Source organism: Siphateles boraxobius, unplaced genomic scaffold (assembly GCF_051911475.1).
Source record: "Siphateles boraxobius isolate OS27281-9 unplaced genomic scaffold, OSU_SipBor_1 31, whole genome shotgun sequence".
Classification (NCBI taxonomy): Eukaryota; Metazoa; Chordata; class Actinopteri; order Cypriniformes; family Leuciscidae; genus Siphateles; species Siphateles boraxobius.
The window spans coordinates 4,408,772-4,658,872 of NW_027508931.1; the positions used below are offsets into that span (position 1 = coordinate 4,408,772).

A 250,101-nucleotide genomic window follows, 5' to 3' on the forward strand; every position below is an offset into this window, starting at 1 on the left:
GCGTAGGATACTTACTAAAAGTGTGCATGCGCCAGAAAGCCAAAAATGGCATACGCAAAAAAATGTTCAGACTTATAAAACCTTGCGTACGCCAGAACCTGCGCAGAATTCACTTTTATAAATCCCAGTTAGCTGAAGATTGTGCGCACATGCGTCTCCTCCTCGAAACAACCATACATTGTGCGACATAAAGTCGCGTGGTTATGACGCAATCGTTAGCCTTTTTTAAACAAAAACGGCTTTTACGGGGCCATAACATAAGATACAAAGTAATGGAGCCTTTTATACATTGTCGTGTTTATTTAGAAATAAATAATGGAAAAATTAAGTCTCTGGACGTCTCAAATGTAAAGTTATTCACTGTCAAAGTGACGCCAAAATGAATGGGAGTCAATGGAATGCTAACAGCAGGTGAAGTTCTGCTACAATGGCGGCTCCCGCGAGGCTTCAACTTCCGGCTGATGGATTTCCCCCTTGGTAATATGAGGAGAAGTTTCACTCTCAGTAAACTTCCGGGTTCTGAACTGATTGCAGTTCCACTCTGGTTCCATATAAGGGCGCTCAAAGGACGAGGGCAGAATGAATGGAGGTCTATGGAGATATACCCCTAAAAATCAACTTTTCTTAGGATATAAGTTTTTTTCTAGTAATTTGAATGCTGTTTTCGAAAGGAGATGCAAAGAAATTACAGATTACTGGGTGTTAGATTTTTTAGAGTCACTTATTTCATTAAAAAGTCTTTTAAAATGTCAATGACGTCATACACATCGTACGACCTTTACAGCAATCCTTCAGTCACTTTGGTGCTTTCGCGATCTGCACTTTCTTTTCTCTCGAGGCATCGACAACACAGCTGACACAGGTAAATGCTAGAAGAGTTAAGTCACCCTTTACATTCTGGTCCCGCTTCGGATGCCACGATGCCATTAGGCGGTATGTCTGGTCGTAATCAGTCCTTCACTGACCAATCAGCGCAAATTAGCAGAATGCTAGCGTGTTATGGGCAATAACAACTCAACCTGTAAGAAATCACAAGGACATAAGCCTACTCGTTCATTCAACTTTCGACCTATAACCCATGTTGAACTTGCAAAACCTACATTCAAGTCTGAGATTTCTCAACGGCAATCGGGTGAAAGAGACAAATTTAGCCGTCTAGCCCCATAGACTCCCATTCATTTTGCACTTGGACGATCGCCACCCAGTGGAACTCTGGCGGAACTACAATCAAAATTCGGTACAATGGGGCTTAAGAGGGAGTGGCCAGGCTTTCTGTAGAAGGGCTTTGCTGGTACCCAAAAATGGGCAACTTTGACAAGCTATAATAAATGATCTGGGGGGTATTTTGAGCTAAAATTTCACAAACACATTCTGGGGACACCAAAAATGTATATTACATCTTGTGAAAAGGGGCATAACATGTGTTACAGTGTAATTATACATTTAAGTAGCCTACTGAGTAATAATAAACTAAAAGTACTGTAGGCTATACTTACTGTAGGGGGTTAGAGTTAAGAATAGGGTTTGGTTAAGGGGTAGTTGCACATAATAATCATGCATATTTAGTTATTACTACAGTAACTACATGTAATGTGTAACAAGAACAGTAAAATAAAGTGTTACCAACATATTTTAGGAAGGAACATGAGCTTGGAAATTAAAAAAGGTGGGCTTTAAAGTGGGCTAAAAAAAGGTGTAAATTAAATCTATTTTAAATAGCCTACATTTGTCTATACATTATTAATTTATACTAAACTACAACAGTTGTTATATTTTTACTGATAAATATAAAAATATTTTTTGTCTCAGATAGAGCCACAATTTGACTAAACAGCATCAAATTTGTGTAGGCTACGCTTAAAATAAATATACAGATTGAAAATCTGATTTTGTTTAAGAGTTATTTTGTTTTCATTAAAATAGTACACACTAATTCGCTGAGGAGCCACTTTGAAACATCAGTCAAACATGTTTTTGATAATTATGAGGAATTCAATAAATCTTCCTGCACCAGTTTTACAGTTTACAGATCCGTTCTAAGACAAAAAAACTAAAACAAAAAACATAATAATAATCCAGACAAAACAGCAGCGTTTCCAACACGTCGTAGTGGCCCTTTGATTAAATCCGTGTCAATATCGATGATTTCAGCCATTTTATTGTAAGATTCCCAAGCACGAGGTTAAATACCGGGCGGTAGACCCTTAAAAATCAGCTTGTGCGCTATAGTGGGTTGTACCACTGTTTTATGTAATGGGGTGGGGGTGGTGGTCCGATTTAAATTTATTTTCAAACATAAAAAAACACTCTTTAAAACAAAATTAAGTGTTGTCATATTATTTGATCTGTTTAAAGAAATTATGTTAATAACCTACATAAGACACGCCTATTTTAGTTCTTCGGGGAACACAAATCCGTTTCCTCCCCAATCTCTTGTGGGACGGACGCAACTGATACAGTAGACAGAGCATCTGCGCCTCCTGCATCACATTTACATCAGATTGTATATGAGATGTCCAAACCATCGAATATAACCTGTCTTTAGGTCGAAACAGCTCTTTTTAAAACCTTAGCTCATTTCATTTTGATTCGTTATAAGGTAAGATTGCTTTATTTTTCTATTCGATGTTGTTCTTATTTGACATAGGCTACAGATGAGAGAACGGCTGCGCAATCACATCCAGTGTGTATGATGAAACCTCGCACATGGGTGACAGTATTCGGGTGGGGGGTAAAAAATGAAATTCTTTACGAAAGTGTATTGTATTTCATTCGTAAATAATACTTATTCGCATGAGCGTAATTGTCTATTTTCAGTCAGTATTTTATCCTAAAATAAGCGGAATTTAAATCGGATCTACATATGTTGACACAATGGCCTTTGCTAATGACAAATGATTTAATTTCGCCTATATTGCTGACACGCATATAGATTTCATTTTAACGATGCTTTTTAATGAGCTCATTTTAAAAGATTTTAGAGAATATATGCGTATTTTTTAAAGAGATTTTACTGTAAATTCAATAACGAAGGGGCCAAAATGTGTTCTGCTGGAGGCTGATTTATAAAAAGGTGCAGCCTTGAAAGAAGTCTGGTAATCACATGAGTTTCGACCGAGAGCGCCCCAGCAGCATCATTCACATTGTAGGCTATACTGGTTTAGTATACAATGTACAAAACCAGAGGTTTTGAACCACAAAAGATTGATTTAATAGCGTGATTACCATTATTTTACATTTTACTGTCCAGTGTCCATCTATTGCAAATCCGCTCTCCAAACCTTTATTCTGGGGTAATGCGGCCACGTGACCACTGAAGGCGCGCTCTTGTCTGTTTGGGTTCGTATGCAAATAAATCGACCTCTTGCTATAAAGTGGGGCTTAAATTATTTAGATGGGAAATATGATCGTGTTCCAAACGATTCGGTTGGTTTAATGACATTTGATAGATGGAAGATGTGATGCTAAGTCATGGATTAGTCACAGACTCCTGCTATTGAAAACACTGTATTGTGCTTTATTTACGTTTGTGCATGAGCAAATTTGCTGTTACTAGAATGAATGCGAAAATAAAAGTACTCTCTATGTTCTCTATCTATTTTTCCCCTAAATGTAATGCATGAACTGTCCCAACTTAATGATATATTCTGGGGATTACACCTGTTTCTGTGATATGCAGTCAGTGGAGAAAAATAATGATTTGTGTGATCTGCCTGATGTCAGTCAAGCAATAGGTTATTGCTACAAAAATATTTAATTTGTAAGTCATCCTTTTTTTAAGGACATTTAACATGCAAAAAAGTGTCACATTGCATCATGTGAGGGGAATTAAGCTGTCTAGTTTCTGTTCTATGTTTTTGTATCTAATAGGAAGCCTGTACCGTCAACATGAGAAGATAAACATTTCATCAACCCACACTTTTCTTTCTGTTGACTAAATCCCTCTCTCTGACCTACATCTGCCCTTTTGAACGAAACCTCCCCTGTCGAAAAGGATTTCCTAGAATCTCTCCCTCCCCATCGCCAAAGAAAGACATTTTCAAATGCCCAAAAACAGCAAAACCGTCAAGAGAGAGATTGACGATGACGATGTTACGGAATCTGTCAAAGATTTGCTCTCCAATGAAGATAGCTGTGAGGACTCTTTCAAAAAGAGCTCTCTAATGGTTGGAGATGTTCCTCAGAATAAGGAGCGGGATGTTGAAGAGGGCTCAGAAGAAGAGGAGGAGGAAGAGGAGGAGAGACCCGCCTGGAGCAGCAAGCTCCAGTACATCCTCGCCCAAGTGGGCTTCTCAGTGGGCCTGGGCAACGTCTGGAGGTTCCCATATTTGTGCCAGAAAAACGGTGGTGGTAGGTTATGTATTTAAGCAAAATATATATTTTTATAAGAAGAGTGCAAATCCAATTTATTGTCTCAAAATTACCATTATCAATATAATACAAATGGATATATGAGCACTATTATTTTAGAGCTTACAAAAATGTCCTATATTTTCCTTTTTTATTTAAACCGAATATCCTATCAGTACACCATCATACTGAATTGCAGTACCTATTCTCATAGTGAGGAAAGATACATTTACACACACACACAGGTTTGTTTTGCTGCACTTGTGAGGACATTCCATAGGCGTAATGGTTTTTATACTGTCCAAACTGTATATTCTATCCCCCTACACTAACCCTACCCATCACAGAACACTTTATTCATTTTTGATAAAACACTGTTTAGTATGTTTTTTAGCCATTTGAAATACGAGGACTCAGGAAATGTCCTTATAAATCACGTTCAAGTTGTAATACCAGTGTAATGCCCATGTCGTTATACAAATTTCTGTCCTCATAAATCACAAAAACAAACACAGACACACAGACACAGACACAGACAATTGAATAAAGAAGCTTTTGAGAGTCTGTGGACCGGGAATTGAATCTGAAACTGTGAACATTTTCAGTTCAGTAACACAATCTTCTATCAATGACAGAATTGTGGTTGTTCTGGTTCCCCAGAACTTGTGGTTCCCCTCAAAATTTATATAAATGGAATTAAATAAACCATAGTTTTGTAATGCTTGAACATAAGCTATAATTTCAAAAACCTTAAGTCGGACATGCTGTATGTCTGACACCTCATTTGCAAGTTCTCATTATGCATTTCCTGCACATGTCTGCAGGAAACACGAGTCACTGTGACAGAGGTCTTTCTCTGAAAATACACACGATTAAAAGAAAAGAATGGCACTTTGGGGCATAATATTACAACTAATCAAAGAAAGATTAGTAAAAAAAAAAAAAAAAAAAGATCTGCCATAATGAAGTGATGCACTCAGGGGTTTTCATACCTGTCCTAGAAGACCCCAGGCACCGCACATTTTGTATGTCCCCCTGACATCTTCCAGTCTCTACTAATGAGCTTATGAGTTGATTCAGGTGTGTTAGATGAAAAAGGCATACAAAATGTGTGGTGCTGGGGGTCCTCCAGGACAGGTTTAAAAACAAACTGCACTAGCTAACGTGCTGTAATTTCTGTAAAGACCATAGAAAATCATTGAAATTATAATAATTCCAGCTAGATAGGCCCTATTCCATGGTAAACTGTAAGTGGTATTATTGTAAAGTGGAAGCGTTTAGGAACAGCACCAACTCAGCACACAAAGCAGAAGACCACATAAAGTCACAGAGCGGGGTCACTGAGGTGCTGAGGTCCATGGTGTGTAAAAGTTGCCAACACTCTGCAGATTCCATAGCAAAAACTGTGTGGCGGGAGCTTCATGGAATGGGTTTCCATGGTCGAGCAGCTGCATGCAAGCCTCATATCACAACGTGCAATGTCAAACGTCAGATAAAGTGGGGTAAAGCACGCCGCCACTGGACTCTGGATCAGTGGAAACATGTTCTGTGGAGTGAGGAATCACGCCTCTCTGTTTGGCAGTCTAATGGGCGAGACTGGGTTTGGCAGATGCCAGTAGAACGTTACCTGTCTGACTGCATTGTGCCAAGTGTAAATGTTGGTGGAGGATAGATAATGGTATAATGGGGCTGTTCTTCAGGGGTTAGGCTAAGCCCCTTACTTCCGGTGAAGGGAAATCTTAATGCTTCAGCATACCAAGACATTTTGGATAATGCTATGCTTCCAACTTTATGGGAATAAGTGAGTTTGGTGTTGAAGATCTTGAATGGCTTGCACAGAGCCCTGACCTAAACCCCATTGAACAACTTCGGGCTGAAATGGAACAAAGTTTGTGAGCCAACACTTCTCGTCATGGGTATAAATTATAAATCAGCAGTTGGGAGGGATAACGATAGTTGTTTAAATATGAGTTAGGTTCAAAATGTGGTCATTTTATAATTATTAAATTATCTGGCATCCTCCACATAGTATTTTAGGTTTTGTCTGGGACACAGGACGTCTCTACTTTGATATTCAGCGAGCCCACTGATCTGCCACTTAACATCATATTGAGCAAAACCCAACACAACGGTAGATCTACAATATTAGCCTAATATCAGTTCACACGTAGGCTTATCGCCATGCTAGTTGTAGTGGGTGACTTACTATCCAACAAGCTGCAGCATTAAAAAGCTACCAAACAAGCTAAGTAACGTTATAATCGCTAACAGCAGATTCATGGAAACAAATCGGCTATCATAAATTTTTTTGTCATGACTGATTAATTAATAACTCAGCATCGTCTGTATTAAAGAGAAAATAATAATTTCATCCAATGTTTAAAGTGAATAAAATAGCATTGACAACCTACTTACTGGAGTTCCACAACTACTGAAGAACTTTGTTCTCTCCTACTGGACCAAAGCACTGTGAGGCAAGGGAGGGGGGACTCAATGTTTCTAAACTAGAACGCTTTTTAAAAAATTGTTTTAATACTTATACAATTATACCCTTCCCTGAAGAGTGGAAGCTGTTGTAGCTGCAAAGGGGGATCAATCCAATATTAATGTATTTAGAATGCAATGTCATTACAGTCCCTGTTGGTGTATTGGTCAGGTGTCCCAATACTTTTGTTAATGTAGTGTATTTCAATCAATAAAAACGAATTAGAAATAGTTGTTTGAGTGAGATATCCGGTCTCACATTAGTCAGACATGGCATTGAAATGAATCGTTTTGCATGTTGCAGGATAATCACAGGTTACTTTACCCATCTGTGATTATACAAAGCTGTTTAATGTCAAGAGAAAGCAGATTACAGCTTCTTACCCTATGTCTCCCTGAGACCAATGACATACATTAGATAAGATTACTCATGTCTCTCTCTTTGTTCTCCTTATGTCATTTGCAAAAGACACTTTCAGAGTGATTTCTGTATCAGAAAGGAAGACAAACGAGAAAGAAACATATGCAATAGCTATAGTTTTTTTTAAAAGGAATTCTACTCTTACATTTGGGTTTCATATACTGTAGTAGGAAACTATTGTGTTTGTATATACACTTGTACAGTTCGATCAATTGTCTAACTGCATGAGAATTTGACCACAACCCTGCCATGTCTTACTACATACTCCAGGTTATAATAAGTGAGTGTGACCACACTGCTATGCAGATCTGTAATTAGATTAAATAGGCCACTGTGTGTGGGCTGTCTCTGTCTTTGCCAGGGCAGAGCAACCACAACACCGCACCATCTACAGTATGTGACATCAATGACAGCATATTTTGTCCTCAAAGAAACACACCTACAGTATGACGTTTTGCTGCCCCAGTCTACCAGATGTCATCTTAGGCACAACCCGTGGAGTCATACATTTTTAAACAAGCATCTTACAGCGCACCAATCTGACCTACATTAAACCTTAAACAAAATGCAAAAACATGACAATTTTGGTGAGATTCTACTATTTAAAAGCACAACACAAGATCTAAATACCCCTATTGTTGACTACAATAAGGCTGCCAGATACATTTTATGATAAGACAAAGGGAATCAATGCAAAATGGCTCAATGTTGTTAATGACATTTCATGATATCCCAAAGCCTGTACTGTACAGTTGCCACTTAACACAATAGACAGGTTGAAGTAGATTGTACAAACCAAGCTGTTATGAAATATAATATACGGCAGTTTATAGAACATACAGTACTTACTGTCTCATTTAATTTATTCTAAATGACTCTGTAGTTTATGTTTCCAATTAGGTGCATGTCTCTAAATATAGCAGATGGTGGTGTCTAAAATCATACTTATCTGTGAATCTCAGTAGGATTCTGTGTGTTAAAGCACATGACTGCAACATGTTGAAAGAGCAGCAGACCTACAGGACTCTCAAAGCAATGTCATTGTATTGAAGTTGTTCCCCATAAGGCACTGGGAAGGAATGTTCTATCCTGTGCCATTGGCAATGCTATAACAGTTTTGAAATGTCAGTCTCATCCTTCTTCGGCTCTCTGTAATGAGAGTTTAATTTAATAGAGAAAATATTTGCAGATAATAACAGTGGGTTAACCAGTTCTTTCATATTTTATAAAAACTATGAAACATTAAAAAACTGTCTTAAAATAAAGCTGAAATAAAACAAAATAAACCACATAACTAAATTACTTAAAATAAAATATAAAAATAAAAGCTAATCCAAAATATTAATAAATACTATATAAATAATGCCAAAATAACACTGGATTAGACACAATAAATGTACACGATTAGCATGATAAATAACCATAAATCAAGAAAAACAAACTAATAAATGAAAAGATAAATAAATAGGCATAAATCCAAGAAAAAACAACCAATACAGTGTAAAATGCACAGTAACGTTTTTTTTTTTGTGTGTGAAATATATGACACCAATAATGCCAGTTTAAGAATGATCAAACATTGACCTTGAAGAATGTTTGATTACAATGGGTAAGTGCTTTAATTACATTCACATACTGTCACTTGTAACGTATGTACTGTATCTGGCATACTCTATGTATAACAGTGTGGAAGTTTGGTTCCAAAATTAATAGGGCCATAACCAGTTCTCCTCTTTGTAGGAGCGTATCTGGTTCCCTACTTCATTCTGCTGGTGGTGATAGGAATTCCCCTCTTCTTCCTGGAGCTAGCAGTGGGCCAGCGCATCCGACGGGGCAGTATCGGGGTGTGGAACTACATCAGTCCACGCCTGGGTGGCATCGGCTTCGCCAGCTGTTTGGTAAATATCAGTGCTTTCATGTAGACATACGTTATTTTAAGTACAGACACTGTCTTTGCTCAGGGAAGAGGTGACTAATTAAACCTTTTAAAGACTTGGGTAGATGGAGTAGAGGGTGTAGCTCATACATTTAACTGCATTCTCTCTAATCGCAGGTGTGCTTTTTTGTGGCGCTCTACTACAATGTCATCATCGGCTGGAGTCTCTTCTACTTCTCGCAGTCCTTCCAGCATCCTCTTCCGTGGCACGAGTGTCCCCTGGTCAAAAACAAAACAAATACATGTAAGAAGACCATGAAATTATGCTTTTTATTCAATGTACCACAATTAAATATATGACATACTGTATGTAGACAAAAACAATAGATTTTAATATACTGAATAACTTTTCGAATGAATCTTGTAATGCTGTACAAGATTATAAGTTTCATGTTATTTGGTAGATATTGAACCAGAGTGTGAGAAAAGTTCAGCTACTACGTTCTACTGGTATCGTGTGGCCCTGGACATCTCCGATTCCATCTCAGAGAGTGGAGGACTTAACTGGAAGATGACTTTGTGCCTGTTGGTTGCTTGGACCATGGTGTGTCTTGCTATGATGAAGGGTATCCAGTCTTCTGGAAAGGTAAGAAAAGTGTTTTGTATTTTGTTCAAGGAAAGTCTGCATTTAGTCACAGAATAAAGTCAGACAAGACCTCAAATGATGTCTCAAAAGTAGCACAGAGAGTAACACTGATCCTCAGACTGATCCTTCCTATATCAATGACAACAATCGGCCTCTCATGTGATCCATGCCTGCATTACTTTTTTGAAACGTGATGCAGAGTCCATACGGATAAAACCAAATGTGGTACTCTGACATCGGTGAGCTTTTTGACCCGGTTCCCTTTTGACAGCTGATTTTCAAGTCATGTGGATATTAAAACCCCCTAAAGAAGTTAAAACAACATATTGAGGGCTTTTCATTTTTTAAAGGCATCCATTATCATAGTGCATATGTAAAAAGAATGCATATAATTATAGGTAAGGAATAATTGACGACAGGCTATTGAATTATTAGAAAAATAATGCACACCCGAGGTGGTAATGCCTCGGGTGTGTATTATTTTTCAATAATTCAACGGCCTGGAGTCAAATATTCTGCTTAAACTACAGTTACCACACCTCAAAACATTGTTCAGATGATGTTTTTCAAGACATTTGTCAAGTTTTTGTCCTTAAATCGCTCTTATGTGTAGGACTAATTTCTTAAGCATCTAATTCTAAAACTCAGTTGCTAATTCCAAAACGTCACTTTAGAGCTGGTAACAGAAGCCTCTGTTACCAGCTCTAAAGTGGCGTTTTGGAATTAGCAACTGAAAGCAGACTAATGCAGTTATTAATGCAGTGAGAGAGAGAGAGAGAGAGAGAGAGAGAGAGAGAGAGAGAGAGAGATCGTATGTGAATTCCCCGAGTCTCTGCATCTCTCAACAGTGTTTGGCAGCAGCGTCTCTAGACTTGATTATGTCCATCAGCAATTGATTGGGTCGTTGTAGGGTTGTGGTTTGCTATTGCTGTGATCTCATGTAAGCGTCAGGTTTTCCCGCCCACACGCCATCAGAGAAGAGAAGAAGGGAAATTAAAGATTATAAGGGCACATGAATTAAAAAATAATAATAATATTAATGATGTGAATGGATAAATCATTTAGAATGAATAAATACAGCAATATTCCATTTAAAAAAGAGGAAATGTCCATTTTGGTTTCATTGTGACTTCAATATATTGCCAGTTAAAGCGACAGCAATCCCTTCTTCTATGTAAGTGTGGCCCTCAGTCAGTAAGAATACTATAGTATGGGATATATATGCTATACTCTGAAGGGGATAAAGACAGTCTTTGAAGTCTAATCTTGGATTTACCTCACAAAAGAATACCAATCTCTCATTCAACATTCCCACAAAAGGGTATTTCACACACGAAAAAAATCCTTTGTCATTTTGTGTGCACAAAAGCATGGTAGTGCTGGTTGCCATGGTTTTATATGCACCATCCCTATTCACAGTTCTGTGGCACTGTACCCAGTAACCTTACTCAACTACAATTATTGGTGTTTGAGGATACTGTACTGTAGAATTAGAGTTGTGTCTGCAGGAAGAAGGATATATTTATTTAAAGGATCTTTGTATAACCTTTTTGATGCTTCAGTTTTGGGAACCCATAAAGTCTTTTAATCTTCTAAGTTGTGGGATAGTTAAAGTTAAGACTTTACACTATAAGACTGGTCCGCCCTTGATGAATCAGAGTTGAGTCAGTATAGCCTTTTGGGCATTATGGTCATACAGTATGTACAGCAAGTCATTAATGGCATCAACAAAGGCCGTTTTGCTTACTTCGAAAAGTAATTTAAATTAATATATGACTGCACACATTTTCATGTCAGAGCATGGTGCTAGTAATACCAACGTCATGGATTTAAATCCCAGGGAATGCATGAACTGTTAAAATGTTTAACCTCAATGCAATGCAAGTTCCTAAAATACACATAAAAAATTTGTAATATGAACCAAATTAAAAGTGTCCATAAAATAAATTATGCATATACTTTAAGGATTAATTTAAGTATTAATCATTAATCAAGTCCTCAAATTATCGTTCTTGTAAAATAGAAAGTTATGAAATTATGTTTGGGGTGTGACTTTATGACTGTACTGAACTCATTAAGAGAACAAACTGTTCCCATTGCCGCAAGGATTTGAGTCACACCAGTGTTATTGTAATATTTTTAATATAATCTATAAACTATTATAATATTTAATAATATATTCAATGAGCTTTTATTTTTTATATTTTCAGATTTCAGTTATAGTTTGATTTCAGTATAAGTTTTAGTAATTTTGTTCTTATCAGTTTTATTAGTTTCCCCTATAGTTTTAATTGATTTTTTATTACATTTAGTTGAAGTAATTTTAATACTTAAACTAATCTTATTTATATCAGCGAGTTGCCAAAGAAACATTTTTAATTTTAAGTAATTGAATATTTATATTTTTTAGCTTTGTTTCAGTTTTCGAAAACTATTTGTAATCACTTTAGACTTAGTTTTAGTTAACAATAACAATATTGTGGCAAAATACCACATGACCAGTTATTAAAAACTAGATCAAAACCAAATCCATATGTCAGATTTCTGGAAATATGCTTCAGTCTGATCGGACTGGCCATGCAGGCTGGCATTTGACATCACACACAAAGTGTCTGCAGCTGTGTCTCAATTCACTCATTTACAGTCACATGTTGCATTCAGGCCTGCTATAGATGCCTTCACTACACCATCTGGCTTATAGAAAGCATCTATCTTCATTAACGTGCATTCAAAATGAGCTGTGTATTGTAATAAAATAATTTTTTCACTGTAATGTTTGAACAAATGAATCTGATTTCTTCTTTTGTAAAATGACAGACTGTCTAGGTTTGAAAACGTAATAAAAGTCCGCCTGTAGTCAATCATTTTATCTCTTAAACCTTATCAGTGATCACCAAAATTACATATTTAAGCGTTTTTTCCTTTAATTTTTTTTCATGCGTTAAAATAACTCGAATGTAACTCTTCACCCTTGCCTCATTTATGAGCAGAAAACGATCTTACAGCGTACGAAACACTACCATTCAATTTTACATAGATATTGTTTGATAATATGTTTATGTCTGACTGCAGGTGATGTACTTCAGCTCTCTGTTCCCCTATGTGGTGCTTATTTGTTTCCTGGTTCGTGCTTTCCTACTCAAAGGTTCTATAGACGGCATCATCCACATGTTCACCCCGAAGGTAAGACGCTGTGTATGTGTGAGCAGATGACACATTACCACAATGGTTAGACCAATTTACTCTACATGTTCTGGTTCACACTGCGGCAATTAATCCAATTTATTGAGAATTACCGTAATCATCCATAACTAATTCCCATGTGTATCACTCGTCTCAGTTCGGTGAAGACCAGTAGATGTATCTATGGAAACAATGCCCTAGCCAGATTTCCCAGCATGCATTTGTGATGTGACTCGGCAGAAGTGAATTAAATCTTCCATCAGCACACACTGAAATGCAGCAGACTGTCTAATTGTGGCAGCTATTAACACACAGACACAAGATGTGGTCACATTTTCTCCTCAGTGCAAAGGGCTGTCAATGTGTCCCTTGTTGAGTTATATGTCACTTCAGAGTCTTATCAGAGGTTGGTTTGTGTAACACACAATTAAATGATAGTACATAGCCAAAGCTTCAGATTTGTACTGCTTCTGTTTCACACACAATGGTAATTAGTACAGATCCATTACAATCACTGCTTTTTAGAGCTGTTTTTACATCTATGATATTATCAAGGGTGCAATTCGTTGATTAAGTATGATTATATTTATAATTAAAGGGATAGTTCACCCTAAAAATGAATATTCTGTCATAATTTACTCTCCTGTTGTATTTTACTCCAAACCTTGCATAGATGCATTTCTTTATTCTGCGGAATACACAAAAAAAGATGTTTTGAAAAATGTTTTGGTTTCTACTGACATCCATTATATGGCATAAATTGTTTTATCTCAAAATATCTTCTTTTATGTTCCACAAAAGAAAAGTAATTCGCAGTTTTATTTTAGTACTATTTATATACTATTATAGTTTTTAATTAATTTTAATATTGTGTAGTAATTTTGTTATGTGATTTTGTCAAATATTACAAATAAATATTTCTTCTTAAAAATATAGTTCTTTTTAAATATTACTATAAAGGTTTCATATATTTTTATTTCAGTTTTAGTTTTATTTCAGTTTTAAGCTTTTTATTTACCGTTTTTCCCAGTTGCTGGTCATTTTAGTGCTTCAACTTAAACGTATTTCAGGTAGTTGCTGAGGCAATATTTAACATTATCTAATTATCATTCAGTTTAAGTTGCCCATCTAATATTTATTTATTTTTGCTTTAAAAGCCCTCCTGTTAGAGGTTCTTCTCATGTCGCTTTAAGAAAACAGCCAGTCTTTAAAACATTCAAATTGGTATTTTTTGAAATATCTGGAGCACATTTGATAAATTTACCATTCATGTCACATGGAAAATTCATTTGCAGACACAAGACCTGTGCTTATTGAAATGCCAGAGCAGCAGTGTAAAGATATTCAGCTGGAATGGTAAAATAGCTGCCCTTCTCCTTTATGTTTGCAAATGTTTGCTGAGAAATTTAAATCCAGTACTAACATTGCTAACAAGCTGTAAACTTGCTGTAGACCATCAAATACACACTTTCTAAATGACAGAAATCTTGAAAGATAAATAGTTCATCAATATTTCAAAACTGAACAGCAAAAACAAAGAGAATGGAAAGAATTTACAAAAAGGTTCAATTTGTTAACTTTAGTTACAAAATAAATAAAATTAGTTATTTCAATTACCAAAAATGTTTTTGATAGTTTGAGTAGTTAATGATAACCCTGATAAGTCATACAGCTTTGGAACAATACAAGTGTGAGTAAATGATGAAATAATTTCCCTTTATGAGTGTCACTGTGTGTGTATGACTCAAGGTAATTATTTAATATGATCATATGTTAAAATATGGGGTGTTGCCCAATGTTTAAAGAAGCAATCAATCTATATATCAGCCTGGATGGTTAAAAAAAATATTTGTCCATTTTGAGATGATTGGCTTCTCAGTTTAACCATAGGCAAATTGATATATTTTCAGATATTCTAAATAAAAATCATATCACTGTGCACGATTTAGCATGTGACAAATAATAAACTACACTATCTTCTTACAGCTGGAAATCATGCTGGAGCCCAAAGTGTGGCGTGAAGCTGCCACGCAGGTCTTTTTTGCCCTGGGTCTTGGTTTCGGTGGAGTTATTGCCTTCTCCAGCTACAACAAGCGAGACAACAACTGCCACTTCGATGCTGTGCTGGTCTCCTTCATTAACTTCTTCACCTCAGTGTTGGCCACTCTAGTAGTGTTTGCTGTGCTGGGCTTCAAAGCCAACATCATGATTGACAAATGTGTGGAAATGTAAGTTCAAAACCAATTAACCATGAGAAGCAGTTTAGTAGCAAGTTCCAAATATTATTAAAATAAATATACAGTCCATAAATGTCATCAAACTCCATACAGGCCCAATGACCGGTAGTTGAATTTCTTGTTTTAATGTATTTTAGGAACACAAAGAAGATCATTGATCTCCTTGGCAAAGAGATCAATCCAAGCTTGATCCCACACCATATTAACTTCAGCAATGTTAGCCCAGAGGACTACCAGCAAATGACCAGCATTATCCAGGGCGTGATGGAAAACGATTACCCACGCCTAGGCTTAGAAAACTGCGACATCAAAGAAGAGCTGAACAAGGTGAGGAGGAGCTTAAAGTGAACTGATACACCACGGGGAAACCTTAGAGAGACACGGGGAAACCTAAGAGACAACTGATATACACAAACTTTCCATGGAATTTAACCCTGGTGGTAAGGCTCTCTCTCCAGTCATGTTTTGAAAGTTAATACAACACAAGAGAGCACTCACTATCAAAAGTGTCATTTTAAAGCCCAAAACCCATACTTCATAGCTATTAGAAAATCTGACAAACAAACAAAATAGATAGGGGTCAATGATGAGTAGTGTTGGAGAAAATTACTTTTAAAAGTAATGTTACAATATTGTGTTACTCCCTAAAAATTTACTCCATTAATTTTATGGAAATTAATGTGTTGTTACCTATGCTTTACTTTTTCTCACCTGGGCTGGGCCTGCTTGTTTGTTTTTTACCCCCAAAAAAAGAAAAACAATGGTTAGTGAATGTAAAGGCCCTTTATGTGGATGCTTTTTTCCACCACAGATTAAAATATTTTAAAAGATAATTGGGCTTTTTTCCCCCTCAGAATTGCAAGTTTAGATCTCACAATTCTGACTTTACAACTCACAACTGCGAGTTTATATCACGCAAATAAATATTAAATATATATTTAAAATACATTGTAGAATGTATTTTAAGTAAATAATTCCTTAAAAATTATATAAATGTTTTCTAAAATTAAATGAATTTAAACTAGATTTTTTTCTCAGAAATCCTTATTTGTAATTGATACATAAACAGAGGATATATAAATACTTAAAAGTTTATGACCAAAATTAAAAAACTGCAGAGTAAGTACTATAGTGGCCTTTAGTGTGTACGAGATCAAGAGGCACTGCATGATGAAACAAAAGGAAATAAATGCGGTGCGTGTTGGCTGAGGTGATGCCATTATCAGAGTAAACCACATACACGCCTGCAAGAACCGTCATAGACCGTAGCCTTCTAGAATATGAGCCTTTCTTTACACAGGCACATTTCCTCCTACATCTTTTGATGGGTTTCGTTTTACCCAAATCTATTTTTGTAAGTTTCTGCTTGCTTTGACGTAAACTCTCACACTAAAACATGTTGAATTATTCATGAAGAGGCCTCAAGCAAAATACAGCATTTTAACAGTACAGAATAAACAGATGTATGTACATTATCGCTATAGCAGTAATCTAATATTAATATCTTGACATTAAAAATGTAAAAAATGATCAAGTATGTTTTACTTTTTCTGTGGAAAATACAAGTTATGTTTGCCTGTGCAAAACAAGCTGCCATGATACAAGTCACGCCTAATCTTACACTTGTCTTTTTATTTATATGTTCATGTTTTTAAAGGCATGCTAGAATCCAACCTTTACCTTTTCTCTCACAGGCGGTGCAGGGCACAGGCTTGGCCTTCATCGCTTTCACTGAAGCCATGACCCATTTCCCAGCCTCACCTTTTTGGTCTGTGATGTTCTTCCTTATGTTGGTAAATTTGGGACTGGGCAGCATGTTCGGCACTATCCAGGGCATCCTTACCCCCATTGTGGACACCTTCAAAGTACGGAAGGAATACCTCACAGGTCAGCCAATGCCAAATAAAAAAACACTACTCTGCAATATAGAGAGAAGGAAACATTTTTACTTCATAGTTTCAAGAATATAATGTATCATTATTTGATCTGTCTCTGAAACCATATGATAGATTTGCATTTTTACATGAACTATTCCTTTAATCACAACAATTTTGTTGTGGACCTTCAATCAATGTTGAAAAAAGTTGTCCTGCTTAATATTTTTGTTGAAATCGTGATACATTTGTTCCATTAATCTTTAAAATAGAAATCTTTTGTAACATTATAAATGTCTTTACTGTCACATTTGATCAATTTAATGCATCCTTCCTTACTGATTAATCTTTTTTTTATTATTATAAAAAAAGACCCCAAACTTTTACTATACTGCATGGCTTTAATTGACATTTAATCAGATTAAACCTAAATAATTTCATGTAAGTTTATCCATGTAAGGGTTTCTGTTGACGGATACGATAAAGTAACGTTCTCTTACGAGAGTATCTCTCGTACTGCGTACTATCTTACGCTATGGGGGAAAACCTCTTTTCCACGAGATATTGAAGCCAAAAATTATCCTTAATTTTGAATTAACCCTTGTGCATCCTTATGGACATTTTTGTCCTTTTCAGTTTTGTTTTTTTGATAACTTTGTCTGTGTTAATGCTAACTGCATGAAATTTGCTACAGGTGTGTATTTTTATTGGAATTTTAATATTTCACCTTCATTTCCTTTAAAAAATCTATTTTGCACTAGGTACAAAAAATACTCCCACTCAGCGCCTTTTGGACAAAAATGTCCCCATTGAAACCCATTAAAACTGCGATTTTTAATCCCAGTGCCTTTCAACTATAAAATGATGCAATCTTTCTTAACAGGCTTTCATTCTGTTGGCAAGGCTTCAAAATTTACATTTTTACTATTTTTTATCAGATTGTGCCATTTTTTCAGGTTTGGCATATAAAGCAAATGATCACTTTATTGTTGTTTTCTGCTGTTTTCGGCTTATGCATATTATAGAGCCAATTAGATAAATTATGAAGCTATAATTGTGTGGGTGTGTTGGTATGGATGTCAGAATGTGGTTTGTATGTGTGTACTGAAAGTTTTAGGTGTGTGTGTGGGTTTTCTTTCTTTCAGTTTGAAAGAAAGAAATTATATTGTACTGGAAATCACAAATCCCACCACATGTAAATGAGTCATACCCTTGGCAGAGTCACAGATCCTGCCATGTGAAAACTGAAAAGGTCAAAAAGTTACTGAGCTTTGAGGATTTTTTTCATTCAAACACATTTCTTATTACTTGCTTGCACCTTTTCATTTGTTATTGTTTTTTTTACAAAGATAAAAGGTGAGCTTGACTTTGATGTAGAAGTTTAGAAGCTCCACAACACATTGTTTTTGTTTTCACCTCGAGAAAATGGTGATTGTTTTGTCTGGAAGATTTTCGTTGACACAATTGCTCTCACAGCCAAACCTATAACATATCCAAGGTTGTAATATTTAAAGAAAAAAAAATCTGCTCAGCATTTAGTATATGGAATATTTTTATTATTATTATAATTTTTATAAAAAAAACAAGTGGCATTATGTAAAGAAACCAGCGTTTAAAGGGTTAAAATTCTGAAAATTAATGACTGTTTGGTCATTATGATTAGAACTGATGCTAGTAAAAAATCTAAGTCAGTGAAAGTGGAAAAAAATATTTATCTATAATATTTTTATGACACTTTTTTGACATGGAAATTTTTGTCCTTTATGGGCCTGAGTGGTAGTTTTGTTTTTTATCTGATACTGCATAAAAAATATGATTGCATCAAAATTAATATTGTTGTTAATTATTGACATATCCAAGGCTGTAATATTTAAAGAAAAAAAATCCTGCTTAGAATTTAGTATATAGAAAATTATTATTATTATTCTAATTTTTATAAACATCAACAGTGGCATTATGTAAAGAAGCCGACGTTTAAAGGGTTAAAATTCTGAAAATTAATGACTGTTTGGTAATTATGATTAGAACTGATGCTAGTAAAAAATCTAAGCCAGTGAAAGTGTAAAAAAATATTAATCTATAATATTTTTATGACACTTTTTTGACATGGACATTTTTGTCCTTTATGGGCCTGAGTGGTAGTTTTGTTTTTTATCTGATACTGCATAAAAAATATGATTGCATCAAAATTAATATTGTTGTTAATTATTGACATATCCAAGGCTGTAATATTTAAAGAAAAAAAATCCTGCTTAGAATTTAGTATATAGAAAATTATTATTATTATTCTAATTTTTATAAACATCAACAGTGGCATTATGTAAAGAAACCGACGTTTAAAGGGTTAAAATTCTGAAAATTAATGACTGTTTGGTAATTATGATTAGAACTGATGCTAGTAAAAAATCTAAGCCAGTGAAAGTGTAAAAAAATATTAATCTATAATATTTTTATGACACTTTTTTGACATGGACATTTTTGTCCTTTATGGGCCTGAGTGGTAGTTTTGTTTTTTATCTGATACTGCATAAAAAATATGATTGCATCAAAATTAATATTGTTGTTAATTATTGACATATCCAAGGCTGTAATATTTAAAGAAAAAAAATCCTGCTTAGAATTTAGTATATAGAAAATTATTATTATTATTCTAATTTTTATAAACATCAACAGTGGCATTATGTAAAGAAACCGACGTTAAAAGGGTTAAAATTCTGAAAATTAATGACTGTTTGGTAATTATGATTAGAACTGATGCTAGTAAAAAATCTAAGCCAGTGAAAGTGTAAAAAAATATTAATCTATAATATTTTTATGACACTTTTTTGACATGGACATTTTTGTCCTTTATGGGCCTGAGTGGTAGTTTTGTTTTTTATCTGATACTGCATAAAAAATATGATTGCATCAAAATTAATATTGTTGTTAATTATTGACATATCCAAGGCTGTAATATTTAAAGAAAAAAAATCCTGCTTAGAATTTAGTATATAGAAAATTATTATTATTATTCTAATTTTTATAAACATCAACAGTGGCATTATGTAAAGAAACCGACGTTTAAAGGGTTAAAATTCTGAAAATTAATGACTGTTTGGTAATTATGATTAGAACTGATGCTAGTAAAAAATCTAAGTCAGTGAAAGTGTAAAAAAATATTAATCTATAATATTTTTATGACACTTTTTTGACATGGACATTTTTGTCCTTTATGGGCCTGAGTGGTAGCTTTTTTTTAAATCTGATACTGCATAAAAAATATTAATGCATCAAAATTAATGTTGTTTTTAATGATTGACATATCCAAGGCTGTAATAATCAAAGAAAAAAAATTCTGCTTAGCATTTAGTAAATTGAAAATAATTACTATTTTTCTTTTTTTCATAAAAAAACAACAGTGGCATTATGTAAACAAACCCACATTTTAAGGGTTAAAATTCTGAAAATTAATGAATGTTTGGTCATTATGATTAGAGCTGATGCTGGTTAAAAAATTGATGTCAGTGAAAGTGGAAAAAAATATAAATCTATAATATTTTTATGACAGTTTTTGGATACGGACATTTTTGTCCTCTATGTACCTATGAGCAACTTTTTTTAATTGATGCACAAGGGTTAATGTAAAACGCTGTGCAGCAGCATGCAGACATAGGCAAGACGGCTTGCGCGCCTTATTGGCTGCCCTGCGGCAACAGCAGCAGCCTATCGAGAGAGGCTCTGCGTGACACATATCCAATGGGGGCATTTCACGCCCATTTCATCACGTCCCGCCAGAAAGGGCGTGGTCTCGCCCTATAAACATAGCTCGATTAGGCTGGTACAACTGATTTTCATCTCTTCAGGAGTGAGAAGCCACGCCGTCCGAGAAAAAGCACACACGGGACGAGCCTTTGAGTCTGAAGTCGCTGGCATCGCCGCCTTTAGCCGCCGTACCTGCTATGCTTTCCGGCGTTATATCCTTTTCTGCAAGTGTGTGTGTGTGCTTGCCGCTGCGACACACATTTTTTCACTGTCTCTCTCCCTCTCCTAAAAGAGCTGCGTCTTTTTCAAGATGCATAGATCCTGCGGCTCGTGCCGAGCCACACTCAGTCAAGAGGATCGCCATGTCATCTGCGTTTCCTGCCTGGGTGAGGATCATGCGGCTCTCGCTCTCGTCGACGGCGGATGCCCTCACTGTGAGCTACTGCCGATGGTGACTCTGAGGACTCGCCTGGCATCATTCTCAGAGCCTGCACTTCAGCCCGCTGTAGCGCCGTGCCGTAAAAGCGCCGTGTCCAGCGCGGCCCCGAGCCTTCTCCTGCTCGCCAAAGCTCGCCGGTTCGCCCGCCAGCTTCGCCGGCATCGCTCGAGTCCCTCACCGATCGGACAGCGGCCGCCGTCTGCCGCCGCTTCCGCCATTGAGGTCGACGAAACAGCCCCGAGCCTTCTCCAGCCGTGATAGCTCGCCGTTTCACCCGCCAGCTTCACCAGCTTCACTCGAGTCGCTCGCTGACGGACAGCGGCCGCCGCGCGCCGACCATTAATGAAGACGAGATAGCTGCATCTGTAGAGAAGGCCAGCTGCTCTATCCTGGCGTCGGACAGTGAGGACTGGGCGAGCTCTGTGGACCTCCCCCCCTCTGCCCGCGAGTCGTCAGGGAAACGGGCAAGCATCAAAACCGCTGTGCGGCTAGCTTTCTTTACGTTACAAGAAAGCTACCCCGCCCCCCATGGACATGCGTCACCGGCGAAATGAGGAAAGAGTGTGTTTTGGTACCGCCGAGGCCGGACCAATCTCCATTTCTCAAACATTTCTCAGCTCCTCTTAGTTTGAGCAGCTGAAAATGTCAATATTGCAGCAATGAGCCTGTTGTATAACACGCACGCCTGCAAACAAACGCCAACACACACAAACTGTGATGACGCTCTCTTATCTGCTCGAGCTATTTTAAGCTGTTGTCGTTTCCCCCTGTGGCTCAGTTGCGAAACCCAAAGCCTTCGCACAGGAGACCCGTGTTCGATCCCAGGTCTCGCAGCAGATAAAATTTAGTCTCGCCGCAGCCAGACTCCACCGAAACTTCTCGTTCGTTCAGTTCCAAACAATGTGACTACTCCAGTGTATTTCGCAGTAAACAAGCCGGCACCACAGCCCGCTTGCCTGCACACAAATGCCATTTTTACGGGGACCCAGATAAATCCCAAAAGAGTGTATTTTCTGGTATTCCGGCCACGGCCGATGGTGTTATGAGTGTTGTAAGAATGCCCACGTCTCAGTGCCCATTGCCACAAACAGACACAGCCCGCCACAGTTCAGGACTAGCACAAATAAAATCGACTCATGTCGATTGTGCAAAAATGTAGTAAATGTGCCCACGACACAGTGCCCACAAACACTACACTATGCGTGTCCCTCGTTTTTTGTAAAAAACGAAACCGACACACATTCGGTCAGCACAAGCCGACGATGTTCTCAGTGCAGTGAATGTGCCCACCGTCCCGCGCCCACATTCCTTCGCAGACACGCTCAACCCCACGGGGTTTGTCCCGCTCGCTCTCTCTCCACAACCTGTCATAGAGAATTCGAGCGCGACCAGGCTGCCCACTGTAATCGGCGCACCTCCCTCCCGGGGGTATCAGAATGGGTGTTGAACACTATAAAAAGAGGCTATTCGCTACAGTTCGCTCGACGTCCCTTCCGTTACACGGCGCGAGTCGAAACCACGGTAAACAACGAAGTATCTCATCTACTTCGAGCCGAAATAGTGAAACTGCTGAGCAAAGGGGCCATAGAACCTTTATCTCAGGCTCAGAGCGAAGGGGGGCTATACAGCAGATATTTTCTGGTACCGAAAAAAGACGGGGGTCTCAGACCCATTCTAGATCTGCGACAGCTGAACAGAGTGCTTATGAAGCGCCAGTTCAGAATGCTGACAACTAGGAAAATCCTCGCGCAAGTGCGCCAGGGAGACTGGTTTATGTCAATAGATCTGAAAAACGCCTATTTCCAAATACAAATAGCGTCACGTCACAGGCGATTCTTGAGATTCGCCTTCGAGGGCCAGGCATATCAATACACAGTCCTATCGTTCGGCCTATCCCTAGCACCCCGTACATTTCCGAAGTGCATGGCCCTCGCACCCCTGTAAAGGGCCGCGTGGCCCTCGCACCCCTGAGACTTTGAACTACTTGGACGATGGGCTGATTCTAGCTCGATCACATTCAGAGCTCATAGAACACAGAACCACATTACTCGAGCATCTCGAGAATCTGGGTCTCACAGTCAATTGGGCGAAGAGTTCGCTGTTTCCCACCCAGCTGTCTATGACAGCACATCTGTCGCCAGAGTGAGAACTGGACATTCAGCGCGCCGCAAAATCCTTTCGCCGCGGCTCTATAGTCCCGCTCAAAAGGTTTCAGAAAATGCTGGGCCTCATGGCCTCGGCATCTTCAGTACTCCAGCTGGGCCTGCTTCGCATAAGCCCACTGCAGTTATGGCTGAAAGTGCGAGTTCCACCCCGGGCGTGGACCTCTGGTCTGTTTCACCTCAGGGTCGACATGAAATGCGTTTCGGCTCTGGAACCTTGGAAAATAGCCGACTGGTATCAGTCAGGCGTGAGTCTGGGGACTCCCTCGAGTGTGACGGTGGTGTCCACAGACGCCTCCACCTCGGGATGGGGAGCGCTGCTCGAGGGCAGACCGTTCTCCGGCCAGTGGTCAGAACGGGAAAAGCTCCTACGCATAAACTGTCTAGAAATGCTGGCAGTCGACAACGCGCTGTGGCGCTTTTGTCCCCAGATAAAAGGCAGCCACGTCTTAGTCTGGTCGGACAACATGTCAGTGATGGCATACATAAATCACCAGGGTGGCATCAGGTCCCGAAACCTTTACAGGCTGATGGAACGCCTCCTGGTCTGGGCTCAGCACAACCCTGACACAACACTGACAGCAGCGCATGTGCCTGGTAGCCTGAATCTGGGACCAGACCGTCTGTCCAGAAACAATGTCCCAGCAGGGGAATGGTCGCTGCACCTGCAGACGATCCAACTGCTGTGGGAGACATTCGGCAGAGCGCAGGTGGACCTGTTCGCGTCCCAAGAAAGCGCTCACTGTCCGAACTTTTTCTCCAAGAGCAGGGATGCGCTGGCCCACGTATGGCCCCGGTGCCCCCTCTATGCTTTTCCCCCCGTCTCGCTCCAGCCGCAAGTGCTGGAACGAATCAGGGAAAACGGATGCCCAGTGCTACTCTTGGCTCCGCTCTGAACAAACCAGAATTGGTTCCCAGTCCTAATGCGGTAGACCAGCACTCCCCAGTGGCCAATACCGGTGAGGAGAGACCTCCTCTCTCAGGCAAAGGGCTCGATTTGGCATCCTCGCCCGGAATTATGGTCCCTACATGCATGGGCCATCAACGGGTACCCGCTAACCTCCCAGAGGGAGTGTTAAATACAATCACGCAGGCTACTAGAGCCCCGTCTACTAGACAGCTCTATTCCTCAAAGTGGTCAGTGTTCTCTGCCTGGTGTCAAGCTCAGGGCTTTTCACCCGCAGACTGCGGGGTTACGTAAGTGCTCTCCTTCCTTCAGGAGCTGCTGGATAAGGGCAGAACCCCATCCACGCTCAAAGTATACGTGGCGGCCATAGCGGCATTTGCAAAACCGACGTCTGGCCAGTCACTGGGGAAAAACGACCTGGTCGTGCGATCCTCAGGGGAGCTCGGAGGCTGAATCCTCCCAGACCCCCCTCAGTCCCTGTGTGGGACCTTTCTACGGTTTTGGAAGCCATGAAAGGTGCCCCATTCGAGCCAATCCATTTGTCAGACATGAAACATCTGTCTATCAAAACGGTATTCCTTATGGCTCTCGCTTCAGTGAAGCGCGTAGGGGACTTGCAAGCGCTTTCGGTAAGCGCGTCATGCATGGAGTTTTGGCCTAATGGCTCAAAAGTCATACTCAAACCAAGGCACGGGTACGTGCCCACATCCCTCAACACACCGTTCAGGGCCCTGGTTATTTCCCTGTGCGCTCTCCCGGTTCGTGATGAGGTGAAGGATGCGAGTCTCCTCTGCCCTGACAGGGCATTGAGAGCTTATGTGTCCCGCTCGTCGGTCTTTAGACAGACTGAGCAGCTCTTCGTTTTGTTTGGTGGACGCTCCAAGGGACTGGCCGCATCCTAAAAGAGCCTATCCAGATGGATAGTCGACACCATAGCACTGGCTTGCACTTCTAAGGGCCTGCAGTGTTCTTTGGGTGTCAGAGCGCACTCCACGAGAGGCGTGGCCTCATCGTGGGCGTGGTATAGTGGGGTTACTGATATCTGTACGGCCGTGGGCTGGGCCTCGCCATCTACATTTATAAGGTTTTACAACCTAGAGGTTCCCGCCTTACAAGCCAAGCTTCTGTCGGTATAGAACTCAGTGCTATCTGCCCCGCTGTGCCGGCCCAGATGCTGAGTTTCGCTTGTGCATCGCTCACGGAGCGATAAAAAACAGCTCCATGGGTGTTGAATAACCCGTACTATTACCCAGTTCAGGCTGAACACGTTCACCCTGTCTGCGTGAAACACTGTTAACATAACTAGCTCCTGTAGGATGCTATTTCATGGGGAATGATGCTTGCAGCCTCTCTTCTCCGACTCTCTGTGAGTCTATGGTGATTATGCACTATATGAGCCCCGGGCTACTGCCCTTGGGACTTTGGTGTCGGATCCCAGTACGCACGGTGTTTTGCATTGTGTTCCCCATAGCGTAAGATATTACGCAGTACGAGAGATACTCTCGTAAGAGAACGTACTCGGTTACTAACGTAACCTCGGTTCTCTCTAGAGAGGGAACGAATACTAGGTATCTTGCCGTGCATACACAGCTCTGGTTCGCTTCGGCGATGAAAACCAGTTGTACCAGCCTAATCGAGCTATGTTTATAGGGCGAGACCACGCCTGTCATGACCGCGGGATGAACGACAGGAAGCAGATGCAAGTTACAGATTTAATGAAGTTATATAGAATAGGACACACAGTACAGCCGATGGTGAAGTGACGCAGGGGCTTCGGTGGCCAGACTCGTGAAGACGTGCAGTGAAGACGTGACGACAACGAAAACCCCAATCCACTTGAACACGAAGACGAAACAGGAACACCAGGCTGAACAGGAACACAGGAACACAGGAACACCAACACCGAGGACCAGAGACAACGTACTGACAAGGATGCAGAAACAGAGGTAAGAATATATATGGTTGAGAGATAACGTGCAGCTGGTGAGATGATGATGATCAGCTGGAGCGGATCCGGAGTGCCAATCATTCACGCCCACACGCACGTGCACTCATACAACAACATAAACACGAGACAAGAAGAGACCAGAGAATACGTATACCGTGACAGTACCCCTCCCTCTAAGAACGCCTCCTGGCGTTCCCAGACCCCCTTACCTGTCGATTGTAATCATCAATAAGGGAGTGATCCAGGATGTCTCGAGCAGGAACCCAACTTCTCTCCTCCGGACCGTAACCTTCCCAGTCCACCAAGTACTGGAATCCGCGTCCCCTCCGCCTAGAGTCCAGAATCCGATTAACCGAATATGTGGTCTCCCCATCTACGAGCCGCGGTGGAGGAGGAACCGGGACCGGCGGATTAATGTGTGAATGAAACACGGGTTTAATCTTGGATACATGGAACACGGAATGAACCCTCCTATACGCGGGAGGTAATTTGAGGCGGACTGCCACCGGACTAAGGATCTTGGTGACAGCGAACGGGCCGATAAATTTGGGTGCAAGTTTATTAGAAACGGTGCGGAGAGGAATGTTCTTAGTTGAAAGCCACACTTTTTGACCAACGACGTATACGGGAGGCCTTGACCTGTGGCGATCGGCCTTGGCCTTGGTGCGGGCCCCCACTTGGAGTAGAGTCTCCCGGGCTCTAGTCCAAGTGCGGTGACACCTCTGGACAAAGGCGTGAGCGGAGGGGACCGCAACCTCGGATTCCAGACTGGGAAAAATAGGTGGCTGGTAACATACACTACACTCAAACGGAGATAGGCCCGTAGCCGACACTGGTAACGTATTGTGCGCGTACTCTACCATAGACAGTTGTTGGCTCCAAGAGGAAGGATTCTTGGAGACCAAACATCGCAACACTCTCTCCAAATCCTGGTTGGCTCTCTCGGTTTGACCATTGCTCTGGGGATGAAATCCAGAGGACAAACTCACAGTCGCCCCCAGTAATCTGCAAAACTCTTGCCAAAATTTGGACACGAACTGGGGTCCCCTGTCGGAAACTACGTCTGTCGGGAGGCCATGTAACCGAAAGACGTGATCTACGACTGCCACCGCTGTCTCCTTAGCTGAAGGTAATTTGGGTAAGGGAACAAAATGGGCTGCCTTCGAGAACCGGTCCACCACAGTCAAAACTACTGTGTTACCCTGGGAGGGTGGGAGGGCGGTAATGAAATCTAGAGCGATATGGGACCAGGGTCTCGAAGGAACCGACAACGGCTGAAGTAACCCGTCTGGAGGTCGATTGGAAGTCTTACCAGTGGCACAAACCGAGCAAGCCAAAACAAAATCGTGAATGTCGCGAGCCATAAGTGGCCACCAGAATCGTTGCTTGACTAAAAATCTAGTCCGATTTACCCCTGGATGGCAAGCCACATTGGAACCATGACCCCACTGAATAACGTCTGACCGTAATCCCTCCGGCACGAATAATCGATTCGGTGGGCAACCGGGCGGAGGCGTTACCCCTTCCAAGGCCTTAACGACCCTCGATTCGACCTCCCATGTGAGTGTTGAAACGAATAGCGTTTCGGGTAAAATACACTCGGGAGTAGACGGGCGCTCGGAAAAATCAAATACACGAGACAGGGCGTCGGGTTTGATGTTCTTGGAACCCGGACGATAAGACAGGGAAAATTCAAAACGACCGAAAAATAGAGCCCACCGAGCCTGCCTGGAGTTCAATCTTTTAGCGGTTTTAATGTACTCGAGATTCTTATGATCGGTCCAGACGATAAAAGGTACCCCCGACCCTTCTAACCAGTGGCGCCATTCCTCCAATGCTAATTTAACTGCCAACAACTCTCTGTTACCAATGTCGTAATTGCGTTCGGTGGGTGACAATCGATGAGAAAAAAACGCGCAAGGATGCATCTTGTCGTCTGCAAGAGAGCGTTGGGACAACACTGCACCTACTCCCACCTCCGACGCGTCGACCTCCACCACGAACTGACGTGAAGAATCAGGGGCAACAAGGATGGGGGCTGAAACAAAGCGGCCTTTCAGTTTGACGAACACAGCTTCAGCTGCGTCCGACCACCTGAACGTCGTTCGGGGGGAGGTCAAGGCAGTCAGAGGTGCGACTAGTTGGCTGAAATTGCGAATAAAACGCCGGTAGAAGTTGGCGAACCCCAGAAACCTCTGCAGGGCCTTGCGGGAATCTGGACTTGGCCACTCCACCACAGCCTTAATCTTCTCAGGGTCCATCCGCACTCCTTCAGGCGACACGATGTAACCTAAGAAAGGGACAGACTGTGCATGAAAATCGCATTTCTCCGCCTTGACAAAAAGCCCATTCTCTAGCAACCTCAGAAGCACTCGTCGTACGTGTTGCACATGCTCCTGGAGAGAAGAAGAAAAAATCAATATGTCATCCAGGTAGACATATATGAATTGATCGATCATATCTCGCAACACGTCGTTGACCAATGCCTGGAAAACAGCAGGAGAGTTGGACAGCCCGAAAGGCATGACCAAGTATTCAAAGTGCCCCCTGGGGGTGTTAAATGCTGTTTTCCACTCATCCCCCTCCCTAATGCGAACCAAATGATAAGCGTTACGCAAATCCAATTTTGTGAAGACGGACGCTCCCTGCAACCTCTCGAAAGCTGAAGACATCAACGGCAAAGGATAAGTATTCTTTACCGTGATGTTATTCAACCCTCGGTAATCAATACAAGGTCGCAGAGACCCGTCCTTCTTCCCCACAAAAAAGAACCCCGCCCCCGCTGGAGAAGAGGAAGGGCGAATGAACTTGGTTGCTAGAGAATCAGAAATATATTTCTCCATAGCCTCTCTCTCAGGAACAGAGAGTGAATACAACTTGCCCTTGGGCGGAGACTTACCTGGCAGTAAATCTATAGCACAGTCATAGGGACGATGCGGAGGTAGAGAAGCAGCACGAGACTTACTGAACACCTCCTTCAGGTCATGGTACTCTGCGGGCACGTTAGACAAATCCCCTGCTTCCTCCTGAAACACAGAAACAGGCACAGACGAACAAGCAGACACAAGACAAGACTTATGACACCCCTTGCTCCACTCCAGCACAGATCGGTGATGCCAGTCCACTCGGGGGTTGTGTTGGATAAGCCACGGGTGTCCAAGTACGATGGGTGCCAGAGGTGAGTCCAGAATATAGAACGAGATAGTTTCAGAATGATTTCCAGAGGTAATGAGGGTGATGTCTTCAGTGGCAAGGGAAATAGTGGGTAGCTCTTGTCCATTGAGTGCGTGAACTGAAATCTTGTGAGTGAGTGGTTTGAGGGGAATCTGAAAATCTTGAGCAAATTTGTGGTCCATAAAATTACCTTCTGCGCCCGAATCCAATAGTGCCTGACAATCGTGCTGGTGGACTGACCACCTAAGCCTTACCGGAAGGAGCGTGGAGGTTGATGTAACAGCTGATGAGGTCTTCCTGGCGGAGATCCCACCCGATAGTAGCCTCAAATTTACTACCGGGCTGGGCCTTTTACTGGACAGTTGTAAGCAAAGTGGCCCGATCCTCCACAATAAAGACAAAGGCCCTGGGACCTCCGCCTCTCCTTCTCCTCCCGGGAAAGCCGAGCTCGACCCACCTGCATGGGCTCCGGATCGTTGCTGGGACTGACCACGTCCCTGCCACTGGACCGAAACCCGTCGACGTCTCCGAAGGTACGGGTGGATCTAGCCCGGCGCTCAACTCGAGCCAACCGAGCGTCCACCCGCAGCGCCAAGTCAATGAGCCCGTTCAAGGTGGTGGGCAGGTCCAGGGCGTAGATCTCCCTCTGGACGTGGTCAGCCAACCCATGCAGGAACATGTCCCACTGCGCCTCCTCGTTCCATCCGCACTCCGCCGCCAGGGTTCGAAACTCAATTGAATAGTCCGAAACTGATCTTCCCTCCTGTCGCAGCTCTGCCAGGGTCCTAGCGGCCTCACGCCCAGAGACCGCCCGATCAAACACCCTTCTCATCTCGGCGGCGAGGGTCTGGAACGAGGCGCAGCATGGGTCTTGATTCTCCCACACCGCCGTTCCCCATAGCGCCGCCCTCCCAGTCAACAAAGTCAAAATAAACGCTACCTTAGCCTGTTCGGTGTTAAAGGTGCGGGGCTGTAGTGCAAAGTGCATCGAGCACCGAGTGATGAACGCTCTGCAGTAGGAGGGTTCTCCTCCATAAGCTTCTGGAACTGGAAGGCGTGGCTCCGGCTGGGAGGCGCTCTCAGGTGGTGTGGGGGGAACAGCTGGTGTGGGCGGCGCAGTGGGAACTCGTAGGCGTTGGATCTGCTGGGTGAGCTCGGACACCTGCGTCACTAGGGCTTGTACTGCGCGTCCCGTGCCGCCGATCTCTCTCTCTTGGGCATCCATTCTGCGAATGCTATGGTGAATGAAATCATCCAGAGATGATGAAGACGCTCTTGCTGCTTCCATCTGTTGGTCAGTACGTTCTGTCATGACTGCGGGATGAACGACAGGAAGCAGATGCAAGTTACAGATTTAATGAAGTTATATAGAATAGGACACACAGTACAGCCGATGGTGAAGTGACGCAGGGGCTTCGGTGGCCAGACTCGTGAAGACGTGCAGTGAAGACGTGACGACAACGAAAACCCCAATCCACTTGAACACGAAGACGAAACAGGAACACCAGGCTGAACAGGAACACAGGAACACCAACACCGAGGACCAGAGACAACGTACTGACAAGGATGCAGAAACAGAGGTAAGAATATATATGGTTGAGAGATAACGTGCAGCTGGTGAGATGATGATGATCAGCTGGAGCGGATCCGGAGTGCCAATCATTCACGCCCACACGCACGTGCACTCATACAACAACATAAACACGAGACAAGAAGAGACCAGAGAATACGTATACCGTGACAACGCCCTTTCTGGCGGGACGTGACGAAATGGGCGCGAAATGCCCCCATTGGATATGTGTCACGCAGAGCCTCTCTCGATAGGCTGCTGCTGTTCCCGCAGGGCAGCCAATAAGGCGCGCAAGCCGTCTTGCCCATGTCTGCATGCTGCTGCACAGCGTTTTACATTAATTAAAAATTAAGGATAATTTTTGGCTTCAATATCTCGTGGAAAAGAGGTTTTCCCCCATAGCATAAGATATTACGCAGTACTCGTTCCCTCTCTAGAGAAAACCGAGGTTACGTTAGTAACCGAGTACGATTTCTGTTCAGAAAACTCATCTTAAGTAACTTATCGGCCTGACAGAGGCACATTTCCATATGTACTTCCGCTACTCACAAAAGTCAACAATGCCCACCCACAGACGCAGAAAATCGCGTTACATTTATTAGCATATGAGCTTTCATAAAATACTGAGAGGATAACGTCTTACCCCAACCCTCTTCCCATTTCCAGTTTAACGTTAACTTATTTTTGATTTCTAATACACATTGTTGCTCTCTGCTTTCTTTACAGTTGGTTGCTGTGTACTTGCCTTCTTTATTGGTTTAATATTTGTCCAGCGATCCGGGAACTACTTTGTGGCCATGTTTGATGATTATTCTGCCACTCTACCGCTGCTCATTGTTGTTCTTCTGGAGAACATTGCTGTGGCCTGGGTCTACGGCACCGACAAGTAGGCCTATGTTACAAACTCAGCCTCTATTAGAGAGCTTACGGCGCCCTCTGGTGGCATGATGAGCGACGTATTTATATCAAGAGAATTTTATCAACTACATTTATTTATTAAAATTCAAGTTTGTTACGGTCTTATTACTACCTAAAAAATTTAATTATAATTCTGTAATCATAAAATAATAGATTGCTTTCACAACCCAATTAAATGACATAAGCTACTACTTTTAATTGGTTGTGGCATTAACTGACTAAATCATCTTGATTGAAAAAAGATATCTGAAAAAGATATTTTAAGATATTAAAATGTTTTGAGTTTAAAATATGGACATGTATTTGTGGTTTTGCTCAGAGAACATACTGTACAGACTATTCATACTTTGTTTTTGTTTTGTTCATTTTACTTTTTTAATTAGAATAGCTATTTTAAATATTTAAGACTACAATTTAAAAATAACTAATTGATTTAAGACATTTAAGATATTGAATACTGAGCTTTATATTGATGTGACAAGCATTTGTTGTCATCTTTATATATATTTATTGAAATTCAAGTTTGTTACGGTTACAAACTAACCAATGAAAAATAAATATAGTTATAATTATATTGTAATTATAATTAAATTTCATATAGTAGTGGCCAAAAGTTATGTCCGAAGAGAATTGGTTTGGGCATTTATTTTACTTTGATTAAACCATCAAAATATAAGGAAAATATTTTATATTTTTAAATATTTTAAAAATGAGGGAAGAACTGAACACTAAACTAGGTTTTATCTGACAAAACCATTTAGCAAAAAATGCAAACTACATTTAGTTTAGCAGCAACCTAATTTGCAGTGATTGTGGCATTGATGCCTCTCTCTTCTGTGGGTTTATTCAGGTTCTTTGAGGATCTGAAGGACATGCTTGGTTTCACTCCATACCGCTTCTATTACTATATGTGGAAGTTTGTTACACCAGTGCTGCTGCTGGGTCTTCTGGCCGCAAGTCTCATTCAGCTGGGACTGTCGCCACCTAGTTACAGCGCATGGAACCAGCAACTGGTGGGTACACTTTAATTCTTAAGATACAATATTGTTTTGAACTTAAAATATGGCCATCATTTTATTCAGACATTTTTTATTCCGAGAGGTACAGATTCCATACAGATTATTTCACCTATATGTGTTCTATTTTTTCTTGATAAAGAAATATCACAAGGGTGTATTGATGTATTTTATGCTATAGAATAAACATATCTTGAGCTTGTGTTAACCACAGACATTATTTCAGGCATTTATTGAAATCACATTCTCTCTTGAGTAGATACTTATTTTAAATAAGTATTTACTTTGCTACAGCTAAAAAGTATGTTCTATATAGTATGTGTGTAGTATGAATGTAATCCGGATATACTACATCAATGTGTCATGTGATGTTGTCAACATCATGTGACCTTCCAGTTTCACTTGCGTCACTAGCATTCACAAATCCTCTCCCGTGGCCTCATGGGATAGTAAAGTGTCCATCGTATTTAAAGGTGCTCTAAGGGATGTCGGGTGACGTCACTTCTTGTTGATGGAGGCTAGCTAGACCCTCCCTCCTCCTCATTCGCACACTAACCCCCCAAACCCCACCCCCAAATCCTTCTTGTCGGTTATTGGCTGGAACAGTTTGTTATGTTTCGTGGTGCGGGTTAGCCCAGTTTGATTTTGTTGCCGTTTTTGGAGCCTGGGGTGTCTGCAGAGACCGTATTTTTTTACAGTGTGTCTATGGGACAGGCAGCTAGCGGATAGTGAGGAGATGTTTGCTGTATGTGACAAAAAATGTTTTGGCCTAAAAAACGCATGACATCGCTTAGAGCACCTTTAACTTCAAAATCCCGCTGGAAGAAGTAAGTAAATCGGGTACTTTTTGGGCCTTTTCAAATACCCACACTTGCAGTCTTGGCCACTTGAGAGCGCGTGCACAGGAAGTAAGTGCGCAAGACTGTCCCATGTCTGAAAAAATGCCAAAGCGCAGTGTCCTTAATGCACACTAAACACACACTATCTTAAATACCGCATCAGAGTGGTATTCGAGGATAAGCGTGCGTATCCCATCATGCATTACGTTCGTGAAATCACGTGCCTCAAAATCGCGAGGACTACATTCCACTGTAAGTTAAGTTCATTAGATATAACATGTTATTTGTAAGTAAAACAAATTGTTAAAGTGTAATTTTACTGGTGCAAAGATGAGTAGGCTATGTGTATTTTGTACAACATTTGCAACTGCTTTTTATTACTTCATTAGAAGCACCAAAATTTTAAATTGTGTCTTCTGTTACATAGGGACTACTGAACATTCATTTAGAGGTTTATTTTAAAATGTAAAGTATTTGAAACCAAAATAAAGCGCTGCAAACGCTTGCATTTTTTGCAACACATAAGTGTGTCCTATTGGGTAATCAAAAGTTCTTCTCACATTTGCAGTCTTCACGCCTACTTGAACACTTTGGCCAAATACAGGAAATACGTCATGCTAGTAGACAAGTGACAAGTGCAAAGACCGCAAGTGTGGGTATTTAGAAAGGCCCTTTGCCTACTCTTGCCTAGTCCATTCTACTCGTCACATACTGTTTTTCACTTACTATACAGTAGGGAAGCATGAGATTTAGCAACTTCAGAATAAATGGAATTGGAAGTGCTAAAATGGCCTACAAAAATGTCATCCCTGAGCACTCTATAGCTGCCTTTACACATCACAGTGACCATGTCAAAATCAGTCAGTTTTATTGTCATTTAAAAATCCCTTTAAAGTCGTTTTCTGGGAAAATATTCAGCATTTACACATTTTTACAACAGCGCAATATTATAGACAACAAATCAACATAAGGGATAATAAAGGTTGGAGCATAATACCTGCAAATGCATGTAAAAAATAAAATGTACATCTTGCATTCCCCTTAAATGAAATTAAAAAAAAAAAATTAAATAAAACAATCCAAGAGATTTTTAGTGTGTTCTCATGCTCACCAAGGCTGCATGTATTTGATGAAAAATACAGTAAAAACAGTAATATTGTGAACATTATTATAAAATTTAAAAAAACTGTTTTCTATTTTAAAATTTATTTCTTCCTGTGATGGCTAAGCTGTATTTATAGGAGCCATTACTACAGTCTTCAGTGTCACATGATCCTTCAGAAATCATTCTAATACACTGCTGATTGCATAATACAGTAACTATAGCAAACCTGTAACAATGATAAAGTGATTTGTGCATCTTATTATAGTAATTGTCAGTTTTAAAAAGCTTAGGGTAAGGACATTTATTGGTGTGACTAGTGCAATTATCAGCACTAATCTATATGTGATTATTGAGATAAGTTAATGCCATTGCTTTTCAGAAAATTGACTGAAAAGAATTACGTTGTTTCCTGAAGCCCAGGTCGTTCTAAGGCTTTCAATGGATACAGTTTACCACAGGATTAAGGTGGAATTATTCCTTTGCCGGAATAATCCAATTGCTGTGTCTGTTCTCAGGCTCAAGAACAGACTCTCAGCTATCCGCCCTGGGGCCTGGCTGTCTGCATCTCACTGGTGGTCACCGCCATCCTCCCTGTGCCTGTGGTTTTCATCCTTCGCTGTCTGAACATCATCGACGAGAACGCAGGAGGCCTGTCCACCGTCTCCTACAAGAAGGGCCGCATTATAAAAGACACCGCTTGTAGGAGCAGAGAAGAGGATGAAGATGACGCAAGTCTTCTTAACGCGAAGACGCCGAGCGAAGCCCCGTCGCCCATGCCGGCCAACTACCGTAAGCGGAACGGCCCCGCTTCAAGTGCAGACGTCACGCTCAACGGTAGCTGCAGCACTGGATACACAATGCCCAATATTACAGACATTCCGGACATGCCCGAATCTGATTTGTGAGGACCTGTCTAGTGTCATCTGTAACTGTGAGGACCAGGGTCAGTTCATTTACCCTGTAAGAACCTCTTCATCTTCAAGTTCCAGGAATTCAGATGTCAATCACCTGAGTAACCCATCACAATCAATCTCCCTCTCATTGAGATGAACATGAATGCTAACAGACAGCATTCTATTATTCTCTTTGCTTCAAACAGCTCTCTTCCATCCGTACTGGTCCAGAACATTTCTATGGCCTGGTTACACAGACAGGGCTTAGATTAAGCCAGGATTAGGCTTTAGTTCAATTAGGACGTTTAAGTAGCTTTTATAAACGCACCCTAGACAAAAACATTACTGGTGTGCATCTTGAGACAAAACACTGGCACTGACATATTTTTAGATATGTCAGTGCAAGTTTAAAACAGCTCAAACATGCATTTTAGTCTGGGACTAGCTTAAGCCTTGTCTGTGAAACTGGGGGTAATTGCATTATATGTATAGCTAGCGCTAACGCACCCCTACCCCTATCCCGACCCATTGCCCCAACTGCTTACGCGCGCTTACCCGACTCTCTAGGGGCCTGTAGACCCCTGGTTTATGCTCTACTGTAGAATGGCTATTTGTAAAAACAGATAATGTTGCAAGGCAGGGCAGTTACTGTCCACAAAAAAAAGAGATTAGAAGCAGCTTAGCAGCTGTTGAAAAGACTAGAATGTAAATGTATGCGTAAAACGTGGAAAACATGCAATACGTTTATTTTGTATGTAATTAAATCATTGTGTATGGATTGCATTTAACACAACCCTAACTCATTGTTCGAAAAAATGTGTGCCTAATCAATTCTAAAAATGTTAATAGAGTACAAGGAGTGAATGTTGTACATTTAAGGTATTCTGTAAATATATTATGAATACATTTATTCTAATATAGTTTGGAATACAGATCATGTTTTTTGGTAAGAAGTGCTTAAAAATCCAGTACGCTGACTTTTTTTTGTTTGTTTGTTTGTATGTTTGCTGATGTGCTATCATTGTAAGGAGTCTTGATACTCCTCCCTCTTCCTGTATATATTTTTCATGAATTTGCTCAATGACGCAGTATTTTCTTTCTCAGTATTGAGATTAAAAGATAAAGGATTCAGATAAAGGATTCAGACACACTTTAGTGCTTTACTACTTTGTTGCACTTCACAACAGCATGACCATGATCAATACTGTACATGGAAAAATATGGATGCACCAATATTACAATTCTGCCTGATTTATCCATATATATATATATATATATATATATATATATATATATATATATATATATATATATATATATATATATATATATATATATATAAAATGCATAAATTATCAACTTATAAATATTAATTTATATTATGCATCTTTAAAAAAAATGCAACCTTAAACCTGAGCCCTTGTTTAAATTAAATTGTTTAACAACATAGGTGGTTTTAAAACATCTTTATTGTCCATTTTGATTTGTTCTGTCATTGGAAGGTTATTTTTAACAATAAAAATCTCAAAACAAGTAGTGTCTAAAATCAATGGCAAAACAACTATAAAATAAATGTTAAAACCTGGTGTTACAATCACATAAGGATTCAAATAAGCCTAATTTGTAAATTGTCATCTTTTTGACTTTTCCCTGAATCATTTCATCTCCACATACCTCTTTAAAACGAAAACATCTGAAAGCTAAGAGCAGTGCAAACACATCAATCATACCGCTACTGTCATTCAAGCAGAGATGATATTGAAAGATTCCTAGATTTCTTATTACTTTCATGACACATCTTAAGTGTTAAGTTCTACAATTGGGCGGCCTTGGCAAAGCCCACTCGGTTACTCTCTCGATCAAACACAGTGTAGTACTGCCCAATGAACACATCACCCAGAATCCACAGTGGTCCAGCGGGGGGTGGGATATCCAGACCCATGAATCCACTCAGACAGATGTCCTTTCCACCCTGGCTTTCCTGTAAACACACATAAAGAGAATCTTTAGAAAGTCTTATGTCATATGCATAAATCACTTCAGTGTTTTGCTTGCCTACTAGCTGCATGTGATTTATAAGAAACACCAGGCACATGATTTTATTCTGACTCACCCATGACTTTTTCCTCAAACAACATCTCGATTTCACAGTCCTGCTGATGCAAAGTACCACATCAAAACAACAGCACTGAGGTGACAAAACAAGACTAACCTTGAGTATGTACTGTTCTCCAGTCAGAGAGTAAGTCTTTCCACCCAGGACGAATGAGACGGTGGGGAGTGTGGGTACTTTCTTACAGTCAACCATGTACTACAGAGGAAACGTGTTTAATAAGAGAATGTTTACACTATTAAAAACAACACACCAAGCATGCATGCTTTGTTAACAATAGTCTTTTTAAAATATATAAATATTATTAAAAAATAAAAAAAATCTACAAAACAATTTTGTTCAAAAGTTTGGGGTCAGTATGATTTATTTTAAAAAGAGAGAAATGAATACTTTTGTTCGGCAAGGAAGCATTAAAATGGTCAAAAGTTACAGTAAAGAAATGTATACAATTACAGAAGATTTCCATTTAAATAAATGGGTTTTTTTGTTGTTGTTTTTTTTTACTTTTTATTGATCAAAAAATCCTTTTTTCCCCACAAATATATTAAGCAGCACATTGTTTTTTAACATTTATAATAAGAAATGTTTCCTGAGTACCAAATCAGCATATTATAATGTTTTCTGAAGGATCACATGACCCTGAAGACTAGCGTAATGAAGATTACTGGAGTAATGAAGAAAATCCTGAAAATTCAGATTTAGGCCCTGTTTACACGAGAACGATTCTGGGTGAAAACGTAAAAATATTTTATCGGATTTGCCTTTCGTTTACACGGCGACGGGGTTTTGGACGCTTAAAAAAGCAAAAAAGTGAAACCACCCTCCAGAGTGGAAATCTTAGGCTATGTTTACACGGAAACGATCTGAAGAGAAAACGCAAAAGTGGCGTTGCGTTATCACTTTTTATTTTGTGTTTAGACGAGCGTTATCGGGGGGAAATCCACGTGCATATGATGACGCAAAAGTGTGTGAAATTCGATGTAGTATGCACTCCAGGCGGCTAGGTGTCAATGTGAAGCACTGCGACACAACAACACCAATATCTGACAATATTTTGTACAACTGCTGAAAAGACTCTTGTACGTTTATCAGAGCTGCTATGGCAACTTGAAGGTCCGCAGTGCTTCACATTGACACCTAGCCGCCTGGAGTGCATACTACATCGAATTTCACACACTTTTGCGTCATCATATGCACGCGGATTTCCCCCGATAACGCTCGTCTAAACGCAGAATAAAAAGTGATAACGCAACGCTACTTTTGCGTTTTCTCTTCAGATCGTTTCCGTGTAAACATAGCCTTACCGTCACAGGAATTTTAAAATATAAAACAATTATTTTAAACTGTAATGATATTTCACAATAACACTGTTCTTACTGTATTTTTGCTCAAATAAATGCAGCCTTAGTGAGCATAAGAGAATTCTCACTGACCCCAATCTTTTGAACAGTTTAACCCTTTCACACGTAAGTTTAAAATATTCTAACTTACCCCCCAGCGTGAGTTTTTCAAGGCGACCGTTATTTAGAACTTGTCACTTTAATGTTTCCATGGTGACGCGTCATTGCTTGTCACGTGACACAGCGCAACCACAACACAGCGCTGAATGAATGATGATCTGCTTTTATGTCATTTCCCCTTTTTTATTAAAAATATTCACAAATGTATTAGCTATAGCATGAAACACTGATATTCCGACTGTCAAATATGCGCAAGTGGATGCGTTAGTTGAGCTGTATGCGCGATGGGCAGCGCCATGTTAGTTTGTTTCACAGTTCAGAGAATCCTATCTGTTGGATTTACACGTCAATTCCTCTACTTCTCACGAAATGCATGAAAGTAAGTGGCCGGTGAACTGGGAGAAGAATAGGGTCAAATGTAAAGCTACTTACACAATGTGTATCTGATATGAATAAAACGTGTCGTCTTATTATAATGTAAAGGATTATTATTGCCGCTTCCATAGACATCAGTGTGTATTTTACAAACTCAAAATCATTGTTTTGCTAGTACTTGTGTGTATTTAAATGTCTGAAACCTAAAATAAACATTATGTGGTTGAAAACACTCAATAGTTGTGATATATGACAGCACTGAGAGTGTCCCTCTCTGGCTCAGCGCCAGCAAACGCGCGAAAGCACGTTTGAATTTAGTAGTTGATCACGTGATGCACTGACCGTTCTAATCACACCGGTGTGATCGTACGCTCCAGGGACCAGCCAAGACTGATCACACCGGTGTGATCGTACGTGTGAAAGGGTTAAATAAGTTAAAATAAAATATTTTATAGTATCTTAATAGATAGTTAATTGTGTCACAAAGCTTCAGTGATGTATAATAATATAAATATTTCAAGTTGCAGTACCTCTCCTTGGATCAGAGGGATTGCTCCTATAGCTTTCTGCAGGGCTTTGACCTCAGCAGCGGGGCCGGTGATCAGGGACGTCCCAGTGTCCACGATGACTTCACATCCTCCTTTACACAGACTCAGCTCGCTGCCAATGCTCATGCTACACACATAAACAGAGAACTGTTAACACAACATTATTGCTATAGGGATCTTCTGCATTGGTGGTTCAGTTGTAGAATTCCTGCCTATCACATGACAGACCAGTATATTACATTTTCATATAAATGAACAAACTGTGCTTAAAATGCACTGCATTTTTATGATAAAGGGAAGAAATTACCATATTTAAAGTTTTATCTATAACCTGAAATTTTCAAGCTGATTTGAGAGGAAGAAAAAAAGACCACTTAACAGTGGACAGTTTGTGCACTTAAAATGTGATTCCCACACAGAGCAATGCATGATGGAAAGGCCTAAACAGCCACAATTGATTGAAAGGATGCAATGAGATAGCCTGGTAATACCAGACTCTGCTACTTCACTTTGCTTCGTACACAGAGTCTGGGATAGCATAATAGAGAAGTGTTTTCTCTCTCGCTAGGGGGCGCGTACTGAAGTTTAAAATCATTGGTTACCCGTAAGCCAATCAGATAAGTTTGTTTATGACGTATGTTATGCGCCGACACAGCCGCATCGAACCACAGACATCATGCATCGAACTCAAATCTATGATCGAACTTCCACTGTAAACACTTGATTATGCGAGCGAAATACCCGAGTGAACATGGCTGTAAACGACTTTTTTGATCTGTGAGTGATGTAATAGAATGACTGCTGCGCTTGATAGGGCAGAGAGAGAGAGAGAGAGAGAGAGCCCCGGCCGCGCGCGCGCACTCCCACGTCTACAAACAACAAGAGCGCTGTCTTGCTCTCTCTCCCTCGCGCATATTCATAAAAATCAATCGACAAGATAGTAAGAGGTCGGAAGACCGCGGTTTCACGTGGAGCATTTGGAGATTTTTAGAGATTATAGACTCTAGGAACAACATCTCAATGAACAACATCTCAACTATAAAGGCCTGTCTCATATAAGTTAGACGCCTATCTCAAGTACAAGCCGGTGCAGTTCGACGATTTGGGCAAATAAAAGCCCGGGCTATTATTTGAAGTTTTACGGTATTTAAGACCTGGAAAAGAAAAGAGACACTGACCTGTCAAAAGGCTCCCCAGTCTCTCGCTGACGATCGGTAATAGTTGATAAATTAAACTTTTCCCAAAGGGAGTAGGGCCACAACATCACCTCCATTCAAAATGTTTAATACACACTCTTCGTGTTCGGGCTTCAGTTTGCTAATGCCGGGAATATTCTCCACAACAGAGCGAATTGCATCCGCGTCTCCATATCAGCGGTCGTTTTCGATTTCCCTGACCTAATCTTAAACACGGCGCTTACCGACTACGTCACGGCTTTCAGCCCGCCCTCTGTTCGTTGATTGGCCAGGCTGTTTTCAGGCCGGTGGAAAACAGAAAGATAGGCTGCTATCTCAGACTGACTACAGGAGCGAAATGAAATTAGCGGAAGTAGGAAGTCTGACGTAGTCAGGCTAGCAATGAGATACTTTCTTGCCTAAAAATAAACCATTTCCCAACTCTTGATTTCTAAACATAGATCTGTATAATAAATCAACAAAATGTTTAGACGACCACTGCATTACACAGAAGCCAAAAATCTCTCACCCATCCATGTGAATCTGCCAATAGGCTTGTCTGCTTATGTCCACATAGTTAAAGTCCCCAGTGTAATATTTGGAGTCTGTGCCTCCAAGGAGCAACTCACCACCGGGTTGGGTGTCAGGGTTTCTGTCGCACAAATAAAACGGGGACATCCAAAACAATCAGGCACAAATGTTTCAACTGCATTTAATACACGTTTATGACAGACTGACATGTAACTATTTGCTTATTTTATAAATATCTGTAATAAACCAGGATGGCCTAAATAAATTCATTTACCTGTTTAGGTAGAAAGAGAAAATATTTTTCTCCACTTTCTTCTGACTCATCATCATGTCAAACACAGGAGGAACCCCATCTACGGAAATGCGAGGGTAGGCCATGCCGAGAATACCATCGAACTTGGCTGCGATGAAGGCCACTCCAGGCTGTTTGATAGCCTCTCCAAATATCTGCTTCTCAACCGCAATATCCCCAACCTGAAAGGCGAGTAACAGATCGGTTTCTTGCCTTCACCATTTCTGGTGACAAACATTTTTCAGACTTGTTACTTGTTGATTCCTACCGTGCATGTGTCCTGGCTGAGATACCCAGACAAGCTGCCGGATCCATACTGTATGGCAAATTCTGTCCCGTTCTTCACATAGGTGCTTGACTTGCCCCCGTTGTACTTGTGATGAAGCACTACAGGTATAAAAAAAGAAATACTAAAGTTGCAATAGTCTTCTTGTCTATTGTGACATATATCCGAGTGAAATGGCTTCTCGAACAAGAAAAACAGTAGGGTGGGACTTAATTTAATTCATCAGGAATTGATTGGCTCATTGGATGGTTGTGGTTTGCTAGAGAGTGCAACAGTTGGGTTCCAGAAGTAAAAAAAACTCCATTCATTTTCTCTATAGGGAAACTCTTTTTTTTTTTACAGTAACCTATAAACCTTTAAAGACAGCCTTACTGTGAGGTACGAGGTAGTTAATCGATAGCATTTGCTTCTGTCGAAGCCGTCAGCCATATTATTTCTACTTAAAATAATTGTTCAACAGTGGAATTCGTGGTTAAAAACTACATTACCCATGATGCTGTACAGAAAATTCCACCAATCAGAGTGTTTATATTTCTCTAGTGTTTTTAATTCGATTATGTTGTTCGCAATGCTTCATGGGATTGTAGTTCTTTCTCTCACGAAAGCCATTAAGTACATAGTCTTGTACCTTTGTATTTTTGTCTGATTTCCAAATACTTTTTTGCTTCAAATCAAAGTTTGTAATTTTATGATTTACCTCATTGCTGATTGACTTGGTTCATTGCTTATAATGCTTTAATCAAGACTTTTGAAATCCCTAAGGGAGAAATGAATGGAAAAAATACTTCCGGAACCGAGGTCAATGAAAAAGGGGGCGGCACTGTTGTCCCACCCTAACCATGTCATCAGAGAAGAAAAGAGTTGCAAGAGGGAGGGGAAGTCGTTTTGATTAAAGACTAAAAGGGCACATTAAAGTTAATGATGTACAGGGATAACAAAATAATTTATAATAAATACTGCAATATTCCATAAAATATGAAGTCAATTTTGAATTCATGTTGACCTTATCTCTTACATACAAATTTTACTAGAGATACAGAACTTTGCTCACATTTTAAAAGACCCAAACATTCACACCAAGTAAATTTATCACTGAAGCAGATATGCAAGACTAACCATGTTGAAAGGTAGTGATACAATCTCTAAAAAGTTCTTGTTCAGATTACAGGAACAAACTTGCTACCACTAAAAAGATGTCACTGACAAGCTTGAGCAACATATGGCCACAGTGACATAACTTCTTATTTCTTGAAGAACTCATTTAGAATTTATCGTTAATCATTTAAGGACAACACTGATCTGACAATATTGTATGAGATAAAATTCCAAGGCTCCGCGTGGACTTACAGCAGGCGATATCCGTCAGGGAACAGTGGACCGAGGGCACCCACAGGTTGGAGGATCCTGTGTCAAACACTACAGTGAAGGTCTGGACAGGAGTGCCAAGGCCGATCTCTCCATAGTATTGAGCCTGTAAACAAAAAAAATTGATTCAAAATTCAGCACCACAACTATAAAAATAAAATTTACAATTTGTTTACAATTACTAGGTCCTCAGAAAAAGAAAAAAAAACGTATGCATGCAAATACTGAAGATTTCAGTTCCACTGTGAATTAAAAATGTCAGAATTTAATAGACATGCAATAAATATCACAATAAATGTAAATATTTACTGAATTACTGATATTATAATTTATTATTAACTTAACTAAAAATCTACAAATGCCAACCAACGTTTTTTTTTTTACAGATGTAATTGAGATCAGATTACAAAAACAAATTAGGACAAAACATTTTTTGTGAATCATCATGTACATCTCCCGTATGTCCCTTAAAAAACAAAAGTGATCTTTTAACCCTTAAGATCTTGCATCAATTACTTAAGCCTGTTTCAGCAATAATATCAGCTGTCCATTGCCAAAGAGGATTATTGTGACAGTGGCCTACTGCGGTAAAGTCATTGTAACAGAAGCATGACAAACAAACTCATGACCAGTTGTCAATCACACCATCATGCTGTCCATTACAGCTTATGACAGGAAACAGACTAGCACATTTTGGTGAATAAAGATGACAGAACAGGTTTCAGGTTCACTTTTTCCTACTGTTAGTCACGTTCCAATATGCCGACATGGTGTTATTTACTAATCATATGACATGACACTGCAAAAGGACTGTATTGGCTCGTTTCCACCGAGCGGTACGGTAAAGTAAAGGACAGTAGGATTCGGGACGGTAAACCCTGATCCGGCTTGCGTTTCCACCACCAACAGTATCCTGACTTGATTTAGTCAAACTATAACAACTGCTTGTCCTTTCGCATTTGCTACTTCCTGAATGTCCAGCTTTGTGCAACCTCTGCAGTTAAAAAGAGACATTCACATGCCTCTGACGTCAAATTAATTAATTAATTAGTGATATTCCGAAAAAACACATACAAATAGATATGTTTGGTAAATGGTTTTACATTAAGTAGAGCCAACGGATTAATGTGCATTAGCAAAACAGCGCAAACCACAGTTGCCCTACACAGGAAATGATGTAAAAAAGCAATACTCACATCCAGGTAGTTCTTGAGGGTTTCTGGAGTAGGACCATTACTAGTTGGGAAGCCCAGGTTGTATTTCAGGGGCACAGAACCAGCCACAAGCTCCTCCACAGCTCTGCCGGAGTCACTCAGTGTCCGTCTGATGGAACGGAACTTCTTTAGAGGAATCCTGGAGAGAAACAGACACATTTGGATTTACTAAACTGCACACGGTTATCTTGCGGTCATAACCACATCACCTGCAGCAAACTACAAACATTCTCATGCTAAACGCAAGACAAGGCTCCTTTCCACCCACTTTATCATGATGAACACACGTTAGAACTTTTAAGTTGGGCAAGAACCTTACCCATGGCTCACTATACAATCATGCGAAGTTAAATAAGTATGAATTAGTTGCATCAATTATGGCTAACAAATATGGCTAAAAGTCAAATTAAACCTCAGTATGTGTCACTGAGATAAATTGGGTCAATGTATAACATTCAAGTCAAATACAAGAACAAAAAGGCCTTCCACCATAAGGACTAAAATAAAGTCATTGATGACCACGTGATATAAACATTATTCACGTGTTTTTGAGTCATTTGGGTGAGATTTATCAGTTTCAGTGCACTAAACGGGATTTCTAAAAGTTAAAGGGGCTATTCATGTTGATATTTAAACAACTCCTAGTTTCTACTGAATCACAAACAACCAGCTTCGTTGTCTAGTGGGAGACCCGTAACGACCTCTGGGTCTTTGTGATCGTTTTCACAAAGGACTGTGTCTTAAAACCTGGTGAGCAGCCTACCTAACGTTGAACAGGATTTGTACACGTTCAAAATGATATAGAGGCACTACGTTACGTCTTAAGAAGCAACTATAATATTTTAATTAACTGAATAAAATGGTATTAAAACAAACTAGTAAGTGCAACTAACGTGACTGAACTACAATGATCACACTGCGATGTTTACGAGGCACACTGTCCAATAATGATCGGATTGTGTTGTTGTCATTGTAGTTTGTTTGTTCGACCTTACCGAACAATCGCGTCGGACGTCCACAAAAAGGCAGCAGCTAGCAGCACACAGGCGATTCTCATGTTGGCGAGTCCTCGGGATCTGTTAACGCATCTGAGGAGTAGTATCTGTCTGTTGAGAGTGTTGTTGTGTGATCTGATATAAGACAAACGACTGCAGTCAGCTGACGTGATGGTGCAGCCGAACAACTTTTGCTCACCGTCATGTGATGGTACATTGAAGAACGTCAAAGCTGCGCTCGATTCTGCGCATTTAGAATATGAATAAAGGCTCTGAGGAAATGTTTATTAGACACGGACCGGACGTAAGAAGATTAAACTACTGGGGATCTGTAATAAATGTAATTATATCAAACTAATCACATTTTAATTTGGTCGAATATGTTAAATATATTTACCTATATCCTATATACCCATACCGGTGTGATGACTCCGACCCCCAACCAGATGGAACTGGATAATTATTGTGAAAGTTCTGATCCAATCTGACTTCTGACCTAAAATGCTGCCTGAATCATAATCATGTACGTTCGTTGGCCAGAGGAGAACTGCCTGGGCTCTCCCAAGGTTGTTTTCTCCATTATGTCACTGATTTTTGGTTCCTTGCCAGTTGTCACTGTCGCCTTTTTCGCCTTTGGCTTTTTGGCCATTGGCTTTTGGCTTGCTTTGGGACATTTAATGTTATATTTAACAATATTATTACAGCATTATTTTCCTGTTATCTCTGTAAAGCTGCTTTGAAACAATCTGTATTGTAAAAAGCGCTATATAAATAAAGGTGACATAGGCTATAAATATATATATAACTAAATCTGATTATATGTATAGCCTATATTACTAAAACTGAAGTTGTTTGGATTTAAATAGGCAAATGCTTACGAGTCTATAATTGGATCATTATTGCAGTGATTATTATATTCTACTCCAGCATGTTATTTGTTGGACAATAGTTCTTCTAACCCTACTTGATGGAGTGAGTAGCTTTTCATTTCTTAAAGTTAAACAACCATGTAGGAAAACACATCATGGCCATATTCCAGGATGCCAATATCAAGATTCATCAGGCTCAAATTGTGAAAGAATGGTTGAGATGGAGCATGAATAATCATGTTCATACATGAATTGGTGCCTCTGAGTCCAGACCTTAAATTCATTGAAAGTCTTTGGATGTGCTGGAATAGACTTTACAGAGTGCTTGACTCTTGCATTGTCAATATTAGATCTTAACCAAAAATGTATGCATCTCGAGTTAGAAGAACTGTTGCCAAACATATAACATGCTAGAAACATAATAATCACTGCAATAATGATCCAATCATATACAGTACTCGGAAGCATTTGCCTTTTTAACTCCAAACTTTAAATCTATTTTTTTATGTTTGGTCTGGGCAGTGTATTTACCCTATGTCCCTGTTAAAGATCCAGTTGGATCTTTGGTTGGAGAACACTGGTGCTGACCACTCCCCCCCCCCCCCCCCCCCATTTTAATTTATACAATTACATACATATTTGCATTGGATAAACCTATAAAGGACTAAAAGTGACACTTAAAATAAAAATAAAGGAATAAGATACCCATTAAATAATTAATAAATAAAAAATAGAAATAAATTACTTTTAAAATGGTCAATTTTACATTGACAGATAGACAAAAACTGTTTGTTTATTTATTGTTTTGTTACTGAAATGTGTGAAATGTACTATTCATTATTAATTACTAATATTATTAATTCATTATATTACTTTAAAAGATGAAGTAAATAACCCTTAAATATGTAGATTTATTGTTCAATTCAAACATAAAATATTAAAATATTATTTTATTTAACTTCATTTTAAAACATGAGTTAAATAAACAGTTTAAATGTCTATTAATTTGTCAATTTAAAAGTGATTTATTTATTTCCATTTTTATGTTTGAATTATTACATTAATAAATCTCAATTAGCCTACATTTTGAAATAAAAATCTCACAGATTTAAAGGGACAATGTGTAGTTTTTTAGGTATTTTATTATCTAAAATCAATATTTTTATTCATAAATATGTCCTCAATGGTTTACAAATACCTCTGCCAATCATCTGACTTATCCTCGTAAACAAGGAATTTATTATCTTTATATCCACAAGTTTCCTACGTCCCATGAGGCCTTGCGTCAAAAGTGGGCGCGTCTTCTGGTTCGAAGTAAACAAGCGAGACGTGACACTCGTTCATTCATTCAACAGTTGATAGTCATTCAAGATGTAACGTTAGCGATCCAAACTTGCTAAAGATGTGGGAACATAACCTCAACGAAATTAAAAAAGGGTGAAATAGCAGTAATAGGGCTTAGGCTACTAGGGATGGGCATTCGATTACATGTTCTTAGACGATCGTCGGGAGAATTAACGATCGACTAACGTTATAGGCTAAACTAATATTTATATTAAAATTTATTATTATTTAACTTTTTATACATTAAAAATGCTATAAAAAGACAGTGTGTTTTTCCACAATGAATTCTTTATTACTAGAAGATCAACTTGTGGCGGTTAAACTGGACGTTCGGTTTGGCTAAACTTGAAGTTGCGCTGCGGGGCTCTGGAACCGCTGCGAGCCGGCGTTTCTTAAACGGAGACCCTCATTTGTTCCTAAATAATAATAAAAAAAAAATCATGTTAAATATGCTGTAACATACGTGATATAAAACCGAAATCGATCCACGAACCTGTGTCGCAGTGTGGGAAGGTAGAATTTCAACTCCCAGAGTTATCCTTCCCATCCAGATACAATAGCCTATAGCATATCTTTAAATTACTATTAGTAGCCTATTATTTGGTAGCCTTAGCCTTATTAGTAGCCTACTTATTATTTTCTTAAGTTAACATTATACAATACAATACCACAAAAATGCATTTAATATATTAAAACTTCTGTTTATATATCGAACTCCATTAATAAAGGAGTCCAGACATTAGAAAAATATAACACATGCATTTTATATTTAATATGAGGGAAATACACATGCGTTACGGACGTGACACAAAAAAAAATCGTACATTTTTAGGTGGCAATTTTTTTTTTGTAATTCTGTGAAATGTGTGAATTACACTGTGCAAACCTAAAGTAATACTACCCACTGGATGAAGAAGGCTTGGCTCTCCACAGAAAATAAAATATACATTTTAATTTATTTTTCGTGTTCGCATTTATGAGGAAAAAACAATGTTACGGACGTGAGAGTTCCCTGAAAGCGTTACCCTACTAAAAGACTGCTTTAAAACTTTTACAGACCTCAAACAGAAAGCACTGCCTTTATTTAAAGTTAATTTTGTTTTGTATTAATTGTATTTTCATTTTAATCAACGTTTCGTCAACAAATTACCTTGATTTAATAAATAATAAGTAAATATAGCAGACAATATAATCACCACACGGAGTCGCCGGCGCCTGAACTGCAGCTCGTCTCATAAATGAACCAAAACTCAGCATAGTCTACTTGCCTTACAGACCTGAGAAATATATATATTATCTAAAGAACGCTTGAAATGTCTTAAACGGAACAGTTCTAAACAAAAGAAAACTATGTAATCCGTATGAAATGTGCATTTTTCTCCGGCGTGTTCACTGCTTGAAGATCGCGAGTCAGCATCGACACAGAAAACACTTGTTTGTTAATAAATAGCCTAATTAAAATGTATCATTGCCATATCTCACATATTCATAATCATTACTTTTGCCAGTTCTTTGTGACAGCTTTTAGGTGTTTTATTGGCAGCGCCACCCTTACATGTTACATGAACACGTCTGCATCAGCACCGAAAACATGGAGATGTTTATATAATGGGATAATTGTAGGCTATAATAAAATTGGCCACTGAATTAGCACATGTTGTCCATGAGCTCCGTAACGACATCTCTCATAAAGGTTTGCGACTTAGTTTAAATAGTAAAAAAATGATCCATAAAAAAGAGAACGCCTAGCCTCTTCGCTAAATAGCACACAAAACACCATTGGTATGCTACTTCTGCCGCCTGACCAGAACTTGCACCCACTTTATTTTTTACAGTAGCGCCCCCCGGAAACAGGTGGATACATGATGTCTATGGATACATGTGATGGGTAGGTCCATGGGTAGGTCCATGGAGGCTTCCATGTCGTTCCGCCATCTTTAAAAACTATAATAGCAAAGAGGGTCAAAAAGTACTAGGCCAACGCGTTTTCGTTCAGAGTCAGCTGAACTGTAACTGAAAGCAGCAGAAACAGAGGAGCAGAGCAGAGCAGTGAGAGGCGCTTGTCACTGCCCCGGCAAGTTTAAAAGGCTGCATTGCACTGTTATTATTCATACTATTCGTTTCAAAAATCTGTTTGTTCGTTGTGTCAAGATGCAGTTTGTTTGAAATAACAAACCTGTTCACCTGAAGGAAAACTGGACGAAGTGCTATTAGAAGCACAGACAGCAACATAGTGTTGGTCCAGATCCGGGCCACATCTGGTACATGTGGATTCCAGGCACACCAGATGTGGGGAGGCATCCTGTCATAGCTTTTTTGGTACATAACAGCTACCGTAGATCACAACACGCATTTGAAAAAGCGAGGCGCTGGAGAGCACAATTCGTTTGAATGCAAAATACAATTTCACCGCTAGATGGGAGAAATTCCTACTCAATGTCCCTTTAAAAAAATTGAAAGTAGGTTACACTTCTAATTAACAAATGTAACTTTGTTAGGCAACACACAGGATTGCGGAGAATGATATGGCCTACTTCAGTTTCCTTGTAGGATACATCTCTGCTACATCCCTAAAACGCTACTTGTGTGGTTTATCACAGTTTTCAAAGTTTACCTTTTCCCTTTTTTCCTTTTTTTTCTCAATAAAACGACACATATGGTGAATTCAGGTTGATTGGTAGACTTTCCCCAGTCACCTCAATGTATCAATCGCAAAAACTGTCCCAGTTAACCTGAATACATCAGGCTATTTGAAACTGTAGTAAGCCATAAACTACATGTCTCTTCACAGTTTTACCACTAGAGGTCAGTGTGATCTCGATAATGTTCTCGCTCCAGTCTGAGAATGTGATGAAGTTCCGCCTGGACACTGACAGCAGATTCCACAAGTTTACAACAAAGTTTTTGTTCTTGAACTTGTTTAGCATAACAGAATGCTGAAATGTAAAAACGAATGCGCTCTTATCACTTTACACATCCCCAACATTGGGTGTCCTGAAGAAGTAGCCTAAATAACTCTTTTCAGTTCAGTGCAACCACATAACACCATCTTTCACAACTCTATACATAGGACTTCCAGATATAGCTACATGTAGCCTAAGCATGTAGTAGACGAGCCCTTCTGTTGGTTTATCCGTTTCATTTCACACAAAGCTAAAGCTGTCTTAAAAATGTAATGTACTGTATGTCTTTGGTTAGCTTCCTTGTTTTACAGATTCATATCACATGTTAACTTTGGTTGTTCAACATTCCAACATTATGAGTCTAATGTCAGCTGATTTTCAAGCTGACTCATTTTTTGGTTCTCAACACAAACATCCAAACATAAGCAAAAAGGATCCCATTATTTAATATATAAAAGGTAATTGTATAGGTTTTGTTTGTTTGGGCCCATCAAACACTTGATTTTAATTACATTTGATAAATGACAGTAAAGAAATTGGCACATTTTAGTTTCTAAACAGGATAGTTTTTATTTAGCTTTTATTGTTCCAAAAGTTATGGTTGACTCCTTAAAAGTATAGTTTCAGCCTAAGCTGATTTTTAGATTTCCTGGATGCCTTTAATTAAATAGCAAAAGGTTACGTTAAATATGCATAAAATCTGTTTACATGAAGCTAGGGTTAGCTGTAGGTAAGTGGGTGTTTCTGGGTGGTTCACATTGAAAATAACACTGAAACGGACTGTCACTGACTGCAATGAAGTCTGAATGATTTCGTCACTCTGTTTAAGTGTTATACTGTGTAATAGGCCTATATGAATATAATGTGCATATCGGTGCTGAAATGAATGAGGGGGATGATAGCATTTTGTTTACATGAGCTTATTTTTATTTGACAACTGAGCTGCATAATTTCAAACAGCAAATGGTGTAAAGCATTAAGGAAATGTGCAGCAGTCTCTCAGTGTATCCTTTAAAAAAATCCATAGATTTCTTCTACAACATGAACATTAAACATACAGCATATTCACAAACTATATACATCCACATGCCACTGTTTAGGCAAATGACAGTTGAGGCAAAGACACTATAGGGCCTATGAAATGTGTTACAATGCAGAAATAAATGGCAGCTGGTACATCACTGTTCCTATGCATTAATAAACCCAGGCCTAGAAAAATAAACACATTCAATAAAACTCAAGAGCCTTCCATGATCTCCTGATTTTTAAGATCCATCCAATCTAAAAGGTCCGTTTACATGTTTATTCATGTCATGTTACAGTGCTCCACAACATTTGTACAATATACAGCATGACTCATTTAGCTTTTTCAATGTCATGAATAGTGACAATGTTTCAGAAAAGGCAAAACACATTTGATATAATCACATATCTCTTACCTTACATACTTTTCAACAGCTGTCTCTCCTACTACAGACTAAAATGAGCCAGCTCACATGTTTGTTTGTTTGTTTATGCTAGCTCAAGAGTATGATGTCATACATGTATTACAACACTTGCCTTGTATTTAAGAAGATTTCCTTAAGAAAGTCATACATCATAGTTTGAGTTCAAAGGGCATTGGCTTAAAAACGAAGAGTGAGGATTGTGTTATAGGAAACTGAGAAGGCAAGAAAAAGTGCACTTTACCTCTGGATTAAACAACTACTTTTATCAGAATATATACAGTACAAACTTTTATATCTACCAAAAGAACACAGATTACATTCAATATCAAAGTTCCATAAGGTGCTATAATACCTTGTACATTTTTGCTAGAGGTGACACATGACAATGATGTCAGATTGTTGGCAACGCACTCTCAGTGATGATTGACAGGTGATTGGTCCCGCCATTCTCATCTGGAGTGCTGATTTCCTTCACAACAAGTGATTCGGAACAATTATTCGGGAGGGAGAGAGAGAGAGAGAGACGGGGGCTGCTGTAACAACATTACATCAGAGGATTGTTGCTCACACCATCTGTCCAATTGAAATCGCTCAAAACATTTCGTCACCATCCCTACCAGAGGAGAATCTCTAAGAAATGAGTCGTGGTGGCCCAAACTCTACGGTATGTTGAGGTATGTAGGTAACTCTTTCAAGCACTGAACATTGAAAAGAGCGATATAGGACTGAAATCCAGTCATACTATAATAGAAAGTTATATCTGACAAATACTGCAGCAGTCACACCAGCCTGCTTGAGGTCAATATCAAACATTACATCCAAGAGTCCAATATGTGACTTCCAAATCTTAAAAAAACAAAAAAACAAATCTCAGCTAGAATAAGTGCCGTTCTTTAGCTTAAAGAGGATACATTTGTATTTCACTAAACTACATTTCTTCATCAAAAATTTTTAAAAAATTAAAAGACAACTACAACAACCCAAAAAACCCCAGAGCAAAGTCTGAGATTTCACACATTTTCAGTCAATACTAATATGCCATTAAATGGCGAGACATAAAGGACATAAAAGTGGCTGCAGTCAATTGGATTCATCATTCAAATATCTCAAGGAATCAGTGCAAAAGGCACTGGCTGTTACAACGTCCCCCATTCTCCCCATTCAAATAAACCAGTTTGTTGTGAAATTTGAATCCAAATAATAATTATAATAAAACAAACCAAACAAAAACAATAAAAGAATAGCCTTTGCTTGGAAATCCATAGAAACACTATACCAAATACTCAATGACAATTAAATTAAGATAAACAGATAAATAGCAATTTTACAAGCAAACTAGTGTGCACTCAACGGTCAAAAGGACCAGCTTTATGTACCATCATTTTCATTTCTTTGGGACTGATGACCGGCATCATTCTCTGAGCCATGATCCCCAGACACAGGAGAGGCCAGGTCGGCGTCGCTGGACAGGTCACCGTCAGGAGACAGCGGCTCGTCATCTTTAGAGGATGCTGTATCAAATATGGAGGTTTTATCGGCACACACACCGGGGAAACCGATGGCAGCGGCGGCCGCAGCTGCGGTGGAGGCGTGAGTGGGAATCCCGGGGTAAAGCCACGGGAACGGCGTGGTCAGCGCCGCAGCCGCTGGATACACCAACTTCTCCAAATGACTTTTATCAAACAAAGGCATGTACGATGCTGCTGCGGACGGGTTTATGAAGTAAAACGGCATGCAAAAGGGAGTCTGTTGTCCACCAACACCCGTCATTCCCATTAAAGAGTTCATAAGTGCCACGTCCGGTCGGGTATTGGCGGAATCAGATGCACCGTTTGCAGACCAGTTCAATTTGGCTTTTTTAGTGACACGTTCGTCTCCGAACTCCTGCTTGATCTTAACTCCTTTCGCTGTGCCACATCCTTTCTCGCATTTGCCATCGCCTTTCTCCGCCTCTCCTCCGTATCCGCTGTCAGTGTCTGTGTCGTTCTCGTTCAGCTCGAGGTTCTGAGTCCTCTGGATGACAGGGACGCAGTTGGCTTGTGTGTCTCTCTGCGTGTCCCGTTCTGGAGCGTCGTCGCCTGGCAACAGCTGCTGCTGCAGGATCCCTGCGCCCGACTGGAATTGCGCGGAAACTTTGTGTAAGTGGTTGATGAGTCGCGTGCACCTCTGCTCACGCGCTGTCCAGCTCTCCACCTTGTTCAGATACTGCAGGACTTCTTTGGCACATGCTTGAAAACCTGAGTGGAACGCGTCTAAGTCAGCCTGGAGGGAGGACTTTAACGATCGCTCACCTGTCATAAAACAAAGACAAAGTCCTGTCATATACAACAGAAAAATGACAGGTAGACAGACAGATACATAATACACTGTACATAAACTAGATAGATAGATCACTGATTGATTGATTGATATAGATGGATAGATAGATAGATAGATAGATAGATAGATAGATAGATAGATAGATAGATGCAAAACAGAAATAAATATATAAGATTTAAGTATATAAAAACACGTGACATTAATATAAATAAGATAAATATAAAATGCACATAATTATGCGTTCACATGTGCAGTTATGTTAGTGTTTAAGCTACATTTACTCGTTTTTACTTCATGTGGTATAGATGTTTCTCAGGTTGTATTGTGTGGGTTGCATATTATGTAATACCGTTCTGCAAAGCGATGATCTTCTGGTGCTGTTGCTCTGTGACAGCTGTCAAAGCGTTCAAATGCTTCAGAGTCAACTCAAGAACTACCGCTTTTTCCAAGTGACCAAGAGTCTGTAAGACAATACGAACATTTATAGGATTTCTCTACTTTCATGCTTTCCCTTGTGTTAATTTACAAAACACATTTAAACAAGACTAAAAAAAATAAATAAAAAAAATTCAGGTTTATTTTACCGTAAGTTTGAGATGTTCGGGTAATAAATCTTTCAGCTGCCCAATACATTCATTTATTCGGTCCCTCCTCTTTTTCTCGATCAGTCTGTGTGGTAACTTGTACGCGTCCTGCGAATGGGAAGTAGCAGCTATTGCAAAAAAGTTCTTAAAGTAATAATTATCACTCAAATTCTTAATAACGAGGTATTACGTGAACTTGAAGGACATCACGTTTCCATCACTGGTCCACAGTTTGCTTACCTTTCCTTCCTCTCTCTTCATCCCCCTTTTGGATTTGCACATGTAGAGAGACGAATATTCAACCCTGTAAAAAAGAAAACACAATTTTAATCTCAACATTAAAAAAATAGTAACGTTACTTGAAACAAAATTAAAAACAAAACGACCGAACATAAAATTACCCCAAGAAATCCGCGTGATCCAGGAACTGTCTGCCCTGCATTCTAGGTATTCTTTCATCCATAACTTTGTCCCACTTTCTTGTTCGCTTCTTTTCCAATCAGGTTTGGTTAATCCAGTATCAGCGGAGCGTCAGTGCGTTGTGTCCGGTCTCGCACAGCACCTCTGAATGATGAAGTGTGTGTGCGCTCGCCTGAGCTGCCACTTTGCCCAGCACTCAGTCTGCTCGTGGCGACTACCGCGCACGCGCGCCTCCACCAGGCAGGAACCGCGCGCACACTCACGTGTAAATGCACCAGCTCGAGAGTCTGGGAATTAAATGGGTTTTGAAAGTTGTCAGTTCATTGCTGAATAGACTCTGAAAAATAACCCACAGCATATAGCTCCAAAGCATTAAAATAATTGCATTTTAAGTCTCAGGAATAATATCTACACATGTAAATATGAAATATTACTTAATATATTATTAATAACATTTAAATGAGGACAAAGCCAATTCAAATTATTATAGGCTAAACCTAGGCTAGGCCTACATAAAATATTTTTTGTCATTTTAGAAAAAAACATCAACAACAATATTTCATACTTGAAGTAAACAAATATTTTAAAAGCACATTTACATCGCTAAATAAATGCATTTTCAAAATACCTTCATATAAGCTGTTTATTAGGTTTGGCAAAGATAATGATCACAATTTGTGTAAGCTGATAATTGCTTTTTTTGTAAAAACATATTTATGCTTGATGTCAATAAATTCTTCTTCTCATCAATACGTATATTTGATAATCTTTTTGAATACATATGTTTAAAGATTTGAAAATAGAAAGTTATGATTGTTTGGCATTTATTTTAAACGAAATGAACTGTATAAATCTGGGATTTTTCATAAAAACTACCTACTATGTAAATATTTGTAGGTAGCCTAATCATTTTTCATAAATATTTACAATTTTATAATGGAAACTTTTCTAGAGTTTTGTGCAGCATGTTGAGCATGAATTGACATCTATAAAATCTCCTGAGATTATACCTACATGATAAGACGAGGTGTGACATTACACCACAGCACATAGAATAAGCTCTCAATATAGTGTGGCTGAAAATAGACCACATTCGGTCAATATCCAGCCTTCAGAACACTTCAGCTGATGAACCCATTAAAATCAGACCATGAAATATAAAATGAGAAAAAAATTTTTTTACTAAAGCTCTAGGAAAATGCAGACGTATTCACTATAAGAAACGTGTCCTACATGAAGTTAATGAATCTCCATAATTAACACAAAGTGAAATATCTGCTCTCTCTCATAATATTCATAAGAGATTAACTGTAACCCTCTCACATGCCTGCGGATCACGCAACTTCATCAAAATCATGTGACTAACTCTAGGCTGTAATGAATAGATTACACAGTATGTTTCAGGAAGTTGGCAGGACTCAAAACACTCGCCCACGTCGTTTGCCAGTGACAAGAATTGTTTCTGCTCTCTCTGTAAGATCCCTGTTTCCTGTTTAGTTTCAGGGAGTCTAGTAGTTGTCGTGTGTTGGAGTCCCCCTTTATGTCTCCCTCTCTTTTCCTAACCTCCCTCCTTTCCGTCTCCTCTCCTTGTGCTCTATATGTGGCCCTTGTGGAATCTGCTCCAAATGTTTTCCATATTAGTTCAGAGCCCTTTCTGCTTCCGAATAGCGAGCAGGGATCGCGTAGGAAGCCTCCAGTGAAGAGGGAGGGGAAGGGCAGGGCAGGGCAAACGGGTGGCAGGCAGCGTGAAGGAACAGTCTAGCTGAAGAGAGCAAAAGAAACGGCAGGCGAGAAAGAAAAAGAAGGACAAACAGATAGAGGGCGAGAGCAAGAACATCCAGTCAGCCCTCAAAGGAAGAATAAGAATCTCAGCACGAGACAGGAGGAATTATGGGGTCGGGGACGAGTCCGAAGGGGTCACCTGGAAGAGGCAACGTAACCCCTGCCAATGAGAAGAAGGGAAAAGCAAAACCTGAAGGCCCATTACTGGAGGATGTCCAAACATGTTGTGGCTGCCGCTTTCCTTTGCTGGTCGCTTTGTTCCAGCTTCTGTTAGGCATCGCAGTAGCAGGGGTGGCCTTCCTCATGGTTGCCATTAGCCCCTCTCTGCTGGCCAGGGAGACGCCCCATTGGGCCGGCATCATTGTAAGCTTCCTTTTGCTCTTCATCAACCTCTCCCTCAACTCCCAGCATGCCTTGTTTTACTCTTTCATGCATGAGGCCATCACATCAGATTCATTGGCTACACAGCCTTATACTGTACATAAGCATATAAGCATGCTGTTAGAGAGAGAATGTGCACATCCAAGTACAAAAATAATAACTACGTTCACACTGCGAGGCTTTTTTTGTCTTTCTAAAATGAGTTTAAAATATCAGATTCAAGTGTGAACTGATCCCTGAGCTGACTCGCATGCACAAACAGCACGCTGTCATGGGAAGGCCACTGAAGTCAGTGTTATTTGTTCATTTCTAAGGTGATACACAGGCGATAAGAAGGACAAAGAAAAGCACGAGGAGATAATATTTTAATATTTATTATACGACCCCCTAAAGTTTTGCTTGTGTAAAGCTTTGACCTTAATACTTATGGAAAAGTCGTAAAAGTAGCATGAATTATAATATGACTGTTCAGGTCCGGGCTACACTTTTAAAATGTTATGGTGAAGGACAGTTAATTGGTTAACAGAAAGTTTTGGTACAATATATGGTGAATAACCTTAATAGGTTGAACCGTACATTTAATGTAATTCTACAGTAAAATACCGTTAAATTAACACTTCTTGGAAGTGAAAAAGAACAAGTCTTTGTATAATTTACAGTGGAAAAACTGTAAATTGACATTCCCAGAATTCCCTGCGTGACACTTCACATTTGATGTATTTTTGTTGAAATAACTGTTTCTTCTTAGTTTTTGTTTTTCCAATCAATAGTCCAATTAATTTTTGTAATGTTATGTGTGTTACCATGATGGTGTTTAGTGTTTGCGTAAATGACTCTGTGCACCTTCTATATATTAGTTATGACCTTCTCAGCCTGTGGAAAAGCTGCTTGTGATAGGCTTTGAATCATCATGTGACTCTCATCACCACTGTTTTGGGTGGCTGTCAGTATACTACAAAGTTATAAAACAAATATTAGTTGTTCAATAGATTGGTATATTAACGTTATATCAGTTAATGAAATATGTTATTTTACATTAAATTTAAGTTAAATCTGTAAAACCTAAAATGTTGCTACCGTATTTTTTAATTGTACATTTTTTATTTTTTATTTAACGGAATTTATCTTAAATCAAAAGATCAGATAACATGTGGTTTTGGCTGTTCACACTGTAATGGAAAAAAAGAAGATTTGAGTCACATATTAAAGATCAGATTTGGGCCAATTTTTCCTGCAGTCTGAATGTTGTAAAGATGATACGAGATTCACCACTGAGAGATTTTCATTAAATTTTGCTTGTTCATCTGTGATTTACAAAGTATTCATGCTTCTTAACTTTTGCATATAAGTATTCAGTTGTAGAAGCCTATTTAGAGTTTAAAAACAACTCAGGTCCCTCAGCTAAATAAATCTAAATATACTCAGTTGTGTTTGTTTGAGAATCACAAGAGAGTAAGATCAAACTTATAAATAGCAAACAATTGTTCAAAAGATTCAAGCCAGCTTAAAGCAATCCCTGAGTGCAGACATGCATGTTCAGTCACGTAGACCATATGAAAACATAACAGGGTCTGAAATACAGGACAATAACTTTGCATGCATAAGATTAGGGTGAGTAATGACAGAATTTTAATTTTTAGGTGAACTGTCTCTTTAATCTTTGTTTAACTTTAGTAAACACACAACTGTTCTTTGTTAGTTCCTGTTTGCTCAGTTCCATTAAATAACATTACAACTTTTTAAAAAATATATTACAACTACAAAATAACTTTTAATATTAATAATAGCCTATATTGGTATATGTTGAAATTAACATTAAGATTAATAAATGCTTTAGAAGTATTTTTCATTTTTAGGTCATTGTTAGGTCAACTAATGGTAAAGTGTTACCAACTTTGCTTTTAGTTCTTAAAAATTGTACATTTCAATTCAAATTGGCGTTCTGCATCCTGTTTGCTACCTCAATTCAAATCAAGAAATCGAAATAAAATGTAAAAAGCATTCCCTGTTCAATTCTGACTGCCACACAACCCCTCAACAACACTTTTATTGTGCAAAACATTACCTAATGTGTCATTAAAACATAAAGCGACGGCTATGTTGAATACACAAATTCAGAATCATAAAATGCTCACATTTTATTGGAGCAATATCAGAGATCACAAGTTTAGGCCTAAAGAGAGGGCTGCTGTTCCTGGAGAAAAACGCTGCGGTCACCAAGACTGCTCTGCCTCAGAACCTGGGAAAAACAATCAAATTAGATACCACACGTTAGTCACAAGACTCCAATCACGATGAGAAAAGAGCGGGGAAAACACACAGAGGGAGAGAGGGAGAGAGAGAGAGAGAGAGAGAGAGAGAGAGAGAGAGAGAGAGAGAGAGAGAGAGAGAGAGAGAGAGAGAGAGAGAGAGAGAGAGAGAAGAAAAGAGAGAGATAAAAAGCGTGAGAGATAAAGATATCATGGGGGGGGGGGGGGCAAGCTATTCAATTTGCAGCAGCAGTCAATATATTATCAGATGACAGCTCAATGCTGAATTGCACAATGCTGATTACAATGGGGGTTATGGTTGGCTCATGACAAACCTGGCAGACACAGAAACTTAGGAGCTCTGCTGCATTGCAAATAAGATTAGATCAATCCAGTGACTGGTATGTGTTCATGGCAACAATGACAAAAAAAAATTCAGCAACAGAGTGTGAGTTCCACATGATAACAGTGATCCACCCTCCGACTCAATTATTTTTGGTACATTTGGGGTCTGAGTGACAAGTCTATTAAAATTTCTCTACTGTATTTTCGTGTTTTGCAGATGTGTGTGGTGTCTCTGCTGGGATTCATCCTCTTCTGCATCACCAGAGTGCCTGATGAGAGAGCATCGGTTCAGTTTATCATAAAGGTGAAAAATAAATTTGGCTTTTGGATAAATTGACAATTACAATTGCCCCCTCATACTGTATGTAAATACATTTCAAATAGACTTTAAAACCCACAAAGGTCCTACAGTATAGCCCTGAGAGCAAGATACGTCTAGCTATCTAGCAACAGGTCTAGAATAAAAACAAATCTACAAATCATCATATTTGAACTGAATGAATTATCTGGAAATTAAAAATTATTTCATTATACAATGATCATTTGCTCACCACAGTGTCATTCCAACACACTATTATTTTATTTATTTCTTCCATGAAACACAAAAGGATATAATAGGTGGAATGTCTAAGCAGATCTTTGCCATTCACTTTTAAAAATAAAGGTTCTTTATTGGCATTGATGGTTTCATGAAGAAAATCTAACATCCATGGAACTTTTCCATTTCACAAAAGGTTCTTTATAGTGGAAAAGGTTTCTTTGGATTATTAAAATGTTCTTCATACAAATTAAAAAGGTTATTTTAAGATCTGATCACTGAAAGGTTCTTTAGGGAACCCAAAATGGTTCTCCTATGGCATCACAAAAACCCCTTTTGGAACCTTTATTTCTGAAAAGTGATTTTAAATATTTTTTAAAAAAACACCATAATAAAAGTGGGCCATACTTATCGAGCTCAATATTCCAAGTCTTTGAATTATGAATAAGCAATGCTCTTTAGAGTCAGTTATTTTTAATTAAGAGTTTGAAGCGGTTAACAAAACCGGACAAAAAAATTTCTTCACAATTTGGTTCTGTTGGTTCTCTCGAGTCAGCAACTCACCTGCTCATTGAACCAAGATCATGTCCAATTGTTCTTATTCAATGAGTGAGCCTGATATTAAGAGCAGTGAATCAGGTATTTGACTTTTGTTGTGAAAGCAACATTTAATGGATTAGAGGGAATATCCCCCCCCCCCCCCCAAAAAAAAATACTGGACGTGTGTATATGAGTTAAGCTGAATCATGCCTTGAAATTCAGTGTAAAGACGTAATGCCGCATAAAAGCCAAACTAAATTATTCCTGCTCTGACCCACCTCAGCCCTTTGAATCAAAGTCAGTTGTATTTGCTGTGTAAATGCATGTATTCCTCTGAGCAGCATTAAACAGTCTGTGTTAAAGAAATATTGCCACTTCAGAAGTGCTTCTGTGCCATCTTAACATTGTAAATTTGGCACTGGAAATGAGTCGGATTTCCCATCATAATCTAAATCATTTACCTTTGTCATTGCTTAAAAACACTCTTAAAAATCAAAGGCCCTTTATTAGCATCTGTGGTTCCATGAAGAACCTTTAACATTCATTGAACCTTCAGATAATAAACAATTTCTTCACCATTTTTAGAACTGTTCACTGAAACATTCTTTGGGAAACCCAAAGTGGTTCTTCTATGGCATCACTTAAATCCTCTTTAGGAACCTTTAAGGGTGGCGTCACTGCAGATTTAACATTATTGACACAAAAAGCCACAAAATACAAGACAACATTTATGATAGCCTACTCTCATGGTGCGTTTTGTGTTTTTTTTTTTTTTTTTTTTTTTGCATGGGGCTTGACATTTTAAATCACTATCCATTGTTATCGTACGGTACACATTATGCCTACATCTCCTTTTGTGTTTCACATAAGAAATACATTTTGTATGGCCTGAGTGTGCTAATGACAAAATTATCATTTCGTGGTGAACTGTCTCTTTAATTAGGCACATTTTTTAATATTTAATGGACCATTGATATTGCCAGTAACATTCCTGAGTCACCAAGACACTGAGCTGGTTTTAAATGAACAAGTATAGGCATTTTAGTCTATTAAAATCCTATTTCCATCACCCTGCCTTAATCATCACAAATGACTTGTGCCCAGCTCCTTTACTTCTTCCTGTGCACTATGGGGCTGGTCATTTCTGTACTGGTCATCGCATTCCAGTGCTACCATTACGCCCTGACCACCAGCTACAGCTGCGAGGAAATGGAGGAGGACTGTAAGTGCAGCCTGGACCCCGAGGACCCCATCGCCCGCTCTTTCACCTACAGAGGTGTGACAGACTGCAGTGCCCTCGCAAGCACTCTACAGATGTATTACCTTCTGCAGATGCTGCTGAACTTGGCTCAAGCTATCATCTGTCTGCTCGGGGCTTTCTTGATCTGGAAGCACAGGTACCAGGTGTTTTTCGCTGGGCTACAGATGGGATGTCCTTCTGCCCAGAATTGGCAGAAAGTTTAGGGCACGGAGAGATTTCTGTCAAGAAGTAAACATGTGGCGCATGGGAGTGTTTGTGCCTTTAGGGAAGAAACTGTTTGCTGCAATATCTGCCCCAGTGGGAGTTTTCTGCCATGTGACCTTTTATCAAAGCAATTGAACGAGTCTGTGTTTGTATTGCCATATTACAATATTTTGGAAAGTTTTATGCAATTTTTAGACTCATTGTATTCTTCTACATTGGTTACCACTGCCAAGGAGAGTATTTTTTTTTTATCTATGATGCAAAACAAGACCTGAAGGTAAAAAAAAAAAAAAATAATTGTGACAATCTGCTGTTGTTGTTACTATTGTGGTAATGCCATGCATAAAAATTCATTTAATTGCCAGTATAAAAACAAACAAAAAACCCCAACAACATTGAAATGCAATCAGTTGCAAACTTCACCTTTCGCATGCATTTTCTTACTTAGCACTTTTCGCTCATTGTTTCTGGGACGAAATTCCTGGTGTTCCTTCCCAGTTTGCGGAAGAATATTTAAAAATTATACAAAACATTATATATACGTCAAATCGATTAACCGCGATTAATCGCATCTAACAAAAAAGTTTGTGTTTTTATAATATATGTGTGTATATACAGTAGTCAACATTTGAAGAAGTGGATCAAAAAAGTGAATCAAAGTTGTCTTAAGACAAGAACGGGTATTGTTAAAAATTCATGTATAACTTTAATGAAAAGTTTTGATCCACTTCAACTATACAGTATATATATATATATATATATATATATATATATATATATACTGTGTGTGTGTGTGTATAATATATAAAATATATACTTATACACATATATGCATACGTGTGTGTACACACACACACACACGTATAATTAAATACAATATAATCATTATATAAACAAACATTTATGTTAGATGGCTTAATCAATTTGACAGCACTAATATATACATACATAAATACTCACATGTTTTGCATTTTCTTTGCATTATTTTAGCCAAACTTGCTTGATCAGTTACAGTAGATTCGTGCAACAGGGAAATTAGAAATTTAGATTTTTAACTATATATATATATATATATATATATATATACACACACAAATATATTTAAACACACATATATACACATATATGCAGTATGTAGTTTTATATTGGAAGAGTTGTAAATTTATAAAATATAACAAACATACCAAAATACATACAGCACTGCTTTAACTGAGTAACTGTCTAGAGAAGTAAAAAAACACAGTTTACACAGCAGTCAGAAATGAAAGTGACGAGGCTGGACAGGCTTGTGGACTGAAGTCACACTTCATACAGCCAGTGAACAGCAGCCGGGGGGATTAAAGGGGTACTTAGACAAACAGATACAGTACATTCAATGGAAGGGTACATGCTGTTTAACCTTTTTATTTTACATATATTGCATATTTATGGCAAGGTGAAAACTGAGCGAAACTTGACAATCAATCCAAAAAATGTCAATCTGTACTTATTAACTCATTGTCAATAAGACTTGTACGCAAATGAAAAGGACTGAGTGATTTGAACACTGCCAACAGGAAGACGGCTGCTTGATGTGTTGCTTTAAAGAGACCTTCAGTCTGGTGTTGGGAAGAGATGCATCATGATGCTTTGGCATAGGAAAAAAACACTCATTAATGTAAGCTTTGTACGACTCATCTTTCCTTTGAGCTGATTTCTAATAAAAGGCATTTACATAACTGTCTTTCCTTTATCATCAAATTGCATGTCCTTTAAAAATGATTAACTGAATTTCACACTTATGTGTTTTTCTCATGCTGCCACATTATGCCATAATTGGATCACATCCACAAATTTAAGTACCTCACTGTTTACCCTGCCATTGACACAAATAAGTCTTGTTGTTTTATATTACTATACTATTCTTGTAATAATATTGACTTTGCATAACAATTGTGCAGGAATGCTTTTCTCTGTTTAAACAATTATTAGTTTCCTAGTTAGGTGTATCACACAAAAGCTGTCAAAAATGTGTCCAGGTCATATCTAATCTAAATAAAGAAACAATGATTTATTAAAAAGTATTTTTTTTTATTTTTTATATAATTTCAATTGCTATTATAGTTGTGATGAATTCAAATCAAATTGAATTTTCAGCATTATTACTCCAGTCTTCAGTGTCACATGATCCTTCAGAAATCATACTAATATACCGAGTTGGTGCTCAAGAAACATTTCTTTACTATTATCAATGTTGAAAACAGTTGTGCTGCTTAATATTTTTGAAGAAACCATGATACATTTTTTCCATGATTTTTTATGAATAATCTTTTCTAACATTAAAAAGTTTGATTAATTTAACGCATCCTTGCAGGAAATAAATACATTTAAAAATCTATATATGGTAACTTATGAAATTGATTTTATGTTTTTTTTTTTTTAGCTTGATAGATGACAATTAACTTTCGTTGTATGGACAAGAGCAGTGTGAACATTTGAAAAAGATATTTTTTCAACACAAAATTAAAAAGGGCCGGATATCTTTGTCTCTACTGCAGACCTTCAGCAAGTCACTCCGTACACTATTCGATTATGCAGGAACGCTGAGTCAAATGAAAAATCCCCCTCAGATTTGCAGTGCTTTTAGGAAAGAGCTGCAGGAGTGATCTCTCGCCTCTCTTAGACCAGCTCATGTGACGGATCTCATCTGCTCTCAGACCAACCAGCATGACAACAACACGCACAGTCACATGCAGAAAGGAGGAAGGGAGGGTGGTATATTTAGATTAATGAGTGTGTTTATGCAGGACGGTGTACACAGTCTTACCTTACCAACTGCGCACATCTGAATGATGGGAATGTGTGTGTTAAGTCCTTATGGAAGGATCAATGATCATAAAAATGCATTCTGAGGGGAGACTGAATTTACAAATGATGAACAAAATGATAAAACATTGAATAACTGCTATGTGTATGACATTTGCTTCTAGATTGAAAGGCGTGCGATCAGTAGGGACATTTAGTAAGAGTGGCAGTTATCCAACTTGCTGTCTTCTCGTCCCTGATGGTGGATTCCAGACATGTTGGACTTTCCCCTGCTTAGTGACAGGTGTGAGCTATAATGGAGCCGTCAGGGGCTAATTTTAACCCGTGCCAGAGTGAAGGCACGAGCAGCCATGGGTCTTTGTACTCTGCTTAAGCTATAGTATTGATTTAGGGTACAAGTTTACAAATTACTCCAACAATCATTATCGACACATTATGTAATCAGATTACTTTTTTCAAGTAACTTGTAAAGAACCGCATTGCTTTTAAATTTCCAACAAAATATCTTAGTTACTTTTACGAGTTACTTTGTTTTCCCATTTATTGACTGACACTTTTCTTCTCCCAATGCTGAGAGAAATCGTGATTAAGGTGACGAGGCGTTGTGTGCGCTGTGTAAATATGATGGAGTTCTAGCATGCATTTACTCATCTCACTTGCACAAAAACAGATTCAGTATCGTGTATCAAAGTGAATAAAATATCAAAGTGAATAAAAACAGTGAAATACAAATTCTGATTAAACAAATATATGTACCTATTTAATCTCACTTTAATAACCAATGTCTTTGCTGCTGACCTTCGATGATCCAATTCAACCAAAGTTATAAGCAAGAATGACTTGAGGTAAACACACTATTACTAATTAATTTTTTTAAATTACTGAAATAAGAGTCAAACTTTCTTCTCCTGTGTCCTATTCTTCTGCAAAAGGTTTGTTTGAGATGCGCCCTCTACTGTACTGGAGTGATTTGCATTTTCTTCAGCCTGAGGCTTATTCATTTCACTTTTGGAGTGAAAAGGTTTTTACATTTGCCAAAAGTATAACTTTTTTTTGTTGTTATTAAAAACAAACAAGCAAGCACAGTCCAGGTGAGAAAAAGTAATGCAAAAGTAATGTAACATTAAGTAACGCGATAAGTTACTTTTTTTTTTTTTGGGAGTAACGGAATATTGTAATAAATTTCTTTTAAAAGTAACTTTCCCCAACACTTACTTATATAAGACTTTGACTTAACTAAACATTTCACTTAAATTGACTTTGATTTACAAACGTATTGATTAGATACTAATAATTATGAGGAAATAAGGTACAATTTTATTTTGTTTTAATATAGATTTAACCCTCTGCTGCTCTTCAGTCACTTGTGACCAAAAATATTTTACATTTAAAATTATTTATTTTTTACTTCATCGGAATGGTGTGATACTTGGTGACTTTTGTGGCACTTGCTATGACAACACAAATAAATTGAGCAGAGGTGGACAGTAACAAAGTACATTTACTTGAGTACTGTACTTAAGTACACTTTTTGAGTATCTGTACTTTACTTGAGTATTATTTTTTCTGGAAACTTTTTACTGTAACTTCACTGCATTTGAAAGACAAATATCATACTTTTTACTCCACTACATTTCTGTCAAGGTCCTTGAGTAGAAAGTAGTAACGTCAGTCAGGGGATGATTTTGGTTGCAAGGGTTGGATTTTACTTGGAAAATAAAGTTGGGTTGACGTCAGAACCCGACGTCAAATTGATGTCAACATCCAACATCGGAGAGACTGATGTTGGATTCTGACGTCAACGCGATTTTTAACCATTATACAACTTTTTGGAGATTGATGTCAATCTGACGTTGGATTCTGACATCAACCTGGTTTTAATTTTCAGCGTTGGGTTTGGTCTTCTAAATGCGATTTTTGCCATTGTTTTGGAGCACACTAGCTTATAGATAACAGTAAGGCTAACATATTCATACTAAAAGCTAAAAAAAAAAAAAAAACTTTAACAGGGAACAGCCATTTGGTTGTCTGAAACCATTGTGGACGTAATTGAGTGCACTTATTCAATCTCACATTCAATCCCACTAGTGGAACTGTGTTCTAGAAATAAATCTGATATTGATATGAAGGTATAGAGGCGATTTCAGACACAACCAATATCTGATTAACGTGAACATTATTACTAGTCTTCTCGAATAGATGTCATGCTTTTTTCTTTTTCTTTTACCTGTAGGATGTTACAACGGAGTCCCGAATGAGTCAAAAAAGTTAAATAAATAAAATAAAAGTTAACGGGAAATGGGGGGATTAACTCCAAACCTTAATCTGAGTTTCTAAAAGGTTTAAAGAATAGACTAGATAATCACATGAGTTTAACTTTGGGTCACAGTCATTCTGCACAACATCCAGAGTCAAACTAAGCATTGTAATACCAAATATAAATTCTTTATTATTTTCTGTACAACTGTAAGGCAAGCACAAACATGCTAGTCACATGTCTGACATAAAAATAAACAATAAAATGTATTAAGAGTTAAGACTAGCGTTTAGGTCTTTGTAGAAGGTGATGCAAACACATTCCAACAGTCACATGATTGTCTGATTACGAGATAACAATGTTTCCAGTCTTCTATCTTTCATTAAAGTAATTGTGAATTATATAAAATAAAAAAAAACTATGAAACTCTCTAAAGGCACTTTATCTCTCCAGTTATTCCAGCACAGATTAAAGTCCACTTTGAGTTACAGCAATACTCCAGTTATGGACAGAACAATTAAAATGTGAGGGAGTTAATACTTGACCCTTGGAGAGAAAAAAAATAAAAAAAATAATAAAAGTTAATTCAGACAGCCAGTCCTCTGGGAGAAAATGGAAATTCCCTCATGAGCCCAGGGTTTGTGACTTTCCAAATAAACACACTCTGTGCATTAACAAACGTCTTCCATCTATAAGATTTAAACGAGGAAACACTTATGAAATGACACTCAAGTCTGTAGTCATTTCTATTCATCTAACTGGACAACTGTCATGTCATGATGTAAAGTGTGATATCACCATGAGTGTAGTGTTGTTCATGGTGTGAACATCAGCATCTGTGTGTGAGTGTGTGTGGAGAGGTGATAAGTTCGTCCTCAGTGTGCAGGGGGGATTTGTTGGCTTGTTTGTGATGGTCCAAGAAAGCCCTGTCTCTGTTTATTCTTCCTTTGCTCCGTCATCTGTATATGTGGATAAACACACACACACACACACACACACACACACACACACACACACACACACACACACACACACACACACACACACACACACACACACACACACACACACACACACACACACACACACACACACACACACACACACACACAAAACAGGGAAGCCAATTGAGTCACCTCTCAAAAAAACTTTACACTGTAAAAAAAAAATAGATTGTTTAATATTGCAAGACTACAGTAAAAACCTGTTAATTGGTTAACTGTAACTTCCCTTACTCTATAGTTTTTTTTTTTTACTCATCAGTAAAGTACATTCATCTTTAATCAAAATAAGATCCCCTTCCGCTTGCAACGACATCTCTTCTCTGATGATGTGTTAACTGGCGTGGGGGCGGGGCAACCTGACACTCACATGAGATAGATAAATTCGCTGCTGGTATTTTATAATGTTTTTTTTTTAATTTATGAGTAAAACAAAGTCTGTGGTAAAGATACGTTGACTATACTTTGAGATTATGTTCTACAACATAAACTGCACACAAAACCATACAGAAAATCCAGAATTTTAAAGCAGTTCTGTTTATTTTTGAAAACGTATGTTTCTAATAAGTAACTAAATAAGACAGTTTTAGGTGTGAGTGTGTCAAGTGTTGTAGAACAAAACGTCAAAGTATCGTCAAGTTATGTTTACCACAGGCTTGATTTTACTCATGCATGTCATGCTGACTTTAAAATATTTTGATAAACGTCTCAGTAATTTTTTAGTACAATGAACAACCAAAACTGCCTGGTTACCAACATTCTTCAAAATGTCTTATTCCACAGAAGAAAAAGAGTCAAACAAGTTTGGAACAACTTGAGGATGACAGAATCACTTTTTTACTTTTCCAAACACACTGGGTTTAAATCATGTACAGCAGTGGCCAATAGTAATGTCCGGCCTAGGAAAACTAATATCCTTACCCTTTATTCAAATATTATTAAAGATTTTTAATGCATATTGTATAGTTGTGTCCTTGGAGTCAATTGTTTTATTTGTGATAACACAAAGAAACACGCCAAAATGAGTGGACATAATTTTTGGTCAGGCTGTCGTACAAAAAAATTATGAACACGCATAAAAGTAATAGAGAACCAACAAAATATTAATAACTGATGTTGTAGTAAATGTAAGCTTTTTCTTATAAGCTTTTAATCTATGCTTTTTTTTGTTGTAGCAGATTTTATTTTTTAGTAGAAAACCTGTTGCTTTAGTTTGCCTTTTTTGTCAAATAATCAAGTTTAGTGTATTGCTCTTCCCTCATATTTAATATATATATATATATATATATATATATATATATATATATATATATATATATATATATATATATATATATATATATATATATATATATATATATATATATACACAAATTATTTTCCTCATATTGTGATGGTTTAATCGATAAATATCTCCTCCGGACATCACTTTTGGCCACTACTGTAGCTTTTTTCGTGGGTGTTCCAGACAAAAAAAAGGGAACCACTAAGTAAACAGGCCTAGCGAGAAAATGGAGGTGGAACACAGTGAGCTACACTAAATCAGAGCGAGCCTGTTTGTCTGAACACATGACAAGTTGGGATTTGGCCTACTGCATCTGAGCTGGATCTCAGCCTAGCTGGAGCTGAGAGGTGAGGAGGATCTGTTTAATTAGGCCTGGCTGTCGGAGGAGAAATCACTTTAATAAGTTATTTAACATCTAGCACTACCAGGAGAATTACAGTAAGCCCGCTCCTCGTGACCATCAGGAATCAGAAGGAAGTGAGGGGCACCGCGGTGTGGTTAAATGTTCTAGTTCGAACGTTTCTGGCCCACTGGCTTGGACGAGTGCCGATTCTCAATGACTGTGCCGTTTCTCCTCATAACACAGTTCAACTCTGCAGTCTAAGGTCAAACAAACATGGAGACACACACATACAAAAAAAAACTAAAAACTGAGCCATGGGGCAGCAATTTCTTTTCCAACGTCATTCCATTAAAACCTAAAGTTCTCCCTCTCCCTGTCATGTGAATCGGTTAAACTGTTTGTGCGGAATCACATGTGGGCCAGGCAGGTGATGGCAGTGATCCGACACAGTGGAGCAAAGCCGGAACATCCACATCACCCCGGGGCACCGCCCCACCCCAGCTCTGACGCACTTCCACAGCAGGGCCTAATAGTAAACACTTCAGAGGCCCTGTGAGGAGAAAGACTGTTTTGCTCTGTGAAACGGGGCTGTCCCATTGGATGGCGTGCTGTATGTTACCTGTTCTTTAAGCTCAGAGAGCTGGCCAGACAGCTGAGACACGAGAGAGACAGTGGTGTCCAATCTCTCGTGCAGCGATCGGATCTCGTTCTGTTCGCTCTCTCCCTCCGAGCTCACCAGAGACATGGCCCGCATCCGGGGAAACCAGTCCAGATTCTTCTCCTGAAGGGAAGAGAGAGATGTGAATGTTGTTTCCCAACGACTGTTTTGCAAAAAAAACTGTTTTACACATTTACACAATCATTCGAAAATTTGGGCCCGCAAGATTTTTTAGTTTTTTTTTTTAACCTTCTATACATAATAGAGTTCAAAACAAAACAAACAAAAAAATTTCACAAAAATATGAAGCAGCACAACTGTTTTTAACATTGATGATAAAAAGAAAAGTTTCTTGAACACCAATTCAGTATATAAAAATAATTTCTGAAGGATCATGTGACACTGAAAACTGGACGAATGGCTGCTGAAAATTGTGTTGGTGAGCATAAGAGTTTCCTTTCAAAAATGCTAAAAAATTCTTACAAAGCTCAAACATTGTGATTTACATCTATAATAAATATGTATACATTTATAAACAGTTTTGTACTCCATTTTGATTTACATTCAAGTCATTCTCAATGCATAAGGGACTGTTCGTTTTTTATTTAAGGGGCCACCGGAGGAGTTTTGAGATCTGTAGTGAAAAAAGACTTGACCCTCCCTTCGCCAGTAATAAATTTTTCTATGACCCTCAAAAATGATTGTGAAAAAAGGCATGACCCTCCCCTGGAAAAAGGCATGACATCTTTGCGCTTGACAAAGATGTTCAGATAGCGATTGTTTTTTTTACAACCATGACAAACGACTAAACTCCTGCTTTCTCATTTACTAAGGCTGTAACGATATAGACCAAACCTACAATTCGGTTCGTATCATGATTTTTTATTTTAGATTAAAAAAAAAAAAAATCATGTTTTCGTGCTGATGCAGTGGTGACGCGTTCATGTAACAAGGGTGCCGCTCCCAATAACGTATCTTAAAGCTGCCACAAAGAACCGGCAAAAGTAATGATTATGAATATGTCAAATATAGCAAGGAGAGATTTTAATTGTTTAAAATCAAGATGAAGCTGACGATGCTGACTCACGATCTTCACAGATTTCATACGGATTACATAAGCAGAGAGCAGTCTGTTTTTCGTTTTTAAATGTTCTGTTTAAAAGTAGACATCAAGCTTTCTATATATTTCTCAAGTCTGTGAGGCAAGTACATTATACGTTGAGTTTCGGTTCATTTATGAGACGAGAGTCCAGTTCACGTGCCGGCGACTCCGTGTCATGATGATCTATTTCTACTATATGTACTTTCTTATTTATTAAATCCAGGCAATTGGTTGATGAAACATTAATTAAAATTAAGATACAATTAATAAAAAACGAAATTTACTTTAAAGAAAGGCTTTGTGCTTTCTGAAGTCGCTTTCAGAGCGGTCATGTCCGTAACGGAGAACTGTCACGTCCGTAACATTGTTTTTTTCCTCATAAATGCGAACACGAAAAATAAAATAAAACATAATATTTTATGTTCTGTGGAGGCCAACCCTTCTTCATCCGGTTATTAGCCTACTTTTGTTTTGCGCAGTGTAGCCTAATTCGTAGAATTATTAAAAAATATTTTGCCACCTAAAAGTTAAAGATTTGATGTGTCACGCCACGTGTGTTTCGCTCATATTAAATATAAAACGCATGTGTAGACTGATATTTTTCTAATGTCTTGACTCCTTTATTAAGGGGGTATGGATATATAAACAGACGTTTCAGTAGCCTATTAAATGCATTTTCTCATAATGTATAGCTCAAGTTTTGCAAATGTCACGTCCATTGGAATTGCCCAATTTTAAAGAATTTATCCTCAACTATTTTTTGGTGTAGGTATGCGTATTTTATTATGTTAACTTTAAAAAATTCTAATAGTAATTTAAAAATGTGGTAGCATTACGTCTAACACATCACACTCCACTGTTATGATTTCAATTTCAGTAGATTTACTCACTAACATTGTTGTGGAAACACAATAAGAATGGAAACTAAAATATGATAGTATCGTACAGCGCACATTCTATGAGCTGCAGTTCATGGCGCCTCAGTCCCAAATTCCAATACACTCAACGGACATTCATATCACATGTTAATGCCGCGGTAGAGTTACACTCACAGGACACTGCACTCATTCGCAATAACAAAAGTTCATTATTTGCTCGTGCTTTAAAGTTATGCCGGGTAAACATTTCATTGGCATTCTGTACTAGAGGATGGATACCCGACCCGAGCCCGACAGGACCCGTCGGTACCCGACGGGCCGGGCTCGGACAGATATTTAGAAATTATGTTCGGGTTCGGGTAGGGCTCGGTCACATCAGCGCGATATGGCATTGAACATTTTAAATTTAAAACAGCTTATTATGATGGTAGCCAATATGCCTGATGCTTTCACGTGATGCAAACGTTCGTTTTTGTGATTAAAATACATGTAAAATATTACCATAACATCTTTCTTCCTGTGTGCGGAAATTTGTTTATGTAGCCGTGACAATGAAACACGTGCATGCACGCCTGCGTTAAGTGCGCTTGTTTCTCCGTGCGCGCTGATGCACTCATCCTGCTGACATTTTCCGAATGTCTTCCTACAGTTGCTTAATAAAAGCAGGCTTTCCACACAAACAAACGCACATGTGTCATTAGTATGAGAAAAAAAAATGGTATTTTAACTGTCGGTCTCAGGTCGGGCTCGAACATAAATATCTTTATGCCTGTCGGGCTCGGGTCGGGTTCGGTTACTGCTCTATCGGACGCGGGCCGGGCTCGGACAAAAAAATTCGGCCCGATCCGCACTCTATTCTGTACATGATGCATTTTTTCTGAGCGCGTATAGAAGTGAGCGCACACTGTCAGACAGCACCAAACTGGATTTTTGTTGGGTCAGACCCATCTGATAGCGATGGGGGACCGAGACCGATAGAGCTACATGGAAAAAATATGCACCAAACAAGCCACATTGAAATGTTGCTGTTTTCATGAATACAAAAGTTGGGTGACCCTCCCCCTAGACTAAAAAAAGTTGAATGACCCTCCCCTCAACAAAGAATAAAAAGACATGACCCTTCCCTATTTTCCTCCGGTGGCCCTTTACATAAATACCGAACGGTCCCTAAAAAGACATGAACTACACACTTTATTTTTTCCAACTGATTTTCAAGAAAATAAATGGGAAAAAATATTTTCAGAACCAAGACTGCTGTAAAAGTGACATATTGTATTGCGATATATGGACTAATGGCATTTAGTGCAGCTCTTTAAACAGTTAACAGACGTATTCAACGAATAAATAGGCTAAATAAGTACAAAACAAAAATAGTTCTCACAAAAAACAGAGACTTGCAGATAATAGATAATAACTGGAACACTGCACACAACAAATAATTTGAAGAATGACAGTAAATGTTTTCAAAATCATTGCTGAATGCGGTGAATGTGCAACAAAAGTAAGATTAATGGCTGTAGAATTTAACAACTTCTTGCAGGATGTTTTTCCCTGCTGACAGTCTCACACTCTATAGTGCAGGTATAGCAGCAGAGTTTTGTTGCATAACAGTAGCAGTTTAAGGTTTTCAAAGACTGTAGTGCACTAAAGCACAGCATGTTGTCACTCAGAAACTGCCTCTCTGGCAAATGGTGGGCTGCGAAAATGGGTCGCAAGTCTGCTCTAATAAGGTTGTGGATAGAAACAATGCAAACTAAATATACACTACTGTTTAAAGGTTGGGGGTCAAATAGACAATTTTCACCTGAGATTTGGAGCCAAATTACAGGGGGGTAAAATGACTTTAAAAAGATGGCAGCATCCTTATTTTATTTTTCACAGAGATATTGGTAGGTCTATATATCAGAGATATGGGGATTTCAATGTGGTTCCATGATTAAATTGTTAAATTTTACGGATTTTAAGTGGTACAGCTGATACTTTTTGTATTTAAAGTATTAAAGATATCAGAGTCTGAATATCATTTTTGATTCTTGTTTCTATGAAACTTTTCTTTTGAAATCTTTTTTAAGGTTATATGCTTATATGTTTCAATCCCAGAGATATTGAGATGTCAATGCGGTAACATGTAGTTAGTACATGTAGCTTCAGAATCTGTTAAAATTAACAAAATCCCCGAAACTGATTCACATATAGATTCTTATAAATACACTTTTGAGAACAAGTTAATGTGTCTCAACTTGACCATTTCTGTGGATTTTTGGCACTGAGAGAGGTGTTTTATGAAATTGTTTTGATAGGGGGAAACAAGATACATTCCATTCTTCAGACGTTCACCTGTAAATGCAATAACTATCAGCTGTGTGCAAACTGCAAAGCGCCTCACATTTGGTTTTTGTCGACTGAAAATGGGTAAAATTCAACAATATGAACATGGAGCCGAATTGAGATTCCCATATCTATTGGTATTGAACCATGTATTGCTGAAATGAAGACTTTAAAAGAAAAGTTTTTTTAAGAACCAGAATCTAAAATCATATTGCGATATCTTCCTTTACTAAAAGATATAATAATTTTTGAGTTACAGGCATGCAAACTTTGGAAGAACAATATTTATGGCACTCTGACAGGTAGGTTCTGTGCAATTGTTTTGAGAGAAAAAAAATGTGTAGTTTCAATATTATTTGTTCTTTAGCTATTCCTCTTTGAAAGAAAAAAAAATAGCTGTATGAAAAGTGACCCATTTTTGAATTTTGATCACTTAAAAAAATTACAATTTACTCAGTCATATTGAGATTCTAATATATCTGAAATTGATCCATATAAAACTTAAAAAATATGGATACCTGTAGAAAAGTGTGTTAAAAAACAAATTGCAAAACTATATGAAGTTATCTTACATACTTCTTGAGTTAAAGGCATACAACATTTAGTAAAGAAGAGCTTTGCTCCATTTTTATACTGTCACTGTTGGCAAATAATATCAACAAAGATTGCTAAAGTCAACCGATTTTACTAATAGACCTACCAATCTCTGTGTAAAAATAAAATAATGATGCTGCCATCTTTCTTAAGTCATTTTTATCCTTCTGTCATCTGGCTCCAAATCATTTTTGACCCCCCTCTACAAAATAGTGGCTTTCATAACTATTTATGCAAGACTTTAGAAAAAGTATTAACAAAAACAAAAATTTTAGCAGGGGAAGTTTCTGAAATTTGGTTGATTTGACACGAAATGACACAAAAGTCTTTAATATCACTTTTTTTTAATCAATTTAATGCATCCTTGCTATTCAAACGTAAAGACCCCAAACTTTTGAACGGTAGTGTACAAAAACGCAATAACCTATTTAATCGTGCCAAGTTAGAACAGCGAAAAATGCAATTAAGAATGCAAACTCATCACTTGGTGTTAACATAGACAGGATGTCTGACATCATCCAAAAAAAAAAAAATCCAATGTAAAGGAATAATAGACCCTGACTTCACTTAAATAAATGGTTTATTGCTTATTGCTAGAGATTGTATGCTTATAAATATGAGCAAGTGTGCTAAAACTCCAACTCCAAAATCTGAAGCATATACTGTAGAAGTAGATCTAGACAACGTAAAGGCCTGGATGCAAAGATAACTTTAGAAACAGGAAGTAGTCACGCAAATCAACTGCAGCCAGTTATAAATGCTTTTTTGTGTTTTCGATAATAACATTGAGTCATTATGTTTGCAAAGTGTGTGTGCCCACACAGTAGCTCACATACAAGATAGTTGTTTGTGTTCTACAAATTGTGTATTTGATTTATGTGTATGTACATGATTGTATCTAGTCTGGGGTGTGTGAGATAAGGAAGGTAACAGTGCAGTCTCTCATCACAGCAGTTATGTAAGGTGCTTTTCACAGTCAGCCTGACAGGAGAGCTGCAAGGTGCACAGAGAGTTCCAGGATATGTTTAGAGGTGGGAAAAGACTGCCTTCCCTTACACAATTATGAAACAACACACCCTCACGAGGAGACACACCCCTGCACGCGCACATTCGTACTCAAACGCAGTGCTTTTCCCCGCTATACAATAGGGAATGAGGCTTTCCAAGAAAAACACTGAAAAAACCCGTTGCTCTTCTGAGAAACAGGCGCATGAACAAGGTCAAGCACTCTTTCAGATCAAAATTGGGACAAAGCACCTCTATCTCTCTGGAAAAAGAGCAATCTTGTTATGCAGAATGTTTCATTGGGATCTAAAACAGGAAAAAGGGGAAATAAGGATTAGGCATAACTTGCAGCTAATTGGTTCCAGGGAATGGTGCATTATGAAGTCTATGAACAACATTAAAGGAAGTGGGGAAACATTGGTGAAGTGAGGACGGATGAACAGAGACCAGATTGTGAGGTTCAAGTCTCATGAAATGCCCCCCCCCCCCTTTTTTTCTTTTTTTTTTAAAGTAAAGATGCAACCTGAGGATATAAAGGGAGTGAAAAAACAAACATGAAAACAACATTGTTATGACTGGCCAGCGGGGGAAGGAAACAAACAAAACTGAAAGATAGAGTAGGGACAAAGTATCTTTCTCATGAAACCTGGACAACATTGAGCGATGGAGTTTAGTCAGGGTCACCAAGAGCCGGTTGCATAAACTGCTAAGACCAGTCTTACAACTAAGTCAAACTTTTTCTTTAGGACTGCACATAACGTTTTTTAAGTCGGTTAATTTAAAAATGTAGATTAGTCTAGTACCAAAAAGCAACAATGAATAGCCCTAACTAACTGCTAGTTGTTTTTACTAGTTCTTAAGACACAGTCTTAACATAATGGCTATGTTCATGCAACTGGCCCCTGATCATAACTTATAAATTATCTATGATTAATTAACATTTGAACATTCAATGATAAAGGCAATCCAGTTGCTTCATAAACTCTGTGCAAGGCAAATATTAACATGTAATTTTTTTTAATTAACAGTACAGTTCAAATGGTTGGGGACAGTAAGATTTTTGGTAACACTACAATTTGAGTGGAAGGAAAAACACACTGTTTTCGTGCATGTATATTTAAATGCAAATGAGCCAAGGTTATGTCTGTGTATTAAAGTGACAACGGCATAATATATAGTACGTACAGCCATATATGCGGTCAATATGAACCAAACAACAAAAGGAAAACAGAAAATCCATCACACCACTTGATTGGGCAGATTCCGTCGCCAGTCGTGGGCTGATCCAATGTGATGTCACATTGGAGTACATTCCTGATCAACTCATTTTGAGACACGGTTTAAGATTTATTGAGAAAATAACAAACGGAGTGGATGGATTTTTCCCACAATAGGGTGGTTGTGTACACACACTGCACACACAATATGTTCATAAATTATTAAAAGTGAATTTTAATGTAAATTCCCTTTTAAGAAATGAATACTTTTCTTCAGCAAGGGTACATTAAATTAATCAAAAAGACATTTAAAGACAAAAAAAAAGCAGCACAACATTTTTAACATTGATAATAATAAGAAATGTTTCTTAAGCAGCAAATCAGTATATTAGAATGATTTCTGAAGAATCGTGTGACACTGAAGACTGGAGAAATGGCAGCTGAAAATTCAGATTTACCATCACAGGAATACATTAAAATGTATTAGAGAAAACAAATATTGCAAACTGTAATAAAAAAAGAATACTTAAGTTTACAGTTTTTACTGTCAAATAAATGCAGCCTGGGTGAGAATTAGAGACTTCCTTCAAAAAAAATTTACATACCCCAAACAAACAACCAAATCAACCTGCAAATGGATTACCGGTACTTCTCATTGGCTTATCATTAGGGTATATAGAAGAAAGCATTTTAACATCAAAGTGCCTAATAACATGGCAGCTAACACCTCACAAACATACATATACACTTTGGCACAAGCACACTCCTGCAGACTAGTGTGTGGGAAAGGTGTTTGGACTGACATTAAAGTGCCATTAAACTTATTTTTTCCATCTGACAGACAGCATAATCGTTCGATCACGTGTCCTCGTCTCTCATCATCATAAAGATGCTGTTTTGCAATGGAAAGGCAGTTCCAGAGCATTGCCATCGACTCAGCTCTGGAAATAGCAGCATGATTGCAATAATCAGTTTGATTAGTATGGCTAACCGCTGCGCACACACTCCTGCAGTCATCTGTGCACACACACACACACACACACACACACACACACAAGCATCCTGAGACACCCAGCTGGGAGAAACGGATACAACAGTGAATGCGTGACCTTTGAACTTGCATTGATCACAAGTCTAGAGACTGAAGAGTTTTTTTTTCTCTCGTTCCTGCCGACAGTGCATGACGACGGTGTTGCCAAGGAGACGCCTGACTCACTGTGTGATAATGAGCGGCGTGGCAGGTGTGTGTGTGTGTGTGTGTGTGTGGGACAGGAGGCACGTGTGAGGATAGGCTGAGCTAATAGCAGGCCACTTGATATGGGTTACATAATGCTGTGACTGCTGCAGTACCTGCTCACACTCTTTCTCCAGCAGCCTGTGAGTGATCACACACACACAAACACACACACACACACACCTGCTTCAATGTAAACCTGCAGTTGAAACTGTGCTGTGCTCAAAAATTGTCATTCTCTAGAAGTGTTTCTCTTTGAATATGAGCAGAGAAGCAGCTTGAGCGTCCTGGTTTTTTAGAGAGTTGCATTACTTGTGTTTTCAGGTGAATGGAGTCTACAAACACACACACACACACGTTCAACAATTTAAAAGCCAGGCTGTATTGTTTTGCATTCAGTTATTGTTTCCTAAACCATCCTTATATGAGAAAGAACAACACTGATGACACTAAACAACCTTTAGTTATGCGTCGCCCATGTCTTAACTCTCCCATCACAGCTTTAATAAGGGCCCTTGTGTTTGTAGCAACACACAGTAATAAGTTAATATAGTACTAATAGAACTCAATGTGTCATCAGCAGGACTTCATGGAATCTGAGCATGCAGTATCCAGCAGAAAAGTTCTGTAGATTTCCACTGACTCAAACATCAGTCTACTAATAAGCAATTTTATTGGCTAGGCTGATAAACTGACCAACCTTTGGCCACTTTCAGGTTATCAGAATCTGCCGCTAAAGCCTAGCCGATTAACAGTGTTTGCACTCCTTTCTGTCAGTTCTAAGATCTACACATGAAAAAATTTACATTTATATTCACTACCGAAAAAGTCTGGGGTCAGTTAGATTTAAAAGAAAAAAATATATACTTTTATTCAGCAAGGATGCTTTAAACTGATCAAAAGAGACAGTAAAGAAAGAATATTACTTGATTGGAAATCAAGTAAACCACCTTTAGTTTCACTCATATTCTCTTAGAGGATCCACTAAACGTTTTTATTCAGTATGGACACCAATGATTTCATATTTTGAAAAGGATGTAACTCTTCCCACAAACTAAAACTAATATTGTTATTAAAAGGCCTGTGCACATTGGAACAGATAATGCAACTCGACACAATGGGCTAACAATGATGTCAATTATTTTTTCTCACTGTTTGTAATATAACAACTTCGAGGTTCTGTTTTTCCATTTAGGAATTTTTGTTTATACATTGTTTTATAAAAAAAAATTTGTCATTGTTAACTCTTTCTCTATATGATACGTCACTCTGTTCTTCCTTCAATAAAAATATTATATATATATAAAAAAAAATAGTAAAGACATATATAATGTTAAAAAAATTCTATTCATCAAAGAAGCCTAAAAAAAAAAAGTATCACGGTTTCCATAAAAATCAATCTGTTTTCAACATTGATGTTTCTTGAGCACCAAATCTGCATTTTAGAATGATTTCTGAATGATCATGTGATTCTGAAGACGGGAGTAATGATGCTGAAAATTCAGCTTTGCCATCACAGGAATAAATTACATTTTAAAATATAGATTTTAAAAATAATAATCACTTGTTTTAAATCGTAATAATATTTCACAATATTTAGTTTTTACTGTATTTTTGATCAAATAAATGCAGGCTTGGTGAGCTATATAACAAATCTCTCCGACCCCAAACTTCTGAATGCTAGTGTATATTTGGACACTTAAACTCACATTTAAGAATTACAGTAAAGTCATCAAAACTTTAAAATAACACAAATGGAAGTACGGCATTTACTGTACGTATAGTAACCAAAAATGTTAAACAAATCAATCATGTTATATTTTAGACTTTTCAGAGCTCATGCACACTCTTCATGTCCTGGGATGCTTTTTAAACAGCTGTGAAGGGGATTCCCTGCAAATGTAGTCCTGCAAAACATCTTCCAACTTCCCCGTTTAAAAAAATATTGATTTATAATAAATAATAAAAATAAAAATATGCGTAAGTAGGCATTGTAAAACCCATATTAATGGACTGCTGTAACTGTACATTTACCCTTTAATACACTTTTCAGAATTTTGCACACTACCATTGGTGGAGAAAATATGAAATTTCTATATAACACCACACAGATTGTTCTCCTATCCTCCACGATAAACATTAGTCCCACTCAGCCCATTATCATTGAGAAAAAGTAGTCTTAATGAAGGCTTTAATTACTACACTACTTTCAGTATGCTCTGTGAGAATCCAGGAGCAAGAGAAGGTCACACACACAAATGTAAACAAACAAATTAGAGCACACACACACATTGAAAGACTTTAGGGATGCCATCAAGGGAGTCTTTCTCTTATTTTAAGAAAGTTCACAGTCTCCTTTAGCTGGTGCCACACACACACACACATCGAAAGACTTTAGGGATGCCATCAAGGGAGTCTTTCTCTTATTTTAAGAAAGTTCACAGTCTCCTTTAGCTGGTGCCACACGCACGCACGCACACACACACACACACACACACAGAGTTTTCATGATTTATGGGGATTTTCCTTAGACATAATGGTTTTTATACTGAACAATCTGTCTTCTATACACTTACACTAACCCTTCCCCTAAACTACCCATCACAGAAAACTTTTTAAAAATGCATTTTTACATTTTCAAAAACATCACTTTTTATATATCACTGATTTATAAGCGGGACCAAAAATGTCCACACAAGGACAAGGATTTCAGTAGGGGTGACCCCGAACAGTCGAAGATTCGATGCATCGATAGGAGGAGCCTGATTCGACTACCAATCTCACAATCGAATCTTTGCATAAGGGTGCTGAATGTCTGATTTCACATAGAACTACTGGATTTCTGTCAATACGTTAATATAGGAGCCTATTATGACAATGCTGTAAATACAAATGTGCAAAGGAAGAAGCCTTAAATAAATATGTTTAACATGCATGAATACACCCTTTCGTTGTCACTCCGAGTTACGTCGGATGACGACGAATGGGGTTACCAGTCTAATCACGCCACCTTCTCAGCTGTCTTCCAGTGCCCTGCGTAAATCTGAGATCCCTGTCGTGAGACTGGCACGGACGAAGGACTCCTATTTAGCACAGGAATACCAAGGTACACTGGGGAGCATATCCCAAGTTCAGGGGAAATATGCAATTACTGCCAACCCAGAGGGGGGGACTTAGAGGATACACATGTGACCCGAAGGAGACATGGAGAACACTGGGGTGTCCAGCCGCAGGTGGAATATTTCAACCCCAGGGGTGGCAAGGTGGCTTGCCAAGGGAAAGACACATGCTCAAGAGGCTTACAGTGGAAATACACATGTGGGGGTCGCTCAGGGGAGGGACCATGCACACGGGAGGCACCTAGCCGACGCACAGGCAATAGACACTGGCGCCAACGTCAGGAGTGCTGGAGGAACTCAGGGCTTTCTGGGAAGCTCACCTGAGGAGAATATCGCACGTATCCAGTCCGTGGAGTGGAATGGCGAGCAAGCGAAGACACCTGAGCGGGTCCAGTACTAGCCGGTTGAAGCAGGTACATGAGAGGACACTGGCTCCACTCGGAGATTGTAGAATCTGGAGAATGTGTTAGGTGTCGCCCAGCCTGCAGCTCTGCAGATGTCTGTTAGCGAGGCGCCATGCGCTAGAGCCCAAGAGGATGCCACACTCCGGGTGGAGTGGGCAGTCACACCAAGGGGGCACGGTCGACCTTGCTGCTGGTATACCAAAGCAATGGCGTCCACTATCCAGTGAGACAACCTTTGCTTGGAGAGAGCCTTTCCCTTCAGCTTCCCACCATAACAGACAAAGAGCTGGTCTGAGGTCCTGAAACACTGCGTCCTGTCTACATAGGCGCGGAGGGCGCGTACTGGACAGAGCAGTGCCAAGGCTGGGTCTGCCTCCTCCGGGGGCAGCGCTTGCAGGTTCACCAACTGGTCCGGGAAGGGAGTGGTAGGAACCTTGGGCACATATCCAGGCCGGGGTCTCAGGATCACGTGAGAGTAAGCCGGCCCAAATTCCAGGCACGCTTCGTCAACGGAGAATGCGTGCAGGTCCCCTACCCTCTTGATGGAGGCCAATGCAACCAGGAGCTCTGTCTTCATAGACAGGAACTTAAGATCCACTGATTACAACGGCTCAAAGGGAGCACTCCGCAGGGTAGTTAGAACCACTGAGAGGTCCCAAGAGGGAACGAGAGGAGGGCGAGGAGGATTCAGTCTCCTCGCTCCTCTCAGGAACCTGATGATCAGGTCGTGCCTTCCAACAGACTTACCTTCGACCAGGTCATGGTGTGCGGCAATAGCGGCAACATAGACTTTCAGGGTGGAGGGAGACAGCCTTCACTCCAGCCTATCTTGAAGGAAGGAAAGCACGACACTAATCGAACATCTCCGGGGGTCTTCTCGGTGAGAAGAGCACCAGTTGACGAAGAGGTTCCACTTCAACGCATAGACGTGTCTCGTGGACGACGCTCTGGCGGAAGTGATGGTAGCCGCCACCGCTGGTGGTAGGGTACTCAAACCTGCCTCGTCCCGTCCAGGAGCCACACGTGGAGGTTCCAGAGATCGGGACGAGGGTGCCATAGGGTGCCCCGTCCCTGAGAAAGGAGGTCCTTCCTCAGGGGAATCGGCCAAGGAGGTGCTGTCGCGAGGAGTACTAGTTCGGAAAACCAGGTCCGGGCGGGCCAGTATGGCGCGACCAGAATGACCTGCTCCTCGTCCTCCCTGACCTTGCGCAGGGTCTGCGCAAGAAGGCTCACTGGGGGAAACGCATGTTTGCGGCCCCGCGGCCAGCTGTGCGCCAGTGCATCCGTGCCGAGCGTGCCCTCGGTCAGGGAATAATACAGGTCGCAATGGGTCGGGTCGTGAGAGGCAAACAAATCTAACTGCACGTCCCCGAACTGGTCCCAAATCAGCTAAACCGACTGGGGATGGAGTCGCCAATCTCCCGGGAGGGGCTGAAGCCGTGAGAGCTCGTCGGCTGGACAGTTCAGGGGTCCGGGGATATAAATGGCATGAAGCGACCTCAGATGCTTCTGACTCCATATGAGGAGGTGGCGGGCGAGTTGCGACATACGGCGGGAGCGTATGGGAGCGAAAAGAGCTCCTCTGCACGGGGCAAAGTTTACTCCTTCCCCGGTTGACCCGAAGGCCCAGACGAGCTAGGTGCCGGAGCACTGGGTCCCTGTATTCGCAAACCTGGTCTCAGGAGCGAGCTTAAGACAGCCAGTCACCGAGATAGTTCAGGATGCGAACCCCGTGTTCCCCTGGAGGAACAAAGGCAGCCTCAACAACCTTGTGAAGGCGCGAAGAGACAGGGCTAGCCCGAATGGGAAAACAGCGTACTGATATGCGCGTGCACTGACAGCAAACCGTAGGTATGGTCTGAGTCGAAGGAGAACGGAGACATAAAAGTAGGCGTCCTTCAGGTCGATCGCTGCAAACCAATCCTGTGGCCGCACCCATCCAGAAATGCGTTTGGCCAGGAGCATCTTGAACAGCAGCCTGTGAAGGGAGCGGTTCGGACCAGGATTGGCCGTAACCCACCAGACTTCTCCGGGACAATGAGGTAGGGGCTGTACACCCGGACCTCCTTTCGGCTGGAGGGACAGTCTCCATCGCACCCTTCGCCAGTAGGGTAGCAACCTCCGCTCTCATGATAGGGCATAGCCATCGGCCAAAGTGGAGCGAACTCCCCTGAAGTGGGGAGGAGACCGTGCAAACTGAATCGCATAGCCGAGCCGATGGTTCGCGCGACCCAGCGGAACAGATAGGGAAGCTCTAGGCAGGCTCCCAACTGTGCCAGCGGCGTCGAGAACCACAGACGTCCCCCCGGTGGTGCAGCGAAGCGGAATGACCGGCCCAGACGTGGACGGCATAGCGGCCCGGTGTGGGGGCAAGGTCAAACCGCACCCTGACAGAGGAGGGCAGGGAAGGACCAGCGTTCCACGGGGGCCTGCTCTGTCAAGGGTCTGGCGACAGAGGGGGACAGGGGCGAAGCGGTCGTGGACGGCACGCCGTGTCAACCACCTCCGGGACAGAGGGGGACGAGGAGAGCACGGCATGTGGGCGGCGCTCTGTGACGTCCGAACTCTCTGTGCTCAGAGACGGGAGAGTCAGTTCTTTGGAGAATAAGGATTCTTCCCCGGCCCTCACCCGGGAAAAGGAGTGGTCCTGCTACCAGCTCTCAGAGTCCCATCTCTGAGGAGCCCATCCCAAGAGCGCCGCTTAACCCGGCGTGTAGCGGGGGGCGGGGCGGGAGAGGACTGTTTTGGCGTCCGACCGCGGCCTCCAGAGCCGGCCCGGCTGAGCGGGCGGGGTGGGAGCCGCGGGGGGGGCGCCCTCGGCGGTGGGCAGACCGAGGGATCTGAGCGGACGGCGGGGCCGTCGGGACAGAGTCAACCTCAGTCTGCTCCATCCCCGAGGAGCCAGTCTCAGGAGCGCCGCTTAACCCGGCGTGTAGTGGGGGGCGGGGCTGGAGAGGGGCTGTGGTATCCGCCCGCGGCCCCCAGAGCCGGCCCGGGTGAACGGGCGGGGTGGTAGCCGTGGGAGGGCGCCTTCGGCGGTGGGCAGACCGAGGGATCTGGGCGGACGGGGGGGCCGTCGGGACAGAATCAACGTCAGTCTGCTCATGAGCGGCTGAGAGCTGTTGGTCAAGCCCTCAACCGCACCGCCGGAGAGGCCGACCTGGGATATGGGAATGTCAGACGGACGGGTCCGCGCGACATCCAGCACATCAGACAGGTTCAGATCAGACAGGACAGGTTCCACGGGCGGGTGCTTAGGATTGCGCCGAGAAGAAGCACTCTGAGGACACATAGCATCGCAACAGAGCGTTCAGCCGGGGGAACCCCAGTGTACCCAAGGGCAGCGGCCCCATCGAGGGGAGGAAAGGCGGATGAGATCAACGAGCGGTCCTGAGGAGACAAGGGGGTCTTCTAGGACTTCGAGATCTCATCATGCACGTCCGGGAAGAGAGGTATTGGGGTTTGCCACGGACGAGGGTCGGCGGCCTTACCCAAAACCAATCGTCCCAGGAAAGCATGGCCGTCATCTCCGGATCAGACTCAGGCACAGCCGTATCCACACCGGAAGGTGGCAGCTGTGACGAGCCCTCACTTCAAGAAGACTCAAGCCCACCTAGTGATGCTGCAACAGACATGGCATCTTCCTCTGTAGCTTCAACTGAAACACGCGGGCCACCAGAGGGTACACTCGCGGGAATCAGCAGTTCACTAGCGGGCACCGTCATTGAAGAGGGGGGCTGGGGTCACGGACACATAGTCGGCGCCTTGTTCCAGACCGTAACCCTCAGGTCACCCTGGCCACCCGCCGAAGATCGGGGGGTGGATGAGGGGACTCTCACTCTTGCGAGTTCACCGAGTCTCGACCTATATATGACGCGATGATCACGTTCCCTTGCGAGAACATGAGTCACCCACGAGCGCTGTTCAAGCATGATCAAACACACTAGACAGCGCTCGTGCCCATCAGAGTCCGATACCAGTCCGCTGCAACCAGAAATGCACGGGCGAGCCGTCTTTAAAAAGACGTGCCGCGTGCAAGCTCTTTTATGAGAGGAGAAAAAAAACTCCGCGATGTTGAAGCGCACAGGGAGACACACACACACTGGCAGATTACTGCACAGATCAGCAGGCACTGTGAGCTCGCTGCAGATCGCCGTCACACCAACACCGGAGAGAGAAGCTCGTCTCGTAGAGCGAAGTCAGAGATGACTGTGGAGTGAAGAAATACTCTTGGCTCCGAAGCGAAAACATATCTGCTTGTTGCCGGCTTCCTCCTTTTTATACCCACGAGGTGGGGCGGAGTTACGCCATGCAAATTCCGCAGACCCATGGCATTTCTTTGCCATTGGCTCGTTTTGTAATACTCGAAGTCGATAGGTGTTCTAAGCGAAACCCCATTCGTCGTCATCCGACATAACTCGGAGTGACAACGAAAGGGAACCATGATCGCACTTCTGCAGGCCAACGTTAACAAGTTGGTTTTCTTTATAATAACGGTTTTCAATGGGAGGAAAATTAGCGTTTAATTAAACGCGTTGCGTTCATATAGGCTACTGGGCTCATCTGCTTTTCTGTAGGCTATACAGTATGCTTTATTAATAAGGTGTGCATAGAATTTGATCTTTTAATATAACTTAGGACATTAAGCCGTTAAACGTTTTTCATGTTAAGCGTTTTAAAATGTATTTTATCCGCGCACACAATTTGAAAAGACTCAAATGGACACAGAGACACAGACAGAGTGAAAGACTACATTTTTTTCTCTCTCGATCAGGTAGGGTACAAGTGATTTCAAAACATTTCAGCCGGTTCTAATTTGATTTTTGGATGCTGTGAACATGTTTAGATAAACTGTCACTCGAGTTCAGCGTTTATTGTTGTTTATGCAGTTAAAAAGACAAAGTTGACCATTCTGGCTATACTTTCGATATTTTAATAATATCTTTATTTTTTATTTTATTTATTGACCACTCAGGGTAATCTAATTTAACTATCTGTGGCTTGTGTTTTGAATATATGTTCCCCTGCAATTTAGGCACTTTGCACACATTTGTTCTGCATCTTGTGACTTGATTCAGACTTGTTTCGTTTTTTGTTTTTTTTAGAAAGGTATATTCTGTTCTAATTTAATCCTGTAAATTAATTGTTGATTATTTTTCGGTGCATAGATATTGCGCCCTGTAGGCAATTTAGCCGATTTAATTTGATTTGCATGTGAAATGCAAATCCTGTCTGCAGTGTGGCCTTTCTGCAGTTATTTATGTTATTTCTTAGTTGTATTGATCCGAAATGTTTTTCTACATTTTTTTCTATATCTTTGTGTGATGTTCTGTACATCCAGGCTTTAAAATGTTAAAGCCCGGCCCCCTCCCTAACCCCACACACACGATTCGACTATTAGTCGACTATAGGGAAGACTTGACGATTCTGATTCGACTATGAAAATCCTTAGTCGGGGACACCCCTAGATTTCAGATATTGCCATCGTTGTATTGTAAGGTTTGCCAGGACCACGCACACACTCCAATAACGTTTGACAGACACAAAGTGTGCAAATACATTTTAGGGGTCACTGTATCATGGTACCACCTTTGCCAGAGGACTAACCTTAATCATTTGGGCCACATAGCTCTCGGGTCCTGTGTACTCGGTGGGGTCCTTCACCTTCACCAAGACCAGGAAGTACAAATAGTGCCACATGCTGTGCTCTGACTTGATGTGCTCCTCAAACGACACGGTCTTGTTATCAAACTTGTCTCTCTCAAGTCCTGTAGATAAGCAGATAATAAGAATGAATAATTCTTCAAAGAAAAGCCATTCTGTCTGTCAAAATCATTTGTTTTATTCATGGTGTACCACTGTTTATAGTCACTATTAAACTTTCCCCAACATCTGTTCTTCTCTAACATGGTCTTTATGTCCTCTTCAGTGGAGTAAATGTCACCATGATCATAGTTGAATCCATCAAATAAAAAGGCCTGTCACAGATCTCACATAAAAATTCAAAGGCAGTCAGAGTAACAGAATGTGACAGGGCATGACATCTCCTTAGAGCCGCACCACTGGCTAGTTCCAAGCCATTCGAAGAGGTTTCGTTGGTGTGCAGATGTTGAAAATACATGCGTTTAAAGCTGTGTTATTCTACATTTTTGTACCATTTTATTTTAGGCAACAAATGTTTTACTTGACAATTTTCAGCCCTCACAAAGAATTTTTGCAAAAGTAATTTATGCATGTGGAATAGACTTAAATTTTAAAGAGGTCATATTATGCCCTTGTACAAAGTATTGATTTTTGTTTTTGGAGTCTACTAATAATAGGTTTTCATGCTTGAATGTTCTAAAAATATTATTTGTCCCAGTCTCTAAAGTGACTCTGTTTAGTTCCGGTCTCTTATAAAGACCTTCCTTCTGAAAAGCACAGTGTGCTCTGATTGGTCTGCTGGACCAGTTTGTTGTGATTGGCTAACTGTTTAGATTGTGTTTTGTAAATGTCACGCCTCTTACCATAACTGCAAGTTTCAACACACTACTAACGCAACTCAACTAGGCCGCACACCTATTTGTTTTTTTGTGTGTATGCCTTGGGCGGGAATTATTTAAATGTGGAATACTGTCACATATACGTTCCTGGAAGATTTGATGTCCCTTTGAATTGGACTCTGTAGGTTTGTAGACCTTTTTCATGCTCAAACAGCAACATAACACACTAAATAAAGTTGAAAATGTAAAAAAAAAAGCATAACGGGTCCTCTTTAAGCTCCATCATAGCACTCATTTTTTTCCAGGATTTCCACTTTGAGGTATAAAGAACAATTCATATCAATTTCACTGAAAGATTCAGTGATTTTGTGAAAAGATAAAATGAAAAGACAAATATTTTCACGTTTTTAATGACACATGAACCCTGCTATTTATTTGCATTTTAGCTCAGAAATTCTACAAAATATAGAAACAAACACTTATGATTAGCTAACCTCTGTTAGTTTCCTGTTACCCTTTTTTTCATAATATGTTCCCTTTAAAAAAGACATACCACAAATGAAGCAGGTGGTCTTCAGAATTTCTTCCTTTCTCTGTTTCTCACTCCTTAGGTCAGCGAAGGTGTCAATGATCACACCAAAGATGAGGTTCAATACAATGATGATGACAATGAAGAAGAACAAGAGGTCGAACACGACACGTGCCGGGAACATGGGCTCCTGTGGAGCAACAGCGGGTAGGTTATAAATTAAGATTTTACTTTATATTTCGGCTGTAAAAGTGAAATATTACAAAACAAACCTAAATGCAGTTTTTTAAATCAAATTATTGATCAGCAGTTTTCAATCATCCACTAAAAAGACTCAGACAAACCCTTTGAAGCAGCCTTGACTGATTTTGCAACGCTTCAAAGGATATAGACAGATGATCAGGGAGAGTATAAATGAATGCAGGAGTCTGTAAAAGCATGATGTACAGATGCCTGCAGATTGCACTGCTTTAAACATGGATTACACTGACAGTATTAGTGACGCCACGAAGGATTTATTGGCGTATCTCATGTCTGAATGTGTTGCGTTGATGATATTCTGTTCACCTCTTTGGAGAGCTTGCGCAGAACATCTGCGATTCCTCCCCCGTTTCTCAGCCCATGGTTCAGAACCGTAATGATGCACATCAGCAGGGTGTCACACACACGCTCTGTACTATCTTCATCTGCTTCTTCTACTGGGATGAACACACACACACAAATATACAGACATATAGATAACATAACAGTTTTAACATTTGTTAAATGTTACATTTTTTTTTTTTACTTATCTATACAGAAATAATTATTATATATTCAGGATTTTTACTTACATTTTTATTTATATATTTAGACTTATAATTATATATTCAGATTAATTACTTTAAATTGAGGATCTTACTTATTTATACAATTCAGTTCTATCACTATATTTTTACTTATATATTTATTTATTAAGTTGGCTTGTGAAAGCCAACTTACTGAAATCCTATTTAAACTTATTATTAAGTTGGCTTGTGAAAGCCAACTTACTGAAATCCTATTTAAACTTATTATTATTCTTTTTCTTCTTCTTTTTCTTAACCAAAATTTTCTGACTGCTACTCCTCCTAGAGCTTTAACTCTACAAACTCCAAACTCGGGTCAGACCTTCAGACTGTTCTGACTTAGTGTGCTATATCTTTTCAGACTGATTTGACTTTCAGATTTCTTAAAAATTAATATTAAAAATCATAAAAATCCCATTGACTTTCATTGCAACAGTTCAAATTGAGCCAAGGCTACGGTGGCCCAGCAGTGTACAACACAAAAACTCAAATCTAAACTCCCTGAAGCCCAAGACTCAATTAAACTACCATTCTATATGTACTAATGAACTTATCTATCTATCTATCTATCTATCTATCTATCTATCTATCTATCTATCTATCTATCTATCTATCTATCTATCTATCTATCTATCCATCTATCTATCTCTTTCTATCTATCTATCTATCTATCTATCTATCTATCTATCTATCTATCTATCTAATCTATCTTTCTTTCTTTCTAACTAATCTTTCTTCTTTCTTTCTTTATTTCTTTCTTTCTTTCTAACTAATCTTTCTTCTTTCTTTCTTTCTTTCTAACTAATCTTTCTTCTTTCTTTCTGTCTTTCTTTCTTTCTAACTAATATTTCTTTTTTCTTTTTTTCTTACTAACTAATCTATCTTTCTTTCTTTCTAACTAATCTTTCTTCTTTCTTTCTTTCTTTCTAACTAATCTTTCTTCTTTCTTTCTTTCTTTCTTTCTTTCTAACTAATATTTCTTCTTTCTTTCTTTCTAACTAATATTTCTTCTTTCTAACTAATCTTTCTTCTTTCTTTCTAACTAATCTTTCTTTCTTTCTAACTAATCTTTCTTTCTTTCTAACTAATCTTTCTTCTTTCTTTCTTTCTTTCTTTCTTTCTTTCTAACTAATCTTTCTTTCTTTCTAACTAATCTTTCTTTCTTTCTAACTAATCTTTCTTTCTTTCTAACTAATCTTTCTTCTTTCTTTCTTTCTAACTAATCTTTCTTCTTTCTTTCTTTCTTTCTTTCTTTCTAACTAATCTTTCTTTCTTTCTTTCTTTCTTTCTAACTAATCTTTCTTTCTTTCTTTCTTTCTAACTAATCTTTCTTCTTTCTTTCTAACTAATCTTTCTTCTTTCTTTCTAACTAATCTTTCTTCTTTCTTTCTTTCTTTCTTTCTTTCTAACTAATCTTTCTTCTTTCTTTCTTTCTTTCTAACTAATCTTTCTTCTTTCTTTCTTTCTTTCTAACTAATCTTTCTTTTTTCTTTCTTTCTTTCTTTCTTTCTTTCTAACTAATATTTCTTCTTTCTTTCTTTCTAACTAATATTTCTTCTTTCTAACTAATCTTTCTTCTTTCTTTCTAACTAATCTTTCTTTCTTTCTAACTAATCTTTCTTTCTTTCTAACTAATCTTTCTTCTTTCTTTCTTTCTTTCTTTCTAACTAATCTTTCTTCTTTCTTTCTTTCTTTCTAACTAATCTTTCTTCTTTCTTTCTTTCTTTTTCTTTCTTTCTAACTAATCTTTCTTCTTTCTTTCTTTCTTTCTTTCTAACTAATCTTTCTTCTTTCTTTCTTTCTTTCTAACTAATCTTTCTTTCTTTCTTTCTTTCTTTCTAACTAATCTTTCTTTCTTTCTTTCTTTCTTTCTTTCTTTCTAACTAATCTTTCTTCTTTCTTTCTAACTAATCTTTCTTCTTTATTTCTAACTAATCTTTCTTCTTTCTTTCTTTCTTTCTTTCTTTCTAACTAATCTTTCTTCTTTCTTTCTTTCTTTCTTTCTTTCTTTCTTTCTTTCTTTCTTTCTTACTAATCTTTCTTCTTTCTTTCTTTCTAACTAATCTTTCTTCTTTCTTTCTTTCTAACTAATCTTTCTTTTTTCTTTCTTTCTTTCTTTCTTTCTTTCTAACTAATCTTTCTTCTTTCTTTCTTTTTCTTTCTTTCTTTCTAACTAATCTTTCTTCTTTCTTTCTTTCTTTCTTTCTTTCTTTCTAATCTTTCTTTCTTTCTTTCTTTCTTTCTTTCTAATCTTTCTTCTTTCTTTCTTTCTTTCTTTCTTTCTAACTAATCTTTCTTTCTTTCTAACTAATCTTTCTTCTTTCTTTCTTTCTTTCTTTCTTTCTTTCTTTCTTTCTTTCTTTCTTTCTTTCTTTCTAACTAATCTTTCTTTCTTTCTAACTAATCTATCTTTCTTTCTAACTAATCTTTCTTTCTAATCTATATTTCTTTCTAACTAATCTTTCTTTGTTTCTAACTAATCTTTCTTTCTTTCTAACTAATCCATCTTTCTTTCTAACTAATCCATCTTTCTTTCTCTTTCTAACTAATCTTTCTTTCTTTAAACTTTAAACTTATTCAAACTCTCTGGTCCAGCTTTCTCAAGCCAACTTAAAGTTTGTCTCATCAAACTTTATTTTCTAGTTATTCTTTTTCTTCTTCTTTTTCTTAACCAAAATTTTCTGACTGCTACTCCTCCTAGAGCTTTAACTCTACAAACTCCAAACTCGGGTCAGACCTTCAGACTGTTCTGACTTAGTGTGCTATATCTTTTCAGACTGATTTGACTTTCAGATTTCTTAAAAATTAATATTAAAAATCATAAAAATCCCATTGACTTTCATTGCAACAGTTCAAATTCAAATTTCTTTCTAACTAATCTATCTTTCTTTCTAACTAATCTTTCTTTCTAATCTATATTTCTTTCTAACTAATCTTTCTTTGTTTCTAACTAATCTTTCTTTCTTTCTAACTAATCCATCTTTCTTTCTAACTAATCCATCTTTCTTTCTCTTTCTAACTAATCTTTCTTTCTTTAAACTTTAAACTTATTCAAACTCTCTGGTCCAGCTTTCTCAAGCCAACTTAAAGTTTGTCTCATCAAACTTTATTTTCTAGTTATTCTTTTTCTTCTTCTTTTTCTTAACCAAAATTTTCTGACTGCTACTCCTCCTAGAGCTTTAACTCTACAAACTCCAAACTCGGGTCAGACCTTCAGACTGTTCTGACTTAGTGTGCTATATCTTTTCAGACTGATTTGACTTTCAGATTTCTTAAAAATTAATATTAAAAATCATAAAAATCCCATTGACTTTCATTGCAACAGTTCAAATTGAGCCAAGGCTACGGTGGCCCAGCAGTGTACAACACAAAAACTCAAATCTAAACTCCCTGAAGCCCAAGACTCAATTAAACTACCATTCTATATGTACTAATGAACTTATCTATCTATCTATCTATCTATCTATCTATCTATCTATCTATCTATCTATCTATCTATCTATCTATCTATCTATCTATCTATCTATCTCTTTCTATCTATCTATCCATCTATCTATCTATCTATCCATCTATCCATCTATCTATCCATCTATCTATCTCTTTCTATCTATCTATCTATCTATCTATCTATCTATCTATCTATCTATCTATCTATCTATCTATCTATCTATCTATCTATCTATCTATCTATCTAATCTATCTTTCTTTCTTACTAACTAATCTATCTTTCTTTCTTTCTTTCTTTCTTTCTAACTAATCGTTCTTCTTTCTTTCTTTATTTCTTTCTTTCTAACTAATCTTTCTTCTTTCTTTCTTTCTTTCTTTCTAACTAATCTTTCTTCTTTCTTTCTAACTAATCTTTCTTCTTTCTTTCTGTCTTTCTTTCTTTCTAACTAATATTTCTTTTTTCTTTTTTTCTTACTAACTAATCTATCTTTCTTTCTTTCTAACTAATCTTTCTTCTTTCTTTCTTTCTTTCTTTCTTTCTTTCTAACTAATCTTTCTTCTTTCTTTCTTTCTTTCTTTCTAACTAATATTTCTTCTTTCTTTCTTTCTAACTAATATTTCTTCTTTCTAACTAATCTTTCTTCTTTCTTTCTAACTAATCTTTCTTTCTACCTAACTAATCTTTCTTTCTTTCTAACTAATCTTTCTTCTTTCTTTCTTTCTTTCTTTCTTTCTTTCTTTCTTTCTTTCTTTCTTTCTTTCTAACTAATCTTTCTTCTTTCTTTCTTTCTTTCTAACTAATCTTTCTTCTTTCTTTCTTTCTTTTTCTTTCTTTCTTTCTAACTAATCTTTCTTCTTTCTTTCTTTCTTTCTAACTAATCTTTCTTCTTTCTTTCTTTCTTTCTTTCTTTCTAACTAATCTTTCTTTCTTTCTTTCTTTCTAACTAATCTCTTTCTTTCTTTCTTTCTTTCTTTCTTTCTTTCTTTCTTTCTAACTAATCTTTCTTCTTTCTTTCTAACTAATCTTTCTTCTTTCTTTCTAACTAATCTTTCTTCTTTCTTTCTTTCTTTCTTTCTTTCTTTCTTTCTTTCTAACTAATCTTTCTTCTTTCTTTCTTTCTTTCTTTCTTTCTTTCTTTCTTTCTTTCTTTCTTTCTTTCTTACTAATCTTTCTTCTTTCTTTCTTTCTTTCTTTCTAACTAATCTTTCTTCTTTCTTTCTTTCTTTCTTTCTAACTAATCTTTCTTTTTTCTTTCTTTCTTTCTTTCTTTCTTTCTTTCTTTCTTTCTTTCTTTCTAACTAATATTTCTTCTTTCTTTCTTTCTAACTAATATTTCTTCTTTCTAACTAATCTTTCTTCTTTCTTTCTAACTAATCTTTCTTTCTTTCTAACTAATCTTTCTTTCTTTCTAACTAATCTTTCTTCTTTCTTTCTTTCTTTCTTTCTTTCTAACTAATCTTTCTTCTTTCTTTCTTTCTTTCTAACTAATCTTTCTTCTTTCTTTCTTTCTTTCTTTCTTTCTTTCTTTCTTTCTTTCTTTCTTTCTTTCTTTCTAACTAATCTTTCTTCTTTCTTTCTTTCTTTCTTTCTAACTAATCTTTCTTCTTTCTTTCTTTCTTTCTAACTAAACTTTCTTTCTTTCTTTCTTTCTAACTAATCTTTCTTTCTTTCTTTCTTTCTTTCTTTCTTTCTTTCTTTCTTTCTTTCTTTCTTTCTAACTAATCTTTCTTTCTTTCTTTCTTTCTTTCTTTCTTTCTAACTAATCTTTCTTCTTTCTTTCTAACTAATCTTTCTTCTTTATTTCTAACTAATCTTTCTTCTTTCTTTCTTTCTTTCTTTCTTTCTTTCTTACTAATCTTTCTTCTTTCTTTCTTTCTTTCTTTCTTTCTTTCTTTCTTTCTTTCTAACTAATCTTTCTTCTTTCTTTCTTTCTTTCTAACTAATCTTTCTTTTTTCTTTCTTTCTTTCTTTCTTTCTTTCTTTCTTTCTTTCTTTCTTTCTTTCTAACTAATCTTTCTTCTTTCTTTCTTTCTTTCTTTCTTTCTTTTTCTTTCTTTCTTTCTAACTAATCTTTCTTCTTTCTTTCTTTCTTTCTTTCTAACTAATCTTTCTTCTTTCTTTCTTTCTTTCTTTCTTTCTAACTATTCTTCTTTCTTTCTTTCTTTCTTTCTAACTAATCTTTCTTCTTTCTTTCTAACTAATCTTTCTTTCTTTCTTTCTAACTAATCTTTCTTTCTTTCTAACTAATCTTTCTTCTTTCTTTCTTTCTTTCTTTCTTTCTTTCTTTCTAACTAATCTTTCTTCTTTCTTTCTTTCTTTCTAACTAATCTTTCTTCTTTCTTTCTTTCTTTCTAACTAATCTTTCTTCTTTCTTTCTTTCTTTCTTTCTTTCTTTTTCTTTCTTTCTTTTTCTTTCTTTCTAACTAATCTTTCTTCTTTCTTTCTTTCTTTCTTTCTTTCTTTCTTTCTTTCTTTCTTTCTTTCTTTCTTTCTTTCTTTCTAACTAATCTTTCTTCTTTCTTTCTTTCTTTCTTTCTAACTAATCTTTCTTCTTTCTTTCTTTCTTTCTAACTAATCTTTCTTTCTTTCTTTCTAACTAATCTTTCTTCTTTCTTTCTTTCTAACTAATCTTTCTTCTTTCTTTCTTTCTTTCTTTCTTTCTTTCTTTCTTTCTTTCTTTCTAACTAATCTTTCTTCTTTCTTTCTAACTAATCTTTCTTCTTTCTTTCTAACTAATCTTTCTTCTTTCTTTCTTTCTTTCTTTCTAACTAATCTTTCTTCTTTCTTTCTTTCTTTCTTTCTTTCTTTTTCTTTCTTTCTTTCTAACTAATCTTTCTTCTTTCTTTCTTTCTTTCTAACTAATCTTTCTTCTTTCTTTCTTTCTAACTATTCTTTCTTCTTTCTTTCTTTCTTTCTTTCTTTCTTTCTTTCTAACTAATCTTTCTTTCTTTCTTTCTAACTAATCTTTCTTCTTTCTTTCTTTCTTTCTTTCTTTCTTTCTTTCTTTCTTTCTTTCTTTCTTTCTTTCTAACTAATCTTTCTTTCTAACTAATTCTTTCTTTCTTTCTTTCTAACTAATCTTTCTTCTTTCTTTCTTTCTTTCTTTCTTTCTTTCTTTTTCTTTCTTTCTTTCTAACTAATCTTTCTTCTTTCTTTCTTTCTTTCTAACTAATCTTTCTTCTTTCTTTCTTTCTAACTATTCTTTCTTCTTTCTTTCTTTCTTTCTTTCTTTCTTTCTTTCTAACTAATCTTTCTTTCTTTCTTTCTAACTAATCTTTCTTCTTTCTTTCTTTCTTTCTTTCTTTCTTTCTTTCTTTCTTTCTTTCTTTCTTTCTAACTAATCTTTCTTTCTAACTAATTCTTTCTTTCTTTCTTTCTAACTAATCTTTCTTCTTTCTTTCTTTCTTTCTTTCTTTCTTTCTTTCTTTCTTTCTTCCTTTCTTCCTTTCTTTCTTTTTCTTTCTTTCTAACTAATCTTTCTTCTTTCTTTCTTTCTTTCTAACTAATCTTTCTTCTTTCTTTCTTTCTTTCTAACTAATCTTTCTTTCTTTCTTTCTAACTAATCTTTCTTCTTTCTTTCTTTCTAACTAATCTTTCTTCTTTCTTTCTTTCTTTCTTTCTTTCTTTCTTTCTAACTAATCTTTCTTCTTTCTTTCTAACTAATCTTTCTTCTTTCTTTCTAACTAATCTTTCTTCTTTCTTTCTTTCTTTCTTTCTTTCTTTCTAACTAATCTTTCTTCTTTCTTTCTTTCTCTTTCTTTTTCTTTCTTTCTTTCTAACTAATCTTTCTTCTTTCTTTCTTTCTTTCTAACTAATCTTTCTTCTTTCTTTCTTTCTAACTATTCTTTCTTCTTTCTTTCTTTCTTTCTTTCTTTCTAACTAATCTTTCTTTCTAACTAATTCTTTCTTTCTTTCTTTCTAACTAATCTTTCTTCTTTCTTTCTTTCTTTCTTTCTTTCTTTCTTTCTTTCTTTCTTTTTCTTTCTTTCTTTCTTTCTTTCTTTCTTTCTTTCTTTCTTTCTTTCTAACTAATATTTCTTCTTTCTTTCTTTCTTTCTAACTAATATTTCTTCTTTCTTTCTTTCTTTCTTTCTTTCTTTCTTTCTTTCTTTCTAACTAATATTTCTTCTTTCTTTCTAAATTCATTTCTTTAATTCATACACTTATGAACACAATCTTTCTATCTCTCTTTCTTTCTTTCTCTCTTTCTTTCTAAATAATCTTTCTATATTTCTTTCTTTCTAACTAATCTTTCTATCGTTCTTTCTTTCTTTCTTTCTAACTAATTTTACTTTCTATCTTTCTTTCTAACTAATCTTTCTTTCTTTCTAACTAATCTTTCTATCTTTCTTTCTATCTCTCTTTCTAATCTTTCTTTCTAACTAATCTTTCTTTCTTTCTTTCTTTCTTTTCTAACTAATCTATTTCTTTCTAACTAATCTTTCTTTCTTTCTTTCTAACTAATCTTTCTATCTTTCTTTCTTTCTTTCTTTCTAATCTTTCTTTCAATCTTTCTTTTTTTCTTTCTTTCTAACTAATCTTACTTTCTAACTTTCTTTCATTCTAACTAATCTTTCTTTCTAACTAATCTTTCTTTCTAACTAATCTTTCTATCTCTCTTTCTTTCTTTCTCTCTTTCTTTCTAACTAATCTTTCTATCTATCTTTATTTCTTTCTAATCTTTCTTTCAATCTTTCTTTCTTTTTAGCAACCACCCAAAATACCTTAAAACACCCTAGCAACACCATAGCAACCACCCAAAATGCTCTAGAACACCCTAGCAACCACCCAGAACACCCTAGCAACCACCCAAAATACCTTAAGTCACCCTAGCAACACCATAGCAACCACCCAAAATACCCTAGAACACCCTAGCAACACCCTAGCAACCACCAGAACACCTTAAAACACCATAGCAACCACCCAAAATACCCTAGAACACCCTAGCAACACCCTAGCAACCACCAGAACACCTTAAAACACCATAGCAACACCATAGCAACCACCCAAAATACGCTAGAACACCCTAGCAACTGCATAGCAACCCCCAGAACACCCTAGCAACTGCCTAGCAACCACCCAGAACACCCTAGCAACCACCCAAAATACCTTAAATCACCCTAGCAACACCATAGCAACCACCCAAAATACCATAGAAAACCCTAGCAACACCCTAGCAACCACCAGAAAACCCTAGCAACTGCATAGCAACCACCCAGAACACCCTAGCAACCACCCGAAATACCCTAGAACACCCTAGTAACACCATAGCAACCACCCAGAACACCCTAGAAACCACCCAAAATACCTTAAAACACCCTAACAACACCATAGCAACCACCCAAAATACCTTACAACACCATAGCAACCACCCAGAACACCCTAGCAACTAATATAAACTTCAAACTACTTTAAAATTCAAACTAAATTTAAACTTCAAACTACTTTTAACTTTAAACTAATTTAAACTTATTTAAACTTTAAACTAATTAAAACTATAAACTAATTTAAACTTCAAATTACTTTAAACTTCAAACTAATTTACATCTTAAACTAATTTACATATTAAACTAATGTAAACTTCAAACTACTTTAAAATTCTTTAAACTTTCTGGTCCAAACTTTCACAAGCCAACTTAAAGTTTGTCTCGACGAACTTTTTCTAGTTTAGATTTATAATTATCCAGATTTTTATTATTTATTATTTTTAAGATATATTTCTTGACATTTACATTTTAAATTATGCATTTACATTTTTTGAATGATACAATTTTTATTTTTTATATATTTGCAGAACAATTCATATTAATAAATAATAACAATAATCAATCAATCAATCATTAAATTTATTCATCTATCCATCACATGCAAATTACAAGGATTTTTACTAGTGGTCTCCACTAGCACTCTACTTTTGGACCCCACTGTAGTGTATATACAAATTTTGAGAAGGCCATTAGACTTTTTAAAGAAATTTTGCAGGAGCATAGACTAAGAAAAGACACATCAACAAAGTAAGAAAGACAGGAAGATTGAAGAAATGAGCATGGAAAGGTAAGTAAGGAATAAGTGAGGGACAGAGAGAGAGATGGGAGACAGTGAGGGAGAGGTCAAAGAAAGAAAGAGGCTGAGTGTGTGAGAGAAAGAGTGTGCACGTGTTGATATCTAGAAGCACAGGTGATCTTTAAAGACTCCCAGGGCAAAAGCAGAACAAAGCAGCACATGAGTAATCTCCTCCACACACACACACACTTGTACATCTATCTTTATGAGGACATTCATTGACACAATGCAATCTCTAGCCGCTTACCCTAACCTTACTCATCACAACTAAATGCTTAACCCAAACCCAAACCCTTACCCTAAACCAAATTATAACCTTATCCCTAAAACCAAGTCTTGACCCTCAAACAGGCCTTTAAAGGGGTCTCAGAAAGTGAGGACCAGCCAAAATGTCCTCACTTTACTCTCTTTGTCCTCACTCCAATGGTCTAAAACTCAAACTGGTCCTCACAAAGATAGTTGTAAAAGTTCTCTCTCACACACACACACACACACACACACACACACACACACACACACACACACACACACACACACACACACACACACACACACACACACACACACACACACACACACACACACACACACACCTTAACCTCTATAATAAATACACAGGAACAGCCTTTCTCAAACATACACTTCAAAAAACCATAAACACACACACACAAATCACACGACATGCCACCAGTAATGCAGTTTATGCTAGAAAATTCAGCTGAAGGGTAAGACAGAGGTTAAATCAAAAGAGAAACTGCAGTGCAGCACAGTAAATGCTGAATTATTCTTGATGTCTTTCTCAATGCGACATTCAAACTACACAATTAAATCCACGAGTCCAGGATTTTACAGTCTAACAATACAGAAGCACAGCTGTATGATGGGACATCAATATGGCAAACTGTGGTTCTAAAAAGTATCACTTTTAAGTAACACCTAAATCACTTTTAAAAATCCATGAATGTCACTACATTAGCCAAAAAATATACCAGATCAAGCGGCAAAATATTTGTAAACTTTTCTCAGAACATCGAAAAAACAAAGTGTCCAAATAAATTTGTATTTCTCACACTATTATTGTTCTATCATTTAAAAGCTTCTATTTGTGAAATGTTTTGCCTGAAAAGTGGGCTTGTGCGCCATTTCTTGAACTAAATGCCACATGGTTTGACATTTTGCTGTCTATTTCAAGGACATTCATACATTTTACGTGTGGCCTAACTGTCCAGAAAGTTTTTTGGGGGGCGCTGCCACTGTAAAAACAAATACAGAGGTGACTTACCGTGGTGAGAACTAAAGGGGGAGTTAGAACAGGACTCACTCAGACAGCTCATAGACTCCTTCACATTTGGCTTCTCTAAAAAACAAACCAAACAAATACTCAGTTTTTTGGTAAAAATGTTAAAATCTGCATTCATAGCATGCGTTTGTGAATTCAAGTTTGATTAGATTTAGCTTATTTGTCATATTTATATCAGTTGAAGTTGAAAGTGTTTTTTCTAGTGCTGTCAAATCGATTTAATCGCGATTATTCACATCTAACATAGAAGATATATATATATATATATATATATATATATATATCTATGAGTGTGTGTATACTGTATACCGACACGTACCGACTATATACAGACACACACACATACAGATATATATGTACACTCACATATATTATGTAAACAAAAACGTTCATGTTAGATGTGATTAATCGCGATTAAATCGATTTGACAGCACAAGTTTTTTCACAAAAGACAAAGCTTTATTAAATCATGTTTGTTGTATTCCAGTGTATGCGTGTCCCTTTTCTGTCCCCAGTGCTTGTGCAGTGCTGCAGTGCACAGAGGAAGTGATTACATAAGGGAGTGTGGCCACTGCTGGGTTATGCAACAGGTGCCATGTGCTAGCAGGTCCTCTCCTATCTCAAAAACGCTACATGCCATGTGTTCATATAAACACACATACATGGAATATCCTCACCGTCACGCATCCACATGTACATAATGAATTCATCACAGATGTGATAGTCTCACTAAAAGAGAAATTTTACTGCCTTTCATACCAGGTCATTTACATATATACGATATGCATGCAGGGTTGCACATTAGCACATGAAAATTACTTTGTCAGTGCAGAACATTTGATAAATATGAAACGAAAGACCAAAACCACAAGTTCTATGCAATGTGCAGCTGGAATGATAGGAGGCCATTACAGCAAAGAGCGGGATGGGGACATCATGTACACTTCATGCTTACTTAAAGAAGGGAGGCGGTCTACTTCCATTAGGAAGTCATCTTTAAAAAAGAGGAAGGCCACAATGGAAAAGAGGTAGACCAGGATGATAGCCAGTACAGCTGTGAGGAAGATGGAGCGGCCGTTCTTTGTCACACTCCTCATCACGTTTAGGAGCGTTTCCTCTCTACGCACAAGATCAAACAACTAGAGAAGAAGGGAAAAAAAAAAGAAATTTTATAGAAACATGTTTACAAAAATAAATAATTTAAAAAATATTAAATTATTTAAATGATCATTGTTCTAAGCACAAATAAATTATTACATTTGCATTAAATTAATCAAAAGTGACAATATTTTGTAGCAATGTAAAATAATTTATTATTTAAAACGCTGTTCTTTTGAACTTTCTATTCATCAAAGAATCCTGAAAAAAAGGTATCACGATTTCCACAAAATTATTAAACAGTACAACAGTTAATAATGATAATTTCATTAGCACCAAATCAGCATATTAAAATGATTTCTGAAGGATCATGTGACACTAAAGACTGGAGTAATGATACTGGCCATTTGCTTTGCCATCACAGAAATAATTTACATTTTAAAATATATTAAAAAAGAAAACGTTCATTTCAAATTGTAATATCTCACAATATTACTGTTTTTACTGTATTTTTGATTAGACAAATGCAGCCTTAGTGAGCATAAGAAACCTTTTGTGTGTACACAAAAACCTTTTTTTTTATTTCTCAATGTTAAAACTAACGCTGTCAATAGAATCAAATTAATTGTAACTAATCTCATAATTTCTGTCCAGTTTTTAGAAGCCAGAAAGAAACTGTAATAGTAAAAAAATCAGTAAATGTGTTAAATTATTGTATTATCTATTTAATTAATATCCTAAGCTAACAACTTTGACAGCAAACATTAATTTCATTTATTAAAAAAATTTAAATTGCAAAAAGTGTGAAATCGTACCAGGATACTGTAGAAGAACTCATGCACGAACAGACCCAGCATGCACACAATGACGTAACCGACGTGCAGAAGGAAGAAGATGTCCATGATAACTGCTTTGTACCCTCGTGTGAACGTGCCCTGGTTCCCCACAAAACTAACCAGGAACACGATTTTATTCAGCAGCTGTGAGAAGACATTAGAAGGTAACGCTACCCGACAGCAATAGATCCTTACAATCACATTACCATATCCTCAATACAAACACTTTTCACGAATAGCAGAGAAAAAACAACGATAAATGCAAATAATATAATGCACCTAAACCATATAAATCATGCATAGTTGGGGGAAAATAGGCTTTTAATTAAATATCTTTTAAATGAAAAGAAAATGTTTCTATATCCTTTGTTGCTATCTTCAAAGTAAGTAAATATGGGCCTGTTTATACCTGGTCATGCGTTTTTTTCCTGATCAGACAGCTATCCAATCTTGAGGAGACCAGTTGTAAATGCTTTCCGAAACGCTTTCGAGATGGATATAATATATATCCGATCACTCAAACCACTTCAGTAGGTGGTACGAGACTCGTTCCATACGAAACTGGACAAGTGTAAATGCATCTGGTTATTGGGAGCCACATTTGTAAATTTTACTCCTCCCAATTTTTTTTTTAAATAAACTCGTGAGCGTGTTATATGCTACAGACAGTCAATCTGATCAGTAATCATGCATGAAGTGACTAGGTGTAAACAGGCCGTAAGCCTTGAGTTTAGTGCAAATTCATGCATCACTTAGAAAGCTAGTAGTTACTCAAAACCATGAGCAAGGTGAAAGAAATATATACGGTCTGCACTTGCAGCGAGGATAAACATGGTTTGTGGTGACTACTAGAAGATGTGGCGAGTGGCATCTAGTATAACAGATCCCAGACTTCTAGAATCTGTTTCAGCACATGTCTCTGTTGGTCCTTCATGTGGTGGCTGAGGAGACGCCAGCTTGAACAGACTGACACAACAGAGGGACGTGTCAGCAGTTTGAAGGCTGGAGCTTCATTTGGCTGAGAGGGAGGCATGAAATCACTCTCATTTCTTATCCGAGCGCACATCAAGCACATCAGCCGCTTCTGTCATCATACATGTAACTGACACTGATGCAAAATGGCAACACTAGATCCTCTGCTGCCATCTTTCATATTTAGCCAGATATCGAGCAGCTTTTTGTAATTAATAGGTATTAACGATTAATCAGCGGACATGAGGTGTTAGAGGATGGTCTTTTCTAATAGAGGTTCGGTTGGTTTATAAATGTAAAATACACTTTGACACTTAATCAGTTCACGGACGCTGAATCCTGACGGGCTAAATGAAGCGTGAATGGTTAGTAATGAATTTGCCTTACGTTGGCGGCCCCCAGAAGCAGCAGTGTGGGTCCTAAGCCCAGCGTGTAAATAGAGCGGAAGATGACGGTGACCAGGAACGCCAGGATACCTCCACGCCGGGGAAGAACAAACAATGTGAAGGTGCTCACGACCACTGCCACCCAAAGCAATACCGACAAGAATGGAGGCAAGACACCTAACAGACAAAACAAAGAACTGCATGAAGATTTTTGGGTGAACTACCCATTCAATTAATATCATTATGATGTAATGACCCTCAAAATTCGTAAAAATAATTTTATTTTTCTGGATCCCATTTTAATGGTTTAAAGGATAATGTAATAATTTATTACAATTTTAACAACAAGAATGCCATATGCAATGTGTTATATTTCTTCAGAAATTCTGTCTTTAAAATGTTCATTTTTTTTAACGATTTACTACAAATGTATTATCAAAAGCTGTGCTAATCAAAGTAACCTTTTTTGCAAACAAAGTGCTGCACAACAAATGAGGTTTCATTTAAAACATGGATGAAAAACAGTGATATACTTTTAAAATAATGTTTTACAAACTTTTTTTTTATTATTATTATTGTTATTATTACTTTAAGAGGTACATTCTACTGTACAATATATAATTCTGTCATAATTTGTTCAAGTTAATCCAAACCTTTATTTGAGCAGTTTGTATTAAAGAGCTTAGTTTTAATTAAATGAAAAGGTGAAATGCTGGATTAAGTGACTCTCAGAGCAGCTCTAGAGAAGTTTATATGAAACTTCACAAAAACACTACGTTGTGTACTTGAGTATGTGTAGCAGATGAAACTGTGCCGCTAATTCACACAGAGACACACAGAACATGGAAACTTCATATCTAAATGTAATATTCACAGACACTAGTCCATATACGATTTGATGTGTACTTTTGTGATTTATTCATCCAATTTTTGCTAAAATCAGTGACATTCCATGTTATACAGTCAATTGCATTTTTATGAATAGATTCCATTTGTGTTTCGTGCCACAGAAATCATAGGGCCATGATTATGCAACTTTGTAGATATCAAGAATCAAAGCCGTACCTTCATCTCCATCATCTCCAAATGGGTAGAAAAGAGCCACAGCCAAATTGATTAACACAGCCAAGTTAAAGGAGATACTACCCCACAGAGATATATGTTTTGACACCCAGAAAAGTGGTGCATTATCTGCAAACACACACCAATACATCAGTATAATAACTCTGGCACAGACTCGAACTTGTGATAAATTGTTACATTTGAGAAAAGTAAAAACAACCCACTTCTTATTTTCTTCTGCCACCTCATCTCATTGTAGAGGTCATCAAACTGCTGGAAGAAGTCGTTGACCTTGCTGCCCTGGTCGTCTCGCTCTGTGGTGGTGAATACACGCACTTTTGATTCTTCTGTTAAGTATTCACAGATGTTGGGCACAGGAAACACGATCTGCTCCATTGTGCGATCATGACGAACAATCTAAAAATGTAATAAAAAATATTTTTTTGAGGGGAAGATCAGTAATAAATCATGGTGAAATAATACACTTTGACTTAAATTTCTGATAAAAGCAACGATATGTAAATAGGCCATCAAATGTGTCATAATAAAGTTAGAGAAAAGCCATTAAATTAAGCAGTTATCTTAAACTCTCAAATAGTTGTACCTCTATCTGAGCAGTGTGGTTGGCGTAGTATCTGAGCGCTCTCTCTCCCTCGATGCTGGGGTCTAGGCCAGGTTTCAAACTCTGCTGGAGGTTTTTTTTGTGGCGTGCCAACTGGTCATAAAAAAAAAACACTTCAGTCAACACAACAGATTCAGAAACAACAGTTCCATATCAGGTTGATTCTTCAAATATGGCCACTTTTGGCCCTTTGGACTTTTAGAAAACAGACTCTCACAAGTTTAAATTTGTTTTTAGTTTTTGTCTACTAATAATATCCGTCAGTGGACATACGTCCTGTACAGGTAAATTCTGTAATTTTTGCTTAAAAACATGAACATTCCACCACAGTTTAATTTTCACCTTACCTCAAATTATGCGTTAAATTTTATAACATTGTTTAATGAAAGTTACGAATGAGGAAATTACATTTTTGTAATAAAATGGCCCCCATTTTGTCTTGCTAAATTAATTTCATAGCTAGAATATTATGTATGCTAATACACCGTTATAAAGTAAAAGCAAAATGGACAAGAACGGTGGCAAGATACCCAACATACAAAACAAAATTCATCCAAACATTGTGAATAACAAAATTTAGTGGTGAACTAGCCCTTTAAATAATTATTATTAAACTAATTGAATTTAGCTAATTGTAATTTTCATGAATTAAAAAAAACAAACATATTTTTAAAGACTTTTTGCATAACAAAATAATTCCAACATGATTGAAAATGATGGACAGTGATAAAAAAGAAGAGTGTTTTCAAGTGATATTTTTCTTTTTTTCTTTATTTTCTAATTAATTTTATTTTTCTCATATCAAGTTTCATCTCTTGGAAAACAAGTACACTAACTTTTGATAAAAATGTATTACCTAAAAAAGTTTTCAAAAAAATGTTTGATGTGGTGGAAAAATGCTATAACTGAGGGAGTCATAATTTGAGTAAAAAAAAAATATATATATATATAAAACACAAATTAAAATATAGATTAATATATATATAGGCTATCAATTTTTAAATGTATATATAATTTTCACAAAATAAGTATTGAAATGGTTTATTTTATTTAGATCTAGATTTAGATGTAATAACTTAATTTTATAATGGATTTTCTTAGTTTTAAATTTAAAGTCTGACTTTGAGACAATGGTACATTAACAAAATCTACACATTTGAAAAATAGCGACAAAAAAAAGAGAAAAAAAAAAGCTACAATTTGTTAGTTTTAATAAAAGTCAACCTCTGAGACAAAGTGCTTGAAGTTGCAGGAACATCATTAATCTATTAGTGACACATTGGTTATTTGGCTAACACAAATCACATTAGCGATTTAGAAGTTTTATAATGCCAATGCAACCACTGGATGAGTCAATTCATAAGAGGTCAGGACAGATCAACCGGATTACTTCAAAACCAAAACATTTTAAGATCAGGCCACGCCGAAGAACTCTGATGTCTATCTGAATGACTGAATACCCACAGTGATGTGGCCAAGATTCCTAAGTGAGACAACAGCATCCCGAGACAACCAAATCAAAAACAGCGCTCTGAAAATCATTTCCAACAGATGACAGGATTAAAGGGCAACAAACTATCAATATCGCTCTGCAAGATCCAAGCAATTCATTTAAGTAAAGAACCATCTCCTTAAAAAACAAGGTAGTTTATACATAAAGAAGGCTGCTCAGTCTACTGAATCAAACTACTTACTTTTTATTCAGTAACCAGTCTTTCTAAAAAGGCAGACAGTCACTATGTAACCTCAACCAAGGACAAGTCCTTGAGACAAACAAGCATTCATTCCACACCCTCGGCTTTCCTTCATCACATAATGGCCTTAACACGGTAAATAGGAGCGAGGGATTTACATGCTTGTTTTCGTACACGCTGAAAAAACACAAAAGATTTGCGCATTGAGACACTAAGAAGGTGAAATCATTTTGTTTCCTCACTGAGGTCTCAGACAAAAATGTTTACAATGTTCTTTTCATTTCAGATCAAAGCTACAGTAACATCAGAAATCTGTTTATAAGAGCTAGAAGAGAGCAAGACACGCAATAGAGAGCTAAACTGACACCACATAATGTCATTTACTTTGTCATGTACCCAGTAAACACAGGAGGATCTTGTATTTGGCAGTTGTTTTTCAGCACTGTAGCTAACAAAAAAACATGCCAACGATGCTGAGCAAACAAAAAGAAATTGAAACCACAATGGAAAAAAGGACATGGGAATGTTCTTTGTCAAAACCGTTTACAGTATCACTATTCAATTTAACTTCCTGAGGTACAAAGTAAATTTACACACATTTCTATGTGACAATCAAAGCATGTTTACAGAGCGTTCTCTTATGAACATAAGTTCACATCAATTCAAACAATTGCCTTGTTGAATAAACTATTTAAAAATTTCCATCTGAAAATTTCCATAATGAAAGCATTATGCAACTACATGAAAACATTTTTTTTTTTAAATCTGAAATAATTGTGACCTGGATGGATGGTTTTTAGCATGTTTTTATGCTGTTTCTGGGTGGTACTTGATAGAAAACTGTAAATTCTAAGTATGAACAACTGCAAGTGACACTTGCCTTAGCAAACACCACTAATTAAAAATAAATGTCAGTAATCATTAATAAATGTACGTTTGATCAATGTTTAAGCAGAAGACCTGTTAATATAATACGTAATATAAGTCTCAGGTGTCCAGTATGAGTGAGTTTGTATGTGTCATGTGAAGTTTCAACTCAAAATACACCAAAGATCATTTATTTTAGCGCGCCCCTTTTTTAACGGAATCAAAATCATGCTGTTTTCGTGTCTATCTTTAAATGCAAATGAGCTGCTTCTCCCCGCCCCTTTCCAGAAGAGGGGCGTGCCTTTACAAATCGTGCCTCAGACACTCCGGCAAAAACAAAACAGGACAAACAGCACAGGGCCATTTCTACATAGCTGCTTTTCCATTATTTTCTATGTTTAAATGCACTATACAGACTTTGCATTGTTAAGGCACAGTTTTTAGAAGTCAAATTTTTAACTTTAGTGCTGCATTTTTAGAATGCTGTTTCCTGCACGAGACACTGTGAAGATTCGGGACACGAGCGCAATGGTCAAACACATCTGCCTAGCGCGTTTACATAGAAAAGCAATGGAAAAGTAGGGCAGTGGACTGGAAAAATGTGTTCAGTGTTTATTGATACAGCCAACAACAGAACATTTAGATTCATCATGTAGTTGAGACATTCTTGCGTTTCCACTAGCTGTTCTAGCCATAGACAGTAAAAGAAATGGACACAGCGACCCCATTGATTTCAATGGAGAAGACTGAAGCCCGATTATTGCACTTCCTGCCTGATGGCTGAGCGACTGCGCAGGCTCAAACTGAGCGTGATGACAGTCTGATAGTTGTAAATCTTCTAGTAGCTGTGCCAAGACAAATCTGAATCACCTAACTCCTCAAAAACTATTTTGTCCCATTGCTTTTATGGACTCTCTATCGATGGGCTTCTCCCTTGACTTTATGCCTCCATGTCTCCCCAATTGCCTCATAGACAGTAAAAGATTGCCGCAAGCTTCTCCTCCTGTCTATATGGTAATGTCTCTATTGTGCGACAGAAAGTCGCGTGGTTATGACGCAATCGTTAGCCTATTTTTACAAAAACGGCTTCTAAGGGGCCATAACGTAAGACAGTGTTTCCCAAACTTTTTTCAGTCGAGGCACCCTTTGAAAATTTAAAAAAAATTGTGGCACCCTACACTAGTGTTGTCACGATACTACTTTGATACTATACCTTGAAATGTATTGATTTTCAATACCACAGGGAATAACTGCCGTATATAGGCCTACTGTCATATAGATATTTTTTAATATTATAAATTTTTTTGTCCATCCATTTAAAGTCTAGGAAATTATTAATTTCTTCTGCAGAGATCACTTTACATGATGACATATTTAATTAAGGCTTTTATTCATAATTCGGCAAAACATTGCTCAATTACCATTGCAAATCTCACCTAAATGTTTGCTCACTCAGTGTAGGCCTATTTGTGTTTTTATATTGGGATAATTTTGTTATAATTGCACAAGATAGCTTGTTTTTAATATATTTTATAATGTAATAATTTCACAGTTAATCTCCAAATTAATGTATAAACAACATAAAGACAGTATATTTTAAATAATTGTTTAATGGCATCTTTTTTATGAATGAAGCCCAGTATCACTGATACCAATACTGCTACTGATGTCCGGAAATACTTTACTTTAATTTAATAATAAATTAAATATAGATGAATCCTTATTAAAGCTACAAGCGTTCTTTAGTCAAGAGCAGTGAGTAATTTTCTCTGTTACCTGTTCTTTGATTCTGTTGTCACTGCTGCACTTGTTTATCTCGCACGCGTCCCATCTTCTCACAACTCTAATTTAAGATTTTAACTAATTTAAGACATACTCAAAGGATACTTAAGGATACTCAACAAAACGGACATTTTGGCATAACTGTGTGTTATTATTCGTTCAAGCACGAAAGAGAAGTCGATTCTGGCACGCGATGCGCGTCGTCCTGTGTCAGCAGGACATTCACAGTCAGCGCGTTCTCTTTTGTCTTTTCGCGGTTGCATGGTTTAAAAGCATTTGCATGAATAAGAACGTGATTATAGAATGTAAGGCTAGCCAAAGGATGACAGAAAAAAACGGATGCTGCGTTAATTGTGTTTAAATATTTTTTAACGCGTAAAACTGAAAAACATTAATCGCACGCGTTACCGTTGACAGCAGCACGGACATAACCGATGTGTTTGTGAATATGAGGCAAGACGGACGTTGTGACAATGTTTCTTGTGTATTTGACCGTAAGCGCAACAAGCCATGAAAAAGAGGCAGCTTTATGTGTGGACGCTGGGAATGAAGCATTAGAATGAAATCATGCGGAACCCCCGCAATTCAACGAACGCAGAAAACTTATGATTTGCATTTTTTATTATAAATTTGTGTGCATTATTTGTTGTTATTAGACGCTTCCGACGATACGAGATTGATGGCACATTTTTTTTAACACATTTTAGCAATTTTAAAATGTTTAATGGAGTTTTTACACGGCACCCCTGCTCTCGCCAGAAGGCACCCAGTTTGGGAAACGCTGACGTAAGATACAAAGTAATGGAGCCTTTCATACATTGTCGTGTTTCTTTAGAAATAAATAATGGACAAATTAAGTCTTTGGACGCCTCAGATGATAAGTTATTCGCTCTCAAAGTGACGCCAAAATGAATGGGAGTCAATGGAATGCTAACAGCAGATGAAATTCTGCTACAATGGCGGCTCCCGCGAGGCTTCAGTTTCCGGCTGATGGATTACCCTCTTGGTTCTAGCGAGGAGATAAACATGGTGGACGGTGTACAGCTCACTCAGGGGAGGATCTAAGCTAATAGGTTAGATTCTGTCACCAGTCTTTGGGCCACCAGTCTTGACGCCACAATGTGTAGAAAATGCGAACAACTCATTTTAATACACTGTTTATGATTTATGGGGAATATAAAAAAAGGAGTAGGTGTATTTTCACTATTATAGGATGGTTGTGTACAAACACTGTTGACACACAATGTTCAAACACCATGTAAAAGTGAATTTTGCATATTAGGTCCCCTTTAAAGTATTTTTTTTCCTTTTCCCTCTCTCAGTGAAATTAGAAAATAAGGGATTATTCCTTCCCTCTCCCTTCTTTCTCTGCTCGACTCTTATGTCCTCAGGCCCTGCTTGTTTTCTAATAGTGAGAATTTATGAGACTGACATTGTGCAAATGGTCCAAGTGAAGTATAATCTCCCCAATTAGATCATGTAGCCATAGGCCAGTGTTTCTCATACCGTTGTCCATCTAAAATAGCCACAGGGTCTGCGTAAAAGTCCTGAATTTTAAACAATAATATCACTGAAAATCTATATTAATATATATATATAAACATATATTAATTCAGCATAGCTAACAGTGAGAGCTCTCTCTCAGTCGTCTGTGAGATGTGATTTGTGTTGGAAAAAACAGAGATAGATGAAGACCTGAAGTTATGTCATTATGAAAGCAGCCAGTTAAGACAGATATAAGTGTCTGGCAGATGGCTGAGAGTGTGGAAGTGAAAGAGAAGATTGAAACTGAGAAATGACCAACTTGAATGAGAATATCCTCACAAGAGGCCTTAAAGGGTTAGTTCACCCAAAAATTTAAATTCTGTCATTAATTACTCGAAAATTAAGGTATTTTTAATTAAATCTGAGAGCTTTCTGTCCCTCCACTAGCAGCTACGCAACTACCATTTTGACGCTTCCAAAATTTCATAAAGAGATCGTAAAACGAATCCATATGAATTGAGCGGTTTAGTCCAAATTTTCTGAAGTGACTCCCTTTATATGATGAACAGATTGAATTTAGCCTTTTATTCACATATAAGTGATAGTTGCGTAGCTGTCAATGGAGGGACAGAAAGCTCTCAGTTTTAATAAAAAAAGATCATCATTTGTGTTCCGAAGATGAACGAAAGTCTTACGGGATTACGGGATTTTTTTTAGTAAACTATCCCTTTAACCCTTCTTCAGAGGGATTTTTTAAATGGTGAAAAGCATGTTAATGGCCATGAACTACTCGCAAACTTTCAATATGACTATCTAATCCTCTGTTACTTCAATAGGTTTGTGCTTTAAACAGATATTGCAATGTGTTCTATCAGTAATTGTGTTATTGTTTCACATACGACAGCATTTCCCAACCTTTTTATTATGCTCAAGTACCCTTAATCTGCACCAATCAATGCTATTAACCCTGATTAGTTATCATAGCCTGCTAAATATTCCATCTTAAAGGTGTAACAAAGCAAAATGTAAGTCTTTCTAAGTACCCCTGCTGTAAAACCAGACCTACTTGGTAGCTCACATTAAACATCTAAATCTTACCTGATGGGCCAGGATGAAGATGTTGTGGCCTACATCTTTAGGTTTGATCTGATCTGATGTCTCTTGATCAATCTCACTCTCTTCCCCTTGAACGTAAGCCTCCTTCATCACATCAACCTGTAGATGTGACATCAGAACATTACTGCATTTATGGCAAAGAAAAGACATGTTTTGGCTGATAACAGATGATCTAAACCATATTTATTGATTTCACAACAGTTCGTTCAGGTACTAAGAATGCTGATATACAGTCTCATCCAACAGCAGTGATATTGTATGATACTGATTAGCTCACCAGTTCATTGGGTCTCATCTTGTACAGGATCTTCTCCGCATTCTCGCTGTCATGACGACTCTCCATGATGGCCAAGAGAAGTTTAGATGCATTGTTCTGATAGTTAATTGTAAAGAAAAGAGCCTTTTAAAAAATAAATTACTGTGAAGCTAAGAATATTCACACATTTTTCTCCTGGTACCAAAAGTACATGTTTTTACATGCCAAATCAAAAATTTGCAATGCTTCAAAACAATTTGTTATGTGTAAAATTGTATTATACATGAATTGCCTCCTTATTCAAACTACGTGATTAGCTGCAAACAAAAAAGTACCTTCAGCTCCAGTACAAGGTCAAGTCGGTTCCTTCCCAATGGATCAATTGAATTCACAATGAGCGCGATGATGATGTCAATGCCGTTTGACTCATGCCTTGCTATGCATGACTGCAGAGGAGGAAATACACAATCTATGACACCAAACTATTATTTATCAAGTCTTAAACACATAGAAAAGACTTGCTTTTGCATCTTTAATAAAGCTAGAAATAATTTAATCTTGGTACCAAATCTAACACTTGGACTCTATGTGGAAACGGATTTCTCCCCATTTTCCGATGAGGATGATGTTTCAATCAATACCTGGTTTTCATGGCAAGGACCCTGGCAGTACTCTGTGATGGTCTCAAGCGTCTGTATGACCAGGTCTACGTTCCTCTCATTAATGTAGAGACCCAGCAGCCCCAGTCCTCCCGTTGTGCTGCCACAGATACAGTCAAGAAACTGCAACGTCTCACACACCAGGTTATAATTGGTTTTGTTGCTCTGATCTCGCAGAAAGTTCTGTATACAAGAGAACAGAAAGAGTTGGACTTATAACTCAAGTCGAGTCCTGAGTGGCAGTAATTAGTATCTCAATTCAGACAGACTCGTCCATAACTAGGTCACGGGTCCCTTGAGATGTTTATCTGCACAACAAAAAATTTTACTTTTCAAACATTTTTGTTCTCACAATGGAAAACCACTAATTTATAACCCTATGATTTTTGACACTGTAAAGGCAGCGTAGCTGGTTTTCACTTCTAAGCACACTGGAATGGTTTACAGTCAAACAAACTAAAGCTGAGAAAAATTGGACGAATAAAAATGATAGAAGATTTGCATCACCTACCTGCAAGTCCCTGTTATGATTCTCACAGAGCAGCTGAAGGAAGCGAAGGATGGGTTTCATGATGGTGATGGCCTGGCTCATCTGCGTCTCCTCCACCACCTCCTCCATCCCGTCCACTCCCGACCCCATCGGCTCCGTCTCGGGGTCTAATTCCCGGCGATAGATGCTGTAGGCCTTTGAGGTGACCGTGGAGGCATCTTTAAGCTGACCCCGCATCTCTTCTTTGAGGTGCAAGGCGTCTCGAACTTCATAAGACAAGGAAGAACGAACTTCAGATCATTCAATTGTTATGGAATCAGTGTGATTTTAGTATTGTTCAGTATTTATCAATATCTTTAATTATCTTTACATTTTCATTTTAAAAATTGTTCAATTTTTTATTTTTTTTAAAGATATTTCTATTTAGCTTCCATTTATATTTGTTTCAGTTGTATTTTTTAATTAGCCAAGGCAACATTTCTAACTTTCGTTTAGTTTTAAGTTTAAGTTAAGTATTTCAATAACTGAAAATTATGTTGAATAGATTTCGTTTTAGTTAACTATAACAACATTGTACAGGATGCAATATTAAGAACATAACATTATTCAAAAGTCAATTCAAATTCAAAATATGTCATCCATACTAGGTACTGTAACTACTTCATGAAATATATTTATTAATATCACAACATCAAGCAATGTATCACACAATAAAGAGCTGTGATTCGGTCATAAGCATAAAGCCACTGGCTGATATTTATTGGTATTACTTTTATATTACAGTTCAATAAACAGGTTGTTATAGAATATTTAACAACTTAAACTCAGAGACAATAATACAAGCTATAACAATAATATTTTCAAATAAAACCAGACACACTCTGATGAAGCAGCAGAACTGAACGATTTGGTTAAGCAAATTAATCACTGTGAGTGATTCAATCCTGAGTGAATCAGTGTTTTCAAACAAATCGGTTGAGGAATTGACTTAGTGAATGATTCACTCAAAGACAGTCTCTTGTTGACCTAGTGCATAACAATGCATTTTAAGTCCCAAAACTAAATGCGAATCTTTAAATGTAAAAACGTTACGTGCAAATGTGGATTGTTTAATTTAAACTTAAACTGAAAACCCGATATTGATAGACTAAGCCCCCCTTAATGTCTATAGTGGTAAGACACAGCCAACAATGTATAAATATATCTTCAATAAATGACAAATTCTTGCCCAATATACTGTTTAAGTTCTCTTCAGCATGCTAGAGAATTGATATACCAAATCAAAGTCATCCATAGTAAGTCATAGGTACTCTTTTTGAGAGAATTTTTTTTTTTTATATATATTAAGGCACATTTGAATATTATTATTCAAAACTTAATTGCCATGTAACTGTCAACAACATTTCTCCTTATCAAACAATCATGTCTTGTGCACTACACTGTTTGACTAGGCAAATTTGATATAGAGCCGGACCGATATGGATTTTTGGGGGGCGATGCCGATAAAAAAAAGCCAGATACCGATATATCGGCTGATATTATATATGTGTATATTATAATACAGTAGCAATATTATGTATTATAGTACAGTACCAGTCAAAAGTTTGGACACACTTTCCTATTGGTGTGTACAAACTTTTGATGGGTACTGTATATAGAATACACAGTATAAACAGAATAAATATATAAACGTTTTGCAATGATCACTCAAATGTGGTGATCAAACACTTGTGTGACAAAGATATGTAATGGAGACAGGGTGAATGATAGAATGAGAATGATACATTTGAGCTGTAACCAAACTAGTTTGCATTGCATTGCATGTTATATTATATTATATTCTAAATACTGTTGCATAATCTTCACTAACGACTTTGTCTTTTAATTTAGTCACATAAAACATAACTTTTATCAATAAATATATCAAAAGTGTCACTGACAACCTTATTATCTTCTATTTTTAGTATTAATTCCTCTAATCTCTACCGGTGGAGGAAGAACTCAGATCTTTTTACTAAAGTAAAATTAATAATATCATAATGAAAACGTTTTTAATTATATATGTACAGTACTTTTATACTATTTTAAATTAGTAAGCAAAATGTACTAAACGTGAAACATTAAGTGTTATAATTATATAAATTATTGGAATATTGCTTGATGTTGTAACGTTATAGGCAGAATGAGCTTTAAAACTGTATATACACCGGACAAGGCCGCTATTGCTCGCGTCGCAACAGCTGTTTACTCTAGACGCAAAAAAGCGCCTGTTACAAAGCAGAATGGGGCATCAGATTACTGTCAGAGATTTGTTGCTCGCGCAACGCATTTTAATCAGTTTCATCAACCAATTGCCTGGATTTAATAAATAAGAAGTAAATATAGCAGACAATATAATCAGGACTTCTCAGCTGCGCGCTTGCAATATTTACAAGCTCACACAATACGTGACAGAGGCTGGTAGCAGAGAAATCAATTCTGTGAATTACACAGCGCAAATCAAAAGTAATAGGCTACTACCCACCGGATGAAGAAGGGTTGGCTCTCAACAGAACATAATATTCATTTTATTTTATTTTTTGTGTGTTCGCATTTATGAGGAAAAAACAATGTTACGGTCGTGACAAGCTCTGAAAGCGGCACTAAAGTGCTTTAAAACTTTCACAGAGACCTCAAACAGAAAGCACAAAGCCATTCATTAAAGTGAATTTCATTTTGTATTAATTGTATCTTAGTTTTAATCAATGTTTCATCAACCAATTACCTGGATTTATTAAATAAGAAGTAAATATAGCAGACAATAGATAATCTCGACACGGAGGCGCCGGCGCATGAACTGCAACTCATCTCTTAAAAGAACCGAAACTCAGCGTATAGGCATGAGAAATATATCTATATTGAAATGTGTACTTTTAAACAGAGCAATTCAAAACGAAAGACAGACTGCTCTCTGCTGTAATCCGTATGAAATGTGCATTTCTCTCTGGCGTGTTCACTGAAGATCGCGAGTCAGCGTCATCAACTTTGCAGCAACACTGACTGAAAATATATTAATAAACAATTAAAATGTCTCCTTGCTATGTTTGATGTATTCACAATCATTACTTTTGCCAGTTCTTTGTGACAGCTTTTAGGTGCTTTATTGGCAGCACCACATGAATCACCGCACCCGCATTTTTTTAAATATTAATTTATCGGCCATTATAAATGCCGATACCGATAGTTAGGAAAAGGCCTAATATCGGCCGATAATATCGGCCCGCCAGGCTATCTTTCCTCTCACGATGAGAAGTGTTAAATAAAACCCTGCTTTTTAACAGCAGGCCTTTGATAAAGTGCCAGCTACCCCTCACATGACCTCATGTGACAGGATATGGAGCACAGCAGTTGAAATGGGGACAGATACTAATCATATGCCTGATTGTCCCTTCATTTTACGCTGCCTCCGGCATGAACTGCAATCACATGATTAGCTATGCATTAAGGCATACTTGTTTGTGATAAACAGGCTATTCACAGGAATGACATACTTCTAGTTCAGACATAGCACATCATTTAGAGAGTCTAGGTCATTCTTTTTAGGTCTAAACATGATAAAGCAGAACACTGCAATTAGGACACATCTCTATTTTCAGCAAGAGACTAAAAGTGATTTCTAAAGGTTTATTTTTAGACATCACACCTGGTTTGTGGTCTTTTGGGGCCTTCCTTTGTTGGAGATACATTTCCACCAAGGCACCAGAATTAGAAAAACAGCAACATTTTAATTGTCAGATATTTTACCTGGACCCAAGAGAGAGAGCTTGATGTTTAAATGCAGCATCTTAATGAGTATATAAAGAATATGTCCATAGCCCACAACTGTTTAAAATAGGAATGCACCGAAATTTTTGCCGCCGTAAATGGCATTTTGGGTATTTGGCCGAAATAGAAAAACGGCAGAAAATATATGCCTCCCTGCCCCGACTCTCAGTGTTCAGAGCTCAAGTTTTACTCTCGCTCTAGCCGTCATCACTGCGAGTTGTGACGCTCTGCAATATTCCGCTCTATGCATGTGCAAAGCACAGTTGCTTACGGCCCATGCGAACGCTCCACTCATGTACCGCTCATTCTCATTGAAAAAGCAACGACCGCTCAAATAATGCGCTAACATGAAATTTCTATGAAGTAGTAGGTCTATACTTGTTTCTGACTGCAATAGCCCTAATTTGCTGTCATGCCGGGAAACACTGGGAAAACAACGTTAGCCTCTCGTCCACTGATCTGCTCACATGCTCTGATAATAATAGCTATGTAGGACTACAGATTATTTGAATAACTGGTCAAAAATAAATCTGTTAAATCTGATTCTGTTGCAAAGAACCGAATATAGAATAATGCATTGATATTTAGTATTAATATATTTTCTGTCCAATTTTAGTGTTACTTTGAATAAAAGTGTGGCAATTTTATTGTATTGGTTTGTATATTTTTTTAATTCAGTATCATTAAAAAGTATTATATTAATATACTTATACAAAAAAGCTAATTTAAAATCCTTTTTAAAAAACATTTTCAGTTTTCAGCCAAGTGCATCCAGAATTTTCATTCAGACCATTTATCAACCTTGTATTGAAATAAAAAAAAATCTATTATCCATGGCAAATCTTTAGATATACTGTATTATTTCTGATCTCATTTACAATATTTTAGAATGAAGCATGAACTTCTGAAAACAAGAAACATTCTCCAGTCAATCTCAAGATGAAAATAGGAGAAAAAAAAGAAGAAAAAAAAGATATAAGAAAATAAATAAATAAAATAAATAAATAACTTGCTTGATTTCCTTAAAGCAAAATATTATGATACTGTTCTGTTGATTTTGGGGTGAAACATTACCCAACATTTCTTCATACTTTTCATCATATTCACCTTCCATGGTTTTAAAAAAAAACTTTTTTCTAATGAAAGAAAGTACAAGTACACCTTTCTTATATCTGATTCCAGAGCCTTCTCCTTCATCTTCTCTCTTCTTGCAGCTGACCTCAAACATGTTGACTGACACACTGGCGCGGATCTCTTTCTGAGCCTGCTCCATCCGATCATAGAAGACCTTGAAGAACTTCTCGGACTTCTTCTGCTTGTGCAGTTGATGGTAGAATGAGTTCTGCAGGGAGACATGAAGGAAATGACATCATCTGGATCTGGTTGATGCCATGTTGTGAATGTGTAACATTACCTTTATATACCTGAATCTGTGTATTCCCTCCTCTCAGCAGTGCAATGCCTAGCAGAATGCTTTCCTCAAATATACGGTCATTCTTAGTGCTGACGATGAGGTCGATGACCAGCTCGGACGCTCCCACGTTATCCAGCGCACACTGGATGTCTGCTACGCTAGTACCTGGCTTATCAGAGTCCTGCCCGGGAGAGCCACCTATACACACATGTACACACAGAAACACACTGTTGAGTCAGGATGTATGTGGTGAGCGGATAGTGCTTCTAATGGTCATCTGTGTACCAGACCTCCAAGGGAAGAACTGCTCCCGCCGCAGTAATCCAGGGCTTTGGTGTGGGGCCGCTGGTTGCCAAAGTAGTGTGTAAGGAGACTCTTCCTCAGTGTGGTACCCTGAGGAAACAACAGAGAAAGGCAGTTGAGTCATCCTCAAAATATGGCATGTTACATGTCTTTTGATTTTTCAGTCATGAAAATTATTCTAAATGTTCAAGAAACCCCATATATAGATAGACAGATGTATCATTCTATAACTTTTATTATCAAATTATTAAAACTTTTATCATAGTTAAATAATATGATTTTGTTTAAAGAACAGAACTATATATATATTATATATATATATATATATATATATATATATATGAAATCAGTGCTTCATGGTAATGGGCGGAGCAGAAGAGATATTTTGGAGTGTGTTGCTTTTTGACTCTCTGGTGTAAATTTCTGTCCAGCATCATGGGTAATGTAGTTTTTAACCAGGAATTCAACTGTTAAACAATTATTTTAAAAAATAAGCATGAAATAATGCGGGCTGACAGCTTTGGCATAAGCAAATACCACTGATTAACAACCTCGTAGCTCACAGTCGGTCTGTCTTTAAAGGTTTATAAGTTATCGTTTAAAATCAATTTGCCTATGGCAAAAAATGAATGGAGTTTTTATTTCTGGAACCCAACTGTTGCACTATTATTTTCAGGGAAATGCACGGCTAAAGTAGTTCCAGGCAGGTCTTGACTGCATTACATGCTCCTTTCACAAGGTCCTTACGGCCTACAACAGCAAAAGAACCAAAACCCACAACGACAATGACCAAGAAAATAAATATAATAATAATAGAATAAAAACAACAAATTATTTCCGTTTTTGTCACAAAATAACGAACCTGTTCTTGAAGCAGATAAACTTACAGTTTCGCTACTAGTAGAGACATTAATAACTGCATTAGTCTGCTAACAGTGGTTGAAGCTTCCGTTGCTAGCTCTAAAATGACATTTTGGATTTAGCAACGGAGGTGTGGGATTAGATGCGTAAGAAATTAGGGTTAGGCATTTAAAGAACAAAAACTTGACAAAATGTCATGAAATACATCATCTTAACAATGTCTTGAGGTGTAGTGTAACCGTAGAATAAGCAAAATAATTGACTGGTCCGTTGAATTATTAGAAAATACTGCACACTCGAGGAGTGCCTGATTTTTTCAAAATTCAACAGGCCGGAGTCAATTATTTTACTAATAATCTGTAATGACGGAGACAAATCAGACACGATTATTTGTTATAAGGAACTCACTCTGGCATCTATGGTCCAATCTCCCCAACAAGGGCAAGGAGGGTCTTGGTTACCATGACTACGATCAGATAAGTTGGCTTTATTGCTGTAAAAAATGTGGTCATGTGGTCAAGATGGAAGCCATAGGAAAGACTTACAGACCTTCCTGCAATCATTTATAGACGAACTGATCTATAAATGAACATGCATCTCAGGACAATGTGTGTGATAATTTACTGTCTTGTGTAGTGTCTTTTAATACTATTTTTTATTTTTTTTATACGGTGTATTTTATAATAGAACCAGCGGTCAATGTAACCTCACCTATACCTTGAAACAAAAGATTCATAAATCAAATTCTCCCGCTTGGAAATTCCACCTTTTTTATTGGCCGAGCTAATCCTGAGAGGTGGGACCTTTCTCAGGCTTTAAATTGCATCTACACAAGCCCTTCCCTCTCTTGACCTTCTCGGTACGTTCGGGGTGCTGTGCTGTCCTGCGTGGCCTCAGCAGGCCCCAGGGCAGCAGGCCTTGACTCACAACCAGCCATGGAGAGAGAGAACTTTCAACCAGAACAGAGTCGAACTAACCATGGAAGTTCATCATATCCTCATCATCCAACGGAAAAGAAAACGATTGCAACTTCAACGTTTGACACTCACGGAACCATCAAGACCCTTTTTTTCGGAATTTCAAGAAATGCTTTCACTGCAAAGGCCATGCAAGTATACATTTAATGAGGTACTTTGAAAATAATAAGCTGATGTTTCTTTTCATGTTCAATTAATCTTTTCCGTAGCTTCATTTCATTTCTGGTTTCATTCTGTCATTTACCATCTACCCATGTATGTGTAATTGTTTGTATGTTAGTTATGTGTTTGTGATTTTGTTAATAAAACTTATGCACAATATGTATTTGGTTCTGATTCTCTGCTTGCAACAAAGTTTATTTTACGATTTAGATTTTGACTACAGGCTCTTAATAGTACTGTACAGTAAGAAAGACATTTCCCTTCCCTGGAAATGAAAATTTAAGTTAATTTATTAATTAAGTTAATTCTATTAACTGATCCAAATATACATAATCAATTATAACAAGTTATGATTGATTATAAATATTTCTTTAGAGCTAATTTGCTACAAATAAAAAATGTTGAATACCAAATCAGCATATTAGAACGGTCTCTGAAGGATCATGTGAATCTTAAAACTGAAAATTCATGAATATATTACATTTAAGAATGTATCCAAATAGAAAACAGTTATTTAAAGTTTTAAAAAATGGTCTTACTGTATTTTTGATCAAATAAATACAGACGTGGTGCACATAAGAGACTTCTAGAAATAGAACTAAATGGATCTTAATCTGTACTGAACCCTGAACATTCCTTTAAAAAATTGACAAATATTCATAGCAAACTCAGTTTTTCTGAGAGTGTGAAGGAGGCAGTGCTTCATTTCCTGTCCGTTTTGATTCCATTCACACTTTCACGTGTTTTCCTCCCAACTGTTTTGGATAAAACACACACTCACATGGGAGGACTTTTACATAACTAGCATAAACTGTAGTAATTGCTGTAATTATGCCAGAAGTGTAGAGAAGTCTCAGGGAGGCAGAGGGTAGACAGCGAGTGCTAAAGGTAGAGAGCAGACGGCTGCCTTGAAAATCTGTTTCCCAGTGGGAGAGAAACTGAACGTGTGAAAAAGACAGAGGGTGGGGGGGAGAGTGGCTGGCATAGAGACAAAGAGCGAGAGAGAGAGAGAGAGAGAGAAATCAAAACAACGAGAGAGAGAGAGAGAGAGAGAGAGAGCGAGAGAGAGAGAGAGAGAGAGAGAGAGAGAGAGAGAGAGAGAGAGAGAGAGAGAGAGAGAGAGAGAGAGAGAGAGAGAGAGAGAGAGGTTATGTAACACCTGGTGGCGGCTTGCTGAGAGATCACGAGGAAGACACGGCGGAAGGAGCGGGATGGTTTACTGATTGTCTCTCCCTTCCTTTGTCTCTTGTCCGAATGCTTTTTATTTTATATAAATAAAAACAAATGAAATAAAACAAACAATTAAAAATATATATAAATTAAATAATAAAACAATTCAACAATAAAAAAAGAACAATGAAACAGTAAAATAACAAAAACAATAAAATAAAAACAAATGAAATAAAACAAACAATTAAAAATATATATAAATTAAATAATAAAACAATTCAACAATAAAAAAAGAACAATGAAACAGTAAAATAAAACAACAAAAACAAATGAAAAATGAAATTTATTTATTTATATATATATATATATATATATATATATATATATATATATATATATATATATATATAAATCATAAAGTCACACACTTTTAAATCATACAGTATTTAACTTGTCGGGATAATCTACTAAAAATATTGTGAACAAATTCTTCACATTTTGTCGATTTTAAATCCCAGAATGACAATGTCCCTCCCACAAAGCAACACCTGCAACCGACTAGCTAACAGCAAATCATGGTTCTTGAATCCCCTGTGGGCACCAAGAAACAACTAAAGTGGCAGACAAGCCATGACATTTTACTCACTTTACCCTTCTACACTGTTGCACAGGAGGATAATGAAACCCAGGGTGGCTGTGTGGCCATGCATGTGCTGACACAAGACTGACAAACTGCCACAGAGAGAAGACACTTTCCTCTCTCACTCTGACAAGCACGTGTTGTTGCTGTTCCCACTCTCTCAGTAAACACCCATCAGCAGTCAGCACAGACGGTGTCTGCTTCAACTGTCTGGACAAACCATCACACACACGCATTCGGTTTCGGGCTATCTTTGTGGGGACTCTCCATATGCGTAAAGATTATTATACTGTACGAACTGTATATTCTATCCCCTAACGCTAACCCTACCCATCACAGAAAACGTTCTGCATTTTTACATTTTCAAGAATGTTTATTAATCCATTTCCCGTGTGAAGACACACGCGCGCGCACGCACACACACTTTAAGAAATAGTTAATCCAAAAATGAAAGTTCTGTCATCATTTATTCACCCCATATGTTGGTTTCAAACTCACTTTCTTCTGCAGAACACAAAATAATGTTGTTAACCAAACAGTTTTGGTGACAACTGACTTTGGTGAGACATTTCTCACAATGTCTTCTTTTGTGTTCCACAGAAGAAACAAAATCATACAGGTTTTGGAACGATGTGAGGATAACAATGTGAGAGTAAACGATGACAAAATTCCTGGGTGAATCATCCCTTTAGGTTTCAGACATAAGCCATAATTAACCATATATATGTCTATATTCAGGGCCTCTTCGTGTCATGTCCTGCTCCTATTCACTGTAATTGGACATGCTTTCCTGGAAGCTGCTTTCTTTCCAACAAAATCAGCTGTAATGGGGGAGTTTCGTGTCTCCTGATGCTGCAGTCTTTCTTGCACTTCTGCAGAGGACTTGATAGGAAGACAGAGGAGGAAAGTGAGAGATGAAGGTAGCAGTGCCAGTCTGACTCATCCGTCTGCTGCTGCATGTAAAAAAAACCCTGCGCAGGTGAAGTGAGAACAAAAGAGAGAGAGAGAGAGAGAGAGAGAGAGAGCGAGAGAGAGAGAGAGAGAGAGAGAGAACAAGAAAAAAGGCCGATAGGAAATAGAGAAAGAAAGAGAGAGAGAGAAGGAGGCTGAGGGAAAGATGGAAGGATAGATAAAGCAGTGGGGAGTAAGAAACAGACAGGCTGACTTTTTTAAAATGTGCATGGGCACGCCACACTGCGGCTGGCCTGGCTAAGCCTGGGATGCTTCAGCAAGCTTTAAAAAAAAAAAAGCCGTCCGCTGCTGTCTTGCAGGTAACTGCGAACTTCGGATGGAGGGATCAAGAGAACGAGAGATCGAGAGAGAAAGGGAGGGGTGCTCTGTGCTGCTGGTCTCACCAAGTCAGGTTCTGTCTTAGGCCTCACAGCACACCCTGGGTCATTTCACCTCCCATTCTCGGAGCTCTGCTCTAAACTTACAGCTGTCCAAGTTTTGGACATGTTAAAAAATTGAATAGAGAAAGAAAATACACATGGAAACACAGAGTATACAGTAAAAATTTTTACAATTATTCCATAAAATTATATATAAATATAAAATTATACACACACACACTTTTCTATATTTGTAAACACAACCATTTTCAACATTGACAATGAATGAGAAATGTGCCTTGAGCCCGAGATCAGCATATTTGAATGATTTCTGAAGGGTCATGTGACACTGAAGACTGGAGTAAATTTAAAAAATGTAAAAATATATCCAAATACTATATTCAAATAGAAAACGGTTTTAAACTGTAATAATATTTCACATTTTTAGATCAAATAAATGCAGCCTAACATGCCGTTTAAGTATAATAATATACCATTTTTAGAGGGTGCTAAAGTTATAATAAAGTTTGTGACAGATGAGGTGTATTACAACCAAAAAAATCCCTGCTAATTTAAGCCAAGGAAGTCATTTTATGTTTTAACCATTAAAGCAGTGTAAACATCGCCCACAACAAAAAAGGCCTTCAGAAAACTTAATTGGCACTGTAAAGTTAATAGACTGAAACCTTGCACTCTCATTTAAGGGCGGAAGGAGCTATAACTTTGGGTGTAACATATTTTTGGAAGAGAAAGAGAGAGAGAGAAAAATCCATACACCTAAAATCTCATCGGGCAGTCTAGACATGAACACCATGGCTACATCTTTTCAGAGTTGGGAACTGGTATAACAGAAACCGGGGAAGTGTGAAAGAATGAGTAAGAAAAAGACAGTAGTTTTATGGTGCCTTTGCATCCGTTTTGAAGCTTGAAAGCTTTCAAGTATGCAAAAGCACATGAAAGTAGGGTCGGAAATTAAAAATGAACCAAAAGCCCCCCAACTTCAAAATAAGGGGGTTAAAAAAACTGTTAAACTAAATCTATTACAATTGTCGCGATTTAAGTAAATGTGAAAATGGATGAAGAAGGTCGACTGCAGCATTACATTTAGATCTGTTCACCTTGCATCAGATTTCCTTTTGTGTTTTTGCATCATTGTGCACACTTGTTACTGTTGAGCTTATGAATGCAAAGGCCAATCAGAGTCACCGCTGTTCAGTGGACAAGCTCACTGGTTGAATTCTCTCATCATAAACAACAAAGTCCAGATACAGTGATTGTAACGTGAGTTTCGGCAAGAATGTATAACTCGAATTAGATGGACCGCTTTAGTAATGGGGAACAATTTTTGCTCACTCTCTGTATTTAATTTATCCCCAGTTTGAATACATTTTATACTAAAATAACCAATGTGAAGCCTTGATTTTTTTTTTTAATAGTTTATAGTATTCTAATTGACTGAAGTAATTGTTAAATTTAAGTATCTGACATAAAAGATAACACAGAAACATTAAAAAGGTATATATATATATATATATATATATATATATATATATATATATATATATATATATATATATATATATATTATAAAGGTAAAAAATGCCCTAGGAAATCAATTCCAGGAAGCAAATGCTGCCCCTTAATGGAAAAGTTAATTTCTGACCCTTATATGAAAGTAGTCCACATGACTTCTGAAACCAAAATGTCAATCATTATTCTCTTAATAGCTCAGTTCATTCGAGTGGAACAAATCATTCTTTTTAGCCGTATCTTTTCTTTGAAAGAGTTTATCTGGTTCACAAAACTGATCTGAAAGATCCGTTCACAATTGTTTCACTTTAAGAACATTTCAAGATCTTGCTGCATCTTGATCATAAGCTACACTGGCTTTGGTTCTGGCCACAAAACCCAACGCTACTCTCTAATATCAATCTCCCATTGCATTTAATCTTCTCACAGTGAAGACTCTTAACTCGGGGTTCCTGTAAGCATCCGCCCAGGCTAGTGGCCTGACCCCTCTGCGATTGGTCCAGACGTCTCTTATGACCCGCTCTCAGTGGCAGCAGTGTTCAATGTGGCTCTCCTCATAAACAGTGCCACTAGGAGCAAAACAAATTAGTCTTGCATGTGAGAGCAATTGGAGAGATTGCTGATTTGCAGGCAGGGCCAAGACAAACAGCAGGGACGTAAACAACCATTCCTGAAGATGACCGACCCTGGTGCCGTTCGGAAGCTGGGCATGTGATCGGCTAACATCATTAGGGGCACAGGATGTGTTTGTCAGATGCACTGTATGCCGTCAGCGCCTGACCCGTGGAAGCTTGGGCCTTGTTTTTGGACACACCCGAACCCTCGGAACCCACCAAAGTGAGCATTTACACACATATTAACACGGCATGTTACACAAACAGTACTCTATACATTCACAGATGCTTAGTCTCATGCACAATTAATCTGCTTGATGAATCCACTTCAAATTTATAAGCAAAGGACTGACAAACTGCCAACATTAATAACATCTGTTGCACAGCCTTCCATTGAGGCAGTTATAAAAGCACGTAGGATGGAGATATCAATTTGTTTTGGGTACCAAATGAGCACAAACCACTGAAGCACTTTATTAGGGTGTGAATCTCTATAAAGATTGAACCCCCTCAAAATCAAGCCAAAAATACATTTGTGTAGGTTTTTTCATTTCTAATTTACATTAATTCCCAAAAGTTGGATAACAAACAGATGAACTTTAAAATTTACAGATTTTATTAGCAAGACTGCATTCAGTTGATCTAAAGTGACAGTAAAGACATTTATAAAGATTTCTATTCATCAAAAAATCCTGATTGTTTTTTATCATGGTAGCAAAAAAACAACAACCTTTTTTAACATTGATAATAATCAGAAATGTTTCTTGAGCAGAAATTATTTCTGAAAGATCATGTGACTGAAAAATGGAGTAAGGATGCTGGAAATTCAGCTTTGCATCACAGGAATAAATTACTATTTAAAATGTAGAAAAATAGAAAACAGTTATTTTAAATCAGAATATTTTACTATATTTTCAATCAAATAAGTGCAGTCTATATATGTAGTCTGATAAGTAATCAGTTATGTCCTGTCAGTGAATAATAATGGTGGTATGGCAAGTAGGTTCAGACATTGCGTCCTAACCAAATTCCACTGGCCTTGCTCTGATAAATTTTCCATTTCTTAGACGATTTTATTAAAAAAATATATTCCCATGAGTAACAACTACGGTGTCTTCCAATGGTGTTTTTTGACTATGCAGCACAAACACACACCGATACATATGAATAAAGAACAAGATCTACTGTAAGCTGCTGAGTACATGCTGCTCTAAAGATAGTCCTTTCACTGAAGCTCACTGCTACTGCATTCTGTGGACCCCATGTGGACCATCTATAGGTGTGTTTTTCTGATTTTTAAAAGAAAAGGAGCTGTACAGCATGTACTGGCGTATTTCCATGGCGACCACACACCTCATACACCATGCTTGATGACTTATTTAAACGGGGTGGGTAGGGAAAAAAACACCATCCTCATAAATACAGAACACAAACTTGCAAACAGATTGAAAATTTTTCAACATGAGATAATATTTTAAAGATACACTCAGCTCTGAAATATAAAAATATGGCAGTAGAACACTAGCTAAAGTTCTTAGTATTTTTCGAATTAAATCTTTTTTCGAATTAAATGTTAGTGAAAAGTTGAATGGAAAATGTAATTTCTTACTCATTGTCACACTTTCATTTAGGGTCCAATTCTCACTATTGACTAACTATTAACTATGGCTTTTGCCTCAATAAACTCCTAATTACTGCTTATTAATAGTTAGTAAGGTAGTCGTTAAGTTTAGGTATTTGGTAGGATTAAGGCAGGGGTATTGCTAGACCCTTTTTACTGGGGCACGAGCCTTACACATTTCGCCTTGGTATCCTCGACTTGCAGTCCGACAATACGTCATTGCAGCTAAAAAGAGGTATCGCTGTGTTAATGAATAGTATGTGAATCCCGTTTTCCAGATCTAATTTGATTTGCACGGATTTGATCAATGACGTTAGCTTTATAACTGCTAAAAGAATGCTTGTTGATCTCTTCTAATTTAGCCAGGGGCACAGGAACTATTTTCACAGGTTTATAAACACAACACAATATTTATAAAGAAATCAGTCATTTTAAAATTAGTATACCTTCAGTAATGAATTTAACTTTAAATTGTAAGTGTGCTACAAACCTTTCCTCTTATTAATTTTTATTTTACATAGATTTCTTTCTCGAAACAGGATAGTATTGTTTGATTCCTCTTGGATCTGGATTGACACACACCAGGGTCTGAAATTAATGGGGGCTTGTGGCAAAAATGGCATCAAAATGAACAAAAATGTCCCCAAATTTCAATAATCAGTTCCTGGTTTTTACATTTATAACGATAGTTAAGCAACAGCAGGAGTGCTGATATATCCCTGAATTTATTGAAAATGTGATATTGAGATTATAGAACAGTTTGACAAACAATTAGTATTAAGTAACTTATATTTTACACACAGTAGTCTGTTTTTGTTCCTTCATGTTGCGCGTCTTCGAGCACCATGTTTTTTTCCTGAACGAATCAACGTTTCTGAATGAAATGATTTGAATTAATGATTCAATGAATCAATAAGATGTGACTTTCCGCTGTAAGCTAGAAATTTTCTACATTTCATACTTATTTTATTGTTTTATTCCTTTTAGTTAATTTTAATTTATTTAGATACATTTGATTTGGCCAAGTATCAAATAAAATGTAAACTTTCACTGATTAAGATAAGGTTGTTAGTAAGTGTTTAAAGTGGGAATAGTTTATAGTGAAAATTGGACCCTAAACTAAAGTGTTACCAAAGTTTCTTTATTATACATTTAAAAAAAAAAGTTTGGTTATTTTCAAATTTTGAATTCCAGACTTTTAATAGTGGTCTCAATCTTGAATGTCCCCAACTGTAGGTCCCAGTACAGAAGTTAAATGTGTTGCGAACACGTTTCGTATAGATTTTAAATGCCAACTGTACCAGCAGGAACGCCGCATCCTGCTTTATTTCATTGTAAGAACTATGAGAACAAGTCTGCTGGCATATGGCATTGGCGAGACCCAGGGGTTAAACGTGTGTGTGTGTGTGTGTGTGTGTGTCTATGTAGGCTTTGGTCTAAGAGCTCTGAATGCTCTGGTGGGATTTGTGTGTGGGCTGAAACAGTCGTATTTCATTGCAGTCATCAGGGAGACCTGTTAGCACGGAACTTGTGTATGAGCTGCGTTTTAGATAATGTACGTGTCCCACCCCCACTCCAGTGGTGTGTGTGTGTGCATCTGCATGTGTGTGAGGGGTTTAACCGTGTGAGGTTGGTAATCTGAAAAGCTGCTTTGCCTCCGGGCGGTAGTGTGAAACTTGGCTGGAGAGAGATACAGGCAGGATGAGAGAGTGAGAGAGAGAGTGAGAGAGAGAGTGAGTGAGAGAGGCATAGTCTGTTATGTAAAGGGGCTTTTCTTTCCTTTATCAACAAACAGGAGAGACCTGTACACACACACACACACACAAAGTTAGTCACCAAAGTCTGGCATGAGAGAGTTTACTTCAAGGGCACGCCTGACTCGTGAGGTACTCTATACAAACACACTCCAGAACAGGCCGCTGTTAATTTTTTGTAACAAGAGCTGGACGCAAAGTATTGAAAAAGAGGTAAAAGTATGTGCTATAGAATATAACTGGCCTGGATGTCTTACAGAGGGGTTTTTACATTTCCCCCCGAGCCACGAACACTCACACATCAATTTCTGCAAAAACATGATCCCTGTGTGGTGCCTCTATTATTGCCTTTTCCATGGAAATGGTCCTGGTCCTGGTGCTCGTGCTCGAGTTCGTCCAGAGGGATTTATGAACAGGACAGCGTTTTCATTGACGGAACTCCATATGTTAGAACACAACCTGCCAATGCAACATAGTAGAGTACATCCAAGTCTTTGTTTTGAGAACTTACTTGTTTGAACACCAAAAGGGCAACTCATATTCTGAGCTGAGTCTGCAAAGCGTCAAGATAGACGGCATTGATAGCGTTGGCAGAAAAACAAATCTGAGCTCTGAGTTGAACGTCGCGGGTTGTCATCTCATAATTATGGTAATTATGACGTAGCGTGAATGCAACATAAGCTTGCTGTTTTGGTTCAGGAGGAACTGTAAAAGCTGTTTGTTTGAAGCACTCTGTGACTGTGTGTCTACAACTATGCACATCCTCATGGACCAAGCTAATGATGTGTGATGTCTGCGTGAGCGAAGGTATGGAAATATATGTTGACATGCAGGTTGGACATCCTATCTTTACATGAAATGATTGGACAAAATTACTTTGGCCCCAATACTTCCACAGAAGATATACATAATTGTTTTTATATTTAGACGACTTCTAATATTGATAGCTATCAAAAGTGTTTATGAAAAACATTGCCTAGCTTGTATTATCATTGTGAGGGGAGTGCAAGTTTATGTTTTTTATTACGTGTACGAGGGCTCTTTTTTAAAATAAACACTGAAATATTCCATTAAAAAAGAAATGTCGCTTTTGATTTCATGGGGACTTTAAGTCTCTCTGGAACCACAAGTCTGAACGCAACTACAAATCCTTCTATAGTGTCGAAAACAGTATAGATGCACTGCGATTTTAAGCTTTGTTGTCAGTCTTCTCTGCTTTGACCGTTTGGCCATTACCACATATCTAAAACAACAGCAGAAAACAAGAGCACCTGCTTGACATTTTGAACATTGTGTGCTGCCACATGCTCACGTTCACGTTCATTCGAGAAAGAGAGAGAAGGGGAGAGAGAGAGAGAGAGAGAGAGAGAAAGGCCAATTATATGTTCATGAGTCATGACCTGCTGCTCAGCAACCAAATCACTAAGTCATTGGAGAGAGTGATAGAAAGAGATAAAAAGAGAATGGCTTCTAGCTAATACAAGCAAAATTCAACCAAAAAAAAAACAAAGACTTAGAGAAAAACACTGAGATAAACAAGTGGTAAATGAAGGGAGAGAACGAGTGAGTGAACAAGAGCGAGAACATGATGAGCCACGTGAGTTTGGCTCAGACACTGCAGGCCGGTTACGTAAACACCCCCCACTCTGTCGCCTCATGGACTCAGCAGACACCGCACCTCTCCAATCCCTCCGCCTGCTGCTGCGCCACGCTTTTTCTCTTCCCTCACATGGCTTCTCACATGCTCGCTCCCTCCCTTCTTCTTTCCCTTCGCTCACCCTCCTACTCTCTCTCTCTCTCCCCGGGAAGCCGGTGGTCTGTACCGAGCAGGCCTGCGTGAAACTGCAGCACCACTCTCAGGGCGGGAAGAACACGGCAAATCAGCTCAACCCCGTGGAGAACGAGCACTCCAAAATAAACAAACACATACTGACGTGGAACACACTATCGTTTTTGTGGTGGAGAGATGGAACAAATAGGAGTTGCTTTTAAACTTGACAAGTTCTGAATTGAGCTGGTTGATGGCACTATTGTCTTCTGTAGAGCTGCTTATAGCTGAATTGAACTTGTTTCATAATTAATGAACTTTTCAGTTATTGAACTGAACTGAACCAACACAGAACTGACTTGAGCTGAATAATGATACTATTGTATTTTTGAAGCTGCTTTACAGCACAGTTTGAATTGATCTTATATTTAATGAAATTTGCATCATTGACACTGTTATCTTGTTATTTATTACAGTAAAACAAACGGCATAATGGACTATACAAATAAAGTTGACAAGTCGTGTATGTTAAGTCAAGTCACCTTTATCTATGTAGTGCTTTATGCAATACAGATAGTTTCAAAACAGCTTTACAATGACAAACAGGAAAATAACAGAATTCAATTCTGCTATAAAACAGCTCAAAAAAGACAACAGTGTCATTATTCAGCTCAAGTCAGTTCAATGCGGATTTAGTTCAGTTTATGAAACATAATGAAACAAAGTTGAATCCGCTGAAATGTTACATTAAAGACATTCCACAACTAACTGTGATTGTCATAATGACTATGATGTCATAATGTTTATGATGCAACAGCTGGGAATACATCTGCTTTTCCAGTTCTTTATTCTGTCCTCTTCCTTATGTTTCTCTGGATCTCTCTTTCCCCATGTTCAAGGCTGCAGTCAGCTCTCTGCAGTATTGATTTGTGGTACTGGGTGATTTGGCTACCTGCTCCAACACTATGAGTGTGTCCTCATGTGCCTTTGCTTATGTAACAGCGCGGGACTCTTTCTCCGCTGAATGCTGATTAACTGTCTGGAGCTTTAGGACTCCCAGCATTCACCCTGCCACAGATGCCAACGACACTGCAGAGGCCCGAGAGCGCATATGCGCACGCACACACACTCTCTCGTGCTGTGGGAGGGGTCATCAGGTTCACAGTTCTTGGTTTTGGCACTAGCGCCTTCTTCTGGTGGTTGTTGGTACAGCAACAACAATCCCTAGAGGCATTATGACATCACAGGTGGCTGGTGCATATTTGATGTGTGCTACACAGCCCGAGCTGATCAGCTACTTGTTATTGTTAGTGTAAGGTTGCATTAGAAACCCATTTTTTCACTATTAGTCAAAAGTTTTTTTAATGTGTTTTTAATGTTTTTGGAAGAAGTCTATTCTAAATGTCTTTCACGTGTCCTTGCTGAACAAAAGTTTTTTTTTTTTAAGAACTTTCCTGAACAGCAAATCAACATAGAATGATTTCTGAAGGATCATGTGACACTGAAGACTGCTGGAAATTCAGCTTTGCCATCACAGGAATAAATTACACTTTAAAATGTATTAAAGGTGCTCTAAGGGATGTCATGCGTTTTTTAGGCCAAAACATTTTTTGTCACATACAGCAAACGTCTCATCACTATCCGCTAGCTTCCTGTCCCCTGAACACACTGTAAAAAAACGCGGTCTCTGCAGACACCCCAAGCTCCAAAAATGGCAACAAAAACAAACTGGGCTAACCCGCACCACGAAACATAACAAACCGTTCCAGCCAATAACCGACAAGAAGGGTTTGGGGGGTTAGTGCACAGATGAGGAGGAAGGAGAGTCTAGCTAGCCTCCATTTTGTTTGACAATACTTTAAACGTCAACAAGAAGTGACGTCACCCGACATCGCTTAGAGCACCTTTAAAAAAGAAAACAGTAATTTTAAATTGTAATACTATTTCCCAATTTTACTGTATTTTTCATCAAATAAATGCCTTGGTGAGCATAAGAGACTTCAAAAAACATTCATAATTATTCCAAACTTTTGACCGGCAGTGTGCATTTTATACTCTCTTTGAACAAGATGAGTCGTAATTTTGGTTCAAGACTGAGATAACTTATTCATTCATGAAGTAAAAGAGGGAAAATTAGGTTATGGAAATGTTCTCATCACACTTACCTTCTCCTTGAGTGTCTCCTTCCTATCCAGCATCTCTCGCAGAGTCTGCAGGATCTTAATGCACAACTTCTCCTCTTTCTCCATCAGTTTCTTGGTGTGTTTGATAAGCCTGCAAGAAAATATAGTATCATATTTAACAATAAATCAGGAATACCAAACTGGCCACCTGACCATCAACTACAAATGTTTTATAACTATGAATTTAACTGTAATAACTACATTTCAGTTTTCGACTCATTTGACCTCATACCTAGCATATTATTCTTCATGTTTAGTGGAGTAATAATGGCTAAGATTGTATTCGTAAATTTACCATGTAACAGCCCCATTAAATAACTATAAACATCACAAAATTTTATGTAATGGTCAGACATTATTTCTATGTGCATGGACTGAAAGTACACTACTGTTCAAAAGTTTTGAGTTGGTAAGATTTTGTATTGTTTTTGAAATAAGTCTCTTATCCTCACCAAGGCAGCATTTATTTGATAAAAAAAAAAGAATTAAGAAAATAAATATAAAAAACTTTCTTATTATTATTATCAATGTTGAAAACACTTGTGCTGCTTGATAGTTTTGTGGAAAAGTTTTTTTTGGTAACAATGTAGAAGTCTTTACAATCATTTTTGATAAATTGAATGCATCCTTGCTGAACATAAAATGTTAATATCTTTAAAAGATAAGATGAAATCTTTAGGGCTGGACCCGGATATTCGAATATTCGTTCGGTGTGTTGGTATTCGATTTGAAAATGTGACATTCGAATATTGTTTTTTTTTTTTTTTTTGCACACCTGGCATCCCCCTCGAAACGGCTCTCATTCGCGCTTGAATATGTTTTACACTCTAAAATCTGGTGAAATATAATACTTAACATATAACTTTGTTATATCTACTTAATAAATATATTTGCTTCTTCTTGGACTACTAAATGTGTTGCTGCAACGGGAGTATTCTCTGACTAGAGCGCAGAACAGCGGAGTTTGTATGGACAGAAGTGCATGCATGAGATTGTATTTTGGGTTAAGCTGCGTTGCTTTGACATTGTGGAATATAGAATAATAGAAACAAAATGTTTTATCCTTTTTACCCTTATCAATCTAAATCAATCTACAGCTAAATATAGGAGACTTTGAGATTTTACTGGGACGTCACGTTTATTTTACGTTTTTCTTTATTTAAATTTCGTTTTTCTTTATTTAAATTTCGTTTTTCTTTATTTAAATTTCGCTTTTCTATATTTAAATTTCGTTTTTATTTATTTAAATTTCGTTTTTATTTATTTAAATCTACCCTACTTTGTCAGTGAAAAAAATATTATAAGACTACCTTATTAAAAATATTGCTTAAGTTAAAAGACGTGTGTGTGTGTGTGTGCGTTTTATATCACTAGCGCAGTGTCCGTTCTCGGAGCATATATGCCCTGCATGCGTGAGGCGCGCCGCTTCTTTATTTAAATCTACCCTACTTTGTCAGTAATTTGTTAGTGAGAAAAATATTAGACTACCTTATTAAAAATATTGCTTAAGTTAAAATACCTGTGTGTGTGTGTGTGTGTGTGTGTGTGTGTGTGTGTGTGTGTGCGCGTGTGTGCGTGTGTGTGTGTGTGTGTGTGTGTGTGTGGCCTGGTAAAACCTACATTATGGGGACAAAATGTCCCCATAAGGATGGCAATATCTGAAATCCTTGTTCGTGTGGGGACATTTTTTGGTCCCCATGAGGAAAACAGCTTATAAATCATACTAGTGATGTTTTTTGAAAATGTAAAAATGCAGAAAGTTTTCTGTGATAGGTAGGTTTAGGGGTAGGGTTAGTGTAAGGGAATAGAATATACTGTTTGTACAGTATAAAAATCATTATGTCTATGGAAAGTCCCCATAAAACATGGAAACACTACACGTGTGTGTGTGTGTGTGTGTGTTATCACTAGCGCAGTGTCCGTTCTCGGAGCATATAAGCCCTGCATGCGTGAGGTGCGCCGCTTCTTTATTTAAATCTACCCTAGTTTGTCAGTAATTTGTTAGTGAGAAAAATATTAGACTACCTTATTAAAAATATTGCTTAAGTTAACAGACCTGTGTGTGTTTTATATCACTCGTGCAGTGTCCATTCTCGGAACATATAAGCTCTGCTCGCGTGAGGCGCACGCGCATCCGGCTCGCGCTGTTCTGTAGTTTATTAAAAGTTTATTAATTCTGAACGTGTCGCGTCTCGCCTGTCTATCTATATTGCACCAAATACGACACTGCACTCCCTTGTGAAGTCGTTTGGATGAACGGTTCTCGAAATAATCAAAATGCAACGGACAGACAGACATAGGCTATAGAGATTCCGAAGCTTCGAATATTCGATGTTCATTACTACCGAAGCTTCGAAGCTCAAAAAATGGTATTCGGACCAGCCCTAGAAATCTTACTGACCTCATACTTTTGAACAGTATTTACATAGTGTACATCAATCCACATACTTGATATCTGTCAATAAATCAATTCATTTGCAAGCCAGATTTGAGAAAAAACTATTAACACTTTAGGCACATAAAGGGGATGCACAGATATGAAAATGTTGCCCGATACCGATAATTCTTTATATTTGAAAGCCGATAACCGATATATTGGCCAATAAATCTAAATATAAAATGTTTTTGCACAACAAAATTCCATCAGTCACATAATTGTAATGAATATAACGCTTAAAAAAAAATCAGGACACAGTAAACATGTTTTATGTCTTAGCCGTGTAGACATATATAAGTGCACTTCAAACACAGACCTACTGTGATTTTGAGGTATATCTTGCTCAGACACAGATAATTGCTTATATAAGGCACTCGGAACCCCAGGCACATTCACAACAAATACATTTTATAGCTTATATATATGATGTTGCTGGTATACCACTCACAGCAGAAGCAGGTCTGACACATATCAAACATACAAATGTTTTCAATTCTACTTCATTACTTAATCCCATTTTTACAGGCAAAACATACAACAAACAATCAGTTGTTTAGTATGTTGCTGATGTAATGTTTGGAAATATAGCAGAAATTCTCATGGATATACAGTATGATACATACCTACACCTACGGCTATTTTTAACACTGTCTCTGGACCTGTTTAATATATTCATTATGGATGACGCACAGCCTTAATTTGTTTGATGTGGGTGTGTGTCTCACTTCGACATGAAGGCTCCATCCTCACTGCGGAGCTGAGCAGACTCTGGAAACAGCATCTCTGGGCTGTGCAGCACGTCTACTAATACAGAGAACTCGGCTTGTACCCGTGGACTAAACTGCTCCTCCAGATATGCAACGACTCCCTGAAACACATAAATCAAATCAAATCAAAAGTAGTAATCAATTTAAAACAAAAGCCTTTTTTCACATACACAAGTACTATTACTGTTATAATTAGCATGTTAGCACAGGGGTTTTCAATCGTTTGGATGCCATGGACCCCTAAATATGTAATTACTGTAATGTATTTATTTTACTCAATGTTTTATTTTATTCCATTTACTTAGTTTAATCTTATTTTGAATTTATTTATTTGATAATTTAGTTTGGGGACAAAATCTCACTATTAACTAGTTATTTATTAGCACATAATAATGCCTTATTCTGCATGACCATATTCTATATCCCTTATCCTTACCCCATACCTAAACTTAAGCTTTATAACAACTACCTTACTACCTGTTAATACGCAGGAAATTAGGAGTTTATTGAGGCTAAAGTCATAGTTAATAGTGAATATGTGTTCCGCAAACTAAAGTGTGACCATTTATTTATAGGGTGTGACGAGACACTTATCTCACAAGATAAGATGAGACACGAGATTGGGTTCACAAGAATGAGATGAGATTTTTGCACAATATTTTATAGAAATCCTCAATGACAAAATTCATGACAGGAAAAATTGTCTGCAGGTGCATTTTGAAATGTTTTAACTAAATCATCTTGTAATGAATGTCATATCAGTTCTACTTTATGAGTATGAATTATCAAATACATTGAAATACAACAATATACAAGCACTGTACAAGGTTTTACCACAAACTCAACTGACTGGCTTCTCTCAAGTATGATTTCACACGAGTCTCTTCAGACCTTACTGTAAATGAATTATGAGCTTCCAGAACTTCTGATTAAGGCTGTGTGTGACCTTCTTACGGAACTACTTTACACAAATTGAAAATAGAAATAAAAACAGTATAAATAACAGTTATTCTTAGTCTTATTAGTGCAAACAATACTTAAGTGCAAGTGCAACCATAATCATAGTAGGCCAACTCTCTCAGTATTCAAAGTGCAAACAGAGACCAGAGCCCAGAGCCACAACTACACCGTCCAGAGATAGGTTTGATATTGGAAGACGGCTATTGTATGCAGTCTAATTTGTGCGCATCAGGGAGTTTGTGTTTTACTTTCACTTTTAAATTTGTGATTGGCGTACTCCGTAGTGGTGCTGAGCAGGCGTTCTACAAGATAAAGGGCCATTCACACAGAACGCGTTTTTGCTTTGTAAAACGCGAGACGCTGGCAGTGGAATGGGGGAATTGATTTTAACTTGAGAGCCGCATTTTTAGAATGCTGTGTCATGCGTGAGATGCTGCAAAAGATGCAAGACGCGAGCGCAACGTAATACACATCCATCTAGCGCGTGTTTACATAGAAAAACAATGGAAAAGGACTGCATTGGAATTAAAAAAAACATTTGGTGTGAACCGCCCTAACCGACCTTTATTTAGGAAAAATTGTGTAATTTTTTTTTATTAGACATTTCCATAGACCCCCTAGGGTTAGCATATGAAAATGACTGGATCAATGTGGATGTGCAATGAGGTGTATTATACATTTTGTAAATAATAGCATTCAGGAATACCGCATGACTACAAGTCGCACCAGGTCAAAATTGCATTGTCGACAGAAAAAAATATCAGATAAGTCTCATTGATGTATAAGTCACGTGTTATTACTACAATCAGAATTAATACAATATATATATATATATATATATTGTCAGCGATGCAAAATCAGAATCAGAATCAGAAAGAGCTTTATTGCCAAGTGTGCTTGCACACACAAGGAATTTGTTTTGGTACTGAGGCTTCCAGTGGACATATACAAATACAAATACAACATGAAACATAATACTACAAATTATAAGAATAAAAAAAATAAAAATATAAATATATGAGAATAAAACTCAAAAAAAAAAAAAAAAATCTCAATATCTTTCAAATTGAATTGTCATGAATGCATACAGGCCAAAAGTTCTTTTTAAAACTATAAACTCAGTCCTTAATCCAGCCACTTGCTCAGCCCCTGTTGGCAATTCCAAGACCTGCATATAATTTTTAGGTTTCTTTGAACAGAAGATATTAGATATCAGATCTCACCTCTCCTTCTGACATGGCTGTTTCTCCCTTGATCTCTCCTTCTAGTAATTTTACTAGTTTTAAACCAGTGTCTCAATCTCAATTAAGAGCCTTAATCTCTAAAATGAAATTTACATGCTGTCAATCTGATGTACTGCCTAGCCGTTTGCTTAGAGAGGTATTAGACACTATTAGCCCTGCGCTTTTAACTATTGTAAACAGTTCTTTGTCTAGTGGGGTTTTTCCTGATACTTTTAAACATGCTTCTGTACCTTGCTAAAAAGATCTCACCTTGATCCATCTTTTCTTACAACCGGCCAATTTCTAAACTCCCATTTATTTCAAAGGTTTTGGAGAAAGCAGTGCTCTCACAGTTTACTACTTATTTAGATACTTTTAACATTTTGGATAAGTTCCAATCTGGTTTTAGAGCATTTCACAGTACAGAGTCAGCCTTGCTTAAAGTTACGAATGATCTATTGTTGTCTACTGATTCAGGGACATCTGTCATTCTGTTGCTACTAGATTTGAGTGCAGCTTTCGACACTATTGACCACGACATCCTCTTGAAACGACTTCAATATACAGTAGGGGTTCAAGGCACGGCATTGCAATGGTTCAACTCTTATTTAAAGGGTAGGACGCTTTCAGTAAATATCGGGTCGTTTCACCTACTGCACCCGTCCCTTATGGTGTTCCCCAGGGTTCTATTCTTAGCCTTTGTTGTTTTCCCTCTATATGCTCCCCCTGGGTTCCATTCTCCAGAAATATAGCATAAATTATCACTGCTATGCCGATGACCTACAACTTTACCTTCCAATCAAATTTGAAAACGATCTCTCTATACAACTCCTTCTCTCATGTCTTGATGAAGTGAAAATTTGGATGGCTAACAATTTACTGCAGTTAAACACCGAAAAAAATTGGTACTTTTGCTAGGCCCCACTGCACTCAATACAACTCTGACAAGTAGGTTAGGCTCCCTTAGTGATAGCTTACAACCTAGTGTAAAAAATCAAGGGGTTCAATTTTGATCCTTTACTACAATTTGACAAACAGGTGAACATGGTTGTAAAGAGTAGCTTCTTTCACCTCAGATCTGGTGCGAAGGTAAAACATTTTCTTTCTCAAAAAGATCTTGAAATTGTCATTCACGCACTAATCTCTTCTAGACTGGACTACTGTAATTCTTTGTATGTTGGTCTTCCTCAAAGCACTCTATCTCGGCTTCAGATGGTCCAAAATGCGGCAGCCAGATTGCTGAGAGGAACAAAAAAACGGGAGCATATCACTCCTGTTCTTGCTTCACTGCACTGGCTCCCTGTCAAATTCAGAGTTGATTTAAGTCGATATAAGGCCATACAAAAATCAGCCCCGGATTATATCTGTGAACTTATCCAGCCATATTCAACCTCTAGGTCATTAAGATCTTGTAACCAGCTTCTTTTATCAGTCCCTCGTTCACGTGGCAAATCCAAAGGCGACAGAGCTTTCGCGGTTGCTGCACCTAAACTTTGGAACAGCTTACCTTTTAATATCAGGGCCTCTCCATCACTCAACGTTTTTAAATCTAGTTTAAAGACTCATTTTTATACTCTTGCATTTGAGTGATGCTGTGTATGTTACACCGCGTATTTTGTATGTGTATGTAGAAATGTTCTTTTATTAGTCTATTATTATTAGTTTTTCTCTATTAACCTATTTGACCATCTGTAAAGCACTTTGGATCAACAAATGTTGTGTTTATGTTGTGCTCTATAAATAAATTGACTTAACTTGACTAAAAAAACCTTTATAAACATTATAAACACTATATCCCTCAATCCACAACAAATCTTTTCAATTTACCAGTATTCAGAATAGAACAGGAAAAAAAAGATAAAATATATAAATAAACATAAATCATGGCATTCCTTTCAAACAATATTTATTATAAACACAAAGTTTATAAACAAATGTGTTTAAAGCAGAAAAACAAACAAACTAATGGCATTTGGAAATGCGTTATACAAAATTCAAACCACATTTATCAAATGTTTGTACTTAGCATGTTTTGCGTGCTTGCTGTTAATCACATTAAGTTGCTTTGGAATATAAGTCGCAGCACGTTTCAGATGGTAAAATTATTCGGGTACATGATTCTGATTGGTCAGGTTGCCTTTAGAAAACAACACAGATGAGGGTGTTTTACCAGTGACCGTGTTTTATGTGAAGGTGACATTACCTGTAGTTTCTCAATGATCTTGTAATCATGGGCCCCAAAGGGCTCCTTGCGGGGACGGCCGCGGGTTGACAGCTTCCAGTCCTTCACTGCACGCTTCACCATGCTGGTGTGTGTCTTCAGCGACAGGGCGTTGACTTGACCGTCCAGGTCCACTGGAATGGGGATGGCCCGACTCTTGGCTGGGAAGGGTTAGGAGGAGGACAGTGTTTACAAATGTACACATTTACAGACTACAATACATTTGTAACCTCATTAAAAATGAATGAAAAAACCTTTATGCATTATCTGAGGGAAACACATGTTTAAAAAAACATGTGAAACATTAAAAATCTCAAAAACTGATAGCAAACACTTCTGTATTTTCCTAAGATTTTTTTGGGTACGTTTTATAGTATGCTTTTTAGATTATTTAAGGCAAGAGTACAATTTTGTGACCATATTTCCACAGATACATTTCTCATTCATACATTATTTATTTAGCTTTTTGTAAGCTGTACATGTCAAATTAAATGTTATTATCCTCACAAATACTGTACGAAAATTAGTATGTTGACAAAAGGTTTAGAAATATTGCAAGTGAAATAGTTAGACTTAACTATCCAGAATTAACTACTTAACCCAAGATGAAGTATGTAAAGTAAAATGGGAACAAGATAACTACTCGGTTACTCACGTAACCTCAGTTCCCTGAGTTAGGGAACGAGTATTGCGTAGCTATACGCAGTGGGGAAACTCCTTTTCCTCGATTTACTGAAGCCTTTATGTAAAGCGCATTTGCAGCTGCACAGCTAGAACATGAGCGTCTGGCTCGCTCATAGGCTGCGCTGCGGCAACTGCACATCCAATGGCGCAGGCGCCTCTGACGTGCAACCAATGAGATCACTCTGCGTCATACACGTCAGAGCCCGCCAAGGGGGCGTGACCTCAGTCTATAATAGTCCCCGAATTCGCCATTATAGCAGGTTTAACGACTGAAGCGACAACTTGCCATGTTACTATAGTGCGGCTGGCTACGCAATACTCGTTCCCTAACTCAGGGAACTGAGGTTACGTGAGTAACCGAGTAGTTCCCTTTCGAACGGTCACTTCGTATTGCGTAGCTATACGCAGTGGGGACGCCATGCAAAACGCCGCACTGAGTAACTGGCTGCCACTGCAACTCAGGCCCCTGAGCATACAGAACAAGCCATAACCGCATAATTATGTATAAATAGACCGAACACCGTCAGGTCTAAAATAGTACACATCAGTTAGAAATAACCCAACATACTACACCAATGAACCCAGACACTGTCGGGGTTATTGGTATATGAACATATAACCAGTCAAGTGGGTTTATATATGAAATTATAACCGGCCAAAGCAGGTTTTATATATGTATGGAATATAACCGGCAAAAGCGGGTTTTATATATGTCATATAACCGGCCAAAGCGGGTTTTATATATATGTAAATATAACCGGCAACAGCGGGTTTATGCATGAATACAACCAGCCAGCAGCGGGTTTTATATATATATGTGAATGTGATAGTGCACAGTAATATATGACAAGACCAGCCACCGACGGGTCTTAATCATACCGAAAGCACCTTCGCCTGCAGGGAAGGCACTTCCCTATTATAGAAACTCATAAATGTGGAAGGCGAGGACCAGCCGGCCGCATCACAAATATCACTAATGGGAATGCCAGATGACCAAGCCCATGACGAGACATACCTCTGGTCGTTTGGGCCTTGATACCTATAGGGCAAACTTGACCCGCTGCGGTATAAGCCATAGAAATAGCATCCACTATCCATCTAGACAGTCTTTGCTTAGTGACTGGATCCCCCTTGGATCTACCACCAAAGCAGACAAAAAGCTGTTCTGATTGTCTAAAAGACGCAGAAAGCTCCCGATAGATTCTCAGCGCTCAGACAGGGCAGAGAAGATTAACCTCTCCATCCTCTGCAGAAGGAGGGAGGGCTGATAATGTCACCACCTGTGCTCTGAACAGTGTTGAGAGCACTTTAGGAACGTAACCATGTCTGGGCTTGAGGATGACTCTGGAGTCATCTGGACCCAACTCCAAACATGCAGGGCTCACAGAGAGCGCCTGCAGATCTCCCACTCGTTTGATAGATGCCAACGCCATAAGGAGAGCGGTCTTCAGCGAGAGGGTTTTTAGATCAACCGATTGGAGCGGTTCGAAAGGCGGACCTTTCAGAGCCCCCAGGACCGTGGAGAGGTCCAGAGGCGGCACAGACGGAGGCCTGGAGGGGTTCATTCTCCTCGCACCTTTCAGGAATCTTACGACCAGGTCGTTTCTTCCCAGTGACTGGCCAGCCGTCAGAACATGATGTGCTGCTATGGCTGCCACATACACTTTGAGCGTGGACGGGGAGCAACCCGCGTCCAGCAGCTCCTGTAAGAATGAGCGAACCACTGATATCACACATGACTCTGGGTCAGCCTGATTTTTCGAGCACCAGCTGGAAAAACCTGACCATTTTGAAGCATACAGGCGCCGAGTCGACGGGGCCCTGGCTTCAGATATAGTGCTTAAAACCTTCTCAGGAAGGTCCTTGGGTACCCGTTGAGGGGCCAAACATGAAGGGCCCATAAATCGGGTCTCGGATGCCACAATGTCCCGTTCACCTGTGTGAGGAGGTCTTTCCTCAGTGGGACAGGCCATGGGATTGTGTCCGATAACTGAACTAGTTCCGGGAACCACGATCTGGTTTTCCAGAGAGGGGCCACCAGAAGGACTGGGCACCCGCTCTCTCTGACCCGTTTGATGACTTGTGGAATCATCGAGACGGGGGGGGGGGAGGCATAAAAGGGACGGTTGGGCCAGACATGGGCCAGCGCGTCCCTGTTCTTCGAGAAGAACAATTTGCAGTGGGTGTTGATTCTCGAGGCGAAAAGGTCGATTTCGGCCTCGCCAAACACCTTCCATATTAGACTGACCGTCTGTGGGTTCAGGGACCACTCGCCGAGGGGAGTGTTGTCCCATGAAAGCATATTCGCGCCCACATTCTGGACGCCCGGGATATGCGCTGCTCTCAGAGAGCTCAGGTTGGTTTGTGCCCATATAGAGGAGGTCTCTCGCCATCGCATGCAGGTTCCCTGACCTGATGCCCCCCTGGCGATTCATGTAGGCCACCACTGACGTATTGTCTGTGCGGACTAAGACGTAGTGACCTCTGAGGTTCGACAGAAATGCCTTCAGGGCCAACCCAACTGCTTTCATCTCCAGACAGTTGATATGTAAGCTCTGCTCCGTGCTCGACCAGAGGCCGGATGCAGGCATGCCCTCGTGCAGCGCTCCCCAACCCAGGTTGGACGCATCTGTAAGAACCACTTTCCTCCTGGAAATTGTTCCCATTGTCACCCCCTCGTGGTGCCAGTTCTGAGCCCGCCAGGGAATCAGGGTTCTTAAACAACCGTGATTCACCATAACGCGCAAGCTGCCTGACTGCCATGCATGAGTTGGCCCACAGCGTTTCAGCCGATGCTGCATCGGGCGCATGCGCAGTAATCCCATGCGGAGTACTGGCGATGCTGCTGCCATGAGACCAAGCAGTTTCTGAAATTTCTTCAGTGGCGCGCGCTCGCGCAATCTGAAAGTGCCTGCAAGCGCTCGCACCGAGAGCGCGCGCTCTGTGTGAGTCACGCTGTCATAGCTCTCGAGTCTAAAACTGTGCCCAGAAAGATCATGCTCTGGCTGGGGGTTAGTTTGCTTTTTGAAACATTGATTGTGAAACCCAGGCATTTTAGATGGCCGAGAATCAAATCCCTGTGAGCTAATAGCTCGATTCTCGACTGTGCCCCCACCAGCCAGTCGTCGAGATAATTTAACATGCGCACTCCCTGAAATCTCAGAGGCGAAAGCGCTGCATCCATACACTTCGTGAATGTACGGGGTGCCAACGATAGACCGATCGGCAGAACGGTGTATTGATAAGCCCGGCCCTCGAAGGCGAATCTCAAGAATGGCCTGTGACGAGGATTTATTTGAATGTGAAAGTAAGCATCTTTCAGATCCATTGTGACAAACCAATCCCCCGGGCGCACTTGCGCGAGGATATGTTTGATAGTTAACAATTTGAACAGCCGTCTCATGAGAGCTTTGTTCAAATGTCTCAAATCTAGAATGGGTCTGAGACCGCCGTCTTTTTTCGGAATCAGAAAATAGCGGCTGTAAAAACCCATATTTTTTAGCGCGGGGGGGACTAATTCTATCGCCCCTTTTGCTAATAGATTTTGTACTTCGGTGCGAAGCACGTGACCCACGTTGCTTCTCACCGAAGTCTCGAGAACCGCCTGAAATTCTGGGGGTCTGCGAGCGAATTGGAGCGAGTAACCTCGCTTTATAGTGTTTATGACCCAACTCGACACATCGGGGATAGCTTGCCAGGCTAGAACCCGTGTGGCTAGGGCTTGACACACTGATTGGGGCTGGTCGCCTAACGTAGGGGGACCTGATACCCTTATATTGTGATTTGTGCACACATTGAGTATTGGACTGACTGTACAAGCATTTGCGTGTGGGGAAGTCAGTGTTACAACGGGGGAGGGGCCACCTAGTGAAGGGGGACCGTGAACCCATATATTGTGATTTGTGCACACATTGAATGTTGGACTGACTGCACAAGCATTTGCGTGTGGGGAAGTCAGTGTTACAACAGGGGAGGGACCGCCTAGTGAAGGGGAACCGTGAACCCATGTGTTGTGCTTGTGAAACTGATAGCTAACATTTTGAACGGCCGTCTCATGAGAGCTTTGTTCAAATGTCTCAGATCTAGAGTGGGTCTGAGGCCGCCGTCATTTTTCGGAATTAGAAAATAGCGGCTGTAAAAACCCGTATGTTTTAGCACAGGGGGGACTAATTCTATCACCCCTTTTGCTAATGAATTCTGTACATCGGTGCGAAGCATGTGACCCACGTTGCTTCTCACCGAAGTCTCGAGAACCGCCTGAAACTTTGGGGGTCTGCGAGCGAATTGGAGCGAGTTGCCTCGCTTTATAGCGTTTATAACTCAACTCGACACATCGGGGATAGCTTGCCAGGCTATAACCCGTGTGGCTAGGGCTTGACACACTGATTGGGACGGGCCGCCTAACATAGGGGGACCTGATGCCCTTATATTGTGATTTTTGCACACATTGAGTGTTGGACTGACTGTACAAGCATTTGCGCGTGGGGAAGTCAGTGTTACAACAGGGGAGGGGCCGCCTAGTGAAGGGGGACCGTGAACCCATATATTGTGATTTGTGCACACATTGAATGTTGGACTGACTGCACAAGCATTTGCGTGTGGGGAAGTCAGTGTTAAAACAGGGGAGGGGCCGCCTAGTGAAGGGGGACCGTGAACCCATATATTGTGATTTGTGCACACATTGAATGTTGGACTGACTGCACAAGCATTTGCGTGTGGGGAAGTCAGTGTTAAAACAGGGGAGGGGCCGCCTAGTGAAGGGGGACCGTGAACCCATGTATTGTGATTTGTGCACACATTGAATGTTGGACTGACTGCACAAGCATTTGCGTGTGGGGAAGTCAGTGTTACAACAAGGGAGGGGCCGCCTAGTGAAGGGGGACCGTGAACCCATGTGTTGTGCTCGTGTGCTTTATTTGGGTCGCCGTGAAAACGGCGTTTGTTTGCAAAGACGCGCTCACTGCTGCGGGCCTGTTTACAATAATAAAATCCCCAGCCGCCTGAACTGTACAGGGGGCTGTGGGAAGTTTTGCTGGCTTCTTTGAGGGTGGTCCGGCAAGCGCGGGACACCTGCCCTCTCTTTCCTTTGCGTGCTAGGACGGCTTTGGCGGGAAGCGTTCGGCATCAGCCGCAGGGCGGGGCTGAGAGGCCTGTTTCGCGGGCTTTGCTGGTCGGCGCCAGCTAGCACGGTTAGTTCCACTCGAGCTCGAGGTCCGCGACGGCCTGTGTTAGGATCCGAAGCATTTCAGCGTCGGAGTTAGTCCTGCCTCGCTGGGTCCGCCGAAAGAGACGAGGCCCGCCACGTGGTGGTGGGGGGGCGCTGATCTCCCTCGAACGGGACCGGAGATGACTGAGCTGGAGTGAGTGAAGCACGCGGGGACGTGGCCGGCGTGCATTCACAAACGTCCGTGCTCTCTGGAAGCCGTTGGCTGCGGCGCTTCTTCTTCCTCGGCTGAAGTAGGGCCGGAGAAGGGAGCGCGGGTGATGCGGCGCCGCAGTCTCGAGAGAGAGCTAACGTTAGCCGAGTTCGCAGCACGGAGATAGGCATGCACGCGCAGGCCGCACATCCGCCGACAGAGAGTGCATTCTCTGCGTGGTAGAGTCCCAGGCATGAAATGCAGCTCGCGTGTTCGTAGGCCTCGCATAACACGAGGCATATGGAACAACGCTGATACAGATATAAACACATAATAAACAGATATTGAAAAGGATATCGCCGGATAGCCACGGGAGAGACGGCGTCAGGAGAAACACGGTTGAGATGTGTAGTCTGCTGAACTGTAGCTCGCTCAGGCTGAAGGCTTGTTCGACGGCGAAGGCTCAATAAATGGTCAGAGACGTGAAGTTTGTCGCTGAAGGAGTAAAATCTGCTATAATGGCGAATTCGGGGACTATTATAGACTGAGGTCACGCCCCCTTGGCGGGCTCTGACGTGTATGACGCAGAGTGATCTCATTGGTTGCACGTCAGAGGCGCCTGCGCCATTGGATGTGCAGTTGCCGCAGCGCAGCCTATGAGCGAGCCAGACGCTCATGTTCTAGCTGTGCAGCTGCAAATGCGCTTTACATAAAGGCTTCAGTAAATCGAGGAAAAGGAGTTTCCCCACTGCGTATAGCTACGCAATACGAAGTGACCGTTCGAAAGGGAACCCAAGATTTCTTAACCTAGGGTTTAAAACTAAACCGGCTTAACAACTGTTAGTGTGAAAAGTCTATTTGACGTAATTTATTTAACTTGATTTATCTCATATTTATTTGTTTATATATTTATCATCACTAAATCTTTACTAAATTCTCAAAGTTGAACGTTTAATTTTTTTTTTTTTTTCATTCTGTGCCTATTTCAGCGATTTTGAAATCTAATGAAGGATTGCCAATATTTAAAAACATGTCAAAAAGATGAATTAGCAGGAAGCAGTTTTAGTCATGTTTAAGATACCAAATATGACCGTACATTAAAAATAGCATTTTACGGGCAAACCAAAACCCTCGGTCACAAGGTGGCCTGATATTTGGGTTAAAAGACACGTGTCTGAAAGAAATGAAACTTACCGACATCATTAAGGGTTTTAATGCAACCCTCAATGTTAGTCTTCTGCAGGGAGTTAAGCCAGGTGCAGTTGTAGAGTTTGCAGGCGGACTGCAGCACATCAATGAAAGTTTTTTGATGGGCCTGACGAAGAGATCCAGTATGATTTCCCAGTCAAACAGCATAAGTAACACCACATTAATATGACTGATTCATAGAGGAGAAATGCGTCAGACGAATGAGACATGTTGTGGTCAAACTCATGGATTAAACTTTCTCGCTCTACCTCAAGGTTTGAATTGCTGACAGAGAACTGGGAGCCGAAGAAGCCTTTGACAATGGCCATGATGGTATCAGTGACGTATTTTTCGAGGAATGCGTCAGCATTCTTCCTGTCTGTGTGGTTGTTAGACACCTACAACAACATCATCACAGTTCAGGATGCTTATCACCCACATAGCAATCACACATCAGTCACAGATTATCTAAACTGCTCTTAAACCCAGTATGTAATATATCATGCCTCACAAATTGCGAGGGAGGGAAAGAGAAAGAGAGAGTTATGTCATTTAACTCACCTCATCCATGTCTACAAGGAAACTGTCGAAGAGTTTCCAAATGTGATTGCTGGTGTAGATCTCCTTCATCTCCACCTCAGTGTCCACATAGCAGTGGTTCACGAAATTTACATATGCTATTTTCACCTGCAAAAGAGGTAAAAACAATGCTCAAAAAGACTAGCTGATGTCACTTACAAAAAAATGGTTTTAAATAGTATTATCATCCATACAATCGTGGTTTTATTGGGGGGGGGGGGGGGACACTTTTTCAATGTAAATAAACATTTTTTATTTTAAACTACATTTTTGATACTTATTTTACTGTCTGTTATTTTATATTATTCAATAACATTCATACATTTTAAATGTGTGAACAAAAATATACATAGACTACTGTTTAAAAGTTTGGGGTTGGCAAGATTTTTGAAAGAAGTCTCTTATGTTCACCAAAGCTGCATTTATTTGATCAAAAATACTGTAAAAACAGTAGTAATTGTGAAATAATGTTTTCTATTTTAATATATCATGCCCCATGATATTTCTATTTTAATATATCATGCCCCATGATACTTCAGAAATCATTCTAATATGCTGATTTGGTGCTCATGAAACGTTTCTTAATATTATCATCAATGCTGAAAACTGTTGTGCTGCTTAAAATTTTGTGGATTATTTGAAAACAAAGTTCAAAACGGCATTTTTTTATTTTTATTTTTACAGAAATCTTTTGTTTTTGAATAAAAGTAATAATTCTTCTTCTTTAAAATCTTACTGACCAGGAACTTTTAAACTGTAGTGTATATTTTTTTAACTTCTGTATATCAACGCATTATGGTATTTCCATCTTATACCATCACTGTGCCTTTTTCTAAGCGTCAACTTCCTACTGTGCATGTTCTTAAGAGTGTTTAACTTTTGGCTCATTTGGGATGGACTGTAATAGTGCAAGCATTAATTATGTTCTCCATAATTAGACAAATATCATTAGCTAACTTATAAAGTGCATAAACAACAACATGTACAACAGCTCCGTCACTTTTCAAGAGAACATTCAGATAGGGATAACTTTCCGTTACCTCTGCAGTGCAGCTGTCGTGCGTCACCACTTTGACAATATCATCAAGTGGCAGAAGTGAGTTGCACTTGAGCTCGGTATCAACATTCTTGCCCTCGGTGCAGGCTGCCAGCAGCTCAACCAGAGTGATGTGGTACGCCAGAGACCCGTTCTCCTCCCGCTTAGAAGACATCATATTTTGCAGTGCCGGAAAAGAGGCACGGTCATTATAGAAGACCAACACGTCTTCTCCTCCGTTCACCAGCTACCCTCCAAAACAAACACATTGTCTGATTTATCACCTAGAACACTATAAAAATTCACTTTCAGCGTTTTTTGACAAGTGAAGAGGAATACAAGAATGAATATTAAGACATTCTCAAAATATATGGATAACTATCACAAAATAAACATTCAAAACATACTGAAAAAAATGTAAAAATAAAAATAATTCTAAATACAAACATTTTAAAATAGTATTAATTATTATTACTTTAAAAATATGTGGCAAATATATTATTTTAATATTAATGTGTCTTATGAACATGATTAATGTGTGCTTTGAGTCTGAATTGCGCATATCTCCATGGAGCATTAAATTCAAAGTCCATCTCACCTCATTCATGATTTTGCACTGACATTCCTTCACGTATTTGCCATCAGCTTTGACGATGGTTTGGAGGAAGCGCAGGTACTCCACGTGACGGCCGTGGGTCTCAATGCAGTGCACGAAGTGTTTCACCACGCGGTCGCTGATCTCATTGCACAGGTGGTAGTTGTTTCTGAAGATGTAGCACATTGTGTTGGTCTCCAGAAGCTGAGCGAAGCGAAGACAGAATCAAATAAAATATTCTCAGAAATTCCCTTTCAACACCAAATAATCTATTATTAATTGCAAGGGCATGTAATGCTCATTAAAGGGATAGTTCACCCAAAAATTCTGTCATCATTTACTCGCCCTCAAGTTGTTCCAAACCGTCCTTTCTTCTGCAGAACACGAAAGAAGATATTTTGAAGAATGTCGGTAACCAAACAGTTGATGGGCCCATTTGACTTCCATAGTATGGGGAAAAACATACTATGGAAGTCAATGGGGCCCCACAACTGTTTGGTTGTGAGCATTCTTCAAAATATCTTCTTTCGTGTTCTGCAGAAGAAAGAAATTCATAAAGGGTTCGAACAATTTGAGGGTGAGTAAATGATGACAAAATTTTCATATTTTGGGTGAATAACTCCCTGGCGAAACGCACCCCAGGTGTGAGGAAGAGGTTGAGGTGTTTGTGCAGCAGCGCCTGGTTCTGAGGGTTGTCTCTGCAGAAGTACTGAAGGAAAGTGTGGGCTAGAGTCATGATCTCGCCCATCTTTTCATCCACCTGGAGATGGAGCAGCAAGAATTTGGCAGCATAAGAATCCCGAAATGATAATCTCCAAATCTAGTCATTTTACTGTAGCATGTAATAAGGTTAAACCCCTTTCTGAATTCATTCGTTAGTGCCTGGTTGTGGAATCCATCAGAAACTGAACCGGTCGCATGAGCTGGTCACATGATTCGAGGAATGTCCACTCACCTGCTCATACGGGATCTGGAGCAGGTCCAGCACCACAGTGTGAGCTCCCATGTTCTTCAGGAGCCTCTGCTGCTGCACGCGAATCTTCTTAGCAGGGGTGCAGAGTTTACTGAGACTCAGCAGGATCTATGTCACACCAGGCACAAAACCGGCATTACATTTAGAGGGAATTCTGCAGTGTATGTGGCTATTAGCATTGCCGTTATGTAATATATAAGACTTGTGCTCTTTGGAGCAGAGGAAACATTGAGTGAAAAAGTTCCCACCTCTTTCACAATTTTGTAGTTGTTGGCTTTGTTGCTGTCTATTTGAGGTTTATTGTTCCCATCCTGCACTGGGCTCAAGATACCTGCTTCCTGTAAACCAGATATTACACACAGTCAGGTAACATCAGCGATATTGTTTTTCTATGACCGATATTGATACAGATTATTCTCATACATGTTACTGTATTCAAATAACAGAAATACAGAACTATTTAACTCTAATTTCTGCTTTAGTGTCCTTGAAGTATTATTTATATACTACTAGAGTATTTATTCATGCTTTAATTAGTATTTATTAATATTTTTGGAATAACCATATTTTCAGTTTTCATTTTAAATTTAGTTTAAGTTTTAGTAATTTTGTGCTTTTGCCTTTTTTAAAATATATTTCTAAGCTTTCATTTATCTTTAGTAATATTTTATATATTTATTCATATTTTTTATTTTTGTTTTAGCAGTTTAAGTATTTCAACTTAAATAGTAAACAGAAATGTTTCCTTGAAACGAAAGAAAATTCATTTTAAATGTATTTTTATTTTTACATTTAATTAAGTTTAGTCATTTTTGTTAGTTTATCTTTTAAATATTTGTATTTAGCTTTGTTTTATTTCAGATTAGTTTTAGTAGATTTAATATTTCAACAAAATTAGAAATCTTGCTTTGCCAAATAACTGAAATAAAATTTAGATTTTATTTTAGCTTCATGTCAATTAACAAAAATGGTTTTTAATAGATTTAATTACTTACAACACTGTTCTGCTTTTTGACACAATAATAACAAAATTATGATTAAAAATGATTATTAAACTACAAGTATGTGCATTATGAATATTATATTTCTATGAGATATATGAGTTTATTACTTATAAACAGTACACTGTAAAAACTAATTAGTTCAGTTTACTTAATTAAATTGTGCAAACTCGTTGGCTTAATTTAAGTAAGCAAGCATAACTTAATTACATCAAGTTCTTCTCATTTAATCTATTTAAATTTTGTCAACTTAATTCTATCTGTGATCTGAGGAAGTATACTCCCAGAGTGCATTGCGGCATGAATAAATAAATTGCTTTGTTATACCATTTATGGCTTTATTTTACCATTAAAATTGTATTTGCTATCGTTATTGGGGTTATACTGACAAGAGACAGCAAATAAAATTGCAATGGTCTAATTAATTAAATTAAAAAAAACTTTTTACCATTGTTGTGGTTTGCATGCTGAATGGAGTCTGTGTGTGACTCAAGCAAAATTGCAAGATATTGTCACAAATATAGAGGGATTATAACAACCCAAAGGTTTATGCCATGAGTGTTTGCAATTAAAATTTAAAAAGATCATTATTAAACATGATAGTTATGTTATAAACCATAATTACATTCATTAAGAACATGGAAATAATTTAAGTATATATATATATATATATATATATATAATATATTATATATATATATATATATATATAATATATTATTACTTCACTTCCTTTGAAATCAAATAACTGTGATTTTATGTTGCATCACTGCATCAATTGGAAGAGAATCAGGATGATATAAATGAAGTTCCAAGTGTCCAACCAAAGGGAATACTAATCACAATAATGGTGAGACATTTTAGGTTGATTTTAGGAAATCAACATGAATTTATGAAGAACGATGACTGCAGAAGTGTTAGAAATTAGTGAAAAGTCTATTAAGAATTTCCCGCATCAAAAACCATTTGCTCCGCCTGCTTTTTTTTTGTGGCAAAATGGTACTCAAACCAGTCAAGTAATGTTTAATAGTGTTTTCTGAGTAATGAAGGCATATCATGCAAACAGTACAGATTACTTATTTTTTTTAAGTAAGTTCAAAACATTATCGGAGATTAAGTAAAGTTAACTAAACAATAGTTAGTATGAACATTGTTAGATTTTACAGTGTAATTAAATGTCGGTCGATTACTAGAACTAAATTATTAGTCAGCCAATCTTTTAAGGGTCAGATAATTAATCAAAATAAAACATTATTCACTGTATCAAAAAGTCTTTCAAAATAAGATTTTAGATGTATTCTCTATATTGAATTCGCAATGCATGCACTGTGATGAAGAAGCAAATCTGTTGCATTATAATTCAGCAATACGCTTGCAGTTTTTCTCCTGCCAGTATGTGCACACCTCTAAATTCTGCTCTTTGTTTTGATTCTCAGCAATATCTTCACCGCCGTAACCTCCACTCTTCTCAACCCACAGCTCAGACTTCTCCACTGTCAGACGCAGCTGGTCCAGATTCGCCTTAATCTTCTTATAATTCTCCACATCCTCCTCAGAAACCAGCAACTGGACCTGCAGAACAAAAAACACGAATTGGGAAATATGTGGGTCTATCAATAAAACAGACCATTTAAAAACTTGCCAGTCTCCACACACTGATAAGAAGACAGTAGTATGAGTGAGATTGAGACCTGTTTGAAGGCCTGCAGAACTTCGGCTCTCTGGCTGAAGTGTTTAAAGATGAGCTGAAGGGAGCCGGAGACCAGTGGAGGATAGTCCTGCATGATGAGGTGAATGAGCACCCGCAGAAACGTCTGACCACCTTCATCATCGAGGTCCACTGGGCTCCTCTCCTTAGCACTGTGAACACAAAACACAAGACCTGATTGAGTAATGAAGCCAATCAGAGAGTGTGTTTTTTAAATAGAAGTTTTAAGGACAGCAGCAAGAAATGGTAAATTTTAATTCTAAGTGTCTGAGAGGATGGAAAAAGGGACAGAAATTAACCAGAGATTGGGGCAAAAATGTCACATGCATATGGGCCGGCAAAATTATTGAAATGTAATGTAGCAGAATGAGTTTTGTGTTTTGATATCTTGTGCATTATTTACAGATTCTTGATATTTTATGTTGATTTTCTTTTTATATTTAACAGCCATATTTGTTAATATTGTTGTTTGTTATTTGTTTCAATGAATCCAAGTATTTGACATGAATGGAAAGCACACTGTTTCTTTTTATGGTTAGAAAATATGCCCTCACAAATGCTCCTGAAAATTAAAACAAGAAAGGTTACAGCAGTTTACACTGCCATTTAAAAAATTGGATTTCAGAAAGATTTCCTTTTTTTTTGTTTGAAAGAAATTAATACTTTTATGCAGCAAAGATGCATTAAACTGATCAACTATTGCAAAAAATATATTTCAAATAAATGCTGTTCTTTTGAACTTTCTATTAATCCTGGGGGAAAAATGTATCACAGTTTCCACAAAAATATTAAGCAGCACAACTCTTTTCAAAATTAAAAAAAATAAAAACCTTTCTTGAGCAGCAATTCAGCATATTACAAAGATTTCTGAAGGATCATGTGACACTGAAGACTCAGGAATTTATTACATCACAGGAATAAATTACTTTTTAAAAAATATGTTAAAATGGAAAACAACTATTTTACAACGTTACTGTTTTTACTGAATTTTAATCAAATGTAAGTATTCAAATGAAATTGTTAGTTAACCCAAAAATAAAAACTCTATCATTAATTCTCACCCTCATGTCGTTCCAAACCCGTAAGACCTTTGTTCATCTTCAGAACACACAAATTAAGATATTTTTGATGAAATCCGAGGGCTTTCTGTGCCTCCATCGACAGCAATTTAATTACCACTTTCAAGGCCCAGAAAGGTAGTAAAGACATCGTTAAAATTGTCCATGTGAATACGTTACGAAGCGACGAGAATACTTTTTGTGCGCAAAAAACAACAAAAATAGCGAAATTTCTTCTCTTCCGTGTCAGTCTCTGACGCTGTTCAAATCCTTAAAAAGCATTACAACATTCAAAACATAAAAAAAAAAAATCTTACCAAACCAAAATGAACAGCAGTGTAAATTTCAGTCTGTTTTAACTAACCCATTTTAAAAATAATAAAAAACTCAGCATCAGTGCCGATATCAATCAAGCTATTCCAATAGTTAATTCTTAAGCACCAAACACAACCCAAATAAACATAGCAAATAATCACTCTCTCACCTTCCCGAAAACATATTCTCTGCTTTCTCTGCAATTTCCTCAATGTTTGGCTCTGGAATACACAATAGGAATATTAATGCATACACAAACAGACCCTTAAAACAAGAATACTCCTCAACTGGGATCTTAAAATGAATGTTTACTGTATGTCATTAAAACGTCTCTCACCAGCCATGACAGGAACTTCCATCACTGAGGCAGAAGTGTCCAAAGTGTGCTCACCAAATTCTTTTTTATAGATAGACAGCAGATAGGTGATGCGGTAATCGAGACGCACATTCAGAATGAACTATAAAGAAAAGATGAAATGTAAAATGATGCCAACACTTAAAGGGATAGTCCACCCAAACTCTGACACATCAATCCAAGTACTGAGCTTCAGTTTACCAAATCTGACTGCTCTATATATGTTAGTTGATCATTATTTATGTGCCTGAAGAAGGTCGTAAGACCAAAAGCTTGCTAATAAATTGATCTTGCACAGTGTTTGAGTGTGCGGCTGCTTTATTTTAACAATTGTCTATGTGCATGTTAATAAAAGCCTAAATTAAATTTGTTCAACAAAAAAAGGGATCATGTCTCTTTAGAAGACTTGTATTAAACCGTTCAATTCATAGATATCTTTATTAATGTTTTGAAGGTCGAAATGAATGAAATTTAATGGAGGGACAAAAATCTCTCAAATTTCATTAAAAATACCTATCTTAAAAATATCTTGTTTCGAAGGTGAACCAACCCTTGAATATAATTTCCAAAACCTTTCTTTGACATAGTGTGGACATAGTTTTGACATAAACTTGAGTTTTGTGCAGTGTAACTAATACATTTAGTTCATTGCAAAAGATTTACAGCAATCTATGGGGGCATCACCTGCAGAATCTCAATAATCCTGAGCTTGGTGTCCATCACCATGACGTTCTCGTTGTCAGAGAGACAGATTTGCTTTCCGTGGATTGGCTGAGCATCGGGGAGACAGTGGGACATCATCAAGCCTCTGCTCAGAACCATCTGAGTCACCATCTCACCCACACCGTGGATGGTACGCATGACATTATTACCTACACAAACACAGCCTGAAGTGTTACACCGCCTCAAATACAAGCAGCTGTTATCCTGTAAAACAAAGACGCATTACTTGAGTGAAAACAGAGAACTTGAAAACGTCTCTCACCTCCCTCAGGGCTCTTGTTGAGTTTGGACATGAATGTGAACGTGGGTTGGACAATGTCCAGGATGGCCAGCAGGGTGCGTGTGAGGCACAAAAGCTCATTAAAGCTGTAGAAGCCAAAGTAGACCAGGTTACGTGCCAGGTTGACCACCTGTGAGAGACAGACAGAGGCAAAGCCATTCAAATTCAAAGTGTTAGAGACTGAATCATTAGTATTCAGTTAGAGCTAATGCAGACAATCTGCTCTGTCCTCTGGACACATGACATAATACGCTCAGGAAAAACCTCAGACCTGACACACAAATAACAGATATAAACATTGTCACTAACTACACCGATTTAGATGTCACAAGCATCAATATGATGTGATTCACTAAAAAAGGACTACACTGGTCATGCTGTGTTGATTTGATTCAGAGTCATTTGTTTGGGAAACTGTTGGATTACATTGTTCCACTGTATATGGATAGATTTGATTTACTAAAAAAAATTGCTCATAAGGTAATCTGAAAATGATTAATTTGGGAATCAGATTACACTGACCATGATTCACTAAATAAACCACCTCTTCAGAGTCATTAGCTCAGGAATCAGGTCGGAATACACCACAATTTGATTCACTAACGAAAGCAGCTTATAATAGTGATTACTTGAATTGGACACTGTTTGCACTAAATCATTAGTTTATGAACTGAACTATACTGTTTGCGTTGTATGATTCTGATTCACTACAAAGAACCAAGTCATTAGAGTCGTTTGTTTAGGAGTGTAGCATGGAAAGATCTGAATTATAAAAATAAATAAAAACTCATAGGGGTCATTCATTTGGGAATCGTTTTTTTGCACTTGATACAGAAGCGGGGTTGCCGAATAGTAGACCAGGAAACAATAGCATTTCTGCATGGTTTTCTGTCCACATTTATGGAAAATTACATGTGTGAGAACTGTTATAGGAACCAACCATAATCTCACCTCAAGAGTCAGTTCATTCTTTTCACTGTCTCCAAATGGATCAGACTGACTGACAACATCTTTGAGATATTCATCCACAAAATGCATTGTAGGGGCAAACTTTTTCTTCATCTCCTCTCTGGATGTGTCTCTGAACTCATAGTCATACCTGTGCACCAAATTTACATTCAGACAAGCCAAACAACACAAAACAGTCATATAAATAAAAAGCAATGTGATGCTAGAAGCAACAATGGCAAAAAGAGGCTTCCATCTTACTCATTGACAGAGATCTTGGAGGGTATCTCGGTCCACAGACGTGCATAGCGAACGGGCACCACGGCCTCCTGCGGGTCGCGGTCCACGTGCATGTGCAGCATTAGACGACAAAATGAGGCACGCAGGTTGTAAGGCAGGTAGTCATCAAACATGCAGCGCAGGATTAGATCCACCGGCAGCTGGCTGGAAATCTGATTGATGGCCAGATACTGCCGGTCCAGACACATTTTAGCAAAGAGATTGAGTTGACACCTGCAAGAGAATGAATAGGGCACTTGATAACACAGCTCTTTAAACATTCATAAATACTCCGATTCAAAGTGAAAAGCAACCTGCCCAAAAATTTTTAAAAAAAAGTAATTAAACTCTCACCTATAATATGTAATGATGTCAACTTCCTTTTTTTGTCCATCCTTGGCATCCTGAGCCAGGTGGCGGATGGACTTCCCATGAGGCTCTTTGTGGTGATCAATCCAGTATAGCCACACTTCTTCATCATCACCATCGTCCTGCATTAAAGATAACTCCAGAGAGGTCTCTGTGTGTGGGATCAGTCTAAGGAAACACAAGTCCCTGTTATATATCTTAACATAGAATAATTGTATTAATCTGTAATAACTGTATACAGCTATTGACGAGGTCATTTTGCTTTTTGAGTCATTGTTATACAGATAATTTCAGGAGGCAGCACAGAGCAGCTCTCACTTGGTCTGGACGAGGATGTCTGCGTTGATGGGGTTCAGCATGAATTTGCAAATGAGCTCCTGAGTGACAGGAATGGCTGTTTTGTTGGAGACACACAGGTCAGACAAATAATCCAGAAACCTGGGGGAAAATGCACAAGAACTGTGAAACCACTGCTAACCAATGTGAAAACGGTACTTGTATCAAAAAGAATCACATCTGAATTTATTGAAATTTATTGAAAAGATTTCCGGTACAGGATATACTATCCTCTATTCCAGACTCTAAAAAACACAACAAATATATATTTTCATATAAATTCACATTTTAACATTTTATAAAAACACATTAATTTCATAATTGAAGTTTAATGTTTACAACTGTTCAAAAGTTTGGGGTTAGTATTTTATTTTTAATAAATTAATACTTTTATTCAGCAAGGATGCATTAAATTAATCAAAAGTGACAATAGATTTCAAATAAACTTCAAATAAATGCTGTTTTTTTATGCATCATTGTTTCCACAAAAATATTAAGCATCACAACTGTTTTCAGCTGTGATAACATTACAATATTACCGTTTTACTTTTTTGATTACAAAAAAGGCAGCCTTGGTGAGCATCCAAAAACATCACACAAAAAAATCTTACTGACCAGACTTTTGAATGGTAGTGTAAACTCGACAAAAACAAAACAAAAAAAACAACAACAAAAAACGCTGCAAATACCTAGCCAGAAAAAAAACAACAACCAACCAACCAGTTAAAAAAAAATATTCAAGGAAAGCTTATGCCTATGTAATTAAATCATAATTTGGAACCAATTCTAAATTATCCTAAGAGGATAAATAAGAATTTTCTAAAAAATTAAATAAATCATTTTCTAAAATAAAAATATGATTCAGTTCTTTCTATCCAGCAGGACATCACAGCATATGTGTCATAAAGAATTCTTAAAAATCTCTTATTTGATCTCAATATAACTGGTCCCAAATTATAAAAAAATAGTTTTCCTTAAAGATTCCATTACATTTACTTTCATACTTTCTGCAAGTAGTGGTTAGTACCAGACATTTGAGTGGATGTCAAAATCTCTGAGTCAGACCTGGGCTCTCGGTTCCTGCGCAGAAGTTTGACAAAGGTCTCGATCTCACGTGCGGTGATGTGCTTCTCTAACAGCTTGCGGTTGTTGTGCAGAAGAGCAGTGATTGTGTCTTCGGCCAGGATCTCAAAGCCAATCTGAGCCTGCATGATGGAAAAATTCTTGGCTATGTACTCCTGTGATAAAGAGGACACATGTATTAGTCTCATACATTGATTGATTAATTGGGAGTTGATAATTGAAGATGTTCCTTGCCTGATTCTTGCGGTAGTCTTGTTGGGAATGGCGCAGGATTCTATAACACAGCTGTAGCATGTACTTAAATGCAGCGTTGCGCTGCTCGCCCACATCCTCAAGCTTCGGCATTGGCGAGTCTTTAATCTCCGAAAATGGGGATTTAAGAATTCCAAAGATCTGCAAACATAAAAATTACAGTCAGAAATCTGCCATGGAAACGATGGTCCTTAAAGACCCCCTCTGGTGAAAATCCAGTTTTAGATGTTGTTTATGTCTATGCAGTGTTTTAAATATGCTTTAAGACAAACCATGTGCAAATTCTCCTTAAAACTGCAGTGAACCAAAAGCGGTTTGAAATCGCCTGTGTTTCTTATGTCACAAACTACCTTGTAACCAATCAAGTCAACATGTGGGCGGGCTTTAGCATATCATTAAATAAGCTGTGAAGAAGGGTAGTCTCAAGAGTAGCCAGGTTATCATGATATATTTTTCTGTTGATATGAAAAATCGGGTACATTTAGCAATATTGTGGGTGAATTATGCATATTACGATGTCATGATGAACTATATGCCTTTCTCCACTGGCGTTCTAAGTTGTTCTAAGCGTTTGTGAGGATGCTCTCAGGTGACTCGGGTGAACAGGAACATGGTTTGTGTAACATTAGCAACACATTATTAGCTGTTTGATAACATAGTCAAGCCAAAGGCTAATCATATTAATTACCGTATTACCATATTAATTACCGTCATACATAAAACACATCACCATTCTGATACATCGACTTGTATATGAGCCTGTGTAATTCGATCTTCCACTTCTTCTTCTGAATCAGTTTATGGTTCAAACATACATGGTCGAATTAAACCAGTATTTTTTACTTGCCATTGTGCAGCGTTTACTAAGGTAAAGTTGAATGAGTGGATCAGGTATTCCGAGCTCATGTGATTGAGTGGAGGCGGAGCTAATTTTCACATTCATGAGTCCGCCTATACTAAATGACGGAAGGGTGTATGAATGAGTTGAATTCAAGCTATTTTAAGGCATAAAGTCTCAATATGTCATTTTTGTGATGAAAGATGAGTTTTAAGGGATAAAACTATTGACTACAGGGGGACTTTAAAGAATCAGTTTACTGTAAGTACAGTTTGAGCAAACCTGTGCCAGGATGTTTTGCTCTCTCATGAGTTTCTGCCTCTCTCTGTTGGGGTTCGAGATGACAACAGCCAGCACGTCCTGCCCGTTGTTTGGCACCTCGCACACAAAGAAGATAAGATCCTCCAACAGCTTAATAGTAAACCTGAACATAAAAACATAAGAGCATGTATGTTTTTAAAACTATAATAGTAGTGATGTGATCTACTTCATAAGAATCCTTTGCTTATGAAATTGTAACCAAATATATATATATTGGAAGTTTCGTGTTCCGTTTTCACTCATGTTCACGTTGGTCACTTGAATTCACCGTGCTGACCAACAATAAAGGCTACTTGGTTAGACACATACCTGTACATAGAGACATACATCTCTACACTCTTAAAAATAAAGATTCTTGCTGTGATGCAATAGATTAACCATTCTGGGTTGACCAAAGAACATTTTAGTGAACAGTTCTTAAAAGAAACAATTTTTCTTAGTGTGAAGAACATTTTAATAATCTAAAGAATCTTTTTCCACTCTAAAGAACCTTCAGGGCAGTGGAAAGGTTTCAAGGATGTTAAACGTTCTTCATGGAAACATAGATTCCAATAAAGAATCTTGATTTTTAAGAGTGCATGCTATTGACATGGACATGTTTTTGCTAAAGTGCAAAGAAAAGGTCCATTGTGACCGCACCAAGAAGGCCAATGTGACCACAACTTAACGCATTAAAAGACCCCCAGTAAGTTTGACATTACCTGCGCTCATTTGCTACTGCGTAATTGCTGATACCCAATATACGCACAAATGACTCCAGGACCTTGTTGGCATCGTTGGCAAAGTCCAAGTCTCTGACCTCTGACAAAGGGACAGAATTAATGGAGAACGCCTCCTTGTCCTCCTTCATGGGGCAGGAGCCGATCTGCACAAATAAAGAGAGAAATGACATGAGCTTTTATTGACAAGGATCATTTTTCTTCAAATAAAATGGAAATAAACAACCTTGAGCATAACGGGTCGTTCTTCCTCAACATCAATAGCAATGTCAGTACTGGTCACCCAGGTGTTTGTGCACAAGTTCCTGAGTCTCACATACGAGTTCCTGAAAAAAGAAGGTACATATTTTCAAGGGATCGAACCAAAGAACTTGCAGTTGTTAGCGTCATTCTCTGATGTTTGAGCAACAGGAAATACCCAACAGTACATGCGACATAGTATGGACTCCTATCCAATTGATAGCACTTGAATAAAAACTAACCTGGATAAATGGTTTTGTAAGTACATTTTTAAAATCCAAAAGGTTGCTCTAAAAAGGCATTGTGAGCACTTGAATCAATTGAAATCACTTGTTCTACAATCATTAATACACTATCCTCCCTTTCAAAACCCGTACTCCTACTTTTTCACACCTACATCTCTTAGCTTGCACTTCAATCCAATTTTGGATGTTTGTACTGCCTCTGTAAGAGTGATTCCTTGTACAGTTCCTTATTTTGGATAAAAGTGTTTGCTAAACAAATAAATTCAAATCTAAATGTAAAACTGTTTTCCATTTTAATAGGGTTGTCATGGATGAAAGTTATGTTGGTGAACAGGAACTAACCTGGGAACCAGGCAGTCTGCCCGCTGTAAGGTGGTGGCATCCAATTCGAAGAGAGAGGCGATGTCATTGCCGTGGGGCACTGCAACAAGGGTGTAGGGGATCTTGTCAGCCTGCCACTTCTTTTTAGAGTACAAAGAGTCTGTGTTTGTCTGATGTTTGCACAGAGAGAAAGGGGAAGGTCACATTGGTGTATAAAGATGAACATAAAACAATGCAGGTTCACTGAATCTGCACGTATAGGTAACTATATGTAGTTTTTTTTTTTCTCCTGAGTTTTTATTTTCTACAATGTTTTCATTATTTTTACATTAAAAGAAAATCAGGGTGATGGACCTCAAACCAAGGTTATTATAGTTAACTAAAAATAAAACAAAATAAAATAAATAAATTTTTAGTGATGCAATTCCAATGGAAGTCTAAGGCTAAGCGTTTAAAAACAGAAATGTGCAACTCTTATTTTTGTTAAATCAACACATGATTGCAAGGAACTGGATAACACTAAAAGGTGTTGGTATAATGTACAATGTTTATGTTTTGTGGCTATATTTCCATTAGTGTTTTTCTGGTGCAAAATATTTGCCTTGTTTTTAAAAACTGAGGAAATGAGTAGGAATAATGTTCAGTATTAATTGACAGCATGGAACCAGGAATTACTATAATGGACACAGCTCCTGCAAAAAATAAATAAATAAATAAATAAATAAATCCAGAGACAAACCCAGAGGTCATCTACAGTGAGGACATTATACAGGACTATGGCACAGAGATTTTTTTTGATGGAGGGCTATTTGGAGAGCGGCATTATACATTCTCCTCTGCTCTGACTCTCTGCAGCTCATCTGACTCACTCCTCCACGGAAGTAGACACAGACAGCACGTCTGCCTGACTCTCACGGGGCACCCCCAGATTCAGACATTATGTAAGGAGCCCCCTCTGCGCGTGTGCGAGTGTGTTTGTCTGAGAGGCTGCTGAAGCAGAATGCTAATACAGCGGAAAGGTGCAGTGCGTGATGCAGGCTGAAGAAAAAAAAGAAAAAAAAACTCCGGAGAGTAGGAGGACGAGAGTTGTGCGAGTCTGTCTGTTGCAGCGTGAAGGAAGGGAGAGAAACGGATTACGTAATAGTGAAGTTGTGCAGGAGAGTTGGGCTGAGCCGCAATGCTGTGTAGCCAAGACAGAACGGGGTACTGTTCATTTAAAGGGATAGGTCACCCAAAAATTTTAATTAGCCCATGATTTACTCACCCGCAAGTCATCCTAGGTGTATATGACTTTCTTCTTTCAGACGAATACAATCGGAGTTATATTAAAAAATGTCCTGGCTCTTCCAAGCTTTATAATGGCAGTGAATGGCAGTTTCTATTTTTAAGTCCATAAAAGTGCTCCACACGGCTCCGGGGGTTAATAAAGGCCTTCGCTTAAAAAGGGTGGGAAAAATATCCATATTTAAAACTGTAATCTCTAACTTCCGCTAACTGCCGTTCACGAGAGACTGGCGTATGACGTAGGACGCTCGTATTGCTCTATCTTCTGTGCTTCCGCGTTCGTCACCAGAACTTACGTCATACGCTGGAACGCCAGTCTCTCACGAACGACAGTACTTCAGAAGGCCTTTATTAACCCCCGGAGCCGTGTGGAACACTTTTATGATGGACAGATGCACTTTTATGATGGATAGATGCACTTTTATGGCCTTCAAAACAGAAACAGCCATTCACTGCCATTATAAATCTTGGAAGAGCCAGGACGTTTTTTAATATAACTCCGATTATATTCATCTGAAAGAAGAAAGTCATATACAACTAGGATGACTTGAGGGTGAGTAAATCATGGGCTAATTTTCATTTTTGGGTGAACTATCCCTTTAAGCAGAGTGAGTCAGATGCAAAACTTCATCTAAAGTTTAACACAATCAACAAATGTGATTCTTTCATACACTATCTGTTAGGGCTGGTTTTAGCTTTAATACTTTAAAGCCTTGCATCAATGTTTTATCAATTGCTAGGTCCAGGAAATGCCCAGACATAATCTGCGAACTTGTTACATTTCTGTGGTGATTGTGAGGAAAAAAGTGTGGAATTCTAAATGGGAAAAGCAACTTCCAAGGAACTCTGCAGAGCTTTCTGCGAAATTCTGCAAGCTCGGACTCCTTGAAGTCCTAGTTATGACATTTAAGTTCTATTGTGTAGGCTGGCATCCATGTGAGGTCTGGCTTACCTCATTTTTGGTGGTGATACTGTCTGTCCTATCTTTAAATTCAGGATTCATCTGAAACAGAACCAGAAGCGTTTATGAAAGCCCTACGACATTCACACAGAGACAAAGGCAGGTTCTTTCAGTATTTTTATCTCAGACAATAAGCCCTCTGTCTGGCCTGTGCACAGTGGATGGCTGCGAATGGTTCTATACCACTGTGACAATAACATTGTGAAGACTGCCACCTGCAGCCCACATTCTGCACTCTCAAAAGCATAAAATATATAACAATACACCCCTCCAGAAGAACACTTTGTTGCTCAGAGATTAGTCCTTCATAGTTTAAGAGATCATTAAGAGAATTCAATGAAGTTCACAATCACGTATACACTACCGTTCAATGTTTGGGTCGGTAAGATTATTATTAAAGTTACTATTAAAATTATTATATATATTTTAATAAAATAAAGCTTCATTTATTTGAACAAAAAGTTTCTTCTTTTACAATATTCATAGTATTAATACTATTAATAATATGATTAGATTAATATTGATTAATATTGATTAAAACTGCTTTCTATTTTGATATATTTAAAAATGTAATTCATTCCTGCGATGGCAAAGCTGAATCTTCATTGTCACAAGATCCTTCAGAAATAATATAAATCTGAATTGATACTCAAGAAACATTTTCTATTATTATCAATGTTGAAAACAGTTGTGCTGCTTCATATTTTTGTGGAAACCAAGGTTATTTGGTAAATAGAAAGTTCAAAAGAACGGCATTTATTTGAAATAGAAATATTTTGTAACATTATAAATGTATTTACTGTCACTTTTAATACATTTATTCTATCTTTAGTGAATAAAAGTATTCATTTCTTTCAGAAAAACTTACTGATACCAAACTTGTGAACATTAAAACATGTCAAATAAAATTTCTCAGGTATTTACTCCAAAATTCCTTAACAGAAAAAAATAAGCCACAAATGAGACTAATGTTGACATACAGTAAATATACAGAGCTATAAAATTAATTGAAATATTATTATATCTCAGATTGGTCTTGGGAGAATTTGATGAGAAATGTTTGAGTAGCCTTAGCCTATAGCCTACTGAGTTGCCCCAGTATCCTACAACATGCTCTCACACGTTTATTTATTTTTTTGTACCATTTTAGGAGGAGTAAAATTTACATATGTGGCTCCAAAAACAACCAGATGCATTTACACTTGTCTAGTTTCATCTGGAATGAGTCTCATACCACCCCCTGAAGTGGTTTTAGTGATGCAGAATTCGAATGCATCTTATGTATGAAGTGACTAGGTGTAAACAGGCCTAGCGTTCAGATACTGTTACTGTACGTCAGGGTCAGTTGAATACGGCTAAATCGTCCTAGGAAAAGCTTCATGTGCAGCATGCAAATAAATGTAAACCACAGGCATTCACACAAACCACCCCAGGTCAAACCATATACAACACAGCTCTTTAAAAGGAAAACAGGATCAGTTTCAGGGAAGGATCAGACAAAGTACAGTAGATGGAATGTGTACCTCCGCCGCAAGGTAGTTTCCTGTGGCGAGGTGTTTGAAACGAAACAGGCTGTTCCATTGACCGGCTCCTCCTCTGCAGGGGTCATAGTGGACAACCTGAAGCACACGGGACAGGATTAGATTGAATTTCTTTCAAAAAACATTTTTCTGACCCCAAATTTATTAAACGGTAGCGTATACCACATTCATAAACCATAAAATGTTATTATGATACGTTTTACTTCATTACATACAGAGACTTTTAGTTTGTAAAAACTAAACTGAAGAACTACAAGGAAAATACTTTTATTTAATCATACAGAACTATACCTCCACTTCCCAGAGTGCTTTTGAACTGGTGGCGGAGGTTGCTGATTGGCGGAGAGTGGTCCGTAAGAAGACATACTGCTGCTTCTTGTACTCATCACAAGTAAGAAACTTTTCTTGCTCTGCATGAAACAACCTCACCACATCACCCTGAGTGAAGCAAAATGAGAGACCCACATGGTTAAAGAGAAATTATAAACCACAAAACAAAACTAAACATCAATCCCCACATAACTAACAACCAGCAAACAACAGACTCACCCCTTTTAAGACATCATCTCTGTATTCACTAAATTTCATGAAGAGAGTGACTTTCCAACTGGTGGTGCAGTTCAAAGCATTAACCTGTCACAACGGAAATATAAAACACAAATCTTTATTGAATTTCCATGACCTTTCTAGTTGTTTGTGGTTACTGGATAAAATAATTGATTCAGATTTTGTAAACTGGTATGACTGATTCATTGACTCATAAGAATACACTCATAAATCATATATTTTTTATGGCTTCCAAGCAAGTGTTACTCTTCATACAGTATATATTATTTTTTTTTTTATATTTTAATGTCATGTCAACAGCAGGTTAAGGTTAATGGCAAGAACAAAATAAACAACAAAAGTCATACAATTAACCAAAAACTATACAAAGCATTAAAATGTAAGGCAAGACAAAAATTCGGGTGACTTTTTAAAAAAAATACATCACAAGTAAATTTTTTCAAAAATACATCAGTATATACTCTAATAAAAAATTCCCATGACATTTTCAAGATATACTGTATTGTATAACATTTTATCAACTTCCTTGACTTTTCCAAGCCTGGAATCCTAAACTTTCCTGATATTTTCAGGTTTTCCATGTAACGAACACAACGCATCAGAACCTGCGCCTCATCATGTGATTTCATTAACAGCGCTGTTGAGAACACATCTGGTGCCTGACCTCTTTGCAGTCACGGTTATCCAGGAGTTCGATGTTGCTGGCATGGAGAGGCTGCCCTGCGTTCACAGGCATTAGAACCACTTTATCTCCAACTACCACCTACAAACACACACACACACACACACAAGTAACACTGCATTCCACATCAACTGTTTCTGCTGTTACTCCTTTTCAACAATAAAGGAAACAAACATGCAAAGTATGGAAATTGGTGTTTTAGAGACATTCTTGACCCCATGAAATCTAAACTGGAATTTCGTGGCTTTCAGTCAGTGGTGTAAAGTATTTGAGTAAATGTAATTAGTTACTACTTAAGTATCTTTTTGGTTACTTTGTAGTTTCAAAGATATTAGCAACTTTTACTCTATACTCCACTACGTTTTTGAATAAGTATATGTACTCTTTTATCAAATACATTTGTGATGAGTAATGCAATTGCTTGTTACATTTTGCATGGCACTTAACTTTTTCTGCAGCAGTTTATTACTGCTGCAAAAGATTCAATTCGCCATCTACATATGGGATTAGATTTCGGTCACAATTCTGCGCGCGCAAGATCACATTTTGAGCACGCAAAAGGGCATTTTGCATGCGCATTAACTGAGTTTTGCAGAGAAATGTTCGTCTCGCAGATAAGAAAATATTTAGAGCGAACGAAAATCAATTTTGCTTTTAAAATAAGTATTTGGATGTGCGCAGATGTTCTCTTTCGCATGTGCAAAGTTTCACTTTCTTGCTCCTTTCATACCAGCCCTGAGCGCTCTCTAAGCGCAGACGGCTCGCTTGCTCAACACAACCCAGCATTACAATATGCCATAATTCCAGCCAATCAGAGATGAGGCTGCTAAATTCTGATTGGCTAGCTTGACAACCAATCACAAGACTCTCTGTGTCACCTGTGGAAGAGGAAAAATACATGGTGGAAGATGTTTATGTTTATGTTTAATTTGTTTAATGGATTGAACACTTTAATTTAAGTTCAAATGTCTACCATTCGACGACCACAGTTTATCTTTTAGCTTATTTTTAATCTAAATTGTTTTATCTTATTTTGAATCAAAATCAAATCGCACTATACTGTACATAATGGCATGTCCCAGTGTTTGCTACACCTCAAGTGATAGTTCTAGATTGTTTCTGAACTGCAAGTTATGTAATTAACATTAGTGAAATATGAATGTGACCGAGTTGGGGTTTCAAATGTTACACATTTTCAGAAATGAAGATTGGCAGACTTTTCCCCTTTTAATGAAATAAGTGTGTAAAAACGGTACATCACTCACATCAGAATAAAAAAAGCCATCAAATAAACGTAGAAATGCAATGTAATAACGTTAAAATTATAATCAATCTACTTCATATCCTTGGAATTATTTAAACAAAAACATTCACAGCAGAGATGTTCTGTAAAAACAACTAACATACTAAAAAAAAATACTGTATTTTCTTATATACTATTTTAGGATGGATAGTGTGCACATTTGGATGCATCTTGTGATTGGTTTTCAAGCCAGCCAATCAGAATTTAGCAGCCTCATTTCTGATTGGCTGGAATATTTCTCCGCAAAATTCAATTCACGCCCGTGCGAAATGCCCTTTTGCGCGCTCAAAATGTGATCTTGCGCGCGCAGAATTGTGACCGAATTCTAACCCCATATCTACAGGGCATTTAAGGTACTGTATCTTGTGAATTTTGCCCTTACTCACCCAGTAATTTGTCAACAAGGTTAGTTTACACGAATGCGAGTGCATTACCAGGTAGATGCTGAAATGCAGGTGTTTCATACTGTATATGAGACGAGGATATGACTGCAGCCGGTGATGAGGCTGAAACCAGTGTCCAGTGCGAGCAGCCTTGACTATTTCATTTTACTTAACATTATTTTATGTATCCATTACATTAATAATAACTTTTTATAGGATATTGGTTTTCTTTTCCCCTTTTTGAGCACTTGAGCTTAACTGTGACTTGAGTGTTTGTAGACGTGTCGACCTTGATTGATTACAATATTGAGGTGTTGCAATATTACAATATTTTGATTTTAGAAAATAAACATGCGACTGCTCTCCTCACAAATCAACGGTTTCTTGTTTTTCACTGGCACTTCACCTACATTAAGTATAGATAAAATACTCAAGTATTGTTGAAATCAAATACTCTGAGGCCTGGTTTCACAGCCAGGATTAGGTCTCAGATAAATAATATTGATGACTCTTGTAAGGACAAGTATTTTTGTCCAATACATTTTCTAAAAATAAAAATATCCTTCTCCCTAACCATCCACAAGTAACATGATTAGTAAGATCCATATAATGATTCATGGCTGTAAAACAAATTAACTAAAGGACATTGGCTGTTAAGAAAGAAAATATATTATGTCACAATGGAAAGAAAACTACATTAGTCAAGCCATTTCGTGGGGTCTTTAAAGAGCAGATACTAAGATAAAATGAAAGCACTAAATATTCAACAGAATAGAGAACTTGTTTACACACACACAAATATAATATCTATAGCATGCTGCAAGTGGTAGTGAACACAATTTGTAAAAAAAACAAAAAAACAAACGTGTGAGTGAAGTGGGTGATTTAGCACTCTCTTCCTCTCTATACACAACATAACATCACAGACAACCATGTCATTCAGACCTCAACCTGTCAATGTCAACACTCACTGTGATGTTCTGGAACTGTTGAATACTATTTAATAACTCTATTCAGATTTTGATACCAGTTGCAAACTAGATCTAATAGTATTTGGATACTATTTAATAATTCAAGCTTGAAAGAAAAAAGTAATCAAGACAAAAATCAACTACAACTTTGTGCGAACATGGTTCTGTAACAAGGTGTTAGGGTTGCATGTTACATGCACGTTAGCATGCTGCGAAATTCTCTGTGTACACAAACACTCACATACATGCATGCTGCAAACAGATTATATACCTTCATGATTCAGTTGCTGAGATGAAAACAAGAAGAGAACCCAGATGAGTTAAGACAATAAGATGTTAATGTTATGGCGATTAGCTTTTTTAAAATGGGTAAAAGACCCACTGCTGCACACTATTTCAATGTTTAAAAAAAGAGAAAATAAACCCATGATAAACATCAGAAACTAAACAGTGAGTGTTACAGATGTGTTTGTGTGCCTACATTGTCTCCTTCACTGCGTAGCTTCCAGAAAGGCTGGATGTAGAACCAGGAGCCCTCATTCCCCGAAGGGTCCAGAGAAACACGCATGGCGTTCTTCTCCAGCAGGGCCGGCAGACGCTTATTCACTGTCAGGTACTTATTACTCTTAATATGGAGCAGCTGAAAATGGAAGGATAGTGTATTAAAAATAATGTAACACATAGATTACCGTTGAAAAGTTTAGGGTCAGCACAAGCAGCACAATGGATTAAACTTTGATGCTCAAGAAGCATTTATTATTATTTCCAAACCAGCAAATTAGAATGATTTCTGAAGGATCATGTGACAATGAAGACAGGAGTAATGACGCTGAAAATTCAACTTTGCCATCACAGGAATACATTTCATTTTAAAATATATTAAAAGATTAAAGCTGCAAGCAACGATGTAGAGGGCCCTCGCACCCGTGCCGCCGCCACCCAGCGGATTTAGGAAGACACAGCACGGTTGGCAGTATGTAATGATAATAAATATAGGAGGACTATGTCAAAATATTTGTATTTGCCACACTTCCTGCTACAATCAGGTGGCGCTATTACAATAATATAAAATTTGCATGGTCATGTGTCCAGGACAGGACTCTTATCAAACATGTGAAGTTTGGGGCAGATCGGACATTGTATGCCTGAGTTACTGCAGGCTGTCTGTGGTTGCCTAGCAACATCGGAACTGCAAGCAATATTGAACTATATGACATATTCATGCACAAATCACCAAAAGGCTGAAATTGGGTGTACATTTGTCAGGCCGCCAAGGGCACAACCTTCGACGAAAACTCAAGATCTTCGCAATTTAACGTCGCAAAGGCCTTAAGATTACACACCAAATTTGAAGAGGATCCGATCAAAACTGTAGGAGGAGTTCGTTGAAGTACAACGTCTAGAAATGGCAAAAACTACACAAAATCTGAGAGGAAATTCTAAATAGCTGACTTCCTGTTGTGTTTAGGGCTATGCTCCAAGATACTTTTTTGTAGGTATTGTGTAATTACATGTATGTACCGAATTTCACACCTGTATGTCAAACGTAGAGCCGGGGCAATATTGTAGGGGGCGCTATTGAGCCATTTTGCCCCACACATTTGTCAGGCCGCCGAGAGCACAACCTTCGACAGAAACTCAAGATCTTCGCAATTTAACGTCGTAAAGACCTTAAGATTACACTCACCAAATTTGAAGAGGATCAGATCAAATCTGTAGGAGTTCGTTAAAGTACAACATCAGGAAATTACGAGAAATGCACAAAATCTAGGAGGAAGTTCAAAATAGCTGACTTCCTGTTGTGTTTAGGGCAATGCTCCAAGATACTTTTTTGTAGGTATTGGGTCATTACATGTATGTACCAAATTTCATACCTGTACGACGTAAAAGCATACGGTGAGCATAAGAAACGACTTTTACAAACATGAAGAAAAAAAAACCCTGAAATGTTCCAACCTCACACTTATGAACAGTCATATAAGTTAATACAGTATGGATTTAGAAAGTGTAAGTGGGTGTGATATGGATGTAGACAAAAATAAGCTGCAAAATAGACCAGACATTATTCAGCAGTAAGAAGTCTGGCTATGTGAGACTATAATCTGACAATAAACTCAAAGTGAAACACAAGGCCACTGGCAGATGAATTCAGCTCAATAATCATGACTTCATAAACAATTATCTTTGAAAGCAACAGCGGAAGTCAAAAGAAGGCAAGTGGTGCTCAATGCAGAGCCAAATGACGTCATGGGTTGAGCCTGACCAAGTCCAGCTCCTCTGTGGATCTAATGGATTGGGGGATAGAATTATGGGTAGGGTTATGGTGTGGTTGGACCTTCTAGCTCCACCCATTACCCCACAAATTACATCCAGAAAGGGGGAGCTGGACATCACGCTTCACCCATGGCTCCGCAGTGAGCAGCCTCTCAAAGAAGGGGCCCTTTGGGTCAAATAAATTTGGTAAAATGTCTGAAACTATGGCTTTGGTGAAAGCTCATATAAACATTTAGATTAAAGTGACCAATCAAACAGGCCTTTCTTTCTATTGGTTCAGGAGCTGTATATCACCCATGCTGTCAAACGCATATTTGGCCCTTGAGCAGTGCACTAGCAGCCTTGGCAACAGTGTGAAAACAAACAGAACGTTCTCGATGTCTAGCCAAATGTGTTAAAAAAAAAAAACATTTGTTGATAAGAAGGAAGCTTGACTGTACCTGTATAACCCGACTGTATTTGACAACCTCTCCAAGCAATTTCTTGTTCTCAGTGTCATTTTGTTTCTGCTCCAGTTCCGCAGCATGCTGCAAAATGTAGTAGAAAGGACAGCAAACTATAATAAGCAATGTCAAAATGCCATTCTATTGCATAATCAGTGATTCAAAAGAAGATGCATATCTACTGTCTGCAGCCTGTTCTACCTGTAATTTCTTGAAGAGATCTCCCTGTGAGTTGTTGTTCCCATGTTTTCCCTGTTTTGCTTTCCAGAACTGTCTCTGTGCAGAGTACCTATTCATAGGACACACCTTGAAGAGACAATCTAGACAACAGAAAGAACAGTTAATGTATTAGCTGCTGAAGATTTCTGAATACACATGGTGTGTGTGTGTGTGTGTGTGTGTGTGTGTGTGTGTGTGTGTGTGTGTGTGTGTGTGTGTGTGTGTGTGTGTGTGTGTGTGTGTGTGTGTGTGTGTGTGTGTGTGTGTGTGTGTGTGTGTGTGTGTGTGTGTGTGTGTGTGTGTGTGTGTGTGTGTGTGTGTGTGTATACATACACACACATACATACACACACATATATATATATATATATATATATGAATGAAGGCATTTAAATATATTTATATAGTTTATATACATATATATACACACACACACATATATATACATACTGTATATAAACACACACGCATATAAATTTGTAATTGTACATTGTTAATATAAATAATTTGATCTTTATATTATGTATAAAAATAATGATTGATACAGTACACACACACACACATACACCATTTACAATATTACATATGTTTTATAAATAATAATATACATATTTAAAAACTATTAAAATTTTGATATTTATATATTTTTTAATATTTCTAATAATACTGTGAATAAGAGAAATTGTAAGCTGGTTTCAGTACTGAATCCAAGCGACTGTATCATTTGTCTCTGTATCACTGTCATTTTACTCCAGTAAACCAAATTAACTTTTGAGGCAAACAAAATAGTTCAGTGAAGACAAACTCAAATACACTTAGTCAAATGTTCAAAATTTGCCAAAGTGACATCTGAGTAAATCCAATAGAGTTAATGTGTATTTGCTAACAGAGTAAAACACATATATTATAGAGGGAGCAATGCGCAATGTCAAATAGACACCAAATTGTGTCTATTCCAAAAAAGGTATAAGTAAAAGTAAAAGGGTAAAGTCTGATTTAAAAAAAGACTTAAGAAAACATTTTATATAGAATAAGACCTCTCACTTGGATTTATAAACATGCTCATTGACATTGAGATTAGATATCGTTGGTCATTGTAATAGGAAATTGGGTTAGGGTTAGATTAACCCTAACCCTAACGCTAATCCACACAATCAGAACTTTTGGAAAGACTTCCCAACACATTTCACAAAGGGTTGACGAGTTTTAGCGCATTGACCACCAGAAAGCTGCTTAGTTTGAATGTGAATTACACATGAAGTGAGCTTTACACATCACTACACTATTGACAATAGACCTGAAATTAAACTTACGGGTACGTTAATATCCGAGGGGCTGATTTTTATTTAGAAATAAAAATATGACATTTTTGTTATATGAAAGTCATTAAAAGCATATTTTACCCTCAATTATCATTAAACTATTACTTAGAAAATTAATCAGTAGTTTAAAAAAAGCGCAAGTTATTATGACAAGGCTGTTACATTCAAAAGCACAGTATGCTTGTATTGACTCGTACTGAGCCTCTTGTTTCAACAAAGCCCTCCAGCACAAGAGGAAAATAAGAGTTTACAGTTTGTGCTATTCTGATTCGTGTAAAGTCTACCAAGTTGCACTTGAGTAACAACGCTGTTTACCCATCTAAGTTTACAATTGTAGTCATTAAGCAACAGCCAGGCACCCTACAGAGATCTCACTATAAAGCTGAAGACGTAGGGCGCAGACAGACTGTGTGGCCTTGGCAAGAGCAAAGATTCAGTGTGTAGGAGGCTATTATCGCTCAAGGGCCGAGTAATTAATCAGTGGCTGAGCAGGTGCTAAGAAAAACACACACACACAAGAATCTACAGCTACATGTTTATATTGTTTGGTGTTGGGATTTCTTTTAACTGCCACTTTTATCAATACACTGCAGTGCTGTGGAACTCAGCAAAAGTAGCGATGCTAACTTTATAAATAAACAATTGATTGATTGATTGAACCACAACAACAGTCCATTGGCTCATAATGGTGCTAATATGTTAGCATTGGGCCATTTAGTGTGATTGTTGTCGAACTGACTCACCTCTAAATTTTTTCGGTGGGTTTGTAAGATCCCCAGCCTCAGGCTGCACCACACATCTGTCATCCACCAAACTGAGAGGAAAAACATGACAACTCATTAGTATTCATTTATTGAATGATTCAATGTCAACAATTTCCTTAAAATAGAAAATTACTAACAAAACTAAATAGAAACCCAGAGTTGGCAGCATTTTTTCCCACGATAATTTTCTTTGTTCAGACAAGCAGAAAACATCAGATTTTTTGGCAAAACATTCAGTACATGGGTTGACCCTTCAGAGGATAAGTGGTTTGGGGAATGGATGGATATATGGTTTAAACTTCTAAATGATATTTTATTAGAATGGTTCTCGGGCTGAGTCCATTGTTCCTGAGTCCAAGTCCATTTTTTTTTACACCATTCCCTCACTAACGTCCCTCAGTCTCGTTCAACTCGGATGTACGTCATTGCCCTTGTTCACTTGGCATCCTTAATGGAGCTGATTTATTACAGTTTTTTCCCTTTGAGTTTGTTTTACACACCATTGTATATGCATGCTTGGGCTATTGGAGAAAATATAGAAAAGTTACACAAAACGAAAATAACAATACATTAAACTATAACTGACTGAGTATAAAACAGTCAGCTTAAGGTAGCTACAAATATTATGCGGCTACATGTGAAAATAACTCTAATAGCATAAGTTGCATCGGTGGGGGTAAATTAGTTGCGATCTGCTGTGACTTCACAAGCTGTTGCATTGTGGTCTATGGATCTGCCTGAAGGGTATATATTGAGTAGTCTCGCTTCCTCTGTCAAAATGGAGGGGGTCGAGGGTCTGTCCAAATAAACTTCCCTTGCCCACTTGACTAAGTTGAACGCACTGACACTTTTGAATTATATAGGCCTCACAATCCTACATGATGGAAAAAATGTTGAATTCAAAATTATATTTTAGACTAAGGCTGCGTTTAACTCCATTTTTAGACGTACACTCGCAAACTTCCCCTCGGGGGAATCCCAGCCGCCTTTTTTTTCTTTAAAGAAATTAATACATTTATTTAGCAAGAATTCATTAAATTGTTAACCAAAACAGCGTAATTTACTAGAGGTTCTAACAAAATGGTAATTGTTGGTAATTGTCTATTTAAAAAAATATTTAGTGAATTTGAATTAATTGTTTTTGTAAAAAATCATTATGAATAAACGATTAAATGATCCACACATAAAGACACATGGTTAATTGCTGGATTAATCAGCATCTCTTGAATAAATGAACAAATAAGCATCTCTTGAATAAATGAACAAATAAACTTTATAAGTGACTTGTCGCCACTTACTGGTGTAACAATGTTATTGATACAATATTTATTTAAAGTGTCAAGTTACTTTCAAAATGTTTTGAATTTACGCTACTGAAGACATCAGTGTTTATATACGAACTATAAACTTTTATCCCGGTCCTTTTATAAATTTGAATTAATGTAAGAAAGAAATAATGATTCTGTGTGGTTGAAAAGACTATTTGTGAAGCCGTTTCATTCCTATACATGACAACTGCTCTCTCTGCTTCCCTGTGATCGTACTTGTCAAAAGATTAATAGTCATAGTGAATCTTTGTCATTTAGGAATAATTGTTTGAATTGAGATCGCAATTTTTTAACGATTAATCATGCAGCTCTAGTGAAGATATTTATAATGGTACAAAAGATTTCTATTGCAAATAAATGCTGTTTCAACCTGTTTCAACAAAAAACATTAAGCAACAACTGTTTTCAACAATGATAATAATAAGAAATATTTTTTGAGCAGCAAATCAGCAAATCAGAATGATTTCTGAAGGATACTGAAAACTGGATTAATAATGCTGAAAATTCAGCTTTGCAATCACAAGAATTCATTTCACTTTAAAATATGTTAAAACAGAAAACAGTTATTTTATATTGTAATAATATTTCACAATATTACTGTTTTACTCAAAGAAATGCAGCTTTGGTGAGCGTAATATACTTGTTTCAAAAATATATATTTTTTTTTAATTACCAACCCTGATCTTTTGAATAGTAGGCCTACTGTCTGAAAGCTAATGTCCAAATACATACATTTTTGCTCACTCTTTCCTCAAGACATTCACTGTTTGAACACTAGAAAAATGCCTCATGTTCTCTTAGGCACCTTTCTCAAATTTAGAGATGTGGCAAAATTTCCATCAGATATTGAACAAGTGGATCAGATTACATTACTTGTAAAATGAAAGTATAGAAAATCAGTCCTAAAGATCAGATTTGAAAACAAAGTCAGATTTGCGTTCAGTCGCTTCAAACTTCAAACAAAGTCAGTGAGTCCAGCATCATTTACTGAAGTCTCGCTGTGGACACTGACTGGTCTAAAAGAGAATTTCAAAAATGTTTCAATGCTTATGAGTGCAACTGCCATGCATCAAATCAAAGAGTGGAAGTTAGTTAGACACTCTGGGGATTCACAAGACTGAAGCACATCAGAAAGCACAATGTAGAAGCAAAATGAGCAACTTGAGAATTTTAAAAGACCCCTCATATTGATAAAGCGTCAAAACTTCAACAACTCAGGTTTTGTTATGAAAAAATTAGATTTAGAAGGCTTAGTATTATATCAAAGCAAACAGTTTCCTCTCACAAGAACTCAATTGAAAATGCTTCTATAATCCTAAATCAACAAACTATTCAATGCTCTTTGAATGCAGTGCATATTTGCCCACTCTATTGTCAATGCAAACCCATACAGTCTAATTTAATTACACACTATCCTCCGTCACATGCGCTTTACAGAAGGTTACAGAAATGTTGAAATCTTTCAGAATATGATTTTATTTAGTTTATTATCATCAATTTCCCAGAGATTTGAGGGTCAATTTAACTGACGTGCCTCTCCTCAAAGGCTTTTTGTGGAAGCTTGGACCAACTTTAGATAAAGGAGGAAGCTGCGGTGCTCTTTGTAGGCTTGATAAACGTACTAACGCCCAGGCTTCTCTCACTGTTATAGTTCAAACTAAAAATAGGGAATAGGCCTAACTTATCAACGACAGCTCATGTTTTCTTAATGATAGCCCTTGACTCAGCTCGGCTATCTTGTGAACACAGATCTGTAAATAAATACTTCAGCAATAAATTGTAAAAGTTCACACCACTGCAATGAACTGACTGAAGAAAAATGGCTGTGTCCAGACTCTGTTGTGTTGACACAGTAAAATTAAGTTGCTTATTGAATTCATTTTCCGTTTAATCTGAATTTATGAATATGCTAAATGCTTCATGAATCAAACCAGCACCACAACATCAAGCTAATCTTCCTTTTTTACAATGGCAGAAGACACAAAAAATGGATGAATAGTGTGAGGTCATACCACATACACTGCAAAACAGAACATTTAAAGGAAGTGCCACACAGCGTATGATAGAAAGGCTCTTATCGGAGCAGTTGCATTACTTTTCACCTGTTACTCTCTCAAGCTAATTTCCAAGAGCTGGGCGACAGCAGTGTTTCCCCAACCTTTTTGTACCTCAAGTACCGTTTCATCAACAACAAATCAGAAATGTGCTCCTTTAAACTGATCACAAGTATGAATCATCAAGTGAAACTCATCATTTATGTTAATGAAAGACTATGGCCTGTTTTACAGACAGGGCTTTAATTAGGGCATTTAATTCGCTTTTATAAACGTACCTTTGAAAAAAAAATTACAGGTGTGCATCTTGAGACGAAACAACGGCTCTGACATATTTTAGGATATGTCAGTGCAAGTTGCTTTCAACTTAAACTTAAACGCCTCTCGGTTCAAACAAATAGGTCTCGGGCAACAAACTCAATCTCCGACTTATATTGAAATCCTCCGACATGTTTCCTTTAAAATCTTTGTTTTAAACTTCTTGTTTTGCTCTCTCCTCTCTGTGCTTCTGTGTTTATCACTTCTCACCGGAGCTTACGCTTCGCCGACATCTTACGTCACACGCTGGAATGCGATATATTCAAAATATTGGGTCCCATTCACTACCATTATAAAGCTTGGAAGAGCCAGAATATTTTTTTTATATATCTCCGATTGTGTTCGTCTGAAAAAGTTCCTTCCTAACTAACATAAATAAAAATATATCTCTGATTGTGTTCGTCTGAAAAAAGATCATTTTAACCTATCATGTCTTGAGGGTGAGTAAATCATGGGATCATTTTCATTTTTGGGTGAACTATCCCTTTAAGCCTTGTCTGTGAAACCAGGGGTATATTATGTGGCAGGCCAGCATATTGGCTATAAGCATTGATGCACTTTGAATTGTTTTCTTTAATTATAAAAAAAAACTACTTAATTTTATTATTATTAGTTTCTGTGCTTTGAGACAGAATAAAGAGCACTGAACAATTTAGCATTGTGAAAAAGAAAGAAGACTCAACTCAATGTATGAATTTCCTTCTACAGTAAGAAGTTAAATTCTATTGAATGAAAAAGTTGCAAAGACCTGATTTTCAGGTCTATAACATCAAGTAACAGCAAGTTGCTCGCTGACAGCTAAGTGTTTCTCCCAGAATTTTAGAGCATACATTTTGTTTCCACAATGCTTCATCACTACTTAAAGGTCATTCAAATAAAGATTAGGTGTGGGCGATATGACCAAAACAATATGAATAATTTTAATTCACAATAACGATATATATATCACAATAGAGTTACTTTTGTTTTAAATAAATTTGATATAAACATTTTGTTTAAATTTCATAAATCCCATCACCAATTTCAAAATCACATTAAAAAAAAAACTAATACTAGCCTAACTAACATAGTAAGTAAAATACAAAAAACTAACAAACTCAAGCACACTGAATACAAGTAAACAACTTGGAAAACAAAAGGAACAAAGAAAATAATTACAAACAACAGGACAAAAAACTACAATAGAACTAAGACAAATTAAATAGACCTACCTGAAAAACTTTAAGACTGAAAAAAATAAAAGACTACAATAGAACTTTAAGAGTGAATGCACTGATCTCATATACTGATACACATGCGCTTTCTTTCTCAAACATTTATCTTCACTTAAGACATTAACGACTGTGTTTATGAGAATACTCGCAAAGGCAGGCATTTTGACATAAGTGTGTGTATTTGACAGTTTTAAGCCCAGTAAGGCGCTAAAAAGAATTTTAGGCGCCAAGTTCAGTACTCACGCGCTGTATGAGAAGGTGTGTGCGTTAATAACAATCCCTTATAATTAATAATTATATATTTAAAAAAGAAACATCAACAACCACAGAGCTACCAAGCCACAGAAAGAGCCACTCCACTGAATGATGACTAAGCCAAAATAAGTGCTGCAAATGGATATTTTTATAGTGACAAATTGTTTTATTGGCTATGCCTGCACACTTCCTCATCTTCCTGTGTATCTGTATTGGTGTATTAAACAAAGACATTAAGTAATAGGATGTGTTATAGAAAGGCTGGTAGAAAAGAGGAAAAGTGCTAACAGTCTAGTTTTACATGCTCATAAATGAGTAACAGAGTACTTCTAGCTCGCTTTAAACTGTTTGACAGCCAGCAATCTTCAAAAGACACAACAAAGTACAGCAAGTTAAACATGAACCAAACGCAAGCCTGGTTGGCGGTGTTCAAACATGCTAATTATAGCTCCATCCATTACTTGATGACATGAGTGAAGGAGTTAGCTTGCTACACGTGAAGCATTTTGTAGCAAATCCTATTCTTTTACTTAAAAGAGAAGGTCTGTGTATTTCGTACTGTATGTAAGAAATTGAGACTAAAATCAACTATTTGCTTTTACAACCTTGAACTGATACAGTATACAGAACTAAACCACCCATATTATTGTCCTTTTACCCAAACTTCTTTCAAATTATGGTCATAAATGTTTATTATGTAGAATTTCAACTAATGAAGCCTCTTATCAGTATTTCCTCTAGGTTTCTAGTACATCACAACGAGTCCTTGTTACCTAAACAAAGACAAGCCTTTCTAATTGAGGTCTATTTAACTTCCATTATATCTACAAACCCATGACAGCCTGGGAAATTATCCAAGATCGCCTTGTTTAGGATCAGATTCAGAAGAAAGGCTTTGGCTATGTTGGGCATGGAGTACAAGTATACTACTGAATACTGCACAGTTTATACAACTGCCAAGTTTGCAAAATAATTCGAAAAACAATAGGCGATATGCAAACAGAAAAACAGTAGTTTACTTTAGGGATGCACCGATATGAACATTTTGGCCGATACCGATAACCGATAATTCTTTACATTTGAAAGCCGATAACCGATATATTGGCCGATAAATCTAAATTAAAAAAATGTATATACTTTGATAGCCTGTATACATAAACAAAAGGCTCACTATTAAAAGCCTTGTCTCAAACACTTTTAACATAAACCAAACATATACAATACAGTACAGCCTAGTTTGAACCAGTGTAAGATTCCTTAACTTTTAAAATAAATTTTACACTCCTATGGGCAACTTTCTGTATTAAAAAAATGGTAACACTTTATAATACGGTTTAATTTTGTTAGCATTAGTTAGCATGAACCAACAATTTTATAAGACATTTTTAAGAAAGTTGTATCTGTTAACATTAGTCAATGCACTGTGAACTAACATGAACACACATATTTTATTAACTACTATAACAAAGGCTATCGCTCTCTGTTAGTTAATGCATTAACAAATGAGACCTTATTGTAAAGTGTTATCAAAAAATCTATTGCCTAACAAAAAATAAAATACCTAAATAATGCAAACAAGTCATTGGATAACATTGGGCTGCATATAAAGAAACAAAATGGATCAATAAAATGGAATCGCCTCTGCACGGACAATAAGGAAATTATTTTTATCAAACCATATCGTTGATGAAAATAATACGAGAACAAAATAATGGTAGTTATTAATTATAACACAATATTTTTGAAAAAAATTAAACATTTTTAATATTACAGTGATAGTAAAAATCTTTAATAGCTTAGTTACTGTTTCAAATTACATTGCTGTGTGAGCTGCACGCACTGAAGCTGAAGAGAACGAACGTTAAACCGAATCGCTTTGCTAGAAGGTTAATCAACTCAACGGTTGCTGAAGAATGCAAACCCAAAGAATTTACAAATTTATTACAATAGTGAATACAATTATAATTATATGACAGTCCCAATCATAGCTTTTAATGTTTTGCATTGTTGTTCAATCTGCGCGTGCTTAAGCTGAAGAGAACGAGCACCGGGAAACTGAAGAACTTTTCTAGCAGGCTGTTTAAATCCACGAAACGCATCATATGTGAGATTAATCAGATATTTATTTTACATCAACTTTATATTACGACTTATCTGCACAAAATGACGTGAATGCACAATCGAACTTGTGCTGGTCACATGATAATATATATAATATATATAATAATACAGATATATATACACAAAATAAACATATTACAACTTACAATGGCACAGAATGCTGCGAATGCTCAAGAGAACTTGACTATGCTTGTCATGAAGGCTTAACTCAATAGATGCGCTCTTTCCACAACAACGCGCTCGTCGCGCTGAAACACTGGCGAACAAGAATTCACAACATTCTTTTACAGGCGTTTTTATTATAATGTTATGAAGCCTATGTGACAGATTTGTGCTGCACATGTTGCATTGAACTGTATCTTCCGTTTCGAAGTGAATCCAATCATTCAGAACCATCATGGCGAACAGCGGCATCTCTCAACTGAAGTAAATAATCTATTATCTATCGGATTTGATATATCGGCCAAATTTTCTTATCGGATCGATAACGATAACATCAAAAAAGACCATTTATCGTCCGATATCGATATATGGTCGATATATCGTGCATCCCTAGTTTACTTAATTTGTAAAACATGTCTTTTGGCAGTCTGATCAAATAATGTTCCATTTTACTCAAATAATGCTCCGTTCATCACACTGGAAATAGAAAGTTAGGTCAAACACATTGCATCCTGGGTAGAAGTACTCCCATAGAGTGAAAAGTGGCCACTAACATTTTCAGCGGCCTTGGTTTCTAAAGTATTGTTCCCATATGATTTTCATAAAAGTCTTTGGTTAAGAGTTTATAAGTCATCAACCAAAGTAAACCAACAAGCTATGAGGTGAATCACAACATGACAAACTTTGATTTGAAGCAAAAATGGTACTTGAAAAACAGACATCAGACTGTGTAGGCTACTTAATGGCTTTAATAAAGGATAGAACTACAATCCCATGAAGCATTGAAAATGACATTATTGAATTGAAGATGGTGATCTTATATGTAGAAACAAAATATTTCACATTTATTGCAAAATATACATATTATGCATTTAAATATTTAAAGGGATAGTTCACCATAAAATGAAAACCAAGTCATCATTTACTCACCCTGGTGTTATTCTAATGCCAGAATGCCCTTCTTTCTTTTTCAGACCACAAGTTTTTTTAAATATAATGGCAGTGAATGGCGACCAGCACATATCTCTACAAACACAATTTGATGAGGTAAACCGTAAAAAGTTGCCACAGACAGTTTACAGATTAGGGTTTTTGTGCCACGTTCTGCTTTGTAACATCGCAAAACATTAGCAAACCATAGTAAATCTCATAACAATATTTAGAGCAGTTTGTCTCGATCCAAACAAACTCATACACAACATAACATGAAGCGTAGATCTTGAGAAAAGCCTCACGGAGTGACATGAAATGCTGCTTGGCTAAAGCTATAGGACTTCCGGAATCCGGACTGCTTTTTTTTGAGGGTTGTCTGTTAAAGTACGTAAGTATATTATATTTAAATTTTAAAGGTTTCCTATCAAATGAGAAATCATATAAATGCCTTTAGGGTGTAAGGGGTTAACAGTGACAGTCAACATTGAGCTTACATATGAATTGATATCGGCCGAACATGACAAGAAATCGGTAGTCTGTATCAGCTGCAAAAATTATGATCGGAGCAGACCTAACAAAAAAAAGTATCTGTGCACTTTCTTCACGGAGTTGAAATCTCCGGACAAGATCTCTGTTGTCAGACAGAATGACCGCTGACAGATGTGAACAAGATAACTTTCTTTTTGCAAAGAATACAAAGACCATATTAACCTCGGAGAAGAAAATACACGTCACACCTTTTTAAAAACTTTTGTGGTCAGAAAAAGAAAGAAGGGCATGTCATTAGAACAACACCAGGGTGAGTAAATTATGACATTTTTCTTTTTAAGGTGAACTATCCCTTTAAGCAGTTTGAGTGCTTAGAGACACTGACTAAAACATTCGCAGTGCTTCATGGGAGGGAGTGGATGCTAGGTCTGTCTTTAAAGGTTTAGAAGTCAAAAATTAACTCCCCTTTTATGGAGAAAATTAATGGGATTTTTGTATATTTTATTTCCAGAACCCAACTGTTGCACTCAATTGGAGTGTTCTGTACTGTTCATTTTAGCAGATGTACTGTAGTAGGTCACCTGAGGTCTATGTACAAATTCTCCATACTGTACTGTGCATAGTATGCATAAATTGCAGAGACAGTAAGAATAGTATGTTATATCCTATCCTCAACAAGCGCTGCCTGTCTCTAATATGGAACAACAATATGACTGGATTAAAATACTGCAAAAGACCTAACAAAAACTGGAATGTCAACTATCCACTACAACACTGGAAACATGCAGTCTGACAACTTACTTTGACACAAAGTCCACTCATATGTCACTCTTCCAATGCAAGTGCACATTACTACAACTGTGTAAACTATGTGCATTTAAGAATTTATGCTTTCAATCAAAACCTCTGTGGTTACATCTGAATCATAGCAGGAAATTGAAAAACTACAATTTGTAGTTTGAAGTTTAACAAACATTGATACTCCAAAACAACTAAACAGCTCTGTCATGAATTGTGAAAAGTGACAAAAGTGACCTTGCTGCAATTCCATCTGATGCAATGCTGCAAAAAATATTTAATAAATATTTGAGCAGAAAGTTGTACATATTGTGACCACAATGAGCGTCATTTGTTCTGCACCTTAATTGCTTGATGAGTCATTGCACAACAATGCAAAAGTGATTCCACACAACCTGAAATGGAGCTGGGTGCTACAACGCCATGTGGTTATAAATTCATGATCTTTCATAAGACACAAGCAGATGTGTTCCTACATGACCACGTGAAAATCTAGAGTCTTCCTGCATGTTGTGTCCATAACTGCAGTCTGCAATGATATTTCTCTCAAATGTGCAGTTAATTTCCCCATGTGTAAAATGGGATTTTCAACAAAAAAAAGACTCGAATTACATTTTTTAATTAGGCCAACATAGTTGTATTAATATTGGTGCGTAAACTAACAGCAAACTTTGCATTCCTGTTTATGATTTGCATGATTGCTTTTGAAGCAATGCTGTAACAGCACCTCTGGCCTTCAGTATGTACTCAAATCACTTCCTACTTCCACCTTCCACTCAACAAACTTCATCTGACATCTGAAATATCTTTGAAATTGCATTGGATGGTTTTAATATTTTACTATTGCATATTCGGTTAACATAATCACACCAGGAGCTATATCTGATTAAATGTATAACTGCCATGTTTAGTCATTTTTAAGACTAATATAATGATCATTGGGAGGCAACTTACCCTAAAGTGCTGATAAATCCATTGACAGTTCCCTCCGCGTACAGAGACACGATATCCCCAATGTGAAGGAAACTGGACCTGTGGTCCGACATATCTGTAAATATTTCAGAAGATTTTCTGATACTTTAACTAGGCTAACGTTACTCTTATCCAGCGCGTTGTGTCCAGTCGACTCAATGTCTCAATCCACTTGTTCCTGCGCTTTGACAGTAACACATTTTAATCCAGCCGCCCAGAGAAGAGATGCGACTTTTGAGTTTTGATTCCTCTAACTGTCGCGTTTCTTCATGTTTTCAACTTCTTCCTGTGAAACAAACGAGGCTTTTTCTCACCAATATGCCACTCGAGTGGGAGGAGACTCACCCTCTGTCCCGTGAAATCAAGGAAGTGATGCTGTCTGTCTTTTGCTGTGGTATGCACTATGCAACTCACTAAAAAAAGTGAGAATGCAACTTGTGTGTTTGTCGTGCAAGCATTATGTGTCGGTGAGGTGGTGCAAAATTACAAAAAAAAGTTTCTCCTCAAACTTTTTCATTTTATTAATAACTTCGCGAAAAAGCCGATTAGAGCATTTAATATAATATCGGTAGATAAATGAAACGGCGTTATTTGTTTTGTTTTTAATTATACAAGTACATGCAACATTTAGCACAAAAGAAAATAATATTACTTTATAAACCATTCTGTTTTTGCCATTGAACAATAAATTGAGATGTTTTAGATGTTTGATTGTTTATTTGACGCCTTTTCGTGCTATTTGGGGGGGGGGGGGGGGGGGGAGAGAGGAGAAAAGTTCCTTACCAGATAGAGCAAATGAATATTGGTAAAATACTTCTGAATATATTAACTTTTTAACCTATCTAAATGAGTCGCTCTTAAAGGTCAGATAAAGTGTCAAAGTTTCTTTGAATAATCTATCTTTGCATAATCACAGCACTTATCAGACATGTTCAAAGTCTTCATTTGTAACTCAGTAAAATAATATTTATGATTAGTGGTCCGACCTCAGGTTTGGTTAAACTCGCCTGCACTGCCATCTAGTGTCATTTGGGATGAAATAAACAAAATAAAGCCACATGGTCATATGTTTTCTTGGTTTTTACTAAATTCGGTTTTATAATCCAATTAATACAACTCCATAGTCACATAATGTAATCGTTTTCAAAAAACGTCTATTGTTAATATTCTACGTGTGGAACTTTGAATTGTGAACTAGATGAGATGAGACTAAAATTCCCCATACTTTCAAATAAATGCATAGGTGTAATTGTATTTAATTAATTATATAGATGGGTTATTTACTAACAAATATATTTTTCCATTAACTTTATAATTGCTTAGAATTAGAATTCTGTGAATTCTATGAAGTTCTTAAAAACAAGAAAAAAAATGACATTCAAATAATGACTTGAATACAACTCTTCTATGATCAACTTTTGAAGTAGGCTACTGAATTAATATTTAAATAATTAATTAATCAACTTTTTATATAATAGTTTTTTCAAAACATAAACCATCATGAATTAGCCTACAAGGACATTTCTAACCGCTTGGTATGCTTTTTGAAACTAGATTTTACAATTTATAATATCAGTCATACAAATTTGTCAATGACAATAATACTCCGTCGAATAAATGAATAAATAATTAAGGTTGAGAATAACAACCCGGCTGATCTCAGCATCAACTCTATCACGTGGTCACTGGAAGGAAAAAGATGCTTGACATTTGCTCACAGTTTCCATGAGATTAAAGCTCATGTGTGACTGACTACGACATGCCTGCCCGGTACATGTCATTTACTTTACTATCTGTCAAAAGAAACATGAGGTCATGAACACGCAGTACGAGATTAAACCTCACACACACACACACACATAGCAACACAATACCGCTATGCTCCACCTCCATTGACCTTAGGCGACAAAGCAGCAGAGAAATCCTCCCTCACACAATACCTGCGGAGCCACAGAGACAATGCATGCAGTATTTTATCATACGCTTATTTCACTTTAAAAGGAGCAGGATTCTGTTGTTGCGTGTAGCCTACCATTTTGAGGATAAACTGCCGGTTTGAAACTGTGGCAGAGACTTGTAGACATTTGGTCCAACTCTTCCCTCCAGCAGCCCGATTCGCAGATCACCCGGGAACAACTAAGCGGTAAGTGGCACAGACTTAAATAATCGACACTAATAGTTATCAAATAGCCTTTAACTTTTTTTCATTGTCTGAAAAGATACATCTACGATTCGTCCGCAACGATAAACGTTTAGTTATTTTTTCTTTTTTACAGAAACAAAGAACTAACTTAATGTATTTTACTGTCTGTTTTTTATACGAGTGTATTATACTACATCATGCCTTTTACTTTGGTTTATTCATAAATAAAGTGTATTTATTATTAGCAACATCTTTGTAAACCCACACTAGCTGCCAGAGCAGGATCAGGTGCCTTTTCCCACGCTACTCTGTCACAGTGATGTACGGCGCAAGTCCATTTTCTTTATCAAGTGCACAATGATAACCCATGCAGTAGTTATTAAATGTAGGCTAATATTGGAAATGTATTTGGGTCATTCCTCATAAAAGGAGCCTTTTTGTGTCTCGCATGTAAACAATGACCACGCATGATATTTCCTAACACACCAACAACAACAACAACAAAAGTACAGTAGGTTTCTTTGTATGTTGTGTGTTCAGGTTGCCATCATAACCCATCCTTACTAAAATGTTATATATCTTTTTTTATCCCTTTATCCTATATTCTGTTTGATTACTTATATAGTCACCCCCTTAAACCATAATTTTTGTATAAACAATTGATTATTGAAAACTGGAAATTTGATGGATATTTGGTAATTACTAAATTAGCTGTAAAACTATCAACCCTGTTCGTATTTTTAATGTTGCTAATTGCACAATTGGTTTTGAACATACTGCATATATATATATATATATATATATATATATATATATATATATATATATATATATATATATATATATATCAATTATATAGGCTACGATATCATACAAAATGTTGGACTTCAACATGGACTGTTGGCTGCTACAACATAAGGAATATCACTTTAAACATGCTACATGACAAACTACAGACTGCCTATTGAGAATGTGGTAAAAAAAAAAAAAGAAAAAAAGAAAGAAATAATAATCCTCCTGAATTGTTTGCTTGAGAATTGCATAATGTTTATAGGGGCTTTCAATGTCTGGGCGCTTAACTTCATAAGTATTGGTGAATGCAGATTAACCCATTTAATCCCATTTGTGACCAAAAATTATGTTCTAAAAAGAGTTGTTGATAAACTACAAATGAAACTGCAGGTTTTCTTGAATTTATTTAAACAACATTTTATCATTCCTTTTTTCCACAACTGATTACTGGGGTGGGATTTAACTTTATTTAAGTTCCATAGGTTCTTATTGAATAACTTTTTAAGACAACGCTTGCAGTTTGTTTCATTGGGTTATCTAAGGAGACAAACACTTGTGCTGGGAAAATTTTGGGATTAAATGGGCATACTGTACATGGCTAGTTCTACAAGAGTTGCAATAAACATAGTGGGTGGCTTTTCTAATCCTTTCTTGCTTTTCAGAAGCTCCAGAGACATGGGTTTAAGGATTGGACACATTTTTGTGGGAATGACTCAAGCCGAACCTGCATCTGATTCTTAATCAGTCTTCTGTTGTGGGATATAATGCTGGATTACTCAAGATGACCGAGTTGAATTACGCTTTCATAAGCGAAAACGGGAAAGAAGCGGATAAAACTTTGGACTGGAGTTGTAGAGACTGGCATGCGAGGAAAACTGTAAAAGGAACGGATGCAGAGACTCAAACCCAATGTGTCCAAAGTGAGGACAAAGACACACAAACAGCTAGTCCTTTCATAATGCGAATAGATTTAGGAAGGACGTCATCCAGACTGAGGTATGGTTCCCTCACGGAGTCTGACGGCGTGCCCGCACATTTATTCCAGTTTGATAGACAAGCCCCGGCCCGCATCTCCACGTCCCCCACTCTAAGGAGGATGAGGAGTACGAGAATCTCCTACCGAGAGCCAAGCAAGTTGGACAGTCCATTAGGAGAGGAGTCTCACACTCCGACGAGTCCCCTTTCTCAATTTTTCCGGCAGTCATCTCCACTGGCTGTTCAGTTGGATGGAGAGAGCGGGAACTTTGAATCTTCAATGATTCATGGGAAAATCAGATCACACAGATCAAAAACCCTTGACAATGGTGTCATTTGCAAGAGCAAAGAGTCTCATGATTCAAAAGAGCCTGTTTCTGATGACAATGAGAGCTCCAGCGATGACAATGAGCAGGTATATGTCTTTAAAATTCTACAGGATTTATATTCCTAACTCTATATAACTGAAATGTAATTATGAGAGACTTAGACATAGGCACTCTAGAATACTTACTTCTGATTGGTCAATAGCGCTAGTGTTCTGATATTTCCTAATATTTCCCATCGTTCATAACAACTATATCAGACTGTTTATTCAGATAAAAAAACACTGTTACTTTCATGCTTGGTATTACTGTAATATTGTTGCAGTCAGTGTTTTAGGGCCATTTGTTTTGTTTTAGCAAAAGTGTAATATAAAGGTAAAATTATCAATTATACACTTATTTAATCTCAAATGTATGTATTTGCTAAGTAACAGCGTAAAAAAGATAGGTTTTCGATTATAGATTTTTGTAATATTTTTAATTAGCTTTTATTTAATATTTTTGATTTTCATTCGATTTTTGTTTAATTTTAGTATTTTTTATATGTATATTACTAGTTATTTCATTTATTTTTATCTCAGTTTTAGTAGATCAACTTAAACTTATTTCAGTTACTTCTCATTTTTGTTTAGTTTAGTTTTTTTTTTTATCATTTAGATTTTCATTTAATTTTTAGCTTTATTTAAATTAACAATATGTTTTTAATAGGCATAGTTTTAGTTAATGATAATAACCCTTGTCCTGATCACCCTGTCAGACTTTATTTGATTTTCTGGCTGTACATTATCCTTTTCTAAATTGATGATAAGTTTCAAATGCTATGTGATGAAACAGTATGTAAATCAAATTTCAAGAGTCTTTCCACTCTTATCAAAGAAAGCCTCTTGTCTCTTTTCTCATTCCTCTTCGACCTCCTGAGGTAGCAGTTCACAATAAGAGCTTTAGACAGCAGTAGTTTCATGCATTGTCAGCTTCAGACCTCTCCTCTGATGAGGCTCCTTTCACCGCATTCAGCAATCACCAAATAATGGAAGGGTCAGTGAAGCATCAAAAGTATAAAATGGAAGCCCCATTCACTCCTCTCACACATTCATCCAAGCATTTCTACAATGGAGTGAGATATCTATAGATGTGAGAACTTTAGGGTTCATAAACTCGCACCAGTTGTAAGATTGAAATTGATATTATGCAGCTGATGACTTAGAAATGACTAGTGTTTTTTCTTCTTAAAGTACTTTGCTCACGTTTTGTTGTATCTGCTTTTGATTACAGGTCAAGGATCCCTGTCATAAAAGGTAGGTGAGCTGTTTCTATCTAATATTTTGCATGAACCGTCCCCGCCCGAGTCAATTTGCATATCAACCGTACTTTTGCCCTTAGTGTATGGTCACTTTGTTCTGTGTCAAACCAGCATTTTCTTGTTCACTTAAACTAGCCGGCCGGTACTTGTTGCTCAACATCTCTCGTTTGAAAAGTTGTTTCATTAATCCAGGAATTGTTTGTGTGGAAACACACCGTTTGGGGTAATGAGGCTAAAGCAGGACACTTTTTCAGTAGAGCGCCACCATGCTGGCGCAGGGGGTGTTGGGATAGAGGGAAGTTCTTTGTTCATTGTATTGCCGCTTTGTTAGCTGCACATTAACTTTTAATGGAGAGTTATTAGAGTTCCATCATACGGCCCTGTACGGGCCAGACAAACACTCATTAGTGACGCTTTTCCCCCTGTCGGGCCCACTCTGCTTGGACCACGGTTGTCTTTTCAATGGTGGATAATTAGGCAGCTATTGTGGCCTTAATTACAGTATGGCACCGTCTGATTGCAGTGCTCATCCCAGGACGGCGATTGGACGGGACAGTTATGTTAAGGGGACATCTTTATTCCGTGGAGGTGCGAGGACAATGCTCCCTTCTTTGTGGTCATGTTGGGGCAGGGATAGTCGCCATAGAGGGGTGCTTCATTCTAGGATTGTCTCTAGATAACAAACCATTAGCAGTGACCTGTTTTTAATGTGGGTAAAAAGGAGATGCAATGAGTGACTTTTTACTGGTTCAATGTACTGGCATCTGTGTTTCTGTTTGCACCTGCAAAAGAGAAGTTGGAAGTGTAAAAAGTGAACACATAGGTTTTTTAAGGGGTTTTAACAAATTATACATTTAAAAAGGAAGTATTTGATGGGTTAATTGTGCCAGGTACCATGGAAATGGGTGTTCACTTTATAATGCTGAAGAATTCATATCTCATAGCAACTTTATGAGTCAAGTGTTTATTGGTATATGATGCCATATTCATTGTGATGAACACGGAAAGACTGATATAGTATCTGCAGTTATTATTGTATTCAGTTTTTCAGTTGGGGTTCTTGTTATGTTGGTTTGGCAAACTCAAGCTATGTACACCAATCTAGGCATCCATCCATCTATCCATCCAAACAATGGTGTACTAACTTTTTTCATGACAGATTTATTTAAACATAATTTAAATAAGGAAGACAACAGGTTAAGTAAAAAATGTAACTTATTGCCTTATGCACTTATTTATTAAAATGCCCCTCTTTAGAATCCATCCATCCATCCATATCTCTCTGTCTGGCTAGCCTATACTATATATGACTTTCAAATTTCTTGGCCTTCACATTTCAGATAAAGATTTGTTAAAGTCAAAGTTTGCCTTGATCAACCTTTGCTTTTTACTTTAATGTTGTAGTAAAACAGATTTGTATTTGTTACATGGATGGAAGGTATGATTTTCTCTTACTTCCAAGCTCTTATTGCTCTCCCATACCTGCATTTGAAGATGTAAGTAAGCCCCTGTAAACTGTTTATTGACACACACCACATCACAGAATGGCACATCGTTGAGTCTCTGTACAGATGGATAGGCACAAAGCAGAGAGTGACTAAAACAAAAACCAGACTATCGAGTTGTGTGTGAAAACATTCATAGCACTGCCTAAAAGCCCTTAGGATTTTATGTCAAAATGTAATGGGGAAACTGAAGCAGAGCAGAAAAAAACAGAAATTCAGAAACAGAAATTCACTATACAGAACTATATTCACTATACAGAAATTCACTATACAGAACTATATTCATGTTTAATATAATATAGTGATTATAAACTATAATGATGATTAAACAGAATAGGGAACTGCACATAAGCAGAAATGTGTGCTTCTCTACATTGTTTGCAGTCCACCATATAAATGAGCTTATTACATGTTTGTTTTCTCAACAACAAAAAAATCATTTGATTCGATTTCTAGTGACTTCGCTCAGGGTGCTGACTTCCCACCCCTGCTGCTGCTCTTTGTTCTTAACCAGTGAATATAATAACCTGTATCTTCCCATATATCCCACTGCTCAGTTGTCCGTTGACAGACCTATAAATCCACCTTGCTATTGGGTGCAGGTACAGCTGTTACATGGAATGGTTTCATTAGTCATTTTTGCAAACGCATTTCTGGCCACCTAATACCAGCAAGGCATCTTAGAAATGTGAACATGGAATTCTTTGATTTCCTGCTAAAGCAAATCTGGTTTGAAATTTCAACTTTAGCACGGCTTGGCTTTGCATAAAGAGATTACTAAAGTGCATTGGCCAAGGTTAAATCAAACCTTCTCAGATTAATTTAGTGAAATAATCGTTTTCCGAGGTCTATGGAGCTATTGTGCTATTCTGGACTGGATAGAGGTTAAATTAATTTGGCGGACTTGCATTTCACATGCAAATCTACCCTCTAAGCTTGTGGTGAAAGTGTCGTTATACAAATGCAAAGCAAATAAATGTTGACTGTGATGCTCTGTGGTTAACCTACATTATTTCAGTACACATCCATCATGTATACTTTGAAAGACTGGCTGACTCAGTTGCAGGAATGTTGTTCATACTCACCTGTTCTCTTCTGGTTTGCTTTTTCTCAGGCTGCAGGAAAGGAGGCGGAGCTCTGTGGTTGTGAGTCTTCCTGGATTGGATGTTTCTCCTGGAGATTTGTTTGTGTCCAATGGCGCTGCTGATATTTTAAATAAATCAGCCTATTCAGGTTAGTCATGCATCAGTTCATGTCATGACTCAGGGTTTTGATATGAATTGCTAACATTTACCTACCTATATTTACATTCCCAGAATTAAATCTTAAAGAAAGAATAAGTAGCTTTATCACATTCTCCAGATTGGAATACTTGAATGTTTTGATCTGTATAAAGTTAAGCATTTTGGTAACACTTTACAATAAGGTTCATTAGTTAACATTTGTTGTTTACTACCTTAGTTAACATGAACTAAGAATGAACAATACTTCTACATCATTTATTAATCTTAGTTAATATTCATTTCAAAATGTACTAATACATTATTAAAATCAAAGGTTGTATTTGTTAACATTAGCTGTATTTTTATTAACTAACATTAACAAAGATTAATAAACACAGTATCAAATGTATTGCTCATTGTTAGTTCACGTTGGTTAATACATTAACTATGTTAACTAATGAACCTTATTGTAAAGTGTTACCAGCATTTTATTATTGCATTTTTTACAGACACTAAGAAATCAAAGTGGCCCTTCTCGAGGCGTAGCACAGTAAGTTCCCATATTTTAACGTTTCAATACCAACATGCAGTCATCTCTCCCATCTCTGCAGTGAAGTTTTGATCAAGTGTCAGTTCTGTGGTTGGTGCCATCTGCCATTGTAATTTTTCAGATGCTTCGTGTCATTCGGATGATGTCTAGCACATAGTGTTCACTGACCCATTTTGAGCTACATCAGATTTGAATGCATGCACACCTTCCCCCCAATCAATTCAATTAACAGTAAACAACAACAAAACGGGCCTGTCTAACAGAGCTCGAACATGTCCTGCTATCCAATCTGCTCCACAGTTTGTGCTCAAACACAAAGAGACCTGTTGAGTGCAGGGCAGTGTGATGTTGAGTAAATGTGAGTGGTGTTTTCCAACAGACAAAAGGAAAAACTTGCAGCGTAGCCAACATTGATAAGTGTCTGGCTGGCATTCAGGTCCAGGAATGGAGAGACACAGACTTTCAGACATTTAAGGTAAATAATCAGTTGATTTTGACCACCTGAGATGAGCTTTATAGCACCTGCATTTTTATGAATGGCACCTAAGAAGTCCTATTTTTGTTATTATTAAGTCAAGACACCCATGTGTAAAAATGTTATGAGTTCTCTTTTTATCACTCTATAAATCAGAAAATTATCGAGGCTTTTTTCTGCAGCGGAATAAAAATAATAATAAAGGCAATATTTACTTTTTATCTCACAATTCTGACTTTTTTCTGAGAACTGTAGGATTTGAAGAAAAAAGATTGCAAGAAAAAAAGTCAAGCAGATTCAGACTTTTTAGCTCGCAAGTGCGAGTTTATTTCTCACAATTCTGTGAAAAAAGAAGCAAAACTGCGACTTTTTATCTAGCAATTCTGACTTTATATCTTTATTTCTTCATGAAAAATATTTTTGCCTGTGCTATCTTGCCTTAAGGATTCAAATTTCTCTTTTCTTTCAGGATATGTCTTTGGAGGACTTTTTGAGGGATCGCTCTGAACTGGAGGCAGCGGAGAATCCAAAATCCTACAGAAAACAGGAGGCCATTTGGGAGCTTTTCACCAGTGAATGTGTCTACTTCCTTGATCAGCTTATGGTTTTAAAAGAGGTGTGAACATGATGCCTTCAGTATTATGGAATGGCAGGTCCTCCATTGAAAGAGACAAATACAGTTTTTATCGTACATTATATTGCATGGTTACAGTAACTGACATTTACCAGTGAACTACAAGCTAAAACAAATAGTCTGGTGCCAACCAACCATTTTGTCACTCTGTAGGAATAAAGCTTAAATGTGCTTGCCTTTGTTCTGCATGTAGGTGTTTCTGACCACACTAACAGACCTGCAGATGAGAGACTGTCTACTGGACATTGACTCCTGGAGGCTCTTTGCGAATCTCAATGAGCTCTGTCTGGTGAGACTAACAGGAAATTTAACAACTGCAGTTTTGTGACTAGTCTGGTTTATAATATAAAATATTGTTCTTTTGTTTCTTACTATATTTCAGGTTAGCTTTGGCTTCCTTACTAGCCTCTTGCGTGTCATTAAGGAAATGTGGGCCAGTCCAGACAGCAATAGTACTCAATTTCTTCTTGAACTCCTTAGAAAGGTAGAAGACCATAGGTTGGTGTGTGTGTGTGTGTGTGTGTGTGTGTGTGTGTGTGTGTGTGTGTGTGTGTGTGTGTGTGTGTGTGTGTGTGTGTGTGTGTGTGTGTGTGTGTGTGTGTGTGTGTGTGTGTGTGTGCTACCATTCAAAGGTGTTTTTTGAAAGAAGTCTCTTACGATTTATTAAATCAAAAATACAGTGATACTGTGAAATATTATTGCCATTTAAGCGTAATGTAATTTATTCCTGTGTTGGCTAAGCTGATTTTCTTTGTTGGCAAAGCTTGAGTTTTCAGTGTCACATGATCCTTCAGAAATCATTCTAATATGCTGATATTTTTGTGTATTGTTTGATAAATATAAAGTTCTAAAGAACAGCATATATTTGAAGTAGAAATCTCGGTCACACTTTAGTTTAGGGTCCAATTCTCACTAGTGACTAACTATTAACTATGACATTTGCCTCAATAAACTCATAATTACTGCTTATTAAAGGTTAGTAAGGTAGTTGTTAAGTTTAGGTATAGGTAGGATTAAGGGATGTAGAAATGGTCATGCAGAACCAGGCATTAATATGTGCTTTATAAGTACTAATAAACAGCCAATATATTTCTAATATGCATGCTAATAAGCAACTAGTGAATAGTGAGAATTGGACCCTGAACTAAAGTGTGACCGAAATCTTTAACAATGTAAAAGTCTTTACATACAAAATAACTCACAATCTAAAATAAAAAATGTTTATAGAAATGGAAAGTCACAGTCAGTGACCTTTAAACATAATGTATAGCTGGCCAAAAGCAAACATGAGATCCAACCCCTTAGCGATGTTGTGCTTTCATAATGTATTATTATGTTAGACATTAAGCAAATGATTGTTTTAGAAAACAAAAAAACTGAACACCGCTAATCTTTTGTTCCCTGTTTGCTAAAAGATAACAGAACTTTTTCTCTATTTTTCTCTTCTGATCACTCTCCCTTATTGAATGTTGACTTTACAGGCTTTCGGTGAGAGCATTTGCCATTGTCTACAGAAATACTGCCTGAATTACAGTACGGCCATCTTTTATCTGGACAGCCTGAAGCTCAGGGAGGACTTTGGCTCTTTCGTGAAGGTAACCGTGGAAGGCAAGATTTGATATGATAAATCAGGGCTTGGTCTCAATGTACTGACAAGATCTAGGGAACAGGGCAAATGTTACAACACGAGGTTCAGGCCACTGCAGGGTGGTTGTCAGGGACCGTTGCTTCTCACGCAGGAACATGGTGACCAGGTCGCTGGTGAAAAACTGTTGACTCTGCTACTTTCCCTCTCTTACATCATCAGCTGTCTCCACGTCAATTTTCAATCTGATTTGTCAGTTTTATTTTATCTGTATTATATTCATGACAAGTAGTAGGCTACAGTGTTATCAAAAATATTTCTCTATTGTGCTTTCTAGATATGGCCTTTTATGTAATGTTTAATATAGCTGTTTATGAATGTTAAAGGTCTGCAAAGTTTAAAAGATCAAAGTGCACGACAAGAAGAGTTATTGGCTGCATCTGAAAACTTAAAAGTGCTCTATTCCAGGGTAGCAAGGCACGTCTGAATCCAATGTTAGCTTCACTTCTCCTGAGATACCTTCATCTGATCGATTTTTTTTAGGGAAGCATAGATGTATTCTTCACTGCTTTTGATATCCCACAATCCTATGGGTTCCATTTGATGACAGTTGAGCTAGAAAAAGAAAGATGGCAACAGAAAGTTGCAGTTGCTGGACAGTTTGTGTGTAAATGTTGTACGTTTTTGACCAATGTTTTCCACTTCTGATGTAATTTCTAGCGAGAATTTCCAGGATAGCGAAGTCATTGCCCAAGTTTTCGTATGCAGCCATTATTTCACAAAAGAAAGAATTGATTCTAATCTGCCTGAATCGTGTCATCAATATTTCCAGTCTTACTTCCTGCATGAACCTACAGTATGTATGTTTGCCTGACAAAAACATCTACTCAGGGCTGCCAACTCTCACGCAATTACCACTGTTCTCACTTTCCCACGCTACAAATCCATTTTCTAACGCATTGAAAATTCATTACGCAAACAGGACACTGACACCGAAAGACAAGACAGAGCAGGTTACTTTTGATGTGAAACAAAGTCTAAGCTTAAAAAATTCTGTCACTTTTATTACAAAATTCAAACATTAAATAACGTTTTGGCACTCTTAAATGTAACGTGACCGATCATTGTACCGCCTCAGTTCAAGTGATACGGGAACCGATCTGTGTTCCTCTTTATTACACTAAAAAATTATATGATCAATAAGTTATAACAACATGTTTTTACATTGCTTTAACTCATCAAAATAAGTTAAGCAATTTTCAACTTTTATTACAAGTAATACAAGATTCAACAAATTTTTTAAGTCAGTTTGATGTCAATTAAGTTGAATTAACTTAAACATCCAAGTTGATTGTACTTAAAAATTGAATGCAGAAACCATTTTTTACAATTTTTGTGTACTAGTTAATAGTAAATAAACACGAATGAACATTAGAAGGTATGTTGAAAGATACAGTACAACTTACAGAAATGTGTCATGTCTCATGTAATCTATCAATCAGTCAACCACAATAAAACAGCTCGAGAACAATAAGTTGCCTAACGTTACAATTACCTCAGGAAAATCAAATAATGACCATAGCATGTTAGTTAGCTTGAAAAATTAACAATAGAGAGGAGTATTTTGCTAAATTAATTTGAGTTGTTAATTTGAACATTTAAAAATACCAGCTGACAGGGCTCTGTTTACAGCATTAGTTGAGAGATTTAAATGAACACGTAACTACTGTCGCTGATATTTATCCAAATGAATCGATATGAAGTCAAGCGAATGAATTGAAATCATGAAATTTGTGTCTTCAGATATGGTAATAGTCATTTCGTTTAGGCCACTCACAACAGTCTGGGACATCTGACCTATTTTACCTTGGATGCTTGTAAGGTTATTGTAGGAGAACTCCAAAACAAAATTAGGAGCCTTAAAAAAACTACATAATAGGGGCACTTTTATACTTCATTTTTCTTCCACCCTTCACTCTTTCTCTCCTCCAGTGGTGTGAACGTAACGAGCAGTGCCGCAGACTGCAGTTGAAGGATCTTCTGGTGATTCCTCTGCAGAGGTTTACTCGGTACCCTCTGCTGTTGAAGAACATTGGGAAGAGGAGTTGCTCGGAGGCCGAGGAGAACACCATACAGAGCATCGTGGATCTTGTTGACAGAGCCATCTGTAAGTCAATGGTATTAATGTGACAGTTGAAAGTACTGATGCACCATATGAAAATTCATGGCAATCTAATAAGCTGAAAATTATTTTCGTGTTATGGCTGATAACTGATAAATGGTGGATATAAAAAAAGTATACTATTTTGTCTTAATAAATTAAAAATAAAACGTTTAGAACTAAAATAAATTGTTTTAAATGCTGAAATTAAGTCAATAAAAGTGAATTTAGTTACGTGAAAAATGTATTTACTAAATATTACTTTTAGAAGTTGTTAAATTAGTGTTTTTCCTTTTTTTTTTTTTACTTTAAAGTGATATTTAAATGTTATACTATTTTGTCTGAATAGTTTAGAAATAAAACACTAGATAATAAAATAAATGTAGCCATCACAAAATTATAATGTACTACAGGAAAAAAATTAGTGAACATTTAAGATGACTGCAAAGGAAGTGAGCATGCATTATTAAATATCCATTATCAACCCAAACCAATTAATTAAAAACTTCAAAAACAACTTTTTTTTAAGCAGTACTTATCTGGGGGAGAAAAATAGTTTTCTTTGTTCCTCATATGCCGATGCTTTGATCTCGTTTGTGTAAAACACTCTTGTCAAACCAGGAATTAGAAGCAGTGAAAGGTGACTTTTCCAGTTCTCATAGAGAAGCTGTTTGTGAGGTGTGTTGTGAAAGCCGCTGTGAGAAAAGATATGCAGAGTGACAGCTGCAAAATCAGTGTGAAAGACAGAGCTAGTTTTGACTGGAAGATGTGAGCCAAAACAGTTGAAAGTATGCCATGGTTTAGTTAGTGATGAAAACCTGATATGCCCAGTTATCGTTTCTGAAGCATTACACACCGTGTCATAAATCCATTATGTTTTTATCAAGTACACCGTTTTGATAAGGAAACGAGATGAATACACCCTCTGTGTTTTCATGCATTCATGTTTGCCCTTCCATCTGTTAAAATATTTGTATTTTAATGTTTTTTTTCTTGTTTGATTAACAAGATTGTCTCAGTAAATTATATATTTAAATAAATCTATAATTTACTGAGACAATCTTGTTAATCAAAAAAGCCATTATGATGGTAATGACCATGTGGAAGAGATACAAGATTTTGCTGTTGACACAACAAAGTCTGTTCCTATATTTAGTCATTTTAAAAGACAAAACGTTTTTTTTTTTCTTATTTTGAAACAAATAACCCACTAACTGACTATTGTAATTGTGAATTTATATCTCACAACTCTGACTTTTTTCTCACAATTGTGAGTTTACATCTCACAATTCTGACTTTTTTTCTTGCAATTGTGAGTTTATATTTCACAATTCTGACTTTTTTTCTCAGAATTGTACATTTATATCTCGCATTTCGGATTTTATGACTCATATTTGTGAGTTTATAACTCACTATTCTGACTTTTCTGAGAATTGTAAAATATAAACTCGTAATTGGGAGAAAACAGTCTGAATTGTGAGTAAAAAAGTCGCAATTACCTTTTTCTTATGATTTCAGTAATCTTCTCTACGATATTTGTTGTGATGGTAATGATTGCTTTTGACTTGTTGACCTGCTCCAGGGCTGATTTATGGCTAGACAAACATGAAATGAATAATAGGTTAAACTTCTATACAACAATGTCCCAAGATGACGGCAGCTAATTTCAACACACATAATGACACAGTTTAACCAATATAAGGGTGTGTGTTCAACTCTTCCTGGTGACTTTCAGTTGTCTGATGGGTGTGGGGTTCAAACAACATGAATGTCCATCATTGTTGATGAAAGAGCCTTTACTTGGAACGCAACGGAAAGAATCTAGAATTTAAATAAAGTCGATTATCTCCAACTGAACAAACAAAAACTGGATCTGTGGTTGTTAACAGCAGTAATGTTTGTTTGGGGAGGTGTGGATTAATGCACTGAACCTTTCAAAGCTAACCACCTTTGTGTGGGCTGATGAGACAATAAGTTACCCACCCAAATCTCTCTCTCTTTCTGTCTCTGTACAGATGATCTTGAAGGAAAAGTAAAGTGGTTGGACAACTACCAGAAGGTGAAGCAGCTGAAGGAATCTCTAGTGTGGCTTCCTGTGTGGGAGCGAGACAAGAGGGCGCATGTTCCTGAGGTCTGTGTCAAAATCTGTCTCTATAAACACACATTATATTTAAAGGCACAGTATGTAAGTTTCGCTGCTAGAGGTCGCTTGTTGAAAACAATAACAAAGACGTAGCTTGATGACGCCGTGAATGAGCGTGGAATCATGGGAGTTTTCGTCTTCACCTCCACAGCAGATGGCAAGCAATCCGACAGGACTCAGGCAGAAATCATGTTCATGGATGAGCAAATGTATTGAAGTTTTATTAACGTTATTGTGTTATGAAGCAGGGCGAGGCAGAGAGCCTTGGAAATTTTACGTTGCTGTTTTTATTATGCTTATATGCCGCAGTTGGTCGCTGCTGCTCCTTCCGTTGTATATTTTACGATTAAAGTTTCGTTTAACGTCCGCCTCCTTCCCTGAATTTGAACTTTGTTACAGTTACGTTTGATCACTTAAATTCACATTATTATTTTTTTCATTCTAATGAAACAGCCGCAAGTGCTGAATTGTTACTCATACAGGTCACTTTATTTTGTGTACTAAAATTACATTTGAATGTTTTGAAAGTTATGTTATAATATTACTCTGTGCGTTCGTTCGGTGGCTGGTATGATACACTTGTTGCACATTGCAGTAAGCTAGATCGATATTAGAATATCATATTAATAAAAGCAAGATGACTTGTGGCATGCAAATAATATTAAAACATTGTATGGTGGAGAATATGCTGTATTATGTTACTACAGATAAATCTCTTTCTGATTATGCTATGTTAGCCACTTGACAAAATAGTGTTTTTTTTAGGTTTTTTGTTACTCTGACGTATGGTACAAACATGTTATTCACAGTAAATCAAGAAGACGAGGCGACGCAATGACATGGGATGTTACACCGGTTTAAATTGCTAATTTCTCTGGATTTAAACATTGCTGGAAACATTTGGAATAATGTCTCAAAGTCAACAAAATATATTTTACAAAATAACATTGTTCTAGCGGTTTTTGTATATTTGAATCCAAAAATCTTACATATTATGCCTTTAATAATGCCTGCATTCAAAGAGATTTGACGGCTGTGCATGTTTGATCCTTCACAGAATCTGAAGCACTTGCTGAAATCTGTAACCCTGGAGAACCTGGTGTCTCACCGTAGTCTTCTGCACGATGGGAAGCTCATTCTCATAGGTCGGATGGCTGAGTTTTTCTCATTGGTCCACTTATGCATTTAGGATGGTTATGTGGTGTGAACTTACATTTTTTCTTCTTTTGCATATAGAAAATGCAAAGTTGCATGAGGTCTACCTACTTCTCTTTGACGAATTCCTTCTAATCACGAAGATCAAGCGCAGCAAAAAGGTGCGGTGATGTATGATTTTTAAGCGTGACTGTTTGGTGTTATTACTGTAAAATGCCTAGCAGCCATGCCTCTATTGACATAAATCAAAGCATGGGTGATGCGTATGAGCGTGTGACGGTAATGTGAATATAGATTTGTTGATTCTGTCTGGGAGTGATTATTGATTCAAAGCATTACTCCCTTTTACATGCTGAGGTTGAATAGAGATCAGTGGATTGTGACAGATCATATTATTATATTGACTACTGTAAATGGAGATTAAAAGTTGAATATATTTATATAAATGTAATTTTATCTTTTTTATGAGATGTATCACAATGATAAAAAAAAATCTTAAAAGCTTATTTTGCAAGTTAATATACAGATTATAGCGCTAAAATGCTGAAAAGTCAACATAAAATCAAAAAATTAACCCATTTACATTTATATTATATACACTACCGTTAAAAGGGTTTAGGTTAGTACGATTTTTTTAAAGAAATTAATATTTTTATGCAGCAATGATGCATTAAATTGATCAAATACTTTACATGTTTGCATAAACTTATATTTTAAATATATACAGATCTTTTCTTTTTTCTTTTCAGCAAAGTATCCGAAGAAAACTTTATATTAAGCAGCATGACTGTTTTCAACTTTTTTAATAATAAGAAATGTTTCTTTAGCACCAAATCAGCATATTAGAATGATTTCTGAAGGATCAGGTGATGCTGTAATGATGCTGAAAATTCAGCTTTGCCATCACATGATTAAATTACATTTTAAAATATATAAGGTAGAAAACATTTATTTTAAATTGTAATTGTATTCCACAATATTACTGTATTTTGTTTGTTCAAATAAAAGCAGTATTGGTGAGCATAAGAGACTTCTTTCAAAAACATTAAAAAAATCTTACAGACCCAAACCTTTTGAACCGTATTAGTGTACATTTCCCTGGAGTTATTTGGACCTTTTATTGAAATAAAATGAATAATATAGTTTTATTATACCTTAAATGAAATATATTTAGTTTTTTTCTAAATTACCAATAGGTAAGCAAATCTTACCAATATTGATCAAAAGATTTTATTGATTTTATTGATTTTAATCACATGTAATATCAGTTAACGTGAATGTTTTTTTTAAATAATGCAGGTTCCTGGTTTGGTGTGGAAAGGCCACTTTTTACAATCCAATCAATTACATTAAAAAAAGAAAAGTCCAATTCCATCCCACATTTATTTGAACTTTTTTGGAAATACAGCACAATACAGAAGTAAATTGGGTTAAGAAGTATTTCTATGTTGCCTTTAAACACAAGTTAGCATTCGTCTATTTGAGAATGGCCAAACTCTTAAACAGCTATTATCACAGGCTTGTGTGTTTTATGTTGTAGAAGTCTGGCGTAGTGGAGTCGAACCCCCTGCGTCCGGTTGCGGGCCAAGAGCTTGAGCTCTTATTGCAGGAGGGCTGTAGTTTCACTGTCCTGGACCAGCCCATCTCTCTGGACCGCCTGCAGTTAAAGAACATAGACCAGATCAATGCCACAGGTGTTGATGACACACACACACACACATACCATGACGCATTCTTTGGATTAAGGTCATGTTGCAGTTGTTTAGTGCAGTTATGTAATCGCTTAGCAATGCAGACATTTCCACTGAGGATGAATCCATGTGATCAGCACTGATAATGATGTCGGTACAAACACTGAAAGAGTGTTCACTGTTGTCTTTTGAATGTTTCAGCCTCTGGTTTGCCCAATTCATTCATAATAATGCACCAGAATCGTTACCAGCAATGCATTGGAGTCTTCATTTTACAAGCCCAGACTGAATCTATGAAGGTGAATGGAAGATTCTGCTTATTTATGTTGGATTTCAACAGACTCAGGCTTTGATTCCTTTCCACCCAACACCCCTCATTCGCAAGATCAACCAGTGCTGACATACCAAACATCATCAGGTTACTCAGTATTAATGTCATATTTAAATGACATAACATTGAATGTTCTTAGCAGATGCTTTCTTAGAAATTACAACCGTTTTAATCACTTGACATTGCTAGGTAGAAGAACCAAAGTCATTTTAAAGGGATAGTTCACCCAAAAATGAAAATTCTGTCTTCATTTACCTACCGTCAAGTTGTTTCAAACCTGTATGAGTTTCATTCTTCTGTTGAACTCAAAATAATATATTTTTAAGAATGTTGGTAACCAGACAGTTGATGGTAGCCATTGACTTCCATAGTATTTTTTTCTACGATAAAAGTCAATGACTACTAACTGTCAACTGGTTGATTACGTTTTCGGGGGGTTTTTTTTGGGGGGGGGGTGTCTTTTGTGTTCAACATAAGAAAGAAACTCTTATGGGTTTGGAACAACTTGAGGATGAGTAAATGATGACAAAATTGTAATTTTTGGGTGAATTATACCTTTAAAATAAGTTAGTTTAGTCAGCAACCATATTGAAGACTGGAGTAACGGCTGCTGAAAATTCAGCTTTGTCATCACAGGAATAAATTACATTTTAAAATACATTACAATAGAATTTTTTAAATTTTAAATTGTTATAATATTTCACAATATTACTGTTTACTGTGTTTTTGTTCAAATAAATGCAGCAAAAAAAAAGTCAGTGTTAAATTTCAGTAACATTTAAAATTGGCAATGAAATCATACAACAATTTCTATTATTATTATTGGTATTATCAATCATGCTAAAATTCTTATTCAGGCTGTGTGTTATGTATGTTTCAGAAAGCGTGGGTGTCTGTGATTGAGGATGCCATCAATTCTCTGCTGAAGCAGGACTGTCAGCAGCCGCGGGTCAAGAACTCTTTTCTTTATCTGGAGTCTTCACAGATTTAATTTATAGAGACTTTCTGTAGAACCTCCTCCAGAGTGCCAAAAGACCACTGCTTTGCACAATGCATCTCGTTTACTTTAAGGAGAAATTCAGCCAGAAATGAAAATTCTGTCATCATTTACTCGCCCTCATGTCGTTCCGAATCTTCTGTGGAACAGACGTTTATCAGAACAATACAGTGGGAACCGAGGCTGTCAAGCTTCTAAAAGGACAGAAATCACCTTTGAGTATTAAATCCTCCATATGACTCACATTGTGCTAAACATCTCCTTTTATATCCCAGAAAGAAACACATAGAGGTTTGGAACAACAATATTTGACAGTTGGGGTTGATTTTAAAGCAACATTAATTTAAAAAAAAAGAAATTGTTGTGTGTTGTTGTGTGTGTGTGCTAACAATGGCTAAACATCACAGCTGTAACTATAGTGACTGAGCAGTTTGAAGTTTCACAAGAGGAACTAATTTTCAATTCCTTTTTTGAATCTTTGGAGAACGAACAATGTTGCATGTTCCTGTTGCAAATAAAGATGCTGAATTAGTTTTTTTCACATGGACATGTATTGTGGGAAAGTTAAATGCTTACAGTAGATAAAGAACCAATGTAGATTGTAATACAGTGTTTGTAAGTTTGCAGTTGTTCACGTTTCTATAAATTAAAATTTTCTTTAAAAAAATTATGCTCTACATTGTGTTGGAACTAATTTCCATGTTTGACCATGAGAAATAAAATATTGTCAAGTTTTTTTTATACATTGTGAACAAAGTATTTCATTTACCAGTATTAATATGGGTACGTTTCACAACAACGATCCTACAATTTTTTTAAGTTTCTTTTGCATTTTTCATGTACAGACGACAACGTTTTCAAAATGATCCCTGTTTACTCGGATTCTCGAAAATGACTAAAAATGCTGCATTATGTTGCCTGGCTGTGTTGGTGGTGACTTAAAGAAACACTATATATCCTATCTATAGATTGAACACGTAAAGCGCATGATGTCGCAGTTTTTACAAATTCGTGGGGGTTTTTGTCTACACGGAGACGATAATGGTATAGCTTTCAAAAATTTGCCCCCAAAATGTATAAAAAGTTTTCCTTTTTTAGTTGAAAACGGGGTTGTGTAAACAGCCCCTAAAACTAAAACTATTAATCGTTTTCAGTTATGGAAATAAACAAAAGGGGAGTTTACACAACACCATTTTCAACTAAAAATGAAAAAAAAAAAAACATGATGCGTTTTGGACATTCATTTACACAACAACGGCATTTTGGGGGCCTAAAAAAACCCGCAAACTTTTCAAAGTACAAGAGTCCGTTATCGTCTCTGTGTAAACTACAAAAATGCGAATTTGTGTAAACGGTGACATCATGCCTATTGCCTGTTCAGTCTAAGCACGTAGTGTTTCTTTAGTTGTTCTCGCGGATTCGTGTGAACGGGGATTGTTTTGATAATGTGGTCGTCTGTACACGAAAAACGCAAAGGAAAAATTTTCCCATTTTTAGTACATTGTTGTCATGTAAATGTACCATAAAATACAAATATTAGATGAGAAACTTCAACTTTCAGTTACACGCACATGTAGGTCTGCAAGATGTCTGTTAAAGATCACTTAATCTGGAAAGCATCTGCTGTTTACAAACATCTAATAGACGTTTTTAAGATGTCAGCTTTACATACATTCTAAAACATAAACATCTTAAAGACATTGTCTAAACGTCTATTTGACATCCGACAGGAAACCTCCGACGTATTGCAGATGCAATAGGCTACGCTAGAGCAAACACTAAAAAAATACGTCCATGTAAACAAGCACATCAAATAGACGTCTCCTAGACGTACGTACATGTGCTTTCTGGGTTTAAGTATTAACATTATTAAAAACAATTTTTTAAAGCTATATATATATATATATATATATATATATATATATATATATATATATATATATATATATAAACTGACGGACAGCACATGGCAAATTACTATAATTAAAAAGAAAGAAGCTCATTCAAAATATTAATAAAGACTATAATAGTAAAATAACACTGCATGACACTGAAAGAAAATAGAAACAACTAGTTTATTATTTACTTTTAAACATGATGGAAAATTAGAAAACATTAATAACAACAAAAGGGTAATTCACCCATTCTTCATTCGAGTCATGACCCCAGTTAACCTGAAATTACCTTTGGATTTTGATATTTTTGCTCTATTTTTATGCTTTTTTAAATAATATTCTGATTGATTTTTCTTCTATGTCTGATACTGCTTTCACATCACAAATATGTAGAAACCTCGAAATGAATCAACATATATTTGATGGGTGTTGCCAGGTGGGACATTTCTGCATTCTGAAAAACACAAAGATGACACAAACAAAGCTTGACATAAGGCACACACCTACACCACAACATGAATGTGAACACCCTGCTGTTCAGCAAATTAAAATGTGTCAACCTAATAAACAACCATATAACAGATACTGTTAGTGTGTAGTGCTGATACAAGTGATGCACTTTGCATATGCGGTCACAACTTTATTTGCAAGCTGCACAACCTGTTTTTCTTCTGAATGTGCTACAAACACTGCTAATAATTACAGCATTGTTAATGGTTAGAGAAAACAGGACGTGATGTCAGATGGAGGGTTTTGACCAGTTGGCACTAAGTGATATGATACTGTTGTTGACTGCAGCACACATTCCATTCAAAATCAAGTTAAAGGGCATATAATATTCCATTTTCCGAAGTCACGTTACTTGACTGAGCTGGTGATGTGCGCAAAACATCCTGAGACACTTTTGATTTTTCCAAATACACATAAAAATCATTATGCATTATGCTCCTGAATCCATCTACCGACACAAACAGCAAGTAATCAATACATCAGAACCGCACCGACAACAAACAGTGCGATGCTGCAAGATCGATGTGCAACCTATTAAGCGAGAACTTGGCTACTGGACAAAACACTTACAGTGAAGCGTACTTTACAGCAGTTAGTTGCAGTGCACTCGTTCGTGATAACACTTAGTTCTAGACAACGCGTTTACCCAGCTAATAACAGGGAATGTTCTCAGAACATTCTCGCAAGGTTCTGTCAAAGTTACGAACATTATTCCAGTTACGTTAATAGATGGTTCGTTATAGGTCTTTAATAATGTTCTCAAACGTTAGCACAAAAAACTTTTCATTCATACATTTCTCATGAAATGTTTTATTAAAGATTTTAGTTCGACTTCGTCTAGGATTTTTAAATGTCACTACTTGTTTCAGAATGTTCAGAGACCATACAACATTTTTTTGTTTTTAATTGACATTTTGAACGTTCAGAAAACACGTTTTCATAACTTAATGGCAACGTTAGCAAAACATTCCTTGAACTTATTTTTATTAGCTGGGTACAACGACGCTCGATCGGGCCATCTCGCCACACTTACGGCTTCTAATAAAATAATAGATTACAAAAACTAAAACGAAAATTGTCTCGTCATTTACGCAATCATATCGTTTCAAAAATGAATTTCTTTAAAAATGTCAGGTTTTTTTTTGTCCATACAATGCAGATCGTTTATTTGAAATGACAAACTTTGACCGAATTTTCAATTTTAGGAGAACTACACCTTTAAGTCTAAAATATTAACTTCCATCCCACACGTAGATGCCATGAATGAGGAAAAACCGCTCAGGTTGAGGAAAAATGTAGCAGCTGAGATTTTAAAAACAATCAGCGGTCTGTCATTCTTTTTCAATATGCTAGCAGGCACACAATCACACCCAATGCACAGTTATTGCTTAAAAGCAGGGCACGTATATCTGACGCGTAAAATTTGATAAAAGCAAAGGAAACAAAAAAAGAAATTTTTGTGTGTAAATCTTCCAAAGAATCACCAACTTCTACTGGTGAGATTATGAATGCAAAACAAACATCAAGTGTTTCATTTCAACAGACATAAGAGCAGCAAAGCAAGCATGTACATTACACCCACATACCTTATGTTAACATGCCCACACTGAATGACAAATGTTACAGTCTCCATAGAGTGACAATTATATCTATAATACACATGTGCCTCTTTTGTCTGTACATTTACTTACAAATACAATACATCAAATTAGGACCCTGCGGACAGCTTTGGTTCTACTCAGAACCCCTCTGTATACACCCTCGGCCTCTTACAGTTAAATCTTTCTAAAAGACGATATCAATGTAAACCTCAATCCTGAGTGCCAAAGCTGCTGCACTTTAGCATAAAACATATGTAAGGAGCTGATCTTTATATTACAAGTAATCCATCTGATCAAGCGGTCCCTCCCTTTTAATTCCTCTGGGTCTGGCAAAGTGGCAAAGGCACTGGACAGATGAGGACAGCCATTCTGGCCAGTCTAATTTTGATCTGATTTTCAGCATCATGTGACCACCGCAACCTGCTGTTCCTCAGTGGTCCCTGCAGCCCTCAGCTGGCCTCTCCTGGCTGCTCATCTTTCCTGGGTAGAGGTCAGGGTGACCGGGACGCCGAGGGCTGCAGGGGACGGGTATGTGTGTGGGGGGGCCATCAGCCCTGGAGCTCATCAAAGCAACCGTCGCACACTCGGACGGGCTTCTTGGAGGAGGGCGTCAGGGCGTTGCGGGCCGAGCATTCTGCGCAGAAGATGTTTCCGCAGTGTCGACAGTGGTGCTGGGGAGGGAGAGAGAGGAAAAAGGAGAGGGATTTCATTATGCAAGGTCTGTATACACCACTGAAAACATAGTTATGTATATGATATTGCATTTCTGTCAACAGATGATCCTAAATATTACACAATGCACCTTTAACATACACATAAATTGTAAGAATATCACAACCTCTGATGAATCAACAGTATGTGGTAAGGCTATTAAATAGTAGTCCCAAACTAGTTTTTGATAATACAATAAATATAGAAAATAACAAACTAAGTGAAAATAAAGTGGTATTTTGGAAACTACAGTAACTAATTATTATTTTATAGGTACAGAATAACGGCACAGAATAACGTCTGACAGGATAGGACAGTTCGTCTTTTCTTTCGCAACAAGTTAAGAAAACAACACTAGAATAATGACTCTGACATATAGCGTGACAACGTCTCATCCGACAGCAGATCCTGAATCAGGACAACACGTTTTTTTCAGGCACGCTTTACTTAAACTGCGTCTGGCAGGAGAGTCAACAGCTTTCACGCATGTCTTTCAAAATAAAATCTTTGCATCAGAAAAACTTTTAGAATTACGTTTTTTATTGTTGTTGATTCATTGACTACACACCCCGTGACCTACTTTTGGTTCGTGACCCACCGGTTGAGAATACACAGGGATTGATCATTAACACTGTATTGATCTCATTCTTTGATCCATTGGAGCGGCAGCTTCCTGTGAGTGTGTGTGAATGCATGGTGCGAACCTTTCTGATAGCGAGAGAGAAGCCTTTCCCACAAGCCATACAGTTCTGCACCTCGTGATCTTCCGCCCACTTCCGTGTGAGGGACTGCGACTGTTTTATCTGGAACAGGAAAAAAGAGTCACATACGACTAAATACTAAAGTTTCCATAGCTAGGGATTTCAAAAAACATTGTAAGGTCAGTAAATTCAGAGTAACTGGTGTTGGGGTCAGTCTGACCTGTAAAGACTGGTTTTCACGGCCAAGCTCCTGCATGGCGGCCGTGGTGTCATCCAGTTTCCTGCGCATCTCCACCATCTTAGCCTGAAGCTTCTCAATCTCACCCTCACCCTGGACACATCTGGAACAGGAGCGACAGCATGAGCGACAATTAAAGTTCATGAAAATGGGTGAATGAAAAAATATGACTGGACTTAATGGTTAATGAATGGTCACTTTCTGTTTGTTTATTTAGGCCTAAAACACGTCTAGAGCCATCAAACCTCTCGAGCAGTGCACGTCTCTCGTCCTGGTTGTTCTGGACGGTGGCCTCCAACACGGCGATCTCCCCTCTCAGCTCATCCGTCTGTTTCTCCAGCTCACCCACCCGCCTCTGGCTGCTCTGCCACTCACGCTTCAGCGTGGCCACATTCTCATTTAGTGCCGTCACCTGCAGATTAATCTTCACCTCAGCCTCTTCCTTTTGCTTCTCCACCTCCTCTTTAGCCTTCACTTCTGATGCCTAAAATGAAGAAATTAAAACTTTTCTGTGGAAAATTTAGAAAGCAATTTTGCTAAATAAGTCAGCAATAGAGGTTACTTACTAATCGTAAATAATAATTAAATATTAATATTAACAACGAAAACAATTTTAAATATATAATATAATTAATATAATATAATATGGTAACACTTTTGAATAAGGTTCATTAGTTAACATTAATTCATGTATTAACTAACAATGAGTATTTTCAGTATTTATTACTCTTTGTTAGTTAGTTAATATAAAAATAAAAAAGCTGTTCATTGTTTGTTCGTGTTAGTTAACAGTGCATTAACTAATGTTAACAAATACAACGTTTGATTTTAAAAAGAATTAGTAAAAGTTGAAATTAATATTAACTAAGATTAATAAATGCTGAAGTATTGTTGATTCTTAGTTCATGTTAACTAAGGTAATTAACTAATGTTAACTAATGCACCTTATTGAAAAGTGTTACATATAATATAATGTAATATAATATAAAGCAATATAATATAATCCATACCAATTGCTGGTGTAGTTTGTCGGTCTCCGCTTTGAGCAGCTGCTGTTTTTGTTTGATTGAGTCTCTGGTCTTCTGATGCTCTCTCTGCTCCTGTTCCAGAGATGCTTGAGCTGCTTCCACTTTCCCCTGCTGCTCCACCTTCTGCTGGATCAACAGCTGCTTCACTGCCTGAAGCTCCTTCAGCTCCTGCAACATACAAACCATTATCCCAGTTATTACCACACATAGTGGGATTTGAATCTGCACAGTTTTTTTTGGGGGGTGGCGTAGCTTTTTAATGACTCATTCATAATTAAAAGTATCTTGGGGGAAAAATTAGCAATTAATAATTATAGTAACTTTTTTACAATGAAAAAACAGTGCACCTTTAAACAAGTTGCTTTGATTCATAAATGTGTATATAAAGTGGGATTAGAGGTCAACAGACTGACCTTCTCATTCTTCTCGGCCAGAGCTTTGAGATCAGCAGACAGTTTGTTTTTGTCCTTTTCCAGAGCGCTCTGGCACGCTCTCAGCTCCTCGCATTGAGTTTTCTCCTTCTTCAACTGCTCCTCTGTTTGTTCCTGTAAAAGACACAAAGACACACAGTCAGCTGAACAACTCGACATTTCCATAGACATTCTGAAATTACATTCTCCATGTCTGTGTTGATGAACAAATTAAAATGATGACTATTTCCTGGCTAGAACAGAAGGTTGTGTTGTTTCACTGATTCTGGAATAAAACAGAACAGAGTATCGCCACACAATCGAGCCCAGTGGCATTTATTTCTGTAACTTTCACACCACAGAAAAACCTGTGGTTCAAGGCCTTGCCTGAGGGCACAATGGTTATATCTCAAAAACCTGTAGCATATTTTGTTACCTGTTGTTTCTGGAGTTTCTGTAGAGCCTCCTCCTGCTGTTTGATCTTCTCATCTCTCTTCCCGAGGTCTTTCTCTAGCGTAGTGCGGCCCGTCTTCAGCTCCTTGATCTGGGTTTCTTGAGCACTAAGCTGGTTCCTATTGGCCACCAGCTCTTCCTGAGCTAGAACCAGCTTCTCCTCACACACCTACATGGAAAATAACAGATAATAATAAGATACTGCACATAATCATTTATTAGGATGTTCTTGTACTTTATAAAACAGACCTTGAGGTCCTGGCGTACAGCAGAGAGCTCAGACTCTTTGCCGTAGTAATCAGACTGAATGGTGGCGAGACTCTCTTTGGTGCTGTCGATGGTCTTCTGCAGCTCTGCACAGCGATTCTTTTCAGAGGTTAAATCTTTAGACAGCGCCGTCACCTGCTCCTTCAGCTCGGTCTCCTCTTCGGCCTGAAACACAATTCAATGTTATTTGAAGAAGTACTACAGTCATAATGTCCAAAACATGTCAGATTCAACCCAAATTTTTTATTCTGCCACCATTTACCCACCCTCATGTTTTTCTGAACCCACATGTCTTTCTTTCTTCTGCAGAACACAAAAGAAGATATCTTGAAGAATGTTGGTAACCAGTTTTGGTTCCCAACATTCTTTAAAATATCTTCTGGCATGTTCGACAGAAGAAAGAAAGTTATACAGATTTGGAACGACATGAGGGTGACTGTAAACAAGGACATAATTTTCACTTTTGGGTGGACTATCCTTTAAGAACAGGAAATGAATCGATTTGGGTGAGCTGAGAACATTTATGTGCATTTTATGACACATTAGTGCGTAAGAAGACTGTACGTGCCTTCTTAGCGAGGGAAACCTGCAACTCAGACACTTGTGCCTTATGTTTCTTCACTTCCTGGCTCAAGGACCCCTGGGTAGTCTTCAGCTCTGCCTGTAGCTGCAGTGCACTCTTTTCTTTCTCTTTCAGAGTATCTTGAGATTGTTTTAGCTGAGTGTTCAGTAAGGTCAGCTGAGATTGTAGACCTTTTTCTGCCTAGAAAATTCAACAATTGCGAAATATCATGATTCATCTAACATGGAATTAATGTTTCCTTGAAACTTAACAGGAGTTATATTTCACAATCTCACCTCTATCGATTTTTCAAGCAGACCTTTAACATGACTGAGCTCTTTAGTAGTAGTCTCCGTGTTTTTCTGAAGTTCTTGCTGTGATTTCTGATAAATCTTCTCCTAAAAATGAGAAAAGCTAATAATTAAACTTTTTAAAGAAATGTTTTGCTTGAAAACTGTTGTCAAATGTATTGAGATTTGTTGAACAATGCCTTGACTTTAATTTATTTTTTTATACATACACAAGTTTCCAAATACTTTTTGATTAAAAAAACTGTCATGTGACCCACCTTCTCTTCCAAAGTGGCCTTGCTGCTCTTCTTTTCTTTCTCCAGTTGAGTCTGGCTCTCTTTCAGGGCTTTAGAAGATTTGCTCAGAGCCTCTTTCACTGTTGCCATTTCTTTAGTCTGAACTTCCTTCTCCTCCTGAGCTTTCTGGAGATCTGCACTCAGACCCTTAACTTTCTTGTCCAACTCTGTCTGCCGCTTTTGACTCTCCTGAGACAGTTTATCCAGGCTGGCCTGCAGGGTCACACGCTCCTGCTCTGCCTTCTCCAGCTGTTGTCTTGTTTCAGAGAGGGCTGAGGTTTCCTTCTTCAACTCCTCTTGCTGGGTGGCAGCTCTGAAACAGAAAGGAAAGGGAAGATTGACAAGTCACGTCTGTGACCTATATGCTCATATTAAAGGTTTGAGGTTGGTATTTTTTCTATTGTTTTTGAAAGAAGTCTATTTTGATCACCAAGGCTACATTTATTTGATCAAAAATACTATTGTGAAATTTAAAGTAACTAATAAATTACATTCTAGAATAAATATAATTTATTCCTATGCCGTTAAAGCTGAATTTTTAGCGTCATTACTCATCATTACAGTCTTTAGTGTCACATGATCCCTCAGAAATCATTTTAATATGCTGATTTGGTGCTGAAGAAACTATTTTTTTCTTATTTTCAATGTTGAAAACAGTTGGCTGCATAATATTTATTATAATAAAACTGTGATACTTTTTTTGTTCAAAAGAACAGCATTTATTTAAAATAGAAATTTTTAACATTATTAATGACTTTACTGACACTTTTTAATCAATTTAACGCATCCTTGCTGAATAAAAGTATTTTAAAATTCTGAGCCCAAACTGTTATGCTAATATACTCCTAAAATTAAGCACATACACATATAAAAGGTATAATCTTTCTCTTCCTGGAAACTAAATAAACTGTATGTATGCATGTTAATGTTTGTTTTTAAATCAGAATGAACCCTTCGATATGTCCTACTCTTATTTCCAGTTTCAATAGGAAATACACAAACATAGGAACAGAAACTGTTCCAAAACAGAGACATTTCAGTCTTTAAACATTACACATTGTCCAATATGAAGTACCTACCCTTGTTTTTCAGAGTCTAAAAGACGGTTCAGTTCCTTCGTCTTCATCTCCAACTCACTGATCTGCTTCTTCAGCATCTGCTGCTCCTTCTGAGCTTGTTCCCTTCCAGAGCGAAGCTCAACTATCTCAACCTCAGCTTTCTATGTCAGACAAAAAAAGGATTTCTCAATCAAGTAAACATTCCAAATAATTATTAGCAAGTAAATAGTCAATAACAAACAGCAAATAAATCAATCAAGACCAATTTCTTGTCAACATTGTTGTCTGATTAATGACGTTTGACACAACACACAACAGGCGTGAAACATTTCTAAAATGAAGTCATGGTGACGAAGCAGAAATGTGCTGCAGTGACGCTGACCTTGGTCTGGTTCTCCAGTGTCTCTATCCTCTGCTCTGCAGTCAGCAGTTTGTCTCTGCTGTCTTTCAGACCGGTCTCCAGCTGACAGCTCTGCTCCTGTCTCTCCTGCAGCCTGCGGCCCTGCTCCTCCAGCTGAGCCTCCACTTTACTCAACTCCTGCGGAAAAAAAAAACACTTCTATGAACTTACATTCCTCGTGACACTCTTCTATTTGACTAATACAAATATAATAGGATCAAATGGTGTCACAGCAGTAGTACATACTTGTTGCTTGTCTTGCAGTGCATTCTGGGCAGTCTCTAGATGGTTCTCTAAGTCGGCTCGCTGAGCAATTTTTGCTGCTTCAGCAGACAATAGCATCTCTGTCTTGGCTTTCAGCTAAGTAAAAAAGGCATGAGTTTTTTTAGATTAATCAATGATAATAATTAAATATTAATAAACTTGACCAATATTTTAACACATCTAACATAAGTAATCATTAAACTGGGATAAATAAAAATAGCATGTGGCGCTGATATCGGCCTCTCGTTAGCAATCGCGCCATGCTTTATACCACAGTCATGTTAAAAAACACTCATCCATAAACATTATTAGATCCATCGGCATGACGACAAGTTCCATGATACCACTTATCACTGCGTCATCAATCTACACCTTTGTTATTGTAAGAGGTTAGCGACCTCTAGCGGTGAAAAAAATTACATATTGTAGCTTTAAGAGGTGCATAAATTTTTGGTCAAGATCTTATCAACTAACACAACACAAGTACCTGTGTGTCTAGCTGGACAATCTTCTCTTTGCTCTCTGTGAGCTGAGTGTTAAGTTCAGAGATGGTGGTTTCTAGGCCCTGGCACCGGTCTTGCGCTGAACGCAGTTGGGTCTTCTGCTCCTGTACCTGCTCATGAAGGTTGTCCTGAGCCTGTTTGTGGCTCTCTGACTGGTTCTTGAGCTTGTCAGTAAACTGCGTAATCTAAATTAACACATGAGTGGAAAGCTAGAGTCAGATTCTGCCCAGTGCATAGAGTGGGATTGTTTAGTAACACTAATGCAATGTCCAGTACTTGTTCCTGTAGTGAATGATTTTTCTCCTGTAGTTGGTTCAGCACAGCTGCCTCTCCTTCACCGGCCTGGATCTTAGCACACAGATCCTCTCTCTCGGCCTCCAGCTGGCTCACGCTGTCCTTACTCTTCTGCAGCAGAGCTTCAAGATTCTGGATCTTCTGGTCCTTGTCCCCGATCTGACGCAACACCTGCTCCAGGTCGTTCTGTAGGGAAGGTCAAAGAAACATGTATGTATCATGGTTTCCAAAATGATATTAAGCAGCACACAACTGTTGATAATAATACAAAATGCTTCTGCAGATTTCTGAAGGATCATGTAACACTTAAGACTGGAGTAATGATGCTGAAAATTCAGTTTTACCATTACAGGAATAAATTACATTTTAAAATATATTTAAAAAGATATAAGAAATTAATATTTCACAATTTACATTATTTCTGATAAAATAAATGCAGCCATAGTGATAGAGCCATATAACTAAAGAATAAAGGTATAAAAAAAATTCTTTAATTTTATTTTCTTTCCAAAAAATACAAATACTTATGTTCAAATCTCAATAACATCTTGAAATTATATACCTATAATGTCATAAATACATAAACACATTTTTGAACATTTACTGTAAGAAATGGGTCATCTTTAATGTTGAGCCCTGCCTGTGAAGATAGCAATATCCTTACATATGTCTGAATATATTTTCATGCACAGTGGAGTAAATCAGGCTCTTTATGAGATGCTATAGTTATGTTTACCTGTGCTTCTCTAAGTTTGCCATTAGTGCTCTGTTGAAGGGTTTGTAGTTCTTGGTTTTGCTGTTTGGATTTGTCCAGCTGATGCTGTAGGTCAGTAGACTTTGCAGAGGTCTCCTTTAACTATACAAACATGGTCACAGAGAGAGAGAGATGCAGTGGTAAAGAGTGAAAACAAGACACTCAAGCCCACCATAGTAATAATTATTCTGTCTGGCTTGTGCACGTAAATACACACATTATAAATTAAGAAGCTGATTAAACTAATAATTACTCTTAATGTGCATCACTTCATTCATGTGCTCCAAGTCTTCCAGCTTGTATGTCCAGTCCTGAAAAAATTCTAATAATCAGCCATTTTCTGTCTTTACCTGTTCATCCAAGCGGGAGAGTTTAAGCTGCAGGTCTGCCGCCTGCTGTTCCCGATCTTTGAGTTTCTCTCCTGACAGCTGTCTTTGTTCTTTAAGCCGGCCCTGCAGCTCCCCCAACTGTCGCTCGGTATCCAGCAGCTTCGCATGCAGCTGAAGAGGAAGAAAATATGAGAGCCCGTTTACGATGATACAGCTTGATATCATATCATCTTAATGTAGATTGCTACTGTACAAGTATAAATGTGTAATGGATGGATGGGACTGATTCTGGATAAATGGATTTGATGTTGATTTTGAATGGATTTGATGTTGATTTTGATTGTAAATAAAATAAACAGAATTTGATGGACGAATGGATAGATTTGATTCTGAACTAAAGGATAGATGGATGTGATTCTGGATAGTTGGATGGATTTGATTCTAACTGTACGGATCGATTCTCTTTCTCACCTTGCTAATCTCACTTTGCTGCTGCAGGCCCTGGTTTTCTTTATCGTCTCTCTGCTGTTGGAGTTGTTTCCTTTCTACCTTCAACTCCTGGTGGTTCTTCACCAGCTCAGCGAGTTCCTGTCTGAGTCGTGTGACCGCATCCCCACGTTCGGTCGATTCAGTCTGGACCCGACTCAGAGCTGCCTCCCCCGATGACACCCGGGCTTGGCTCTCCTGGAGGTCCAGGTCTTTCTGATGCAGACTAGCCTGAAGACTCTTCTTAGAGGCCTGTTCATGACCCAGACGCTCCTCAAGTTCATGATTCTCCTTCTCCTTACGAGATAACTTCTCTGACAAAAGCTAAGGAGTGGCAGAAAGATTACACGCTTACTGCATAAAATGACATCTCATTCATACAACATTTATTGTCTTATAACGACAACCATAAAACGCAGTAAAACAAGCATTCATCAGACCAGTCTATGCATACTGTACAGAACATCAAGATTCAATAAGATGGCAAACAACAGTGTTGCGGGCGAAATGATGACAAAATGTCTGAGAAATCTGAGATATCTTCCAGACCTCTTTTATGAGTTTTTTGAGGGCAGGGCTGGATAATTGTTTTCTGACCTTTACTTGTGACAGCCATTAAAGGGCAAGGAGGATAAGGGCGCAGTGACTAACACAAAGGTGACACGAAGACGATAAATACATCATATCCTGAGCTTTGGTTCAGTACATAATGTCAAGGTTAAGAGCAGCTGAATACCCTTTCTCTTTTCGTCAAACATCTTTGTAAGCTAAAGGCTGCAGTCTCATTTGATAATTTTTTGCTGTTAACAGTGTCTTCTAGCATTTTTCCATTTTCTATTTAGTCCTCCAAGTTTCAGAGTGTCTTAAAGGGATAGTTCTCCCAAAACTTAAACATTTGTCAACATGAGGTTTGTTTCAAACTTGAAATACTTTCTTTTTTCCCCCAATTAAACTTTCCAGTATTTTAGAGCAGTGGTATACTTTATATGTACATATATTCAGTATGTATATCTGTAAATATATACATATACAGTAAAACTTAATTACAGTAAAAATTAATCAGACACCAGATATAATTTATCATATTTTTTTACTAGTGGGTGCAGGACACTAAAGTCAGGGGTGCACATAAGTGGTGTGCAGGTGAACATACACGACCAAAATAAAAAATGCGCTGGGTAAATAAGTTCCGCTTAGACCGCTCATTTGCATACCGACATGGTTGACAGCTGTTAATGAGCAAACACCGTTTTAGATCGCCACTGTAATTCTGTATAAGATTTCCATTTGAATGGAATGCATAAATGTGCCAGTTTCAGAGCAAAACTGTGACATTTACTGACTCGCTTTAGTGCTTAGTTTAGGCAGTGCTTAAACTAAAGGCACTAAAGTACGTACTTCCTGGTAACCCGCCAAAAAAAAAAACCTTGCTGATTTTAGGTTTGAAAATTGTGGGAATTCTTATAAAAAAGATTTTAAAAAAAAAGAAAATGTAAATATTAGAATTGTATTTTTTAAGTGTACTTACTATAAAATAATTGTATTTTTTATTTAATACAATTTTTTTTAAATATAATATTATCATCACACTTCATTCATTATTTTGTTTATTTTATAAAAATAAAAAAAACACTAAATAAAATGCAGTAATACTATTATTAATTATTAGATTTTTATTGTTATATTTAATGGGTAACACTATGTGCAATGTGAGCACCAATCCGAATCTCCAGGTGCTCTTATGAGAACCAGACGGAAAAACTTATGTGCACCCCTGACTATAGTTCGTTTATGTAAGTGAGGATAGCAAAATAAACGTAACTGACATAATATACCCAAGAATTCTTCATACAGTGGACTACCAGTAAAATTTATAAAAATTTGGGACAAACATTTATTCAGACACTTTGACCTGACCATGCTTAAGTGTCTTTTCTTTAATTGCTAATGCGACCTTTTTAAACCACATACTGAACAAAATTAAGCATTTCTTGGTAATTGGTTGACCTAAATTGGTATTATCTAATTGTGTAATTAAATTTAACAGCTGACAGCTATTCAACATAATTCATTTGTCACAGTCTAACAGAAGGATGACCAAAACCAGTGAAATGTCAACTGATTTGATAACTCTTGAGTTCTTGTCATTTTTTATTACCATTTTCTAAACTATAGTGAATAAACTGTGATAATGTGAAAAATTGAAGGTGTCTGAATAAATTTTGGTTTGACTGTATATTCTGTAATAATGGTTCACTCTTCAAGATGCCCAAATGCATAAACATAAGCTACATTTTACAAATTAAACCTCATTATAAAGTGTTACCAATAAATAAATATATATCAACTAATTTTATGCTGCCTTTAAAAAGTTATTGACTAGATGAAATAGGTGAGTAGCAAGCAAGTTTAAGTTCACTCTCTCTCTTATTCCTGTCCCTCAAAGTATCTTCCCTTTGACCTTGAAATTATCGTTTATATTTATCCCGCAGTGCGTTTCACAGGGATGGTTCTATTAACGACCCCTTAATCGCCCATATTTCACTTCCCATCAGTACGATGGTCCACGTTTTTCAGAAGTCAGCGGGCCTTTGGACTCTGATCTCATAATCCCATCCTGACAGCTTGAACAATGAACTAGAGAGTTGTAGGTCATTACCTGCGGGCGTATATCACTCTGACAGTCAAAACAGGCACGAGACGAATCATCCCCTGCTGCTTTAATTACACATCATCTGTGATGCATATGTCAACACTCTTTAATGGCCAATCAAAACACACAGTGTGCTGACAGGTCAATGGGGCCAGTTTGGACTGGATACACGGGGCCAGCAGCCCGAGCAACTTCCTGAGAAATGTGTCAATCCGTTTCCTGAAAGCCAACTGGTAGTGCTTGTAAACAAAGGTACAGTAAACTTAAATTTGGAAGTGGGTGCATAGGCTGGCAGGTCTTAACATAGTCAGCTTTGGCGTGTGTTCTGTAAAGCCATAAAGTAGGCCATTAAAATATACAGCTGGATTTGCTGTGAGCATACAGCACATGCCTTGTTGCTTAGGGGGGTCCAGTAACACTTGACCCAACATATCTGCATTTGTTTGTGTATGTGAGTGTTACCTGGGTCTGCTGCTGGAAGTTGTTCAGGTTGCTCTGTAATTGGTGGATCTGTTGGGTGTAGACCGCTGCCTCCTGAGGACCTTTCTCCAGTTCCGCCTTCAACTGAGCAATCGTTGTCTACAAACAAGCGCACAAATGTGAGACCGCCACAGATATCAAGTCTAGCCTGTAGTATGGCCAGTAATTTATTTGCAAACAAAATAGAAGCTGAGAGGGACAGAAGTACAGTCTGTTATGGTACACTGTTGGGTAACTGGTTGTCAGCTGATGAAATAAATATTTAAGTTTTTTTTTTTTTATTACTTGTTTCCCAGTAACAGCATTAAATTGATCAAAAGTTCAAGACATTTATAACGTCACAAAAGATTTATGTTTCAAATAAATGCTTTTCTTTCGATTTTTTTACTAATCAAAAAACTCTAAAGAAATCACAGTTTCCACAAAAACATTAAGCAGCACAACTGTTTTTAACATTGATAATAAAATACATTTTTTTGAGCACCAGATCAGCATTAGAATGATGTTTTAAATGATCATGTGACAAAAAGAGACTTATTTTGATCCTAAACTTTTGAATGGCAGTGTATGTCTATATGCTGTTATTTACATATTCTACTAAGATGAACGCACTGCTCACAGAATACCAAGCAACATCTGCAAGACTCAATTAATATTCATAAATCATATCTTAATTTTGCATCATATTACAGACTTCCTTCTTTGTTGATAGTGTTGAATGCACATGGACATGTCCTGGACATGACCTAGGACTTAAAGACTATACTACCTTCCCTCACTTTGCATTTTTGCTCACATCAATTTTAATGTCATCTACTCTGTTTAATATTTCTGCATGCGTCAAAAACAAGAAAAGGATTTTAAAAGTGAGTGAGAAATTTAAAAGAGCATTGCATAATGGTGGAGAATGTGGGTAAAAAAAAAAAAAAAATCTACAGCTGATGACACACAGAACATTAAAGAATGTATGCTCCGCCCCATTCGCATTCTATCCATCCTAAATAGTATTCGGAATTAGAATTAGTGTCACAAATAGTAGTATGTTGAAATGAGTATTCCAAAGATACCCGGATGGTCTACTTTTTTCGGTTAGAATCCAAAGTGCAGATCCATCCAACTCATTGTGCATTGGACGAGGACTCGATTAGAACAAAACGAACGCTAGTTAGTAACGTGCCAGATATGAGACTGCCGATTAAAGGGATGGTTCATCCAAAAAGTATGTATTTTTTCTTAACAAAAACAGTACATACTTTTAGGGCATTGTACAAATAGGCGACATGGGATGCAGTGATAAGATATTAAGAGGGACTACTTCAAGACAGAAAATGGTTACCTCGAGTTTACGAATCTCCAAGAGAATGCAAAGCAGGTGCAGTGTTAAGTGAAGGGTGAGAGAGAACAAGGGAGAAGGACACAATTCACAAACCAGTGAGGTGAGACAGGACACGCAGTACAATGACAGAGGTGCCAATACACTGCGCCTACAGGTTAGGACAAGTGCATTGGAGCAAAACATTGGTTGCGTTTCAAACCCCAGTGAGCTGCCTACCTAGGTGGAATTTTTAGTTAGTAAGGTTTTTAAAAAGATATTAATATTTATATTCAGCAAATATGCATTAAAGGTGCAGTATGCAAGTTTAGAATATAATACTAATAAAAATAGCATGTCTCTGATGCATGGTACAAACATGTTATTCACGGTAAATCATGAAAACAATGGAATCAAACAATAAGATTAAAGATGTTGAGGAATATAGCAATGATTAGTTTTCTATCGATAAAAGTTCCAAACAGTCGCTCACCTGTCTAATAAAACAAAAAACAAAGCATCTTTGTTGTTTCCATGGTTTCTACCGAATTAAAACCGGACATCGAGGGTAAGGCGGATATGACATCACTGACAGGCGACGCAATGACACGGGACGTTACACTGGTTAAAATGGTGAATTTCTCTTGATTTAAACATTGTTGTAAACATTTGGGATAATTTAAGTACACAAGTCAACAAAATATATAACATTTTTCTAGTGATTTTTTGGATATTTAAAAAAAATCTTAAATATTTTGCTTTTAAATATATCAAAAGTAACTGTCAAATTTTATTTCAAATAAATGCTGTTCTATTGAATTTTCTATTCATCCAAGAATACTGAAAAAGTTATATCACTGTTTTCACAAAATATTAGCAGCAAAACAATGTAACAATTCGAATGTTAAGAACTATTTCTGGAGTCCAAATCAGCATATTATAATAATTTCTGAAGGTGAGACTGAGAGACTGATGACATTTTGCATTTACATTTTAAAATATATTCAACTAGAAAAGTTATTTTAAATTGTAATAATATTTCACAATTACAATTACTGTCTTTACTGTAACTTTGATCAAATAAATGCAGCCTTATTGACCATAAAAGACTTTTCAAAAATATTTTAGAAATCTTACTGACACTATTGAAAGAAAGTCTTGGAATATGTTTAGTACTGAAAATGATTGGGGGGAAAAACATCAAGTTCAAAATAAAATAGTTAATCTAACTTTGGGGCGTGTGATTCATGTAAGAAACAAATCAGTTATTAAGTTGCAGCTTATTGCTATAGACAGCTCTCAAGAGTCTGGAACAGAGACAGTATAATCTAAATGGATTTATGGAGGTATTTTGTAAAGAATGAGGTTTGCAACTTTAATATTTCCTTATACAGTCACTAGATGGCAGCCTTTGAATTGAGTAGACCAACCAAAGTCAAAACAGAATCTGAAAAAAGTGCACTCAAGTAACCTGTGTGTAATGATCTATGAACCAGGACTATTCTGCTTTTGAGGGACCTTATATAATGAGAAGCAATATATAAGTGCAGGCGATTACAGGCATGTTTACAGGAAACACAGGTGGGAGGCCTGCCAGTGGGTTAATGGTTAACCTCAGGAATCTGTTAGAAAGGACAGTCAGTGTGACCCTCAGACATTTAACAAACACGTCCGGATACTACATTATGATTGTAACCTATAAAATCCCTTGAGAGTGTATCTTCATAGTTGTTGTCCAGACAGGGTAACCAGTAATATACAATCGGCTATAGTCTCGGTTTGCTTAAAAGGACAAAGTGACGTCACTGGTGCACCCATTCAAAGGTCAGCTGCTTATCACTGTCTTAAAATGACCTCTTTATTATCTCTGCCTTCACGAGCTATTGATTTTGGCAATAGTCTACATATTTGCCAGATTCTATCAATACCTACATTTTCAGAATAAACAGCACAGAGATCAATTGTTTATAAAGCAAACATCATGGTAACTCTGCCCTTATGTCAGTACAGTGCAGACAAGGTCACAGCAGGTTTGAGCTCACCTCTGAGGTAGTGAAGTTGGCCTGCAACAGTTCGTATTGGCTCCTGAGGCGCTCGGACTCCTCCTCCCTCTCTCGGGTCATGTTATCCATGAGCGTCTGCACCTGCACCAACTCTTTCTTCAACACCTCCACGTCTTCCACTCCAGGCCTCTGAAGCTGAAGGAAAGCCAATGACAGACAGGATTAAGCAGGAGAGATTGATGATGTATACACAGTAGCAGCTGAGAGGATGCAAACTCATTAATTATCATGAGACAATAAAGGAGACGTTACCAGCTCTGCCGCCAGTTTCTCCTTCTCCTGTTTCTCTCTCTGCAGATCTTGGTTTAGATTGGCCAGCCTGTGCTCCAACACTTCTCTCAAGCTTTTCTCCTCATCATAACGAGATTTGATGTCTGAGATATGAAACATATACTTATTTTAAAGCCATCTTCATTTTATTTCATATATATAATAAATTTTATATTTATGTTAACTTCTATATTTATATATAAAAGAAACGTATTCACGGTGGCTGAGAGAGCTCATTGCACATCTTCATCAGTATGACAACATAAGTGCTGCAAATGTTCACAACGCAACCAAATACAGAAATGCGCTGCAAATACTCACAACGCAACCAAATACAGAAATGAGCTGCAAATACGCACAGCACAACCAAATACAGAAACATGCTGCAAATACACACAACATACTAAATACAGAAACATGCTGCAAATACTCCCAACGTAACCAATTAAAGAAACACACTGCAAATACTCACACCATACCAAATACAGAAACACGCTGCAAATACTCACAGCATACCAAATACAGAAACATGCTGCAGCATACCAAATACAGAAACATGCTGCAAATACTCCCAACGCAACAAATTACAGAAACACACTCCAAATACTCACAGCGCAACCAATTACAGAAACACGCTGCAAATACTCAAACCATGCCAAATGCAGAAACACGCTGCAAATACTCACAACTAGGGCTGCAACAACTAATCGATAAAATCGATTATAATCGATTATGAAAATCGTTGTCAACGAATGTCATTATCGATTAGTTGGTCTGCTTACGTCACGGGGAGCGTTTACTGGTACGCACACACACACAAGGTCTCTCTCCCTCAGGCGCTCTGCCGAGCGCGCGCGCTACACGGTTTGGAGCAGTCTCGCATGCGCGCTCTTGCTTGCGCGCTCTAGATTTCGGGAGTTTGAACTAATTCGCGGGCATCAGGGAGCCGCAATCAATATGCGGGAGACTCCCGGGACTTCCGGGATGTCTGTATTTTGTCTCGAGCATCAGGTTGCGCAATCAGTTCGCTCGCAACGTAAGTGATGGATTAAAATAGCGCTACCGCAGAAATAGGTTAAATTAAAACGGTGTTTACAAAGTGAAGCATTAAATACAAAGGCAGTTAATAACAGCAGCAGTAAAATATTGTTTTTTAGTCACTGTACTCAGTGGTTTTCAGCGAATGCTTGTGCACTAATGCATAATTTCTCCTGTCCTTTACTCAAGCCTGTTAGCTTGCTGGGTAACGTTACCTCCATTCCGTTCTCTTTTTATAGCATTTGTCTACTAAGTTTTAATTGTTTTTCAAACGCGATCTACTGCGGCTCTACATTCACACAATTGTTTTCAGTCTTTCTATATTTATTTAATCAATTTATCCTTATATTATATTCTTTTATATATTATATATATAATATATATTATATTCTTTATCCTTATATTCCTTATATATAATTAATTTTAAATAAAAATTAAATGAATTATATATTTTAGATGTTTTTAGTTTGTTTTTAGTTCAGATATTCACATCTGAACAACATGTCTGTGTAAATTTGTTTTAACAAAAATTGTGTTAAAACATAATATGTTGGATATCATTTTTTTAACAATAATCATGTTTGTCAACTTGCCATCAGCAATTATCATTAAAAACAATGCAAATATTGATATTAGTAAAACTCAATGTGTGGCTTTTGCACTTTTTAAAGTACACTTTTACACATAAATACCCTGATTTACGGTTTTATTTAGTTATAATAAAAAAAAATCTAATTTAATTTCTATCCGATTAATCGAAAAAATAATCGTCCGATTAATCGATTATCAAAATAATCGTTAGTTGCAGCCCTACTCACAACATACCAAATACAGAAACATGCTGCAAATACTCCCAACGCAACCAATTACAGAAACACACTGCAAATACTCACAGCGCAACCAAATACAGAAACACACTGCAAATACTCCCAGCGCAACCAAATACAGAAGCGCCTTGCAAATACTCACAGCGGAACCAAATACAGAAACACACTGCAAATACTCAAACCATACCAAATACAGAAACACGCTGCAAATACTCACAACATACAGAAACATGCTGCAAATACTCACAGCGTACCAAATACAGAAACATGCTGCAAATACTCCCAACGCAACCAATTACAGAAACACACTGTAAATACTCACAGCGCAACCAAATACAGAAACACACTGCAAATACTCACAGCGCAACCAAATACAGAAACTCGCTGCAAATACTCACAGTGCAACCAAATACAGAAACTCGCTGCAAATACTCACAACATACCAAATACAGAAACATGCTACAAATACTCACAACATACCAAATACAGAAACGCGCTGCAAATACTCACAGCGCAACCAAATACAGAAACATGCTGCAAATACTCCCAACGCAACCAATTACAGAAACACACTGCAAATACTCACAGCGCAACCAATTACAGAAACACACTGCAAATACTCACAGCATACCAAATACAGAAATGCGCTGTAAATACTCACAGCATACCAAATACAGAAATGCGCTGCAAATACTCACACCATACCAAATACAGAAACACGCTGCGCTGCAAATACTCACAACATACCAAATACAGAAACATGCTGCAAATACTCACAGCGCAACCAATTAAAGAAACACACTGCAAATACTCACACCATACCAAATACAGAAACATGCTGCAAATACTCACAGCATACCAAATACAGAAACATGCTGCAGCATACCAAATACAGAAACATGCTGCAAATACTCCCAATGCAACCAATTACAGAAACACACTGCAAATACTCACAGCGCAACCAATTACAGAAACACACTGCAAATACTCAAACCATACCAAATACAGAAACAAGCTGCAAATACTCACAACATACCAAATACAGAAACATGCTGCAAATACTCACAGCATACCAAATACAGAAACACGCTGCAAATACTCCCAACGCAACCAATTACAGAAACACACTGCAAATACTCGAAGCGCAACAAATTACAGAAACACACTGCAAATACTCACAGTGCAACCAAATACAGAAACACACTGCAAATACTCACAGTGCAACCAAATACAGAAACGCGCTGCAAATACTCACAGCGGAACCAAATACAGAAACACACTGCAAATACTCAAACCATACCGAATACAGAAACACGCTGCAAATACTCACAACATACCAAATACAGAAACATGCTGCAAATACTCCCAACGCAACCAATTACAGAAACACACTGCAAATACTCACGGCGCAACCTATTACAGAAACACACTGCAAATAATCACAGCGCAACCAAATACAGAAACACACTGCAAATACTCACAGCGCAACCAAATACAGAAACGCGCTGTAAAAACTCACACCATACCAAATACAGAAACACGCTGCAACTACTCACAACATACCAAATACAGAAACGCGCTGCAAATACTCACAGCGCAACCAAATACAGAAATGCGCTGCAAATACTCACAACATACCAAATACAGAAACATGCTGCAAATACTCACAGCATACCAAATACAGAAACATGCTGCAAATACTCCCAACGCAACCAATTACAGAAACACACTCCAAATACTCACAGCGCAACCAATTACAGAAACACACTGCAAATACTCACAGCGCAACCAAATACAGAAACGCGCTGAAAATACTCACACCATACCAAATACAGAAACACGCTGCAAATACTCACAACATACCAAATACAGAAACATGCTGCAAATACTCCCAATGCAACCAAATACAGAAACGCACTGCAAATACTCACAACATACCATATACAGAAACACACTGCAAATACTCACAGCGCACATGCGATCAGGATGTTAAAATAAACACAAAAAATCCTCATCTTTCACAAAAAATCCTCATCTCATCTCACCACTGACAAGTATTGAACAATAAACAGTCCCAGCCTATTAAACATTTCCGTTGTGGTCTGTGCTATTTGCAGGATTTTTCTGTATTTGATTGCGCTGTGTGTATTTGCAGCACATCTGTTGTCAAACTGATGATGTTTTCTTAATTTGCATGCGTTTTACTCAGTTGCAGCCCGTAGAGCTCTCTCGGCCACCGTACAAACTGCATATATATAAAAGGCAGGAACTTTCCTGCAAACTTACCAACTATCTCAGTTGCGAGCTGAGCAGCTTTCTGTTCAAATAAGTCTTTCATCTGTTTGATGTTGAACTTCTCTGTCTCAGATTCGTTAAGCCTTACCTCGAGCTCTGGAGAAGATAGAAATACTGACTGCCGCATCACAAAATGATACAATACAAGACACATTCAAGTGACAAAATTATTTCCAAATATATATATATTTTAAATTGATGTTACTGTACCAAACCATACTTACAGTACAAGTAAACTAGGCCAAAAGGTTTAAAAGCCAAAATGTGAAGCTCTTATTTTTGGTAACTGTGATTTGCTTTTTTAATGATAAAATAAATCATTATTTTATAATGTCTTTTTCCACAAATTTTGCATGTATGCAAATTGTATAATATCCAAGGTACAAATTTCTAGTAATTGTGCAGTTAATTACCATAGTGTATTTTCAGACAGTCTAGGAAAAATTTTCCTCACCAAACTTGTCACTACCTTAACACAATAATAAATAATTTAATAAGGCGGCTTATATTGACCTATTAATATTTTGTTTACATCTACCTTGGAAATATTTTTTTTTTCATTTTTAAAAAAAGTTCTCAAAGGTAAATCAATAACAATTACAATTTTAACAATATTTCAAGTGTAATTTATAAGATTTGTTGTATTTTGAATCCAATCTATCTTTGTAAAAGGCATTAAGTTAATCATACTGGTTTCAAAGTTAAGGATTAATTAGTTTGAATATACATTGAACCAAACACTATAATAATATCTTAGTTGATAATTCAATATACATTATTTTAGACAAAACATGCATGTTTCGGTCGTGACGGCACATTTTCGGCAGTGACAGTAATGCTTTGGTGTTTCGACCACATCACATTACAGAATTTTAACTCACATGATAATAATGATTTGCATACCTGTACTAAATTTTGTTTATTTCCCCCAAATAAATGATTAAGTTACCACTACCAAAACAATGATGACTGTTTCGGTAGTGACAATTTTAGATACTTTTGAGCCTAGTTCAAAGTTGCTAATCAGCACATGATTAACTTGCACATTTTTTATCAGTTGTACACACACAAAAACTAAATTTTATCGAATAACACTCAAAAAACCATGTCACAACCGAAACTTCACCACATGTTTTGGTAGTGACTGTTTCGGTAGTGACGCTTTTAGATACTTTTGAGCCTAGTTCAAAAATGATAACCAGCACATGGTTACATAGCACAGTTCTGAACAGTTGTACACACATAAAAAAATATTTTATGGAATAACACCCCAAAAAGTTTGCTTAAATGCAGAAAAAAAGGTGTTTGGTGCTGACAGATTTTCAGACTTTCCCCTCAAAATGATGGTACCTATTTACAATGAAAGAGAGGGACACCGGAATATTTCCTGATCAAAAATTTAGGGGTGTGGTTAAAATCAGTCTCAGCCAATGGACTAAAACACACACTGACTATGTTTACATGCAGCCAATAACCCGTTCAAAACCGGGATATTAGCAATAACCCGGTCACACACGGCCATGTAAACACCGGCAAAAACCCGAATATGCTCATATCCCGGATTTTAAAAACCGGGATATGATACCTGGGGTACCCCTTTTCTAACCCGAATTTTTGGTCATGTAAACGCGTATCGGCATATCCCCATAATGATTTGTGTTCTGCGCATGTTCTATTCGCAAGGAATCTTGGTCTTTTGAGTAGAGGAACTTCTCGGCGCATACAAAAACCCGCGTGCAGTATACCGGAAGTAAACATGGCGAGACGCAGCACAGCATACATTTGAAACGAGGTCAGTACCAGCACCAAAGCGCAAACAAAGGCGATCGCTATCTGCCCCGAACTATTCAATATCCGCGTGCTCCTGCTGTTGTTGTTGTCTTTGGATACAGGAAGAAAAATCGGAAATGACGCATATTATCTCTTAAGGTTGTCCATACGTCCAGACGCTAACCGTGTGTCACCGTTTACATCGGGATATTGCAATTCCATGTAAACAGGAGTAACTCTCTCTGCTCACGCATGTAAACGGATTATTCCTAATGTTTCAGAAACCCGAATAGTGACCTTAACCCAACCATAACCCGAAAATTGACTGCATGTAAACGTAGTCACTGTTTCGGTAGTGACATGAAAATGCGGGACACATTTTTTTACATAAAGTTTTGTGATTTAAAAATAAAATAAATGTTGTTGTTTTTTAACTTGACTTTTTAAAATAAATCAAAAAGATATTTTAAAAAACAATGGAAAAAAAAAATGAAAAAAAAAATTCAATATCCTTTTCACAAGTTGAAATTTAGGGGTTAGGGTTTGGGACAGCCACCTCCCAATGAATTATGATTTTATATATATATATTAAGCTTACTGATATTTTAAATATTATTGTAGGATTCAATAGATAATAGAAGGATCTTTGTAATCATCTAGAATTTGAATACTTAAATGCTTTTTAAATGTGTTTTTTGGTTGTGGGAGAGCAGTTTGCACAAATTCTGTAGAATGGCCCATATATATATTTACACATAAATTTTTAAAGATTATATGATTACAGAATATTGCTAAGAATGCAATCAATGAATCAATGTAATCCCACAGATCTAATGATTTAGCTTAACTTTTATTGAACCTGCTACATTCCTTTAAAGAATTAATTAACACTACTCAACTAACCTGATGCTTTCCCACTGGTACCACCACTCTGTGAGACCTAAAATCAATACACATCCAGCCAGTCAATTAGAGAACATCGCAAACACTCCTTAAGTAATCAATAGACATTATTAAAAGTGTAAACCTTTCTTAAACCATCTTTGATCTGTGTGAAAAAACAAGCATTTTAAAGGATTTACTTTATTAGTTGCTAGTTGTCCTTGTACTTTGTCTAATTCTTTTTTCAGTTCCTCAGAATACCAGCGTTCCTCCTGAAAACACACACCACAAATTGCGCATAAGAAATTTCAAACCCAATAGACATATCCAATGGAAAATAACATCATTGTGTAATGGTGCTATGAGTAGTGCGCATTTCAGGCATACTAGGTCTGATAAAAAGGGTGGGAGTAAATGGCAGAATACCTTCAGTGAAGTCTGTAAATCTTGGACTTCCTGTCGAAGGACTAGATCCTCCCTTAAAAAGAAAAACACACGCCTTTATAATAAACTTTTCATATTATGCAGTTTTCTGTGGAATAACATGTCGCAATACATGATGTTTCTTTGATGATGAACATGATATACATGGTCCCCAATAGAACAAAATTATAATTTCTTTCTTTCTTTCTTTTCTGTATTCCTTAATTCATAGCATATTTCACGTTAAGATTAAATTCAGCCTAAATCTCAGGATGGCAAGATTATCTGAGTTTTCCTGACAGCAAAGGGAGCATGACAGGTTTAATACAACAGAAGCCCACCTGCCAGGGCTGAAGGGGGACGGCTGGTCTCCTGGCTCATGGAACACCTCATAATGTTTGAAGAGCTCCTCAGCGGAGTTATGTGACTTCATACACTGGGGACAAATGAAGCCCTGCAGACAAACAAATTAACACCACAATGAGATTCGAAAGAGCAAAGAACACATAACTTAACATCATCATACATCCGTTATTAAAATGAGAGTTAAAGAAAGAATTTATATCCTCTCATAATTTATTAACCCTCATTTTTTTCTTAAAGCCATATGATTTCATTTCTTCCATTGAACACAAAAGGAAATGTTAGGCAGGACGTTCAAGTCAAGATACTCTTTACTTTAACAAAACATGATTATATTATATCAATAAATATTATAATTCAAATTTTATCTTAATATATTTCATCATATATCCTACATTGAAAGAGTAATGAATGCTGCGTTATAGCTTTAGCTGTGAGGTTAAGTTAATGCAGATTTACTCGTATGTACAGCTGAATACTGAGAGGTCTGTAATCTGCATCTGAATAAAAGTTGTTTATTGTGTTTGAACTCGAGGATCTGGCGAGAGTGTCTGCAGAGAGCGCCATATGTTTGACGAGTGACAAAAGGCTGTAAAGGGAAGGTAGTGAGGAAAGTCCTTATGTCCTACCCAATGACTAACCTTGTGCACGCGGCCGCTCATTTAGAATACTAAATTCATGTGCATACACACGTGTTGTGAAGATTTTTTGTGCTATGTTCTCCTATGCGTACAAATAAAAAATAATCCCGCAATTATTAGTAAATAAGACCCAGTGTCTAGACCTCTCTTAACTTGAGCGGCACATTTAGATTCATCATTTAGTGATCATCTAGCATGTTTACATAGAAAAACAATGGAAAAGCAACAAAGTGAAATGGAAAAAACACACACACACACACACAAAAAACTTGAATTTGTAAAATTAGAAAATGCACATATTCAAATTTGGCACATTGTGGTTGGATACAAGACACAAGAATATACCAATAATGTATGGCAAAAAAACACTGACAAAAAATAAAGTCTAGACACTCATTACCTGAATATAAATGCAAATGTCAGAAGATTTGAGAGCTGCTGTGCGACAACTACTTCACTGAAATTTAAGTTTATTCCTCACAATGCTAACATAAAGTTTAGGGCTGCAACTAACGATTATTTTGATAATCGATTAATCGGACGATTATTTTTTCGATTAATCGATTAATCGGATAGAAATTAAATTAGATTTTTTTTTATTATAACTAAATAAAACCGTAAATCAGGGTATTTATGTGTAAAAGTGTACTTTAAAAAGTGCAAAAGCCACACATTGAGTTTTACTAATATCAATATTTGCATTGTTTTTAATGATAATTGCTGATGGCAAGTTAACAAACATGATTATTGTTAAAAAAATGATATCCAACATATGTTTTAACACAATTTTGTTAAAACAAATTTACACAGACATGTTGTTCAGATGTGAATATCTGAACTAAAAACAAACTAAAAACATCTAAAATATATAATTCATTTAATTTTTATTTAAAATTAATTATATATAAGGAATATAAGGATAAAGAATATAATATATATTATATATAATATATAAAAGAATAATATAAGGATAAATTGATTAAATAAATATAGAAAGACTGAAAACAATTGTGTGAACGTAGAGCCGCAGTAGATCGCGTTTGAAAAACAATTAAAACTTAGTAGACAAATGCTATAAAAAGAGAACGGAATGGAGGTAACGTTACCCAGCAAGCTAACAGGCTTGAATAAAGGACAGGAGAAATTATGCATTAGTGCACAAGCATTCGCTGAAAACCACTGAGTACAGTGACTAAAAAACAATATTTTACTGCTGCTGTTATTAACTGCCTTTATATTTAGTGCTTCGCTTTGTAAAGACCGTTTTAATTTAACCTATTTCTGCGGTAGCGCTATTTTAATCCATCACTTACGTTGCGAGCGAACTGATTGCGCAACCTGATGCTCGAGACAAAATACAGACATCCCGAGATCCCGGAAGTCCCGGGAGTCTCCCGCATATTGATTGCGGCTCCCTGATGCCCGCTAATTAGTTCAAACTCCCGAAATCTAGAGCGCGCAAGCGAGACAGAAGAGACTGCTCCAAACCGTGTAGCGCGCACGCTCGGCAGAGCGCCTGAGGGAGAGAGACCTTGAGTGTGTGTGCGTACCAGTAAACGCTCCCCGTGACGTAAGCAGACCAACTAATCGATAATGACATTCGTTGACAACGATTTTCATAATCGATTATAATCGATTTTATCGATTAGTTGTTGCAGCCCTAATAAAGTTATAATATGACTTTGTAAAAGTTGAGTCATATGGACTCTTTTTGACACTTCTGAAGCTTGTAGGCGTTTAACGATACCTTCATGTCACGATTCGATACATATAACGATACTGAACAGACGATACAATATTATTGCGATACTCCAAGACATAGGCCTGTATGGTAAAAGGTTAACAAAAAAAAACATGCAGTTGATTAAAATGCTAAATTTAGTTTTACATGGTGGGTTTCAATGAATAGGCTTGGACTTGGTGCTGGTAACCCAATGCACAGGTGACACCAGAATAAACATGAATGATTCTGAAGCTAAAAATAAAGAATTATTTAAAATGAATATGCTGGCACTCTGTCACTGACTAGATACAGGCCTATTTAAAATAATGTAGGCCACTTGTTACTTGTAAGATAAGACATTTGGCATTATCAGGACCCACAAATATTCCCCCATTGCATTATTATGCATTATATATACCGGTAGTAGTTTAATACTACCATTAATACTATTAATTTTAATACTTATGTACTAACATTAAAACTCTGTAAACTTGATTTTTTTCTCACACAGTAATTTTTATTTTGGGTGAACTATACACAATACAGATTGTTATTATCCCCACGATAGATATTGTTACATTTTTGTATTGCGATATATTGTTACACGATATATTGTTACACCCCTAGAAGCTTGACGAACCCTGGTCACCATTCACTTTCATAAGAGTAGAGCTAAATGATGGCAGAACTTTCATTTCTGCGTCGACAGAAAAAGATATTAAGGCAATGAAGCATTTGGCAGTAATATGGTAGGGTTAAACATTTAATTCGGCTTACCTCCGAGGACTCATTATTCATATCAGCAGATGGCTGCTCAGACTCCGAGCTCTGGGAGCCTCCTTTCCCAGGAGTCTATTTCCACAAAGATATGGGCAGAGAAAGTAGAGAAAGGAAAGATTTGAATCAGAAGTCAGCTGCGATGAAACTCATGTCATTACTTCACACTATTCATGTCTGGCACAGCTGATCTGGTATCTGGGCAGCTGATCAAGAATGAGTGCACATCATTTCATGTCATTCACAAGGTGTAAAGGCAAAGATCGCTTTGCTCACTTCTTGGGATGTGCTCGGCATGGCTGTCAGTCATCGGGCTGAAACGGTATATTCAGCAAGAGGGTCGTTTAACGTTTCCCTCGATCTTGGCAACCGAGAGCAGTATGATGTCAAACAATACTGTTCTCTAACATTGATATGCCCTTGACATTTCATATGTGCCTACTGTACTGTCAGATCTAATGATGTCACAACAGGGATACAAGTGGCCAAAAACTACGGCTTAGTCATAATTAGACCTTACTTTCACCTTCCCTTCCACTTCTGAAAGAAAATAACTTTGACACCTCACCACGTAACACATTGGCTTGGTTCAAGAAATCTTTTTACTAGTATATAAAAAAAAAAAAAAGTTTGTCAAATACAAAGGAGTTTCAAATCCTCAATGACTCTCTGGATTTGAAATGGGAGTAGGGTCAATAAATGTTCATGTAACACCCCAAAATCAAAAGAAAAAATAACCTTTACTTTGCATAATTTTATTTAGATATAATCTACAATAAAGACCCTTAAAACTTTTTGCACTATGATAGCCTATTATTTTTTAGGACAAATAACATTTTGAATTAAATTAATCTTTTATTTAGCAAAGACGCATTAAATAGATCATAGGTGATATTTACAATGTTAAAAAAGATTTATATTTTACATAAATGCTGTTCTTCGCTTCGCAACTTTTTATTCATAAACTAGGATCCTAAAAAAATTATCAGTTTAAAAAGACAGCACCACTAAGCTAAGAAAATAATAAGAAATGTTTCTTGAGCACAGAATCAGCATATTAAATGATTTCTGAAGGATCATGTGACACTGAGGACTGAAAATTCAGCTTATTCAATAAATTACATTTTATTATTAACACATTAAACAGCTATTTTAAATAGTAATAGTATTTTAGGTCTCACTTTATATTAAGTGGGTGCAAAAGGTGGTGTTTATACACCACACTACACAATTTGCATGAGCACTCCAAGGCACTTCATTAAAGGTGCAGTGTGTGATTTTTAGTAGCATCTAGTGGTAAGGTTACGAATTGCAACCAACAAAAGTTACGGTGGCCGACAGGAAAATATGTCATCGTCTGAGACAGCAGAGAGTAGCCAGTTCAGCAATGAGGATTCTTTACAAGGATAAATTAAGAAATTATGTTTACTAAATTATTCAGTAAAACTACATTATTGCGAATATTATTGTTACTTGTTCATCATTGTGTCAGTGTTTTATTCGCTGAACTAAGCTTGCTTCCTTGCACCGAGAGCAACATAGTAACGAAACACGTTTGTCCGTTTAGGGCCACTGTAAAAACGTGTCGGCACATTTAGATGTAAGGGACCCCGCGGTGTAGTAGATAGAAACTCCTCATTCTAAGGTAATATAAATATAAGGGTTCATTGAGTAAGGTACACCACTGAAAACTTATTTTTCAAGGTAGTGACGAAAAGCGCTCTGTAGCACTGTTTGTTCACTGTCGGCTACGGTAGAAACAATGACGAGACAATATGTCAACCTCCATAGAAGGGGGTGCCCACGGTTATGGAGATATAAATGTCTCATTCTAAGGTAATAAAAACATAACGGTTCATTGTGCAAGGTCTTTATACACCATTGAAAACATAGTTATGGATATTATATTGCATTTCTGTAAATAGATCCTCAGAAATATTACACATTGCACCTTTAAAGCGATGTTGGGTGACGTCACTTCTTGTTGACGTTCGAAATATTGTCAAACAAAACGGAGGCTAGCTAGACCCTCCCTCATTCTCATCCCGGCACTAACTCCCCAAACCCCACCCCCAAATCCTTCTTGTTGGTTATTGGCTGGAACAGTTTGTTATGTGTTTCGTGGTGCGGGTTAGCCCAGTTTTGTTGCCGTTATTGGAGCCTGGGGTGTCTGCAGAGACCGCGTTATTTTACAGTGTGTTCTGGGGACAGGCAGCTAGCGGATAGTGAGGAGATGTTTGCTGTATGTCACAAAAAATGTTTTGGCCTAAAAAACGCGTGACATCGCTTAGAGCACCTTTAAGTTGCGCGTTATTATTATGTTGCATGTCCAAAAAAAATTACATTACCACAATGGATGACACAACATCTTAAGGTGTCTGCTGCTAGACCAAAACCTATGGTAGATCCACAGTATCTTACAGGAATATTATTAAGCAGAAATGAAAGACTCAAGGACTGTCAGGTGCTGCCTAAAAGATCAGGTTGTATAACTATAGCAATAGGATATGACAGATCAGACATTTCGATTAATGGGGAAATCATCTAGTGAGTCACAGCTTTACAGATGACTGAAAAATACATTCACACCAACTATTTCAACGGGACACGTCTTAGGGACAAAATTATCAAAGCTGACACATTTTCATTGCTTGTCGTTACTCATAAAACGACTTATGAATAAGCAATTCGACAAAGCTATGTAGCCCGCTAACCGGCTAACAGCTCAGTATCCATGTCAACATTCACGCAGAAGGACATCATCCGAATATTCACTGTTCCTCAACAACAAAAGAGAACTGATCCAGTAGTGATTCGAGACTGTCGTCAAGAAACCACAAGCGAAAAGTCATTTTAATCAATCTTGAGCAAGGCCATCATTCAGTGTCAGGCCCGACGAGCTACAAATCACATGCAACTGAACGAGTGTCTGTGTGTATTTCACTCACCATCTGTAATATTCGTCTTAACATTCTGGTCCTTTCTCTTGCTAGAACTATGAAAAATCAAATCTTAAAAGTTTTGTGCTAATGAGGGAGTGTATAAATATTTTGTTGTTGACACCTGCTGACACTCACAGCACTGCTGCTGTGAAGCACACCGTATTTCCAATAAGTCCCGCCCTTCATCTAATCAATGTTTGTAATGATTGGTCCGCCTGCACGAATGGCTTCTAAGCTGCCCAATTGTAGGCTGTCTGTAAGGAGCGTCCACCAATCATTGAAAAGAGAGATTAGGTCAAAGGCGGGATTTGTCGGAATGGAGCGCAACAGTGACCGCCATAGACATCATAGAGATGTCTATGTTGACCGCCACTTTTCCTTTATTCCGGAAGTATTTTCCCATTCATTTTTTTTTCTTCAATTTAGATTTTTTTTAAATCCACTGTAAAATATGCTTAGCCATTAAGCAACCAGATCAGAGATTAATCACAACATAACAAATATTACTTTTTTTAAAAAGTGTTAGAAAATCGGAGAAGTACAAAAAGGTAAAAGACTAAAATCTTTTATGAGGCCATGAACTACGCATCCCAAGAAGCATCACAAATGACGTAATAGAATCCAACACGACAATATTTTATTGAATTATAAAAAAAATGTAATTCTAAAATACATTTTTGAAGCGTATTGAAGAAATAGTCAAATATATACATATATATATATATATATATATATATATATACATACATATATATATATATATATATATATATATATATATATATATATATAAGTTGTTTGAGAGTGTGGGTCGTGTGTGTTGTGTTCTCTCAAGTGGGGTTTATAAATGCATTGAGTTAAGCCTGTTTTATGCTTCTGCGTCGAATCGACGGCGTACCCCCACAGACCCCTCTGCGTCGCCGCGAACCCCTCCGCCGTAGCTCGACGTGCACCCCTCCAAAAAATTGTAACTGCGCGTCGAGGCGACGCAGACAACAAGGGCTGTGATTGGTCAGATGCACCGCGATGCAGCTCAACCTGACGCAGAACCATAAAACGGCCACGACGCCGTAGGAGTGACGGCGTAGCTACGCCGTGGAGTTGACGCAGAAGCATAATGAGGCGTTTAGTGTTCAGTGATGCATAGAGTTTGACTGTGCTGAATCATTCGGTTATGTCTGACGAATCGATGTGTTCACTTACTTGGGTCTGAACAGGCAGTGAGATGGAAGTAAAAGTGTTTATAAGTTGATGCTACTCCCTGTGTCAGTGTGATCATTATAAAACACAACATTTGGCGACGAGGATGGCTGATATCGCACTACCACCGCCTGCTCCTTTCCTCGCGCTACCTGGTGAGCCTCCGATTCCCTGGACTCACTGGTTGCAGTCCTTCGAGACTTTCATCTTGGCAGTGGGGCTGACTGATGTGAGCACCGCCCGCAAAAAGGCGCTGTTACTACATTGCTTGGGAGCCGAGGGTCATCGTGTGCTGGACACGCTTGAGTCAGGCACCACAAGCGATTATGACACAGCCGTGGAACTGCTGACCGCACACTTTGCACCCGTACAGAGCGTGCTCTTGCGCCGTTTTCTGTTCCGCCAAAGACAACAGCTGCCCGGTGAGTCAGTGCAACAGTATGTAGCCAACTTGCGTGGATTGACCAGCACATGCAAGTTCGGTGCGTTGCAGGACGAAATGATTCGCGACCAGCAACATACCAACAACGCAAAAGTATGTGAAACTCTGCTATTAGAACCGGATGATTTATCGCTGTCACGAGCGATCACGATTGCATTCAAAATAGAGAGTGCAGCTGCATGTGCGTCGGCGTTGACTACCCAGCCCCCTCCCCCATGCCCACATCAATATTACAGCCTAGTCAGAACGACACATTGGCGGCAGCAGACTCCTCTGCAGTTATGCTACTGAGACGCCCAAAGCGGTCTCGGCCACGCCCACAAACCCCAGCGTCGCGGCCCTGTGATAACTGTGGATCTTCATCTCATCCGTCTAGAGCGCAGAACTGCCCAGCCCGTGGCCAAACGTGTCGCAACTGTGGCAAACGCAACCATTTTGCTTCAGTTTGCCGTTCTGCTCCAGCTGAGTCACCCACTCTCATTCACAATGTCTACTCTGGGCCAGTCTCATTTAAAGCATGCTCAGTGCGCCTAAATGATGTGTGTATCCCACTGCTTTTGGACACTGGTGCCAGTGTCTCTCTTGAACATGCACAAATACAGTTGTTTTTTCGGAGCGCTGCCAATGTCGCCACCCTCGGCTTCACTCTGTGGCTATGGCGACTCAAAGATTGACCTAGTGGGTTCCCTGCAAGCGACTGTTGGGTATGGCACCAAATTGGTACCCGGCTTTACCTTCCATGTTGCCCGTCGTGGGGCCAATCTGATGGGTCTGGATTTGTTCTCGGCTCTGGGATTCTCCCTGGTGGACACAAAGGGAGCTGCGATCCTGACAGTCTCCACACCTTGGCACCAAAAATGGTCGTCCCTGTTTGAAGGCTTGGGGTGCCTCACTGCTTTTGCCCACCAACCTCTCCTGAACCCTGCTGTTACACCAGTCATCCAACCACTTCGCCGCATTCCTCTGGCTTTCCGTGATGGTGTCTCAGTTGAACTTAAGCTGCTGCTGGACGCTGGCATTATCGAACCAGTGGATGCATCGCCCTGGGTCTCAAACCTGGTGTTGGCTCAGAAGAAATCAGGGGCCCTACGGGTGTGTGTCGACCTGCGAGCTGTGAATAAGGCAGTGATCCCGGACAGGTTTCCACTGCCTACCTCCGAAGAGCTCACTGCTCAGTTCCATGGCTCAACCGTGTTCTCTAAACTGGATCTCAGACAGGGCTACCTACAAGTGCCTCTCCACCCCAGCAGCAGGAACCTCACAGCCTTTGTGACCCATGAAGGTGTGTTTTGTTACACACGCATGCCGTTTGGACTTAGCTCCGCCCCCAGCTGCTTTAAAAAAATCATGGTGTCGGTATTGGCTGGTATACCGAGGTGGCCATTTACCTGGATGATGTGGTTATGCATGGGCCTTCTCCAGTGAGTCATTATGAACGCCTCAGCAGAGTTTTTGCAGCCCTAGCGGAACACAAGCTAACCCTCAATGCCGAAAAATTTGTTTTCTCCTCACCGTCCATTGAGTATGTGGGTTTCCGACTGTCGGCGGATGGCGTCACACCACTTCAGTCAAACGTAGACGCTATACTGGCAATTCCCGATCCCAGCTCAGCTGCACAGGTTGCCTCCTTCTTGGGCATGACGGGTTACTATCTACAGTTCCTCCCACATTATTCTGCTACCACTGCCCCACTACGGCATCTGCTGCGTAAGGATGAGCCTTGGATATGGTCAAGGGCATGCTCTGAGGCCGTGCAGGCGCTCAAGGTGCAGCTCACCACAGCTCCAGTGTTGGCTCATTTCGATATCTCTAGCCCCACCTTGGTGACCTGCGATGCGTCGGCTACAGCCATAGGAGCAGTGCTGTCACAGACTCAGCAGGGCGTCGAGAAGCCCATTGCCTTTGCGTCAAGGGCCCTCAATCAGACGGAGCAGCGGTACTCGGTGGGGGAACGTGAAGGATTAGCCTGCATCTGGGCCTGAGAGAGGTGGCACTTGTACCTCTATGGCCGCGCTTTCACCCTGAGGACTGATCACCAGGCCCTGACTGCACTGCTTTCTACATGTGGGACAGGCAACAGACCACTGCGGCTACACCGCTGGTCCGACCGTCTTCGCCAGTATAACTTTGATCTGAAGTTCACCCCAGGCAGAGACAATGTTGTGTATGATCTACTGTCCCGCGCTACTCCATCCCACCCTGTCACACACACAACCACTGACACGGACCAGGTGGAACGGGACATTGTTCAGATGTTACACACACCCCTCCGGGCCGTCGTATCGTTACAAGAACTGAAGGACGCATCTGAACATGACCCGATTCTTTCTCAACTCCGTGTCTATATTCTGAACGGCTGGCCTCATGAGATATCGGAGGAGCTTGCAGCATTTTCCAGAATAAATCAGGAGTTGTCCTGCTGGAACGACACCTGTGTGGATCCCTTCGATCCCTTCCTAACAAAACGGATGAACTTCTTCTCCTCACCCACACTAACAAGGATTTTTTAAACTCTGCTGCTTTGTGCTTCACTGAAACCTGGCTGAGTGAAGCCATACCGGACAACGCAATACATCTGCCGGGCTTCCAGCTGTTCCGAGCGGATCGCATCGCAGAGCTAACAGGGAAAACGAGAGGTGGTGGATTGTGTTTCTAGATTAACGAAAGTTGGTGTTCAGATGTAACAACACTGAAGAAGATGTGCTCTCCTAATTTAGAGGCACATTTCATAAACTGTAAACCCTTCTACTCGCCTCGGAATTTTCCTCTTTCATTCTCGTGAATGTTTACATCCCTCCAGACGCGTGTGTGAGCGTGGCACTACAACAGCTGGCTGAACAAATAGCTGAAACGGAACAAAGGTACCCAGACTCTCTTTTAATCATTCTTGGGGATTTTAACAAAGCAAATCTTTCCCGTGAACTACCAAAATACAGACAGCACGTTACATGTCCCACCAGAGACAGTAATATACTGGACCACTGTTACACCACAATAAGAAATGCGTATCACTCGGTCCCACGGGCAGCTTTGGGGCTCTCTGATCACTGTTTGGTTCATCTCATACCGACCTACAGGCAGAAACTGAAATCAGCTAAACCTGTAATAAGGACTGTAAAAAGATGGACTAATGAAGCAGAGCAGAATCTGAAGACCTGCTTTGATTGCACTGATTGGACTGTTTTTGAAGCTGCTACCAACGATCTGGATGAGCTCACATATACTGTAACATCATATATAAGTTTCTGTGAGGATACATGCATTCCTACCAGGACATTCTTATCATTCACTAATGATAAACCATGGTTTACTGGGAAACTCAAACACCTTCGTCATGCCAAAGAGGATGCTTACAGAAGTGGGGATAAAATCTTGTATAACCAGGCCAGAAACAGATTGACAAAGGAGATCAGAGTTGCTAAAAGGAACTACTCTGATAAACTGAAAAACCAGTTTTCATACAACCACCCATCATTAGTCTGGAATGGCCTGAGGAACATCACCAACTACAAGTCACCATCCCCCCGATCTGTGGACAATCAACACCTGGCTGTCGATTTAAATTCATTTTACTGCCGGTTTGAAAAGCCCTCATTCACACCACACACCCGGTCTGATCTGCACTTCACACATTAACCATCACCTCCTGCTCTCCCATTACTCCCCCCTCCTGCCATCCAACCTGATCTTAAAGTCTGTGTGGAGGATGTGAGCAGAGTCTTCAAAAAACAGAAGACTAGGAAAGCCTCAGGCCCAGACGGCATCTCATCTGCTTGTTTAAAAGCCTGCGCTGACCAACTGGCCCCGGTCTTCACGCAGATTTTCAATAGATCATTGGAGCAGTGTGAAGTTCCCTGCTGCTTCAAACGCTCCACTATCATTCCTGTCCCCAAAAAACCCAAAATCACTGCACTTAATGACTACAGACCTGTCGCTCTCACGTCTGTGGTCATGAAGTCGTTTGAAAGACTGGTGCTGGCCCACCTGAAGGGCATCACCGGACCCCTGCTGGATCCCTTTTAGTTTGCTTACAAAGCAAACAGGTCTGTGGATGATGCAGTCAACATGGGACTGCATTATATCCTGCAACATCTCTACAGACCAGGGACTTATGCAAGGATCCTCTTTGTGGACTTCAGTTCGGCCTTCAATACCATCATGTCTGGTCTTCTCACAGCCAAACTGACCCAGCTTTCCATGCCATCCTCGATCTGTCAGTGGATCACCAGCTTCCTGACGGACCGGCACTAGCGAGTGAGACTGGGGAAACACATATCCAAGACACTCACAATCAGCACTGGCGCTCCCCAAGGGTGCGTTCTCTCCCCACTGCTCTTCTCCCTGTACACTAATGACTGCACTTCTAAAGACCCCACTGTCAAGCTCCTGAAATTTGCAGACGACACCACTGTCATCGGTCTCATCCAAAACGGTGACGAGTCTGCCTACAGACTGGAGGTTGAACAGCTGGCTGTCTGGTGCAGTTATAACAACCTTGAGCTGAACACGCTCAAAACAGTGGAGATGATCGTGGACTTCAGGAGGAACAGCCCAGCACTCCCCCCACTCACCATCATGAACAGCACTGTGGAAGCAGCGGAGTCATTCAGGTTCCTGGGCGCTATCATCTCTCAGGGCCTGAAGTGGGACAATCACATTGACTCCACCGTGAAAAAGGCCCAGCAGAGACTGTACTTCCTTCGCCAGCTGATGAAGTTCAACTTGCCACAGGAGCTGCTGATTCAGTTCTACTCAGCCGTTATTGAGTCTGTTTTATGCACTTCCATCACTGTCTGGTTTGGTTCAGCTACCAAATCAGACATCATGAGACTACAACGGACAGTCCGGACTGCGGAGAGGATCATTGGTGCCCCCCTGCCATCCCTCCAGGACCTGTACTCTTCCAGAGTGAGGAAGAGAGCAGGTAAAATCATCACAGACTCCACTCACCCTGGACACCACCTGTTAGAACTGTTACCGTCAAGACGGCGACTCAGATCACTGGCCACTAGAACATCTCGGCACAGGAACAGTTTCTTCTCACAGGCCATCTCCCTTCTGAACAGTTAACATATCTCCCAAGGCATATGCCTGTAAGTGCAATACTCCTACTGTTTAGTGCAATATCTCAAAAATCCAGGTGATATTTATACTTATATTTATTCATACTATACAAATTACTGTAAATATGTTCATTATCTGTAAATGTTTATTCTGACAAAACCCAACTGTGACCATATATTTTTTATAGTATTTTCATATTTTTTATAATTTTATTTGTAGAATTTGTATTACTATTTGTATTCCTATTACTTGTTGTATCTGTATTTGTATATGTGCACTGGAAGCCTCAGTACCAAGGAAAATTCCTTGTGTGTGCAAGCACACTTGGCAATAAAGCTCTTTCTGATTCTGATTCTGATTGGTATTGTGAAGCTGAAACAGCGCTGCAGAGACCGGGTTTGGTGGCCGGGGATAGATAAAGACATTGAGGTCCTGGTGAAAGACTGTGCCGCCTGCCTCTTGAGGGGAAAGACGGGTCACCAGGCTCCCCCACCCTTACAACCTCTTGCTTGGCCATCACAGCCTTGGGATCACCTGCAGCTGGACATATGTGGTGAGATACAGGGAGTTCCTCATCACCAACGCTTCCTAGTGGTTGTCTATGACCTGCACTCGAAATGGCCCGAGCTCATTGCCATGGTCATGGCAATCAACTTTCTGGACTCTCTGTTCTCCCGCTGGGGCCTCCCAAATACTATCACTACGGACAATGGCCCGCAACTGATCTCGGCCGAGTTCACCACATACCTCAAAAACAAGGGTATTCGCCATATCCGCACGGCATACTATCATCCCCATGCTAATGGTGGTGTTGAACGCTTTCACCAGTCCCTGAAAAACAGCCTCAGAGCACACCTGTTCCAGGGATGGACCTTATCACAGGCCATCCGCCACACACTGCTGCACTACAGGGCCACCCAACACTCTACAACGGGGGTCTCTCCAGCTTTCCTCATGCTTGGCCGTGAGCTCCACCTTCCCCTCGACAGGCTCAGCCCAACACTGCCTCAGGGCCCACTACCACAGGTCAGGGCCTCAGTTGAACGCCAGCAGAGGCAGATGAAGCAGAAATTCGCTCTCTCAGCACACGGAAAGGCCCCTGACATACAGGCCGCAGATTGGGTCAGGGTTCGCAGGCCCCACAGAGACCACAAACTCGCTTCGTACTGGTCTTCCCCTCTCAAAGTTAGTCATCAGCTGGGCCCGGCCTCCTTCTTGCTCAGTGATGGCACGCGGTGGCATGCAAGCCGTCTCCGCAAAGTACGGGCCCTGCACATACGACAGGTGTCACATCTCAAGCCACACCCTCAGCTTGGCAGGATAACCCGGCGTGTCAGCCAAGACCTCAGATAGCTCATGCACAGGCTCCAGGCATTCCTATCAACCTCCCAGCTAAGATGTGTGCTTGTCCATCACAGGCTGCCCAGCCTCATCCTTGTGTTTCACCGCGGCCTGTTCGCACTCGTTCTCG

At 37.9% G+C, this 250,101-nt stretch overlaps 7 protein-coding genes and 1 long non-coding RNA gene across 12 annotated transcripts; 3 read left to right on the forward strand and 5 right to left on the reverse strand.

Moving 5' to 3' along the window:
- Window positions 1-2,285: 2,285 nt before the first annotated feature.
- On the forward strand, window positions 2,286-36,933 carry slc6a15 (solute carrier family 6 member 15). Its single transcript, XM_077193404.1, has 12 exons — window positions 2,286-2,599; window positions 3,871-4,350; window positions 8,996-9,153; window positions 9,309-9,435; window positions 9,596-9,777; window positions 12,850-12,960; window positions 14,947-15,188; window positions 15,335-15,524; window positions 16,892-17,084; window positions 31,739-31,898; window positions 32,781-32,943; window positions 35,406-36,933. Exons 2-12 carry the CDS (start codon window positions 4,044-4,046, stop codon window positions 35,793-35,795), a joined length of 2,223 nt encoding a protein of 740 aa, XP_077049519.1. The 5' UTR covers window positions 2,286-2,599; window positions 3,871-4,043; the 3' UTR covers window positions 35,796-36,933.
- LOC143696756 (uncharacterized) lies at window positions 8,851-31,888 on the reverse strand. 3 transcript variants are annotated; one of them, XR_013186056.1, is made up of 4 exons: window positions 31,758-31,888; window positions 16,959-17,055; window positions 9,697-9,769; window positions 8,851-9,410 (listed from the first exon to the last, which is right to left on the reverse strand). It is a non-coding gene; the product is annotated as an uncharacterized LOC143696756 (long non-coding RNA). The 3 variants fall into 3 exon arrangements; XR_013186057.1 differs by having other exon boundaries at window positions 9,630-9,769; XR_013186055.1 differs by having other exon boundaries at window positions 8,851-9,769.
- A 301-nt stretch (window positions 36,934-37,234) lies between the features above and the next one.
- ctsd (cathepsin D) lies at window positions 37,235-46,376 on the reverse strand. Its single transcript, XM_077193405.1, has 9 exons — window positions 46,138-46,376; window positions 45,125-45,281; window positions 43,911-44,034; window positions 42,546-42,664; window positions 42,260-42,459; window positions 41,984-42,106; window positions 40,262-40,406; window positions 37,996-38,094; window positions 37,235-37,764 (listed from the first exon to the last, which is right to left on the reverse strand). The coding sequence occupies exons 1-9, from the start codon at window positions 46,197-46,199 to the stop codon at window positions 37,597-37,599; spliced, it is 1,197 nt and encodes a 398-aa protein (XP_077049520.1). The 5' UTR covers window positions 46,200-46,376; the 3' UTR covers window positions 37,235-37,596.
- Window positions 46,377-52,157: 5,781 nt separating this feature from the next.
- On the reverse strand, window positions 52,158-56,319 carry bhlhe41 (basic helix-loop-helix family, member e41). Its single transcript, XM_077193407.1, has 5 exons — window positions 56,006-56,319; window positions 55,845-55,908; window positions 55,605-55,712; window positions 55,370-55,481; window positions 52,158-54,992 (listed from the first exon to the last, which is right to left on the reverse strand). Exons 1-5 carry the CDS (start codon window positions 56,065-56,067, stop codon window positions 54,070-54,072), a joined length of 1,269 nt encoding a protein of 422 aa, XP_077049522.1. The 5' UTR covers window positions 56,068-56,319; the 3' UTR covers window positions 52,158-54,069.
- Window positions 56,320-57,688: 1,369 nt separating this feature from the next.
- sspn (sarcospan (Kras oncogene-associated gene)) lies at window positions 57,689-63,854 on the forward strand. Its single transcript, XM_077193452.1, has 3 exons — window positions 57,689-58,169; window positions 60,999-61,085; window positions 62,964-63,854. The coding sequence occupies exons 1-3, from the start codon at window positions 57,915-57,917 to the stop codon at window positions 63,321-63,323; spliced, it is 702 nt and encodes a 233-aa protein (XP_077049567.1). The 5' UTR covers window positions 57,689-57,914; the 3' UTR covers window positions 63,324-63,854.
- Window positions 63,855-68,552: 4,698 nt separating this feature from the next.
- itpr2 (inositol 1,4,5-trisphosphate receptor, type 2) lies at window positions 68,553-188,784 on the reverse strand. Of its 2 annotated transcripts, none has more exons than XM_077193408.1 (57): window positions 188,412-188,784; window positions 177,765-177,835; window positions 175,682-175,800; window positions 175,478-175,564; window positions 173,245-173,403; window positions 170,089-170,187; window positions 169,407-169,490; window positions 169,149-169,295; window positions 168,840-168,935; window positions 167,308-167,358; window positions 165,093-165,241; window positions 164,492-164,591; window positions 164,248-164,411; window positions 163,508-163,649; window positions 162,370-162,528; window positions 162,118-162,290; window positions 161,035-161,154; window positions 160,702-160,884; window positions 160,330-160,581; window positions 160,072-160,219; window positions 159,103-159,250; window positions 158,802-158,989; window positions 158,100-158,220; window positions 157,932-157,983; window positions 156,373-156,541; window positions 156,086-156,253; window positions 153,929-154,018; window positions 153,663-153,788; window positions 153,345-153,467; window positions 152,711-152,911; window positions 152,117-152,359; window positions 151,059-151,184; window positions 150,767-150,895; window positions 150,504-150,624; window positions 143,251-143,429; window positions 138,823-138,965; window positions 135,643-135,751; window positions 121,037-121,139; window positions 120,757-120,944; window positions 120,494-120,674; window positions 115,550-115,794; window positions 115,021-115,221; window positions 114,715-114,825; window positions 114,401-114,496; window positions 114,106-114,222; window positions 107,162-107,272; window positions 106,782-106,974; window positions 106,561-106,686; window positions 105,497-105,672; window positions 104,117-104,281; window positions 103,159-103,342; window positions 102,186-102,260; window positions 91,133-91,263; window positions 90,590-90,755; window positions 89,162-89,322; window positions 71,635-71,796; window positions 68,553-69,345 (listed from the first exon to the last, which is right to left on the reverse strand). In XM_077193408.1, exons 1-57 carry the CDS (start codon window positions 188,501-188,503, stop codon window positions 69,262-69,264), a joined length of 8,007 nt encoding a protein of 2,668 aa, XP_077049523.1. In that variant the 5' UTR covers window positions 188,504-188,784; the 3' UTR covers window positions 68,553-69,261. The 2 variants fall into 2 exon arrangements, with proteins under 2 accessions (XP_077049523.1, XP_077049524.1); XM_077193409.1 differs by having other exon boundaries at window positions 91,133-91,260; window positions 188,412-188,782.
- A 1,488-nt stretch (window positions 188,785-190,272) lies between these two features.
- plekhg7 (pleckstrin homology domain containing, family G (with RhoGef domain) member 7) lies at window positions 190,273-209,156 on the forward strand. Its single transcript, XM_077193454.1, has 17 exons — window positions 190,273-190,572; window positions 192,027-192,754; window positions 193,938-193,960; window positions 196,585-196,703; window positions 197,203-197,243; window positions 197,623-197,718; window positions 198,188-198,334; window positions 198,546-198,641; window positions 198,735-198,836; window positions 199,834-199,947; window positions 201,930-202,104; window positions 204,114-204,229; window positions 205,299-205,386; window positions 205,478-205,557; window positions 206,937-207,090; window positions 207,289-207,386; window positions 208,299-209,156. Exons 2-17 carry the CDS (start codon window positions 192,146-192,148, stop codon window positions 208,407-208,409), a joined length of 2,169 nt encoding a protein of 722 aa, XP_077049569.1. The 5' UTR covers window positions 190,273-190,572; window positions 192,027-192,145; the 3' UTR covers window positions 208,410-209,156.
- Window positions 209,157-210,471: 1,315 nt separating this feature from the next.
- Window positions 210,472-242,112, reverse strand: eea1 (early endosome antigen 1). Of its 2 annotated transcripts, XM_077193455.1 has the most exons (29): window positions 241,931-242,112; window positions 238,983-239,057; window positions 235,820-235,932; window positions 235,482-235,533; window positions 235,256-235,327; window positions 235,077-235,113; window positions 232,395-232,499; window positions 228,226-228,347; window positions 227,953-228,108; window positions 224,581-224,697; window positions 221,451-221,789; window positions 221,001-221,150; window positions 220,633-220,752; window positions 219,879-220,082; window positions 219,587-219,787; window positions 219,082-219,195; window positions 218,818-218,973; window positions 218,457-218,596; window positions 217,360-217,690; window positions 217,088-217,189; window positions 216,798-216,992; window positions 216,212-216,394; window positions 215,946-216,131; window positions 215,513-215,644; window positions 215,082-215,267; window positions 214,317-214,555; window positions 214,054-214,174; window positions 213,837-213,935; window positions 210,472-213,092 (listed from the first exon to the last, which is right to left on the reverse strand). In XM_077193455.1, the coding sequence occupies exons 1-29, from the start codon at window positions 241,952-241,954 to the stop codon at window positions 212,970-212,972; spliced, it is 4,194 nt and encodes a 1,397-aa protein (XP_077049570.1). In that variant the 5' UTR covers window positions 241,955-242,112; the 3' UTR covers window positions 210,472-212,969. The 2 variants fall into 2 exon arrangements, with proteins under 2 accessions (XP_077049570.1, XP_077049571.1); XM_077193456.1 differs by lacking the exons at window positions 213,837-213,935; window positions 214,054-214,174 and having other exon boundaries at window positions 210,472-212,861; window positions 214,484-214,555.
- Between the last annotated feature and the right edge of the window lie 7,989 nt (window positions 242,113-250,101).

Bases quoted from the DNA above. Each gene is read 5' to 3' on its own strand.
- slc6a15 (XM_077193404.1), top strand. From the start codon at position 4,044: ATGCCCAAAAACAGCAAAACCGTCAAGAGAGAGATTGACGATGACGAT. The intron at 17,085-31,738 runs GTCAGCCAATGC...CTTTCTTTACAG, and splicing joins ACGGAAGGAATACCTCACAG to TTGGTTGCTGTGTACTTGCC. The intron at 31,899-32,780 runs GTAGGCCTATGT...GGGTTTATTCAG, and splicing joins TGGGTCTACGGCACCGACAA to GTTCTTTGAGGATCTGAAGG.
- ctsd (XM_077193405.1), bottom strand. From the start codon at position 46,199: ATGAGAATCGCCTGTGTGCTGCTAGCTGCTGCCTTTTTGTGGACGTCC. The intron at 42,665-43,910 runs GTAAGTCCACGC...TTATACCTGTAG, and splicing joins CCTGACGGATATCGCCTGCT to TGCTTCATCACAAGTACAAC. The intron at 40,407-41,983 runs GTGAGAGATTTT...TTATGTGTGTAG, and splicing joins TGGCAGATTCACATGGATGG to CATGAGCATTGGCAGCGAGC.
- bhlhe41 (XM_077193407.1), bottom strand. From the start codon at position 56,067: ATGGATGAAAGAATACCTAGAATGCAGGGCAGACAGTTCCTGGATCAC. The intron at 55,909-56,005 runs GTAATTTTATGT...TCTTTTTTACAG, and splicing joins GATCACGCGGATTTCTTGGG to GGTTGAATATTCGTCTCTCT. The intron at 54,993-55,369 runs GTATTACATAAT...GTTTTATGACAG, and splicing joins GATCATCGCTTTGCAGAACG to GTGAGCGATCGTTAAAGTCC.
- sspn (XM_077193452.1), top strand. From the start codon at position 57,915: ATGGGGTCGGGGACGAGTCCGAAGGGGTCACCTGGAAGAGGCAACGTA. The intron at 58,170-60,998 runs GTAAGCTTCCTT...CGTGTTTTGCAG, and splicing joins CCCATTGGGCCGGCATCATT to ATGTGTGTGGTGTCTCTGCT. The intron at 61,086-62,963 runs GTGAAAAATAAA...ACTTGTGCCCAG, and splicing joins CGGTTCAGTTTATCATAAAG to CTCCTTTACTTCTTCCTGTG.
- itpr2 (XM_077193408.1), bottom strand. From the start codon at position 188,503: ATGTCGGACCACAGGTCCAGTTTCCTTCACATTGGGGATATCGTGTCT. The intron at 121,140-135,642 runs GTAAGTGTGATG...TTGTTTCCTCAG, and splicing joins AGGAGACACTCAAGGAGAAG to GGTACCACACTGAGGAAGAG. The intron at 115,795-120,493 runs GTGTACTTGTAC...TGTCTTATGAAG, and splicing joins TGGAATCAGATATAAGAAAG to TTCGAGACGCCTTGCACCTC.
- plekhg7 (XM_077193454.1), top strand. From the start codon at position 192,146: ATGACCGAGTTGAATTACGCTTTCATAAGCGAAAACGGGAAAGAAGCG. The intron at 197,244-197,622 runs GTAAGTTCCCAT...GTTTTCCAACAG, and splicing joins CCTTCTCGAGGCGTAGCACA to ACAAAAGGAAAAACTTGCAG. The intron at 207,091-207,288 runs GTGTTGATGACA...TGAATGTTTCAG, and splicing joins AGACCAGATCAATGCCACAG to CCTCTGGTTTGCCCAATTCA.
- eea1 (XM_077193455.1), bottom strand. From the start codon at position 241,954: ATGTTAAGACGAATATTACAGATG. The intron at 235,114-235,255 runs GTAAATCCTTTA...TATTGATTTTAG, and splicing joins GACAACTAGCAACTAATAAA to GTCTCACAGAGTGGTGGTAC. The intron at 217,190-217,359 runs GTGGGTCACATG...TCTCATTTTTAG, and splicing joins AGGCCACTTTGGAAGAGAAG to GAGAAGATTTATCAGAAATC.